At 44.2% G+C, this 288358-nt stretch overlaps 1 long non-coding RNA gene across 1 annotated transcript; it reads right to left on the reverse strand.

The window, feature by feature from the left end:
- Positions 1 to 17658: 17658 nt before the first annotated feature.
- LOC141114557 (uncharacterized) lies at positions 17659 to 173669 on the reverse strand. Its single transcript, XR_012236928.1, has 4 exons — positions 173572 to 173669; positions 87703 to 87816; positions 61370 to 61546; positions 17659 to 17791 (listed from the first exon to the last, which is right to left on the reverse strand). It is a non-coding gene; the product is annotated as an uncharacterized lncRNA (long non-coding RNA).
- Positions 173670 to 288358: the final 114689 nt, after the last annotated feature.

Genomic DNA, 288358 nt, shown 5'->3' on the forward strand with positions numbered 1-288358 from the left:
ACAGGTGTACCAAGATCTTGTGCAGGAACAGAAGGCCCCACCTGAAGGAGTGGGAAAAATCTGGCGACAAGAGTGAAAAGCTGGATCAACCTGGTGAAGTAGTCTGCCTAAAAGCCTCTGTCAAGCTAAGTTGGAGACAGCCCAGTCCCTTCATCGTCCTTGAGACGGACAGGCAGAGAGAAGACAAGGGCCTGGAAGTTATCCCTAAAGTGTTGTCGACTAAGGAGCTGAAGAGAAGTAAAGGAAGAGTCTCGGTCAGTGTTCGCAACACAACAGCCTTGCCTGTGAAGGTGCCTGCCAGAGTGTTGCTGGGGCAGGTCAGTCAAGCAACCCCAGTCTCACCATATGGTATCATGGGAGAACAAGACGGAGAGATTTCCTCAGAAGAGTTCTACCCAAAGAACACACCTCTTACCCCTGCCTGGATGGAGAGAGCGAAGAATGAGCTGTTGAGATGGAGGACTGCCTTCTCAAAAAGTGAGTTCAATGTGGGGCTTGCAAAGAGTGGCGAACACAAAATCCGCCTGGAAAAAGATAAACCCTTCCGAGAGAGGGTAAGGCGGATTCCATTGGGAGATCTGGAAGATCTTTGGGAGCAGCTAGCTGAGCTGAAAAGCACGGGGATTATCCGAGAGTCCCGGAGTCCATATGCCTCTCCGATAGTAGTTGTAAGAAAAAAGAATGGCTCTTTGCGACTATGCATTGATTACAGGACACTAAATTGGAGGACCATCCCAGTGTTGCCACACCACACCTCGGATAGAGGATGCCCTACAGAGTTTAACAGGAGCAAAGAGGTTCAGTGTGCTAGATCTCAAGAGTGGGTACTATCAGATCCCCATGTGCCCTGAAGATAGAGAGAAGACTGCTTTTATCACCCCTGTAGGGTTCTTCGAGTTTAATCGAATGCCTCAAGGTCTGTCTGGAGCCCCGGCAACCTTTCAGCGATTAATGGAGAAGACAGTGGGTGACATGAGCCTGATCGAGGTGTTGGTCTATTTAGACGATGTCATAGTGTTTGGCAGAACACTGGAGGAACACGAAGAGCGTCTGGAGAAGGTCTTAAAGAGACTTCATGACGAAGGCCTGAAGCTCTCCTTGGAGAAGTGTCATTTCTACCAACCCTCGGTGATCTACTTGGGCCACATCGTATCCGCTGAAGGAGTGGCAACAGACCCGCAGAAATTGGAGGCCGTTACCTCCTGGCCTCGACCAACTAACGTGACTGAACTTAGATCCTTTCTAGGATTCTGTTCTTGTTACCGGCGGTTTGTGGAAGGGTTTGCTAAGATAGCCCACCCACTCACCGAGCTGTTGAAGAATCAAGAAGAAATTGGCTCAGATTCAGAAGGTTTGGGGAAGCCAAAAGAAGGCCCCAGAAAAAAGAAAGAGTCCATCCAAGAAGAATGGACTTCACAGTGTGAAGAGGCTTTCAGACAGTTGAAATGGAGCCTTACCACTGCTCCGGTTCTAGCTTACGCAGACCCTACTAAAACTATGAATTGCATGTGGATGCCAGCCCAGACGGGCTGGGTTGGAGTGCTTTACCAGGAGCATAATGGACAACAAAGGCCCATGACCTACGTGAGCAGAAGTCTATTTCCCGCTGAGCGGAACTACCCCACTCACAAATTGGAATTCCTGGCCTTAAAATGGGCTGTGGTAGATAAACTCAAGGATTACGTGTATGGTGCAGAGTTTGTTGTTAAGACAGACAATAACCCACTCACTTACCTACTTACCACAGCAAAATTGGATGCTATGGACCATAGGTGATTGGCTGTACTTTCAGCGTTCACATTCAGTTTGAAATACAGACCAGGAATCGAAAATAGAGATGCAGATGCATTATCAAGATGACCTCATTGTTCCCAGGGTCAAGAAGAAGAATGGACTCAGCTCACCCCAGAAGGAGTGAGGGCCCTTTGTGATGGAGCATAACGGCAAAGTAAAGTTGGGGCTAGAGCTGAAGAAGTTGGAGTGTCCACTGCCTGAGTACCCAAGTGTTACTGTAATGTCACTCAGATTGCAGGTTTACCAAAGCTGTCCAGGAGGGATCTTCGATTAGACCAACAGGGAGACCCAATTTGTAGCCTGGCACTGAAGGCTTTGAAGGGAGAAAACCCCGACCTACTTCTCAAGAGCACTGAAAAGGAAGCTTGAGTTCTACACAAAGAGTGGGATCGGCTACAGCTGAAACAAGGGGTGGTCTACTGAAGGGGCCTCTCTGACAATGGCGAAGAAAAGTGGCAACTGTTCTTACCAGAGAAGTACAGAGAGAAGGTATTGATCGCTCTACATGACCACCTTGGCCATATGGGAGCAGAAAGGACTTTCCAGCTGGTGAAGGACAGGTTCTACTGGCCCTATATGAGAACTGAAGTGGAGGGCTATTGTCACTCATGTCTCCGAAGTATACAGAGGAGGACTTTGCCTCAGAAAGCTGCCCCAATGGGTCATTTGGAGAGCCAAGGACTGATGGAGTTGGTCTGTATAGATTTCCTGTGTGTGGAATCTGACTTAAGTGGAAAAGGGAACATTCTTGTAGTGACAGATCACTTTACCCGATATGCTCAAGCTTATCCCACTAAAGATCAACAGGCCTCTACAGTGGCAAAAGTTTTGGTAGAGAAGTTCTTTGTCCATTATGGTCTGCCACAACAAATTCATTCCGATCAAGGGAGAGATTTCGAAAGTAGCCTGATTCAAAAGCTGTTGGATCTTTTAGGTTTTCAGAAATCTAGAACCACTCCATACCATCCACAGGGTGATCCGCAGCCAGAGAGATTTAACAGGACTCTTCTAAATATGTTGGGAACCCTGACATCGGAGCAAAAACCACACTGGAGCAGGCACATCACTGCACTAGTACATGCATATAACAGTAAAAAATGTGATGTAACAGGGTATTCCCCCTACCGACTAATGTTTGGAGAGAAGCTAGACTACCGGTGGACTTGGCCTTTGGAACCAGTCTGGATCATACCTCAGCGATTTCTCACAAAGGATATGTGGATAGGTTGAGGAAGAGTTTGAAGACCGCTTATGAAAAAGCTCAAGTTACATCAGATCGCAGAGGATCCAGAAACAAAAAGAACTTTGATCTCAAAGTGAGGGTTCAAGATTTACAACCTGGAGACCGAGTCCTGTTAAGGAATCTGGGTATACCGGGAAAGCACAAGCTGGTGGACAGATGGAAGTCACAGCCCTTTGTTATATGTAAACGACTTCCAGGGCTTCCAGTATATAAGTTTCGGCCAGAAGGAAGCTCTGGGCCAATAAAGACTTGGCATCGTAATCACCTCCTACCTCTAACGGAAGCAGTTAGGATAAATCCAGAGGCAGATCTACCCTCTACATCTAATGCTGTGCCTCGACCAGTGACTAGGTCTCAGCCTGGATCCTCAATCACTGAGGATGACGAGGGAGAGGAGATGGAGATAAGTTGGCTGTGGCCATCTGGGACACCAGAAGTTGAAGCGGGTGTTTCACCTCAGCCAAGAAGTGGAAATGAAGGGACTCTTAGACCTGACGCCCCAGAATTTGTGTCGCTGTCTGAATACCCTGAGGAAAACTTTTCTCTCACTGGCATTGTTGGAGAGGAGTCTGAAATGGAGGAAGGCAATAATTGCCCAGAAGTGGTGACTATATCCTAAGACAGATCAACAGGAGGTCTAGTGGAGTCTCAAACTCCTCTGTTGCAAACAGACACTGAGGACTTTTCTGTTGGTGTTGAGTCAGAAGTACACAAAAATAAAGGAAATGATGAAAATGCCAGTTTGCCTGAGAAGCCAAAAGTACAGAGAACAAAGAGAATGATTCACCCACCAAGAAGGTTGACTTATAATACTTTGGGTGAATGCTCTGAAGAGTCTCAATTTACTGCCAGAAGAAATGTTGAGATGCCTGGCCCTTCTATTATTGAGTCAGAAAGAAGCAACCCCATCTCACCCCTTGACACAGTTGTACCGGACACGATGGTGTCAGCTATGGGTATGGATTTGCTGGGACCCATAGTCCCACAAGCAGATTCAAGAGGAATTAGTACTGAGTCCTTGGCATCAAAGTTATTTAAAGTGCCACGGCACCAGAGCCTGGCTTTCATCTTTTCAGCATACTTTGATAAGGAATCATTAACCCTTGGATTACAAATTTACCTTGTTGCTAGCAGAAGAAAAGAAGATAAAGAAGGACTGTTAAGTAACACATAGGGCCTTGGGTTATTTTACTATATCAGGGCGGTGTGATATCACAGGGGGGAGCTCCGTAGTGTTGTATTATACTTGATCAAGTTAGTAATTTGATTTAGTACAGCCTTAAACGCGCAGGAAATAGGACAGTGCTTAGAATGAGATACACTCACTCTGACAGTATCCTATTTACTTTGTTATACCTCTCAAATATTACTTCAGACATTATACACCTGTATTGTACCTTTGTAAAGTTTAGTTGTCTGTCAGACTATGTTGGTCATATAGTACAACCATTGTAGTTTAACCCTTCTAATACAACTACAGTAAATACGGTTATTATTCAAGTACAACTGTGTGAGTGTTGTTTTCCTCTTCATCACCACCCGAGAGGAGGGTAAGGTAACTATAGACAGGTATACTATATTGAGTATTGTGAACTTCCCTTTGTGATTTCGTTTCTGACTGCACACTATTACACCACAGTTGTGTCAGGGGGACTGAGATATTCAAAGGGGAAACAAAGCAGAGTACAGGCCCAAATATGTGTGTATATATATATATATATATATATATATATATATATATATATATATGTGCATATACAGTGGGGCAAAAAAGTATTTAGTCAGCTACCAATTGTGCAAGTTCTCACACTTAAAAAGATGAGAGAGGCCTGTAATTGTCATCATAGGTATACCTCAACTATGAGAGACAAAATGTGGAAACAAATCCAGACAATCACATTGTCTGATTTTTGAAAGGATTTATTTGCAAATTATGGTGGAAAATAAGTATTTGGTCAATATCAAAAGTTCATCTCAATACTTTATTATATATCCTTTGTTGGCAATGACAGAGGTCAAACGTTTTCTGTAAGTCTTCACAAGGTTATCACACACTGTTGCTGGTATGTTGGCCCATTCCTCCATGCAGATCTCCTCTAGAGCAGTGATGTTTTGGGGCTGTCGCTGGGCAACACAGACTTTCAACTTCCTCCAAAGGTTTTCTATGGGGTTGAGATCTGGAGACTGGCTAGGCCACTCCAGGGCCTTGAAATGCTTCTTACGAAGCCACTCCTTCGTTGCCCGGGTGGTGTGTTTGGGATCATTGTCATGCTGAAAGACCCAGCCACGTTTCATCCTCAATGCCCTTGCTGATGGGAGGAGGTTTGCACTCAAAATCTCACAATACATGGCCCCATTCATTCTTTCATGTACATGGATCAGTCGTCCTGTTCCCTTTCCAGACAAACAGCCCCAAAGCATGATGTTGCCACCCCCATGCTTCACAGTAGGTATGGTGTTCTTTGGTTGCAACTCAGCATTCTCTCTCCTCCAAACACAACGAGCTGTGTTTCTACCAAACAGTTCTACTTTTGTTTTATCTGTCCATATGACATTCTGCCAATCCTCTTCTGGATCATCCAAATGTTCTAGCAAACCTCAGACGGGCCCGGACATGTACTGGCTTAAGCAGGGGGACACGTCTGGTACTGCAGGATCTGAGTCCCTGGTGGCGTAGTGTGTTACTAATGGTAGCCTTTGTTACATTGGTCCCAGCTCTCTGCAGGTCATTCACTAGGTCCCCCCGTGTGGTTCTGGGATTTTTGCTCACCGTTCTTGTGATAATTTTTTTTTTTTAATTCTTTATTTTTCATGGGTTTCACAATACAATTCATTGCACTCATATAGTGCCAGCCTAATACGTCTTAAGTAAATCTATTCATCTGCACATCATATGTTACCTTTAATTGACACTTTAATTCCTTGTGAATTGCCTTTTTCTACTATTAAGACCTTGCTCCAAAAAAAAATTCCCCTTTTACCCCCTCCCTATCCCGGAGTAATGAAAAAAATAAATAAATAAAAAAGAACTCCTCTCGACCCCTCCCTCTCTCCCCTCCCCTCCATCTCTCCCCACTTCAGTCCATTCTCTCCCTATAGTCCAAATATGGGGCACATGTTGTCCGGTACTTCTCATCTTGGTCTTTCATTGTCAAAGTAAGATTTTCCATTTGTTGTATTTCTGCAATTCTGGACAACCATTGTGCCCTAGTTGGAGAGCTGTCTTTTTTCCACAGAGCAGGGATACATGCCCTAGCTGCTGTTAAAAGGTGTCTCAGCAGCGAGTTTTTAAATTTTTCCACTGATAACGGGAAATCTAGCAATAAAAAAGTTGCCGGATTATTTCCCAAGGAGAATCCTGTTATTGTTTTAGTAGTTTCTGCAACCATTTCCCAGAACTCTCTTATTCTTGTACATTCCCAGAAGATATGTAGAATTGTCCCTTCTTCTTCATGACATCTCCAACATACCTCTGACACCTGGGGGTAAATCCGATGTAGCACATTCGGCGTCCTATACCATCTGGTAAGGATTGTATATCCCCCCTCCTAATATCTTCTTGCTACTGATGCCTTTTGATTAAATACTAAGATCCTATTCTTCTGTTCTTGGGAGAATGATGTCCCTAAGTCTCTCTCCCACGCTTGTAGGAAAGTTAGTTCCTGAGGCGATTCTATTCCCGTCAATACAGTATAGAAATAAGACAACGGATGTCTCATTGTTTCTCCCTTCAAACACATATCCTCAAACCCGGTCAATGCTCTTCTGTATACATATTAGATTTTGATTTAATAAACGCTTCTAGCTGCATCATTCTAAGAAAATCTAATTCAGGTGCTATTTCTCTTTCAATTTCTCTTTTTAATAATAAACGATTGTCCCTTGAAAAATGTATGATCCTGCTGAAACCTCTACGTCGTATTGCTCTGAACTTGGGGTCTGTCATAGCTGGCTGAAATGTTGGTGTCCCCAGAACCGGGAGCATTGGACTAGGATTTGTCGAGATTGCCATTTTTGAAAATCTTTTTGATCATCCGCAGAGTTACGCCTATTGTTGGGTGTTTCCTCAATTCAGCTGGCAACTCAGTTTCTGGTATCCATACTAATCCTTCCAATGGGATATCTGTTGCTGCCTGTTCTGTCTGTATCCAGGGTTTCTTATTTCTAAGTCCACACCATTCCATCACTCTGGTTAAATGTGAAGCCTCTTGGTATCTTATTGGATCTGGAAGCCCTATCCCTCCTTTTCCTTTAGGTAGTGATAGTATAGTTCTACGTACTCTTGCTGGTTTCCCATCCCAGATAAATTTCAGAAATCTTGATCTAAGATCTCTTAAAAAGCTTGGAGGAATTTTAATTGGCAAGGTCTGTATTAAATGCAGAAGTCTTGGCATCACATTCATCTTAATAATATTTGTTCTCCCGAACCATGTAAAAATCTCTTTATCCCATCTCGACAAATCCAGTTTGACCTGTTTAGCCATTAGTATGTAATTAAGCTCAAATAATTCCTTCAGATTTTTTGATATTTTCGTCCCTAAATAGCTTATATACAAGTTGGTCCACCTAAATCCGAATTGTGTGGTTACCAACTGTAAAAGGGGCGCCTTTATTTCTATCTCCATTGCTTCAGATTTCCCGTAATTTACTTTAAAATTAGATATTTTCCCATATTCACGCAGTTCCATCAACAAGGATGGAAGAGATATGATTGGAGAAGTAACGAAGAAAATTAAATCGTCCGCATACACCGCAAGTTTCTGTTCTTCTTCCTTTAATATTCTTCTTCCCTTAATATTCACACTAGCCCGTATTTTCCTTAGGAAAGATTCTATTGTCAAAATAAAAATCAGTGGTGAAAGAGGGCACCCCTGTCATGTTCCATTTTGAATAAGGAAGGACTCCGAGGTTCTATCATCTATCTTTACTCTAGCACTTGGTGTAGAATATAAATTAGAAATCCATCTCATCATCCCCTTCCTTAAGCCTATATGTTGTAGTACCGCCTTTAAAAAAATCCAGTCTACCCTGTCAAAGGCTTTTTCCGCGTCTGCAGAGATTATCACCATTGGTTTTTGCTGCCTTTGTGCAAGGTAGATCCTGTTCACCACCCTCTGTGTATTCTCTCTTCCTTCCCTCTCCGGGGTAAATCCCACCTGGTCTGGATGGATTAGACCCTGGATATAATCTAGCAGTCTCGTGGCTAAAATCTTTGTAAATACTTTTAAATCCACATTCAGTAGTGAAATAGGTCGGTAACTAGAACATTGGGAGGGATCTTTCCCCTCTTTCGGAATCACTGTTATATGTGCTAGTAATGTTTCTATTGGGATTTGCATCCCATCTCGTAGTGAATTATAAGCTGCTACGAATCTAGGGGCCAATTCCTCTGCATATTTTCTGTAATACGACAGGGTGTACCCATCTGGGCCAGGGGCTTTGCCCACATTCAATGATTTTAACGCCGCTATAAATTCCTCTGTTGAAATTGGGGCATCGAGATCCCTGGCTGCTTCTTCTGTTAGCTTTGGCATTTCTGTCTCTTCAATATATTCCCTCACCACTTCCCACTTTTTTTGAACGTTTATTGGGTTAGATTTCTTTTCTAACTGATATAAATTCTCATAGTAGTCCTTGAACATCTGTGCGATTTTCAGTGGAGAGTTAACCAATTCATCCCTCAATGTTTTAATCTGTGTAATATGGTTTCATGTGGAGGTTTCTCTAAGAGCATTTGCCAACAATCTTCCTGGTTTATTCCCAAATTCGTAAAAAGTTCTTCTTCCCTTAATTCATTTAGATTTTGCTTTTTCTATTACTTGTAAATTGAGTTTTTCGCGTAGGCCAGCAAGTTCCTGTTCTTTTGTTTGAGCCTGGGATTTTTTGTGTATTACTTCTAATTCCCCGATCCGATTTAAGCAAGGAGTCAATTTGTTCATTTAGTTTCTGTTTCCTATGTGTCTCCAAGGAAATAAACATACCTCTCATGAAGCATTTGTGTGTCTGCCATATACAGAATGGTGATGTTTCCCGTTTCATTTATTATAAAAAAAATTCTTGCTTTAATTTCCCCTCATATTCACTGTCCTTGAGGAGGGTTTCATTAATCTTCCAAAACCATTCTTTACGCTCTTCCTCCCCTATTTCTAGCGTGCACTCTATCGGAGCATGATCTGATAGGGTAAATGACCCAATTGAAGCTTTTACTAGGGATGTAATTATATTTTGAGAGACAAAAATATAGTCAATTCTGGAATAGGTCTTATACTTTGCAGAAAAAAATGTATAATCCCTGCCCTGTGCATGAACCACTCTCCAACTATCTATCAATTGTAATTCTTGTAAAAATGTTTTCACTTTCCTTAATTTGACATATGAAAGGTGAAAAGATCCTTTGGATGTATCTTTCAGTGGGTCTAAGGCCATATTAAGGTCGCCCTCCAATACTAAGATTCCTTCCTTATGTTGTTGCACTATCTGTAAATATGTCTCCAGGGAGTTTACTTGATCCTCATTTGGTAAGTACAAATTTACCAGTGTGATTTTCTGAAGACCCAAAGTCCCCTTTACTATAAGGAGACGACCCCCTTCATCCGTGATCACGCCTAATTCCTTCCATGGCACTTTTTTAGCTATTAAAATAGATACCCCACAGGATTTTGAAGTCTGCGATGTACTGTGATATATTTTCGGGAAATCATGGTTTTTACACCATGGAATTTTTTCCCTTTTAAAATGTGTTTCCTGGAGAAAAATAATTTGGGATTTAAATCTCTAATTCTGCCATTAATCTTATCCGTTTCTCAGGGCTATTTAGTCCCTTAACATTGTATGATATAAAGGTTATTTTAGTCATTTTAATCGTTTACTCAATCTAAAAGAGAGGAGAAGAGATGGAGAAGGTGAGAGTAGAGAGCAGGACGCAAGGAGAAAAACGAAAAAAAAAAACCATGAATCAATATTCCTCTTCCCTAGGAGCCAGAAAAAAAAGAAAAAAGCTCCCCGGGAGGACAGCTGACTGAGTACTTTTCTGAACCAGTCCTCTGGAAAAAAAAAAAAAAAAGACCCCGAAGCTCACTGCCATTATCATTTTATGATTTTATGACCAAAAAAGCTCATTATACGCAATCACATTTCCCATACTAACTCAACTAAATTCATCCCTACCCAGAATCCCCACCTCTAATACCTCTGCTTCCCTTACTTTCATTTTCCCCATCCTACCCACCTTCTTTCTATGAGAGAGAAAAAAAAAAAAAAAACCTATAAAACGTCTTTCCTTTCTTTTCCTTTTTATCCTATACAAAACTTATTGTGTATGTTGCCTACTACCTCTCATCAAACTGTGAATATAATAATAAAAAAAAAAAAAAAAAACACTCCCCAATTATCCCCATACAGACTTCCAAAATCCCCTTCAATTGTGTGTACACTACCAAACATGTGCTATTAGTCCCTTGAAAAATATCTATAATTACAAAATAGTGTTCAAAGGATAAAGAAAAAAAAAAAAAAAAAAAGAAAAAACTCACATATCAAACGTCTTTCCCTTTTCATATCCCATACAAAACTTATTGTGTATATTACCCACCACATTTCATCATACTGTGAACGTAATTCCAAAAAAACCCCCCAAAAAAACAAACATCTCATGTCCCTATAGTGAACCGCCCTCAGTATCACCAAGCACTGAAACACTCCCCAGTCACCTCCATACATGCCACCAAGAAGCCCTTCCAATTGTGTGTACATAACCAAACTTGTGTTTATCCAATATAAAATTATCTTAGGTTACAAATTAGTATTCACATAGTGAGAAAAAAAAAATATATATATTATTATCTCATGTAATACTTAATTACTTATAGCATTACTTATGGCATATATTCCGTAACAGTTATATTATTTCTAATAAATCTGTAAGCACAAAAGAAATTTTGTGATAATGTGATAATTTTGACCCCACGGGGTGAGGTCTTGTGTGGAGCCCCAGATTGAGGGAGATTATCAGTGGTCTTGTATGTCTTCCATTTTCTAATTATTGCTCCCACAGTTGATTTCTTCACACCAAGCTGCTTGCCTATTGCAGATTCAGTCTTCCCAGCCTGGTGCAGGTCTACAATGTTGTTTCTGGTGTCCTTCGACAGCTCTTTGGTCTTCACCATAGTGGAGTTTGGAGTGTGATTGTTTGAGGTTGTGGACAGGTGTCTTTTATACTGATAACAAGTTCAAACAGGTGTCATTAATACAGGTAATGAGTGGAGGACAGAGAAGCCTCTTAAAGAAGAAGATACAGGTCTGTGAGAGCCAGAAATCTTGCTTGTTGTAGGTGACCAAATACTTATTTTCCACCATAATTTGCAAATAAATTCTTTTAAAAATCAGACAATGTTATTGTCTGGATTTGTTTCCACATTTTGTCTCTCATAGTTGAGGTATACCTATGATGACAATTACAGGCCTCTCTCATCTTTTTAAGTGGGAGAACTTGCACAATTGGTGGCTGACTAAATACTTTTTTGCCCCACTGTATATATGTATGTATATACCGTATTTATCGGCGTATAACACGCACCGGCGTATAACACGCATCCCAAGTTTAGGAGGGAAGTTTAAGAAAAAAAACTTACATTTAAATGCCCATCAATGCAGCCTCATCAGTGTCCATCTGCAGCCTTGTCAGTGTAGCCTTGTCAGTGTCCATCTGTACCTTGTCCCTCATTGCAGCCTTGTCAGTGTCCATTTGTTCCTTGTTACCCATTGCAGCCTTGTCAGTGTCCATCTGTACCTTGTCCCCCATTGCAGCCTTGTCAGTGTCCATCTGTACCTTGTCCCCCATTGCAGCCTTGTCCCCCATTGCAGCCTTGTCAGTGTCCATCTGTACTTTGTCCCCCATTGCAGCCTTGTCAGTGTCCATCGCAGACATCTGGCGTTTAAAAATGGCGCCGCCATTCTCGGCCTCTCTCGGTGGCTCTTGGCCTCTCTCAGCAGCTTTTGGCCGTTCTTGGCGGCTTTCGGCAGCTCACGCGGGACTGCGAAAGCCACTGAGAATGGCCGAAAGCCGCCAAAAGGCTCAGGATTGGCGTATAACATGCACCCACGATTTTCCCCTGATCTTAAGGGGAAAAAAGTGCGTGTTATACGCCGATAAATATGGTATATATTATATATGTGTGTGTATATAAAAAAAAATTTTTTTTTAAATATATATTTATAAATATTACAGTATGTCATTGTAATATATATATATATATATATATATATATATATATATATATATATATATATTTATTTTTTTTTTTTAATGCAACGATTAGTGAAATACCAAATCAGGTTGTGGATTTAAGCAAGCGATATGTAAAGACGTATAGGGGTCGGCAGGACCAGGCTATGGACTGGGCAGGTGTCACCTATTCCATGGCATTGTCTGCTCTGGCTATTACCATCCTGATGCCCATTATTACCTATAGAAGTTGGCTGGGCTGGTGACAGGTGGTCTTGCTAAAGACCGGTGATATGGATTTCCCCGTTAAATAAAAAAATGGTTTATAGATCATTAAACACTGTGAATGTGTTGTCTATGGGCAGAGTCCTGGCGGCTCCTTGCCTGTGTGTGGAGGGCATCATTGCTGCAGCCTGGGGGCTCCAAAGCCCTAGACACAGAGCAGCAGCCTTCCTTAGATCCATTTTATCAGTGCACTCTGCCGGCCCCCTCCTGTAGTCTCAAAAAAAAAAAAAGTTCAACTGAGTCAGACACTTCATACATGAAGCCTGTTTTTATTAAATAAAAGTGCTCAAACAGCCACAAAAACCTTTGAACTGACAAAAATGCTTTTAAGGGCTGGTTCACACTGCTGCGTGGTGCAAAATCGCATGTGATTCGCACTGCAGTGCAAATCACATGCGATGTCCGTGCGATGCGATTTCAGCCATACAGATAGTATGGCTGAAATCGCATCGCATTCGGAGTAAACTCACACAGGATCCTTTTTTTGATCCGCACCAGAATCGGATTGCAGTGCGATATGCAAGATGAAATGGGGGTGTCATTAACAATGTATTGACACTCCCCAGCAGTTTGCATATGGCAGTGTGAACTGCCGTACAAGTCGGGTGGGATGCGGAAATCCGCAGTGGATTCGCAGGGTTCCCGCATCGCAGCAGTGTGAACCGGGCCTTAATGGTATTTAGGGATTTGGTACTGCTTGTTCAGCCAGACAATGCCAAGTTCAGCCAGCGTATAGACGTATGCAGTAGGCACATAAAATTTTGTTTTGAACAAGAACTCTGTTAACCTATGTATCCATGCACATTTTGGTGTTTATAGGCATATTTGAAGAGGAGCGTTTACAGGCTAAAAAAAAAAAAAAAAAGTCACACATGCGTTTTTGAAAAAGGATTTTTCGGGCAGAAAGAAAACACTTGATGCACATAAACACAGTGTTCGGGCGCGTTTGGCGTTTTCAAGTGTACATTTGATTATAGTGAAAAATAAGCAGAGGGGAATGTTTTGGATAAAAAAAACACTTATAAACACAAACATTCATAAACGCATGTGCAATATGAGCAATTATGAGCATTTTTTATGCCTCTTTTTCTCTGGCATTTTTCAGTTGCCTAGTGTGCATGACCCCCAAGGGATATTTTTTATACTGAAAGCCACAAGTTCAGTGTGCAGTTACGTATGTGTGCTTGTTGTGCATTTGCTGTATTTTTTAGTATTTTGTTTTTACTTGCATTCACATATATTTGCTGTGTGTTCATATATGAAAAAAATGCAGCATACTGTTCCTTTTTTTTCTTTCTAGTTTTAATCCTGTGTATAATGTAGAGCCTGGTATATGATGTGCAGAGTCCTGTGTATAATGTACAACCTGGTATATGATGTACATAGCCCTGTGTATAATGTAGAGCCTGGTATATGATGTGCAGAGTTCTGTGTATAATGTAGAGCCTGGTATATGGTGTGCAGAGCCCTGTGTATAATGTAGAGCCTGGTATATCATGTGCAGAGCCCCGTGTATAATGTAGAGCCTGGTATATCATGTGCAGAGCCCCGTGTATAATGTAGAGCCTGGTATATGATGTGCAGAGTCCGGTGTATAATGTACAGCCTGGTATATGATGTGCAGAGTCCTGTGTATAATGTAGAGCCTGGTATATGATGTGCATAATCCTGTATATAATGTACAGCCTGGTCCTGTGATCTGAGCTGTATACTCCTGACACTATGGGTGGAAGCAAGTGGAATACAGGGGACGGAGTGGGTGGATTATATAAGGGGTGTGGTTTATGAGAAGTGGGAGGGGTCAAAAATGATGGGCGGGGTCTGGCACCCCCCATCCAAAAACTTCACCAGCTGCCACTGGTTTTCACCTAAAGGGAAGGGGGTCTCCTGTGCTGGGGGAGCGGTTTATGGGAAGGCTGGAAGAGTATTTAACTTCTTCAGATCTGCGCTATAGCCGAATGATGGCTACAGCGCGGACCTGCTTTGCCGGAAGTACGTCTATTGATGTCCTCCTATGCCCGAGCTGCCTGCACGCCTCCTGCAGGGCGTGCATGGCATGCTCTGTGATCAGCGAGTCTATGAGACTCGCTGGATCACAGATCAGAGTAAGGGGTCGATCTCGACCCCTTACCACGTGATCAGCTGTCAGCCAATGATGTAATGTAAACAGCTGGTAATCGGCTATTTTTTTCTCCTCGTGCTGACAGCCGAATGGATGCATTCGAATGTCGGAAAAATGCATGGATTCATGAAAGACAGAAGTTGTCAAACAAACCTGATTTATTTTTATGAGGAGGTAAGTAAAACCTTGGACATGTGTAATTTAAAGTCTACAGGCTTGGAAAGATCAATTTGTAAATGGATAGAAAATTGTCTAAAAAGGCAGGATTCAGAAAGTAGTGGTTAATGATTAACTCTTACTCTAAATGGTCTAAGGTTATTAGTGATGTACCCCAAGGTTCAGGTTTGAAACCCTAACTTTTTAATACCTTTATAAATAATATGGGGTCTGGGATTAAAAGTACCATTTCTGTCTTTGCAGATGACACTAACCAATGCAGTGGAATAACGTCCTTACAGGATGTTTCCAAGCCAACCTCAATGCACTGTCTACTTGGGCAACTAAGTGTCAAATGAGGTTTAATGTTTAGAAATGTAAAGTTAAGCACTTGGGGGCCAAGAATATGCATGGATCATATATACTAGGGGGAGTACAACTGGGGGGATCCATAGTGGAGAAGGATCTGGGGGTTTTAGTAGATCATAAGCTCAATATTAGCATGCAATGCCAAGCTGTGGTTTCCAAAGCGAGCAAAGTCCTTTCTTGTATTAAGAGAGTTATGGACTCCAGAAAGAAAGATATCATTTTGCCCCTGTACAAATCATTAGTAAAACCTCATGTGGAATATGCAATTCAGTTTTGGGCACAAGTTCTCAAAGAGGATATTGAGGAACTGAAGGAAGCGCAGAGATGGGCAACCAAACTTATAAGAGGCATGGAGGAGCTCAGCTATGAGGAAAGATTAGAGGAATTGAATCTTTTCCCTCTTGAGAAGAAGAGATTAAGGAGGGACATGATCAACATGTACAAATACATAAGTGGTCCATATAGTGAACTTGGTGTTGTCATTCACTTTAAGGTCATCACAGAGGACAAGGGGGCACTCTTTACGTCTAGAGGAAAAAGATTTAATCTTCGAATACGGAAAGGTTTCTTCACAGTAAGAGCTGTGAAAATGTGGAATAGAGTCCCTCCAGAGGTGGTTCTGGCAAGCTCAGTAGAATGCTTTAAAAAGGCCTGGATTCCTAAATGTACATAATATAACTGGGTACTGACATTTGTAGGTAAAGTTGATGCAGGGAAAATCCGATCGCCTCTTGGGGGATCAGGAAGGAATTTTTTTCCCCTGCTATAGCAAATTATATATACACACACATATCAATTTATGAGGGAAAAGACAGTCAGCTGGATGCCCGATGCCCAGACTACATGGGGAGCAGTGTTATGATAGTATGGGACTTGATGTCACCCTTTTTCATAAAGGGGTACCGTTTGTACATTGACAACTTTTATGCAAATGTTCCAGTCCCAGTTGCAGGGGCTTCCCCCAATGGCTCATTGAACCTGGCTTAGAAAGGGGGAGGAAGCCTGCTTGCGGAATGCTGAAGTACTCGCAGTGAAGTGGAAGGACAAGCTGGATGTGTTCATCCTGTCTTCCATTCACCCAGACACAACAGCCCAAATTAGTACAACATCTAGTGTCATTGAAAAGCCTCTCCGTGTCCACGAATGTAATCTTTATATAGGAGAAGACTTCAATGACCAAATGATGAAGCTGTATTTAGCATCCCGCAGAGCTAGACACTGGTACAAAAAAAGTGTCTCTGTTTATTTCTATTGGCTCTATATAATGCTTATGTAATTTGCAAAGCAACTGGAAGAACTGGATCCTTCAGGAAGCAATCATCAAAGCCCTTTTGCATCTAGAAGGTGCTGTGGCCCAAAGCCCAAATCAAGATGCAGTAAGACAGCTGCATGAGAGGCATTTTCCAGATGTCCCCTCAGGTACCTCAGCCCAACGGTCACCCCAAAGAAGATGTGTATGTGAGAGACATGGAATAAAACGTGACACCCGTTTTATGTCCCACCTGGCCTCTGCATCAAGAACTGCTTCTGTCACTGCCACAAACTAGTGGAGTATTAGTCTTGGGTACAGTCTAGGGCATACAATTCTGCACAAGAAAGGTCTCAAAAGATGTTAAATAGTCAAGAAACTATCACATTTTGAGAGACCCTAAAATCAAAGCCCGGAAAGGTTATGGTTCTAAAAAGTTGTTACAAAAAAGTTATTAAAAGTAAAAAAAAACTGTTGTTTTATTGAGTTATTTTGTTACTCTGTGTTTTTATTAACTAGGAAAGCCAATAAGCTGCAGCACTGATCTGTTTATTCTGGCAGAAATAGGATTCTGCTCTCAGGATACATACGTTAGGATGAGGTTTCTCATCCACAGTTAAATTAAAACAAAAATAAATAAAAAAACATCACATGTATGCCCAACATTAGGAGTGTGGCAGAAACTCCTAATGCTGGCCATACACGTAATGTTTATAGATGCCCTAAAATGCCAGGATAGTTCAAACACGTCCCCCCCCCCCCAAATTACCCCTTTTTGGAAAATAGACACCCCAAGGTATTTGCCGAGAGGCATGTTGAGTTGATCTCATTTTTTGCAAGATATTTCTCACATACAGTACATTGTGGGTATACATGGAATTACACCCCAAAACACATTCTGCTACTTCTCCCAAATATTGGGATGCCACATGTGTGCTTTTTAAATGAAAGAATAATACATTTAAATATTTGTATTTGAAAATAATTTGTGGAATGTAAAAACATGTCAAAATAAACCTTGGCCTGGACTCTGCAACTGAACTGAAAATCTATTTAATAACAAAGGTCTGTAAGTTTTGGGCTTGTACTCATTGAGACTATACAGCAACATTTTGCACATGGCTCTTGGAATCCCCCCTTGATAACACAGGTCTGTGCGTTTTGGCTTTATACTCATTGAGACTGCACAACAGAATTTTGCACATGACTCTCTTTGTGTGTGCCATCACAATATGGTGGAGACTTGGTCTGTTTGCAGCCGCAGAGCCATGCTTTCTTGTCTTCTGTGAGGGTAAAACGTAGTGGTGAGAGACCAGGAGCTTGCTTTCGATGAGAGCCATCACAGAAAGGCTGGAAAAGAGATTATTATACATGTATTACTTTTTATACGTTACAGACTACATCACTGAAACAGAATTTACAGTGCAAAACGCTAAACAGGAAATTGCATATTCAAGTCTTAACAAAAAGTGCACTCAGTAGATTATTAAAATGTACCTAAACCATATACATCCAAAAACAAAAATGCAATTTATTGCAGCGTACCAGTCCTTAGATGAGGTGGCTGCAATGGAATTCTTTTTTTTTTTTTTTTAGCTTTTTTTCCCCCTTTTATTTTACCTGATGACACTACTAGTCTTAGAATCAATAACTTGTATAGTGCCGCAAAACATTTATGTAGTCTTATGCCCCGTACACACGGTCGGACATTGATCAGACATTCCAACAACAAAATCCTAGGATTTTTTCCGATGGATGTTGGCTCAAACTTGTCTTGCATACACACGGTCACACAAAGTTGTCGGAAAATCCGATCATTCTGAACGCGGTGACGTAAAACACGTACGTCGGCACTATAAATGGGGCAGTAGCCAATAGCTTTCATCTCTTTATTTATTCTGAGCATGCGTGGCACTTTGTGCGTCGGATTTGTGTACACACCATCGTAAATTCCGACAACGGATCTTGTCGGAAAATTTTATAGCCTGCTCTCAAACTTTGTGTGTCGGAAAATCGGATGGAAAATGTGTGATGGAGCCTACACACGGTCGGATTTTCCGATGGAAAATGTGTGATAGGTCCTTGTTGTCGGAAATTCCGATCACACATTTTCCATCGGAAAATCCGACCGCGTGTACGGGGCATTAATCATCAATACCACAAAAACAATAAAAGTGTGATGAATGCTTTAATCGTGATTTCAATATTTTACAATTATGTATACATATTAACCCATATCCAATATATGCAATATTCAAATATAGAAAAAAAAATTCATTCAAGAGTCCATCAATGTGCAAGTGAGAGGGTTCCACCACTGCTGTAATATTATAAATATAATACACAGTTTATAAATTCCAGACCGATGCCTTATCAATACAAAAAGTCCACTCTTCAGTGAATACCACCACCAGTCACTCACTCTCTGCCCTCACCTTAACATCTATACCTAATATAGGTCACCGTGTGTTTATTGGCCACTCCAGGTATTGTATAAGGATTATAAGATGCTCTTTACAGGATCATAGATCTTAGTGCAAAGCACGTTTATAGTCAGCGTTATATGCAAAACACACAATAATAATGCTAGTTATGAACATTATTTAAAGTGTGGTTAAGCAAGATAGAAACTAAGATGGCGATTATGAATTTGGTTGAGAGTGCCATGCTGCCATGTACTTATCTCAAGAAAACATGTTTGTGAGAACATGTTTGTGAAAACATACCAAAGAGCGCAGACGAGCATGGTACTTTCACTCTGCAGCTTCGGCAGCTGGGCTTAGGTGACTTGCTGATAACACACCTTATAAAGGGGATATCTAGCTGTATTGAATTCAGAGCATACTGTGACGGCCTTATGTGTGCATGCTCTCCGTAATTATGTAATGTAATTGCGTAACAAATAAAAATGATTTGGAACTCTCTCAGTCTGAAGGTAATTTCACAGGTTTTCAGTAAAATAAGGAACCTTAAGGTTAAATCCCTATTCATTTTTGGTGCCGTTTGACCCCTATAATGGCAGACAAGACGAGCGCTCGGGTGAGTGGCTTTTCCTCACATAACATGTGCTTGTCTGTGTTTGTGGGAGCTGGGGAGAGTATAGTGATATGTAGGGATGAGCTTTATGTTCGAGTCGAACATGAGTTCGACTCGAACATTGGCTGTTCGATCGTTCGTCAAAATATGAACATTATGGGGCGTTCACGCCAAATTCGAGTGGCACGTCACTCCCCATAATGCACTATGACAACGCAGTGCATTGCTGTCTGATGATTGGCCAAGCATGCACTATGACCTTTGGCCAATTATGGCTCAGGGGGTTAAGTCCACGCTCCACACTATATAAGGCCGCCTGCACGTCGCCCTGTGTAGTGTGTTGCTGGCGTTGACCGAGAGAGAGTGTCATTTCATTTAGATTGAGCAGGCAGGCGATTCAGTTGGCTGCAGTGTATTTAGTATAAATATAAATTATATATATATATATATATATATATATATATATATATATATATATATACACATACACACACACACATACAGGCTTGTGTATGTATATATATATATATATATATATATATACACATATACACATATACACACACACACACACGCACATATACACACACACACACTGTATCCAGTTTAGCTAGATCTGACTGCAGGACATTCCTGGTGTACTGTTTCTAATATACTTCAGGCAGGTGATTCAGTTAGCTGCAGGGTATTTAATATATATTATGTGGGCAGCACAGTGGTGCAGTGGATAGCACTTTCGCTTAGCAGTAAGAAGGGTCGCTGGTTCGAATCCCAACCACGACACTACCTGCCTGGAGTTTGCATGTTCTCCCTGTGCCTGCGTGGGTTTCCTCCGGGTACTCCGGTTTCCTCCCACACTCCAAAGACATGCTGGTAGGTTAATTGGATCCTGTCTAAATTGTCCCTAGTATGTATGAATGTGAGTTAGGGACCGTAGATTGTAAGCTCCTTGAGAGTAGGGACTGATGTGAATGTACAATGTGTATGTAAAAGCGCTGCGTAAATTGACTGCGCTATATAAGTACCTGAAATAAATAAAAAAATAAAAAAATATATATATATGTATATATATATATATATAGATAGATAGATAGTTAGTCTCATATATATATGCATACAGTTTAGCTATATCTCACCGCAGGCCGTTCCTAGTGCACTGTTTCTAATATACTTCTGGCAGGCAGGTGATTCAGTGAGCTGCAGTGCATAAAATATATATACGGTCTCCTAACATACAGTGGTGACGGAAAGTATTCAGACCCCCTTAACTTTTTCACTCTTTGTTATATTTCAGCCATTTGCTAAAATCATTTAAGTTCATTTTTTTCCTCATTAATGTACACACAGCACTCCATATTGACAAAAAACACAGAATTGTTGACATTTCTGCAGATTTATTAAAAAAGAAAAACTGAAATATCACATGGTCCTAAGTATTCAGAACCTTTGCTCGGTATTTAGTAGAAGCACCCTTTTGAACTAATACAGCCATGAGTCTTTTTGGGAAAGATGCAACAAGTTTTTCACACCTGGATTTGGGGATCCTCTGCCATTCCTCCTTGCAGATCCTCTCCAGTTCTGTCAGGTTGGATGGTAAACATTGGTGGACAGCCATTTTTAGGTCTCTCCAGAGATGCTCAATTGGGTTTAAGTCAGGGCTCTGGCTGGGCCATTCAAGAACAGTCACGGAGTTGTTGTGAAGCCACTCCTTCGTTATTTTAGCTGTGTGCTTAGGGTCATTGTCTTGTTGGAAGGAAAACCTTCGGCCCAGTCTGAGGTCCTGAGCACTCTGGAGAAGGTTTTCGTCCAGGATATCCCTGTACTTGGCCGCATTCATCTTTCCCTCAATTGCAACCAGTTGTCCTGCCCCTGCAGCTGAAACTCCCCCCACAGCATGATGCTGCCACCACCATGCTTCACTGTTGGGACTGCATTGCACAGGTGATGAGCAGTGCCTGGTTTTCTCCACACATACCGCTTAGAATTAAGGCCAAAAAGTTCTCTCTGGGTCTCATCAGACCAGAGAATCTCATTTCTCACCATCTTGGAGTCCTTCAGGTGTTTTTTAGCAAACTCCATGCGGGCTTTCATGTGTCTTGCACTGAGGAGAGGCTTCCGTCGGGCCACTCTGCCTTAAAGCCCCTACTGATGGAGGGTTGCAGTGATGGTTGACTTTCTACAACTTTCTCCCATCTCCCGACTGCATCTCTGGAGCTCAGCCACAGTGATCTTTGGGTTCTTCTTTACCTCTCCCACCAAGGCTCTTCTCCCCCAATAGCTCAGTTTGGCCGAACGGCCAGCTCTAGGAAGGGTTTTGGTCGTCCCAAACGTCTTCCATTTAAGGATTATGGAGGCCACTGTGCTCTTAGGAACCATAAGTGCAGCAGAAATTTTTTTGTAACCTTGGCCAGATCTGTGCCTTGCCACAATTCTGTCTCTGAGCTCTTCAGGCAGCTCTTCCTTTGACCTCATGATTCTCATTTGCTCTGACATGCACTGTGAGCTGTAAGGTCTTATATAGACAGGTGTGTGGCTTTCCTAATCAAGTCCAATCAGTATAATCAAACATAGCTGGACTCAAATGAAGGTGTAGAACCATCTCAAGGATGATCAGAAGAAATGGACAGCACCTGTGTTAAATATATGAGCGTCACAGCAAAGGGTCTGAATACTTAGGACCATGTGATGTTTCAGTTTTTCTTTTTTAATAAATCTGCAAAAATGTAAACAATTCTGTGTTTTTCTGTCAATATGGTGGTGTGTATATATTAATGATGGAAAAAAATTAACTTAAACGATTTTAGAAAATGGCTGCAATATAACAAAGAGTGAAAAATTTAAGGGGGTCTGAATACTTTCTGTCCCCACTATATATATATCCACTGCATTCCAGTCTAGCCAAGCCTATATCTGACTGCAGGCCATTCCTGGGGTACGTTTTCAAATATACTTTCAGGCAGGCAGGTGATTCAGTGATCTGCAGTGTATTAAATATATATAGTCTCCTACATATATATATCCACTGCATTCCAGTCTAGCCAAGCCTATATCTGACTGCAGGCCATTCCTGGTGTACGTTTTCAAATATACTTTCAGGCAGGTAGGCAGGTGATTCAGTGATCTGCAGTGCATAAAATATATATACAGTCTCCTACATATATATATCCACTGCATTCTAGTATAGCCATGCCTATATCTGACTGCAGGCCATTCCTGGTGTACTTTTTCTAGTAAATTTCAGGCGGTGTTTTGCTAATAAAATTTTACAGTATGTCTGGAAGGCCACCAAGGAGAGGCAGATGCTCACAGGCCACTAAAAGAGGGCAAGCAGGCTCTGTGTCTACAGCCCACAGTGCTGGTCGTGGACACAGTGCATCCTCAGCAGGTGGCCGTGGGGCACGCTTGTCCTTTTTTTCGGCAGCTGGCCGTGTTGATCCACAACATGCAGAAGAGTTGGTAGAGTGGATAACTAAGCCATCCTCATCATCCTCTGTCACCCAGACTCAGCATAGTTTGCCTGCTAATGCAGCTGCCAAAGTGGCCTATGCCATCGGCTCAATGTCGTCAGTCACTCCTTCCCTAGCCCCACCATCATGCACGGAGGAGTCCCCCGAACTGTTCGACCACAGTGTCAGGTACATGCTGCAGGAGGATGCGCAGCGTTTTGAAGGCTCTGATGATGGTACCCAGGTTGAGGGAGGCAGTAACGTGAGTCCAGAGAGAGGGGGTGCTAAAGAAGGACAAGAAACTGGCAGTCATGTTCCCCCAGCTGCAGCATACTGCCAGGTTTGCTCCAGTGATGAGGAGGGAGGGGATGATGAGGTCACTGATTCTACCTGGGTGCCTGATAGAAGAGAGGAGGAGGAGGCACATCTCCAACGAGGCAGGATGCCCTCCAGGGGCCAGCTTAAGGGCAGCCACCCGACTGCACCACACCGCAGAGCTCCACAGGTGCATCTGCTGACTCCCCACGTATTTTGAAAAGTTCTTTGGTGTGGGGTTTTTTGATACGTGTGCAGCAGATTGCACTGTTGCTGTTTGCAACATATGTCTGAAGCATATCAAGCGTGGCCAAAACAGCAGCCGCTTGGGCACCACATGCTTGACCAGACATGTGTCGACCTCCCATGCAGCCCGTTGGTAACAGTACTTAAAAGACCCATACCAAAGAACAAGGCGGACCTCTCCTTGCTCCTCATCAGCTGGGATCTCCAACCCCACTATACCTTCAGTCCTCTCAGAAACCTGCACTGAGAGGAATGAAGGTGTAGAATTAGGTGTGCCACGTACTTGCGGGCAATCGATACACCGATTGTAGCAGGCAAATTTCCCTACCCCAGTTGCTAAACCATCTAAAGAAATTTGGTTCCAGCCATCCACATGCTCAGTGGCTGAATGCTAGCTTGGCTAAATTGCTAGCACTTCAACTGCTGCCTTTTCAGCTGGTAGACTCTGCCCCCTTTCATGAATTTGTGGAATGTGTGGTACCTCAGTAGCAGGTTCCCAAACGCCATTTCTTTTCACGGAAGGCGATTCCGGCTCTCTACCGGCATGTGGAAGGCAATGTCTTGGCCTCCTTGGACAAGGCGGTCAGAGGTAAGGTGCATACTACCGCTGACTTATTGTGCAGCAGGCATGGACAGGGATGTTACCTTTCTTTCATGGCGCACTGGGTAACTCTGCTGGCAGCTGGGAAGGATGCAGGACAGGGTGCAGTATTGTTGGCGTTTGTTCCGCCACCACGCCTCCAAAATGCTAGTAGTGGTGATTCTGCCACACCTCTCTCCTCCACCCCCTGCTCCTTCTTCCTCTATGACCTCTTCCTCTGCCGATTTGTCCTCGGAACCAGCGGTGCTCCTTAGGCGTTCAAGGGGCTACGCAAGCATTCAGGCAAAAAGATGCCATGCAGTGCTTGAGTTGGTCTGCTTAGGGGACAGGAGCCACACTGGGGCAAAGATTCTGTCAGCTCTGCAGGGGCAGACTCAGAGGTGGTTGACGCCATGCTAGCTTCAGCCAGGAATGGTGGCATGTGACAATGGCACCAACCTCCTCTCCGCCCTCGGACAGGGACACTTGACCCATGTTCCCTGTTTGGCGCACATCCTTAATTTGGTGGTGCAGTGGTTCTTGTGCAGGTACCCGGGCTTACAGGATCTCCTGAGGCAGGCCAGGAAAGTCTGTGGGCATTTCCGCCGTCATATAATGCCAGTGCTTGGCTGGCTGACCTTCAAAAAGAATGCAACCTGCCCAAGAACCGCCACATTTGTGACATACCCACCAGGTGGAACTCAACGTTGGCAATGCTGCAGCGGCAGCACACGCAGCAGAGGGCCATCAATGAGTACCTGTGTGAGTATGGCACCAGGACAGGGTCAGGGGAACATGGCTTTTTTTCGCCATGCCAGTGGCTACTGATCAAGGATGCATGCACTGTCCTGTCACCATTTGAGGAGGCCACGAGGATGGTGAGCAGTGACAGTGCATGCATCAGTGATACTGTCCCTCTTGTCTTCCTGTTGGAGCACACGCTTCGTGGAATAATGGACAGGGCACTTGAGGCAGAACAGAGGGAGGAAGAGGAGGACTTACCTTACCTCTCAAGGTTCACTTTATCCAGACAGTATTCCTGCGGGCCCGCCGATCACACAGGAAGAGGAGGAGGAGGATAAGGATGAGGATTGTGTCAGCATGGAGGTGGAGCCTAGCACTCAGCATCAGCAGCAGTCTACAAGGGATTGTTTTCAGTCCCCAGAAACCCATGGACTTGTACATGGCTGGGAGGAGGTGGCTGTGGATCATGTCATCCTTAGTGACCCAGAGGACTCCGGATCGAATGCCTCAGCAAACCTTCGCTGCATGGCCTCCCTGATCCTGCAAACGCTGCGAAAGGATTCTCAGATTCATGGTATCAAGGAGAGGGATCATTACTAGCTGGCAACCCTTCTTGATCCACGTTACAAGGGTAAGGTTGCGGAACTTATCCAGCCTTCGCAGAGGGAGCAGAGGATGAAACATCTTTGGGAGGCCTTGCAGAAAGGTTTGTGCAATGCGTTTCCAGAGCCTGGGAGGTTACAATTTCCTGGTCCTCCTGGACAACGTGTTGCTGAGGCTTTGGTCAGTCACAGAAGGAGCGGTGGAGAAGGTGGCCGTCTGACCGATGCGTTCAGATAATTCTTTAGTCCGCAGCCTCAAGGTCTGATCAGTTCCAGCAAGCATCGCCAGCGTCCAATTTACATGGTGCAGGAATACCTAGGGGCAAGATCAGACTTGGAGACCTTTCCAACCGAAAATCCACTGGGTTACTGGGTCTTGAGGATGGATCACTTGCACAAATATACAATTGAGCTACTGGCCTGTCCTGCATCCAGCGTTCTTTCTGAACGCACATTCAGTGCTGCTGGAGGCTTTGTAATCGATCACAGAGTGCGCCTGTCCACAGACTCAGTCGATCGGCTTACCTTCATAAAAATGAATCAGTCTTGGATCACCAGCTACCAAGCACTTGATGCTGATGTAACCGATTAATTTTTCTATGAATGTGAGATCCCTTGAAGACTGCCAATGTTCATGTTGATAGCTTCTAAGAATTTTTTTGTTTCAGGGCACCACCACCAGTGCCTAAGGCCCAATTTTTCTGCCCCTGTTTAACAGAGGCGTATAATTATAATTTTTGCTGTAACATTTTGCAGCAGGGCTCGTTCTTGCGCTCAACTGCAGTATCTGTGAGGGGTTGCAGTGTTGTGGCACCACCACCAGTGCCTAAGGCCCAATTTTTCTGCCCCTGTTTAACAGGGGTATGTAATTACAATTTTTGATCAAATATTTAACAGCAGTGCTCGTTCCTGTGCTCAACCAGAGTATCTGTGAGGCTTTACAGTGTTGTGCCACCACCACCACCGCCGCCTAAGGCCCAATTTTTCTGCCCCTGTTTAACAGGGGCATGTAATTACAATATTTGCTCTAATATTTTACAGCAGGGCTCGTTCCTGCACTCAACAGAACCTGTGAGGGGTTACAGTGTTGTAGCACCACCACCACTGCCTAAGGCCCAATTTTTCTGCCCCTGTTTAACAGGGGCGTGTAATTATAATTTTTGATCTAATATTTCACAACAGGGCCCATTCCTGCGCTCACCAAGAGTAACTGTGAGGGCTTACAGTGTTCTGGTACCCCCAACACCTAAGGCCCAATTTTCTGCAGAGTATATAGGGCAGGCCGTATAGTATATACAGGCGGTCCCCAACTTTCAAACATCTGACTTACAAACGGAGGGAGACAACAGGAAGTGAGAGGAAATCTACCCCTAGGAAGGGAAATTCTCTCTTGTAAGAGTTAATATGGGAAAAAGGTGTCTCCCACTGATGCTTTATCACCAATCCTTGTTTCCCTAATAACTCAAAATTTTCAAAATCCAATTGTCACTGGGACAGAAAGTGAGGTGAAATCTTCTGAACAGGGGCACAGACAGCAAAACAAATGTTACAGGGGTGATAGCCCTTCCCTATGTTATCCAAAAAGCTTAAAAATTGATTTTTTGGCTGGAGCTACACTTACAAAATGTACCTGTTCCAAATTACAAAAAGATTCAACTTAAGAACAAACCTACAGTCCCTGTCTTGTCGGGACCGCCTGTATACTGCTGTTCAGAATATATGGGGCCTGGGAGACCCACGCCTTTTCTTTTTTAATTTGGCTGCGGGGTTCCCCTTAATATCCATATAAGACCCAAAGGGCTTGGTAATGGGCTGGGGGGGGTACCCATGCAGTTTTTCTCAATAATTTTGATCCATACTGCCAGGAACCGACATTACATTACAGCCGCAAGCAGTTTTACATGACTTTTATTCCTTCAGAAATGTCATTTTATGCAGGGACTGTTCTAAACACGGGAAACAAGCGCCACTTTACAGGCATACTATAGTCACCCCCAGGTATGATATTTAAAGAAATATTTCACTTTTATTTTTTCACTTTAAGCATTATTAAAATCACTGCTCCCGAAAAAAACGGTCATTTTTAAAACTTTTTTTTGCACTGATACATTTCCCCTGGGGCAGGACCTGGGTCCCCAAACACTTTTTAGGACAATAACTTGCATATTAGCCTTTAAAATTTGCACTTTTGATTTTTCACGTTCACGTCCCATAGACTTTAAAGGTGTTTGAATGTTCGCGCAAACTTTCGGTCCGTTTGCATGTTCTGCAGCGAACCGAACCCCGGGGGGGTTCGGCTCATCCCTAGTGATATGTAATGCTAAACACATGTATTTAAAAGAACCCAGATGAGAGAGTGTATACAAAAGACTGTAATAGTTTTATCTGTTTGTCTGTTCATGTCTTCTCGGTCTGTGTATGTTATGTGCTGCTTTCCTCTTAGCTAACTACAGCTGTGTGTGGGTTCCAGCACAGTATCTGAATAGCAGGCATAGGTGTGCGCAGCATATTGCATTAGTGTGTACACCCCAAAGCTCAAACACATATGCGTTTGTGACATATTAACCGGCCTCTTCCCTGCTCGTAATCCTGAAACAATGGGGGGGGTAGGCACACAGGGGGACCTGGGTAGCAGAAAGAAGAGGAACTGGGACAAGAGGAGTGGCATATATTGGTACCGACCCGCTGTATTTTCCCCCTGTGGCAGCTGAATGTCGGTGAGAGGGAGAGGAGAAGAAGCCTACTTTCAGCTGCTACAGATCGGTTCCACAAATTTCCACTCCCCGCCACCTATCCTGTCCAGGTTCTGGGGGTCGGCATGTAAGGATCGCGGCTTTACTGTCACCTGTCCACGACTGACTGGTTGCCAACTCCAGGATTAGGGTGTGCCCAGGCACACCTGGCACACCTCTTGCGCATGCCTATGATAGCAGGTACTGTTTTATGTCCTTCTGAGGACACAAGGAGAATTAGACCAGTTACCTTAATGGTTGGTTAAGAAAAAAATATGGATGATATGTAGACAAGGAAGCCACAAAAAAATAATGTTGGCTACTACACCACTTGGGATGCAGGTTCCCACATTGAGTCAAGAAGGGAGGGGGAACAGTAGATTCCCTAGTCAGACTTGCTTTAATTCATCAGACTAGCCACTTTGCACGTGAATGTAGTGCACCCCACAAGCAGGTTAAGAGGTCATGGGTTGGGAGATCGTGGGTCAGGCAGAACTGACTAAGTTCTGTTTTACCCGTTATCTCAGACACTGATGGCCAGGATGCCTTTGTAAAAATAACATTGCAGCAGATGCCATTTTTTGAAGAGCAGAAGTCAACATTCTAAGTTGATTCAGGGGCCAGTAAGAGTGTAATATCTACAAATACTATCTCCCCTTTGCCAGTGGGACATAGTGTTCCAGTGATGGGACTAAATGGCTCTATGGCAATGTTATTGGAAACTCCTCCTCTGCAAATAAAATTAGTAGATGTCTCCTTATAATCAAGCTTTTTGCTATCTGATACTGTACCCTGCAATCTGTTAGGGCAGGATCTTCTATTTAAATTGCAATGTTCTATAACTTATACACCAGAGGGAGTCTTTGCTACCTCTCCACTGATTGAAATAGATCAAGATGTATGTGACAGTCCACATGTCTTAGTTGCAGCAGCACAACAGCACACTCACCCTCCTGTTCTGGAAGGGTTGCCAGAAACACTCTGGGCAACCTCTAGGGAGGATGTGGGATTTCTTAATGTGCCACCTATCAGTGTGGAGGTAAAACCAGAGGTCCCTCTCCCAAAATTACCACAATAATCAGGATCCCAGCAGCAAAAGAATGGTATCAGAGAGCAAATTAAACTTTACCTGAAGAAAGGGGTGTTGGAAAAGGTGAGTTCTCCTTGCAACACACCCCTGTACCCGGTAAAAAAGAAACCTTTAGATCGAAATGTACCTGTGAAATACCGGATGGTACAAGATTTAAGAGCCATAAATAAAATAATAAAGCAAAGTGTCCCCATTGTCCCTAATCCAAACACAATGCTTTCTAACATTTGCAGAGAAGCAGCATATTTCACAGTGATAGATATTGCAAACGCCTACTTCTCAATCAAGATGGAGGAGACGTGTACATATCTCCTTGCCTTTCAGTTTGAGAATCAGGCCTACACCTGGAAAAGTCTTCCACAGGGCTTGTCCATCTCACCTAGTGTATTTAATGAAGCCCTTAAACAGGTGTTGGACCAATGGGAAGCCCCGCCAGGGGTTACCTTACTTCAGTATGTTGATGATCTCTGCTTAGCCACAGATACTTACAATGGCTGTGAGGAGGCCTCTCTAAGCCTTTTGCGATTTTTGGCTGAGCAGAGATGTAACATTTCTAAAGAAAAGCTACAATGGTGCCAGGTCAGGATGTAACATTTCTAAAGAAAAGCTACAACTGATGCCAGTTGGTCACCTGGGAATTCCTGAAAGAGTTCCTGCATTTTCTACTAAGCCTGTTTTGACCCCCCTGAGAAGGGCGGTCGCATTGGGGGCGTGGTCAAGATGGCGACCTAGCAGGACGTTTGGGACAAGAGCTCCGCTCCTGATCGGCCTAATTATCCGTTTTCAAGGGATATAGAGATGCCCTGTTAATTCCCCTGAGCTGCGGCTGACCCTGAGCTTCCCGGAGAGGTAATTTGGGTCATAATACCGGCGGCGTCGGACAAGTTAAATCCGCCGCCAGGGAGACCGCGTGGAGTGTCCTGCTGTGCGGGGGGATCGACACTGCATGAGACTCGCGCTCTGATCCCCTGCCGCCTGGCTATAGAGGGCTCCTTCTCCTCTGCCTATACAAGCCTTAACCCACTGAAAGGGGGATCTGCAGCAAGCCCCTGGGAGAGATTACTGGGGCATATAAACGGCGGCATCCTGCCTTACAAACTCACCCAGCGCCAGGCAGACACATGTGGAGAATCCTGGGGAGGAGTGAGAGGCTGGAACTACAGGCATTGTGCTCTGATCCCGTGTAACATAACCACACACTGATGTACCTGATAGTCTGAAGTAATCATCTGCCTCTTAAAGACACATAGCCACTCTCTTCACCCCACTATGCAGTGACTTACTATGGGAGCTAATCTGGGGCACGTGGACAGCGACATCCGGTACTGTAAAAGCCGTCACTGAGAGATATCCATACGTGGAGCACCCTGCTGTGAGGCGGGGGACGGGAGCTCCGGGCTGCACGGATAACTTACTCTGGCCCCCCAAAGTGCATAGCCACAATCTCCTGGCTGAAGGGCTGATTATTAGACTGGGTATGCGTAAGGCGACCTCCGGTGCACAGAGGAAACGGCAGTCGGCCCAGAAAACTCTACCGCCGGCCAGAGACACACGTGCAGCAGTGCGACTTAACATGGCGTCCCAAACGGAGCACACAGAAACATCTGCAGTATCGTCTCAGCTGGCCACAGACCAATTTCAAGCACTAATGCAAGCGATAACAGGCTGCCAAACTACCCTCACCACGAAAATAGAACAGATGCAATCCGAAATGGGCCTCATAAGACGTGACATGGACAAATACCGTGATAGGCTCACGGAAGCTGAACGAAGAGTAGGAGACAACGAAGATACCATTCGAGATCACAGTGCCTCAATACGTACACTGCAAGTAAAGATGAAAACCCTGGAATCCCGCGCTGAAGACCAGGAAAACAGAAATCGCAGGAACAATCTGCGACTGGTGGGACTTCCGGAGGGAGTGGAGGGAAGAGATCCAGAGGCCTATACGGAACATCTGCTCCGCACTCTTCTCCCACAGGCTCCGTTTTCTACTCATTTTGCGGTGGAACGCGCTCACAGGATGCCATCGGTCCGGGGTCCGCCGGGAGCACCGCCACGAACCTTCATATTCCGCATGCTAAACTTCAGAGACCGTGATTTAATTCTTAGAGAGGCCAGGAAAGTTGGGGAACTTAGATCTGAAAACGCGAAGATCATGCTGTTCCCTGATTACTCGGTCGAAACACAGAGACAGCGTAGGACATTTGACCAAGTCAAAGCCCAGATGCGCACCAGGGGGCTCAAATACAACATGCTATTCCCAGCGTGGCTTAGAGTGGTGGACGGTGAGACTACAAAATTCTTCACCTCCCCAGAAGAGGCGTCCAGATGGCTTGAGTCTTTGCCATGCAGTCATTAATATGTAAATTTGAGACCACCAAGAATACTCCGTTAACTCACCAGAGACGGTTGGCGGTAAGATAAGCAGTTCTTTATTTTTATTTATTTATTTATTTATTTTTGCATCCCACTCTCTGTTTAAATCTGATGGACCACAGGAAGTAGTGCATTTGTTTTTTCTTGGGGACAAGATCAAAGATGCGGACCGGACGCACTGTCTGATGTTGATATGTGAGGAGATCAATATTCTGATGAATAGATTTGTACTTGGGGTCGGGAGGGGTCGGTCACCTTTGACTTCCCTGTGATATTTGAATTTTTTTTTTTTTTTTTTTTTTCTCTCCCTTTTGCCGTTGGTCTCCCCCCCCCGCCCCGTGGCCCCCCCCCCCCGGACGATGGATATACTAGACTCCCTGCTCTGTGGTGGATGGGGGGTGAATGCTGCTTCTCCGGGCCTTTTACTCTCAGAGATATGTGATTGCACATGACACTTGTATATTCACCAGAACTGTGATCCGCCTGTGGACTTGCCGACCGGATAGAGGAGTAGGGGGGTGCAAAGGTTTGCCCCCTGGTTCGGTCTCAATTGAGAAGTATAAGTGTTTGTTATGTACTGATTAACCTTCTTTATTTTCTACAGGTTGAGCGAATAGCTTGTATAACTAAGTTTGTACCCTTAGAGTGATCTAAGTGTGAGTGGTAGGGTAAATGCTGAAGGGTTTCTCTGTTCCCTTGCCAAGTATTTTTCCTTTTTATCAGCAATGGCCTACAGATAATGCGTGTAGTGGAGTCCCTGCGCGCCATTAGGTCCTAGGTGTGTCGATTGCTACACACTACCCCCATAGGAGTTTTCTCCTACATTTAAGTTGGTTTATGGTTGTTATGGGTACTCAAACACCCCAATGTTCAATTAAAGGGGTGTGGGGTGGGAAGGGAGGGAAGTTTGTTTTTTTTTGTTTGTTTAGTTTTATTTATGTTCTTGGTTTTCTTGTACCTGCATGCTTGACTGCATTTCAATACAAAGGGTTCTATAACACCAGAGGATTAAGTTGCGCTAGAAAGTCTCCTGTCCTATTACCTTCTTGGGGGATTTTTGCTCGCCCACTGATGGAGGAGGGGTGGGGTGGGGGGAGCCCTCTCGTAAATCCCAGAGATATGTGGTTCCCCGTTGAATTTAGCGGTCTTCCCGGGATATGGCTCCATTGAAGATCCTCTCCTGGAATGTCAGAGGTCTTAACCATAAAATCAAGCGCTCTCTGGTTTTTGATTACCTTAGAAAATATACCCCACAAATTTGCATCCTTCAGGAGACACACTTGGTAGGAGGTAGGGTATTGGGACTGAAGAGGCCTTGGGTGGGACATCATTACCATGCTACCCACACTAGTTATGCCAGGGGGGTTAGTATTTTGGTCCATAGATCTCTTAATTTTGAACCCCTGGATGTACTTATAGATCCAGAAGGCAGATATGTGCTGTTACATGCTGTCATCGACACAGTAGCCATTGTGGTGGTGGGGGTCTATCTGCCGCCTCCGGCTAATGTCTCTCTCCTACAGAAAATGGTTGCCCTGATTGCCCAGTTTCATACGGATAATGTGATCCTTGCGGGAGATTTTAATATCCCTCCGAATCCCTCTCTAGATAAACTGACCCCAGACCCCGCCACTGATTCGTCATTGTTCCGTTGGTCCCAGACAATGGGATTGGAGGACGTGTGGCGATGGAAACACCCATCGGACCGTATGTACACATGCCATTCCTCCTCATACAATACACTATCTCGTATTGACCTGTTGTATGCCAGCCTGCCCATGCTCCCCAAGGTTATAGACATTGAGATACTCTCAAGAGGGATATCTGACCACTCCCCGTTGCTGTGTACGTTGCAAACTACTACCCCTCAGGCAGATAGAATTTGGCGGCTGTCTCGGTTTTGGATTGAACACCCTACAATAGAAGTAGAGATGGTCAAAGAGATTAAGCAATTCTGGTTAACTAATGCCAATTCCGCCACACCAGGGACTGTATGGGACACCTTTAAGGCTTACATTAGAGGTTGCTACATGTCATCCATAGCCAGGGAACGTAGAAATGACGCAATGTTATTGGAGGAAGCGGAAGCGAAGGCCCGAGATTTAGAGACTAGATTTGCCCTTACCTCTAACCCTATTATAGCACAAGATATGAGGGTAGCCTACCGGGAGGTTATGCTCCTTAGAGTGGCCAAGGCAAATAAACGCCAACTGGCCCAGACACAGAGAATCTTCGAGCAGGGAGACAAGACAGGCAGGCTTTTGGCCTGGTTGGCCAAGGAGCAATCCTCGATCTCCACCATAGCCCGTATCCGAAAGAGTGATGGGACTCTGGTATCTGACCCAGTTAAAATTAATGCCTGCTTTGCTGACTACTACTCGACTCTGTACTCCTCTAAGACACAATACTCTCCTGACGAACTCTCAGATTTTTTACACATGGTAACGCTTCCGGTACTTACAGACGCGGCAAGGGAGAGCTTAGATGCCCCAATAGCTTTGGAGGAGGTCCAGCAGGCTTTGGGTTCTATGCAGACGGGGAAGACTCCGGGAATAGATGGTCTCCCTCCTGAATTCTATAAATTATACGTAGGTGAGGTGGCCCATAGGATACATGCAATGCTTACAGAGACTCTACGAACGGGGGAGCTCCCACTGTCTATGGCACAAGCCATTATGGCACAAGCCATTATAGTGGTTATACCCAAACCAGGGAAGGACCCCCATCTATGCCCCTCATATCGACCCATATCCCTGCTTAATGCTGATGCAAAGATATTGACCAAAATTCTCGCCAGACGCCTAAACGAAGTAATACTTACCCTTATACATGAAGACCAGTCAGGTTTTATGCCAGGGAAGGGCACTGATATAAATATTCGTAGGCTGTATGCAGTCCTGGCCTCCGGGGAGGAGAGTGTGGAAGACGAGATTGTGGCCTCTCTTGACGCGGAGAAGGCCTTTGATTCTGTGGAATGGGGCTATCTCTGGGAGGTACTCCGCAGATTCGGATTCGGCCGGCCTTCCTCTCCTGGGTCAGGATGGTGTACAGAGCCCCGACGGCCAGGGTACGCACGGGTACAGTGCTCTCTCCAGCATTCCCCCTTGGTAGGGGGACTAGGCAGGGGTGCCCCCTCTCACCGGGACTTTTTGCCCTGGCGATTGAGCCAATGGCTGCCCTCCTCCGTGCTACACCGGAGATTCAGGGGATTACAAGGGGTCCAATACAGGAAAAGGTGTCGTTATATGCTGACGACACCTTACTGTATCTTAGAGATGATGGTACTTCCCTACGAACAGCCCTCTCAGTAATTAATAATTTTGGAAAATTCTCTGGCATTTGCATAAATTGAGGGAAGTCAATCCTGTTCCCTCTTCATGCTGGCTCTGCATCCTTGCAGGCTGATGGGCAGCTTAGCAGAGTCTCTCAGTTTAAATACCTAGGTGTAGAAATACATCGAGATCTAAAAAAATACATAACCCTCAACTTAAACCCGGTGGTCAATCACTTTTCCCAAAAGTGCGCCACATGGAAATCCCTACCTCTAACACCAGTTGGCCGAGTTAACCTAATCAAGATGTCGGTATTACCCAAATTTACCTATTTATTCCGTCAAACTCCAATTTCTATACCGATGACCTTTTTTAAACACTTAGATAGTATTGTTACCTCATTTGTCTGGAACGGGAAGGCCCCTAGAATAGCCAGATCAACTCTACAGCTGCCGGGGGTGCTGGGGGGACTGGCCCTACCCTGCTTTCTGAAATACTACTGGGCAGCGGTCCTGGTGACTGTTAAGTGGTGGTTCTCGGAGGACCCGACCAATCCTGCTTCCACTACGGAGGCGGTGTTGGTGGGCTCATTTGCGGAATTGGGGAATTTGGTTCATAGAGGTCCCAGATCCAATGCTCATGTGACTCTCCCCATGAAAACGACTCTTAAAGTTTGGGATACGGTTCAAAAACAGCTTATGAGACCCAAGGACTGGTCCCCTGCAACTCCCTTATGGGGCAACCCTCGGCTGCCTCACTTTCACTCTATTCCTGACCCGGTCGTGTGGGCTAGATATGAGGTCAAAACTTTGGGGGATATAGTATCACAGGGCCGATTGATCTCCTTCGATGCCTTAAAAAGAGATAGGGATCTCCCGAATCATATGTTTTTTAGATTCCTCCAGTTGCGCCATGCATTCAGGTCCCAGTTCCCTGACCAACTGAATCTGGAGAGGTCGCAGGTGGAAAATGCACTTAAATCCCAGGATACTAGGAAAACGCTGTCCACGTTGTATAATATATTTGCATCGCATGATACATCTAGAGTATCCCAGTTGTGTGAGTTATGGCGGGGGGATATTCCGGAGCTGACAGATGACGACTGGGAAGAGGGGATTCAGCAATATTTACCGCTTACAATTTCGGCTAGGGACAGGTTCATGCAATTGAAGTTTCTTCACTGTGCATATTACTCTCCAATACGTTTAGCAAGAATTTACCCTGATAGGTCGGCGAGATGCGCTAGGTGTGGCTCGGATGACGCTGACTTCTTCCACACAGTCTGGTCCTGCCCTGGTGTGAAGGAATTCTGGGAAAATATACTCGCTGATATTAACTCTATTGGGAAAGTGAAGGTCCCATACAGCCCGATCCCTCTTCTGTTAGGTATCTGCGACTTCCTAGAGGTCTCATGGGGGAAGAAACTATTTATCTTCTATACCACACTATACGCTAGAAAGGCAATCCTACTACATTGGAATCAGGCCCAACCACCCACCAGACAGCTTTGGCAGTCTTTGATAAATAAAGCATTACCATTATATAAAATGACATATATGGGAAGAAATTGTCCTAAAAAATTTGGGAAGATTTGGGCAGCATGGGTGAAGGCAAAACATTTAACAATTGATTGAGGACCCCGGGTCATGGCACACGATAAATGACATGATATAACCTGTTCCTCACTAATAAAACTCTGTGTCTCCTTATATGACTGTGGGATTGAAGTGTATGATTTGAAGGTAATCAATGGGCCCCTTGTACCCCTACCCGGCTTAGGCGCAATGTTCTTGTTAGCATAGTGTCGCTCCGACCAATACAATTATATGTGTTGAGAAATGTAAAAAAACTGTGTAAGATGTATGTATCTATGACTAACCCGTTATAAAATGTTTGTTTCTGGAAAACCTTAATAAACTTTTTTGTTAAAAAAAAGAGAAGGGCGGTCGCAGGCTTTCTGGTAAGCCTCCATTGTTTACTATAAGGTGACGGGCAGCACAAGTGGAGAACATAGACCCTGGTTCCTGTATTGAAGTTTTTCCATTGGAACACCTTCATTTATGAACTTTGTCACTTTTAGGCACATAATTTCTTTAACACATACATTTATGTATGGTTTTCCCCTTTTCATTTATTTTCACCTGATTTTTCAACTTATTTTATTTCACTTGATATTTTTGATTATGATATATATGTCACTTTAATGTAAGTTCACGTGGTAAAACCATTGGTTTATTATCCCTCGCTGCACTTTTCTATATATTAAACTGAGAAAGGTATTTGGTATCATGAAGATGGGAGGCCTTGTGCCCCACGGTCAATGTACCATGCTTTATGTTCAATGGCACATCTTCCATCTCATGTGGCCAAAGGAGGGATGGTGGATGCTATTCTGGAGGTATGGGATTCCAGGGATAACAGAAAGTGATAAGAGAAAGCATTTAACGGCTAAGAAGTTGAAACAGGAAGTAGTAGTATGTAGGTATGGGATGCCAGGGATAATAGAAAGTGATAGGAGAAAGCATTTCTTGGGTCACATAATTAAGGAAATACTGACAGCTTTTAGCACTGAACAGCGTCTATTTACACCATATAATTCTGCTGCAAGCGGTAAAATAGAAAATATAATGGGTTGTAGAAAGCGAAACTAGGAAAACGCAGAGCAGAATTGAGATTGACTTGGTTGCAAGGATTACCAATTTAATTTTTCTCTTTAAGAACCAGTCCTAAGAAAAAAGAAAAAGATATCTCCTTTTGAGATACTCTCTGGATCAGTGCCAAAGACAGTTATGTACTACCCACAGGCCTCAACTAAATCCTATGGCACACTCACTGAGTATGTGGTAGGATTAGAAAAATACCTTAATTAATTGCATAGTAAAATCTATGCTTCACTTCCAGATCCAGATGATCTTGAAGGGACACATAAGTTGCAACCAGGTGACTGGGCGATGCTTAGGAAGCACCAAAGGAAAGGTCCTGAACCTAGGTGGTCAGGACCCTATCAGGTAGTAATGGTGACCCCAACAGCTGTAAAGTTCGAAGGTAAGGAAGCTTGGGTGCATGCATCACATTGCAAACACATGCACAAGGCCGTGGTATCTGAGCAATCAGGCTAGCTTAAGGGATGGAGGCCTTGGAGGGGGCCCCGGATCTTGGCAGGCGGTGCTTAGGAAAAGAATAATTGTGTCATTTTAGTTTTCAGAGTAAATTATCTGTGGAGAAGGAAGATGAGAGCATGGCAAGGTGTCCTGATGGTGGAAGCCCTGGGGCTGATATATGTGTGAGGCCAAACCTTCTTGAACAGGATGGTTAAGATGCATGAGGTGATCAGTAATCAATTCAATCTCTCAGATTGTTGGATATGTACTATGATACCCTCTAGAGTCCGTCACAAACCCATAGTTGTTATGGCAGGGACGAACCCTGATTTATACAATGCTTATTGTTAAATATATCCACATAGTTACATAGTAGGTGAGGTTGAAAAAATACACCAGTCCATCAAGTCCAAGCTATGTGTGATTATGTGTCAGTATTACATTATATATCCCTGTATGTTGCGGTCATTCATTCCCCCAGAGGTTCTCCCCCCAGTGTATAGATTGCATTCATATTTTTGCCACCTAAATGCATTATTTTACATTTTTCTACATTGAACCTCATTTGCCATGTAGTTTCCCACCCCATTAATTTGTTCAGATCTTTTTGCAAGGTTTCCACATCCTGCGGAGAAGTTATTGCCCTGCGTAGCTTAGTATCGTCTGCAAATACAGAGATTGAACTGTTTATCCCATCCTCCAGGTCGTTTATGAACAAATTAAATAGGATCGGTCCCAGCACAGAACCCTGGGGAACCCCACTATCCACCCCTGACCATTCCGAGTACTCCCCATTTATCACCACCCTCAGAACTCGCCCTTGTAGCCAGTTTTCAATCCATGTACTCACCCTATGGCCCATGCCAACGGACCTTATTTTGTATAGTTAACGTTTATGGGGAATTGTGTCAAATGCTTTTGCAAAATCCAGATACACCACGTCTATGGGCCTTCCTTTATCTAGATGGCAACTCACCTCCTCATAGAAGGTTAGTAGATTGGTTTGGCAAGAACGATTCTTCATGAATCCATGCTGATTACTGCTAATGATACCGTTCTCATTACTAAATTCTTGTATATAGTCCTTTATCACCCCCTCCAAGAGTTTACATACTATTGATGTTAGGCTAACTGGTCTGTAATTCCCAGGGATGTATTTTGGCCCCTTTTTAAATATTGGTGCTACATTGGCTTTTCTCCAATCAGCTGGTACCATTCCAGTCAGTAGACTGTCTGTAAAAATTAGGAACAACGGTCTGGCAATCACTTGACTGAGTTCCCTAAGTACCCTCGGATGCAAGCCATCTGGTCCCAGTGATTAATGTTAAGTTTCTCAAGTCTAATTTTAATTTTGTCCTCTGTTAACCATGGAGGTGCTTCCTGTGTTGTGTCATGAGGATAAACACTGCAGTTTTGGTTACTGAAGCCCCCCGATTCACTCGTGAAGACCGAGGAGAAGAATAAATTCAATACCTTCACCATCTCCCCATCTTTTGTAACCAGATGTCCTTCCTCATTCTTTATGGGGCCAATATGGTCCTTCCTCCCTTTTTTACTGTTTACATACTTAAAGAATTTCTTGGGATTTTTTTTGCTCTCCTCCGCTATGTGTCTTTCATGTTCTATCTTAGCCATCCTAATTGCACGCTTACATTTCTTGTTGCATTCTTTATAAAGTCTGAATGCTGATGATGATCCCTCAACCTTGTATTTTTTGAAGGCCTTCTCCTTTGCTTTAATATGCATTTTTACATTGGAGTTAAGCCATCCAGGGCTTTTGTTCGCTCTTTTAAATTTATTATCCAATGGGATACATTGGCTAAAGCCCTTATTTAATATGCTCTTAAAGCAAACCCATCTCTCCTCCGTATTCTTTGTTCCTAATATTTTATCCCAATTTATGCCTTTTAGCAAGGTTTGTAGTTTAGGGAAGTTGGCTCTTTTGAAATTCAGTGTCTTTGTATTCCCTTTATGTTTCCTATTTGTGTGATTTATACTGAAACTAATTGACCTGTGATCGCTGTTACCTAAATTGCCCCGTATTTCCACATCCGTGATCAGGTCTGTATTGTTGGTAATCAGTAGATCCAGTAATGTTTTATTTCTAGTTGGTGCGTCTACCATTTGACCCATAAAATTGTCCTGCAAGACATTAAGGAACTGGTGAGCCTTAAATGAATGCGCGGTTCCCTCCACCCAGTCTATGTCTGGATAATTAAAATCCCTCATTATGATAACACTTCCCATCCTTGATGCTAATCCAAATTGTGATAGATCTGTCTCCACTTTCTCCCTCAGGTTAGGGGGCCTATAGCATACCCCCAGTATTATTTTCCCCTTCATCCCTTTGGATTCCACCTCCTCCCTAGCTCCCTCAGTGATGTCATCTCTCACATTCACTTGTACATTATTCTTGATATATAGGCATACCTCTCCCCCTTTTTTACCCTCTCTATCCTTGCGGTAAAGGGTATACCCTTGAATGCTTGCCAGCCAATCATGAGAGCTGTTGAACCAGGTCTCTGAAATTCCCACAAAATCCAAATCCTCCTCGTACAACAGTATCTCTAGTTCACCCATCTTGTCCGCCATGCTCCTGGCATTGGTGAACATGCCACATAGTTTAGACCGGTCGCATATTGTCCTTGTATTGGGTGTTTCGAGATTGCAACTAGGACTTGCTACTATACTTACCTTGTGTTTTTGTGCTTTGGTTAACCTACCACTGATGCCCCCAATACTACCCTCTGGAATATCTTCCGCGCTGACTATCTCTACCTCTGGACCCTCCCCCCCCCATCGGCTAGTTTAAAAACCCCTCTAACTTTTTGGCCATCTTCATTCCCAGCAGATCTGCACCCTCCTCATTTAGGTGCAGTCCGTCCCTTCTATAGTACTGGTTATCAACTGAGAAGTCGGCCCAGTCCTCCAGGAACCCAAACCCCTCCTTACTACACCAGCTCTTCAGCCACTTGTTTACTTCCCTAATCTCCCTCTGCCTTTCTGGTGTGGCTCGATGTACCGGGAGTATTCCTGAGAATACTACCTTGGAGGTCCTTTTCCTCAATTTAGCTCCTAAGTCCCTAAAATCGTTCTTTAGGACACTCCATCTGCCTCTGACTTTGTCATTGGTGCCAACGTGCACCATGACAGCTGGGTCTTTCCCAGCCCCTCCCAGTAATCTGTCCACAAGATCTGTGATGTGCCGAACCCGAGCGCCCTGTAGACAACATACTGTTCGGCGCTTCAGGTCTTGGTTACAGATTGCCCTCTCTGTCCTTCTAAGAATTGAGTCCCCTACCACCAGAATCTGTCTTTCCTTTCCCTTCGCTGCCCCCCCACTCTCACTGGAGGAGTTCTTCCCCCAGCAGCTAGGAGAGTCCCTCAGCTCCAGCAGTGCTGGTCCCTGACTGGTTTCACCAATGTCACTCAATGGAGCGTACTTATTGGGATGCTCCAGTCCTGGATCGGCCTCCCTGGCACTTCCCCCTCTACCCTTCCTGACTGTAACCTATCTACTCTTTGCTAGTGCCTGCACCTCTTTGTCTCCACCTGCCTCTGTGCTGGCCCCTGCTGGCACCTGCCGTGTATGTTCCTGGCTCTCCTTTAGTATGGAGGGACTTCTCAGTGCTGACAGTTGCTTCCCCAGATTCAGAACCTGTGCTTCTAGGGAAACCATGTGCTTACGTTTTGCACAGCAGTATTCGCCCTCGATCGGATGATCAAGGAACGCATACATGCAGCAAGATGTACAAAGAGTCGCCTCTCCACACCCGCCGGGCATCGTACCTATTAAATTTAGTGAGGATTGGGGATTATACCCTGTCCAAATTACCTAACAGCTAGCTTCCTGGCACTAATACTCAAGACAATACACAGGTACACAAGACAATACACAGGTACACAACAAGACAATACACAGGTACTCACAGATCTACATGCACTCGCAATACACAAGTATACAGTACACAATACACAAGTACTAACGATCCACACACACACTACTCAGACAACACTCAGGTACTCACACTACACAGGTACTATGACCCCTGTTATAACCTCCTGTTTTAAACTCTGGTTTTTAACTCACCACTTAGACCAGTTCCACTTGGACTGAGTTCCAACAGCCTCACAATGAGCAGACTCAGTATGAAACCTACACAAAGTTATATAGGCCTCAAGAACCTGTGAGCAATTAACCACTCCCCTTAATTGGTAGTCTGAAGGAACCAAAGAAAAAAAAAAAAAAAAGCTATTTAAAATGTGACAGAAAAAGGTGATTGAAAAGCTAAAAGGAAAAGCCCCAAAAATAGTCCACAATCCACAAATAGTAATTGACCATGTGTCAATGTGAAAAGGATTGCTCCAACTGTTCTAATGAAATCTTGAAGCAATTAATAAAAGATGCTTCAGACGTTATGACTGATATTGCACAAAAAGTGCAGTGTATCAGTATGTGGGGAAGCTTTTAAGGCTTGGACTTATAACAGCTATGCAAATGTGACTAATATAATGTAAGGTCATTATATAAGGTAAAGTAGAAGAGTTAATAGAAATAAGAATACAGGTCATTGCGAGCCATATGGGTCTAGACATTCAGCTCAAGGAAGATTGTGTACCTATATGGTTGACAATAGCTATGGCATACATGCCCGCCTTTCAGCTATAGAAGAATTGCAAGGTGATGTACATGATATCCTCGGCCATAATTTAGATTTATCTGAGTGGGGTGGAGGTGTGCTGTCATGAACATCTTGGTGGAACGGATTTAATTGGTTCAGGGGAATTGGTGAAGTTCTTGAACCACCTATATGATAGGATTATTAAGAATAGGAGGAATTGTGTTAGGAGTAATGAAATGATTGCTCCTGTGCTATAACCTAAAATTGTGCTTGCAGAAAGATCTATAAAATGTTAAATCTAAGAAAAACTCAGATGTGTTTGTCACTTCACTCCAAGGAACAATGGAAAGCAAGAGAGAAGGAAATGAGATACCTAATCTATCACCAATCCATGAGGTGTCTTTGAAACAGACATTGATGCATCCCATAATCACCTGTGCCATTCACAACTCTTGATGAAAAAGTAGGCCTGACCATGAGGATACTGTGGAAGATGTAACATCTCTGTTTGATGTTGCTGAAAACCCTCTAATTATAACTTCTCTTCCACTGCCTCCTGAAGTAAATTGAACTGTGCCTGCATTGGTTGATCCATCACCCACTAGTGACGGATTGACGCAACAGTACTCGGTTTACCCCAATTGTGCTGAAGAAGCTCCAGGACTGGCTCAAAGTCCACAGAAAGTTAAAAAGAAGTTATAATGTTGGACATTCATATATGCAGGGCACATTCTAGAGCCATATGGCTGAATATGGAAAATTTGGGGTTAAAATCTGGTGGGTGGGCCACACAAGGAGTGACACCTTAGTTTATGAAATATAATGCAGGGGGATATGCAGTGGGTGAGAGAACTCTTTTCAACATGCACATAGTTTTTTCACATACAATAAACTGACCCTTATGGAGAGTTGACAGTGTCAGACATGTACAGGAGTTTAACTAGGAATAGTACAGGGCTCTATGTGAGATTAATGGGTTTACAAAATACATTGTGGTTTGAAAAATACACAGGGTCCACGCTTATTTATACCAGATGAAGTGCAACCGAGGGACACAGGAAATGACATTTTCTTGCAAGAAATAGTTACGTGTCCAAAATAGAGGAATTCAGGGGTGACATGTGGGCCAACGATTTTAAGGGAAAATCTATTCTTCTTTAGCTAGAGTGTGAAAGCATTGTGATTGCGAAATTGTGAAAATGCAATAATAAAGGTGAATTCTTGCTGGTGTGACTGGATAGAGGTAAGGGACAGGAACGGAATGTTGTCCACCTATAGGCAAGTTAGTAAGAAGTTTTGATGTAACATCTACTGGTGTTGATCTAAGTGGTAAAAATAATGCGGAAAGTGGAAAACCATATCTGTGAGACTGGAGTACAGATGTAATAAAGGTAAGATCAGTGACACAGGGTTTGCCACCTCTAGCAATTGTGCTGCAAGGTCTTTCTAACAGTAGATGAACAATCAGAAGGAGGCGGGTTTGGTGATCGACAGGTGATCAGAAGGGGGGTTGAAATGTAGAGAATCCTAGCATTCCCTGCAGCTCTCCTATGGTTATGTGTGGGTCTGCTGAACTACACATCCTCTGAATATTGTATTTGTAAATGCTAATGATTAGTAACTAAGAAACGAGCCTTCCTTGATTACAACGCGTGTCAGGGAACAAGACTAGATGTATGATCAGTAATGATCAAAGGAGGGTTTATGTATAAGGATAAGATGATCTTTACAGGATCATACATCTTAGTGCAAAGCACATTTGTAGTCAGCGTATATGCAAAACACACAATAATAATGCTAGTTATGAACATTATATAAAGTGTGGTTAAGCAAGATAGAAACTAAGATGGCGATTATGAATTTGGTTGAGAGTGCCATGCTGCCATGTACTTATCTCAAGAAAACATGTTTGTGAAAACATACCAAAGAGCGCAGACGAGCATGGTACTCTCATGCCCCGTACACACGGTCGGACATTGATCGGACATTCCGACAACAAAATCCTAGGATTTTTTTCCGACGGATGTTGGCTCAAACTTGTTTTGCGTACACACGGTCGCACAAAGTTGTCGGAATTTCCGATCGCCAACCACGCGGTCACGTACACCACGTACGACGAGACTAGAAAAGGCCAGTTCAGAACCAAGCGCGGCACCCTTTGGGCTCCTTTTGCTAATCTCATGTTAGTAAAAGTTTGGTGAGAGACGATTCGCGCTTTTTCAGACTCGTGGCTTTCAGATCGTTTTCTGCGGTTCAGTTTGTGCTTGTGGGTTTGTATCTGCTCTTCAGTGCGTGTAGTAAGTTTGTATTGGAGTTTTCTGTGCGATCTTGCCCGCTCGTTGCTGTTTTTCAGGTCGCTCTTCACAGGCCTTGCTGTTCTTCAGTGTGTTCTGTTACTTCGTTCTGAGCAGCCGACCGTTTTCTAGCCATGTTGCATATACGTACTCCTCGTAGAGTTCGTGCTGTGCGGTAGCTTGGTGTTGGGGTCCTGACCATGACACAAGTCCAGTCCATGAACAGGGTGGGGAGGAGTTCATGGACCAAGAATTGGTTGCTTCAGCGTGACCAGTTCTCTCATATGCCTTTGCTCTGTGAGATCCGTGAGAATAATCCTGATGATTTCAGGAACTTTCTCAGGATGACAGACCCCGTATTGCACCGTTTGTTGGTTTTGCTGACCCCCTATATCAGCAGGCAGGATACCTGCATGAGGCAAGCCATCACTCCGGAGCAGAGGCTGGTCACCACCCTGCGGTACTTGGCGACAGGGAGAAGCCTGCAGGACCTCAAGTTCTTGACAGGCATCTCCCCCCAGGCTCTGGGGATCATTATCCCAGAGACCTGTTCTGCCATCATCCAGGTCCTGCAGAAGGAGTATATGAAGGTAAGATTTTTATCCTTTAATATCACATTTTATTGTATTGAATGTTTGCTAACATCTTGTATTTCTTTCCTCGTTCCCTAATTACCATGATTGTAATATGCTGTGAATGTTCCCTTTGTCCTCATGCATGCTGTTTTTTTAGGTATTTATTTTTTAAGTCCTTTATACATATCTGCCTTCAATAACCTCCCCAGCATGGTCTCCTGCCCCTATAGTCACCTCATGTAGTCACTTAACAATGTATTTTATCAGCTCCATAGTAGTGCTTTACCCCAAACACCCCCTAAAATGTTTAGAAATGTGATTTGTGCTTTAAATTCAAGCAGAGTGCCAGAGGCTTTTTTTGTGGTGTCCCCAAATCATTTTTCTAAACCCTCCCTCCCCCCAACTGCTAAGTCAGCTGATCCCAATTCTCTATCTATCCTCAATCATCTATCTGCTGACTTTGCCAAACCCATACACACTACACCCATCTCTTTACTGGTCAGATGTATGGATGAATTCCCCAAAGCATGTAGTGCAAGGGCCTGCCTGTATACTTTCCAATGGTACTGTTTAAAGTTTTTGTATACTATTATTATCTTGATAGGTAATATCAGAATGTCCAAATGTCCTCAAATGTGTACAGTGTGTATTTATATCTTTGTATTATGACACTTCTTACCTGTCCAGTGGGCTGCCAATAGTGTAACTAAGGAGGGGCTGTTACAAGTATTACCCTGTATTTAGGCATTCATCTCTCAATGAAGTGGAGAGGGTTACCTGTCCAAGATTTCCCCCCCCTATAATGTTAGAAATGGTCCATGAGGGGGGGGGGGATAGGATACTTTGGTGTTAATTTCCCCTTAATAAATGCTATCTGGAGGTTGGCCAAGATTGTTTGTGCCTAATCTGCTTGCCATGTTTATGTGCAAAAATATTAAATTATTTTTGTTTTCCTCAACAGTTTCCTTCCACGCCACAGGAATGGCAGACTGTGGCCTCCCACTTTGCCCAGCGGTGGGACTTTCCTAACTGCGGAGGGGCAATTGATGGGAAACACGTCCACATCGTCCCACCACCCAACTCGGGGTCGTACTATTTCAACTATAAGGGGTTCAATAGTATTGTGATGTTGGCAGTGGTGTGGGCTAATTATGACTTCTTGTATGTGGACGTGGGGAAGAATGGCCGGATGTCCGATGGTGGAGTCATCGCCCAGACAGAGTTCTACAGGCGTCTCCAGAATGGCAGCTTGGACTTGCCACCTCCAGAGGACAATGTGGAAGGACTCCCATTTGTCTTTGTTGCGGATGAAGCATTTGCGCTGGGGGACCATCTTATGCGGCCATTCCCGATGAGGACCCTCACCCCAGGACAGAGGGTTTTTAATTACCGGCTGGCCAGAGCCAGAAGAGTGGTGGAGAACACATTTGGAATCATGGCCAGCCTGTTCTGCCTATTTCTGACACCCATCCATATGGCGGAGTATAAACTTAATCATCTAATCCTGGCGTGCTGTGTTCTCCATAACTTTTTACGCCAACATTCTGCCAACTATGCTGGCTCAGTTGGGCCTGAGGCCGGAAATCTACATGATACAACCCTGACGGCGCTTGAAAGTGGCCGTCCTGGCTTGCCCTCCCTGAGTGCCCGTGATGTCCGGTTAAGATACCTTGAGTTCTTTGCGGGTAGGGGGGCCATCAATATGCCAGACAATTTGTGAAGCATTTATCAAATAAAAAAAAAAAATAATCTTTGGTGACATTTACTGCTTGTATTTGTTTTAGCTGACCCTGACAGCAATGTGTGGAGTCCTGAGAATGGCGTGATTGTGTAACCTTATACAAAGCACTGTTGGCTGTTATTTACTAAAGGCGTATACACTTTTTATACTACAAGTGCTCTTGAAACTGCAATGAAAATGCTCTTGTAGTGCAAAGAGGATTTGCCCTCAGAAAACAGCAATTACATCACCACAAAAGTGTTGTAGCATTGAGACAATAATCCACACATTCTTGATTAACAAACTTTTTTAATACATGCACAATCACATGTGCATTTAGAAACGGTTTTTAAAACAAACCAACATGTTTGTTGTATAACAATTTTTGGGGTGGCATTATCAAAAATAGAAATGTACATTTACGATAAAACAGGCCTGTGTAAAACCAACAAGAAAGACAAAAAACTTGAACTTACAAAGTTCACATATGGTAAAACTTGAAGGCAATATCAGACATGAGTATTTAGGAACTGTGTTTGATATTGCGTTCAGATGGGGTGAAGTCACCCCTTGAAAAGCCAAATTTGGAAGATGCACACCAATTTACGAATGTCAACATGTGCTAGCTGCCATCACGGGGGATCAAGGGCCGTGTTTTGTGGGAGCAACCCCTTCCTCACAGCTACTTTATTATTGAGGAAGGGGTTGCACCCCCAAAATGCGTCCATTGATCTCCCGTGATGGCAGATAGCACATGTTGGCACACTGTGTGCATCCTTCAAATTTGGCATTTCGAAACATCGCTAAAAAATTTAAAACATTGTACCACACACAAAAAAAAGTGATTTTGTGGGGTTTTAAATTTGCCCCAAAACATCAATGATGTTATTATTTTTTTGAATCACATCATTGATTTTTTTCTTGATGTTTTCCAATTCTAAATTACACCCCATTATCTCCCCGATCAGGATCTGGGCACTTTCTGATGTGAAAGGATCTCGATCCCTAACCTCACGATCACCTAAAAAGAGAGAAACCAAACAAAAACAGGTATCAAAAATCTGCCAGCATCCATCTCTTACCTGAGTCTGTGGTCGCAGACACTCACCTGTTGTGGTGCCAATTTCCACCACATCTTCTTCCTCCTCCTGCTCCGCTTGTGTTGGGGGTATTTCACCTTCTTCCAGAGGTAGGGGGACTCTGGTCTCCTCGGATGAGGGGTGTCCTCCGAGTCTTTTCTCCCCTATGTAAAAAAAAATGGTATAATTAGCACACAGATATTTGATGGCAGAACTATAAATAGGAAACATTGCTTGGAAGTGGGGTACAATTGTCAATTTTAGCAGAGTTCCAAGATGTCGCTTTTTTATTGTCCTTTGTCAACCTGCAATACTTTACCTGTTTTGTACAAGCTTCACAGATGGAGACCCCCCTATAGTATACACTGGAGCACCTGTGTGACCCCCTAATAAAAAGGGTGTTCTTGTGTCCCACACTAGTGCTCCAGTGTCCAGATGTGAAAACAGCTGCTGAGTGTCCTCTCCTTACACAGAATCTAGTTTGCATTTCATTCTAGTAACAAACCCATCTACACAACCAAGTATTTTGCATCCAAGTAGGCCCTAAAAAATGTAGGAAAATGCATATGGCCTAAACAATGGTGTTTTAGAGGCCGAAAAAAAAATGTTTGATACGAACAAATAATGGGCCCATGAACATTAAAATTGACATTTTAAACTGTACAACAATTAAGAAAAGCATATGGAGCAGCACGAACGTAATAAAGACAAAAAGAATAGGAACACAGCACAACTACTTACTTTTTTGCAGCACTCTCCGGATCTTTCGGTACTGCTTGGGCTCTCTTAATTTCAGGTTCGACCAACGCTTCCTGAGCTGATCTTTCGATCGTCGTACCCCGAAATTCCGGTGCAGACTTTTGACCACTTTCTCCAGGATCTTGGCCTTTCTGATATTGGGGTTAGGCCCATACTTTCCATCATAGTCGGCCTTCTACAGGATGTCCACCATCTCCAACATCTCCCCAAAGGACATATTTGTGGCCTTAAATCTTCTCCTTCTGGATCGGGACGTTTCTGTCTCCGGGCTTTCCTCCTCCTCCTCCTCGTTGCTATAATTAGCACGCACCTGCTGTGACTCCGCCATGTGCTCTTCACCCACTGCGCCGAACGAAAAGGGGCAGGGAATAGACTAGAAAGAACGTCAGGGGCGGGCGGAGTTACACGCATGCGCAGTGTGTATAAAGCGTAACACACGTGCGTATTACGTACGATCTGTGAGCAGAGGAAGGAGCATTGGACGCGCCGATCGTAAGAACGAAGGTAAGAGACATACTTGTGCCTATACTGCTTCTAGATTGAGGCCTATATTGTAACAAGATTAGGAGAGTTTTGTCTGACATTAGGCTTTGTCTTGTGTTGTGTCTTGCAGTGAACATGGATATCTTATTACAAGATAATGACTTCATGTCAATATTCATTGACATGTTCAGGGAGCTGCCCTGTTTGTGGGAGATCAACCACCCACATTACAGGAACCAAACAAAGAGGAAGGCAGCGCTGGATCAATTGTTGGAAATTGTGAAGCAGGTGATCCCCACGGCAGACATTACATATTTGAAGATCTTAATTGGTGGCCTGAGGAGCACACATGTAAGGGAGCGCCAGAAAGTCCAGGATTCGCAGAGATCCGGAGCAGCAGATGACATCTATGTCCCCAGGATGTGGTACTATGACAGGCTGCATTTTCTGGCAGGCCAGACTGAACCCAGGTCATCCCTCTCCAGTCTTCCTTCCACGCTTCCTTCCCCCCCAGCTGAGGCTTCTGACGCCCAACCTGGGCCTTCCAGGCAACAACATGTGGAGGAGCCCAGCTTGAGCCAGGTATAGCATTCCTCTAAATATTTCTGCTTGTCCAATCAATGATGTTAACTAGATGTTAGTTTGGAGTACTAATTTCTGATTGTGATTGATGATGCAAAAACTAAAACCATGTCCCTTTTTCATACACAGGGAAGTCTCAGCCAGGAGGTGGCCGGGCCGAGCCGGCTGCCTGATCTGCAGGTCCCTCCCCTACACCTGGAAAGAGAAAGTGGCAGGAGGAGGAGTGCCCTAGAGGAGGCTGCCATAGGCCTCTTTTGGAGGGCTACAGAGGCCCTGGGAGCACCACAGACCGTGGAGGATGACTTCGCTGCCATCATTGCCTCTAAAATGCAGAGGATGGAGGAGGGACAACAACTCATGTGTGAGTCGCTCATATTGGAGGCTCTTAATAAAAGGTATGAGGGCCCAAATTACATCTGGGACACACCTTTGCGAACTCACACATGGTCCTCCTCCTCCTCCTGCAGGTCCTCCTCCTCCTTCTCCCCCAGGTCCTACTCCTCCTCCTGCCACATCTCCAACAGCACAGCCACAGCCCGGAATGAAGCATGGAAGGTTGACCAGAAAGTGAGGACCCTGGATCCAGTCTGGTCGGCCAAAAGATGCAGCCTCTTGTGGTACCACAGCCTGGGGACACAGATGTCATCTGCTGCTTTCCGGATCTCTGGGACTTCTGGACCAGACTGCCCTCCCTTACATATGGACTCCTCAGGCCACCAATTTTGATGTTCAAGAATTGATGTCTGCCCTGGGGGTCAAAGGCTTTGCTAATTTCTCCTGTTTATCCAGCGTTGCCTCCCTCTTTGTTTGGTTCTGAGCCCTTAATAAAGGAATTTTGTTTTGAATTATACTTGCCTATGTGTGTTTTACTTCAAAAAGGACAGTTGGTTTGTGAGGATTCAGGTACATTTCAAAAATGCAATGTGAAATTAACAAGGGACACCAACACCAAGCAATCTCCTTGAGATTAAATAACAAAAGATATCAATGGTGTTGTGGTAACTTGACACACAAAACACACACAAAAATAGTCTGGAGTAAAACTAAAAATAACATTAAACAAAGATCAGCCTTGGAAAAAATACAAACATAAAATCTAAACCAAAAATGGCTTTAAATAAAAAAAAAAAAAGAAAACAAAAAAAAAAAATTCTGTCAGATGTGACAAATAACAATATATTCAGGGAATCCCAAGAAAAAACAAAAAAATAAGTTTGTGAGAAGTGTGTGTGAATATGAGCAGAAAAACTACTTAATTCTTGTCACATTATAAAGAAGAAGAGAGTGCGCTGTATTAAACCATTTTTAACATTGCAGCGTGACGAAAGTGCTGTATCCATTGCGAATGCTAATTTTACCTGACCGAGCTGTTCCGTGTCGAAATTTCTTCTGAGCATACGTGGCACTTTGTGGTTCGGAACAGGCCACACACACGGTTGGAATTGACGCGATCGGATTTTGTTGTCGGAAAATCCGATGGAAAATGTCCAATGGAGCCCACACACGGTCGGAATTTCCGACAACACGCTCCGATCGGACATTTTCCATCGGAAAATCCGACCGTGTGTACGGGGCATCACTCTGCAGCTTCGGCAGCTGGGCTTGGATGACTTGCTGATAACACAGCTTATAAAGGGGATATCAAGCTGTATTGAATTCAGAGCATACTGTAACGGCCTTATGTGTGTATGCTCTCCGTAATTATGTAATGTAATTGTGTAACAAATAAACATGATTTGGAACTCTCTCAGTCTGAAGGTAATTTCACAGGTTTTCTGTAAAATAAGGAACCTTGAGGTTAAATCCCTATTCAGTATCCAGGTACTTCCTCCGGATTCCTCCTCCAATACTGCCAATGGTGTAAAATTACCAAAGCAATCGCTCCACTGTCAATACTGCTCAAAAGGAATAGAAATTGCACATAATGTTTTACCACTTTAAAATACCATTAACCACTTGCCTACTGGGCACTTAAACCCCCCTCATGACCAGACCAATTTTCAGCTTTCTTTGCTCTCACACTTTGAATGACAATTACTCAGTCATGTAATACTGTACCTCTGGGTTTTTTATTTTTTGCACTATAAATGAAAAAAGACTGAAAATGTTGAAAAAAAAACGCATTTTTCTTTGTTTCTGTGATAAAATTTTGCAACTTATTAATTTTTCTTCATAAATGTTGGCCACAATTTATACTGTTACATATCTTTGGTAAAAATAACCCAAATTAGTGGATATTATTTGGTCTTTGTGAAAGTTAGAGAGTCTACAAGCTGTGGTGCAAATCATAAAATAATTGATCACACCTGATGTACTGGTGTCTAATTTCTTGCGACCCGAACAAGCCAGGAAAGTACAAATACCCCCCAAATTACCCCTTTTTTGAAAGTAGACATTCCAAGGTATTTAGTAAGAGGCATGGTGAGGTTTTTGATGTTGTCATTTTTTCCCACAATTCTTTGCAAAATTAAGATTTTTTTTTTCCACAAAATTGTCATTGTAATAGGTTATTTCTCTCACATGGCATGTGTATACCACAAATGATGCCCCAAAATACATTCTGCTACTCCTCCTGAGTATTACAATACCACATGTGTGGGACTTTTCCACAGCCTAGCCGCATAGAGAGGCCCAACATGCAGGGAGCACCATCAGGTGTTCTAGAAGCATAAATTACACATCTAACTTGTTGACTATCTATTACACTTTTGAAGGCCCTGGAGCACTAGGACAATGCCACGTGACACTGATGTGGCACTGACAGATGGCACTAATACGTGGCATTGATGACACGTGACACTGATGACAGATGGCACTAATATGTAGCACTGATGACACGTGGCACTGATGACAGATGGCACTAATATGTAGCACTGATGACACGTGGCACTGATGACAGATGGCACTAATACGTAGCACTGATGACAGATGGCACTAATATGTGGCGCTAACACGTGACACTGATAACAGATGGCACATGACACTGACAGGTGGCACTGATGACAGATGGCACTGATACGTGGCATTGATGACACGTGACACTAATAACAGATGGCACTGGGGGGCAGGTGGCACTGGAGACAGGTGGCACTGATAGGTGGCACTGGGGACAGATGGCGCTGATGGGTGGCACAGGGGACAGTTGGCACTGACAGGTGGCACTGGGGACAGATGGCACTGTGTTGTGTGATTTTTTTTTACTCACGCTGCAGCAGGAAGCTCTCCCTCCTCACACGCGGTCTCTGTGTGAGGAGGGAGAGCCGGCGATGAGAGATGATCTCATATGTTACATATGAGATCATCTCTCATTGGAAGCTCCGATCGAGTGCTAAATGGCCACTGTGATTGGCCATTTAGCACGATCTGTGATTGGCTGTGTCCAAGGGACACGACCAACACAGGATTTGTAAACAAGTAAACAGGGGGATGTCCAGGGACGCCCTCCAGGAGCCGTTCTGTAGCAGTCTTTCGGCTATAGCGCAGGAGCGAAGTGGTTAATCATTTAGAACAAAACACACTAATCACTTGCATCCAGGCAGTTCCTACTGGGTGGTGTGATGACGCCACTAAGCATTCATCATACTTTTCTTGTTTTTGTGGTACTGATGATTAAGACTACATAAATGTTGCACAGCACTTTAAAGTTATTGATTCATGGTTTGATGTGGGAACACATTTTAGTGCTTTGCAGCAACATTCAGTGAATTTGGAGGAACATTTTCACCAAATATGTGGTTGGTTTTCTGTGCAGTTTTTACACATTGGGTGTGCAGCAGAGTTTTTTTCTTTTATTACTAGTCTTAGGATGGCAACGCTAACCCCACTGTATCACAATAGTAGGAACAGGACAGGAGTATTGGGAACTTCCCCTGCCCTCTTGTCAATAGCGTAAGTGCTCTTGCACACAGTACCGATGTATGAACATCAGATTCTTGGCAGAAGATTCCTGCATAAAAATGCAAGGATGGGCAGTATAGTAAATGCATGTTTTCACACACACACAAAAATTCTTCTAGCTTTTGTTAGGATGTATCATACACATGGTTTTGCGCTTAAACATGTAAAATACTGTCTAGCAATGCAGATTTTTAAACTGATATATATGCCTGTTTACATGCCTGCATACAGTGAGGGGAAAAAAGTATTTGGTCCCCTGCTGATTTTGTATGTTTTCCCCCTGACAAAGAAATGATCAGTCTATAATTTTAATGGTAGGTTTATTTTAACAGTTAGAGACAGAACAACAAAAAAATCCAAAAAACGCATTTCTAAAAAGTTATAAAATTGATTTTGCAATTTAATGAGCGAAATAAGTATTTGATAACCCTATCAATCAGCAAGATTTCTGGCTCCCAGGTGTCTTCTATACAGGTATTGGAGCTGAGATTAGGAGCACTCTCTTAAGGCTGGGTTCACACTAGTGAATTGGATGCAGTTTCCCGCATTCAATTTGCATGGCAGGAGAGTGTGCCCGACTCTCATTAAAGCCAGTTAACACATCTCTGTGATGGCTGTGGAGCGAATTGCACAGGGGTCCTGTGCATCTTTGGCTCCATTTCAGGTCCGAATTCATGCAAAATTCTGGCCCGATTCATTCCTGAAACGGAAAACAGGGACGCACCGGACCCCTGATGTGAGCCGCATGCAAATTAAGTGTGAACCCAGCCTAAAGCGAGTGCTCCTAATCTCAGCTTGTTACCCGTAAAAAAAAGGCACCTGTCCACAGAAGCAATCAGATTCCAATCTCTCCACCATGGCCAAGAAGACCAAAGAGCTGTCCAAGGATGTCAGGGACAAAATTGTAGACCTACACAAGGCTGGAATGGGCTACAAGACCATCGCCAAGCAGCTTGGCGATGGTCTTGGAGTAACAACAGTTGGTGCAATATTTCGTAAACGGAAGAAACACAAAATAACTGTCAATCTCCCTCGGTCTAGGGCTCCATGCAGGATCTCACCTTGTGGACTTTCAATAATCATGACAACGGTGAGGAATCAGCCCAGAACTACACGGGAGAATCTTGTCAATGATTTCAGGCACCTGGCACCTGTGTCACCAAGAAAGGAAATGGTAACACACTACGGTGTTGGGTCGTGTCCACTGCTCCCATTGTGTTACCATCCGGATTTTAAAAGTGCTTGTATTTCTTCTCAAATGTGAGTGGAACCAGTTTTATATTAAATGTTCTGTTAAGTGGATTCACACTATGTGAGTTTTTATTTCCTTTGACCTTTTATGCGTGCATCCACACCACGATTTGTACCTCCGGAGCTTATCCATTTTTGGGTCCCCTGGAGGAGAATATATCCACCATCACATCTCCCTACTGGCAGATTCTTTCCAATCATTGGTGTATGATCACCTTAAAGCCTGAACGACTCATGGGGCATATGCCTTATTGAGTCCATTTAATCTGGTAAGCCTCAGTGATTATTGGTGGCAGTTTTTACTTCACTTCTCACGCACTAAAAAAGTGTCTGTTTTGGAAGTAGAATCTTAGTCCAGCCGGACTTATTCATCTATCAAACTTTTTCACATGGACTTATAGAACCTTCAGTGTATCATCACGAATACCTTTATATTGGACTTTTCACATTCTGATATTTTTGTGTTTTTTTGGCACTTTAATATTTTCTATATGTCAACTATTGCACTTTATATATGATGGTTTATTCCTAAATGTTTACTATTATGGGGTTTGATGTCTAAAATGCTAAACTTTATATTTGATTGTATATTTTAAAATGTTTACATATATGATGTTGGTGTTTAAACGCTAAGCATTTTCATTTAGGTTCTAAATACACATAGCCTATTAGTGCTGCACCTTTATCCTTAACCACTTAAGCCCCGGACCATTTGGCTGGCCAAAGACCAGAGCACTTTTTGCGATTCGGCACTGCGTCACTTTAACTGACAATTGCTTGGTCATGCGACATGGCTCCCAAACAAAATTGAAAACATTTTTTCCCGATAAATAGAGCTTTCTTTTGGTGGCATTTGATCACCTCTGCGGTTTTTATTTTTTGCGCTATAAACAATTTTTTTTAAAAAAGCAAAATTTTTTACTTTTTGCTATAATAAATATCCCCAAAAAATATATAAAAAAACCCAATTTTTTTTCCTCACTTTAGGCCGATACGTATTCTTCTACATATTTTTGGTAAAAAAAAAAAAAAAAAAATCGCAATAAGCGTTTATTGATTGGTTTGCGCAAAGGTTATAGCGTCTACAAAATAGGGGATAGTTTTATGACATTTTTATTAATTTTTTTTACTAATAATGGCGGCGATCAGCGATTTTTATCATGACTGCGACATTATGGCGGACAGATCGGACACTTTTGGCACTATTTTGGGACCATTCACATTTATACAGCGATCAGTGCGATTAAAAATGCATTTCTTACTGTGTAAATGTGACTGGGAGTAAAGGGGTTAACGAGGAAGGGGCGCTGCAGGGGTTAAGTGTGTCCTAGGGATGTGTTCTAACTGTGGGGGGGATGGGCTGTGTGTGACATGACACTGATCACTGCTCCCGATTACAGGTCCCCCTGCTCAAGAAAGTACATGTACAGGCCCGTCTGAAGTTTGCTAATGAACATCTGAATGTTTCAGAGGAGAACTGGGTGAAAGTGATGTGGTCAGATGAGACCAAATTTGAGCGCTTTGGCATCAACTCAACTTGTCATGTTTGGAGGAGGAGGAATGCTGCTCTATGACCCCAAGAACACCATCCCCACTGTCAAACATGGAGGTGGAAACATTATGCTTTAGGGGTGTTTTTCTGCTAAGGGGACAGGACAACTTCACCGCATCAAAGGGACGATGGATGGGGCCATTTACCGTCAAATCTTGAGCGAGAACCTCCTCCCCTCAGCCAAGGCATTGAAAATGGGTCATGGATGGGTATTCCAGCATGACAATGACCCAAAACACATGGTCAAGACAACAAGGAGTGGCTCAAAAAGAGGCACGTTAGGGTCCTGGAGTGGCTTAGCCAGTCTTCAGACCTTAATCCCATAGAAAATATGTGGATGGAGCTGAAGGTTCGGGTTACCAAATGTTAGCCTCGAAACCTTAAAGCGTTTGTTAACCTAAAAAAAAATAGATCCTGTTCCTTTAACCACTTTAGCCCCGGAAGGATTTGCCCCCTTAATGACCAGGCCATTTTTTGCGATACGGCACTGCGTCGCTTTAACTGCCAATTGCAACACTGTACCCAATAAGCGTATGTTGATTAGTTTACGCAAAAGTTATAGCATCTACAAACTATGGGAATAGATTTATGACATTTTTATTATTATTTTATATTTACTAGGAATGGCGGCAATCTGCGATTTTTAGCGGAACTGTGACATTGCAGCGGACAGATCGGAAACTTTTGACACTTTTTTGGAACATTGACATTTATACAGCGATCAGTGCTATAAAAATGCACTAATTACTGTGTAAATGTCACTGGCAGGGAAGGGGTTAACACTAGTGGGCGATTAAGGGGTTAAGTGTGTTCCATAGGGGATGTAACTGATTAGAGGAGGAGCAAGATCGCTGTTTCTACTTAGTTCGTGTGTTCCTACTGTCTCTCCTCCCCTGTCAGAACAGGGATTTGTGTGTTTACACACACAAATCCCTGTTCTGGCTCTTGTGCCAGCAATCGCGAGTAGCTGCCTGCTATGGCTCTTAAACGAGCCGCCCTACATATATACGGCGATTCGTACACACAATCGGAAATGCCACCAGCAAAACTCAGATGAGAGCTTTTGGATGGAAAATGCGACCGTGTGTATGCTCCTTCGGACTTTTGCTGATGGAGTTCCAGCCAGCAAAAGATTGAGAGCATGTTGTCTATTTTTCGGTCGGAAAAAGTTCCTATCCAAAAATGCGATCATCTGTATGCAATTCCGATGCGCCAAAAATCAGGCATGCTCAGAATCAAGTACGAGACGGAAGCGCTCGGTCTGGTACAACTAGCGTTCGTAAGGGATATAACACATTCGTCACGCTGCAAATTATTGAATCTTTTAATGCAGCACATTATTTTGTTCTTTATAATGCTAGAAGAATGAAGTTGTTTTGCTGCTGATATTCACAGAGTTCTCACAAACTTATTTCTTTATTATTTCTCGTGATCTCCTGAATAATCATTTTTGTTTTTAAAGCCAGATCTCCATAATAATTATTTTTTATAGTCATTTTTTTTATTTTTAATCAAGATCTCCTGTTTTTTGGATTATTTTTAAATTATTTTCTAGTGATCTCCATATTTTTTTTATGTTAAGTTTCCACAACAACATTATTATCTTTTATTTTTATAAAGCTCAAGGAGGTTGGTGTTGGTGTCCCTTGTTAATTAGACATTGTATTTTGGAAATGTACCTGCCTACTCACAAACATAACTGTCCTATTTGAAGAAAAACACATAGGCAAGTTTTTTCATATAAAAAAAAAAAAAAAAACATTTATTCTGGCTCATAACAACAAAATAAAGAGGAAGGCAACGCTGGAGAAACTGCTTGAATTTGCAAAGCCTTTGGCCCCCAGGGCACACATCAACTCTTTGTTAATTAAAATTGTTAGCCTGAGAAGTCCATATAATAGGGAGCACAATCTGATCCAGGACTCCCAGAGATCACAAACAGCAGCAGATGACATATATGTCCCCAGGCTGTGATACTACAACAGCCTGCATCTTCTGTCAGACCAGACTGAACCCAGGCCATCACTTTGTCTTCCTTGTAGCCTTCCCTCCACGCTTCCCTGCAGCCTTCCTTGGAGGCTGTGGCTCTGGAGGTGGACTTGTGGCAGGAGGAGGAGGAGGATGGGCGAGTGCACCTAAGTGCATGTTATCACTCATTTGGCCCCTCAACCCCTTATGAATGGCCTCAAAAATAATTTTCTCACAGATGAGGCGTTGGCCCTCCTCCATTTGCTGCAATTTGGCAGCTACATAGCAGCCATAGGCTTCTTCAGCGTTGTGGGGGGCTTTTCAGGGCCGCATTAGCCTCCTTAATGAGGCTCAGTGCTGCCTCCTCCATGTTACTCCCCTTCTTGGCCCTTTTTGTTGTAAGGCGGAGGGGAGGCACCTGGGATTGAGTGAGGCTGCTGGGCCTGGCCACCTCCTGGCTGACACTCCTGCCACCTCCTGGCTGACACTTACCCCCGCTTCCTCCTGTGTGCCACATTCCAGAGCCTCATCCTGGCTGAGGTCTTCCTGTGTATGAAAAAGGGACATAGTTTTATTTTTTGGTTCATCAATCACACGCAATTTTCAGCTCATGACTGTTGCAAATTGAATGGTAATAAATAGAAAAGACCATCATTCTGAGCCCAGCATTTTTCATTCTTGGCACAATCTTTTTTCGCCCCTACTGTCTATTGATATGTAAAACACTTTTTGTTAAATCATTCATTTGTTATCTACAATAACATCTAGTTAACAACAATAACTTTAGGACAATAAATATGTAAAAAAATACTATACCTGGCTCCAACTGGGCTCCTCCACTTCTTCCAGGATGGAAGGCCCAGGTTGGTCCTCGGAAGCCTCACCTGGGCTTGAGTGAAGGCTGGATGGAGGTGTAGAGAGTGATTCCCTGACTTCCATCTGGTCTTCCAGAACCGCATCCTGTTGTAGTACCACAGACTGGGTGCATACACGTCTTCTGCTGCTGCTCCTGATCTCATGGAAGCCTGGACCTTATCAAGCTCCTTCCTATACGTGCTTCTCAAGCTACCAATTTTCTTCTCCACAAACTCGATGTCTGCGTTGGGCACCTGCCTCTTCACAAAGCAGTTTCTCCAGCGATGCCTTCCTTGCTGGTTTATTGCGATATAATGGGTTTTTAACCTCCCACAAATTACACATATCCCTGTATTTGTCAATGAAATGGCCCATGAATTCAGGGTCTTTGAATTGTTTCATATTTGCTGCAAGACAAAATACAAGACAAAAACACTAATATCAGGCTAAACTCTCCTAATCTTATCCCAATATAGACCTCAATCTCGAATCAGTATAGGCCACTGATGTCCCAAGTTAAAATGTTACCTTTGTTATAATGTTCGGTGCTTCCGGTCCTCTTCCTACGCACACAGAACGTAGGTACGACACACGCGTGTTAGCTTTATACACACTGCACATGCATGAAACTCCGCCCGCCCCTGATGTTCTTTCTAAAATATTCCCCGCCCCTTCTGTTTCGTCGCAGTGGGAGAGGAACATGGCGGAGACACAGCAGGTGCGTGATAAGAGCAGTCACGAGGAGGAGGAAAGCCCGAAACGTCCCGATCCTGGAGGAGAAGATTTAAGGCCTCAAATATTAAAAACTATATGAATAAAACAGCGCTGCATAAAATGTGAATAAACAGCTGCCAACACACCTATAGAACCAGGTAGTTGAAAAATATGTAAAAAGTGTGGCGCTATAAAATCAAAGAAGGATTACATCTATTTATTGCATTTTGACCTGAGATATGTCACATACGTCATTATAAATCCTTCTTTGAGTTTATAGTGCCACACTTTTTGCAAGGTCTCAAATATGGCCTTTGTAGAGATGGTGGAGATGATGGACATCTTGAAGAGGGCCGACTATGACGGGAAGTATGGACTGTACCTAATAATATAAACAGTAAATACCGCGCTGTGATAAATTATAAAGTAAAATAATGAAAAAAATATTATAATTGAAAAAAATATATCCAAAAAGCTGCCGCTACAAGTGAGATACACACCCAACAAACCAACTATCAATAAGTAGCAGCGCTAATTACCTAAAAAACGTACACCAGAAATGATATATAAAGTGACATATGTGATTAAATATATGTGAATACACAACAGCCCATAAACTAAATGGGTTAAATAAACATAAGAAAACAACTCTAAAAGGGCGTCATCAAGTCCATTTAGATATAAATGAGGAATTATATAATCCTGTGATAGTATCTCCCAAGTGATATTGCTGGGTAAACAAATGAGTCCTCCACCGCACCACTGTGGTAACACCAGTAAATATATATGCTTACCACAAGGCAAGCTCAAATAAGCTTGTGACCTTAACCCGGTCGGGGCCTTTAAAAAGAAGGGATGAATGGAGGCGATGATCCACCACACTACATAGAGGAGTCGTCCCCGTAAAACTTTTCACAGACACTTCCAGAGCACCGGAACACAAGTTACTCAAGGAGTCCCCAAGAGAAAAAAGGAATCGACATAGCGTAATCCAGTAGACTAATTTATTAATTAAAAGTAGAAAACACACTTACATGGTATAAAAGAATTACAGTATGGAATAACATAAGCCGGCCGGCTAAAGCGATCGCCCGTCCACCACCTGAACACGCGAGACGTCAGCACGTCAGCTCACTAAAGTTGTGAAGAGTCTGCACAGGAATTTTGGGGTACAACGATCCAAGCAGCAACTGAGGAAACACTGGTTAGACCTGAAATTGAGGGAGCAGGATCAGTACAGAAGGATCAAGAAAGTGCTTAGAAAAAGTAAGTAGTTGTCCTGTGTTCCTATTATTATTATTATTACTTGCATGTTGCGCCATGTGCTTTTCTTTATGTTGTACAGTTTAAAATGGCAACTTTCAGGCTCGTGGGCACAGTAATCATTCGCAGTAAACATCGTTTGTTCAGCAACTAAATACGATGTTTTAGGCAGATACAGGGTTAACTACATTTGGTCATTAAATTTGTATTAAAAAAAGTTTAGAACGTTGTCTAGATGTGTTTGTAACTAGAATGAATAGCAAACTTGAATCAATGTAATGTAAGGAGAGGACACTCAGTAGCTGTTTACACATCTGGAGCACTACACATTGTGGGACACAAGAACAAACTTTTTAGGGTGTCCCACACAGGTACTCCAGTGGATACTTGGGGTGTCTCCATTTGTGAAACTTGTCCAAAAAAGGTACGTATTGCAGCTTTGTTAAGGGAATAAATAATGTCTTCAACTTGGAACTCTGCCCAAACAGACAATTGTACCCCACTTCCAAGTAATGTTTCATATTCCTATTTCTGGCCTCAAATACCTGTGTGCTAGGCTAAGTATACCTTTTGTTTCATTCTCATAGGGGAGAAAAGACTCAGGATGTCTAAGGACTCCAGGAACACCCCCCCCCACTTATCCTGAAGAAGGGGAACAGAGGACAACACAACTCTAGGATGTGGAGGAAGGAGAGGTGGTAGAAATTGTCACAACAGGTGAGTGTCTGACACCACAGATTCGGGTAATAGATGTACGCCTGCATATTTATAATACATGGTGTGTATTTTTTATTTAGGTGATGTGCACGTTGTGGAAGAACAATCTACTCATTTCACGACTGACAGTGCACAAGGGCTAATCCAGGATATAATGTTTTGGGATGTTGGGATTTAGATCTCACAAAAGAAAAAAAAACAAGGAGATTGAACAAAGAATGAAGAACATGATTGATGTATTAGGGAGAATCTAAATCCAAAAAAAATTACAACTTTTTTTTTTTTTAAAGAAAATTTAAATAACCTTTTAATACATTTTAAAAGCCAAATTTGGAAGATGCACACAGTGTGTCAACATGTGCTATCTGCCATCAGGGGATATCAATGAACTCGTTTTGTGGGTGCAACCCCTTCCTCGCAACTCTGGTAGGTGAGAGGAAGGGGTTGCACCCCCAAAACACGTCCATTGATCCCCCATGATGGGAGATAGCACATATTGACATTAGGCAGGGGATCAGGAGGGAAATCCCCAGTTTGACTCACAATTTGTGTGCGTCTTCTAAATTTGGCTTTTACAGGGGTGACTTCACCCCATCTGATAAAGGGAAGATCAAGACATTTTTCACACTATAATATCTGATATTGCCTTCAGTTTTTCAATGTTAAACTTTGTAAGTTCCTGAGTTGTGTATGTTATGTTTTGAAACATGCCTGTTTATGTACCAAAAAAAAAATTTCAAGGTAAAAATTTATAAAACCAAGATGTTATTTTTTTTACCAAAAAAGGTTTTACAATGCACATGTGAATGTGCACGGAGTAAAAGGTTTTATACTCAACAATGTGTGGCTTCTTCTTTCAATGCTCAATACCAGTTCTTGTATTAAGTTGGTGTTTACAGTATCAATGGGTGTTATTTAATAATGTAAAAACCACTTAGCACTACAAGTGCATTAGGAGAACCTAGGAGACAGATAAAAGAAACACAAGCAGTAAATCAAATTCAAGATTTCATTATATCATTTTTTTTTTTTAATTTTGAAAATATTTAAAAATTTGTTGGCATAGCAATGGCCCCCCTACCCGTAAAATAATCAACATATTTTTGACGCACTTCACGGCGCTTTGGGGGGGTAAGTCAGGACGGCCAGCTTCCAGGGCTGTCATTGTTGGTTCATGAAGTCCCGCCTCAGGCCCAACGGAGGCTACATAATTAGTAGCATTTCGCTTTAAAAAGTTGTGCAAGATGCAGCATGCTAACACAATGTGGTTAAGTTTGTACTCCGCTATATTTATAGCTGTTATAAATAGACGGAACCAGCTGGCCATTATCCCAAAGGTGTTCTCCACGACTCTTCTGGCTCTGTCCAGCCGGTAATTAAAAACCCTCTTCTCCGGGGTGAGGGTCCTCTGGGGGAATGGCCTCATCATGTGATCAACCAGACCAAAAGCTTCATCAGCAATAAAAACAAACGGGAGTCCTTCCACGTTCTCTTCTGCAGGTGCCAATCCCAAGCCACCACTCTGGAGACGTGTGTAGAACTCCGTCTGGGCAAAGACTCCACCATCCGACCATTCTTCCCCACGTCCACATAGAGAAACTCATATGTCGCTGACACCACCGCCATTAACACAATACTATGAAACCCCTTATAGTTATAATAGTATGACCCCGAATGGGGTGGTGGGATGATGTGGACGTGCTTCCCATCAATTGCCCCTCCACAGTTGGGAAAGTCCCAGCGGTCGGCAAAGTGGGATACCACAGTCTGCCATTCCTGTGGCGTTGAAGGAAACTGTGGAGTTAAAACATAAAAAAAAAAATAGTACTTTTGCACAAAACATTGCAAACAGATTAGACACAAACATTCTTGGCCAACATCAGTATAACATTTATTTTAAGGAGTATTTAAAGACAAAAATATAAGGTCCACTTATCAGATTCCTCATCCCCTCTGATGGCCCATTGTAAAAATTTTCGGGGGGGGGGGGGGTTATAAATGAGTTTAGGAGCCAAAAAAAAGCATCTGGCACTCTGCATGAATTTAAGGACAACAATAACATTTGTACACATTTTAGGGGGTGTTTAGGGTAAAGCACTACAATGGAGCTGACAAAATACATTGTTAAGTGACTAGGCTAGGTGTATATGGGCCCAGGATAGCATGCTGGGGAGGTTAGTGAAGGCAAATATGCATGAAGGACAAAAAAGGAGCATTAAAAGCTTCCAGCATGCATGAGGACAAAGGGGACATTCACAGCATATTACAATCATGGTAATTAGGGAATGATGAAAGAAATACAATACATTAGCATACATTAAATACATAGAATGTGATGTTAAAAGGAGAAAGACTTACCCTAATATAGTCCTTCTGCAGGACCTGAATGATGGCAGAACAGGTCTCTGGAATAATGATCCCCAGAGCCTGGGGGGAGATGCCTGTCGAGAACTTGCGGTCCTGTAGACTTCTCCCCATCGCCAAGTACCGCAACGTGGTGACGAGCGTCTGCTCTGGAGTGATGGCTTGCTGCATACAGGTGCCCTGCTTCATAATATAAGGGGACAGCAAAGTCAACAGACGGTGAAAAACGGAGTCCGTCATCCGGAGAAAATTTCTGAAATCATCAGTTATTTTCCTGGATCTCACGCAGCAAAGGCATGTGAGAGAATAAGTTACGCTGGAGCAACCAATTCTTGGTCCATGAACTCCTCCCCACCCTGTTCATGGACCAAAAATTGCGTTTGAAAAATCACTGCGCAAATACAATATGACAAAAAAATTGGAACGACCACCTTTCTATTCTCTAGGGTATCTGCTAAAAAAAAATCTCTCTCTCTCTCTCTCTCTCTCTCTCTCTCTCTCTCTCTCTCTCTCTCTCTCTCTCTCTCTCTCTCTCTCTCTCTCTCTCTCTCTCTCTCTCTCTCTCTCTCTCTCTCTCTCTCTCTCTCTCTCTCTCTATATATATATATATATATATATATATATATATATATATATATACACATACACAAATATATAAAATATTTGGGGGATCTGAGTAATTATCTAGCAAAAAAAATTGATTTTTACTGTAGGAGAGAAATATCAGAATTGGCCTGGGTGGGAACTGGTTAAAATCATTTGGGCTTGAAGAGAAGTTAAATCCCCAAAAAGTATATATCTCCTGCAAAGAGAAGAATGAAATGGTGGTACTTCAGATTTTTTATGCAATTTTATATTATTGTAGCAGTTTATCAAGCACAAATTTGTAGTACAATACTGTAAAGTTCATTTTAATGCACTCAAATGCAATATATTACCCAATTTTTGATAAAATATAAAAGAGGAGGTTGTGCCATGTAAATAGAAGCCAACATGTAAAATTGTGTGTGCCGATGAAATGGCAACAAACATTGGTATTTCCATAGGTGGTGCTTTAAAAGCTTTAACACAGGGTTTCTTAACTAGAGTTCCTCCAGAGGTTACCAGCAATTTCTGTCTCTCAGAAAAGTTCCCACTGACACCATTGATCTTTTTAGCTATCTTTAAGGGGGTAACACCTCCCAGTGACCACAAGTGTAAAGAGCATTCTTCTCACTGATCATCTCACTAAGGTATCATGAGTTGTAGATATAGTAATTTTTAGCAGGGGTTCCCTGAGACTGTAAAGTAATTTTAAGGGTTCCTCTGCATTGAAAAAGCTGAGAAAGGCTGCTCTAACAGTGCATTAGTTTAGAAATAAACATACATAATGTTATGTACATAATGGCCCTATATCTATTGCGCTTACTCAGGTATGCACAATGATTTGTAATACATGTAGCACAATCAAAGTTGTCATACATAGGCACCCACAAGATATGCAACATTTTTTTTCTGAGGGGTGTTTAGGTGCTTGGATAAACCTTTAGTTTTTCCACGTTTTTTTCCGCGTAACTTTACTGCTATCAGCTAGGGGAGCAATAGCTCCCTATGCGATATTATACGTATAGTGACAGATTCTTTTTAATGAGATATCAGGGATCTATTAGACCCCTTATATCTCCCCTGCAGTCTACTAAAAAAGAATTAAACATGCACAGCGCCCAGGCAAGGTGACAAAATCCTCACTGCTTCTGGGTACTTACTAGCTACAGGAGATCAAAAAACATGTCCTGGTTTTCTTCCTCTCTACCAGGTGACACCTGGGTGGTTGCAACACTTCTTGGGGTCTGTGGAAGCAATCCGGCACTTGTACAGCTGTCCGTTTGATTCCATCTGCAAGCTGAAAGTTGGCTTGTGACATGTACAAGCACGCCGTTGCTGTAGCAACCCTGATTGTGTGTAAACACCTTGATGCTGCTGATGTAGGACATATGTCACTAGCAGTGAAAGGGTAAAAGCATACCTCCCAACCGTCCCGGTTTTCCGGGACCGTCCCAGAAATTGATCCATGTCTCTGGGTCCCTGGCGAATCAGGGCTGAGTCCCGGAATGCCTGTGGCGTGTGCAGGGCATCTTGCTTCCCGCACGCTACGAGCTACACTCTGCATGGTCTTCCCCCAGCAATGCCTGCTCTGCAGCAACCAAACCACCACTTCTCCGATTCTCCAGGGCCCTGCTCTGCCCCCTCCTGCTACCAGCTGCTGATCTGCATGCAGTGTCACTGCTCCGTTCTCCTTGATGAGCAGGGGCTCTGCGGACTCACCAAAAATCTGTGTAGCTGTGCCGGGTCCAGGAGGGCATCATGGAGCGCGAGCAGCAGTGTAGGGCAGCCAGCCTCGGGGCTATCTGTGTGTGATGTCCTGCGCTGTGATTCCTGCCGCCTCCGCTTTGATCCGCCCTGGGAACCGCTGGCCAAATGCCGCCCGCCCAGGAGACCCGGAGACTGAGCCTCCACCTGTTCTCACCATGAGCTGGAGTTCAGTGTAAAGCCTTTATGTGCTGCCAGCGTCTGGAGGAGGGACGGCTCCACAGCCACCCACAAATTCAAGTTTCTGGGGCCATGTTGAAGCTGCACAAGGTGAGGGGGAGATACATGGGGGGCATGGGTAAACTCTACAAGGTGAGGGGTGCACAAGGTTGGAGGGGGAAGGGGAAGCTGCACAAGATGAGGGGAAGGGGTGGGGCTACACAAGTTTGGGGGGACAGCTGCACAAGGCGAGGATGAGGACGATGACGGGGGTGTGTGGAAAAGCTGCAGAAGGTGGGGGTACACAGGTGGGTGCACATAATGAGGGGGAAAAAGGGGGATGCACAAGATATGGGGAGGAAGGGAAGCTGCACAAGGTAAAGAGGATGGACAAGGTTGGGAGGTGGTCTGGGTGAAGCTGCACAAGGTGAGGGGAGAGGAGGACAAGGTAAAGGGGGTGTCAGAGGATGCAGAAAATGAGGGAGAGGATGCTGCAAAAGGTGAGGGGGAGCTGCAAAAGGGGGAGGGAAGAGAGGCGGACAAGGTGGGGAAGTGGCATGGGGAAGCTGCAGAAGGTGGGGGCAGGTTCACAAGGTGAAGGAAGGGAGGAGGACAAGGTGGGGGGTATCAGGGGTTAAACAGGATCAGGGGTAAGGATGGAACTGGGATGGGATCGGGGGAGGGATGGAACCGGGATGGGATTAGGGGGAAGGATGGAGCCAGGATCGGGGGATGGATGGAGCGGAGATGGGATCAAGGGGATGGATGGAGCCCGGGTGGGATCAGGTGAATGGATGGAGTTGAGATGGGACCAGGGGATGGGCGGAGATGGGATTGGGGGATGGATAGAGTTGTGATGGGATCGGGGAGATTGATGGAGCTGGGATGGGATCGGGGGGGATGGATGGAGCTGAGATGGGATCAGGGGAATGGATAGCATTGGGATGGGATCATAGTTACATATAGTTACATAGTAGGTAAGGTTGAACAAAGAACACGGAGGAGAGATGGGTTTGCTTTAAGAGCATATTAAATAAGGGCATTAGCCAATGCATCCCATTGGGTAATAAATTTAAAAGAGCGATCAAAAGTCCTGGATGACTTAACTCCAATGTAAAAATGCATATAAAAGCAAAGGATGTGTGATGAAGAGGGACATCTGGTTACAAAGGATGGGGAGATGGCGAAGGTATTGAATTTATTCTTCTCCTCAGTCTTCACAAGAGGATCGGGGGGCTTCAGTAACCAAAACTGCAGTGTTTATCCTCATGACACATCACAGGAAGCACCTCCATGGTTAACAGAGGACAGAATTAAAATTAGACTTGGGAAACTTAACATTAGACTTGTGCACAACGGAAAACTTTGTTTAGTTTTGGTTCGTTGTCATTCGTAAAATACATAATTTCGCTCTGTTATATTCGTTATGTTACGTTAATTTGTTTTCGGATAATTCGTTATTTCTGCAGAGTGTTGATATTCGTTATACTGAATCTCGAATCATGGTCAAATTCATTTGTTTTATCCGCTATAATTTCTTTCATATTAGTTGAACGATTTTAGGGACTTAGGAGCTAAATTGAGGAAAAGGACCTCCAAGGTAGTAGTCTCAGGAATACTACCGGTACATCGAGCCACACCAGGAAGCCAGCAGGAGATTAGGGAAGTAAACAAGTGGCCGAAGAGCTGGTGTAGTAAGGAGGGGTTTGGGTTCCTGGAGGACTGGGCCGACTTCTCAGTCGATAACAGGTACTATAGAAGGGACGGACTGCACCTAACTGAGGAGGGTGCAGATCAACTGGGAATGAAGATGGCCAAAAAGTTAGAGGGGTTTTTAAACTAGGCAATGGGGGGTGGGTCCAAAGGTAGAGATAGTCAGCGCAGCACGTATTCCAGAGAGTAGTATTGGGGGCATTAGTGGTAGGTTGACCAAAGCACATAAACCCAAGGTAAGTATAGTAGCAAGACCTAGTTGCAATCTCAGGAACACCCAATAAGAGCATAATATGCAACCAGTCTAAACTACGTGGCATGTTCACCAATGCCAGGAGCCTGGCGGACAAGATGGGTGAACTAGAGATACTGTTGTACGAATAGGATTTGGATTTGGTGCGAATTTCAGAGACGTGGTTCAACAGCTCTCATGATTGGCTGGCAAACATTCAAGGGTATACCCTTTATCGCAAGGATAGAGGGTAAAAAAGGGGGAGGGGTATGCCTATATATCAAGAATAATGTACAAGTGAATGTGAGAGATGACATCACTAAGGGAGCTAGGGAGGAGGTGGAATCCTTATGGGAAGAGCTCCAAAGGGATGAAGCTAAGGGGAAAATAATACTAGGAGTTTGCTATAGGCCCCCTAACCTGAGGGAGGAAGGGGAGACAGATCTCCTATCACAATTTGGATTATCAGCAAGGATGGGAAGTGTTATCATAATGGGGGATTTTAACTATCCAGACATAGACTGGGCGGAGGGAACTGCGCATTCATCTAAGGCTCAGCATTTCCTAAATGTCTTGCAGGACAATTTTATGGGTCAGATGGTAGACGCACCAACTAGAAATAAAGTGTTACTGGATCTACTGATTACCAACAATATAGGAAATAGGAAACATAAGGGGAATACGATGACACTGAATTTCAAAAGAGCCAACTTCCCTAAAGTACGAGCCTTGCTAGAAGGCATAAATTGGGATAAAATCTTAGTAACAAAGAACACGGAGGAGAGATGGGTTTGCTTTAAGAGCATTTTAAATAAGGGCATTAGCCAATGCATCCCATTGGGTAATAAATTTAAAAGAGCGAACAAAAGTCCTGGATGGCTTAACTCTAATGTAAAAATGCATATAAAAGCAAAGGAGAAGGCCTTCAAAAAATACAAGGTTGAGGGATCATCATCAGCATTCAGGCTTTATAAAGAATGCAACAAGAAATGTAAGGGTGCAATAAGGACGGCTAATATAGAACACAAAAGACACATAGCAGAGGAGAGCAAAAAAAATCCCAAGAAATTCTTTAAATATGTAAACAGTAAAAAAGGCAGGACAGACCATATTGGCCCCATAAAGAATGAGGAAGGACATCTGGTTACAAAGGATGGGGAGATGGCGAAGGTATTGAATTTATTCTTCTCCTCAGTCTTCATGAGGGAATTGGGGGGCTTAAGTAACCAAAACTGCAGTGTTTATTCTCATGACACATCACAGGAAGCACCTCCATGGTTAACAGAGGACAGAATTAAAATTAGACTTGGGAAACTTAACATTAATAAATCACCGGGACCAGATGGCTTGCACCCGAGGGTACTTAGGGAACTCAGTCAGGTAATTGCCAGACCATTGTTCCTAATTTTTACTGACAGTCTACTGACTGTAATGGTACCAGCTGATTGGAGAAAAGCCAATGTAGCACCAATATTTAACAAGACTCGTGGCCACTCATTAAAATTAGAAGAAAAGCAGTTTAACCTTAAACTACGTAGAGGGTTCTTTACTGTAAAATCGGCAAGGATCACATGGCGCCCAGTCAGGATAACTGAACCACCCCCCGGCAGTAATTTTGCTATAGGCCGGGCGGGAAGTGGTTAAACTGCGTAAAGGGTTCTTTACTGTAAGAGCGGCAAGGATGTGGAATTCCCTTCCACAGTCAGTGGTCTCAGGGGGGAGCATTGATAGTTTCAAAACACTATTAGATAAGCACCTGAACAACCACAACATACAGGGATATACAATGTAATACCGACATATAATCACACACATAGGTTGGACTTGATGGACTTGTCTTTTTTCAACCTCACCTACTATGTAACAATGTAACACAAGTCCAACAAGTCACAAGTCGGTGCAGGGAGAAGAAGGGAAGGAGCCGTTACGGCGCCTGGGACTGCCCGCTTGCCTGCGAGAGAGATCGGGGGCTGGTGTATCAGTGTGTGGCTGGAACGGAGACTGAAGCCAGAGTTGGACGGGACCCGAGAGGATTGTGAGGGGTAGCGCAAAGAGGCAATCAGCCCTCTGGAACACCCCGGAAATCCTGTGGAAGGTGACGGACACAGCCTTTGCGGTGCAGCTGCGCCTACTGATCCTACGGGATTGAAGACTAGGTAGGAATTTAAGGTTGTAAGTATAAATATTGATGCTCAAAGGTGGAGGAAGTAAAGCTGGAGGACTTTTTTCCCTTTTTCTTTGAAGACGCAGCAAGGGGATAGCTTGTAAGGACATACTTAAACTTAACATCAATCTTGCTGCCATTAAAGGAGCAGCCGGTAGTAAAGCTACAAGGAAGGACTGTATTAAGTATGCAATGAAGGTTCTGGCTCTTCCTGGCTTGTGAGGAGAGTTCTGTGGGATGTCTGCGTTTTGTTTTTCTAGCATTTTTCCCCTAGAAGCTTAAATATTCATATTAACTGCATACCGTATATACTTGAGTATAGGTAGATCTGAATATAAGTCGAGGCCCCTAATTTACCACAAAAAAATGGGAAAAACTTATTGACCCGAGTATAAGAAGAGGGTGAGAAATGCAGCAGCTACTGTAAGTGGAAAAGAGGGTCAACAATGCCCATCTGCAGCTGCATGCCTCCCTGTGTCCTGTGCCTGTGTCGTGGGCATGTGTCCCTGTGTATGTGTGCATCCTACCTGTGTCCTGTGCATGTGTCCCTGTGTATGTGTGCATCCTACCTGTGTCCTGTGCATGTGACTCTGTATGTGTGCATCCTACCTGTTGTCCTGTGCATGCCTCCGTGTGGCGATCTCCATCCTCCGTGTGCCGCACTGCACCGATCAGTGATAATACCATTCGGCGGCCATTCTACTGTTCAAAAGCCGCGCCTCCTCCTCGTCTGTGATAGGCAGAACACTCCATTTCCCAGCAGTCAGCCTATCACAGACATTCTCTCATTCTCATACCATGGACGAGGATGAGAGAATGTCCATGATAGGCTGTACACTGACTGCTGGGAAATGGAGTGTTCTGCCTATCACAGACGAGGAGGAGGCGCGGCTTTTGAACAGTGGAATGGCCGCTGAATGGGAATATCAAATGCTGGCCGCCATCTGTCTGCATGACACGCTTATCATGTAGGCAGACGGCGGTGACTCGAGTATAAGTCGAGGGGGGCACTTTCAGCCTAAAAAAAGGGCTGAAAATCTCAACTTATACTCGCGTATAAACGGTCCATTTTTTTACATGTCCATAGATAATTATGTCAATAGACAATAAATAGCTAACAGCTAAATAATTTCATGTAATGTGATTTATGCACCTGAACAAACAACTACAACTATAACTACAAATTATCCACATACTTACCTGCATTACATGCACCTCCATCCGTACTCCATCCACACTCCTACCTGTATCTTTATTTGTATACCTATCAGCATACCTCTCCTGCATACTGGTCTGCGTATTGACCGGCATAGCTACTTGCATCTCTGCCGGTAAAATTTACCTGCATATTCCATCTGTGAACTTAATTGGAATGCGTATATGATGAGCTAACTTTTTTGCACACTTAAGAGTATATCGGTTTAGATAAGCGCATAATCGTTGGCAAAGTTGTCTGTTCAACTATTTGTCATTGAAAGGGTTAAAAACACTGGCCTGATCCTTTAATTGGCTATCACTTCAGTATAATTACCTGCATAATCCTCTGCACAAGGTGCTCACATACGTGGTGTGCGAACTAGTTACAGAGGCTTTGGTACAACTATTCGTGCTTTCTCCTGCTAATACCACAGGTAGTACTTAAAAATTTTGCAAAAATTATCAGCTCTCTCTTCTCTGTATAACTGATTGCTTGACTGGGCAATAGCACTATTTAAAATACTCATAATCTATGTGAAAAATTGATCTTAGTGAAAACAATCAAAATCCCTACCAAAACAGAATACAAACATATATCAAAAATAATACTAATAATTATTGTGTAGTGGGGAAATGCCTAAATATTAGGAGGTTAATTTTAAGTTTTTTCTCCTATTTTTTATTTTCTATTTTTACCCCTTTTTTCTCTTCTCCTTTTTTTATTACAATAATCACATCACACTATGGATGTTTTCGAGTACCGTTCTTCTAGGGTAATTGCCAAGGAAGGGGTTTTCGAAATCAACAGTGTGCCTGATAGCGATATAGGGGGTATGTTCATGAGATTAAAGAACCTCATGGTTTCGGAAATACATACCCAGTGGGACATAATATTCTTGGGACAATGTGTGACGGACTCAATGGTCCCAAGAAGTTTGAGGTGGGAAGTTAGTCCCCAAAAAGGAGAGACAGACCTTCAAGATTGGTTCTGCTATTTTAATGAGGCGGGGGTAAATTCCTTGAATTCTTAATAAAGAAAAAGAATGACAAACTAGCTAGACTGGACACTGAAATTAAAGCAATTAAAGAGAAGCTTTCTCCTTTTAATGAGAGTGAAGAATATAAAGAGAGATCAATGCACCTTAAAAAAGTCCTGGAAAAGGAAGATATCGAACAGAAAAAAAAAAAAAAGAAAAAATATAATAGGGACGTTGGAGACTACAAAAGGGGGAGTGTTTTTGAGCGGCAAAGTAAATTTTTGGGGGATGGGCCGGTGGGTCCAGCCTCTGCCCCAGATATGGAAGTTCAAAGAGAGGAAGAAGTCCCTGTAAGAGTGGAGGACTATCAATACAGACCCCCCACACCCCAAAAACAACAACCAACCACCTCAAGACGAGTCTCCTACCGGTCACCGGGTAGACAAGATAAACAGTCACGGTCGAGGTCACGCCCCCAAACACGTAAGGGGGTAATAACTCTAAACTTCCCAATAAGAGGTTTAAAAATCATAGATTTAAAAAATATGATAAACAAAACAATAGATATTACCAACGTAATGGTGATGACAACTATTACGAAGGTCAACCCTATACTCGTGATTCCACTAGGAGGACGTATGAGGGGGAATATCAGTATGGGTTTTCCATTCCTACCCAGAATCATTTTCACAGCTTGAGCGACAATGGTTATCAATATGACAACTATGATCAATATGAACAAAGAAGAGGAGTATCACTCAGTGCCCCGCACCCCTAGAAGAGAGGGAGGATATGACAGACCATTGTGGCATCAGCCCCCACCCTCACAAAAGAGGGATCAGAATGGCCGACAGCCTCCCTACCAACAAAGGCAAGACACATTCTCTCAACCTCAACATTGGGGTTTTCCCCCCAAACCCCCAAAGACCCATAGAAAAAAGAGAGGAGTCAGAGGGGGGAGGAGATCACAGAGCAAAAAGAAAACGGGAATAATAGGGAGAGAGATCTTTAATCTAAGTAAAACCCCCCTAACACAGGAAGAGACATTAATTTTGGATAAGGGTCTTAAATATGTACCCCCTAAATCCCTTAACAAATTTGAAAGTTATATGGACATCCATAAGTTTACCAGAAAACTAAATGTCAAGAGATATATGTTGTCCAATCCTATTGTTTCCCAAAATTCTAGCTCTAATACCATTAGACACTCAGGGTTAGCAAATGCGTCTCTATTCAACCCTCCGGGAGATATATCGGCTTCCCTGAAGGTATTCAGAAATGTTCTCCTGAGAGACCTCGATCATTTGAAAATTCAAAAAGCCAAAATGACGAAGGAATTACAGCTGGGCCTGGATACATTATGTAAACGTAACGATCTTATAATAAGGCCAGCAGATAAAGGAGGGGGAATAGTAGTCTTAGATAAGGCCGACTACCTTCAGAAACTGGAGAGGCTGGTGGGTGACAGAGACACCTACCAGCTCCTCAGATCTGATCCAAGAACCAGATTTAAAAAAGAACTAGAAAAGATTGTAGACAAGGGTTATGAGTTGGGGGTCATTAACAAAAAGGAGAAATCCTTTTTGATCCCGGTGGCCTCGAGAATTCCCGTCATGTACTACCTGCCCAAGATCCACAAGGACCCGGTGTGTCCCCCGGGCCGTCCCATCATAAGTGGAATAGACTCCATTACATCTAGGGCAGGTAAGTACATTGACAATTTTCTTCAACCATTGGTACAGCGTTTGCCAGTGTACATTAAAGACACTAAACATACTATCAATTTACTTAGGAACAGTGGATACAGTGACGGACAGTGGCTTGTCACAGCTGAGGTTATGTCACTGTACACCATTATTCCCCACAGTTGGGGTATTAAATCTGTTAAATATCTTTTGGACCAGGACTCTTCAATATCAAGAAAGCAGAAACGCTTCATTATGGAACTTCTAGAGTATGCCACGACACATAATTTCTTTTGGCACAATAGTAACATTTTCCTCCAGACTAAAGGTGTCGCAATGGGGGCTAAGTTCGCACCCAGTCTGGCGAACCTTTTTATGGGGAAATGGGAGGAGGACGTCATCTATGCCCAACAAAGACCTGAATTGGTCCTGTGGGCCAGGTATATAGATGACGTCCTCCTCCTATGGAGTGGCTCCTATGATTCACTAAACTCATTTATGGAGGATCTAAATAACAATGAAAGGGGTATCATACTAAAGTATGAGGCGAGTCAACAAAGGATCAATTTTCTGGACCTTGAGATTCGCAGTGAAGGGAACTCTCTACTTACCTCCACCCATTTTAAAGCCACAGACCGGAACTCGTTCATTCCCCGGGATAGTTGTCACCACAAAGCGTGGTTGGACTCTGTCCTGAAGAGTCAATATATTAGGTTAAAACGAAACTGTTCCACAATGGCTGATTTTGTGGCTCAGTCCAGTATTTTGACGGGAAGATTCTTGGAAAAAGGGTATGAGGCCCAATTTCTGGAAGAAAAACTGAACCAGGTTAAGTAAATGGACAGAGATCTACTTTTGGCAGACAAACCTAGCCCCAATAGAGACACTAAGTTGGTTTGCCCCTTCATTACTGGATATTCCGGGCAGCATTTTTCTGTTAAAAAAATGCTATACAAACATTGGCATATTATTAAAAATGACCCTCTGCTGGGACCAATTCTTCCTGACAAACCTCAAGTTATTTTTAGGGGTGCTCCCTCGATTAAATCTCGTGTTGTGTCGACAGTTTGTGACCCCCCCATTAATAAACCAATGTTCTTTCAACATCTAATAGGCTTTTACAAATGTAAAAATTGTGAGGTCTGTTCTATCAATGCTGTTACCGAAAGAAAGGTGGGCCGTTTTTATTGTAATAATACATCTAGTGAATTTCCGATTAAATCCTTCATTACTTGTTCAACAACTCACGTCGTATATCTTCTCACTTGCCTGTGCGGGCTCCATTATGTGGGCCGCACTGTACGTTCATTAAAAGTGACACTTGGTGAACATATTGGGAACATTAAAAGGGGATTTTTAGGCCATCCTGTCTCCAAACACTACCTGGAGGTTCATAAACAAAACCCTAGGGGGACCTCGTTCATAGGAATCGATAAACTTAAGCTCTAAGAGACGAGCCATTTCTAAACTTGAAATGGAATGGATTTACAAAACCCGTTCTTTAAGACCTAGGGGATTGAATGTTGATATTGAGATAAATGCCTTTATAGATAACTCCTAGAAATAATCTCCCCCCCTTTTTAGATGATTATAGAGTGAGGGACAGTAAATTCCGCCAGAGGTTCCTATATGATTATACATTCTCGATTGCCCTATATTTATTTTTATTTATTTTTTTTTTAAAGATATTTTTATTAATTTTACAAATCAGTTGTACAAAACAAGCACAACAAACATCCACTTAATATGCTCGGTCAGTCATTGGTAAACAGTAATAACATGTAGCTCATATAAACAGAGACAGACATTGGTACATCTGCTAATATTAGCACGCAACTACTCATACAAGCAATTCGTCTGTATATAACGGTACCAATAATTTGCATAAATTATATACTATCCCGGCGCGACCTGTACATGCCCCAACTACATATCCTACAAGGTGAGGGTCAAAGGGCTAGCAAGCCATCTACCCCAAATTTTATGGAATGTTTTTGTTCGTTTCCTTATTTCGAAAGTAAGTTTATACAGTGGTATCACATCATTGATTAATTTTAGCCATAGGGATTTCAAGGGTGTTGATACACCCTTCCATGACATCAGGATGGTCTTTCTAACGTAAAAGTAGAGGATTCGTAGTAATCTTTTGGCCTGTGTTGGTAGTTGTAAATCTCCAAAGATCCCCAACAGGCCATTTTTTGGGTGGATGATATTGGGGAGGCCTAAAGCAGAGGAAATGAAGGAGCCTACTTCCACCCAGAAGTCCCGAACCACTGGACAGGTCCAGAAGCAGTGCATGAAATCAGCACTCCCTCCACAACCACGAAAGCATTCAGCGGAGGTCTTCAGCCCCATTTTGTGTAGTCTAGCCGGAGTAAGATGAGAATGGTGAAAAAATTTAATCTGTATAACTCTATCTCTAGATGAAATGACCGTGGCTTTATATGTGTCTCTGAATTCAGTCCAGTCTTCCTCAGTAAATGAGATGTCCATGGATGTCCATTTTTCCTGCGCTTTACTAAATCGGGGGTTAACGTCCGTCATTAGGGCCGCATAATAGGTAGAAATAAGCTTATTAGGGTCTGGTTGTCTTAGTAGTCTTTCTAGTGGGGGCAAATTAATGGGATTCTTTAGGGAGCCAAACTGAACTCGTATAGCATGCCTAAGTTGATAATAGTGGAACAAATAAGAGCGTGGTAGGCCAAAGTCTAAGCTCAGTTGTTGAAAAGTCTTAAACCCTTGGGCATCATACAAATGACATAAGTATTTTATTCCCTTAGAGTGCCATCGCTGAGTGTTGGGCAATGAGTATAGTTCCTGCAAAGTAGGGTTGAACCACAGGGGATTATTTGGGGATGTGGACCAGGAATATTTAGAGATTTTTGTAATTATATATCGAAAAAGTAAAAGAGAAGTTGCTAGCATAGAGGTGCCTGGTCGACTTGGAACCCTACCTCTATAAACAATGTTTTTATTTTTATTTTTAATGATGTTTATTGTATTCATATATTTGTGAAACTATATATGGTGCATGAGATCTATTATAATATACATTCAGTGTGTTGATATATTCCTCAATGTAAAACCAAGAATACACGTTCACTGGTGTTCTTCCCATCTATGAATGCACTTGTCATTTCATCAATTTTTGGAGGGGAACATGGGTATTAAAATTTTTTCACTAAAAAAATTTTTTTTTTTTTTTTTCAGTATACTGTATAATCCTAATTTGTAATATTTTTATTTAATTTATTTTTTATTTTTTCTGTTTTAATTATATTGATTTAATTAAAATACTCTATTTATAGCACTTATATTAAGTGTAATATACTGTCAAAATGTATATTAATATTTTTTAAGATTTTTGAATACTGTGAGCACTGTGTGTTACAGGTTGTAGTAGTCCATTATACTGAATCAGGGATTCCCTGTTCAAGGGGTTAATCTCTATTTGGGAGAGTGATTTCAGTTTACTAATGGTTACTATGGCAGCATTGATTGCGGGGAAGAACATCAGAAAGAGGCTTGGTTGTTTCCCCGTCCAGCTGTCCGATTACTGCTGAGCGTTGATATCAGGTCAGAAATGAGGCTTGGTTCATGGTCTGCACCATATAGGTGATGACATGATGCGTCGCCCGTGCCCCTTTGAAGACGTCAGATGTGACGAAACTAGTAGGGCGTGGCTACGCATCGTAAGCCATCACTCAGTCCGCCCCATGATTCGCACGGGTGTTTGCTATTTTTATGCCGGCTATTTTTGTATTGCGTTTATGGAGTATACTTCTTGTGACTCTGCTGTTTTAATTAGCAATAAATTTTAATATTTACTACACTATCGGAGCCCCTCTTCTATTTTTATCGACTTCCCTTTGGGATAAGTGGACTTGTCACCCCCTCCCAGGTGGACGAGTTGGTACAAGCCAAGTTGGAGACGCACAGTACACGAGTTGGATCCGGACACCATCCATCCACAGTCCCTGCAGAGGGCAAAGTCTGCTTGCGTGTAAGACCTCGCCAGAGAGGAGGTCCATCTTTGAGGGTAAGGGTCCACCTTTCAACACTGTAGGATTATATGAAAGCTCTTGTCTTCACTCCTCCCCATGAATTTGTGCAGTGTCTGACCGGTCGGAACGTGGATGGTTCCTCCTGCTTCTGTGAAGTAGCTGTCTATCTATGGGACTCCTTCTCCTGCTGTTCATTATATGAACTATCTTTTTCAGCAAATATTTCCCATTTGAGGACTGTTGTTTATCCATTTGGGGTGTGAAATATTTAGAAGTGTTATGATCCATTAGGCACATTTTCACAATTCCCCACTACACAGTAATTATTAGTATTATTTTTGATATATGTTTGTATTCTGTTTTGGTAGGGATTTTGATTATTTTCACTAAGATCAATTTTTCACATAGATTATGAGTAGTTTAATATGAGTTTTATGTTGATTATGAGCGCACGTTTTTTCCTTTTATTTTGATTTATTTTACACAGATATTGGTGTTTTATTTGTGCAGCTATAAGTTTTTTTTTTGTTTTTTTTTTACACAATTTTCTTTAGCACGGTTTTTTATTTTATTTTATGCCAATAGCACTATTTGCAAGATAGTGAGTATGCAGTGTGAATAATAATTTGGCAGGAAGGAACAATGGGGAGAAAAGGAGTAAAAACAAATCAAGCTGACAGTGGGAATTTTAATTCCATAAAAACACATATGGTGCAGGATAAAGTAGATCAAAGAACAGAACAAGTAGAGACTGTAGAGGAAATAACCCCTCCTCCAGTTGCCATCTTCCATGAGTACAGATTTCCTTCCTCGTTCTTTATGGGGCCAATATGGTCTGTCCTCCCTCTTTTACTGTTTATATACTTAAAGAATTTCTTGGGGTTTTTTTTTGCTCTCCTCCGCTATGTGTATTTAATGTTCTATCTTAGCCTCTCTAATTGCACCCTTATATTTCTTGCTGTATTCTTTGTAAAGTCTGAATGCTGATGATGATCCCTCATCCTTGTATTTTTTGAAGGCCTTCTCCTTTTCTTTTATATGCATTTTTACATTGGAGTTAAGCCACCCAGGACTTCTGTTCGCTCTTTTAAAATTTATTTCCCAATGGAATGCACTGGCTAATGCCCTTACTTAATATGCTCTTAAAGCAAACCCATCTCTCCTCCGTGTTCTTTGCTCCTAAGATTTTATCCCAATTAATATCTCCTAGCAACGTTCGTAGTTTAGGGAAGTTGGCTCTTTTGAAATTCAGTGTCTTTGTATTCCTCTTATGTTTCCTGTTTGTGTGAGTTATACTGAAGCTAATTGACCTGTGATCGCTGTTTTCTTAAATTGCCCCTCATTTCCACATCTGTGATCAGGTCTGTATTGTTGGTAATCAGTAGGTCTAGTCACACTTTGTTTCTAGTTGGCGAGTCTACCATCTGACCCATGAAATTGTCCTGCAAGACATTTAGGAACTGGCAAGCCTTAAATGAATGGGCGGAAGGAACCGCGCAGTCCATGTCTGGATAATTAAAATCCCCCATTATGATGACACCTCCCATCCTTGCCGGTAATCCAATTTGTGATATGAGGTCTGTCTCCCCCTCCTCCCTCAGGTTAGGGGGCCTATAGCATACTCCCAGTATTAATTTTCCCTTAGTTTCATCCCTTTGGAACTCTATCCATAAGAATTTCACCTCCTCCTTAGCTCCCCTAGTGATGTCATAGAGTAATGTCGCATTCTCTTGTACATTATTCTTGATATACAGGCATACCCCTCCCCCTTTTTTACCCTCCCTATTCCTGCGATAAAGGGAATACCCTTGAATGGTTGCCAGCCAATCATGAGAGCTGTTAAACCAAATCTCTGAAATTCCCACAAAATCTAAACCCTTCTCGTACAACAGTATCTCTAGTTCTCCCATGTTGTCTGCCAGGCTCCTGGCATTGAACATGCCATATCGTTTAGACCGGTCGCATACTGTCTTCTTATTGGGTGTTCCGAGGTTGCAAATAGGACTTGTTACTATACTTCCCTCAGGTTTACGTGCTTTAGTCAACCTACCACTAATGTCCCCAATACTACGCTCTGGAATATGTTCCGCACTGACTATCTCTACCTCTGGACCTTTCCCCGTCACCTAGTTTAACTTTTCGGCCATCTTCACTAGCAGAGCTGCACCCTCCTCATTTAGGTGCAGTATGTCCCTTCTATAGAGCTGGTGACCGACTGAGAAGTCAGCCCAGTTCTCCAGTAACCCAAACTTCTCCTTACTACACCAGCTCCTCAGCCACTTGCTTACTTCCCTAATCTCCCGCCTTTCTGGTGTGGCTCGACGTACCGGTAGTGTTTCTGAGAATACTACCTTGGAGGTCTTTTTCCTCAATTTAGCTCCTAAGTCCCTAAATTCGTTCTTTAGGACACTCCATCTGCCTCTGACTTTGTCATTGGTGCCAACATGCACCATGACAGCTGGGTCTTCCCCAGCCACTCCCAGTAATCTGTCCACCAGATCCGTGATGTGCTGAACCCGAGCGCCCGGTAGACAGCATACAGTTCAGCGATTGAGGTCTTTGTGGCAGATTGCCCTCTCTGTCTTTCTAAGACTTGGGTCCCTTACCACCAGAATCTGTCTTTCCTTTACCTTTGCTTCCCCCTTACTCTCCCTGGAGGAGTTCTTCCTCTGGCAGCTAGGGCAGTCCCTCAGCTCCAGCAGTGCTGTTCCCTGACTGGTTTCACCAATGTCACTCATACTTATTGGGATGTTCCAGCCCAGGGTCGGCCTCTGTGGCACTTTCCCCTCTACCCTGACTGTCACCCATCTACTTTTTTCATCCCCTGATGAAGTCACGTGTGTGTGACCTCACGCGTAGGGACGGGATGGGCACTCTGCTCTGACATGGACTTACGAGCTCGCCGCTCATCGTAATTCAATGCTGTTTGCTTTGTCATTTATGTGAGTACCTTGATGCTGTTTTTTCAAATAAAGGTTACTAGTGTTGAAACAATATCACACTATTTGGTACCCTCTTTTGTCTTAACTTCTCCACACCTACCGAGGGACCAAGCCCTGTAGGGATTACACCGCGGCTCAGGACTACAAGGAGAGGCAGCCTCCACTGGCATACACCATATGCCATTACCTCATTACCGTAAGGTAAGAGGCCACTGCTTACTATTGTATGACTTGTACACGAAGAGGAGTCACTACTTTTCTCTATTTAAGCACTGCACAGTGGAACTTTTATTCACTCTAAGAAGAAACACTGTCATCTTGACCCATTCATCACTATTTTGCGATTTGCACATATGAACTGTTTTGCATTTTCTGATTTATAGTTTTATATACGGTATCTATTTGCTACACCTGGTCTCTATCTACTATAGAGTTTTGCACATTGCTATTTGCACATATTGATTTTTGCGAATTTTCTTATTTATAAGTCACATTTATTGTTGAACCTATTTACTACCACATCCTATATATTTTTCTGCACTTCACTTTGCAGTTTCTATTTATTGCAGAGTTTTGCACATTGTATTCAGCACAGAGTGATTGGAGTGCTATATGCGTCACACTGTCTTGGTGACAATTTTTTAGATGCTTGCATGCTGCACTCTATTTATTATGTCACATTGATTATTATACATTTATATCTATTTTGTTATCTTGTCAGTGGTCAATGTTTTCCCCACTTATTGTATAGGAATTTTGCATTTTTCCCCGACGACATAATTTTTTTCAGGTGTTTCTAGGTTGTTCATCCTCACTATTTATCACTTAGTGATCATGTGAGCAGCTGGCTACATGTTTGCACCATATATTTTATTCATATTTTATATATTTATTCAGCCACAGCATTAATTGTTAATCTCAGTAGTTTTTTAACCCAGTTTTGGGATCTTTTTAATAATGTCTCCTCTCCTTTGGAATGATATAGTTATATTTATACTGATTACCGTCTCTAATCAGATACACACAATACACAGGTACTCACAATACACACACAAATACTCAGGTAGTTCCAATACTCAACAAAAACAGTTACTCCACAATACACAGCGTCCCCGCTAGACACAGCCAGTCTTTATTTTTTTTATGTTAACTGGTTATCACTGCTCTGCTCAATCTCCCATGTAATCTGACACTTGCAGGGCTTGTCAGTGTCTACGGTCACCCCTACGGTTACAATAATAATATTACTAACAGGAAATTTCAGATGCTACTTACAGGTTAGCTAACTCCTGTTATAACCTCCTGTTTTCAACTCTGGTTTTTAACTCACCACTTAGTCCAGTTCCACTTGGACAGAGTTTCAGCAAGCAAAACGGTGGCAAGCTCAAAGATGAGAAGGCTCAAAATGAGTTCTACAGAAAGTTATATAGGCCTCAAGCACCTGTGACCAATTAACCACTCCCCTTATTAAGTAGGCTGAAGGAAGGAAAGAAAAAAAAAGTCTGTTTAAAAAGTGACAGAAAAGGTGTTAAAAAGCTGCAAAGAAAAACCCCAAAAAGAACATAAAAATGCAAACACAGCAATCACCAGCAGTTAAAAGCATAGAGAGAGGGTTGGATAGAGTTGGAATGGGATCGGGGGATAGATGGAGCCAATATGGGATCAGGGGAAAGGATAGCGTTGGGATGGGATCGGGACATGGGATTAGGAGGAATGGATAGAGTTGGAAAGCAATCGGGGGATTGGGTTTTAGTTTAACCACATGCCTTACAGTGATCGTAAAGGCTCATATATTTTTTTAAATAACAAACATATCATACTTACCTCCACTGTGCAGCTCGTTTTGCATCCATAGACAAGAATGCTGGACTCAGCCCCATCCCCCGATGCCCGCGTCATTGGATTTGATTGACAGCAGCGGGAGCCAATGGCTGTGCTGCTATCAATCTATCCAATCAAGAGCCAGGACCCTGTGGAGAGAGGGACAGCGTGTCACCGGCGAGGGAAATACGGGGCTCAGGTAAGTAGAATGGGGGGGGGTAGGATGCATTAAGGTGAAAAAACACGAGGGTTTACAACCCCTTTAAGCCCCTCAGATTGCTAAGTGCTTGGCCACACCCACATTTTACTGCAGCGCGCTATAAACGCCACAGGTCTTGTCCCTCATTCTGTACTTCAAATGTTGGGAGGTATGGTTAAACTGTATGTATAGCCCAATTTTTGTATTTATTTTTATTGCAGGTATGTACATAGTGCTGACAATTTAATCAATGCATTGTATATTGTACAGTCACATCAGCCCCTGCCCTCAAGGAGCTTGCTCAAATACATACACACACACATACTAGTGTCAATTCGGACAGGAGCCAATTAACCTACCAGCAGCAAAGAGACATGCAAACTCCATGCAGATTGTGTCCCGAGTGGGATGCAAACCGGAAACCCAGAGCTGCAAGGCAGAAATGCACACCACTAGGTCACTCTTTTTAGGTAGTGGAGGATTCAAACATTTATCAAGTTACTTTTTTGCCGTCTGTGTGCCGCTGGGGAGATTTCCCTTTATGTCCTGCCCTTAAGACACAACATGGAATAAAAAGATATCTCATCAAAGAGGGGGATTTCCAGAACACTCGGCTCTATTGGATGAATTCTCGTGTACTGCTTTAAAAGACAACTCAAATTTGGATTTCTATTCACTTTGTCTTGGTGACAATAATCATCAGGCAAATAGAGGTGTGAATCTTCTCAGTGGGGACACAGACAGCAAAAGAAACTTGACAGAATGTCCAATCCTTCTCCAGACAGCCCACTTTAAAATGAATGGGCTGCATTAAGGCAACACGTGTTAATGTGTAACACAATTGTGAACTGTGGTTGTAAACCCTTAGGCCCCTTTCACACGGGACGGATCCGTGTTGATCCGCCCCGTGAACATCCGCTGCTCAGCGGGGATCGCTCCGTTTTCCCCAGCTGAGCCGGCGGATGACAGGGCGGGACCCACACAGTGTGCAGGGACCGCCCTGTCACATCTCCGCTCTCCCCTATGGGGGATCGGAGGAACACGGACCGTCTGTCCGTGTTCATCCGATCTGCTCTGCAGACGGATAGAAAAATAGGATTTTCTTCCGTCTGCAGAATCGAACGAGAGCGGAGCCGGATGACATCAGGTGTCAGCGGATGTACATCCGCTGACAAATGCTATCCCATAGGGATGCATGTATGTCCGTATTTCATCCGAAAACGAATGGATGAAATACGGACATACGGTCCGCATGTGTGAAAGGGGCCTTACTCGCTTCAGGTGATACACAGAGATGAAATAAATCCTCCTACATAAGTTGCACCTGTTTATCACAGTCTGTTCTTCTCTATATCCGTTCAAAGTCCAGAATTTATAAAGCTTGTCTGAGCTGTAAGAAAAGGGGGCGGAGAGCTGAAATTACACTCTGCAGAGCTCAGTGAGGACAGCTCTGACAACTGATTGGAGGGAAGGGACTCATCCCCCCTTCACACAGGAACATAGCTGAGGCTGTCAAGCTGGAGATCCCTCCCCAGTCACCCTTTTTCTCTCAGTGTCAGGAAAACTTGTCAGAACTAATTAATGCTGATAGAGGAATGAAGCAGCCATCACAAATTACACTTGCTGCTCTTAATTGAGACAAGTACACACTATTTAATGACAATGTCATCTATGGAATATCCTTGTACTAAATACAACAGGCTCATGAGTCATATCTCCGAAATGTATTTTAATGTAACATCAACATTTATGAAAACTGTTATATAAATAAATGGGAGAATGACCTATGGGAAAATATAGAACTTCGATGAGTGGCACAAGATGGTATAGTTTGCCTCTAGATCACTCAAACACCTCAATACCACCAATAGAAGCCTATAGATAATAGAAACTATAAGGTGACGTTACAGTGGTACATGGTTCCTACCAGGGCGGCGTTTCATATCTGGTGGCCGTGCCCAAAAGTGCAACGCTTTTGAATTCGCCTCTATAATTTTATTGATTCTCTCATGTAAACCTCTGAAATTGCCCCCATTAAGCAATCTTATAGTATCCAGTAGAAGAGGCCCCGAGACATACGAGGAGATTGATTGCCTTTATATTTGTGGCCACAAAAATCTCCATAGCCAGATCCTGGAGGACATCCACGATACCCTTTCAATTGGTGAAGGCCAAATTAACGTGGATTATGGTCAATTAATGTCTTTCTGCTATCTTAACCGACAAACATAAATTGTTTGAAAGAATATATGACCTCCGGATCTGCTACTAATGGGGAATACGTAACGTGGCAAAGTGCTCCTGGATTAGAAAAAATATACTACCTTACTACAACTTTCCTCTCTCTACTCTATCTTGTTCTCAGGTTACTCATGTTCATGTTCAATATTACCTGAAAACAACACTTAGGAATGCCAACCTATGAGCCTGGGGTTTCTGTTATCACTTCAGGTGGGCCCCTTAGAGGGTTATGTCTTGTTGGTAATGGTGTGTCCCCAAGTTAGCCATCTGTGTACAATGCTTTACACGAGGGGATACGATAACTTGCCAATTGATGGCATTTTTGCCCCTTTGCATTTAGACAACACTTTAACTGATTGCACAACAGGATGCTGCAACTTGGGAATAACCCTGGAGTCTGGGAATGCAACAACTATCTCACTGTTGACCTTTGGAAACATTATGATTGTGTTGTATCACCTCTATTTTTATATATATATATATATATATATATATATATATATATATATAAAAAACTTGCGCTCGGTGTGTTCAAACGTGATAATAAATTAATAGGTAAATGATGGTGACAGCAGCACTCACAACATTGTATACAGCAATAAAGAATAAAATGAAAAGGAACAACATTTGATTCCTTTTCATTGAGGACTTTTATTATTTATCACGTTATTTGTGGAGATAGAGGTAATAAACAAAGAATAAAAAAGTGTTGCGCTTTCACATCATTTTTGCATATATCTCCACAAATAACGTAATAAATAAGTCCTCAATGAAAAGGAATAAAATGTTGTTCCTTTTCATTGTGGACTTTTATTACTCATCACGTTATTAATGGAGATGTATGCAAAAATGATGTGACAGTGCAACACTTTTTTATTCTGTGTTTATTACCTCTATTTTTATGCTTGTTCTTTGTTTTACTGACAACGATCTGTACCAAACAACCTAGTGCAATATGTGAAATTTTGTATTATTTTCTTTTAATGAAACCAATAAAAAATATTGGAAAAGAGACAAGTACACACTGTTGATGGATATGCCTTGTTATTTTTCATGTCTGAAGTTTACAACCACCTTAACTTGTGTGGGCTATTGCAATGCACAAGAAATGCAAAGTGTGAACAAGCCCTTACTGAATCCCCCAGTGTGTGTGTGTGTGTGTGTGGTGGAGGAGGAGGACACAATATGGCTGCTTTATGAAAACTGAAGCTGAAATTAAGCTTTTAATTGCCTTAAATGAAACGTGGTTGAGTGCTGAGGGCAACAGTTCACTTTTGGATTGATTTTTCCTAAATTAATAAATGGGTAATTGTAGGAGTTGAGAAGTGCTATACAGTTACCTGTTTCTTGCTGTGGCCACAGCTACACCATGGGTACAGTTTCCCAGCCTTTAAAGCCACTTTAAATGGATGTTTAGCTGCAATAACTGGAGTCACCTGTGACGTGCTGCATGCCTGTTGATGAGAGAGATCGTTACTCATGTGAAGATGTCTAAGCTCTTCTAACACCATATTGGAATTCTCTGCTTAACGAAAAGCTAGTCACATAGATTGACATCAGGATTTACAATGCATAAAGCATTTTTTTAACCATTTCGCAAATTTGTCATTGCAAGGACAACCGAAAAAATTAAATCATACTAGTAAACCTTTTTACTTGCCTGTAACGCTACTTTACACCCAATATTTGGGTTTTATTTTTTGTGAGAATGTAACACACACACAAAATATAATGTGTGTCTATATCATCATTCAATTGAGAGAGGCAAACAAGTAGAGGTAGATAACCCACCAGAGCATTGAGCATGTGTTTTTTTTATTAATAACTGTAATAAAAAACAAAGAAAAAAAAAAGAAAGATGTAGTCTTACAAAAAAAAAGTCAAATAAATTGCAACTATTTTACTGCAGGATCTAGCCATCAGTGTTCAATTTACCTGATGAGAGATCCCATCTCCAGCACACAAACACACTTTTCGTCTTCTACAGATAGAAAAGGCTACTGATCAATATCCCTCACTGATATCTCTTTCATTCTTGTAAAACTCCAAACCGATTTGTCCCATGCAACAATTGACATACACGTACTAGAATCAAAAAGGTATAAAAAGGCTGTTAAAAAAAAAAGAATATGCCCATTGAGGGCAACCCCATAGGCTTTCCTAATAGGGCACCCCTACTAGGGGTGCAACGGATCAAAAAACTCATGGTTCGGATCGTTCCTCGGATCGGATCATTTTTGGATCAAAAAAAAAAAAAAAAAAATTAATTGAATTTACAAAAACCTGTGAAAATTCCACCACCATATAGCCCCCCACTGTAATATCCACATCTCCCCCACTGTAATATCCACAATCTCTGTCCCCACTGTAATATCCACATCTCCCCCCTCTGTAATATCCACATCTCCCCCCTGTAATATCCACATCTCCCCACTGTAATATCCACATCTCCCCCACTAATATCTACATCTCTCCACATCTCCCCCACTAATATCCACATCTCACCCCACTGTAATATCCACATCTCCCATATGATTGTCTGCTTGCTTGCAATTGAGGCGGCTGATGATGACGCCAGCACGCCGCTCACCTAGGCCGCCACCGGGTGTACCAAGATGGCCGCCGCTCCGGAGCTAGGCCGAAGCCGCGGCCTTTCCTAAGGCCGATCCGAACAGGCTGAACCATTCGGATCACGGATCGGTGACGATCCGTTGCACCCCTAACCCCTACCCAGTTATACTAAGCCCTGTGTAATCTCCCTGCTGGCCAGTGTTGAAGCATACATAGGATTAATAAATTCCCCCCTCATTCATGTGACTGTACCCAGGAAAGAGAATTGGCCACCTAATCACTTCAGCCCCGAAAGATTTGGCTGCTCAATGATCAGAGGACTTTTTGCGATAGGGCACTGCGTCCCTTTAACTGACAATTGTGAGATCGTGCGATGCTGTACCAAAACAAAATTGACGTCCTTTTTTCCCACAAATAGAGCTTTCTTTTGGTGGTATTTGATCATCTCTGCGGTTTTTATTTTTTGCGCTATAAACAAAAAAAGAGCGACAATTTTGAAAGAAAAAAAAAAAAAAAACCACACACACAATATTTTGTACTTTTTGCTATAATAAATATCCCCAATTTTTTTTCTTAAAAAAAGCTAATTTTTTTCTCAGTTTAGGCCGATATGTATTCTTCTACATATTTTTGGTAATAAAAATCGCAATAAGCATATATTGTTTGGTTTGCACAAAACTTATAGCGTGTACAAAATAGGGGATAGATTTATGGCATTTTTATTATTATTTTTTTTACTAGTAATGGCGGCGATCTGCAATTTTTATCGTGACTGCGACATTATGGTGGACACATCGGCCACTTTTGACACATTTTTGGGACGATTGACAATTATACAGCTATCACTGCTATAAAAATGCCCCACCCCCGCGGCAAAATATTATTTAAATCACTTTTTCAATATTTTTTCGCAGTGCTTCTGGGGAAGGGGGTGGGGGTGGGTGGTATGCGGATGGTGTCAGTAGTTTTTTTTTATTTTTAATAATTGATTTTTTTAACAATTTAATTTGTTTTTATTTTTTTTTCACAATGCTTTTTGGGGGGAGGGGGATGGGGCAGTGGACAGTGTTGGTAGGGCAGGGGAGAGTTGGTGTCAGTAGTTTTTTTTATACTTTTTCATTTTTTTTAGAATTTTTTTACATTTTTTTCATATATTTTTTGGGGGGGTTTAGTGAGATGTCAGGGGTCTAAACAGACCCCTGACATCTCCCCTTTGAGACAGCAAAGGGACTGAGGACACACATTTCCCAGTCCCTTTCTTGGCACTAAAGATGAATGAACAGGAGACAGAGGCTCCTGTCCATTTATAAACTGACTAGAGTAAACACAGTTCACTCTACTCAATCACAGGACACAGGAGCGATCTCGCTCACTGTGTCCATTAACTAGTTCCCCCCGCAGCCGGCAGGAGAGGAGAGGAGGGGAGGCGGCTGCAGGGGACGCGGGGGGCCGGAGGAGAACAAGGGGGTGCGGAGAAGGACATGGAGGGGGCCGGAGGAGAACGGGGGTGGAGAAGGACATGGAGGGGGCCGGAGGAGAATGGGGGGCGGAGAAGGACATGGAGGGGGCCAGAGGAGAACGGGGGGCGGAGAAGGACATGGAGGGGGCCGGAGGAGAATGGGGGCGGAGAAGGACATGGAGGGGGCCAGAGGAGAACGGGGGGCGGAGAAGGACATAGTTACATAGTAGGGGAGGTTGAAAAAAGACACAAGTCCATCAAGTCCAACCTATGTGTGTGATTATGTGTCAGTATTACATTACATATCCCTGTATATTGCGGTCATTCAGGTGATTATCTAATAGTTTCTTGAAGCTATCAATGCTCCCCGCTGAGACCACCGCCTGTGGAAGGGAATTCCACATCCTTGCCGCTCTTACAGTAAAGAACCCTCTACGTAGTTTAAGGTTAAACCTCTTTTCTTCTAATTGTAATGAGTGGCCACGAGTCTTATTAAACTCTCTTCTGCGAAAAAGTTTTATCCCTATTGTGGGGTCACCAGTACAGTATTTGTAAATTGAAATCATATCCCCTCTCAAGCGTCTCTTCTCCAGAGAGAATAAGTTCAGTGCTCGCAACCTTTCCTCATAACTAATATCCTCCAGACCCTTTATTAGCTTTGTTGCCCTTCTTTGTACTCGCTCCATTTCCAGTACGTCCCTCCTGAGGACTGGTGCCCAGAACTGGACAGCATACTCCAGGTGCGGCCGGACCAGAGTCTTGTAGAGCGGGAGAATTATCGTTTTATCTCTGCAGTTGATCCCCCTTTTAATGCATGCCAATATTCTGTTTGCTTTATTAGCAGCAGCTTGGCATTGCATGCCATTGCTGAGCCTATCATCCACTAGGACCCCCAAGTCCTTTTCCATCCTAGATTCCCCCAGAGGTTCTCCCCCCAGTGTATAGATTGCATTCATATTTTTGCCACCCAAATGCATTATTTTACATTTTTCTACATTGAACCTCATTTGCCATGTAGTCGCCCACCCCATTAATTTGTTCAGGTCTTTTTGCAAGATTTCCACATCCTGCGGAGAAGTTATTGCCCTGCTTAGCTTAGTATCGTCTGCAAATACAGAGATGGAACTGTTTATCCCATCCTCCAGGTCGTTTATGAACAAATTAAATAGGATTGGTCCCAGCACAGACCCCTGGGGGACCCCACTACCCACCCCTGACCATTCTGAGTACTCCCCATTTATCACCACCCTCTGAACACGCCCTTGTAGCCAGTTTTCAATCCATGTACTCACCCTATGGTCCATGCCAACGCACCTTATTTTGTACAGTAAACGTTTATGGGGAACTGTGTCAAATGCTTTTGCAAAATCCAGATACACCACGTCTACGGGCCTTCCTTTATCTAGATGGCAACTCACCTCCTCATAGAAGGTTAATAGATTGGTTTGGCAAGAACGATTCTTCATGAATCCATGCTGATTACTGCTAATGATATCATTCTTATTACTAAAATCTTGTATATAGTCCCTTATCATCCCCTCCAAGAGTTTACATACTATTGATGTTAGGCTAACTGGTCTGTAATTCCCAGGGATGTTTTTTGGGCCCTTTTTAAATATTGGTGCTACATTGGCTTTTCTCCAATCAGCTGGTACCATTCCAGTCAATAGACTGTCTGTAAAAATTAGGAACAACGGTCTGGCAATCACCTGACTGAGTTCCCTAAGTACCCTCGGATGCAAGCCATCTGGTCCCGGTGATTTATTAATGTTAAGTTTCTCAAGTCTAATTTTAATTCCGTCCTCTGTTAACCATGTAGGTGCTTCCTGTGTTGTGTCATGAGGATAAACACTGCAGTTTTGGTTACTGAAGCCCCCCGATTCACTCGTGAAGACTAAGGAGAAGAATAAATTCAATACCTTTGCCATCTCCCCATCCTTTGTAACCAGATGTCCTTCCTCATTCTTTATGGGGCCAATATGGTCTGTCCTCCCTTTTTTACTGTTTACATACTTAAAGAATTTCTTGGGATTTTTTTTGCTCTCCTCCGCTATGTGTCTTTCATGTTCTATCTTAGCCATCCTAATTGCACCCTTACATTTCTTATTGCATTCTTTATAAATTCTGAATGCTGTGGATGATCCCTCAACCTTGTATTTTTTGAAGGCCTTCTCCTTTGCTTTTATATGCATTTTTACATTGGAGTTAAGCCATCCAGGATGTTTGTTCGCTCTTTTAAATTTATTACCCAATGGGATACATTGGCTAATGCCCTTATTTAATATGCTCTTAAAGCAAACCCATCTCTCCTCCGTATTCTTTGTTCCTAATATTTTATCCCAATTTATGCCTTTTAGCAAGGTTTGTAGTTTAGGGAAGTTGGCTCTTTTGAAATTCAGTGTCTTTGTGTTCCCTTCATGTCTCCTATTTGTGTGATTTATACTGAAACTAATTGACCTGTGATCGCTGTTACCTAAATTGCCCCGTGTTTCCACATCTGTTATCAGGTCTGTATTGTTGGTAATCAGTAGATCTAGTAATGTTTTATTTCTAGTTGGTGCGTCTGACCCATAAAATTGTCCTGCAAGACATTAAGGAACTGGCGAGCCTTAAATGAATGCGCGGTTCCCTCCGCCCAGTCTATGTCTGGATAATTAAAATCCCCCATTATGATAACACTTCCCATCCTTGCTGCTAATCCAATTTGTGATAGGAGATCCGTCTCCACTTCCTCCCTCAGGTTAGGGGGCCTATAGCATACTCCCAGTATTATTTTCCCCTTAGCTTCATCCCTTTGGAGCTCTACCCATAAAGATTCCACCTCCTCCCTAGCCCCCTCAGTGATGTCATCTCACATTCACTTGTACATTATTCTTGATATATAGGCATACCCCTCCCCCTTTTTTACCCTCTCTATCCTTGCGGTATAGGGTATACCCTTGAATGTTTGCCAGCCAATCATGAGAGCTGTTGAACCAGGTCTCTGAAATTCCCACAAAATCCAAATCCACCTTGTACAACAGTATCTCTAGTTCACCCATCTTGTCCGCCAGGCTCCTGGCATTGGTGAACATGCCACATAGTTTAGACCGGTCGCATATTGTCCTCGTATTGGGTGTTTCAAGATTGCAACTTGGACTTGCTACTATACTCACCTTGTGTTTTTGTGCTTTGGTTAACCTACCACTAATGCCCCCAATACTACCCCCTGGAATATCTTCCGCGCTGGCTATCACTGTCTCTGGACCCTCCCCCCCCATCGCCTAGTTTAAAAACCCCTCTAACTTTTTGGCCATCTTCATTCCCAACAGATCTGCACCCTCCTCATTTAGGTGCAGTCCGTCCCTTCTATAGTACCGGTTACCGACTGAGAAGTCGGCCCAGTCCTCCAGGAACCCAAACCCCTCCTTACTACACCAGCTCTTCAGCCACTTGTTTACTTCCCTAATCTCCCTCTGCCTCTCTGGTGTGGCTCGATGTACCGGTAGTATTCCTGAGAACACTACCTTGGAGGTCCTTTTCCTCAATTTAGCTCCTAAGTCCCTAAAATCGTTCTTTAGGACACTCCATCTGCCTCTGACTTTGTCATTGGTGCCAATGTGCACCATGACAGCCGGGTCTTCCCCAGCCCCTCCCAGTAATCTGTCCACAAGATCCGTGATGTGCCGAACCCGAGCGCCCGGTAGACAACATACTGTTCGGCGCTTCAGGTCTTGGTTACAGATTGCCCTCTCTGTCCTAAGAATTGAGTCCCCTACCACCAGAATCTGTCTTTCCTTTCCCTTTGCTGCCCCCCCACTCTCACTGGAGGAGTTCTTCCCCTGGCAGCTAGGAGAGTCCCTCATCTCCAGCAGTGCTGGTCCCTGACTGGTAACACCAATGTCACTCAATGGAGCGTACTTATTGGGATGCTCCAGTCCTGGATCGGCCTCCCTGGCACTTCCCCCTCTACCCCTCCTGACTGTCACCCATCTACTCTTTGCTAGTGCCTGCACCTCTTTGTCTCCACCCGCCTCTGTGCTGGCCCCTGCCGGCACCTGCCGTGTACGTTCCTGGCTCACCTTTAGTATGGAGGGACTTCTCAGTGCTGACAGTTGCTTCCCCAGATTCAGAACCTGGGCTTCCAGGGAAACAATGTGCTTACATTTTGCACAGCAGTATTCGCCCTCGATCGGATGATCAAGGAACGCATACATGCGGCAAGATGTACAAAGAGTCGCCTCTCCACACCCGCCGGGCATCGTACCTATTAAATTTAGTGAGGATTTGGGGATTTTACCCTGTCCAAATTACCTAACAACTAGCTTCCTGGCACTAATACTCAAGACAATACACAGGCCAGAGGAGAACGGGGGCAGAGAAGGACATGGAGGGGGCCAGAGGAGAACGGGGGCAGAGAAGGACATGTAGGGGGCCAGAGGAGAACGGAAGTGGAGAAGGACATGGAGGGGGCCAGAGAACGGGGGCAGAGAAGGACATGGAGGGGGCCTGGGAGGTGCACACAGAGCAGCTGGGAATGATCGGTGCGGCTGGAGGGGCAGCTGTGATCACCGATCTCCCTGTATAGCTTTTTAGCTGACATCCGCGGGAGGGAGAGAAGGAGAAGCGACTGTCAGCTGAAAATCTATAGAAAGGAGATCGGTAATCACAGCTTATCCCCGCTGCACTGATCATTCCCGGGAGATCGGGAGGTGCTTGCGGGTGCTGCCGTAGAAATGCGGGAGTCTCCCTCACCTTCTGGGAGACTTGAGATGTCTGTATAAATATACATATACACACACACACAATCCCTCCGTGTTCCCGAGCCGGGGGTGCTGTGATTCGATCCAGTACCGATCACTTAACAGGTCCGGGCCAATGATTTTTGGCCTGGACCGCTGATCGGTTCTGGCGAATCAGGAAACAGCATGTACCTGTGTGTTTCACTTCCAGAGAGAACATCATACTGTTAGTTGAAAACACTACACTGACACTGATCACATAGTTGGGCACATTTAACTGCCCGATCACCCTCCCCTTTCACTGCCCTGTGTCATTAGTACAGTGTCCAAGTTTTTTTTATACTGACTACTGTATTAGTGTCACGGGTGATGCTAGATAGTATTAGCATCAATCCCAGATAGCGTCAGTTTGCCTGCCACATATTCCCTAATAAACTTTAACCCCATGAAGGCCCCCAGTTAACCCTTTCACTGCCCTGTCAGTGTCATTATTTTTTTTCACTATATTAGTGTCACGGGTGACACCAGATAGCCTCAGTTTGCCTGCTACATACTCACTAATACATTTTAACCCTTTGATTGTCAGTAACACTACCGCAGACACACTATAAACCTTCATTATTAGTAGAATTCAAGCAGTCCCTGACAGCCAGGTGCTCTTTTAGCTGTGAGTTGCACTAGGTACCTGTAAATTTAATTGCCAAAATGTCAAATGAAATGTACACTAGTGAAGAGGCCTACAGGATTCTGAGCATGTCAGATGACAGCGATGGGGAAGCCTCACTGACAGAAGGCTCAAAATACGAACATGTAGAGAGCAGTGGCACCCTGACAGATGGCTCGGACGATGGAGAAGAGGACCCTGCTATGGTCAGGCATACCCGACCCCGTGCCCAGGGTGCTGAGCAGTGTTCATTTCGTCTACTAAAATGACTAAAACATTTTAGTCGACTAAATGAATACTATTTTAGTCGACTAAAGTACGACTAAAACAATTGAGATGACTAAAATACGACTAAAACTAAAATGGCATTTTAGTCAAAAGACTAAAATGGGACTAAAACTAAAAATGAAATTTTAGTCAAGACTAAGACTAAAACTAAATTGAAATTTGACTTAGAAATGAACACTGGTCTGTAGTGCATGTTCATACCTCAATACCATAAATAATAACATATGAGATTTTTCACTCCAGCAGTATATAATGAGTTTGGAAATTGTAGAGAAATGTTCACTAATGCATTACAATTTAATTACACCCATTAGATTTTAGATGACTAAAATTAGTTTTAGTCAACTAAAATGTACCAGAGATTTTAGTAGATTAAAATGTCCTGGAGATTTAGTCGACTAAATACGACTAAAACTAAAACAATTGCAGAAGACTAAAATGAGACTAAAACTGAAATGCCATTTTAGTCCTAAGACTAATGCCCTGTACACACGATAGGATTTTCCGATGGAAAATGTGTGATAGGACCTTGTTGTCGGAAATTCTGACCGTGTGTAGGCTCCATCACACATTTTCCATAGGAATTTCCGACACACAAAAGTTTGAGAGCTTGCTATAAAATTTTCCGACAACAAAATCCGTTGGAAATTCCGATCGTGTGTACACAAATCCGATGCAAAGTGCCACGCATGCTCAGATTAAATTAAGAGAGGAAAGCTATTGGCTACTGCCCCGTTTATAGTCCCGACGTACGTGTTTTACGTCACCGCGTTCAGAATGATCGAATTTTCCGACAACTTTGTGTGACCGTGTGTATGCAAGACAAGTTTGAGCCAACACCCGTCGGAAAAAAATCCATAGATTTTGTTGTCGGAATGTCCGATCAATGTCCGACCGTGTGTACAGGGCATTAGACCAAAACTAAATCGAAATTGGCTGCCAAAATTAACACTGGTGCTGAGGTGGTACAATCGCATGATGATTCTTGTATGCAACAGAGTGCCAGTACTAGTGCAGCTCCACCTTTAGGGGAACTGGTGAGCACTAGCGACCCAGTACATCCTGGTCTTATACATACCAGCACTGTAGTAACACTTGGTGACGTGGCTAGTCCCATAAGTGCCATCCAAGCTGGTGTGGTGGCTAGCACAAGTAGCACCCCGCAGCCACCAAGAATCCGAAGACAGGCCCATAGTGTCTTTCCTGATGTGCTTGAAAATCCTAAATGGCAGCCCAAAGAGTCTGCAGCACCCGTACCTCCCCCATTCACTGCCCAAGCCGGAATTCAGGTGGAAACAGCAAATTTACAGTGCCTTGAAAAAGCATTCATGTGAAGGTTTTCCACATTTTGTCACATTACAACCAAAAACGTAAATGTATTTTATTGGAATTTTATGTGATAGACCATCACAAAGTGGCACAAAATTGTGGAAGTAAAATGATAAAATGTTTTTCAAATTAGTTTTTACAAATAAATATGTGAAAAGCGTGGCATGCATTTGTATTCAGCCCCCTTTACTCTGATACCCCTAATTAAAATCCAGTGGAACCAATTGCCTTCAGAAGTCACCTAACTGTAATTTATTCTCAGTATAAATACAGCTGTTCTGTCAAGCCCTCAGAGGTATGTTAGAGAACCTCAGCGAACGAACAGCATCATTAAGGCCAAGGAACACACCAGACAGGTCAGGGATAAAGCTGTGGAAAATTTCTAAGCAGGGTTAGCTTATAAGAAAAATATCTCAAGCTTTGAACAACTCATGGAACACTGTTTAATCTATCATCCGAAAGTGGAAAGAGTATGGCACAACTGCCAACCTACCAAGACATGGCCATCCACCTAAACCGACAGGCCAGGCAAGGAGAGCATTCATCAGAGAAGCAGCCAAGAGGCCCATGGTAACTCTGAAGTAGCTACAAAGGTCCACAGCTCAAGTGGAACAATCTGTCCACAGGACAACTATTAGTCGTGCACTCCACAAATATGGCCTTTATGGAAGAGTGGCAAGAAGAAAGCCTTTGTTGAAAGAAAGCCATAAGAAGTCCCATTTTCAGTTTGTGCGAAGCCATGCGAGGGACACAGCAAACATGTGGAAGAAGGTGCTCTGGTCAGAGTAGTCCAAAATTGAACGTGTAGGCCTAAAAGCAACGAAAATTAACACTGCACATTACCCCAAACACACCATCCCCACCGTGAAACATGGTGGTGGCAGCATCATGTTGTGGGGATGCTTTTCTTCAGCAGGGAGAGGGAAACTGGTCAGAGTTGATGGGAAGATGGATGGAGCCAAATAAAGGGCTTAGATGTAAACCTGTTAGAGTCTGCAAAAGACTTGAGACTGGGGCGGAGGTTCACCTTTCAGCTGAACAAAACTAAACATACAGCCACAGCTACAATGGAATGGTTTAGATCAAAGCATATTCATGTGTTAGAATGACCAGTCAAAGTTCAGACCTAAATCCAATTGAGAATCTGTGGCAAGACTTGAAAATTGCAAAAATGTCACTCTCTAGATGTGCAAAGGTGTTCGAGGTATCCCCAAAATGACTTGCAGCAGTAATTGCAGCAAAAGAGGTGGTTACACAAAGTATTGACTCGGGGGCGGGGGGGGGTGAATACAAATGCACGCCACACTTTTCACATATTTATTTGTAAATATTCTGAAAACCTGTTATCATTTTCCTTCCACTTCACAATTATGTACCACTTTGTGTTGATCTGACATAAAATCCCAATAAAATACATTTACGTTTTAACATGGCAAAATTGTTGTGGCATGACAAAATGTGGAAAATTTCAAGGGGTAGGAATATTTTTTACTTGTCAAAAGAAGTTTATTGAGTATACAATGTTATAAAGATACATAAAGTAAGTTTACAAGGATCTATAAAGTAAGCTCATTGTTTTACAGTAGGGTTTATATAGGTAAATATCATGAAATTTCAAATATTAAACATTGGGTTCACGTAAACCTAAATTAAAGATATATATCATTTCCTTAGTTACTTTTGTAGGTATTTAAATGATTTATACCTACTATACATATTGTTTACAAGTAGAGTGTATATAGGTCAAATAAATTCTGATAATGAGCTTTAATCGTAAGGTGGAGAAAAGGAAAGAGAAAGAAGAAAAAGGGTTGAAAGGTAGAGGTATGGTCCACAAGGTTGTCCCGCTCGTCAGTTTATTATTCTTTTTAGTTCTCTTTGAAGCCTTAGAATGGGTGTCTCTGTAAGTCTTTTAATCTGTTACCATGGCAACAGGACAGAGTCATTGAAGTTTGACAGGAACTGTTGTTTTATCCAAGGATGCCAAAGTTTTTCAAATTTTGGAATTTGATTTTGATCGATGGCTACTATCTTAGCATGGGACATTGTATTATTCATTCTGTGAATTGTTTCTGCTAGTACCAATGTAGGAGATTTCCATGCCTTGGCCACTGTTTGTTTTGCAGCCGTTATTAGTTGGATCATAAGTTTGAATTGAGAGAGTGTTAACCATTCCGGTTTTAGATTAGGTAAAGTTAAATATGGATCTGGTTGTATTATTTTTTTAAATATTTTAGATGCAATCACGAAGACTTCATTCCAGAAGGTTTGGATTACTGGGCACGTCCACCATATGTGTAAATATGTGCCTATTTCTGGGCATCCTCGAAAACAAAGAGCTGAGGTATTAGGTGAATATTTTGCCACTCTAGCGGGTACAAGGTACCAGCGAGTTAGGACTTTATAATTTGTCTCCAGTGCTAAGATGTTGGGTGAAGATGACTTAGATGTGAGCCATATGTTAGACCAGTCTGTGTCATCTAAAGTTCGTCCCAGGTCCTCCTCCCACCTCTGAACGTAAGAGGGTCTATTAAGATTTGCTACTCCATATAATTGATTATAAAGTGATGAAATTGTACCTTTAGCAAATGGATCTTTTGTACAGATTGATTCAAAAATGGATAATTGGGATAATGGTGTATCCCCCTTTAGGAATGGTGTATAGAAATTTTTGATTTGGAGATATCTGAATATCTCAGAGTTTGGTAGATCATATTTTTCTCTAAGCGATGGGAATGAAAGGAATGATTTAGATGCTATGAAGTCATTTAGTGTCTGAATGCCTGATGTTGTCCAAGCTTTAAAAGAATTTGGGTAGATCTATGCCGGATAAAAGGCCGGATTTCTGATAAAAGAAAGGAGAGGATTGTGTGGAGATTGTAACTGATATTTGGTTTTTAGTTTATCCCAGAGAGATAAGAAGTGTTTAGTTATGGGATTATGAATTTTAAAGCGGTCTTTAGGATCAAGCCATAATAAATTTTATATTAATAGAGGGTCATTTTCTGAAGCCTCTATAAATACCCATAATGGGATTTCCTGTTTTGCATGGTATTTGGACAGACTGGCCAAATGTGCTGCTCTGTAGTAGTTAGTAAAATTAGGGTATCCCAGGCCTCCTTTATTTTTGGGAAGATGTAGTATGTGTATAGGTATACGTGGTTTAGAAGAGCCCCATATAAACGAAGTTGCTCTATTTTGTACTATTCTCAAAAAATAGGAAGGAATTGGAATAGGGAGGACTCTGAATAGATAAAGCAATTTGGGTAGAATAGTCATTTTGATTGCATTAATCTTCCCTATCCAGGATAAAGGAAGTTGCGACCATTGTTTTATTAGATTTGTGATCTGTCTTACTACAGGAGGATAATTGGTTGAGAATAAGTCAGAATGAGATGCTGTTAAATGAATTCCAAGATATGGGATTGATTTTTCTGCCCATGTGAATGGGAGTGCAGCCCTAGCCGGGATCAATTCCATGTTTGTGAGTGAAATATTAAGCACTAGGCATTTCTTAGGATTAATCATAAGGCCGGATAGGGCTGCAAATCCATCAAGAGCTGGTATTAAGTTAGGACCAGAGACCTGTGGTGATGATAGAAAAAGTAATATATCGTCTGCAAATATACATAATTTGTGTGTAATACCTCCTACTTCAATGCCAGTTATAGTTTGGTTTGTTCTGATGTATTGGGCCATGGGTTCGAGTATAAGGGCAAATAATAAGGGAGATAATGGGCAACCCTGTCGGGTACCTCTTTCGATATTAAAGGCTTCAGATTTGTATCCAGCATATTTTATATAGGCTTTGGGTTTATTATATAATGCTTTGATACATGTTAAAAAGTGGGGTCCAAAACCCCATTTTTGTAATGAATATTGCATATACTGCCAGGATACTGTGTCAAATGCCCTCTTAATATTGAGAGATAGAAAACATAAAGGGATTTTCCGTTTTTTAGCAATATGTGCCAATAACACTGCCCTGCGTATATTATCGCCTGCCTGTCTATTTGGCATGAAGCCTACTTGATCTCTATGTATTAATTTTCCTATAATGCTATTGAGGCGTTTTGCTATTATTTTTGCTAATAATTTAATATCGAGGTTTAACAGAGAGATAGGCCGATAATTCACACAGGAAGAAATCATCAGAAAGGGGTTTTGGGATCATACAAACAATTGCCATTAGTGTTTCTTGCTGAAAAGAATGTCCATCTAGAAGTTTGTTAAAAGTTTCAGTGAGAATGGGAGAGAGTATTTCTGAGAATGTTTTATAGTATAAAGCCGAGTAGCCGTCTGGGCCTGGTCTTTTGTTAAGTTTTAGGTCTTTTATGGCGTTAGCAACTTCATCTATAGTTATAGGCTCATCCAAACTGCTTTTTTGATTCTGAGATAACTCAGGTAAGGTTATTTTTGAGAAGAAGGATTCAGCCTCTGTAGGATTAAACTCATTGTTTGTCTTGTATAAAGTTGCGAGATGTGAGTGAAATTTATGGACTATTTTAACTGGATTACAAGTGTAAACATTTTTTGATAATTTCAAACGTATTGGTTTGAAAGATTTGTTAGTTGAATTTAATGCCCGAGCCAAATATGTACCTGGTTTGTTTGTATTCATGTAGAAATTGTGTTTGGAGCGTTTGAGGGATTTATCAACTGACTCAGTGAGAAATAGATCGTATTCCAATCTAGATTTTTCCAGATGAGATTTTGTACTCTGAGATGGATTATCTTGAAATGATATGTAGGCTGCATTAAAATTGAGTTCTAGTTTTTTTGCTAGATTTTTGCGTTCCCGTTTAAATAGTGCCATTTGTCTTTGTATTGTACCACGCAAGACAGGCTTATGAGCTTCCCACAGTGTTATTGGGGAAATGTCTGTTGTATTATTAATTGATATGTATTCCTTTAAAGCTTGTTCAATGGCCATCTGATGTAGTGGGTGTTTGAGCATTATGCCCGGTAAGTACCACGTTGGGTCATGCGCTTTTGGTATGGCTGAGGCTATAGTCGTGTATACTGCATTATGGTCAGACCACGGAATCGGAATTATATCTGATGCAATAATTTCTGGTATCATTCCTATTGTTAGAAAAATATGATCTATTCTGGTGAAGGTTTGATGAGGGTGCGAGAAATAAGTGAATTTCTTTTTCATTGGGTTACTTTCTCTCCATGAATCTACCAGATTGTATTTGGAAAGAAGTTGAGAAAAAGGTAATCTAGAGGTTATTTTGGATGGTGTAAAAGGTGATTTATCTAGAAATGGGAGGAGGACCTGGTTCGAATCCCCACACATTATCACTGTTCCTATTTTGTGTGTATTAATCACTTGTAATATATGTGAGAGGAGTGGTGTAGGTTGTTTGTTAGGAGCGTAGTAGGAAATCACCGTGATTGCTGTATCCATTATATAACCCATGAGTATCAGGTATCTACCTTCTGGGTCTTTAATTTCTGATGATAAGGTGAATGGTGTGGATCGGTGAAATGCAATTAGAGTTCACCTTTGCTTGGTACAGGCAGAAGCCGTGTAAATTTGTTGAAAAAAAGGAGAAATATATTTTGGAGTAGAATCTTTGGTGAAGTGTGTTTCTTGGAGGCATACTATGTGAGCCTTCTTGTTATGGAAAGTACGGAAGGCTTTGGTCCTTTTTTGAGGGACATTTATTCCCTGAACATTCAGGGAAAGTATATTCAGTGGTGCCATGGCAATAGATCAAATAGTTTTGACTTATTTTTTGTTATGCAGAGCTGACTGCGCAGATCAACCTGTGTGGACTGAAGAGATGAATAGATAGAAAAGAAACCAGTGAATTCTGGAGTAAAGAGTAAACAAAAAACATATGAGATTAGATGATACATTGTATAAATTATTTTTTGCAAGTAATCACAATTCACCCGTGAAAGAGAATAAATATCTCTCTCAGGGGAATAAGTGCCTTCGTCACACTCCCACATAATATGGTTGGGAGAATGAGGATGGATAATGGGGGTACACGGATCTTCCGCTTACAGGAGAGCAGTGCTATTTCAAAAGACATCAAAATGATGTTTCATTAATTGGAGTGCAGAATATAGTTTTTGTTGAAATTATTTATTCCAGGGTGGTTGTATATGGTTAGTCTTGCCCTAGGCTAAATAATTCAGTTAGAAAGGTACTGTTAATAACTTTGGTATTGATGAAGGTAGTTTGAATTATTTTGGGATTTTAACCCTTTTAGAGTAAACAATTACATATTTTATTCATATGTAACTGTTTAGATATGTTAACTCAAAAAAATAGAGGTTGTATTGCTTCAGATTAGAATAAACAAAAACATAATTCTAGGAACTAGTTAGGTAATAATATATTTGTTTTAAGAAAAGAAAGAAAAAGCTTCCATTACTTCTGGATTATTGAATATATTTGTCCTAAAAAGTAATAAATCTATTGTTATTACCTGATAATATATAACTGAACAAGAATTTCCTTATTTCACTTACATATTCTAAGGCTATATGAATCAGAAGTAATAAGAAATATAACTGGAATGTAACATGATACCACACAGTGTGTGACTATCAGAATGCAGTTACATTCAGTTATAAATATAGGTTTTTTATAGAGAACCATCTCTTAGTATAATAAATGAAGAGATATCAGGAATTAGGATGTCAGTCCACTGAATCTTCTTGGTCCATGGATGATGTGGCATAACGGCCTCTTTTGTGAGAATGATGATTCCCATTTTGTTCTGAAATTTTCTGGGTGCTGCCTGAAGGTGAAGATGATGCCATTCTTCTGCGTGTGGGAGTGTTGCTGCTTGTGGGTTCTGTCAGATTTAATTTTAAAAGGGTTTGTTGTAGTTCATCTGCTGATCTGCTTCTGTAAATTGTACCTTGGTAGTTAAATCTGACTGAAAAGGGGAAGCCCCATTGATACATAATGTTGTGGCGTTGCAGTTCCATTAGTTGGGGTTTCATGGATCATCTTTTAGTAATAGTAAGTTGGGATAGGTCAGCAAAAATTTGATAATTGTGTCCTTGAAAATTAAGTTCCTTTTTTTCTCTTGCAGCAATTAGTATTTGTTCTTTCGTTCTGTAATAATGAAATTTTGTGATTATATCACGTGGGGGTCCATCTTTCTTTTTGGCTGTGAGGGCTTTGTGTACTCTGTCCAGTTCTAAACGTTCAATAGGGATATCTGGCTTTAGTTCTTGTAATAGAGCAGTAATAGTAGATTGCAGGTCTGTTACAGTTTCAGGTATTCCCCTTATGCGCAAGTTTGAACGTCTGGCTCTATTTTCGTAATCTTCGAGCTTAGTTTGAAGTATTAAATTCTCTTTTTTTAATTGTTCCAATTCTGTTATATTTTCTTGGGTTGTAATTTCAATTTCATCCATTTTTATTTCTAAGGCTGCGGTGCGGTTTCCCAGCTCTCTTATTTCTTTGGTTAGGCTTTTTGTTATTTGGTCTGAGGTTTGTTTTAAAGCCTTATGAAGCATCTTTTCAAATTGTAATAATATTACTGGGGATACTGAGGAGGCTTGTGGAGAAGTTTGTGAGAGGATTTGTTCTGTATCTGACTCAAATGGAGAGTCTTGCTGTGACATTTTCTGTCTGTGAGAGCGCCCTGATGCTGTATCTTGTGAGGTGACTGGAGCTGCTTCAGCTGCAGTGAGTGCCTGTGAGCTCTTTGTGAGGTGATTTTTATTTCTGCCACGGTTTCCTCCCAGTGCCATATTTCCTGCCCAAACTTTCAGTTTGTTCCCTGGGGCAAAAATGTTCAAATGGATACCTTTTGAGCCTGCAGGCTCCGCTTTGTCCTTCTCTTCTCTCCTCAGCGGTGTGGAGCTCTAACAATGCATGTCTGCTCTGCTAGGCTCCGCCTCCTGCCCCCGGAATATTTTTTCAAGACACTGTAACTTCTCTTGGTATTTTAGAGCTGTTTTTCACGGAAGGTCTGTATCGGTTGATTTTGGACCAAAGCAATTTATCGCTGCCAATCCAAATTCAAACCTTGCCAGACAATTTGTATGGAAACGTATCAGTGTTTCTGAATTTAAAACTTTTTTGGGCCTAACTCTTAACATGGGCATTACTAAAAAGAATGGGTCGCAGTCACATTGGTCCACAGACCAGATTCATTATATGCCCGTGTTCTCTGCTGCCAATGTCAGGGGGTAGATATGAGAATATAATGCGATTTATGCATTTCAACAACAATGAACTCTGTCGTCCTCAGGATGACCCTGGATATGATCGGCTCCACAAAATTTGACAACTCGTAAATCACTTTAATCATAAATTTGCAGACTTGTATATGCCCCAACAAAATGTCTGTGTAGACGAATCCCTCGTAAAAAATTTTGGCTGCCTTGCTTTCATAGTTTGTCCCCGGCAAGCATGCAAGACACGGGGTCAAAAGGCTTTACATGCAATTTCCAGATTTATGAGGAAAAAGATGTGTTGTGTGGAGGCCCTTGAATGCCCAGACTACATGGGAAGCAGTGGCAAGGTTGTTTGGGACTTGGTGTCTCCCTAGTTCTGTAAAGGGTACCACTTGTACGTGGACAACTTTCATACAAGCGTGCCACTTTTTAGACATCTTTTTGAATTTGAAATAAATTCATGTAGCACAGTGTGACCTAATCACCAGGGGTTCCCAACAGCTTGTAAATATCCAACCTAGAAGAGGGGAGAAATTCTGCTTGAGTAATGATGAATTGCTTGCAGTGAAGTGGAAGGACAAACGGGATGTTTTCGTCCTGTCTTCCACTCATGCAGACACGTCCAAACCGCAACGGCGACTGGTGTTGTTGAGAAGCCCCTCTGTGTCCACAACTAGAACCTTAATATGCGAGGGTTGGACTTTCATGACTTTTTCAGAAAGTGGCATATGTTGATAAAACTAATTCAGACAAATGGCGTATCATACAATCCTATCCAGATTAAACAATTCACTTATGTATATAAATAATATAGTCCATACGTGACATCAAAAAGAAAAGAAAATATAAAAAGCCCAAAGTGTATCAAACTTGCACATTGATAGAAGAAAGCCTTTATATTCCAAAGATCACCACGGTGTCTAAGCCGTTACCAGTATATAGGTTCAAATGTGCTTACCGAATAGTGTGGACTCAAATGTTATTAACAGAGTCAGAACGGCATTAGGAGACCAAGCTCTCCCAGACTTTAAAACTGTGTAGCAGATCCACCATCCGTTTCCATATCAGTCACGGTAAACTACTCTTTCAGTAGGTCAATTGTCATAGAAGCAAAAAGAATCACCACATAGTCTAAAACCATTTATATCGAATTTATTAAAAGAATATTGCACTTACATCCAACAGGAAGAAAATAGGTGTGTCATCATAAAATCCAATAAACCATAGTAATCGAACGCAGTTGTTAGATGAACATCAACTCGACATGTTTCGTCTGATAAGACATCATCTGGAGTAGGACTATCCAATTTTTCACTGCGTTTATATAGTAGTATCTATTAAAAATCATTCATCACTGATTGTCTTCCATCAGTGACACTTCCTACCTCTGAAATCATTTCCAAGACTGAGTGTAACTGAGCATGTGCCATTCCAAGCCTCGATCCCATAATGAATCGAGATTCTTTAGGGCAGCGCATGTGACCTTTCTTCACCAACACCAACTACAAGAGGAGCTTGACAGAGTGTAATGAACCCGGAAGTAACTCCTGTGTTTGTTCACAGCCTCCTATTAAAGTTTATATCTATCCTGTCAGAAAACCATGGAATCAGGCTGAGACAGAAGTACAGTTAAATCACACTTGTTTAATAATAAAAGTAAAAAGAACAAACGTAGGCAAAACATAGCCAAAGTTCAGTAACCGGAACAGATAGTCAGCCAAACCAGAAGTCAGGGATCAATGTAGTGAAACAGCAAGCAGGATCTGGAGCCAGAAGGGATGTCAGCAAAGCAAGTCTTGAACAGGATCGCAGGAGATTTCTGTGAGGTTGACCAAGGCGAAGGCAGAGAACCTCTGGACTGAACGGCTTAAGTAGGCAGGACTGACGAGCAGGATATCATCAACAGCTGAGTAACTGTGGAGAGATAGGAGCTGGCAATTAGCCGACAGCTAAGCGGCCAGCTCAGAGAAGGAAGGGTTGAGCCCAGCCCTGACATATCCTTATGGAACTATATGTAATAACACTCCATATCTACCAATGCTTGTAATGAGTTAATATCATAATGTGTTATAATGGAGTTAACTAAATACTTCCTATTGATATATTCTCAAAAGATCTCCGACTATAATAACCCAACGTCCCAGGTGAAAACCCCCTTTGCCCTTTCCTCCTCTTTTTCCATCACAAAAATGGTACCCGGCAGGGCTGTCCGCTTTCCCCCTTACTATGCGCACTGTGTGTGGAACCTCTAGCGACGACCATTCGTAAGTGTTCAGATATTCGGGGCAAATTTACACGCTGCACTTGTTAGATTTAGTGCTATCCCGGGATATAAAATAAATGCCTCTAAATCAGGGGCCCTTAATGCCTACTTTTCGCTATGCATGGCAATGTACAGCTTTGAAGTACTTGGGAGTTCACATCACACCAACCTTCGCCACACTGTATCAGGAGAACTTCCCCCACTTATATCACTAAATTAGGCTAATGGTGCAGCGTTGAAAAAAGCATTATATTTCCTTTCTGGAATGTATAGCTCCCGTCAAGAGGTCTATACTCCAAGCTTCTTTATTTATTCTAACATTGCTCATACCAGTCCCCTATGAACATCTGAAAAAATTGCAAACCGATTTGTTGCAATATGTATGGAATTACAAGTGACATAGGATCCCCCGCTCAGTGCTCATGTCCTCACGCACTGAGGGGGGCCTAGCGTTCCCCAATCTCATCAAGTATTATCAAGCGACCCAACTTCGGGCAATTGCCTAATGGTTTACACAGCATTCGTTTAATAGGTGGACAGAGATTGAAAAACTGTGGTTAGCCCCTATACAGCCTAATAGCTTACTTTGGAATGCAAATGCGGAGGTAGCACCTAGCTAGATGTTAGGGGCGATGTCCCATCTCAGAATGCTTTGGCGCAAGCTGTCCCGCCAATATGTCCTCTGCTCGGAAAAATCATTGCTGACCTCCTTCATGTGTAACCCCAAGATGCCCACTAGCCTCATCTACTCTATGTCCTCTCCTTGGACGTTGAGGAATCTGTTCCATTTTGGCCACTTGGTAGTGTAATGATATCACGTACTGAACACACGAAAAGCTGTACCTAGCGGCCATGTTGTCTGGGAACCTTACGGCAGCCATGACAGTCTTGGCTAACAGTTACACAATGCAGTAGAAATCTGAACCCCCTCCCTCCTCCCTTATTTCCAGGAATTCATAGACTTAACTCCGAACACTTCAAAAGAGTTGTTATCTCAACATAGAGAACCAGGATTAGGCCTGTGAAAACAACTAATGTCGGCCTGGCAGGTTGTAAAACTGTCACCCTCTCAATTCAGAGAACCAACAGATACCGGTCGTAAATACCTCAATCCACATAACGCTCAGTTTAGTATAGTTCTGAAATTTCAGCATGTTTCATAACTTCCAAATTAATAATAGCACAGTCATAATATGGACATATTTAGTTTTCTCAGATAATTTGTAACGTTTCAAGTCCAGACACCCCTATGTCAGATCATATGGGAAACCACTGGTACCCCTTATTCCTCCTAGGTAAACTAGACATTGGAAACCTGCCATGTTTAGATTTGTTTTGAAGCAAATGTCACGCTGAACCATAATCTGGATATTAGCAGTCTGTAAACAGTAGAGATGCAGAGATATGAATACGTATCACAAAGCGTACCTGGGACATGGTTATGAACGTAGAGACCTCCCAGCAACCAACCCCTAAACAAGATGACCAGACGATTGGTCACCGTTAGCTGTCAAAACCCCTTTGATTTGACAGAAAAGAGGAGATGCCAAGACAGTAGGGAGTTCTCCTTTTAATATTGAAACAGGAACATCTGCCAAGTTTGGGAATCAATTACCTAGCTCATCGATCTAACTCTGATCAACCCTCGGACAATAATTGCAAGCATTCTTCCTCCCCAATTCTACCTTATTTCCTTGTGGCTGTATATTGTCTTTATCTCTTGGAAACATCTTTTCTGTAAATAGTTTATTTGCACCAATTTTGACCTTTTTATTATTAAACCCTTATTTTGAAGAGTGTTAACGTTGTCTCTAAAGCTCTTAATGCAAGCTATAAATGAACCTTCCTCTTGAAGAGCACTACTGTTTTAGAGTAAGGCCTCTGAGCAGATCTGTCTGTGGTGGCAGTGTGCATCAGACGCTTATTCTAAAATCATAATTGGTATTGCTAAATTGATGGAAGTTCTGACCCTTCCTAATCAAAGGTCGTCGTGGTAGTGAAAGGGTTAATTTCCTAATAAGCCCAGTGACAATTGCTCTGAGGCTGCAGGCACCTAGATTGTGGTCCCTCAAGCTGGAAAATCTGTGTGCTGAGCGCAACTGAGAGTGGTATTGTTACGTAAGTGACAGTGTGGTGTGAGGTTGGCCGGTCCTCTCCACGAGTGAGAGAGGAGGGCAGGGATCTGACACCCGCATTCGTCACATATTGGCTGGCAGCATAGTGGGATAGTTTTGCATTACAGCATTCAGTGCAATGTTAGTAATTAGCTTTGCACTGAAGGATTGTAACCTTTGTGGAAAGGCAAGCTGGTGCATATTTTTTGATTTTTTTTTTTTTTTTTTTTTAAAGAGACAGCTCCTTCCTACACCTTCTTCCTATCTCTAGTTTCTGTTCTGTATTTCTGCTTGCAGCATGTCTGGGTTATCAGGATATAAGATGAGCAAAAATGAACTGACTGCTGAGTGCGCAGTAAGAGGAGTTGACGTTGGTGGCAAAAATCGTGAAGGCATGATACATGCCCTACAGGAGTTTGATTTCCGAGCAGACCAGAACCCTGGGGAAAGGGTTCCTGCTGCTCCAGAGCTCAGTGGTTCAGAGGCAGCCTCACCGGATGGGCAAGCAGAAAATGACACTGGAATACCTCCGATTGTTACCTCCAAGTCACCACATGAGCAGGCCAGCACCAGATTGCCTGAAAACAGCATAGACTCTCCTCAAATGTAGGAAATGCTACAACGCATTAGGGAGATGGATCCTATGGTGTACCTGCAGTTTCTCAAGCGCCAGGCCGAGCAAGAGGAGCGCAGGGCTGAGAGAGAGGCTGCGGAACACCAGGCTGAGAGGGAGGCTGATCGTCGGCACAAATTGGAGATGACTAGGCTCCAGCAGCAGCGACAGGCTCAGAACCTCAGATCCCTAGAGCACAGGGTTGCCTCTCTGCCAGTGACCCAGTTATGGAAAAAGGACAGTGAAATTGACGTCTATCTACTGTCGTTTGAAAAAACTTGCCGTCTGTACCATATGCCCCCAGCACAGGGCCCAGTACCTAATGCCAGGGCTACGAGGCAAGGCCCTGGATGCTTATGTCGAACTGTCAGCAGAGCAGGATGACGATTATGAGACCTTAAAGGCTGCGATCATCCAAAAGTTTCAGCTAACCATGGAAGTGTACTGGAAGCATTTTAGGGCCTTCCAAAAGGGGCCTGGGGACTCCTACGTGGATGTGGCAAGTCACTTACGCACCACATTCCAGCAGTGGACTAAAGGCTTGAAAGACGATTCTTTTGAGTCCCTGGAAGATCTTATGATTGAAGATCAACTTTTGCACATCTGTCCTACAGACATCAGACAGTTTGTGCTGGAGCGAAAGCCAACCTCTGCCAAAGCAGCAGCAGCAGAACTGGCAGATACCTATATCCAAATTCGGGTATCTGACCATCTCAAGGCTCCTCCAAATGGCTGGAAAGGAGGCAAATCACACATGGCAACCCCTCCTCTGCCTGCCAACCAAGTTCCTCAGTGGCCGGAGCCTGCAGTTCCTGGTGCCAAGGCATTCCTGACTGACAACCGCAAATGCTACAACTGTGGGAAAGCGGACATCTCAGGACGCAGTGCCCTGAGCAGAAGATGACATCACCTGGCCATACGGCCAGCAACCATTCTGCTGTGTTGCTCGTCAGTGGGAAACCTCCAGCAACCAATGCCAACTTGCAGCCAGTCATCGTAGGCCACCAGACTGTAAGAGGCTTTTGTGACACCAGAGCTGAGCACCCAGGATGCTCCCACATTTGTCAGACCAGAGGTGATAGAAGAAACAGACATCATCCCAGAGAAGTTTCTTACCCTCACCGGAGTTGGGGGGGACCAGTTCTCGTATACCCCGTGCCTATGTGTTCATTGATTGGGGTGCTGGAAGTGGGATGAGAGAGTTGGGCATCTCGTGCAAGATCCCAAATGCTCTATTGTTGGGTGCTGATTTAGGTACCTTTGTTTCTTACTATGCCCCCGCTAAGAGCACCCAGGATGCTCCCACGGAACTCTCTGGACCTAAAAGGGTACTGTTTACAGATTTTGGGGTAATATCTGGGCAACCTGTGGATGGACATAGGGAGGGGGTGGAATGGAAGTGCAAGGTCCTCCTTCAGAGACAGGAGAGGAGACCCCCTTGCTTGTGAAGGTAACTGATGTATGTTCCAATGATGCTGCACTGGTAAATGTTGAATGTGATGATGATAATGCATTGCCAATATTGGTGGTCACTCGCAGTGCCGCAAAGGTAGCCGAGGTGCAGACCCTGGTCGCAGAACAGCAGGAGGAGGTTGCTGGGCCCTAATCCCTGTTCTGACCCAGTGGACTCCACCTCTGTTGAGCCTCAGCAGCTGTACTTGCTTGCCACAGGACTGCTGGCTGGGACTTGTTGTTCCGCCTTTGAAACAGCACTGCAGACAGAAAAAACACTAGCACAGCTTAGGAGTCTAGCTAATCGCCCCCTGCAGATGCAGAGAATGACAAACAAAATGTCTACTGGGACAAAGGGAAACTGTACAGAGAAGGTTTGCCTGCAGAGGGGAATGAGGCTGACATAGTTAGCAGGCAGCTTGTTGTACCCAGTCAATTTAGGGGAAAGCTGCTACAAGTGGCTCATGAGATTCCCCTAGCAGGGCACTTGGGGATCACTAAGACAGGGGGCGGTTGATACATAACTTTTATTGGCCTACCATGCTCACTGACATAGCTGACTACTGTTGATCCTGTGTTACCTGCCAGCGAGTTGGCAAGCTAGGGGATGTACACAGGGCTCCGCTAAAGCCTTTACCTGTGATTGACAAACCTTTTAAGAGGGTGGCAGTGGATATCGTTGGGCCTCTAGCCATCCCTAGCAGTTCAGGCAAACGTTATATCCTGACAGTTGTTGACTATGCCACGCGTTACCCAGAGGCGGTGGTTCTCTCCTCCCTCCGGGCAGACAAGGTCGCTGATGCTCTGCTGGGAATCTTCACAAGAGTGGGATTCCCGACCGAGCTCATTAGCGATCAAGGCCCCCAGTTTGTGTCCGACTTGATGCAAGCTCTCTGTCTGAAAATCCAGATGACACATATCATGGCCAGTCCTTATCATCCACAAACAAACGGCTTGTGAGAGCGTTTCAATGGCACCTTTGAAACAAATGTTGCGCACCTTTGTGCACTCCCAGGGCAAGGACTGGGAATGATATCTGCCTCATCTGCTGTTTGCTTACAGAGAGGTGCCTCAGGAGGCCACAGGCTTTTCGCCATTTGAACTACTGTATGGACGGAGGGTAAGAAGGCCCCTGGAGGGGGGCGCATGCGCGGTCAGCTCCAAGATGGCTGCTTAAGTCCGGAGCTCCGCACTGCCTCAGCCATACGGCGCACATAGCAGAGGATCCGGGGCCCCGGGGGCCGCAAATTGTACACACACCGCGGGCAGAATAGCTGGGGCGCGAACCTATGAAGGCAGGTTCGTGCAGGAGGGACCTGGAGCCGCGATTTAGAGCTTCGGCGGGACGGGCCGAATCCAAGATGGCGGACGCCATGCTGCAGACGGCACAGAATGCTGCACAGCATACTGAGGAAAGACAGGGAGACAAGCTGTCCTATGCTGCAGTCACCCGCTCTAACCATCCTGGAACTCCAGTGAGTACAACTAAACCTGCTACTCCCACCCCTGCACTTATAGAGCCCATCACTACACAGTCGCTGGAGGAGCTTCAGCACATGTCCATGGGGCCTACTTCTCCTACATCAGGAACAGGGCCTGTTTTGACTGACATATCATCTCACACACTGCTCTCTGCTCCGGACCTCTTCTCCCAATTGTCAGCACTTCTAGACAGAGGACTAGCACAAACTGCAGCTAAAATCATGGGAGACATCAGGGAAGATTTCCAAGTACTGGGCTCCCGGATGGAAGCAATTGAGGACAAACTGGATCAGACTATCTCTAAGACCAGGCAAAATTCTGCACACATCCAGGTAATACAAGATCAGCTGGACATTGCGCTCTCCCGTATTGATGATCTTGAAAACAGGTCTAGAAGGGAGAACTTCAGAATAAGGGGGCTCCCAGAATCGATAACAGACACAATATCAGTTGTTCAAGACTTTCTTAAACTACTTATCCCTGACATACCTTCCCATAAGTTGGAGATTGACCGAGCCCACAGGACACTGGGACCCCTCAGGAAAGATGGCCTACCTAGGGACATAGTGGTCAAACTCCACTACTTTTCAGTGAAGGAAGAAGTTATGAAAAAATGCAGATATCAGCACCCTCTCACATGCAGAGGCCATACAATACAAGTATTTGCTGACATTTCACCAACCACAATACAGAAAAGAAGGTCGCTGAAACCCCTGCTTACGGTTCTGGCTCAACATGATATCAAATATAAATGGGCCTTCCCCTTTGCACTGAAGTTTGACTACAAAGGCAAGACACACTCCTTTCGTAATCTACAAGATGGAGAACGGCTCCTCCTGGACCTCCGTCTCATCTCACAAGAATCAGCAATGGACTTAACGAATTCGTCTGCAAGCTCTTTCAAACGCCCTTCTCCAGCGAGTCCACTTCAGCCGGTTTGGGACAAACCCAAATACAAAACGCTCCAAAGAGGCCAGACCCCTGTGACACAGCGAGTCAAGAACTTTTTCTTTTTTCTAATAACATTAACTTTGTTTTTGATCTCTCTCCTCAGTGTGTAGTCTGAGCTCAGGGAGAATTGGGGACAGATGTCTCCTTAATGGGGGAGGGAGGGGGGGAGAGGGGGGATGAGTTCTAGGGGGGATTTGTTTTACAGGGAAAGGAAGAGAAGAGAAAGAGAGAATGCCTTTTTCCCCCCTTTGCTTGTTTTATTCGTCTCCCCCCCCCCCTTTTTTTTTTTTTTTTTCTTTTTCTTTTTTGTTTTTTTTTCTTGCCTAATTAATTGTTTATTGACATCTACGCCCATAGGGGTCCCTCTTGCAGGAAGCTCACTATAGAAAAACAGCGTTGCTGTGGGCTCTCCTTGCTGGTATCCAGGGCTTACTGTTATTTCCTCGTTTAGCACTGGCACCCTGGTGGTTCTAGGCATGAAGTTACTACTGCTAAAATCCGTGAAAGTTTTATATCTAATATTTGTTGTAGAAATGCTTGCTGGATGGGCCTGGTTCCACTCCCCCTAGGCTAGTCCCGGGGGTGGGGGGTCTGGTGGATGGTGGGCGGTTGGGGACACCGGATCCCCCAAATTAAAGTGATTATATTTTTACAGTTGGGTTGTTTAACCTAAGGTGCGCCGGGGCTGAGGCAGTCTTGCTGTGCCTCCCCCTACCCCGAGGTTTTGGTAATTCCTTCTCCCTGGGTTAGGTGTCCGCCCTGTACACAGGGACAGGACATGTATGGCTCTACAATGAGTGATTGGCTCCTAAGCCGTCACTGCTCCCTCAGGCCCCTAGGAGGCCTGAAGTGTCTTCCCTCAACTTCCCCTTTTTTCTTCCTTTTTCTCTTTTTTCTAACTTCTCTTGTTCCTGCAGTTGGTCGTCTGCCTGTGGGTGTCCATGTTCCACACGAGATGCGAAAGGTTTCTTTCTCTACACTCGCTACGATTTCCCTCAGCTTCGTGGATCAGGTAAGCGTTGGTAGATTGGGAGCGGGCCCACCCCCTGTGCTCCATGGCTGTTGACAATGTATCACCTCCCCCACTTCGGGTGGCGACTCATAATGCTCAAGGGCTGAACTCACCTTCTAAACGAAGGAAGGTCCTGGATTATATGAAGTCCCGCAAAATAGATATCCTGTTTCTTCAAGAAACGCACTTCCCGATCCGGTACAGTCCCCCCTTCATTCATGCCCATTTCCCCTTATTCTATTTAGCTAACGCGGAAGATAAAACTAGAGGGGTAGCTATTCTCATCTCCAAGAGTTGTAGATTCACTGTACAACAGGTGCTGCAGGATCCAGAAGGGAGGTTTGTCCTGGTGAAGGGATATATAGAGGGTAGATTAGTTTCCCTGGTATCCTACTACGCCCCGAACACAGGACAACTCAAATTCTTCAGTAATCTGTTCAAGACTCTTGACCCCCTACTGGAAGGCTCCATAATCTTAGGCGGAGACTCTAATGTTGCCTTCGACCAAGGTCTAGATAGGTCCAAACCTCCACGGGCTCAGTCCGTTCGCCCAACCAGAACTAGCTCTAAGATAGCTAAATTGATATACTTACATGGCCTCACGGACATTTGGAGAGAACTTAACCCAACAAAAAAAGACTACACTCATTTCTCCCATGCACACCAATCATATGCCCGTCTGGACCATTTATTAATCTCCAATAGCCTAATTCCGTCAGCCAGAAAAGCACAAATTTCAGACACAGTATGGTCAGATCACTCCTTGTTGAGTGTAACAATAAATAACTTTGCTACACAAACCAAACCCACCTTCTGGAGATTACCAGAAACAATTCTCTCTGACCCTATCAGGAAAGTTGAAATCGAAAAGGCTATCTCGGAATACTTTACATTAAATAACACTGCCGATGTTTCTGCTGAAACCTTATGGGCGGCTCATAAGGCGACCATTCGGGGGAAACTAATCCAACTTTCCTCCCAAATCAAAAGGGAACATAGGGTGGACATAGATAATCTCGAAAAGACCTTCCACAAATTGTGTTCGGAGCACAAGATAGACCCAGCCAGGGTTCCGGTATCCAGACTGGACGCTGCACGTTTGGAGCTCAATCTGGCTCTCACAGTTAAGGCAGAAAAACGCATTTTATGGCAAGGAGCAAAATACTACTACCAAAAAGATAAACCTGGGTCTCTCTTGGCCTCACGACTCACACCACGCACTCACTCGTACTCCTTCCCCAGAATTAAAATAGCAGGCCAACAACACACGGCAAATCCTCTGAAAGTCATGGAAGCCTTCCATGGCTTCTATGCGAATCTTTATAGCAACCATAAGTCGAATGGGACCCGGGATGTTAACAAATTCTTGGATGACTTACCGATTCCCACTCTGTCGGCAGAACACAGAGATAGACTGGAGGCCCCAGTCTCGACTGAGGAAGTACTGGAGGTAATAAAAAACCTAAAGAGATGCTCGGCCCCGGGTCCAGATGGCTTCTCCACGCCATATTATAAAGCTTTTGCGAACACCTTAGCGCCGTTTCTAGCTAAATTTATTAACTCTAAAATTACAGGGGAACCTCTGGGCCCGCAGCTGAATACAGCGTTCATCACCGTCATCCCCAAACCGGATAAGGATCCGGGAGAAGTGTCCAACTACAGACCCATTTCTTTGATCAATAATGATCTTAAAATAATGACCAAAGTTATGGCTGACCGCTTAGCATCCTTTATTGGGTCTTATATAGAAAAAGACCAGGTAGGGTTCATTCCTGGACGACAGGGTCCAGACCAAATCAGAAGAACTGTTGATGTGGTCTCGATCTTACAGTCGGGATGGGATGGCAGTGGTGATCAACAAGGTATGCTGTTGTCGCTAGACCTACAAAAGGCTTTCGACTCTGTCTCCTGGTCTTATCTATTTACTATTCTAGAAAGATGGGGTTTTGGCCCCCGATTTTCCGGCCTACTTAAATCATTATATTCTAACCCAGAGGCTAGGATTAAAATACAAGGGCAATTGTCAGAACCCATTAAAATAGCGAGAGGGACTCGCCAGGGATGCCCGCTGTCGCCACTTATATTCGCGATAGCAATTGAATCGCTGGCAATTGCTATCCGTACTAACCCAGACATAGCAGGGGTCAGGTGTGGCCCCAAAATTCACAAATGCGGCTTATTTGCCGATGACCTCATTCTCTACCTTACGTCCCCGATTACAACCCTCCCTGTAGTCTGTAAACTCCTGGAACAATTTGCCAAGACTTCAGGACTACATGTCAACTATTCTAAATCTCAAGCGCTCAATGTGTCACTCCCAGAGTCACTAGTATCCCGGTTAAAGGCTTCCTTCCGCTTTTCGTGGAGCGAGTCCTCCATACGATATCTTGGTATCAATCTCACACCTAAATTTGAACAACTATACCAGGCTAATTACCCCCCAATCTACAAAAAATTGGAATCAGATCTTAAACAATGGTCCCCGCACAAAATTTCCTGGCTAGGTAAGATAAATTCTATCAAAATGACCCTACTCCCAAGATTATTATATATATTTCGCTCGCTCCCGATAGCCATCAACAAGGATCATCTCCTAGCGTTCCAAAATAAGGTGGTTAAATTCATTTGGGGAAAGTTTGGCCACCGATTGGCAAGACAGTCCTTATATAATCTGAGAAAAAGGGGGGGCCTAGGCCTTCCAAACTTCTTTTGGTACTATCAAGCTGCCAGGCTAGCTCAGCTTTCCACTGTCTATGCTAAATCAGCCAAACCTGACTGGGTAGAAATGGAGAGACAAGCGGCCCCTTCTTTCACGATAGATTTTCTCCTCTGGTGCCCCCCACAGACTAGGCCTCCCATCCTATCCCCCTCCTTGTCACAGTCATTGAGAATCTGGGATACTCTTAGGAAGGACCCCTCTCTAGTCTCACAAAGCAAACCTCTGGCCCACATTTTCCGTAACCCAGATTTCCCCCCGGGCCTAGATATTAAAGCGTTTAGATGGTGGTTGGATAGGGGATTGTATCGGATCGGGAACTATTTTACCTCAGCTGGACCTATTTCTCTAGCCCATTGCATTAAACATCTGGACCTGCCCATGTCGGAGAGGTTCAGATATATGCAACTATCACATTTTCTTCACTCCATCTGGGTCTCTAAGCCGGACCCTCCTCAATTTACCCCATATGAATTATGGTGTGGGCAGCTTCTGGAGCAGAGGGGGGGGATCTCCATAATCTACTCCTCGCTTGCAACAAACGACAGGAAAACAAAATTCATGCTGGAATGGGAGAGGGATTTTCAGGAATCCTGGGACTTGGAACACTGGCACAAAACCTTCTTTAGATCCTTTAAAGGCATACTAAATATTTCATTAATTGAAGCTAGCTTGAAGGTCATCACTAGATGGTACCTAACTCCCTCCAGACTTTCCATCATGTACCCCTCGGTATCTCCACTGTTTCCGCGGATGCCACATGAAGGGCACCATGATACACATTTGGTGGGAATGTCCTAAAATCAGAAGCTTTTGGACTAAAATCTTTCAAATAATCTCTAAAGTCACAGCCCTGACGGTCCCCAGGTCTCCTCTGACGGCTCTTCTCAATCACCAAATTCCAGGGGCACCGAAATATAAGCATAAACTAATATTCTTCATCCTGCTTGGTGCCAAACTCACTTTGGCCAAAGCATGGAAGCTCCCTAAGGTCTCTGTTATAGCAGCGAAACGCAAAATCTCATGGATAATGGCCCAAGAGAAGATGGCGAGTTCCATGCTAGACACCTCAGTACAGTTTGAGAAGACTTGGGAACCATGGGCTAAATACGTCGGAGTGGGTGTTCCCTCACTTAAAGTTAATAGTAATGAATAAACTCAGGAATGGACGGGCAGATGACTAACTCTTATCGCTCTCTCTCTGTCTATCTTTCACCTCTTTTCCTTCTTACCCTCCCCCCCACTTACCTCCTTATCCCCTTACGGGATAACTCGGGTCATGTCCCATGGTGACTATTACCGACAGCAGAACGTGTGTTAAGTTGATACCGGGACATATTTTCGTTGTTTTAGTTATATACTGATTTCTCTGTATTTAGTTATTTTACCCGGATTGACTCCGGATTGATCTCTATATCTGGTTTTGAAGGTTGATAACTCAGACAATCCACACCAGAAGAATAGAAGACATAACTAATACCTTGCCCGACTCGAGGCCTCTAGTAGCAAGATGTGGTATTCCTCTCCTGACACAGTGAGTTCCCTACTGGGGTGTTAGGAGACGAGGTGGTAAATAAAGTCATCAGACATTTAGAGGCCTGAGACGGATTAATAATCGCCTCTTTAAATCTCTCAGGTCGCACAAGGTCTTCCTAAAGACTGTCTTCTCCATAGTGAACATTATTGACCTAGAATTTATTGACTTATTCTGTACATTGAACCTATTTTTCAGCTGATATTCTGAATGTAATGGTATTTCATGTTATCCTTTTGAAAAAACCAATAAAACTTTAAAATAATTCGTGACACCTAGGAGGGCAAGATTGCCGACCCAGAGGTCTCTGTTGTGGATTACGTTCTAAAAATCAGAGATAAAATGGAGACGCTGGTGGGTTTTGTGTGGGAAAACATGACACAGGCACAGACCAGGCAGAAACATTGGTATGTCCATGATGCTAGGGAGTGGACATATAACATTGGTCAGTAGGTGTACGTTCTGCTTCCCCTGAGGCAGAACAAACTTCAAGCAGCATGGGAAGGCCTGTACACCATCACCCAGCGTCTGAATGATGTCACCTATTTGATCAGGTTGGGAGAAGGGAGTAGACGGCAGAAGGCCTATCATGTGAACATGATCAAAGCCCATCATGAGCGCATGGCCTATGTTATGCCGGTCTGCAGCAGGCCGGAGCCTGGAGGAAGCTGATCGAATTTGAGACCTGCTAGCTGACACCAGGGAGGTAGACTCAGAACTCCTGATAAACTCCAATCTTACCCCCACCCAGATACCTTGGCTGAAGAGAGTGCTGGCAGTACATGGTAGCAGGTTTACGGGAAAACCTGGGACGCATCTCACTGTCCACCAGGTGGACACCGGGGCACATTGCGTCTAACTGGAGGTGCTGGCCGACATGAAAGGGGAGGTGGAGGAAATGCTGCAGCTGGGAGTGATTCAGAAGTCTCACAGTGCCAGTGTCCCCAAAAAGGATCAGATGACCAGGTTCTGTGTGGACTACCAGAAGCTGAATGCCATCACGAATGCAGATGCCTACCCCATGCCCCGGATTGAGCAGAGGGTACTGGCAAATTCCTCTGACCCCTGAAGCTTGGGAAAAGTCGGCCTTCATCACCCCATTCGGCTTGTTAGAATTTACCGTCATGCCGTTTGGAATGAAGAATGCCCCAGCTACCTTCCAGAGAGTCATGAATGACTTACTGGAGGGGCTGGAAACTTTTGCAGTAGCCTACCTGGATGACATTGCCGTGTTCAGCCCTACCTGGGAAGAACACCTGGTGCACCTGTCACAGGTCCTGGACCAACTGACAGCTGCCAATCTGACTGTCAAACCCAGTAAGTGTCAGATAGGCATGACTGAGGTGCAGTACTTGGGACACCAAGTAGGAGGGGGCACCCTGAAACCCGACACAGGGAAGGTTGAGGCCATCCTGGCCTGGCCTACCCCTCAAACCAAAAAGCAGGTTATGTCTTTCTTGGGGACAGCTGGCTACTATAGGAAGTTTGTACGTAACTAAAGTAGCCTGGCAAAACCTCTGACTGACCTAACCGAAAAGAAACTTCCCAAGGTGGTGTCTTGGACACCAGAGTGTGAAAGGGCATTTCAGGCCTTGAAGGAGGCGCTGGCCAGCGCCCCTGTGCTACAGGCTCCAGACTTCACCCAACATTTTCTAGTAGAGACGGATGCCTCTGCCTATGGACTGGGTGCAGTCCTGAGCCAGGTGGATGATGCCGGAGATGAACATCCCATCCTCTACCTGAGCCGGAAGCTGCTTCCCAGGGAAGTAGCATATGCCACGATCGAAAAGGAGTGTCTTGCGATTGCGTGGGCTCTCCAGAAGTTGCAAACGTACCTTTATGGACGGCACTTCACTGTGATCACGGATCACAATCCCTTGAGCTGGCTAAATCATGTTGCTGGGGAGAATGGCAAACTACTTTGGTAGAGCTTAAAGTGGTTGTAAACCCTAAAAAAAAAAAAAACCTGCAAGACAAAGGCATAACGAGCTAGTATGCATAGCATACTAACTCATTATGAATTGCTTACCTGAAATCGAAGCCCCGGCAGCGGTCCTCGTTCACCGCTCCGGCGGCCGACATCGCTCCCGGAGTTACTTCCGGGTATCGCGGGCTCCAGCGCTGTGATTAGCCGGAGCTGAAAGGACATCACTCCCGCACATGCATGCGGTAACGGCACAGGCTAACTGAAGCAACGGTACGTACAATGACGTCGGCACATGCAAATACAGGGGATATCTGCGCGGTTTAGGAGATATCCAGGGTAGCTACAGGTAAGCCTAATTATAGGCTTACCTGTAGCAAAAAGTGGTTGTAAAGGGTTTACAACCACTTTAATTCTGCAGCAATACAATTTCACCATCCAGCATAAGAAAGGCAGCACCCATGGCAATGCTGATATATTACATGGTTATTAAGATTGAATAAAGACATCAGTTCATCTAGCTCAACTTGAGTGAATGTGGGTGAGTGTCTACAATTGTCCCTATCCCTGTGTCTCATTAAGATGCTCTCTATTATATTATTTATTTAAGGTATCCATATAGCGCCATCAATTTTACGCAGCGCTCCACACATACATCACACACCACATCAGTCCCTACCCTCAAGGAGCCCATAATCCGAGGTCCCCAACTCACATTCATATACTAGGGCCAATTTTGGACAGAAGCCAATTAACCTACCAGCATGTCTTTGGAGTGCTGTTTGATGGGCTGTCACGAAAAGCTGAGCCCGCAGGAGTCGGTTACGTCAGGAGGGAAATTGCAGTTCCCTCCCATGCAACCACCTAAGGGGGAGGTGTAATGATATCATGTACTGGACACACGAAAATCTGTAGCTAGCAGCCATGTTATCTGGGAACCTTACGGCAGCCATGACAGTCTTGGCTAACAGTTACACATTGCAGTAGAAATCTGAACCCTCTCCCTCCTCCCTTATTTCCAGGAATTCATAGGCTTAACCCCTAACACTTCAAAAGAGTTGTTATCTCAACATAGAGAACCAGGATTAGGCCTCTGAAAGCTACTAATGTGGGCCTGGCAGGATGACCTGAACTATCGTAAAACTGTCACCCTCTCAATTCAGAGAACCAACAGATACCGGTCGTAAATACCTCAATACACATAAAGCTCAGTTTAGTATAGTTCTGAAATTTCAGCATGTTTCATAACTTCCAAATTAATAATAGAACAGCCATAATATGGACATATTTAGTTTCCTCATATAATTTGTGACGTTTCAAATCCAGATGTCAGATCATATGGGAAACCACTGGTACCCCTTATTCCTCCTAGGTAAACTAGACATTGGAAACCTGCCATGTTTAGATTTGTTTTTAAGCAAATGTCACGCTGAATAATAATCTGGATATTAGCAGTCTGTAAACAGTAGAGATGCAGAGATATGAATATGTATCACAAAGTGTACCTGGGACATGGTCATGAATGTAGAGACCTCCCAGCAACCAACCCCTAAACAAGATGACCAGACAATTGGTCACTGATAGCTGTAACACCCCTTTAATCTGACAGAAAAGAGGAGATGCCAGGCCAGTAGGGAGGTCTTCTTTTAACATCGAAACAGGAACATCTACCAAGTTTGAGGAGCGAATACTCAGCTCATCGATTGAACTCCGATCAACCCTCGGACATTAATTGCAAGTTTTCTTCCTCCTCAATTCTACCTTATTTCTTTGTGGCTGTATATTGTCTTTATCTCTTTGAAACATCTTTTCTGTAAATAGTTTATTTGCACCAATTTTGACCTTTTCATTATTAAACCCTTACAGTATTTTGAAGAGTGTTAACGTTGTCTCTAAAGCCCTTAAGCTATAAATGAACCTGCCTCTTGAAGAGCGCTACTGTTTTAGAGTAAGGCCTCTGAGCAGACCTATCTGTGGTGGCAGTGTGTGTTACAGACGCTTATTCTAAAATCATAATTGGTATTGCTAAATTGATGGAAGTTCTGACCCTTCTTAATCAAAGGTCAGTGGTGGTAGTAAAAGGGTGCATTTCCTAATTAGGCCAGTGACAATCACTCTCAGGCTACTGGCACCTAGATTGTGGTCCCGCAAGCTGGAAAATCTTTGTGCTGGGCGCAACCGAGAGTGGTATTATTACATAAGTGACAGCGTGGTGTGAGATTGGCCGGTCCTTCGTCACGAGTGAGAGAGGAGGGCAGGGATCTGACACCCGCGTTCATCACAGGTAGACCCCTATTACCATTTACCAAATTACAGGATAAATTTGGCCTGACTCGCCAAGTGTTTTCTACGGATATCTACAGATCCGTCATTATGCCCAAACATTAAGCCCCAACTTACAATTTTCAGCCACGTCCTCTTTTGAGTTTATCACTCTGGAAGGCGTGGCTTGAAAGGGCACGATTTCTGATATCTATAAACTGCTGAATGCTTACTCCATCCAAACCCAAGGAAAACAATCTTACATGATCCATTGGCAGATTGACAGGTTATTTAGTCCCAGGATGCTAAAAGCTCCCTATGTACTTTGTACAAGGAAAATGCATACATAAAATCCTTTTTTTTTTTTGGTACCTGACCCAGATGTACTCTACTCCATCTACCCCTCAAGCGCTGACAGATGCTGGCGTTGTCAGGCAGACAAAGGCACCCTCCTTCACATCTTTTGGAATTGCCCATTGATTGTTTTGTTTTGGCATTCCGTCCAGCAACTCTTGGGCAGCCTCTTTGGGGCAACTCTCCCTATGACACCAAAGTTTTTTGCTAGGGCTAAGTTGCTTTGTCACGTCCTTATGCCTGCGAGATGCCTCATTGCTCTTAGCTGGAAACGGTCGGCCCCCTCCATCCTTTAGAGGCCCTGTACACTAGAATCAAAGATGTGGAACTAATGGAGAGAATGACCGCTAGATTACAAGATAGATTGGGGGCTCATGATCAAGTCGGGGAGTTATGGCATCTCCAGGACCCTCCTTGAACCAGTGAACCAGTTACCGCGACTATCCCTTTTTCATTTTCCTCTTCTTTTCTTTCCCCCTCACTATCCAATTACTGTTATAAATGAGTGTAAAATATATAAAAACCCAAAACAGAGTCAAAGCTGCGCTCAGATCTAAAAAAACAAAAAACAAATGTGGGAGAAAGAAGCTGCCAGCACCTTAAAAAGTCCAGTATCTGACTCCTAAAAGTATGGTAAACAGCAAAGTGCAGCACTAAAAATATATAAGTGACATAAAAAGAAATGAGGTCCCACCAAGTGACATCACATCAATCAGTAGATATAAATTAACAAAATCGGTCAGTGATAAACAAAGAACTTAAATCACAAATGCATGTGAAAAAAAATTTATATGAAAAAGAGTCCAAAAAATATATAATGAGTCCACAGGGAAATAACAAGCACCCATCCAGGAAAGATGTGACAGAAAGTGCCAATAGATGATCCACCAAGGAGTGTATAAGTAGAATCTGCTTACCGGACGGCGATGACTGCTATTACGGCAGTCTCGCCCAGCATAGGGATTATGGTCTCCCAAAACAAAGGGTACAAAGCGGAACCAGTAGCTTTAGCAATCAATCATAACCGGGAATAGAAAACAAAACACATCCATAGCGCAATAACGTATGATAAAAAGGTTTTAATAGAATAAAGGAATTGCACTTACAATTCAGCAGAAAATATGTAGCATAAGAGGTATTAAACACAGCGGCGGTGTCTCCGTGTACCGCGATTCACTTCCTGTACTGCAAGCCCGTCCGAGAACGTGATGACGTCACCGTCGTAGGCTCCTCCCTACGCGTTTCGTCACGTTCTCAGACGGGCTTGCAATACAGGAAGTGAATCGCGGTACACGGAGACACTGCCGCTGTGTTTAATACCTCTTATGCTACATATTTTCTGCTAAATTGTAAGTGCAATTCCTTTATTCTATTAAAACCTTTTTATCATACGTTATTGCGCTATGGATGTGTTTTGTTTTCTATTCCCGGTTATGATCGATTGCTAAAGCTACTGGTCCCGCTTTGTACCCTTGGTTTTGGGAGACCATAATCCCTATGCTGGGCGAGACTGCCGTAATAGCAGTCATCGCTGTCTGGTAAGCAGATTCTACTTATACACTCCTTGGTGGATCATCTATTGGCACTTTTTGTCACATCTTTCCTGGATGGGTGCTTGTTATTTCCCTGTGGACTCATTATATATTTTTTGGACTCTTTTTCATATAAATTTTTTTTCACATGCATTTGTGATTTAAGTTCTTTGTTTATCACTGACCGATTTAGTTAATTTATATCTACTGATTGATGTGATGTCACTTGGTGGGACCTCATTTCTTTTTATGGCACATATATTTTTAGCGCTGCACTTTGCTGTTTACCACACTGTTATAAATGACACTACCATCTTAGTGATGACTTACTTTATATTGCACTTATATCTGAGGTAATTTTATTTTTTCAGCTTAGACATGCTCTGTAGTACTATTGACTACGGTTGTAGTATTTTGCTTCCACTTCAGGCGGATTTCTTTTGTATACACTTCGCTTTTGCTCATGTGAGCTAACATACTAAGAGTTTGCCTTTGTCGATAATTTTTGAAAATCAATAAAAATTGCTATTTGAAAAAGAAAAAAAAAAAAAAGATCTCTGATTGCAGCAATTTATCGGCCTCCAGGACCGGTATCGCGCTTTCTCGATGACTTTGCTGCCTGGCTACCCTACTTTCTCTCCTCTGAAATACCCACCATTATTCTTGGTGACTTTAACATTCCTGTCAATGTTAACAGCCCAACTACAGCTAAACTTCTCGACTTAACCTCATCTTTTGACCTAACCCAATGGACACATACTTCCACTCACTCCAATGGTAATACCCTTGACCTTGTATTCTCCCATCTTTGCAACCCTGCCAACCTCACCAACACCCCCTTTCCTCTCTCTGATCACAACCTCATTACTTTCACTGTATCCTTGCCTCCAACCACCCATCCCTCCAAGCAGCAAACAATTACTTGTAGAAACCTTCGCCACTTTAACCCTTCTCTTCTCTATTCTGCTACTGACCACCTATATGGCATAATCTCTCCCCTGTCCTGTTCTGACCTGGCCACCTCTGTCTACAACAGTTCACTCCCATCATCACTAGATGCACTTGCTCCTCTAACCACACGCAGAATCAGGCCCCGACCGTTACAACCCTGGCAAACTGACAACACTAGAAATCTCAAGAGACATTGCCGTGCTCTTGAACGACTGTGGCGTAAAACCAAATGCCTGCAAGACTTCACCCTATATAAATCTGCCCTTCTAAAATACAATTCATGCCTCCATGCTGCCAAACAAGCCTACTTTGTCTCTCTTATTAATTCCTTGTCATCCAGTCCCCGTCGGCTCTTCTCAACCTTTAACTCTCTGCTTCGTCCCCCACCCCCTCTACCCACTAACTCACTCACTGCCCAAGAGATTGCCAATCACTTCAAAGACAAGATCGATGCAATTCGTGAGGACATCTCCACTGTGCGTATGTCTTCCCCACCCAACATACCTTGCCTAGCAGCACATTCAACACTCTCCTCTTTTGAATTGGCTACTACTGAAGAGGTTACAAAAATTTTCACGGATGCCCACCTAACCAATTGTCCCTTGGATCCTGTTCCCTCACAACTACTACGGTCACCCTCTTCTTCTATCCTATGCTCCCTCACCCACATCTTCAATCTCTCCCTCTCTAGTGGCATCTTCCCCTCCCCTCTAAAACATGCACAGATCACTCCCATTCTTAAAAAGCCCTCACTGGACCCTACCGACCTGAACAACTTAAGACCCATCTCATTGCTCCCATTCACCTCTAAACTTCTAGAACGCTTAGTCTACAGCCGTCTTAGCTCCTACCTCAGTGAAAATAACCTTCTTGACCCTTTACAGTCTGGCTTTCGCTCGCAGCACTTCACTGAAACTGCCTTACTAAAACTCACTAACGATTTACTAACTGCTAAAACCAACAGCCAGTACTCCATACTCCTACTACTTGACCTCTCTGCAGCCTTTGATACTGTTGACCACCTGCTCCTTCTCAATAAACTACATTCCCTTGGCCTCCGAGATTCTGCTCTATCCTGGTTCTCTGCCTATTTATCACAGCGCTCCTTCAGGGTTACCTACAACTCTGTCTCCTCCTCTCCATTGCCCTGTGGGGGTCCCCCAAGGCTCGGTTCTTGGACCCCTTCTCTATCTACACCTCCTCCCTTGGTCACTTAATAACCGCCCATGGCTTCCAAAACCACTTATACGCTGATGACACCCAAATCTATCGGTCTACTCCTCACCTCACTCCTTCAGTCTCCTCTCGCATTACTAACTTACTAACTGACATATCAGCATGGATCTGACTATATTAACAAGTGAGAAGAAAGATGTAGTAAAGAATTAGGAGGTATTAATAAAATAATTAATGTCCCACTCCACGTTCATACCATGTGGATAGTAGGACTTAAATTTATAGATCCAAAAGGTTTCCAACTTGGAGACCCCCTAATATTTGATCCACCCCTCCAGGGTGGTATATACAGTATCTCACAAAAGTAAGTACACCCCTCACATTTTTGTAAATATTTTATTATATCTTTTCACGTGACAACACTGAAGAAATGACACTTTCCTACAATGTAAAATAGTGAGTGTACAGCTTGTATAACAGTGTAAATTTGCTGTCCCCTCAAAATAACTCAACACACAGCCATTAATGTCTAAACCGCTGGCAACAAAAGTCAGTACACCCCTAAGAGAAAATGTCCAAATTGGGCCCAATTAGCCATTTTCCCTTCCCGGTGACTTGTTAGTGCTACAAGGCCTCAGGTGTGAATGGGGAGCAGGTGTGTTAAATTTGGTGTTATTGCTCTCACTCTCTCATACTGGTCACTGGAAGATCAACATGGCACCTTATGGCAAAGAACTCTCTGAGGATCTGAAAAAAAAGAATTGTTGCTCTACATAAAGATGGCCTAGGCTATAAGAAGATTGCCAAGATCCTGAAACTGAGCTATAGCACGGTGGCCAAGACCATACAGTGGTTTGACAGGGCAGGTTCCACTCAGAACAGGCCTCGCCATGGCCGACCAAAGAAGTTGAGTGCATGTGCTCAGCATCATATCCAGAGGTTGTCATAGACATACGAGTGCTGCCAGTATTGCTGTAGAGGTTGAAGGGGTGGGGGGTCAGCCTGTCAGTGCTCAGACCATACACCGCACACTGCATTAGTCTGCATGGCTGTTGTCCCAGAAGGAAACCTCTTCTAAAGATGATGCACAAGAAAGCCTACAAACAGTTTGCTGAAGTCAAGCAGACTAAGGACATGGATTATTGGTACCATGTCCTGTGGTCTGATGAGACCAAGATAAACGTATTTGTTTCAGATGGTGTCAAGCGTGTGTGGCAGAAACCAGTCTTGCCTACAGTCAAGCATGGTGGTGGGAGTGTCATGGTCTGGGGCTGCATGAGTGCTGCAGGCACTGGGGAGCTACAGTTCATTGAGGGAACTATGAATGCCCACATGTATTGTGACAAACTGAAGCAGAGCATGATCCCCTCCCTTCAGAGACTAGGCCGCAGGGCAGTATTCCAACATGATAACGACCCCAAACACACCTCCAAAACGACCGCTGCCTTGCTAAAGAAGCTGAGGGTAAGTGTGATGGACTGGCCAAGAATGTCTCCAGACCTAAACCCTATTGAGCATCTGTGGGGCATCCTCAAATGGAAGATGGAGGAGCGCAAGGTCTCCAACATCCACAAGCTCCATGATGTCATTATGGAGGAATGGAAGAGGACTCCAGTGGCAACCTGTGAAGCTCTGGTGAACTCCATGCTCAAAAGGGTTAAAGGCAGTGCTGGAAAATAATGGTGGCCACATAAAATATTGACACTTTGGGCCCAATTTGGACTTTTTCACTTAGGGGTGTACTCACTTTTGTTGCCAGTGGTTTAGACATTAATGGTTGTGTGTTGAGTTATTTTGAGGGGACAGCAAATTTACACTGTTATACAAGCTGTACACTCACTATTTTACATTATAGCAAAGTGCCATTTCTTTTGTGTTGGCACATGAAAAGATATAATAAAATATTTACAAAACTGAGGGGTGTACTCACTTTTGTGAGATGCTGTATTTGTCTATGATTTGAAATCGAGTACCCTCAGGGTTCTTATTATGGCATGTTAAATAGTGTTTGGGTACACTAGGATTTGTTTTCCCCTTTTTTATATTTGTGATATGTTCATTCCCCTGCATGGAGAATAAACGTAGAGTAGTACCAATATATTGTATCCCGCATAGACAGGTTATTAACCACTTCCCGCCCGCCCACCGTCATATGACGCCCTGGGCTTTGAGCTGGTATATCTGAATGATGCCTGCAGTTAAAGACATCATTCAGATATTGCCGGTTTCAGCCGGCGAATCTCTACACCATAGGAAAGATCATAGTGGCCGTTCCACCGCTTGATCGTTCTTACAGGGGGGCGAGATGGGACGTCCCCCCCCTCCCGCCGCCCTCCGGTGCTTGTTTCGACTCACCGTTGCGATCGGTGAGGATAAAGAGCGGAGAGCGGATCCGCGCCGGATGTAGATCATAGAGATTTCCGGCGGACCAGATGGTCGCCGGAGTCTCTATGATCATCGGAGGCCGGGCGCGATGTTATGACGTCACGCCCGGTCTCTCCATTCAAAACAACAGCGCCGCTTCGGCTGGGAAGCGGTGATCATTTTATTTTTTTTTATTTCAGGCTTCCCAGCCTAGTGGTGAGATGTGGGGTCTTATTGACCCCATATCTCACTATTAAGAGGACCTGTTGTGTCATATTCCACACAATTTTTTTCAAAAAAGTGTCAAAATAAAAAAAAAAAAGAAAATATAATTAACAATAAAAAAAAAAAAAAAAAATTTTTAAAGCGCCGCTGTCCCCATGTGCTCGCACGCAGAAGCAAACGCATATGTAAATCCCACCCACATATGAAAACGGTGTTCAAACCATACATGTGAGGTATCTCCGCGAACGTTGGAGCGAGAGCAATCATTTTGTCCCTAGACCTCCTCTGTAACTCAAAACATGTAACCAGTAAAAAAATTTCAAGCGTCGCCTATGGGGATTTTTAAGTACCGAACATTGGCGCCATTCCAGGAGCGTGTGCAATTTTGAAGCGTGACATGTTAGGTATCTATTTACTCAGCGTAACTTCATCTTTCACAATATGCAAAAACATTGGACTAACTTTAATGTTTTGTTTTTTTTTTAAAACACAAAACTTTTTTTTTCACAAAAAAAACGCGTTCGAAAAATTCCTGCGCAAATACTGTGTGAGATAAAACGTTGCAACAACCGCCATTGTATTCTCTAGGGTCTTTGCTAAAAAAACATATATAATGTTTGGGGGTTCTATGTAATTTTCTAGCAAAAAAAATGATGATTTGTACATGTAGGAGAGAAATGTCAGAATTGGCCTGGTAGGGAAGTGGTTAAATAGACAATGTTTTTAGTAGCACATGTAGTGAAATGTGTCATTTGATATTTATGCTTCATTACTGTAGATTCAAAGGTTTCAGTCATTGCATTTACGGCAAGGATAATACTCTGGTATATTATAAAAGAAAGTGGTTCTTTTGGGGATATTAATTACGTTGGGGGCAATCATACCTCTTAACCAGTTGCTGACCGCCGCACTCCGATGTACGTCGGCACAATGACACGGGCAGGCATAAGGGCTTACCTTACCGATCGGACCCCCCCCTCCAGTGCCTGCATCGGTCAGATTCTCGTCAGGAGCGATCCGAGGTGAGGGGGAGTGATGTGATGATATATCTCCTCAAGCCGGTCTTTTCGTTCCGGCGCCGAGGAAAGAAGACATCAATGTGAGTTTGCACCAACACTACACTTCCAGTAGAACACGCAGGCACACTTTTCATCCCCCATCACCCCCCTGATTATTGCATTGGTGTCAGTTTGTGACAGTTATAAATGGTAGGGCAGTTAGTGTTAGGCCCCTTTAGGTCTAGGGTACCCCCCTAATAAAGTTTTAACCCCGTGATCACCCCCCGTCGCCAGTGTCACTAAGCGATCGTTTTTCCGATCGCTGGATTAGTGTCACAGGTGACGCTAGTTAGGGAGGTAAGTATATAGGTTCACCATCAGCTTTTTATAGCGTCAGGGACCCCCATATACTACCTAATAAAGGTTTTAAACCCCTGATTGCCCCCTAGTTAACCCTTTCACCAGTGATCACTGTATAACTGTTACGGGTGACTCTGGTTAGTTAGTTTATTATAGTTTCAGGGCCCCCGCCATTTATTACCTATTAAAGGTTTAACCCCCTAATCGCCCGGCGGTGAAATAAGTTAAGTTTTAGGATCAGATAGGGTCTGTGTCGCCCCAGGCAGCGTCAGGTTAGTGCCAGTACTGCTAACACCCACACACGCAGCATACACCTCCCTTAGTGGTATAGTATCTGAACAGATCAATATCTGATCCGATCTATACTAGCGTCCCCAGCAGTTTAGGGTCCCCAAAAATGCAGTGTTAGCGGGATCAGCCCAGATATCTGCTAGCACCTGCGTCTTGCCCCTCGGCCCAGCCCTGCCCAGCCCACCCAAGTGCAGTATCGATTGATCAATGTCACTTACAAAACACTAAACACATAACTGCAGCATTCGCAGAGTCAGGCCTGATCTCTGCGATCGCTAACAGTTTTTTGGTAGCGTTTTGATACAGTCGCTAACAGTCAGGAGCTTTTTTTTGCCTGCGAGTCTCACTAGTGTACCACTAAATTTAGAGCCCAAAATGGCAAATCGAAGGTACACTAGTGAAGAGGCCTACATGTTTCTGAGCATGACAGATAGTCATGCTCAGAAACTCAGAAAAGAGGAAGTCACTCATCAGTCACTCATGTCAGATTCAGGCTCAGAATACGAACCTGTAGACAGCAGCAGCTCCATGACAGATAGCTCTGACGACAGAGTTGTGGTCCCTGCCAAGGTCAGGTGTACCAGACCCCAAACTTCTTCTGCTGTTGAGGTGCGAAAACCGCAGGGCTCTCGTATGGAGCAGAGCAGTACTAGCGCCACTATTCCTTCTGGTGAACTGGCAAGCACCAGCGGCCTAGTACACCCTGGTCGTACATCCAGCACTGCACTAACACTTGGTTACGTGGCGAGTCCCATAAGTGCAGTTCAAGCTGGCGAGGTAGCAAGCACAAGTAGTGTCCCGCTGCCACCAAGAAGATGAACACAAGCCCGTCGTGCCCTTCCTGCTGCATTCGCCAATCCTAATTGGGAACCCACCACTTCTGCAGCACCTGTACTTCCCCCATTCACTGGCCAAGCCGGCATTCATGTGGAAACAGTTGATTTTACGCCATTTGATTTTTATTCGCTGTTTTTCACCGAAGATCTCTATAGATCTACTGTGGACCAAAGCAATTTGTACGCTGGTCAACACATCGCCACTATTCCCCAATCCCCCTTGCCAGAGATTGGAAACCAATTACGGTTTCCGAATTTAAGATCTTTCTGGCCCTTTCCCTCCTCATGGGCATAACCAAAAAGAGTGAGTTGCGGTCATATTGGTCCACTGACCCAATTCACCATATGCCAGTGTTCTCTGCCTCCATGACCAGGGCACGATACGAGCAGATTTTGCGGTTCATGAACTTCAACAACAATGAACTCTGTCATCCTCGTGGAGACCCTGGATACAATCGGCTCTACAAAATTCAGCCCCTCGTAAAACCACTTCAACCAACGTTTTGCAGACTTGTTTACTCCCCATCAAGTTGTCTGCGTTGATGAGTCCCTGATTAGGAAAATGAGAGAGAACAGATGTGGGACTTTGAGTGAGGTACAAGGGGCAGAAATATAAATTGGATAAAAATGCGATTTATTCTTGAAATAATACAAAATTTCATATTTTTACATACATATTTAGGCACATAGCTCTATATATGCTGGCACATAGCTCTATAATGATGATTTATGGTCATCCAAGAAATATATTTCGACAAGGGTTACTATAGCAAACATGACATACAATAAATTAGGAACGTTCATATGCTTATGATGGATCATTGTGTATACAAAACGGTGGTTCTGAGCTCTACGTCGTTTCGGGACCTTATAGCCACTCATCAGGAGCATAACCGTTGTACCATCTATAAAATTGGGGAAATAGCAGTAATAAATGATAATGAAAAACAAATGGGTAATGATGGAACGGGACTAAATACTATTTTCTCACCAGAAACATGGACTCGCAACACGCATGCGCAGAGGTAGCACGGCCCCACATGCCCAGCCAGCCCGTATGCCAGGGTCCGAAGCTGAGGGGGCGTGTCTCAGCGGCGCCGCCCACACAGGTGGCCCCCCAGACTGGGTCAGTGTAGGGAATTGGGATGGATGGGTGATGAATGTGGCCTCGTAAGGAGGAAGGGAGGGGAGACACATTAATCACCCATCCATCCCAATTCCCTACACTGACCCAGTCTGGGGGGCCACCTGTGTGGGCGGCGCCGCCGATACACGCCCCCTCAGCTTCGGACCCTGGCATAGGGGCTGGCTGGGCATGTGGGGCCGTGCTACCTCTGCGCATGCGTGTTGCGAGTCCATGTTTCTGGTGAGAAAAAAGTATTTAGTCCCGTTCCATCATTACCCATTTGTTTTTCATTATCATTTATTACTGCTATTTCCCCAATTTATAGATGGTACAACGGTTATGCTTCTGATGAGTGGCTATAAGGCCCCGAAATGACGTAGAGCTCAGAACCACCGTTTTGTATACACAATGATCCATCATAAGCGTATGAACGTTCCTAATTTATTGTATGTCATGTTTGCTATAGTAACCCTTGTCAAAATATATTTCTTGGATGACCATAAATCATTATTATAGAGCTATGTGCCAGCATATATAGAGCTATGTGCCTAAATATGTATGTAAAAATATGAAATGTTTTATTATTTCAAGAATAAATCGCATTTTTATCCAATTTATATTTCTGCCCCCTTGTGCCTCATTCAAAGTCCCACATCTGTTCTCTCTCATTTTCTTATTGAACCGGGATGGAGGAGGGGTAGTGGGCGGCCCATTGTCCTCACGCAAAGTCCCAAGCACTATTTATCCACATAGATTAAATTTAACAGGGATGGAGGCACAAGGTCGCATGCATTGATACTAATTTTTATATATATTTCTCCCATTTGTTTTGTATTTAACATCTTTCATCTTAAGTCTACATTTTACACCTATTTACCAAGCTTATTTGTCAATCTTGGCTATTCCCTTTACTGAGTCCAATTTGGGCTGATACTGTGTCTATTTTGTCCCCTGCCATATAGGTACTCCTCCTGTGTGCGCTATGGTGGCTCAGGCTTTTGCTGGTCCTGCTGGCCACCATTGCCTTGGTCCGAAGCTGCGACGCGCACTGTGGTTAGTCCCCCCCGCCCCCCCTACCCAGGGCGGGCGGGGCCTTCCCCACTGCGCGTCGACGTCACGCATCTCGCGCCGGCTGTATGGCGTCCTGAGACGCCATATAACGGCAGCTCGAGTTCACACTCTCCAGCGCTCGGCAGGCTTGGAGACATACCTCCGACCGGCCAGTCTAGGGTCTTAGCTGGCGGGATGGGGGTGCCTCCCGGCCACCCCTTGGGCAGCTGGTGCTTGACGTTGGGGGTTTTCTCCTCGGCGGTGCCCCCCACAGTGTCCTCTCCCAGCACGGGCTTCCACCTGTCCACCTTACCCACCATTCACTCCCATCATCATTCCCTTGGCTGATTCGCCCTCATCCTCACAAGCAGGTATGTTTTTCCTCACCTTGCACCACTCACTTTTCCATCTTTCTGGTCTTCTCTCTGACCTCTTTCATCCCTTTTTCTAGTGTTCTGTAACACTCTCTCTTCCCTCATCACTCCACCTTCTTGCTTTCTTTTTTCTCCTTTCCCCTCACCCATCTCCTATTTCCCCCCCCTCTTTCTAGATTTTATTCCCCCCTTTTCTACACTCCTCCACCCTTTGCCCTTTTTTCTCTTCTTTTCTTTTCTTGTCTATTCCTCTTTTTCACTCTCCCTTTTCCCCCTTCTTCTTTTCTTCTCCTTTTTTCTTCTTTTCTCTCTTCCCCATCTCTCTTCATACTTCACTATTTCTGTTTTTTGTGACACATCATTCTGTCATTCACACATCATTCCCCACACTTGTTATTTTTTATAAGTTGGGAATCGTCTCACCTCCCTTCCTCCTTACGAGGCCACATTCATCACCCATCCATCCCAATTCCCTACACTGACCCAGTCTGGGGGGCCACCTGTGTGGGCGGCGCCGCCGAGACACGCCCCCTCAGCTTCGGACCCTGGCATACGGGCTGGCTGGGCATGTGGGGCCGTGCTACCTCTGCGCATGCGTGTTGCGAGTCCATGTTTCTGGTGAGAAAATAGTATTTAGTCCCGTTCCATCATTACCCATTTGTTTTTCATTATCATTTATTACTGCTATTTCCCCAATTTATAGATGGTACAACGGTTACGCTCCTGATGAGTGGCTATAAGGCCCCGAAACGACGTAGAGCTCAGAACCACCGTTTTGTATACACAATGATCCAACATAAGCGTATGAACGTTCCTAATTTATTGTATGTCATGTTTGCTATAGTAACCCTTGTCAAAATATATTTCTTGGATGACCATAAATCATCATTATAGAGCTATGTGCCAGCATATATAGAGCTATGTGCCTAAATATGTATGTAAAAATATGAAATTTTGTATTATTTCAAGAATAAATCGCATTTTTATCCAATTTATATTTCTGCCCCCTTGTGCCTCATTCAAAGTCCCACATCTGTTCTCTCTCATTTTCTTATTGAACCGGGATGGAGGAGGGGTAGTGGGCGGCCCCATTGTCCTCACGCAAAGTCCCAAGCACTATTTATCCACATAGAGTCCCTGATTAAGTTTTCTGGCCCCTTGTCATTCAAACAGTACCTTCCCAGCAAGCGTACCAGTTACGGGGTCAAGATGTATAAGCTCTGTGACAGGGCCACAGGCTATACATGTAGTTTTATGGTTTACGAGGGAAAAGATAGCCACGAAGAGCCGACAAACTGCCCTGACTACATAGGAAGCGCTGGCAAGATTGTGTGGGACTTCAGGTCACCCTTATTCGGAAAGGGGTACCACTTATATGTGGACAATTATTACACGAGCGTGCCACTTTTTAGTCACCTTTTTGATCATCAGATTGGAGCATGTGGCACCGTGCGACCTAATCGCCGGGGCTTTACACAGCAGATTGTAGATTCCAGTCTGATGCCCCGTACACACGGTCGGACATTGATCGGACATTCCGACAACAAAATCCTAGGATTTTTTCCGACGGATGTTGGCTCAAACTTGTTTTGTGTACACACAGTCGCACAAAGTTGTCGGAATTTCCGATCGCCAAGAACGCGGTCACGTACACCACTTACGACGAGACTAGAAAAGACCAGTTCAGAACCAAGCGCGGCACCCTTTGGGCTCCTTTTGCTAATCTCGTGTTAGTAACAGTTTGACGATTCGCGTTTTTTCAGACTCGTGGTTTTTAGATCGTTTTCTGCAGTTTGTGCTTGTGGGTTTGTATCTGCTCTTCAGTGCGTGCAGCAAGCTACGTGTGACTTGTCATTGTGTTCTTGTTCGTTACTGTTTTTCAGGTTGCTCTTCACAGGCCTTGCTGTTCTTCAGTGCGTTCTGTTACTTAGTTCTGAGCAGCCAACCGTTTTCTAGCCATGTTGCGTATACATACTCCTCGTAGAGTTCGTGCTGTGCGGGGGCTTGGTGTTGGGGTCCTGACCTTGACACAAGTCCAGTCCATGAACAGGGTGGGGAGGAGTTCATAGACCAAGAATTGGTTGCTTCAACGTGACCAGTTCTGTCATATGCCTTTGCTCCGTGAGATCCGTGAGAATAATCCTGATGATTTCAGGAACTTTCTCCAGATGACGGACCCCGTATTTCACCTTTTTGTTGGCTTTGCTGACCCCCTATATCAGCAGGCAGGATACCTGCATGAGGCAAGCCATCACTCCGGAGCAGAGGCTCATCGCCATCCTGCAGGACCTCAAGTTCTCAACAGGCATCTCCCCCCAGGCTCAGGGGATCATTATCTCAGAGACCTGTTCTGCCATCATCCAGGTGCTGCAGAAGAAGTATATTAAGGTAAGATTTTTATCCTTTAATATCACATTTTATTGTATTTAATGTTTGATGATATATTGTATTTCTTTCCTCATTCCCTAATTACCATGATTGTAATATGCTGTGAATGTCCCCTTTGTCCTCATGCATGCTGGATTTGTATATAATTATTTTTTTTGTCCTTCATACATATTTGCCTTCACTTACCTCCCCAGCATGCTCTCCTGGCCCTATATTCACCTCATGTAGTCACTTAACAATGTATTTTGTCAGCTCCATAGTAGTGCTTTACCCCAAACACCCCCTAAAATGTTTTTGAAATGTGATTTGTGCTTTAAATTCAGGCAGAGTGCCAGAGGCTTTTTTTTGGGGGTCCCCAAATCATTTTGAACCCTCCCTCCCCCCAACTGCTAAGTCAGCTGATACCAATTCTCTATCTATCCTCAATCATCTATCTGCTGACTTTGCCAAACCCATACACACTATACCCATCTCTTTAGTGGTCAGATTTATGGATGAATTCCCCAAAGCATGTAGTGCAAGGGCCTGCCTGTATACTTTCAAATGGTACTGTTTAAGGTTTTTGTATTCTATTATTATCTTGATAGGTAATAGCAGAATGTCCAAATGTGCTAAAATGTGTACAATGTGTATTTATATCTTTGTATTATGACACTTCTTACCTGTCCAGTGGGCTGCCAATAGTGTAACTAAGGAGGGGCTGGCCAAAGTCTTACCTATTATTTAGGCATTCATCTCTCAATGAAGTGGAGAGGGTTACCTGTCCAAGAGTCCCCCCCCTATAATGTTATAAATGGCCCATGAGAGGGGAGGGGGGGAGGGGGAATATGATAGGTGTACCTTATACTTTGGTCTTTAAAAAATACCTACAAAAAATGTTATCTTGATGTTGGCCAAGAATGTTTGTGTCTAATCTGCTTTCCCTGTTTATGTGCAAAATGACTAATTTGTGATTTTGTTTTGACTCCACAGTTTCCTTCCACGCCACAGGAATGTGGTCTCCCACTTTGCCCAGCGGTGGGACTTTCCTAACTGCGGAGGGGCAATTGATGGGAAACACGTCCACATCGTCCCACCACCCAACTCGGGGTTGTACTATTACAACTACAAGGGGTTCAATAGTATTGTGATGTTGGCGGTGGTGTCGGCTACTTACGAGTTCCTGTATGTGGACGTGGGGAAGAATGGCCGGATGTCCGATGGTGGAGTCATCGCCCAGACAGAGTTTTACAGGCGTCTCCAGAATGGCAGCTTGGACTTGCCACCTCCAGAAGACAATGTGGAAGGACTCCCATTTGTCTTCGTTGCGGATGAAGCCTTTGCACTGGGGGACCATCTTATGCGGCCATTCCCGATGAGGACCCTCACCCCAGACCAGAGGGTTTTTAATTACCGGCTGGCCAGAGCCAGAAGAGTGGTGAACACGTTTGGAACCATGGCCAGCCGGTTCCGCCTATTTCTTATACCCATACACATGGCGGAGTACAAACTGAATCACATTATGCTGGCGTGCTGTGTTCTACACAACTTTTTACGGAAACATTCTGCCAACTATGCTGGCTCAGTTGGGCCTGAGGCCGGAATTCTAAATGAACCAACCCTGACGGCGCTTGAAAGTGGCCGTCCTGGCTTGCCCTCCCTGAGTGCCCGTGATGTCCGGCTAAGATACCTTGAATTCTTTGCGGGTAGGGGGGCCATCAATATGCCAGACAATGTCTAAAACATTTTTAAAATAAAAAACATCAAAAAAAAAAAACGCTTTGGTGACATTTACTGCTTGTGTTTGTTTTAGCTGACCCTGACACAAATGTGGTGAGTTTTGAAAATGGCGTGATTGTGTAACATTACAAAGCACTGTTGGGTGTTATTTACTAAAGGCAAAGACACTTTGCACTAAAAGTGCACTTGAAACTGCACTGAAACTGCACTTGTAGTGCAAAGTGGATTTGCCTTTAGGAAATAACACCCATTGTCACACCACAAAAGTGTTGTAGCGTTGAGACAATAATCCACACACTCTTGATTAACAATCTTTTTAATACCAGCACAATCACATGTGCATTTAGAAAAGGTTTTTAAAACAAACCAACATGTTTGTTGTATAACAATTTTTGGGGTCACATTAGAAAAAGTAGAAATGTACATTTCAGATAAAACAGGCATGTTTAAAAGCAACAAGAAAGACACAAATCTTGAACTTACAAAGTTCACATTTGGTATAACTTGAAGGCAATATCAGACATGAGTATTTACAAACTGTGTTTGATATTGCGTTCAGATGGGGTGAAGTCACCTCGGAAAAGCCAAATTTTGAAGATGCACACAAATTTACGAATTTCAACATGTGCTACCTGCCATCACGGGGGATCAAGGGACGCGTTTTGGGGGAGCAACCCCTTCCTCACAGCTACTTTATTATTGAGGAAGGGGTTGCACCCCCAAAACGCGTCCATTGATCTCCCGTGATGGCAGATAGCACATGTTGACACACCTCTTCAAAATTTGGCTTTTCTAATATTTGTCAAAAAAACAAAGGGATTTTGAGGGCTTTTAAACTCTCCCTAAAACATCAATGATGTTCTTATTTTTTTGAAGAACATCATTGATGTTTTTCTTGATGTTTTCCAAGTCCCTATTACACCCCATGATCTCCCCGATCAGGATCTGGGCACTTTCCGAGGTGAAAGGATCTGGATCCACAACGTCAAGATCACCTAAAAAGAGAGAAACCAAAAAAAAAAAAAAAACACAGGTATTATAAATATGCCGGCATCCATCTCTTACCTGAGCCTGTGGTCGCAGACACTTGCCTGTTGTGGTGACAATTTCCACCACATCTTCCTCTTCCTGCTCTGCTTGTCTTGGGTGCATTTCCCCTTCTTCCAGAGGTGGGGGGTCTGTGGTCTCCTTGGATTAGGGGTGTCCTCCAAGTCTTTTATCCCCTATGTAAAAATAAATAGGTATACTTAGCACACAGATATTTGATGGCAGAACTATAAATATAAAACATTGCTTGGAAGTGGGGTACAATTGTCTGTTTTGGCAGAGTTCCAAGATGTAGCATTTTTATTGTCCTTTGTCAAGCTTCAATACTTTACCTGTTTTGTACAAGCTTCACAGATGGAGACACCCCTATAGTATACCCTGGAGCACCTGTGTGGGCCCCCTAATAAAAAGGGTGTTCTGGGGTCCCACACTAGTGCTCCAGCATCCAGATGTGTAAACTGCTGCTGAGTGTCCTCTCCTTACACAGAATCTTGTTGGCATTTCATTCTAGTTACAAACACATCTACACCACCAAATTCTTTTCACACAAGTAGGCCCCAAAAAATGATGGCAATTGCATATGGCCAAACGAACTATGTTTGATACAAACGAATTATGTGCTCATGAACATGAAAGTTGCCATTTTAAACTGGATAGCAGTAAAGAAAAGCACATGTAGCAGCACGAACGTAATAAACTCAAAAAGAATAGGAACACAGCACAACTACTTACTTTTTTGCAGCACTCTCCAGATCTTTCTGTACTGCCCGTGCTCTCTTAATTTGAGGTCCGACCATCGCTTTCTGAGCTGATCTTTCGATCGTCGTACCCCAAAATTCCGGTGCAGACTATTGACTACTTTTGCCATGATCTTGGCCTTTTTGACATTGGGGTTGGGGTAAGGTCCATACTTTCCATCATAGTCGGCCTTCTTCAGGATATCCATCATCTCCTCTTCCGGGATCGGGAGGTTTCTGCCTCCGGGCTTTCCTCCTCCTCCTCCTCGTTGCTGTAATTATCTGACACCTGCTGTGTCTCCGCCATGTGCTCTTCCCCACTGCGCCGAACGAGAAGGGGCGGGGAATAGACTAGAAAGAACCTCAGGGGCAGGCGGAGTTTCACGCATGCGAAGTGTCTATAAAGCGTAAACCGCGTGCGTAGTACGTACGATCTGTGAGCGGAGGAAGGAGTAACGGAGGCACCGATCGTGATAGCGAAGGTAAGATTTTACATTGGGCCTATACTGCTTCTAGATTGAGGCCTGTATTTGCACAAATTTAGTAGACTTTAGGCTGACATTAGGGTTTGTCTTGTGTTGTGTCTTGCAGTGAAAATTGATATCTTTAGAGAGGATGAATTTATGGCAATATTCATTGATATGTTCAGGGAGCTGCCTTGTCTGTGGCAGATAAACCACCCACATTATAAGAACCAAACAAAGAGGAAGGCAGCGCTGGATAGTTTGTTGGAATTTGTGAAGACGGTGATCCCCACGGCAGACATCACCTATTTGAAGATCCTAATTGGTAGCCTGAGGAGCACTTATCTAAGGGAGCGCAAGAATGTCCAGGATTCCCAGAGATCCGGAGCAGCAGATGACATCTATGTCCCCAGGCTGTGGTACTATGACAGGCTGCATTTTCTGGCAGGCCAGACTGAACCCAGGTCATCACTCTCCAGTCTTTCTTCCACGCTTCCTTCCCCCCAAGCTGAGGCTTCTGACGCCCAACCTGGGCCTTCCAGGCAGCAACATGTGGAGGAGCCCAGCTTGAGACAGGTATAGCATTCTTCTAAATATTTCAGGTTGTCCAATCAATGATGTTAACTAGATGTTAGTTTGGAGTACTAATAATTTATGATTTTGATTGATGATGCAAAAACTAAAACCATGTCCCCTTTTCATACACAGGGAAGTCTCAGCCAGGAGGTGGCTGGGCCGAGCAGGCTGCCTGATATCCAGGTCCCTCCCCTACATCTGCAAAGACAAAGTGCCAGGAAGAGGAGTAACCTGGAGGAGGCTGCCATAGGCCTCTTTTGGAAGGCTGCAGAGGTCCTGAGAACCCCCACAGTGTGGAGGAGGACTTTGCTGGCAGAACTGCCTGCAAAATGATGCGGATGGAGGAGGTCCAACGAGTACTGTGTGAGTTCCTAATTTTGGAAGCTCTTAATAAGGGGTTGAGGGGTGAAATAACAACTACTACCCACATTTGTGACCTCACACATGGTCCTCCTCCTCCTCCTCCTGGTCCTACTCCTCCTCCTGGCACATCTCCAACACCAGAGCCACAGCGTGGAAGGAAGTGTCTAAGGAAGGCCAGAGAGTGATGGCCCTGGGTTCAGTCTGGTCTGGCAAAAGATGCAGTCTCTTGTAGTACCACAGCCTGGGGACATAGATGTCATCTGCTGCTTTCAGGATCTCTGGGACTTCTGGACAAGACTGCACTCCCTTAGATAAGGACTCCTCAGGCCACCAATTTTGATGGAAAAGAATTGATGTGTGCCTTGGGGGCCAAAGGCTTCACAAATTTCAACTGTTTATCCAGCATTGCCTCCCTCTTTGTTTGGTTCTGAGCACTTAAAGCGGGGGTTCACCTACCTATCGTTTTTTTTTTTTTTTTGAGTTCATTCACTTTTCTTCTCAGCATTACATACTCACATATTGTGTGTAATATGTCCGCCTGTGTCAGATTTCGTCGGAAAGAATAACTCTTATTATTCACTGCAGGCGGTTTCCATCTTCATTGTGGGCATTTGAAGCCCACAAGCATTTATTTCCTGGATGTGGTGAATGCTGTGCTCCCAGCATTCACTGCTCGTTCCCGCACATGCTCATTGGCATCCTGGGAAGCCTGAGACTAGCTCCCAGGAGTCTGGGAGAGGCTAGAAACACGCCTACTCCCACGGGAGGAGAACCAGGAAGTGCAAAGAAGAATAGAAAAATAAAAGGTAATTACTGCGATTTAAATTTTTTTAAATGGCATGTCAGCATCTAGGCAAGGAAGAGAATACATACAGATATTGTTCAAAATTTGGGTGGAACCCCGCTTTAATAAAGGAATTAATGTTTTTTTTAAATTATACTCGCCTATGTGTGTTTTCCTTCAAAAAGGACAGTTTGTTTGTGAGGAGGCAGGTACATTTCTAAAATACAATGTGAAATTAACAAGGGACACCAACACCAAGCAATCTCCTTGAGATTAAATAATATAAGATAATAATGGTGTTGTGGTAACTTCACACACAAAACACACACAAAAATATTATGGAGTAAAACACAAAAAAAAAAACAATAAAAACACAGCCTACAAACACAAAAAAAAAAAAATAAATAAACAGCCTTGAAAAAAAACATAAAATATTTAAAAACAACCCCAAAAAAATTTGGTCAGATGTGACAAATCTAAATATATTGAGGGAATCACAATAAATAATAAATAAATAAGTTTGTGATAAGTCTGTGTGAATATGAGCAGCAAAACTACTTCATTCTTCTCACATTATAAAGAAAAAGAGAGTGCGCTGTATTAAACTATTTTTGACATTGCAGCGCGACGAAAGTGCTGTATCCATTCCAAACGCTAATTTTACCAGACCGAGCTGTTCCGTCTCGGAAATTCTTCTGAGCATGCGTGGCACTTTGTGCGTTGGAAATGGCCACACACGGTCAGAATTGACGCGATTGGATTTTGTTGTCGGAAAATTTTATAGCCTGCCTCTCAAACTTTGTGTGTCGGAAAATCCAATGGAAAATGTCCGATGGAGCACACACACGGTCGGAATGTCCGACGAAACGCTCCGATCGGACATTTTCCATATGAAAATCCGACCGTGTGTACGGGGCATTAGGCTAGGGGAGAGAGCCTGCTTGCAGTGTAATAATTTGCTCGCTATGAAGTGGAGGGATAATAAGAATGTTTTCGTTCTTGCCTCCCTTCATGCAGACACAACGGTCTGTGTCCACGAATATAACCAAAATATGGGAGGGGTGGACCTCAACGACCAGTTGTTGGCGCCGTACCTAGTTGCCCGTAAGGCCAGATGCTGGTATAAAAAAAAGTGTCTGTATACTTATTTCAATTGGCTTCGCTCATGTGCTATACAGAGCTTCAGGACGGACTGGATCCTTACTTAAATTCCAGGAAGAGATCGTCAGAGCCCTTCTGTTTCCAGACGGTGCTCCACCTCACCTTCCCAATCCAAACGCAGTAAGCCAGCTGCATGAGAGGCATTTTCCTTATGTCCTCCCGCGTACCCCTACCCAACGAGCCCCCCAATGAAAATGTTGTGTCTGCAGAAAGTGCGGATATAGGCGTGACACCCGCTATTATTGTCCCTCCTGTCGTGACAATCCTGGTCTTTGCATTGGTGAATGTTTTGAACGCTACCATACACTAGTTGAGTATTAGCGTAGGGTACAGCACTGCACAGACTAGGCACACTGTCACAGGGTCTCCCAAGATGCCATCGCATTTTGAGAGACCCGAACCTGGTACCAGTTTTTCAGACTTCCACGTAGCAGACAGGTGAGCCCGATGTAGCAGGGGGAGGCCTCCCTTACGTATCTGGTTACCGGCCCCTGGTAGTATGGACAGGAGGCACGGGAGCACAGAATGGTATGAGAGCCTGGCGGGTTAGCTGCAGGAAGATCCCGGTAAAGATGGTTATGGAGATCACCAGTCAACTGAAGCACAGGCAGTGGATGCAGAGCAGGAGTGGAGCAGGCATGTCGGGTCACAGGCAGAGGTCGGCAGCAGGCGGGCAATGTAGTACAGAGGAGCAGGCAGATTCGTAGTCAGAACAGTCCGGGATCAGTGGCAGGCAGCAAGCAAGGAGAATCAGAGACAGGCCGGTGGTCAGGAGATCAGGTACAACAGGAAACAGGAAGCAGGTGCAGGGATACAGGGAGCTGAAGATCGGACAGCACCGGGCCCCCTGTGCAGACGGCCTAAATAGGCAGGTTGGCACCAAACAACGGGTGCGAGCGCGCGCCGACGAGCGCCCGCGCACACACGCACGCGCCCGCACACCGGCACCTGCGGCGGCGTGCATGGGAACGCGCGTGCGCCGACGCACCCCAACGCACCGCGATGCCCACCAACAGCGTGTCTGCCCAAGGGAACTCTCTGACAGTGCCCCCCCCTCAAGGGCAGCCTCCGGATGTCCAACTGTGCCAATTTGGAGGCGTGGGTACTCCTGAAAGACCTGAAAGTTGGCTCCCTGGCTCCCAGGAGTTGTCCTCTGGTCCGTACCCCCTCCATTTGATCAAGTACTGCAACTGGTTGCGTCTCTTCCTGCAATCCAAGATAGCCTCCACCTCGAATTCTTCTTTGCTATCGACAATTATGGGTTCCGGTGGGTCAGTACTTCGACCAGCAAAGGTGTTGGGTACAACAGGTTTTAACAATGAAATGTGAAAGACTGGATGGATCTTCAGAGTACTAGGTAAGTTGAGTTCGTAGGCCACATTGTTAATTCTCTTCTTGACTGAGAATGGACCCATGAATTTGGGGCCCAATTTCCTTGAAGGGCAGGCCATTTTTTCATTGGTCGTGGACAACCAAACCTGGTTGCCAGGTTCCAGGATGAGCTCTCCCCGCCTCTTCCTGTCAAACATCTTCTTATTATACTCTTGGGTCTTAGCCATGGTGTCCTGCAAGAGTTTGTTGTTAGAAAGAAAGAAGTCCATGGTCTCAGAGACCGCAGGGATCGCACATTCCGTTAAAGACCCGGGCAGAAAGGACGGGTGGAAGCCGTAATTGGCAAAAAAAGGTGTTTGCTTAATGGCCGAATGTAAAGAGTTGTTATAGGAGAACTCAGCAATTGGCAGCAGAGAGACCCAGTCGTCCTGAGAGAAAGATGAAAAACAGCGGAGGTATTGCTCCAAAGTTTGATTAGTTCTCTCCGTCTGCCCATTAGTCTGGGGATGGTAAGCGGAGGAGAGTGCCAGCTCAATTTCCAGGGAATCACAGAGAGCCTTCCAGAACCGAGAGGTGAACTGAACACCACGATCAGATATGATGTTCGATGGGACTCCGTGCAGCCTGACAATTTTTTTAATGAAGACCCTTGCTGTCTCCATGGCCAAAGGCGTGCCCTTCATAGGCAGGAAGTGAGCCATCTTGGTTATCATGTCTACGACGACGAAGATGGTAGAGAAGCCCTCTGCCTGGGGAAGCTCTACAATGAAATCCATTGATATCATCTTCCACGGTCTTTCCGGGACGGGTAATGATTTTAGCAGACCCCAGGCTCTAGTCCGGCTATTTTTGTTCCGGGCACAGGTGGTACAAGATTCTACATAGTTCTTGCAGTCGTTTGCTAACAGAGGCCACCAAAATGTGCGCTGCACTAACTCCGTCGTCTTCAGCACACCGAAATGTCCAGCCATCTTATGATCATGGCAGAGCTCTAGCACTGCCACCCTCAAATCTTCAGGGACTACGATTTTACCCTTGTGCCAAAAAAGACCATCCTGGGCCCTCACCTCCTCTCCGGAACTTGGGATCCAATTTAAAGAGGCTTGTTTTATGCGGGATAGCAGATCCACTTGGAGTAAAAGAAAATTTCCGGATGGAAGAATGGTGTCCGGATGCACAGGTTTGCCGGAATCAGGGAACATACGAGAAAGAGCATCCGGCTTGGTATTTTTGGAACCAGGTCTGTACGTTATATGGAACTGAAATCTGGAGAAAAATAGGGCCCATCTTGCTTGTCGAGGTTTCAGTCTTTTGGCAGTTCGGAGATACTCCAGATTTTTGTGGTCCGTATAGACCAGAATAGGGTGTGCTGCACCCTCCAGTAAATAACGCCACTCCTCCAAGGTGGATTTAATGGCCAGAAGCTCCCGATCGCCAACATCATAATTTCTCTCCTCTGAAGAGAGTTTGCGGGAGAAAAGGGCCACTGGGTAGAGATGGGCCTTGCCGTCGGGACAGAACAGCTCCGACTGCGACCTCCGAAGCGTCCACTTCAAGGACGAATGGTAGAGCAGGATCTGGGTGTTTTAAGATTGAAGCGGAGGTGAACAGCTCCTTGAGTTTTTCGAAGGCGGATTGTGCCTCAGGGGACGACTGGAATCGATTCCCTTGTCTGGTTATTTTGGTGATGGGGGCAATTATTGTAGAGAAGCCCCTAATGAACTTCCTGTAAAAGTTCGAAAAGCCGATGAACCTTTGAACCCCTTTTTTAATCGGAGGGAGCGGGCCACTCCAGAATGGCTGATACCTTTTGCGGATCCATTTTTATACCATCAACAGAAATGATTAGGCCTAAAAACTGGATGCTTTGGAGTTCGAATTGGCATTTTTCTGGTTTAGCATAAAGTCCATGTTGCCTGAGACGGGTTAACACATTTCTGACATGCCTGCGATGATCGGAGACTGAGGAGGAAAAAATCAGAATATCGTCTAAATAGACAATAGCATATAGATCCAAGAAGTCACAGAAAATGTCATTGACAAAATGTTGGAACGTAGCAGGTGCGTTGCACAGGCCGAAGGGCATGACAAGGTATTCGTAATGTCCGAATCTGGTGCGAAAGGCTGTCTTCCACTCATCTCCTTCTCGAATGCGGATCAAGTTGTAGGCACCACGGAGATCTAACTTGGTAAAGATTACTGCGGATCCCAATCTCTGGAAGAGTTCAGGCACAAAAGGTAGAGGGTAACGGTTCTCGATTGTTACTTTGTTCAGTTCCCGATAATCTATACAAGGACGCAAGGAATGGTCCTTTTTCTCCACAAAGAATATACCAGACCCTTTCTTCAGGTTCTCATCGATGTATATTTTTAGAGTGTCCAACTCCTGCTCTGTCAGTGGGAAAATCCTCCCAAAGGGAACTTCTGCTCCAGGTAATAGCTCGATTGGGCAATCGTAAGGCCTGTGAGGAGGTAGGGTCTCTGCTCCTTTTTTACGAAAGACGTCCAGAAAGTCCCAGGGACCACCTGTTGAAGCTCGGATTCAGTGTCTAAACGGAGTAATTGGGTGAACTCAGCAGGATTTGTATGTAAGCAGTGTTGCCGGCAGTAATCAGAAAAGAACTTGACTTCTCCACTGGACCAGTCAATGCTGGGGTTATGGGCCTGTAACCATGGCATCCCCAATATGATGGGAAAAAGGGGAGAAGAGATGGCATCCAGGCGCAGGAGTTCTTGATGGTTAGAGCCCATGGTGGCTAACAAAGGGATGGTTTCCTGCGTGACAGGGCCGAAGCGAAGAGAGGAGCCATCCGCAAGATGTACCGAGAGTCCCCGAACTTTGGACTGGAGAGGAATGTGATGGTTGGCAGCGAAGGTCAGGTCAATGAAACAGCTAGAGGCTCCTGAATCAATTATGACTGTAGCTGGAATAATCTTTCCTGGAAGCTGTAAGGTGATAGAGAGAGCAAGATGATTAACAGGTTGAGAGAGAGCAGATGCACAAATTGAAGAGATGGCAGCGACTTACGTGTCTTGTTTGGGCAAGACCTCACGTAGTGTCCAGGCTCCCCACAGTACATGCAGAGATTGTTAACTCTTCGGCGTTGGCGTTCTTCTGGATTGAGAGAGGGGCGGAGCAGCCCGAGTTGCATTGGTTCGGAGGTATCAGGAATCGGTGTGGCCGGTGCCGGGAAGGACTGGCTGGGAGAGCTTGGAACCTTAGGTAGCATCCAGGTAGGGTGGAATTGGCTGGTAGACCTCTCAGAGCGACGCTCCCTGAGGTGTCGGTCGATCTGGATAGACAGATTGATGAGTTCATCCAGGGTTTGGGGTACACCGACCCGTGTTAACTCACCTTCAGGGGATCTGACAACCCCAATGCGGAATTGATAACGTAAAGCCGCATCATTCCAACCAGTTTCGGAGCTCCACCGCCTAAATTCCACCATATAGTCCTCTGCGGCTCTACGCCCCTGTTGAAGGGCGTGCAAGGCGGCTTCGGCAGTCGCTGTCACCTGGGGATCCTCATACAACTGGGACATGATGGTAAAGAAAGCATCAAAGTTGTCCAGTGCTCCAGATTTCTGTTCCAGGAGGCAGTGAGCCCAGGTCTGTGGTTCACCAGACAAGAGGGAGATCACAAAGCCCACCTTGGTTGCCTCCAGGGAAAAAGTGCGAGGTTGCAGGGCAAAGTATAGCTCGCAGGCATTGCGAAAGGCCCGAAATTTACTGCGGTCCCCAGTAAATCTTTTGGGTACGGGTACCCTAGGCTCCGGAGGTAGCATAACTACTGAGGGTGCAGATGGCGCTCCAGCCGATGAAGCAGCTTGTGGATGGGTTCGAGCCGACAGGACTTGGACTTGTTCTTCCAACCTTGTGTAGCCTTCCTGGAGGCTCTTCACAGCTTGTGTGAGACCCGCCAGGTGTCTGCACAGTTCCTCCATGGGGGAGGTTCCCTGCTCGAGCTCGCACATGGCTGTCCGATACTGTCAGACTTCCACGTAGCAGACAGGTGAGCCCGATGTAGCAGGGGGAGGCCTCCCTTACGTATCTGGTTACCGGCCCCTGGTAGTATGGACAGGAGGCACGGGAGCACAGAATGGTATGAGAGCCTGGCAGGTTAGCTGCAGGAAGATCCCGGGAAAGATGGTTATGGAGATCACCAGTCAACTGAAGCACAGGCAGTGGATGCAGAGCAGGAGTGGAGCAGGCAGGTCGGGTCACAGGCAGAGGTCGGCAGCAGGCGGGCAACGTAGTACAGAGGAGCAGGCAGATTCGTAGTCAGAACAGTCCGGGATCAGTGGCAGGCAGCAAGCAAGGAGAATCAGAGATAGGCCGGTGGTCAGGAGATCAGGTACAACAGGAAACAGGAAGCAGGTGCAGGGATACAGGGAGCTGAAGATCGGACAGCACTGAGCCCCCTGTGCAGACGGCCTAAATAGGCAGGTTGGCGCCAAACACCGGGTGCACGCGCGCCCCGCACATGCGCCCGCACAACGGGAACGCGCGCGCTCGCGCCAACGCACCGCGATGCCCACCAACAGCGCGTCTGCCCAAGGGAACTCTCTGACACAGTTACAAAAGTTACAGTTACAAAAAAAAAGTAAAAAAAACAAAAAAATATATAAAATAAAAAAAACAAAAATAGTTGTTTTATTGTTCTCTCTCTATTGTTCTGCTCTTTTTTACTGTATTCTATTCTGCAATGTTTTATTGTTATTATGTTTTATCATCATGTTTGCTTTTCAGATATGCAATTTTTTTATACTTTACTGTGTTTTATTGTTAACCATTTTTTTGTTTTCAGGTAGGCAATTCAGCTGCAACGCGGATTTATTCATCTTGACAGCAACAGCGTTTGCTCCCACGATACATAAAGCCGTGACTCCAGAGCTGTCGGAGGTGATTTCACCACCACAGTTACATACTTCAGCATATGTGCCGAAGCATGGGGGCAGCAGGGGCGGAGGAGCAATTTGCTCCTACCTTTTGCGGGAGGATGCCCCCATGCTTCGGCATATATATATTTTAGGCACAGGTTGGGTTATTGTATTGTATTTGCTTTGCAGGTATGGTAAGTCTTACTGTTATACTGTAATGTTATTTTGTTTTATTGTTAACCATCATTTGCTTAGCAGGTACGCCATTCAGTTGCAGCGTGGATTTATTTATCTTGACAGCAACAGCTCCCACGATACATAAAGCCGTGACTCGCTGTCGGAGATGATTTCACCACCACAGTTAAAAAAAAAAAAAAGAGCATATATGGCGAAGCATGGGGGCAGCAGGGGCAGAGGAGCGTTTGCTCCTAACTTTTGGGGCGGATGCCCCCATGCTTCGGCATATATAAATGGTGCATGTATGCCCATCATTAGAAGTGGGTGGATGAAGGGAGGTATTCTAATGGTGGTCATACCCACCAATCAATCTCTTTTTTTCGTTCAGCCCACAGGCTGCATGGGAAAAAAAAATTACAGTTTTTTTTTTTTTTTTACCACATCAGACCGTTTTCGGAAAGGTAGGTTTCCACTTTGCAGTTCAATATTAGCCCGACTCGTTATTCACATCATAGTGGCATATATTAAATATGTTTTTTTTTCCCCTGTGTAAACTAGTTTATAGTCTAGTCTTTTGTCATAATTACATATATCACTAAAAGAAATCTACAACGCTTACGATCCGAACCATCTTGAGACCCCTCTTCATTAGTGGCTAGTGAAGCAAGTCCGATACCACGCTTATCTAAACCCACCTCCCTTCCCCCCAATTCTACCCCAAAACCCCCCGAAGTCCTATATGTCGTTCCACCATGAGCCTCAAAGCCTACCGGGTCAACTCCACTCATAATCAAAAGGATTACAATATATGCCCAACAAGGACCAGCAACATACTGGTATGTTGCTGAACTTTGAGTGGTTATACTAGAATCATTCCTACAGGTTTAGGTATCATCTTGGTATCATTCTTTTCAGCCAGCGGTCGGCTTTCATGTAAAAGCAATCCTAGTGGCTAATTGGCCTCTAGACTGCTTTTTCAAGTAGTGGGAGGGAGTGTCCCCCCCTCCCACCATCTTCCATGGTTTTCTCTGGCTCTGCTTACCCAACAGGGAACCCGAGGATGCAGCCGGTGATTCGGCCAGCTGACCATAGAGCTGATCAGAGACCAGAATGGCTCCAATCATCTCTACGGCCTAAGAAACCGAAATTTCGTGACTTAGATTTCACCGGATGTAAACAGCGCCATTGGGAAATTGGGAAAGCATTTTATCACACCGATCTTGGTGTGGTCAGATGCTCTGAGGGCAGAGGAGAGATCTAGGGTCTAATAGACCCCAATTTCCCAGTAGGGAATTCCTTTCCACTTAAGTTACTTTTTCTATCTCTCTATCTAACTCAAATTTTTGGTAACCCTTTTCCAAGAATCTACATTTTAGGGTCTGGGCCTGTTGGTAGAAATCATAAATGTTAGTACAATTCCATTGTAAGCAAAGGAATTGGCTACGTGGAATTGAGCTGAGCCATGATTTATGGTGACAACTATCTACAGGCATAAACTTAAATTTGAAACTGTTTACAATAGATATCTCCAGATCACGGAAATGTATTTTTTCCCTGCTTGCCTCATAGCTCAGAGACATGCCTCGAACATTGACATTAAGGTCCGAGATAAAATTATGTAAGCATTCCTGGTCTCCATCCCATAGGAGGAGGATGTCGTCTATGTACCTGGCCCAGAGAACCAATTCTGGTCTCCTCTGGGCATAGACGACATCCTCCTTCCATTTGGTCATAAATAAAATGGCCAGGCTAGGAGCAAACTTGGCCCCCATAGCCACTCTCTCTTGTTGGAGATAGAATTTGTCATTAAACCAAAAGTAATTTCATTTCGTGGCAAATTGTAATAATTCCATTATGAACTGAAGTTGAAGGGAGGGAAGGGTACCATCTTCCTCCAAATAATAATTGACTGCTTCTAAACCCAAATGGTGGGGAATATATGTTTCTAACTTAGTCATGTCTGCTGTGGCCATTAGATAATTACCATGAAGGTCAATCCTCTCAAGGAGTTTAATGGTCTCTTTGATATCTTTTAGATGTGAGGGTATTTTTTTTGACTAATGGTTGTAAATGAAAATCAATTTAACATCCAATGCGGGAAGTAACTAAATTTTTGCCACTCACTATAGGACGTCCTGGGGGGGGATGTGTTGGATTTTTATGTACTTTTGGGAGATAGTACATTACTGGAATTTTGGGGGGCGACAGGAATTGAATATGTTCTCTCTTTTTTATCCAAAATATGATTGTTCAAGCCTCTATCTAGTAATTTAACCAATTCTTTCTTATATGTCATCGTTGGATCTCTAGGTAATTCTTTATACATTTTACTTTCCTTCAAAATTCTATACATCTATACTATCGGCTCAGCCGTGCACACCCATTGTTGAATGTGCCTTCGGCGTCTGCACAGCAAAATGGAGAGTACTGCTGCATACATCGAGCTGTATACATGAGTATGCAGCTCGATCTGGAAAATGCCAAAGTGGTACTGGCATGCTGCATCCTTCACAACTTTCTGTGGGACAAGGAGAGAGGCACTGTTGAACCGTCAGTGAGTGAATTTTATGGACGTGCTGTCAATTTAACGGGTCATGACCATCCGCAATCGGTTTACGGATTTTTAATTTTTTTTTAATTGTTTATTTTTCAACAGTTTTAACAATTATAAAACATTGTATCATAAGGTACAAAGATCAAGCCAATTTAGCATCAAAGAAGAAGTTATATATATCAAAGCAATAGACAAAATAAAATAATACATCTTGATGGGGATACCAGTATAGTCAAGTGTCAGCATCATTGGATCATTTCAACAAAAAGTGTCCATACCGTATCTGAATTTAGGACAAAAACAAAGTGAAATGTGTCAACTACACAATCGGGTACAAAGGATGGTCAAAGGGTATTGCTAGTGGCCTTTAAAAAGGTGTGACAACAACAGGTTCAGGAGAAAATATTGAAACATCCCAAGCCTTCCATATTTTGTCAAATAGTAGAAAATTACCTTCAATCTTAGCAGTCATATGCTCCATCCTGCGTATATCTGCTACTATGGAGAGGGTATGGTGCAAAGTGGGGGGGGGGGGAGGTAGAGAGCCAAAGCCTAGGAATGGCTCTTTTCGCTGCTAATAATATGAATGACGCAAGTTTCTGTGATGATTTAGGGATATCCGGGAAAGGAAGACCCATAAGAAAATGTATGGGATTTAATGAAATGGTTGCAGAAAGGAGTGTTTGTAATAATCTTTGGACCCCACTCCAATATGGGCCTAGGATGTGGCATTCCCAAAAGATGTGGAGGAGAGTTCCAACGGACTGACCGCATCTCCAGCACACATTAGAAAGGGTTTATGGATTTTTTCGTATCACCAGATGGAGAAGTGTAAAGGCAGGACCAATATGTGTGATATATTTGGATGTTTCCCTAATTATCTCTGTTTTGTCTTGTCTTTATCTTTGAAAACATTTTTTCAAATTTATGTCTGGTCTTTTTATTTCTCTTGTTCCTTTGTCCTTTTCCTCTGCAGGAGGCAAGTGTATATGCAGTACCCTTTTGGGCTGTGCATATGTTTACCCCTCGCAGAGGAAAATGTGTCCTTTTTACTTCTGTGTAATAATGCACATTACACATAGAGATGTACAGATGTACTTTATTAAACCCACATAGAAATAAGAAGTAAGATTTAACATATCAGTTCAATCGTTTTATTTGGAAAAGAAAAAAAAGGCAGATGTAGAAGAGGGCAATGAAAATAAGGCCTAAAGCTGGTGGTATGCGCTGGATGAATTATCCCATTGGTTTTCACAAAGTGATTAGGGACAGGGGAAAAAGGCTTCAGGGTGTGAGTGGGTAGGAAGGAGCAGGTGTGCAGGACCAAAATCGGTGGAATTGGGGTCCTTGAAATGAGCTAGCTGTGGGATCAGGATAGAAGTGGGAAGGAGCTGGATGGCGAGAAGGAGGAGGAAAGTAACATGAGGAGTGGGGGTAATAAAAGGAGGTCTGGGACTGGGTAGGTGTGGTCTGGGGTTGAGGGGGCTGATGTTGAGAGGGGGGTAGTAGCACTGCTGAGATCCCGGGTGGGATTGGAGGATCCTGAAAAGCATTGTATGGATTGCTTGGTGGTGCCACCACATCCATACAATGCTTCTCCTAATGTCCTTCAAGATATGGTATAAAGTGCGGCAGGCGCATGGGTTGCCTGAATCCAAGAAGGCATCCACATTGCGCTTTTCCTGCCGCACTGTCCACGGTTTCATTACTGAAACCACCGCCCCTCTGACGCTGATTGCAGCCACAACCTCGAACACCAGCACGTCCTTGGCTGGTTGATAGATAGATAGTTATCTGACACAAGGAATCATCCATTGCCACACTTTCTGGATGTGGGGATGCAAGGCTAGTGCTGCCCGTGGCACTGGTTGGAGATTCTTCTGCCAGCTCTGGTTCAACTGCCTCCTCCAAAGCCTCAATTTCATCCTCAATGTTGGATGTTGTCCTGAAAAGAGGAAAATAGAAGATTGATACAAAATATCCCTGCCTAAAAAACATAGAAGGAAAAAATGGGGAATAAAACATATTTTTTCATAAAAAGCAGTAATTAAACGGTGGCTGCTGAGGTCTTTCAGGACAGAATTAATATCAGCAGTGGAGGCCCATGCAGAGCTATGGGATGTTACTCATGGCCTGTATAATGAAAGCCTACGCAAAGCGAAGTTATGGATGGACGTCAGTTCAGCGCTGACACCCAACCAGGAGCGTTAGAGCGATGCACAAAGGTAAATACAGATGAATCTCATAAAAAAGTTAAATTTCAATAATTCATTTCAAATTATGAAACTCATATTTTACATAGACTTGTTACACACACTTATTTTAATTGAGGATTATGGCTTGCAGCTAGTTAAAACCTAAAATTCAGTATCTCAGAAAATTAGAATATTACATAAGACCAATAAAAAAACAAAAAGAATTAAAAAAAAAAAAAAAAAAAAAAAAGTATGTCCATGTACAGTATAACATGCACTCAATACTTGGTCGGGGCTCCTTTTGCATGAATTACTGTGTGACAGACTCACCCGGGACAGAGGCTATTGGAGGGGATTGAATGTGAGCCTCTTGCCAACAGATTATGGGCCCTGGATTTTAAGGGAACAATACTCTGCAAGGTAAATTAGAAACCCAGTCTGATCTGTACTAATCAGACTCAATCGTGTATATATGTATATATTGTATGTTGTCTCATTCTGTTGTGGACTCTTTGCTGTGGTCATTTGGGATGTGTGTCCCTGTAAAGGGAGGGGGGATTCCTCCAGCAGCCCCCTGCTGATAAGACTGATTCATAATACTGGGACAAATACTGTTAGGAGATGCTGATGTCAATTCCAGCCACCTGTCTGTCTGTTGCCTGCTAGAATGTGTATTGTAAATAAGTCTAGTATGGGATCTAAGAGTCATTAGATCCCCATTGTTGTTTGTGTTAATTAACTCTGCTATTGTGTGAAGAAGAGTTCGGTGTTGATTTGTGATAATGTTGATTGTGTTTTCTGAGCTACAAGACGGCCAGTCTGGCCTATAATACAGGATTTATATAGCGCCGACAGTTTACGCAGCGCTTTACAAAATTAGGGCAGACAGTACAATACAATTCAATTCAATTAAATTCAATACAGGAGGAATCAGAGGGCCCTGCTCGTTAGAGCTTACAATCTAAAGGTCATGACTGAGTCATCTAGGCTGTCTAAAGGGATTAGTTAATTAGCCCATGTTAATTAGGTTTCTGGTCACAGGTGTATGCTCAGAGAAATATGAGCAGGAGGTATGCACCTCCTCTTTTACTGTATAAAAGAGCCTGTATTCCTTTCAATAAAAGAGATCCCTGTTTGAACTTACATACAGCCTGCCTGGTGTTTGTTCTGAGCCATCACAACTGGATTCGAACGGCACATAGCTGTAGTTCTAATCCTGGAGCATCGGATGACTGAACCATCAGACGTTGCAATCTGCAATCTGATTCTATAGCAGCAGAGGAGTGTCGGGAGAGTGGAACCGAGCGAGCAGGGGCTCGTTACATACTGCATCAATGTGGCGTGACATGGAGCCGATCAACCTGTGGCACTGCTAGGTTTAATGGAAGCCCAGGTTGGGATAGCGGCCTTCAGCTCATCTGCATTGTTCGGTCTGGTGTCTCATCTTCCTCTTGACAATACAACTCAGATTCCCTATGAGATTTAGGTCAGGCGAGTTTGCTGGGCAATCAAGCACAGTGATACCATGATCATTAAACCAGGTATTTGTAGTTTTGGCAGTGTGGGCAGGTACCAAGTCCTACTGGAAAATGAAATCAGCATCTCTATGCTGAAGTGCTCTGGATTTTCCTGGTAGAGGGTCATGCTGGCTTTGGACTTTATAAAACATACTGGACCAACACCAGCAGATGAGGTGGCTCCCTAAATCATCAGACTGTGGAAACTTCACACTGGACCTCATACAACTTGGATTCTGTGCTTCTGCACACTTCCTCCAGACTCTGGGACCTGGATTTCCAGATGAAATGCAAAATTTACCAGTCCATGAGGATTTGGGAAGCCATGTCATCTGCTGGTATAGGTACACTGCGTTTTATCAAGTCCAAAGTCAGCACAGCCCTCTACAAGAAAGTTCTAGAGTAGTTACATAGTTACATAGTAGGTGAGGTTGAAAAAAGACACAAGTCCATCAAGTCCAACCTATGTGTGTGATTATGTGTCAGTATTACATTACATATCCCTGTATATTGCGGTCATTCAGGTGATTATCTAATAGTTTCTTGAAGCTATCAATGCTCCCCGCTGAGACCACCGCCTGTGGAAGGGAATTCCACATCCTTGCCGCTCTTACAGTAAAGAACCCTCTACGTAGTTTAAGGTTAAACCTCTTTTCTTCTAATTGTAATGAGTGGCCACGAGTCTTATTAAACTCTCTTCTGCGAAAAAGTTTTATCCCTATTGTGGGGTCACCAGTACAGTATTTGTAAATTGAAATCATATCCCCTCTCAAGCGTCTCTTCTCCAGAGAGAATAAGTTCAGTGCTCGCAACCTTTCCTCATAACTAAGATCCTCCAGACCCTTTATTAGCTTTGTTGCCCTTCTTTGTACTCGCTCCATTTCCAGTACGTCCCTCCTGAGGACTGGTGCCCAGAATTGGACAGCATACTCCAGGTGCGGCCGGACCAGAGTCTTGTAGAGCGGGAGAAGTATCGTTTTATCTCTGCAGTTGATCCCCCTTTTAATGCATGCCAATATTCTGTTTGCTTTATTAGCAGCAGCTTGGCATTGCATGCCATTGCTGAGCCTATCATCCACTAGGACCCCCAAGTCCTTTTCCATCCTAGATTCCCCCAGAGGTTCTCCCCCCAGTGTATAGATTGCATTCATATTTTTGCCACCCAAATGCATTATTTTACATTTTTCTACATTGAACCTCATTTGCCATGTAGTCGCCCACCCCATTAATTTGTTCAGGTCTTTTTGCAAGATTTCCACATCCTGCGGAGAAGTTATTGCCCTGCTTAGCTTAGTATCGTCTGCAAATACAGAGATGGAACTGTTTATCCCATCCTCCAGGTCGTTTATGAACAAATTAAATAGGATTGGTCCCAGCACAGACCCCTGGGGGACCCCACTACCCACCCCTGACCATTCTGAGTACTCCCCATTTATCACCACCCTCTGAACACGCCCTTGTAGCCAGTTTTCAATCCATGTACTCACCCTATGGTCCATGCCAACGCACCTTATTTTGTACAGTAAACGTTTATGGGGAACTGTGTCAAATGCTTTTGCAAAATCCAGATACACCACGTCTACGGGCCTTCCTTTATCTAGATGGCAACTCACCTCCTCATAGAAGGTTAATAGATTGGTTTGGCAAGAACGATTCTTCATGAATCCATGCTGATTACTGCTAATGATATCATTCTTATTACTAAAATCTTGTATATAGTCCCTTATCATCCCCTCCAAGAGTTTACATACTATTGATGTTAGGCTAACTGGTCTGTAATTCCCAGGGATGTTTTTTGGGCCCTTTTTAAATATTGGTGCTACATTGGCTTTTCTCCAATCAGCTGGTACCATTCCAGTCAATAGACTGTCTGTAAAAATTAGGAACAACGGTCTGGCAATCACCTGACTGAGTTCCCCAAAGTACCCTCGGATGCAAGCCATCTGGTCCCGGTGATTTATTAATGTTAAGTTTCTCAAGTCTAATTTTAATTCTGTCCTCTGTTAACCATGTAGGTGCTTCCTGTGTTGTGTCATGAGGATAAACACTGCAGTTTTGGTTACTGAAGCCCCCCGATTCACTCGTGAAGACTGAGGAGAAGAATAAATTCAATACCTCTGCCATCTCCCCATCCTTTGTAACCAGATGTCCTTCCTCATTCTTTATGGGGCCAATATGGTCTGTCCTCCCTTTTTTACTGTTTACATACTTAAAGAATTTCTTGGGATTTTTTTTGCTCTCCTCCGCTATGTGTCTTTCATGTTCTATCTTAGCCATCCTAATTGCACCCTTACATTTCTTATTGCATTCTTTATAAATTCTGAATGCTGTGGATGATCCCTCAACCTTGTATTTTTTGAAGGCCTTCTCCTTTGCTTTTATAAGCATTTTTACATTGGAGTTAAGCCATCCAGGATGTTTGTTCGCTCTTTTAAATTTATTACCCAATGGGATACATTAGCTAATGCCCTTATTTAATATGCTCTTAAAGCAAACCCATCTCTCCTCCGTATTCTTTGTTCCTAATATTTTATCCCAATTTATGCCTTTTAGCAAGGTTTGTAGTTTAGGGAAGTTGGCTCTTTTGAAATTCAGTGTCTTTGTGTTCCCTTCATGTCTCCTATTTGTGTGATTTATACTGAAACTAATTGACCTGTGATCGCTGTTACCTAAATTGCCCCGTATTTCCACATCTGTACTTCATGCTTTCTTCTGATGACCAGCTTTATGGAGATGCTGGTTTCATTACCTGGTTTAATGATCATTGTATCAGTGTGCTTGATTGCTCAGCAAACTCGCCTGACCTAAACCCCATAGAGAATCTGTGGGGTATTTTCAAGAGGAAGACCTGGGCTTCCATAACACTTCAGCAGTGCCACAGGTTGATTGCCTCCATGCCACGCCACACTGATGCAGCAATTCATGCAAAAGGGGCCCTGACCAAGCATTGAGTGCATACTAGGTAGAAAAAAAAATAAGTGCAGCGCTATGATTGCAAAAAGGAAAAATTGTATGTGATTCAAACATATATGTGACAAAATGACACAAACTCTAACATAATAGATGTGAATGGATATTAAGCAATGAGGTAATATAGTGACTGCACTACACACGAATGTCCAAATTGAACGAAATGATGAAATACAGTCCAATTAGGTTTGTGATCCAATACACATGTGAGAAGTTCCTGGCATTCCTGGGAACCTTGGAGTGAAAAAATGGAAGCAAACACCACCACCGTGAAAGAGGGAGGAGGCTTACCAGATAATATTGACTTGGTGGGGCATATACCATCCAAGTCAACAAGGCTTATTGGGTTCAAACCACCCAACGATGGACAGCAGACCCTGGAACTCCGTCAGTTGGCACAGTCGAAATGCGTTGGGTAGACCTTCCGCTAACATCGCCTCATGCTTTTACATGCTGTATCAATTTCTTCCAAACGTGAGTGTTGAATTTATATCTTTAATAAACCACCTCCTTTTTAAACGGTATCACGCTATGTCACCCCCCTTTTTCTATTACATGATACCCTTCCTGTGACAATAAGTTTTCATGCTCCCTGAGACTCCCGGAGCCTTCAGCTAACATCTCATGACCATCTAAGGCTGACCGACTGACGGAGTTCCAGGGTCTGCTGTCCCCCGTTGTGTGGTTTGAACCCAACAAGCCTTGTTGACTTGGGTGGTATATGCCCCACCAAGTCAATATTATCTGGTAAGCCTCCTCCCTCTTTCACGGTGGTGGTGTTTGCTTCCATTTTTTCACTCCAAGGTTCCCAGGAATGCCAGGAACTTCTCACATGTGTATTGGATCACAAACCTAATTGGACTGTATTTCATCATTTTGTTCAATTTGGACATTTGTGTGTAGTGCAGTTACTATATTAGCACATTAACATAATAGATGTGAATGGATATTAAGCAGAGTTTGTGTCATTTTGTCACATATGTTTGAATCACATACAATTTTTCCTTTTTGCAATCATAGCGCTGCACTTATTTATTTTCTACCTACTTAGCTTTTTGTCTACAGCCGTGCCGGCTGCTGGATTGCAGAGTCACAGCGCAGTATACACTTTTCACTATTCACTATTGAGTGCATACTATACTGTACATGAAAAAGAGGGGGGAAGGTTGAGACTTTGAATGAGGTGCGCATGATGCAGCCCAATCACACTCAGAGGTGCAAACATATGTATGTTTATTAAGGACCAATGATCAACATGGCATAAAAACGCATTGCATACATTAAACATAAAAAAAAAAAAAATCGCATATAGACAATAAATCTATGTATATACAACCATAGGACATGGGTAGGTACAATTATGCATCTTAATCCCCCAAGCAAGATAAAAGTCATGTGAAGTAAAAAACATCTGAAAATTGGTCAATGTGTGTTGATGCATCGATCAAAGGTAGGCCAGACGCTGCGTTTCATGGACATAGATGGGAGAGGATCAGGGTTGCATAGGTTGTATCAGTACCATCTCTGAATACCATGAAGCAGGGAGTGAGATGCACCTGACGTGACACTGAGGGGAGCTGACGTTCAATGCTGGGGCTGCATCTCACTCCCTGCTTCATGGTATTCAGAGATGGTACTGATACAACCTATGCAACCCTGATCCTCTCCCATCTGTGTGGCTTCAAACATCACATGCATTTTTCAAGGTAATCTTCCAGGTGCTTTTTTCAATCACCTTGGTGATATCTGCAGCTTATATCATCTCGTTTTTTGTTACTTGTATCATCATGGATACATTTTATATATTTCCTACATTATAGAAGTCCCCTCCACTGCAGGGTGTTGGTGTGCGCAGTCCGGTGTTCCTCGTTGAGGTCCCCTTCTCAGCTCCCGGGCCAGGCTCCATGGCTCACCCCTGGCTTTGTTTTGTTGCACGGTCCCAGTTTTGGCTATCATGCGAGTAACCCTTTTTGGCATGGCCCATTATGCCCAAATTTCCCCCTTTTCTGCTGATCTTGTTAGACCCTGAAACTATATTGCTTTTCATACATTTTTTATAGAATTTAGATGCATCTGGCTCCTGAAGAGTGGATTGAAGTCCATGAAATGCAGCGTCGGGCCTACCTTCGATGCATTCAACACACATTGACCAATTTTCAGATGTTTTTTTACTTCACATGACTTTTATCTTGATTGGGGGATTAAGATGCATAATTGTACCTACCCATGTCCTATGGTTGTATATACATAGATTTATTGTCTATATGCGATTTTTTATGTTTAATGTATGCAATGCATTTTTATGCCATGTTGATCATTGGTCCTTAATAAACATACATATGTTTGTACCTCTGTGAGTGTGATTGGGCTGCATCATGCGCACCTCATTCAAAGTCCCAACCTTCCCCCCTCTTTTTCATGATAATAAGGATGGGGGCGCAAACTTTCCCTTGCGTCCCATTTAAAAGTCCTAAGTTCGCTTTTCCCCCCCATTGCTTACTATACTATACATGGACATACTTTTTAGTAAGCCAACATTTCTGTATTAAAAATCCTTTTTTATTGGTCTTATGTAACATTCTAAATTTTCTGAGATACAGAATTTTGGGTTTTCACTAGCTGTAAGCCATAATCATTAAAATGAAAAGAAAGAAATTCTTGAAATATATCACTGTGTGTAACGCATCTATATAAAATATGAGTTTCCCTTTTTGAAAAGAATTAGGCTACTTTCACACTGAGGCGCTATATCGCTAAAAATAGAGCCTGCAAATCGTCTCTCCGGTCACTCAAGTGTGAGAGCCGGAGGGCTTTCACACTGGAGCAGTGCGCTTGCAGGGCGTTAAAAAAAGTCCTGCAAGCAGCATCTTTGAGGCGTTTTAGGAGTGGTGTATACACCGCTCCTAAAGCATCCCTGCCACTGAAATCAATGGGCAGCGCCACGGCGCTTTTAGCCCTTTATTCGGCCGAAAAGAGCAGCTAAAATAACGGCAAAGCGCCGCTAGAACTAGGGGCGCTTTACCGCCGACGCCCCCGCGCCTCAGTGTGAAAGTGCCCTTACTGAAATAAATTAGATTAACTTTTTGATGGTATTCTAATTTTATGAGCTGCACCTGTGTGTATATATATATATATATATATATATATATATATATATATAAAAATTAATATTATATACATACACACACATATACTTTCTGTCTAGTGTTGTCAATCATGGATTGAAGGAGGAAAGCCAAGTGATTGCGATAAATGTGCGGTTTCTTTTGAGGAGCTGGTGCTCCACTGCGCATCTCCTCCTCCGTTAAATCCCTCCGCACATGGTCCCGTAAGATTTCCACTGGCTGAAATATTTTGCCGAAAAAGAAAAGTGGAAAAGAAGGGTTAATATGCATTCCTAATTAGCATTACACAACGAACATATCATGCATTCAATAAAAATAAACTTACTTCTTTCTCTTTTCTGTATATTGCTCAAACGCACTCAGTTCGGTGTCAGCGCTGAACTGATGACCAGCCATAACTTTGTTTTCTCTATCTTGTCATTATACAGGGCATGTGAAACATCCCACGTCCCATAGCTCTGCATGGGCCTCCACCGTTGATATTAGTTTTGACTGAGAGATCTTGGCAGCCATCTTCCATCTTCTGTTCCTCTCCCCACACAACCACGCGGCTGAGCAAAGGACTCTTGAATAACGTAGACAGGAATTTCCTGGTTTTGCTCACATAACTACAGTGTAACTGCTTGCCAACCAGCCGCCCCAGTTATACTGCGGCAGAATGGCTCAGCTGCACAAATTGCTGTACCGGTACGGTGGCCCCTTTAAAGCCTATAGCAGGCACGAGCGCCCGCGGCCAGAGGCCGTGATGTCCGCCGGCCACCCACAATTGCTCCACAGAGAGGCAGTGTAAACAAACAGATCCCCCGTTCTGACAGGGGAGTAGAGAGAGATCTGCTGTTCCTAGTGCTCAGGAACGGCGATCTCATTCTACTCCCAGTCAGTACACTACCCCCAGTTAGAAACACCTCCCTAGGGAACACTTAACCCCTTGCTCATCCCCTAGTGTTAACCCCTTCCCTGCCAGTGACATTTATACAGTAATCAGTGGCTATTTTTATTATTTTCAACTTTAAGATTTTTATTAAACATTTTTTGTACAAATATACCAGGTGTACATTGATGTTACTACTTTCAATTGAGAATAGTGTAAGCACATCTGAGTAAATTAGGTTCTTGAGATAAAACAAAGAAGAACAACTGTGGAGTTTTTAATCTGAGTTGTAGTACCTGGAGAATTCGGTTAGGAAGATATGATTAGTATGAGGAGCCCGTCACCCCTATCGGGAGCACACTGTGAGCAGACTATATGTATGCCTTTCCAGTAATTGTAATTAATACCATCATCGGTTAGAGTGTAGTAGTTGTAACATAATTTGTATAAACATTAACTGGTTAACCAAACCAAATAAACATATAACCAAACATAACGATTTAGTATTGATGATACTTAAAGCGGGGGTCCAGCTATCTATCGTTTTTTTTTTTTTTTTGAGTTCATTCACAAACTTTTCTTCTCAGCATTACATACTCACATATTGTGTGTAATATGTCCACCTGTGTCAGATTTCGTCAGAAAGAATAACTTATATTATTCACTGCAGGCGGTTTCCATCTTCATTGTGGGTATTTGAAGCCCACAAGCATTTATTTCCTGGATGTGGTGAATGCTGTGCTCCCAGCATTCACCGCTCGTTCCCGCACATGCTCAGTGGCATCCTGGGAAGCCTGAGACTAGCTCCCAGGAGTCTGGGAGAGGCTAGAAACACGCCTACTCCCACGGGAGGAGAACCAGGAAGTGCAAAGAAGAATAGAAAAATAAAAGGTAATTACGGCGATTTAAATTTTTTTAAACGGCATGTCAGCATCTAGGCAAGGAAGAGAATACATACAGATATTGTTCAAAATTTGGGTGGAACCCCGCTTTAATTCCCTGCACTGGATTTGATGCAACACCAATAGAAGCGGTCATTTTCCAACATTATTGTGCATTGATAGCCAGATATCCCAGAACTTATGGTAGGTATGTGCTTGACCTTCTTTGTATGCCAGCATGCTTTCCATGAGGCTTTGTGATTTCACCCTGTCAATAACTTCCTTTATATCTGGAGGGGTAGTAGATTTCCATTTCGCTGCTATGGATATACGAGTTGCAAATAGTATATGTACCACTACTTTTCTGTGTTTATATGGGAAGGAGTCTATCCCCAGGCATAGTAGTGCTAATTCTGGAGAGGGGGTACATTGGGATTTAGTTGTGTCTGAGATTAGAGAGAATATGAACATTTTTTTCAGAACCTTACAGTGCCACATGACGTGTAAAAAGTTACCGTTATTATGACAATTCCTCCAGCATAGTGGGGATAAGGTGGATTTCATAGTGTGTAGACGCATGGGAGTAATGTACCATCTATGAAGGATTTTATGGGAATTGTCCCAGTTGTCTACACACGCTGAAGATGTACTATTGTATTTCATAGCTGTTAGCCATTGTGGCAGTGTACAGGACTTTTGCAGTTCTATTTCCTATTTATGCATGGTTGGAAGTTTGGTTTGTGTAGTGTGGAGGTTGCAGTATCTATAGCACAGCGATATACCCTTAGTAGTAGGTTTGTGCTTGTTCATTAGGAAATTCCATGTAGTTAGCGGAATTTTCGTGGTAGTGGTTGTTTTTTTTTTTTTATTATATTGTTTTATTTGCTGAATCATAAAGGTGTCCACTGCTGTAGGGTTCACTAGATCTGCAGTAGTGGATGCCCTTTTGTTTCCAGTGGTGGGTCAAAAAATCAGTGGCTATTTTTAGCTCTGATCGCTGTATAAATGTCACTGGTCCCAAAGAAGTGTGAAAAGTGTCCGATCTGTCTCTCCGCCGCAATGTCGCAGTCCCGCTAAAAAAAAAAAAAAAATCACCATTACTAGTAAAAAAAAAAAAAATTAATAATAAAAATGTCATAAATCTATCCCCTAGTTTGTAGACGCTATAACTTTTGCGCAAACCAATCAATATACACTTATTTCGATTTTATTTTTTTACCAAAAATATGTAGAAGAAATTTGTTTTTTGGATATTTATTATAGCAAAAAGTAAAAAATAGTTTTGTTTTTTTTCAAAATTGTCAGTCTTTTTTGTTTAGAACGCAAAAAATAAAACCGCAGAGGTGATCAAATACCACCAAAAGAAAGCTCGATTTGTGGGGAAAAAAAGAACCTCAATTTTGTTTGGGTACCGCGTCGCATGACTACGTAATTATCAGTTAAAGCAACGCAGTGCCATATCGCAAAAAATGGCCTGGTCATTAAGGAGGAAAAACCTTCCAGAGCTGAAGAAATGGTTAAAAATGCTTGACGCCGCTAAACGCTGTATAGAATAACATGGAGAGGCTTTTTAAGCTGTTAAAAAAATGCCTCACGCTGCTAAAAATGGCTGTAAAAACACACTGTGTGCATGAGGCCTTAAAGTGTTTATATAACAAAAACGTTTTTTGTTTACTTTCTAATAGAACAGGGATCAGAAACACTGAGCTCAGCGAAGCTGGCCCCCCTACAATCAGCACAAATAAAAACTCAAGTGCGTTTCTTTAGTGCTACGTTTGTGCTGTTTTGTGCCGTAAAAATTTACATTTGTGCTGCTTTTATTTTTAAGATATTAGCAATTGTTTTTTCCAGACTATGACATCACCTAGCCCCCCTACAATGCCCAAATGACACAAAACTGGTCTCGTTGGTTAATGTTACGTTTGTGCTGGTTTGTGCTGCTAAAATTTTTATTTGTGCTGTTATGGTTTTTAATTATAACAGTTTTTTTTTTTTTCAAACCCCACTCATTTGCCCACCCTACAATCAGCACAAATAAAAACTCAAGTGTGTTTCTTTAGTGCTACATTTGTGCTGTTTTGTGCTGCTAAAATTTCTGTTCTACCTTTTATCGTTTTTGCGTTATTAATGATATATTAAAGGTCACCGAAGGTCACTCAGCCCCCCTACAACACCCAAATGACACAAAACTGGTCTCGTTGGTTAGTGCTATGTTTGTGCTCTTTTGTGCTGCTAAAATTTCCGTTCTATCCTTTATCGTTTTTGCGTTATTAATGATTTATTAAAGGTCACCAAAAGTCAGTCAGCCCCCCTACAACACCCAAATGACACAAAACTGGTCTCGTTGGTTAGTGCCTCGTTTGTGCTGGTTTGTGCTGCAAAAATTTTTATTTGTGCTGTTATGGTTTTTTAGTTATAACAGCTTGTTTTTATATTTGTGCTTTTTTGTGTCATAATAATAAAAATTCGTGCTGCTTTTATTTTTAAGATAATAGCAATTTGTTTTTTCCAGATGATGACATCACCCCGCTCTCCTGTCACATACCTGGTTAGTGAGCTCCTGGTTAGAAAGCAGCCATGGGAGCACAGTGAGGTATGAGTGCCTGTGATCAGTCCAGTAGACTGCGTGGTGGCAGCAGTCAGCAGGTGGATGTGGCGGCAGAACCAGCTGGTGGCAGATGAGCTGGCACTGAGCTTGGCTGGTGGCAGACTGTGGGTAAGCAGCTGGAAGCAGGAGACAGACGAGACCTTGCTGGGCTGAAGAGCTGTAGCAGGCTGGATGAGCAGGATGCAGGGTCAGATGAGCCGGGTCCATAATGGTCAGGCAGATCAGGCATAGACGGCACACAACAGGATAGTCGGGTCACAAACCAAGTCAGCAACAGGAGGTAGATCAGGCAAGAAGAGAAGGCAGAAGCAGAATCCGGAGACAAGCCAAGGTCAGGGCAGGTAGCAGTCAAACGGAGGTCAGGAGCAAGCTGGGTTAGGATCAGAGGTCAAACACAGGAATCAGGAATGAACACACAGAAGCGGCACACCACATTGCAGTCTGTCTGGTGCCAGCATTGATGACAGGCTCACGCTCATCTGCCCAGCCAGTTGCCAGTCTGCGCATGCGCATATGTATGTACAGGGAGACATCATTTGTGCTATGCGAAAGCCTTTCCTGACACCCCCTACAACAGCCAAACAAAATGAAAACGGGCTGGTTGGTTAGTGCCACGTTTGTGTTGGTTTGTGCCTATTTACTTTCCATTCTATCTCCTTTTGTTTTTCAGTTATTGTTTGAACCCCCAAGTTATTCAGTTATTTAATAAAGGTCACCAAAGGTTACCCAGCCCCCCTACAAGGGACAAAAGGCATGAGACTGGGCTGGTTGGTGCCTCCTTCGTGCTGGTTTGTGCTGTTTAAATATCAGTTTGCTGTAACTGCTTAAAAAGTGTTAGCTTGAGTGTAGCTCAAATGTATTAGTGAATTTAAATCTACTAGCACATCTAACACTCCCCTCCCCCCCCAACTGACAATGCTGCTATTCACAGGTATCTCTGTTGCTTCTCCATCCAGAGTGGGGATACTCTAATACAGGTGGTGTGTTACAGGCCAGTTCACCAGGTAAAAGCAGCCTAAAAAAAAAAAAAGAAAACAAAATGCACTCACCACATCTAATGATTGGTAAAGGAGTTGTAAAGGCAGAAGGTTTTTAATCTTAATGCATTCTATGCATTAATAAAAAGCCTTCTGTGTGTAGCAGACTCCCCAGCACCCCAATACTTACCTGAGCCCCATCTCTGTCCAGCGATGTCCACGAGTCCCTCAGCCGTCTGGGACTCTCCCTCCTCATTGGCTGAGACACAGCAGTGGCGCCAATGGCTCCCGCAGCTGTCAAAGTCAGTTATCCAATCAGGAGAGAGAGGGGGCAGGGCCAAACATCAGCTCCATGTCTGAATGGACACACAGAGCTGCAGTTCGGCTGCCCCCATAGCATGCTGCTTGCTCTGGGGCCACTCAACAGGAGGGAGGGGCCAGGAGCTGCCAAGAGGGACACGAGAAGAAGAGGATCCGGGCTGCTCTGCACAAAACTAACTGCACAGAGGAGGCAAGTATAACATGTTTTTTTTAAATAACACAAGACTTTACAATCACTTTAACCACTTGCCGACCACCTGCCATAGTTATATGGCGGCAGGTCGGCACGTTCCTGCGCCATAGGTGTATGTTGGCTCCTTTAATCATTTCACCCCCTTCCTGCCCAGGCCAATTTTCAGTTTTCAGCGCTGTCGCATTTTGCATGACAATTGCGCGGTCATGCAACACTGCACCCAAATTAGATTTTTATCATTTTTTTCCCCCACAAATAAAAATTTCTTTTGGTGGTATTTGATCACCTCTGCGGTTTTTATTTTTTGTGCTATAAACAAAAGAAGAGTGACAAGTTTGAAAAAAAAACACAATATTTTTTACTTTTTGCTATAATAAATATCCCAATTTTTAAAAAACAAAAACAATTTTTTTCCTCAGTTTAGGCCGATATGTATTCTTCTACATATTTTTGTAAAAAAAAAAAAAAAAAAATCGCAATAAGCGTATATTGATTGGTTTGCGCAAAAGTTATAGCGTCCACAAAATAGGGGCTAGATTTATAGCATTTTTATTGTTTTTTTTTTGTTTTGTTTTTTTTTTTTACTAGTAATGGCGGCGATCTGCGATTTTTATCATGACTGTGACATTGTGGCAGACACATCGGACACTTTTGACACTATTTTGGGACCATTCACATTTATACAGCGATCAGTGCTATAAAAATTCACTGATTACTGTATAAATGTCACTGGCAGGGAAGGGGTTAACACTAGGGGGTGATCAAGGGGTTAAATGTGTTACCTAGGGAGTGATTCTAACTGTAGGGCGAGGGGACTCACAATGGGAGGAGACCGATCAGTGTTCCTCTGTACTGGGAACACGCGATCGGTCTCCTCTCCCCTGACAGGACGTGGATCTGTGTGTTTACACACACAGATCCACGATCCTGCTCTGTTATCGGGCAATCGCGGCCCCCGGGCAAGCGCACCGGCTCCCGAGGGAAGAGGCAGGCGCATGCCCCCTAGATGGCCGGGAAGCCCAGGACGTCATATGACGCCCGCCCAGGATGGGAGATCCCTCCTGCGGATGTCATATTACTATGAGCAGGTAGGGAAGTGGTTAAGGAGCCATAGCAGGTGTGTGCCCGCTGTCCAGCAGGGAACCCAATGCACATGGCTGGCGGCCGTGATGTCCGCCGGTCAACCGCGATCACTGGAACAAGAGCCAGAACGGGGATCTGTCAATGTAAACAGACAGATCCCTGTTCTGACAGGAGAGTTAGAGAGAGATCTGCTGTTCCTAGTGATTAGGAACAGCAATCTCTCTCCTCCTCCAGTCAGCCCAGACCCCATACAGTTAGAAACACTCGTAGGGAACACATTTAACCCCTTGATCGCCCACTAGTGTTAACCCCTTCCCTGCCATGACATTTATACAGTAATCAGTGGCTATTTTTAGCTTTGATCGCTGTATAAATGCCAATGGTCCCAAAAAAGTGTCAAGAGTGTCCAATCTGTCCGCCGCAATGTCACAGTCCTGCTAAAAATTGCAGATTACAGCCATTACTAGTAAAAATAATAATAATAATAATATTAAAAATGCCATAAATATATCACCTATTTTGTAGGCACTATAACTTCTGCGCAAACCAATCAATATACGCTTATTGTGATTTTTTCCCAAAAAAATATGTAGAATACATAATGGCCTAAACTGATGAAGAAATTGTTTTTGGGGGGATATTATAGCAAAAAGTAAAAAAATATATATTTTTTTTCCCAAAATTGACGGTCTTTTTTTGCTTATAGCGCAAAAAAATAAAAACCGCATAGGTGATCAAATACCACCAAAAGAAAGCTCTATTTGTGGGGAAAAAAGGACGTCAATTTTTCTTGGGTACAGTATCGCACAATTGTGATGGTCCCCTTTAAGGTGCAGGAATTGCGCTCATCTGAAGAAGTTTAACTTGACAATAGCTGTACAAACATTAATGTGATTAAATTAACCACTTCGCGCCCGCGCTATAGCCGAAAGACGGCTGCAGCGTGGACACTAACTGCCGGGAGGCCGTCCCTGGACGTCCTCCTGTTTACTTCCGCGATGCGCGCTCCTGTGGGCGCGCACCGGGAAAGTTCTGTGCTGGCCGTGTCCCTTGGACACAGCCAGTCACAGATCGCTGTAAACGGCCAATAACAGCGGCCGTTTACAGTGCAATCGGCGGTGTCAATGAGAGATGATCTCATATGTAAACATATGAGATCATCTCTCATCGCCGGCTCTCCCTCCTCACACAGAGACAGCTGCAGCGTGAGTGTCAAAAAAAAAAAAAAAAACGAAAAAAAAGTGACGTCAGTGCCATCTGTCCCCACTGCCATCTGTCATCAGTGCCACATATTAATGCCATCTGTCATCAGTGTCAAGTATTAGTGCCATCTGTCATCAGTGCCACGTATTAGTGCCATCTGTCATCAGTGCCACGTATTAGTGCCCTCTGTCATCAGTGCCACGTATTAGTGTCCTCTGTCATCAGTGCCACGTATTAGTGTCCTCTGTCATCAGTGCCACGTATTAGTGTCCTCTGTCATCAGTGCCACGTATTAGTGCCATCTGTCATCAGTGCCACATATTAGTGCCCTCTGTCATCAGTGCCACGTATTAGTGTCCTCTGTCATCAGTGCCACGTATTAGTGTCCTCTGTCATCAGTGCCACGTATTAGTGTCCTCTGTCATCAGTGCCACGTATTGGTGTCCTCTGTCATCAGTGCCACGTGTCATTGTCCTGGTGCTCCAGGGCCTTCAAAAGTGTAATAGGTAGTCAACAAGTTAGAGGTGTAATTTATGCTCTTAGAACACGTGATGATGCTCCCTGCATGTTGGGCCTCTCTATGTGGCCAGGCTGTGAAAAAGTCCCACACATGGTATCGTAATACTCAGGAGGAGTAGCAGAATGTATTTTGGGGTCTTATTTGTGGTATATACATGCCATGTGAGAGAAATAACCTATTACAATGACAATTTTGTGGGGGAAAAAAAAACAAAAAAAAAAATCTTAATTTTGCAAAGAATTGTGGGAAAAATTACAACATCAAAAACCTCACCATGCATCTTACTAAATACCTTGGAATGTCTACTTTCAAAAAAGGGGTCATTTGGGGGGGTATTTGTACTTTCCTGGCTTGTTAGGGTCGCAAGAAATGAGATGCCACCAGTACATCAAGTGTGATCAATTTTTTATGATTTGCACCACAGCTCTCTAACTCTCTCAACTTTCACAAAGACTAAATAATATCCACTAATTTGGGTTATTTTTACCAAAGATATGTAGAAGTATAAATTGTTGCCAACATTTTTGAAGAAAAATTAATAACTTGCAAACTTTTATCACAGAAACTAAGAAAAATTCGTTTTTTTTCATAATTTTCAGTCTTTTTTCATTTATAGCGCAAAAAATAAAAAAACCCAGAGGTGATCAAATACCACCAAAAGAAAGCTCTATTTGTATGAAAAAAGGACAAACAATTCATTTGGGTACAGTATTACATGACTGAGTAATTGTCATTCAAAGTGTGACAGCACTGAAATCTGAAAACTGGTCTGGGCAGGAGGGGGGTTTAAGTGCCCAGTAGGCAAGTGGTTAAAAACAAACTGTACAACTACGGTACAGTTTTTTTACTAGCATACTGACTATATAATGCTTGTACATTGACACTCAATGTTAAAGCGTTTGGTTACTCCTAGATAAGAATGGGCTCGGGCGTGTTCGCACAGCCCACGTGCAGAGCCCACCAGGAAGTCGGCACGGCACAGCGCTGCGCTAATCACAGGCAGTGAGACATTTCCGATGTGCGGCTGCAGAGATCGGGAAATGTCTCACTGACTGTGATTAGCGCAGCGCCTTTCCGGCTTCCTGACGGGCTCTGCACGTGTGTGAACACGCCCAAGCCTATCCTTACTCCTAGACTAACCTTTATTCAAAACCAGAATAGAGTTTTGCCCTCACAGGGTTATCTCACAATGCAGTTAAATAACATTACATTGACAATTCCTATTTCTGACCACTAGAGGGCGCACGTCTGCATAATATGACCTGCAAAAGAAGAGCGTAGTCTAGGAATGTGCAAGACATTCCACTGAACAGCCAGGCCCACAGAAATAATAGAATAGACGTGCTTTGGTATGCAATGAAAAGAACCAGCTGTCTTTATCATTAAAACAACGTATGAAATGAAAGCCACTTACACGGGCTACTATGACTCGCAGTCCTTGAATCAACTTCATTGCGATTGTTGGTACGACTGATATCTGCATCCCCCGGAAACACTTTCTCATACAACTAGGTTCCTTCTTGCAGAGTGCTACTATTAACCCTTTGTGGGAATTGATAACTTTCGTATTAAATGGACAACAAAGAAAAGTTTGGTGGTGCGTTATATATCTGTGGTCAATAATACGAAAACTATTATATGCAGAATTTTTACTCTTTAATCTGTTGTGTCGGAGCAGGCGCAGCGATGCTTATGCATTAATGTGGCAATTAAAAAAAAAAATATGCATGTTTTTCTTCCTCTATTTAGTACTATAATATGTAACCAGTAGAGATGGGCTCAGGCGTGTTCGAAATCCCACGTGCCCGATCCCGCCAGGGAGCCGATACTGCACACGGCTAATCACAGGAAGTGAGACATTTCCAGATCTGTGCAGCTGCGTATCGGGAAATGTCTCACTGCCTGTGATTAGCCATGTGCAGTGTCGGCTTAATGGCGGGATCGGGTAAGTGGGATTTCGAATACATGCCTGAGCCCATCTCTAGTAGGCAGGTGCTGGACTACAGCAATATGGAGTAGGTGACATTGCCTTTTCTTTATCTCTCCCTTCACTGAGATACTGATGCAAAGCTCCCAACTGTCCCTGATTTCGAGGGACTGTCCCTGATTTACAACAAAGTTCCTCTGTCCCTCTCCTCCTCATTTGTCCTTCATTTTGGTCTGATCTATATAGTTGTACATACAATGCACCATAGGCGTCACCAGGGGGGGGGCTATCGAGGCTGGAGCCCCGAATGTGGAGCCCATAGCCCCGAGTCTCAGCGCGTGTGGAGGAGAGAAGAGCCGGCGGGTCGCGGCTGCGGCGGACGGCATTGGAGGTGGAGGAGGGACGATCAGGCATGTACAGGCACTGAGCCATCGGACCGCCACCTTCCCCCACCCCCCCACCGCTCACATCGTCTCCCTGCTTAGTTATGCAGCGCGGCTGCATATAGACATGATCCTAGGAGTGGACACTGATAAGCTTATCGTACGATCCAGAAGTCATGCAGCCGCACACAGCTGTGACATGAACTTCCTCGGCACTCGTTCTCTTGTTCTTTCCTTCCCCCGCTCTTCATCCTGTCTGCTGCCGCGGAGAATCTAGATGAGAGCGGGGGAAGGAAAGAACAAGAGAACGAGTGCCGAGGAAGTTCATGTCACAGCTGTGTGCGGCTGCATGACTTCTGGATCGTACGATAAGCTTATCAGTGTCCACTCCTAGGATCATGTCTATATGCCTATCTAAGCAGGGAGAGGAGGTGAGCGCTGGGAGGGGGGATAGAGCAGCATGGGGGGGGGGGCATAGAGGAGCACGGGGACCAGAGCAGGGGGGGGGGACCAGCAGAGCACATGTGGGACCAAAACAGCATTCGGGGGATCAGCGGAGCATGCAGGGAACCAGCGCAGCACACAGCACGCGGGGGACCAGAGGAGCACAGGGGGACCAGAGGAGCACAGGGGGACCAGAGGAGCACAGGAGGACCAGAGGAGCACGCGGGGAACCAGAGGAGCACAGGCGGACCAGAGGAGCACAGGGGGACCAGAGGAGCACGCGGGGGACCAGAGGAGCACAGGCAGACCAGAGGAGCACAGGGGGACCAGAGGAGCACGCGGGGGACCAGAGGAGCAAAGGCGGACCAGAGGAGCACAGGGGGACCAGAGGAGCACAGGCGGACCAGAGGAGCACAGGGGGACCAGAGGAGCACGCGGGGGACCAGAGGAGCACGCGGGGGACCAGAGGAGCACAGGCGGACCAGAGGAGCACAGGCGGACCAGAGAAGCACAGGCGGACCAGCGCAGAACGTGGGGGACCAGAGGAGCAGAGAGGGACCAGCGTAGCACGCGGGGGACCAGAGGAGCACAGGGGGACCAGCGCAGCACGCGGGGGACCAGAGAAGCACAGGGGGACCACAGGAGCAAGGGGGACCACAGGAGCAAGGGGGACCAGAAGATCTGGCATGGGTGAGACCTGTCAAAGTTGGGGGACCAGAGGAGCAGAGAGGGACCAGCGTAGCACGCGGGGGACCAGAGGAGCACAGGGGGACCAGCGCAGCACGCGGGGGACCAGAGAAGCACAGGGGGACCACAGGAGCAAGGGGGACCACAGGAGCAAGGGGGACCAGGAGATCTGGCATGGATGAGACCTGTCAAAGTTGGCCGGTCTGGATGAAGTCCAGGGCCAAATTTTTGTCTCAGTCCAGCCCTGGAGACGAGCAGGCGGACAAGCAGAGATGACATCATCTCTTTCCGCCCGCCCGTCACCACTCTTCAGCTTTCACAGCTGGGACTTCAATGTGGGAGCGATGTGCGGCGGGGAGCAGAGAGATGATGTCATCTCTCACTGCCTGCCACACATCAGCGCTCTTCTGCCCTCACTAAATGGGCCTCTTCAATGTCGGAGGTGTGGTGGGGAGCAGAGAGAATAAATCATCTCTCACTGCCCGCCCTGCATCTCCGCTCTCCTGCCCTCACTAAATGGGCCAGTGCTGCCAGCCTGCCACCAATGCAGCGAGAATGCACATTTGGTGGCACTGGCTGGCATAGCAAGTGACAATCTGCAAATGGTAGCAAGTGACAATCTGCTAATGGTGGCAAGTGACAATCTGCTAATGGTGGCAGGTGACATGGCAAGTGACAATATGCAAATGGTGGCAAGTGACAATCTGCAAATGGTGGCAAGTGACAATCTGCAAATGGTGGCAGGTGATGTGGCAAGTGACACGCCCAGGGCTCCCACTGATTCTGCATTATGGTGAGTTGAACCACTTCATTATATATTACAATATAACAATAGAAACAATGCGCTTTGATCACCCTGACACCATATCAACCATGGTGCCATGATGATTGAAACGCCAACACCAGCCTTCTTTTGCCCGCAAAAAATTGCTTACCACCGGCGTGCACCCCCCCCCCCCCCCCCCCCGGTTGGTGACCGCTGCTATGGGCTCTAGCCCCAGATCTTTTTCAGACCTAGCAACGCCCCTGCAATGCACTATGTATCTTTCAAAAGGTGTTTCCTAGTGCTAAACCTTTCATCCAATGTCTAAATTGCTGCATCTGTAAACTCCAAAAGCCAATATAAAGCAATAGTAGTGGTAAAAAGCACTTGTGGGGTTAACCAATCATTTTTTTAATTTTTTGTACAATTCTCCTTTAAGGGGGCATGGCGGGGTGTGTGTCCTATGACTACATACTTTTGCTGATAGGTGTCCCTCATTCCCATCTCAGAAAATTGGGAGGTATGCTGATGTTGTGCCACACCATTCTCCTCGGGCCAGCGGAGGAAGAGCTAAAGCCAAGCAAGCCTGTAGACTTCTATGCAGAGCGCTTAGAATCCTGGAAGTTGTAGTGTAAGATGGCAGCCATATAATGGGAGGAGTACACTCCTTACACTACAGATCCCATTTATACAGCAAGAGGTCACCGCCTCATCCTAGGGACTGGTGAGAGGGCTATTCACCCGTTGCTGATACTGCTAGCAGGGACTGAGCCACTGAGAGCAGGACATCAAGTGTACCCAATCCATACCGCATCTTTACTGCACCTCAGAGGCGGCTCTTTAATTAGGCAAATTAGGCGGCCGCCTTAGGCCTCGCAATCACGGGGCCTCGCAGCTGCCTAATTTGCCTAACCTGTGGTATGGAATGTCCCCCGGTCGGCGGCAGGGCCATCTTTAAAAAGCAGCTTCCGGGGGTTAGTGTGGAGGGAGACCGACAGCGGGAAGCTCAGTGGCAGGTATCCACCGCTGCACATAGTGCCCAGCTGAATAGGAAGTGGAGGGGATTGTTTGACACTGCGGGGCTGCAACAGTGACGATTGCTCCGCCCCCCACCACCTCTCAGCCAATCAGCATTCAGCACTATACTGTAACCCTCCCCCTTCCCCAGACCTCCACTTAGAAGAGGCGACTGGAGTGGGCTGGATCGGAACGGGCAGGGGTCGAGACTGTTCCCTGTGCTTTCTTGTTTACCTAGCAATAAGTACTGTACCTGAAGAACATTTGAGTTTGCTTTTTAGAAGCTGTACATTGCAGTAAGGTAGAATTTTTAAAATGGCTACTTAGTTGTTCCTACGAGTTATTGCAGAGCTGATTGCATTTACCAAAATGATTTCCATATAAGGAACAGTTTAACTATATGAGATGAACGTGCCTCCAGATTGCTGACATTATTGACATAGTATATATTCGATCATCTCCTGTATACTATGTGCAGACTCATCCTCTCTCCTGTATACTATCTGCAGACTCTGATCGTCTCCTGTATACCATGTGCAGACTCTGATCATCTCCTGTATACTATGTGCAGACTCCGACCATCTCCTGTATACTATGTGCAGACTCCGACCATCTCCTGTATACTATGTGCAGACTCTGATCATCTCCTGTATACTATGTGCAGACTCTGATCGTCTCCTGTATACTATGTGAAGACTCTGACCGTCTCCTGTATACTATGTGCTAACTCTGATCGTCTCCTGTATACTGTGTGCAGATTCTGATCAGCTCCTGTATACTATGTGCAGACTCTGACTGTCTCCTGTATACTATGTGCAGACTCTGATTGGCTCCTGTATACTATGTGCAGACTCTGATCATCTCCTGTACACTATGTGCAGACTCTGATCATCTCCTGTATACTATGTCTGCATTCTCTGATCATCTCCTGTAGTACGTCTAGCACTAAATAATATGCACAACGCTTTGGTGTGTCAGGGGCTGCAGTTGAGGCCCCCAAAATTTCAGCAGTTTGACATACTGGAATGCAGTCTCCAAAACAAGCTATACTGTATGTTCGCAAAATAGAGTCAGATCAAAAAAATGTTTTCCCAGGGTCCAATCAATATTAAAGACGGCCCCGTTCCCTCTAAAAGGCCGCTTTGCTTCCTCCACAAACATGCCCGGGGCTAACATCAGCATAAGGCAGCCACCTTAGGGTACCAGGATAGTGGAGGTGGTAAAATCCAAAACCCCAACGCTTCCTCTGTGTCTCCTCAGCACTCTCCGGTGCTCCCTTGGTGCTCCCTTCTTGTAAGCCCTGGCATTCCAGCACTCCACAAGCACTTTCCAACATTCCTTCCCTCTCCTCTATGGTTCTGCAGTGCTGGCTGAATAAAAAATAAAAAGAAACCGAGGTCGAGGCGGAGCACCTATACTGCCGGGCCGGTTGCTGCTTACAATCGCTGGCGGAAAGGGAGAGAATTACCAAGCCTCAGAGATCCCGTTGGAAGGGATGCAGGCTACAGGAGGGGAGATAAGTCGGCAGGTTTGTCATGAGGGTTTGTGTGCAAGGACTCAAGAAAGGGTAATAAAGTGGTAGGGAGGTTCAAGGGTGGGAGGAAGGGGGTGGCTTGTGGTCGGAGCCAACGTAGTATGCAGCCTGTTTTAGCTGTTTTATGCATGCCACTGCCCAGTGTCCTCTGCAGTGACAGAGCAATCTCTTTCAGACAGGCGGCAATTTTTTTCTGATATGTTGGTGTTATATCTTTCAATTTGATGTTATAAGTTGCACTAGTAAATACAGCTGGATAAAACAAAAACAGTGTCTGTCTTCATTTCAGGCTGCAAAGCAACAAAATGGGATTATTTTAAAGGGGGGATTCTTTTCTATACCCACTGTATGTAATTTAATTTGAATTGCTTTAATTATTTTTCGTTAATTTGAATTGCTTTAATTATTTTTCTCATTACGGGCCTAAGTGTGGCCTCATGTCTAAGTTTTGCCTAAGCCCTCACCAAGCCTAGAGCTGCCTCTGCTGCACCTATACCACAGCTATTTTAAACCTAGACTGCACCTATACCCAGAGGCGTTACTAGGGGAGTGCGGGGGGTGCGGTCCGCACCCGGGTGACACCCTCCCGACAGTGAGGAAAGCCCTGGTTTTTTTTTTTCAGCTGACCCGTTCACCCTGCAGCCCGCTGGGCTGGAACAACACACCTCCGGCGCCGTGGCCGCGCCTGGTGTGTCACTGTGTGAGTGTGTCCTCCTTCTTCTTCCTTCTCCCTACCCTACTGAGCCAGTGAGCCTCAGCCTGTCACATCTCACACTGCACTGCAGATATGATGATGACGTCACTGCACACACTACTAGTATCTCCGCCCGGGATGCGGCTGCACGCTGTGAAGCTGCCCTCCTCTCCAGACTCCAGCTGCCGCCCGGTGCCCAGATTCGGAACATGTGCGGGGGGGGGGGTGTCCTGGTGTCCACCGCCGGCCCGAGCCCAGGGTGAGATGTGTGTGTGTGTGGGGGGGTGTCCTGGTGTCCACCGCCTGCCCGAGCCCCGCGTGAGGTGTGTGTGTGTGTGTGTGTGTGTGTAGGGGGGTGACACCATGTTATACCGCACCAGGTGACACCAACCCTAGTGATGCCACTGCCTATACCATACCTATACTTCATTATACTGAACCTTTACTTCATCTGAACCACATCTACCTTGCACCAGTGTTGAGACTATACCATATCTATATTGTACCTATACTGCATGCAGGTTAACTGGGTCTGTTGTTAAGTGCACCAGTGCTCTCAAAAGGCCCTAATGATAGACAGCAACTTAAATGATTAATGATACATAAAATAAGTGATTAAAACCTTTTGTCTATATAAAAATCAACCAATGCGGTTGCAGCTATAACCAATAAAATCAGTGTCGAAGGATAACTTGCAAAAAGGATAACAATCTAATTTATTTATACAGAAAAGAAATGTTAGAATAATCAGAGATTACCAAATATAACATAGTGATATTACAAATACAGTGTTGCCAGCCTACAAAGATAATTAATGCAAAAATTATATATGGTTACAATGGACAAACAAATACTATCAATGTATTAAGGCAAATACTAGGAGAGAAAAAAAACAGAAATAAGATAAATTCGGATACATTTCACAGACAGCCCTTACATGACCATGCGTTGTCTTCCATGAGGCTAAGAGAGAGAGCCAGGGGTGTGTATTCTGATATATACACACTTGTAAACTCACCCCCCTTCCATATGCTAAAACTGCTACATTGAGCCAAATGGGGGTGGGGGGGCTCTCTTAACCACTTCAATACCAGGCACTTAGACACCTTCCCGCCCAGGCCAATTTTCACCTTTCAGTGCTGTCGCAATTTGAATGACAATTGCGCGATCATGCTACACTGTACCCAAACAAATTTTTTATCATTTTGTTCCTACAAATAGAGCTTTCTTTTGGTGGTATTTGATCACCTCTGCGGTTTTTATTTTTTGCGCAACAAATAAAAAAAGACCGAAAATTTCGAAAAAAAAACAAGTTTTTCTTTGTTTCTGTTAAAATTTTTTGTAAATAAGTACGTTTTCTCCTTCAATGATGGGCACTGATATGGCTGCACTGATGGGCACTGATACGGCGGCACTGATGGGCACCGATGAGGTGGCACCAGTGAGGTGGCACTGATGAGGTGGCACTAAAGGGCACTGATGATGGGCACTGATAGGCGGCACTGATGGGCACTGATAGGTGGCACTGATGGGCACTGATAGGTGGCACTGGTATGCAGCACTGATGGGCACTCATAGGTGGCACCGATGGGCACTCATAGGCAGCTCTGATGGGCACTTGTAGGTGGCATTGATTGGTACATATGGGTGGCACTGATGGGTACTTATGGGTGGCACTGATGTGTGGCACTGATGGGCACTGATAGGTGGGCACAGATGGGCACAGATGGGCACTGACAGGTGGCACCAATGGGCAATGACAGGTAACACCGATGGGAAATGACAGGTGGCACTGATAAAACATTGCTGGGCAGATCTGGGCATTGCTGGGCAGATCAGTGACATAATGGTGCCAATCAGTGCCCATTTGTGGGCACTGATTGGCACAGATTGGGCACATGTGGATGGCCATGGGGTACATACCTGGCCATCCATGTTGCCCCTTCCCTGGTGGTCCTAGTGGCGATCCCTGGTGGTCCAGTGTGGTGATCTGAGGGGGGGCTGCGCTGATAAACAATCAGCACAGACCCCCCCCTGCCAGGAGAGCCGCCGATCGGCTCTCCTCTACTCGCGTCTGTCAGACGCGAGTGAGGAAGAGACGATCAACGGCTCTTCCCATTGACAGCATGATCAGCCGTGATTGGACATGGCTGATCACGTGATAAAGAGCCTCCGCCGGAGGCTCTTTACCAAGATCGGTGGAGCGGTGTGTCAGGCTGACACACCGCTCCACCGATCGCCGCGATGCGCGCCCCCGGGGGCGCGCTGCGGCATTTTATCCTGCTGGACGTAATATGACGTCCAGTCAGGATAACAGAACCACTTCCCGGACGTCAATCCGCTATAGGGCGGGCGGGAAGTGGTTAAGCTAGGGCACGAGCTACCATTTTATGACTACATTCTTCCTGTTCCCTTCCCACCTCCTTTGAAGTGACATTATTATGCTACCAAATGGTCAGAGAAGAGGCTTTTGTCAGATAGCTACTCCAGATAAAATTCCACAGCTGGGTATGGTGTCTCTGTTGAGTCTAAACATGTTCTGAAACTATAGAGTCATTGAAAGATCACTGTAATCCCCCGTACACACGGTCGGACTTTGTTCGGACATTCCGACAACAAAATCCTAGGATTTTTTCCGATGGATGTCGGCTCAAACTTGTTTTGCGTACACAAGGTCGCACAAAGTTGTCGGAATTTCCGATCGCCAACAACGCGGTGACGTCAAGCACGTACGACGAGACTAGAAAAGGCCAGTTCAGAACCAAGCGCGGCACCCTTTGGGCTCCTTTTGCTAATCTCGTGTTAGTAAAAGTTTGGTGAGAGACGATTCACGCTTTTTCAGACTCGTGGCTTTCAGATCGTTTTCAGCGGTTCAGTTTGTGCTTGTGGGTTTGTATCTGCTCTTCAGTGCGTGCAAGCAGGTTCCGCGTGACTTTTAGTAGTCATTGTGTTCTTGTTCGTGCGTTACTGTTTTTCAGGTCGCTCTTCACAGGCCTTGCTGTTCTTCAGTGCGTTCTGTTACTTCGTTCTGAGCAGCCGACCGTTTTCTAGCCATGTTGCGTATACGTACTCCACGTAGAGTTCGTGCTGTGCGGGGGCTTGGTGTTGGGGTCCTGACCTTGACACAAGTCCAGTCCATGAACAGGGTGGGGAGGAGTTCATGGACCAAGAATTGGTTGCTTCAGCGTGACCAGTTCTCTCATATGCCTTTGCTCCGTGAGATCCGTGAAAATAATCCTGATGATTTCAGGAACTTTCTCAGGATGACGGACCCCGTATTTCACAGTTTGCTGGCTTCGCTGACCCCCTATATCAGCAGGCAGGATACCTGCAGGAGGCAAGCCATCACTCCGGAGCAGAGGCTCGTCGCTACCCTGCGGTACTTGGCAACAGGGAGAAGCCTGCAGGACCTCAAGTTCTCGACAGGCATCTCCCCCCCAGGCTCTGGGGATCATTATCCCAGAGACCTGTTCTGTCATCATCCAGGTCCTGCAGAAGGAGTATATTAAGGTAAGATTTGTATCCTTTAATCTCACATTTTATTGTATTGAATGTTTGATAATATATTGTATTTCTTTCCTCATTCCCTAATTACCATGATTGGAATATGCTGAGAATGTCCCCTTTGTCCTCATTCATGCTTGATTTTTATGTAATTATTTTTAAATCCTTCATACATATCTGCCTTCACTTACTTCCCCAACATGCTCTTCTGCCCCTATATTCACCTCATGTAGTCACTTAACAATGTATTTTATCAGCTCCATAGTAGTGCTTTACCCCAAACACCCCCTAAAATGTTTAGAAATGTGATCTGTGCTTTAAATTCAGGCAGAGTGCCAGAGGGTTTTTTTTGTGGTGTCCCCAAATCATTTTTCTAAACCCTCCCTCCCCCCAACTGCTAAGTCAGCTGATACCAATTCTCTATCTATCCTCAATCATCTATCTGCTGACTTTGCCAAACCCATACACACTACAGCCATCTCTTTTGTGGTCAGATTTATGGATGAATTCCCCAAAGCATGTAGTGCAAGGGCCTGCCTGTATACTACCAATGGTAGTGTTTAAAGTTTTTGTATTCTATTATCTTGATAGGTAATAGCAGAATGTCCAAATGTCCTCAAATGTGTACAGTGTGTATTTATATCTTTGTATTATGACACTTCTTACCTGTCCAGTGGGCTGCCAATAGTGTAACTAAGGAGGGGCTGTTCCAAGTAATACCCTGTATTTAGGCATTAATCTCTCAATGAAGTGAAGAGGGTTACCTGTCCAAGATTCCACCCCCCCTATAATGTTAGAAATGGCCCATGAGAGGGGGGGGGAGGGGGGATATGATAGGTGTACCTTATACTTTGGTGTTAATTTTCCCTTAATAAATGCTATCTGGAGGTTGGCCAAGAATGTTTCTGCCTAATCTGCTTGCCATGTTTATGTGCAAAAATAGTAATTTATTTTTGTTTTCCTCAACAGTTTCCTTCCACGCCACAGGAATGGCAGACTGTGGCCTCCCACTTTGCCCAGCGGTGGGACTTTCCTAACTGCGGAGGGGCAATTGATGGGAAACACGTCCACATCGTCCCACCACCCAACTCGGGGTCGTACTATTTCAACTATAAGGGGTTCAATAGTATTGTGATGTTGGCGGTGGTGTTGGCTAATTACGACTTCTTGTATGTGGACGTGGGGAAGAATGGCCGGATGTCGGATGGTGGAGTCATCGCCCAGACGGAGTTCTACAGGCGTCTCCAGAATGGCAGCTTGGACTTGCCACCTCCAGAGGATAATGTGGAAGGACTCCCATTTGTCTTTGTTGCGGATGAAGCATTTGCGCTGGGGGACCATCTTATGCAGCCATTCCCGATGAGGACCCTAACCCCGGAACAGAGGGTTTTTAATTACCGGCTGGCCAGAGCCAGAAGAGTGGTGGAGAACACATTTAGAATCATGGCCAGCCGGTTCCGCCTATTTCTGACACCCATCCATATGGCGGAGTATAAACTTAATCATCTAATCCTGGCGTGCTGTGTTCTCCATAACTTTTTACGCCAACATTCTGCCAACTATGCTGGCTCAGTTGGGCCTGAGGCCAGAAATCTACATGATACAACCCTGACGGCGCTTGAAAGTGGCTGTCCTGGCTTGCCCTCCCTGAGTGCTCATGATGTCCGGTTAAGATACCTTGAGTTCTTTGCGGGTAGGGGGGCCATCAATATTCCAGACAATTTGTGAAGCATTTATCAAATAAAAAAAATAAATAATCTTTGGTGACATTTACTGCTTGTGTTTGTTTTAGCTGACCCTGACAGCAATGTGTGGAGTCCTGAAAATGGCGTGATTGTGTAAACTTATACAAAGCACTGTTGGTTGTTATTTACTAAAGGCATATACACTTTTTATACTACAAGTGCACTTGAAACTGCACTGAAACTGCACTTGTAGTGCAAAGAGGATTTGCCCTTAGGAAATAACCACCATTTTCTCAGAAAACAGCAATTACATCACCACAAATGTGTTGTAGCTTTGAGACAATAATCCACACATTCTTGATTAACAAACTTTTTAATACCTGCACAAACACATGTGCATTTAGAAATGGTTTTTAAAACAAACCAACATGTTTGTTGTATAACAATTTTTGGGGTGGCATTATCAAAAATAGAAATGTCCATTTACGATAAAACAGGCCTGTGTAAAACCAACAAGAAACACAAAAAACTTGAACTTACAAAGTTCACATATGGTAAAACTTGAAGGCAATATCAGACATGAGTATTTAGGAACTGTGTTTGATATTGCGTTCAGATGGGGTGAAGTCACCCCTTGAAAAGCCAAATTTGGAAGATGCACACCAATTTACGAATGTCAACATGTGCTAGCTGCCATCACGGGGGATCAAGGGACGTGTTTTGTGGGAGCAACCCCTTCCTCACCGCTACTTTATTATTGAGGAAGGGGTTGCACCCCCAAAACGCGTCCATTGATCTCCCGTGATGGCAGATAGCACATGTTGGCACACTGTGTGCATCCTCCAAATTTGGCTTTTCAAAACATCTCTCAAAAATTTAAAAGATTGTAGCACACAAAAAAAGAAAGTGATTTTGTGGGGTTTTAAATTCGCCCCAAAACATCAATGATGTTATTATTTTTTTGAATCACATCATTGATTTTTGTCTTGAGGTTTTCCAATTCTAAATTACACCCCATGATCGCCCCGATCAGGATCTGGGCACTTTCTGATGTGAAAGGATCTCGATCCATAACATCACGATCACCTAAAAAGAGAGAAACCAAACAAAAACAGGTATCAAAAATCTGTCAGCATCCATCTCTTACCTGAGCCTGTGGTCGCAGACACTCACCTGTTGTGGTGCCAATTTCCACCACATCTTCTTCCTCCTCCTACTCAGCTTGGGTTGGGGGTATTTCCCCTTCTTCCAGAGGTGGGGGGTCTCTGGTCTCCTCGGATGAGGGGTGTCCTCCAAGTCTTTTCTCCCCTATGTAAAAAAAAAATGGTATAATTAGCACACAGATATTTGATGGCAGAACTATAAATAGGAAACATTGCTTGGAAGTGGGGTACAATTGTCAATTTTAGCAGAGTTCCAAGATGTAGCTTTTTTAGTGTCCTTTGTCAACCTGCAATACTTTACCTGTTTTGTACAAGCTTCACAGATGGAGCCTGCCCTATAGTATACACTGGAGCACCTGTGTGCCCCCCCTAATAAAAATGGTGTTCTTGTGTCCCACACTAGTGCTCCAGTGTCCAGATGTGAAAACAGCTGCTGAGTGTCCTCTCCTTACACAGAATCTAGTTTGCATTTCATTCTAGTAACAAAGCCATCTACACAACCAAATATTTTGCATCCAAGTAGGCCCTAAAAAATGTAGAAAAATGCATATGGCCTAAACAATGGTGTTTTAGAGGCCGAAATAAAAATGTTTGATACGAATGAATAATGGGCCCATGAACATTAACATTGACATTTTAAACTGTACAACAATTAAGAAAAGCATATGGAGCAGCACGAACGTAATAAAGACAAAAAGAATAGGAACAAAGCACAACTACTTACTTTTTTGCAGCACTCTCCGGATCTTTCTGTACTGCTCTTAATTTCAGGTCCGACCACCGCTTCCTGAGCTGATCTTTCGATCGTCGTACCCTGAAATTCCGGTGCAGACTCTTGACCACTTTCGCAATGATCTTGGCCTTTCTGATATTGGGGTTGGGGTAAGGTCCATACTTTCCATCATAGTCTGCCTTCTTCAGGATGTCCACCATCTCCAACATCTCCCCAAAGGACATATTTGTGGCCTTAAATCTTCTCCTTCTGGATCGGGACGTGTACGGATCCGGGCTTTCCTCCTCCTCGTTCCTGTAATTAGCACGCACCTGCTGTGTATCCGCCATGTGCTCTTCCCCCACTGCACAGAACGAAAAGGGGCGGGGAATAGACTAGAAAGAACGTCGGGTGGGCGGAGTTACATGCATGCGCAGTGTGTATAAAGCGTAACACACGTGCGTATTACGTACGATCTGTGAGCGGAGGAAGGAGCATTGGAGGCGCTGATCGTAAGAACGAAGGTAAGAGACATACTTGTGCCTATACTGCTTCTACATTAAGGCCTATATTGTAACAAGATTAGTAGAGTTTGGCCTGACATTAAGCAGGTGATCCCCATGGCAGACATCACATATTTGAAGATCTTAATTGGTGGCCTGAGGAGCACATATGTAAGGGAGCGCCAGAAAGTCCAGGATTCGCAGAGATCTGGAGCAGCAGATGACATCTATGTTCCCAGGATGTGGTACTATGACAGGCTGCATTTTCTGGCAGGCCAGACTGAACCCAGGTCATCACTCTCCAGTCTTCCTTCCACGCTTCCTTCCCCCCAACTGAGGCTTCTGACGCCCAACCTGGGCCTTCCAGGCAACAACATGTGGAGGAGCCCAGCTTGAGCCAGTTATAGCATTCCTCTAAATATTGCTGGTTGTCCAATCAATGATGTTAACTAGATGTTAGTTTGGAGTACTAATTTATGATTGTGATTGATGATGCAAAAACTAAAACCATGTCCCTTTTTCATACACAGGGAAGTTTCAGCCAGGAGGTGGCCAGGCCGAGCCGGCTGCCTGATATGCCGGTCACTCCCCTACACCTGGAAAGAGAAAGTGGCAGGAGGAGGAGTGCCCTAGAGGAGGCTGCCATAGGCCTCTTTTGAAGGGCTACAGAGGCCCTGGGAGCACCACACACCGTGGAGGATGACTTCGCTGCCATCATTGCCTCTAAAATGCAGAGGATGGAGGAGGGACAACAACTCATGTGTGAGTCGTTAATATTGGAGGCTCTTAATAAGGGAATGAGGGCCCAAATTACATCTGAGACACACCTTTGTGACACATGGTCCTCCTCCTCCTCCTGCAGGTCCTCCTAGTCCTCCTCCTCCTCCAGGTCCTACTCCTCCTCCTGCCACATCTCCAACAGCAGAGCCACAGCCGGGAATGAAGCGTGGAAGGAAGACCAGAAAGTGAGGACCCTGGATCCAGTCTGGTCGGCCAAAAGATGCAGCCTCTTGTGGTACCACAGCCTGGGGACACAGATGTCATCTGCTGCTTTCCGGATCTCTGGGACTTCTGGACCAGACTGCCCTTCCTTACATATGGACTCCTCATGCCACCAATTTTGATGTTCAAGAATTGATGTCTGTCCTGGGGGTCAAAGGCTTCGCTAATTTCTCCTGTTTATCCAGCGTTGCCTCCCTCTTTGTTTGGTTCTGAGCCCTTAATAAAGGAATTTTGGTTTGAATTATACTTGCCTATGTGTGTTTTACTTCAAAAAGGACAGTTTGTTTGTGAGGATTCAGGTACATTTCAAAAATACAATGTGAAATTAACAAGGGACACCAACACCAAACAATCTCCTTGAGATTAAATAATAAAAGATATCAATGGTGTTGTGGTAACTTGACACACAAAACACACACAAAAATATTCTGGAGTAAAACAAAAAATAACATTAAACAATGATTAGCCTTTGAAAAAATACTAACATAAAATCGAAAAGAAAAATGGCTTTAAATAAAAAAAAAAAAAAAAAAAAAAAAATTTTGTACGATGTGACAAATAACAATATATTCAGGGAATCCCAAGAAAAATAAAAAAAATTAGTTTGTGAGAAGTGTGTGTGAATATGAGCAGCAAAACTACTTAATTCTTGTCACATTATAAAGAAGAAGAGAGTGCGCTGTATTAAACCATTTTTAACATTGCAGCGTGACGAAAGTGCTGTATCCATTGCGAACGCAAATTTTACCAGACCAAGCTGTTCCGTGTCGGAATTTCTTCTGAGCATGCGTGGCACTTTGTGCGTCGGAACAGGCTACACACAGTCGGAATTGACGCAATTGGATTTTGTTGTCGGAAGATTTTATATCCTGCTCTCAAACTTTGTGTGTCGGAAAATCCGATGGAAAATGTCCGATGGAGCCCACACACGGTCGGAATTTCCGACAACACGCTCCGATCGGACATTTTCCATCGGAAAATCCGACCGTGTGTACGGGGCATAAGTCACATTAATAATAAAGTCTATCATTTTCAGGGCTAAAATTTCCACATAAGTTCCCTCTGAAGTTCATTCTTGAACTTATGCTCTCCCTCAATGATTTTGTACCCACCCACAACAGCCCAGAAGCCCCAACCCTCCCCACCACCACTGCGACCTCCTCTTCTTTCTTTTTTTTTGAGCACGCCGGAATCCATCAAGGTAGACTTGAAACAGCAGAGAAATCCTGGTGCTTTTTAGACTCCACATCTGGACCATGAGTGCCTGTGCTGTGATGTTTCTACGCTCCTCTGCCTTGGAAGAGCGGAACTCCAATATCAATGGTGGGACCCTGGCATCTTTTAGTCCCGTAACTTAAGAATGCTGTGTGATGTTTGCAAAGATTGTATCGGACCGCGAGATGGCACTATTCAGCATGGTGAAGGAAAGTTAAGGACAGTAGTCATTCCACCTTGGTTTCAAGATATGGCGTGATGGTTGTTGTTGCTTCTTCAGGTGGTGGTAGGGTGGGCCTCCAGACAGTCGTGTATGAATACAAAAAAGAAAAAGGTGAACGTCAGTGTACAGTTATTGGAGGAATGCCAGACAGGAGTAGTGGTGTGGCCATTAAGGCTAAATACTTACATAGGGGTTTAATGTGGACGAGTAAAATTGGATCCCCACAGGGTATGGAGTCTGAGCCACAGCCAGTATCCACTAAAGCCCTTGAAGGTAGGGTTAGTCAACACTGCATGCTATTGCCAGGTCCCTTGGTACAGCACACCTGCTCACGGGGTTCAGGTTAAAGCAGTAGACAGACAGGGAGATGTAGAATTACAATGAGCCATAAGACCTGGATGTCCAGGGATACTTTGTGAAATATGGTACTTGTATGTTTCAGGAAACCATTCTATAGGACCCGCTGGACTCTTAAAAATGTAGTCAGGCAAAAATGGTAAAGCATTACAATTCACAGCTCATCTCTGATATTCAAACAAAAGTTTGAGAAGATTAATACATTTACTTTTAAAGATATAGAAGAACATTATCAGCTAATGGACTGGTACCATCACTTAAAGTAATTAAAGATAAGAATATGAAACAAATAAAGTAGGAAAGAGAAAGAAGAAAAAAAAAATAATCAAAAACATTATAAAAACATATATAGTTACATAGTTATATAGTAGGTGAGGTTGAAAAAAGACACAAGTCCATCAAGTCCAACCTATGTGTGATTATGTGTTAGTATTACATTGTATATCCCTGTATGTTGCGGTCATTCAGGTGCTCATCTTATAATTTCCTGAAGCTATCGATGCTCCCCGCTGAGACCACCGCCTGTGGAAGGGAATTCCACATCCTTTGCCGCTCTTACAGTAAAGAACCCTCTACGTAGTTTAAGATTAAACCTCTTTTCTTCTAATTTTAATGAGTGGCCACGAGTCTTATTAAACTCTCTTCTGCGAAAAAGTTTTATTCCTATTGTGGGGTCACCAGTACGGTATTTGTATATTGAAATCATATCCCCTCTCAAGCGTCTCTTCTCCAGAGAGAATAAGTTCAGTGCTCGCAACCTTTCCTCATAACTAAGATCCTCCAGACCCTTTATTAGCTTTGTTGCACTTCTTTGTACTCGCTCCATTTCTAGTACATCCTTCCTGAGGACTGGTGCCCAGAACTGGACAGCATACTCTAGGTGCGGCCGGACCAGAGTCTTGTAGAGCGGGAGAATTATCGTTTTATCTCTGGAGTTGATCCCCTTTTTAATGCATGTAAATATTCTGTTTGCTTTGTTAGCAGCATCTTGGCATTGCATGCAATTGCTGAGCCTATCATCTACTAGGACCCCCAAGTCCTACAGGTTTAATGGTGCTTCAACTCAGACCGTTTATTACACACATTTCACTTTATGTCAAAGAGCATTGAATCTGCATTAATAAAAACAAACAATATATAACTGTCCTGAAAAATTATTATAAAGTGCCTTGAAAAATAATACATTGCAGCTGTTGCAGCAGCAACTTAGAAAAAAAAAATAATAATAAAGAGGAACAAAGAAATAAAAACAGATAACTCCTCTTCCATATTAGTGATCAACAGGTGAACAGGATCACTGTCACTAAAAATGTACAAGTCGGATACATAAAAAATATTAAAAAGGAGAGAATAAAATAATGATGCCAAAAACTTTTAAAATTTTGTCAAACCCGACTGCACTTTATTACTCAAAATTTATTTAGAGGCTTTTCCCCAAAACAACAAAAAGAAAAATATAGTTCTAGGGTCCTCTTTTAAATGCACACAATCCCTTACATTGGTCCCTTAATGGATACCCACATCAGGACAGTGCCACGAGGGCCACGTACCTGTGGTGAGACCGAAGTAGTGGGGAGGCCTCCCTTGCACCTCGGGTCCTTGAAGCCTCTGGAGATGGAGACAGAGACTTGGTGGACACCGAGTGGCACAGGTGCCAGGGGTGCTGAGCACCATGCAAGCCTTAGTCCGAGATCTGAGCCGAGGTCAAGTCCAGTTTGGCAACAAAGTATAAAAGGGTTAATCCGAAGAAGAATGGTCCAGATCCAAGCCGGGGTCAGTTCCAATCTGGCAGCTGAGTACAAAAGGGGCAAAGAAGTAGAATGGTCAAGGTACAAATCCGAGGTCAATGGCAAGCAGCAATCAAGAATATTTAAATAGGTTCAGACAGATCACACACTAGCACAGGAACAAGGGGGAACTAAAGATAATTCAGCAATTTGGCAGTGTCTGGGCTGGGCTTATATAGGAAAGTTTGAGGTCACATCCTGTGCGCCTCCTGGGCATTTTCCCGCCTTTTTCCATCAGGTTGAGGTCTGTCATGAAATACGTCCTGTTAGCTCAGCCGTCGGCGGAAGATCGGTTAACAGAACTACTGTCAATAGAGCCAGAGGACGCGATCGGGTGTACGCGGGTACACGATGATACGAATGGGCACGTACGATCGGTACTCGGGCGTGCACGCGGATGCGCGCAGAAGTGCAGTGTGACAGCTTTTGGCGCCATTAGGCCTATTTAAAGGAGCCTGTCAGCATGCTTCCTTGCTGTCCGGTCTACAGCGTTCCCTGTGACCCTAGCTATCTAGTATACCTGCCTACCTGATTCCTGTTACCCGGCTTGTTCCTGATTTCTCCTGTTTGCTGCCAGTCCCCGACCTCGGCTTGTCTGACGATTCTCCTGCCTCCTCCTACGGTTGTTACCTGCCTGTCTGTTGCCGATTCGGTCCGTGCCCTGACTACTCTCCTGATTCCGTTTGGTACCTGCTCTGCTTGCCAGTGTTTGTCTGACTTCGCTAGTGCTTCCAGTGGTACTACAGAACACCTCCCTGCTGCCTGTTTGTTCCTGGGTTCCTGCTAGCTACAGTGCTTCTCTACTCAGTCAACAGTTCCAGTCTTCCTGCCAGAGTTCCGGTTTATCTACCAGTTGTTCCAGTGCTCCAGTTGTACTACAGAACACCTCCCTGCTGCCTGTTGTTCCTGGGTTCCTGCTAGCTACAGTGCTTCCCTATTCAGTCAACAGTTCCAGTGTTCCTGCCAGAGTTCCGGTTCATCTACCAGTTGTTCCAGCGCTCCAGTTGTACTACAGAACACCTCCCTGCTGCCTGTTGTTCCTGAGTTCCTGCCAGCTACAGTCCTTCTCTGCTCTATCAGTGGATCCAGTGTTCCTGTCAGTCCTCCTTCTGCTGCGCCAGAGGTCCGGATCAGCTCTACACCTTCCACTTTCCAAGCACTTGTGGCCCCCTGTGCTCTTGAGTCCCTGTCTTCTCTATCAGGGGCTCTCGAGCCAGAGGCACACGAGAGGCTACTCCCTGCATTCTGAGCTCCACCACTAGGTATGTGACAGTACCAGACAGCCATGTCTGAGCCCACGCAGGGAGCCTCTCCCATGGATGAACTCTGCCGCCATCTTGCTGGACTTACCCAGGCAGTAAAGAGCCTACAAGAAGGCTATACCCAGCTGGAAGGCCGAGTCCAGGCTCTAGCAGCTTCCACACCTCCAGTATCCGGAACTTCTGCTGCACCACCAGTGGTTATGTTGCCGCCTGAACCCAGGGTCCCCACGCCTGAAAGATTTTCGGGTAACCGGAGCAAATTCAGGTCCTTCCGCAACTCGTGTGAAATCTTTTTTGCCCTTCAACCAAGGACTTTCTCCCTGGAGGCCAGCAAAGTGGGGTTCGTGATCTCGCTGCTGACCGGCGAGCCCCAGTCCTGGGCCCATCGCTTATTAGAAAAGAAAGATACCTCACTTGATACCCTGGATACCTTCTTTCGGGCCATGTCATCATTATATGAAGACCCACAGCTGACCGCCACGGCCGAGGCAGCCTTGCACACCCTACAGCAGGGCCGCAGACCTGTTGAGGACTATGTGTCGGAATTCAGACGCTGGAGTTCCGACACAAATTGGAACAATGCCGCCCTACGGTATCAGTTCCGTATGGGCCTTTCAGAATCCTTGAAGGATGAACTAGCCCGAGTGGGTATTCCTGAGACTTTAGAGGACCTCATAGACCTTTCCATCCAAATAGACAGACGCCTGAGAGAACGACGTATGGAGCGATCTTCCGGTCCTGCTCGTCCTGTCTGGATGCTGCCCCGGGTGCCTAGTTCTCCCCACTCCGCTCCTCCAGCTTCTACTTCCATGACCTCAGATACACCGGAACCAATGCAGCTGGGACTCTTACGGCCATCCCTCACTCCTGAAGAGCGTCAACGCCATCGGGCTGGTAACCTGTGCCTATACTGCGGGGAACCCAGACACTTTGTACGAACATGCCCGGCCAAGCTTCGTAAGTGCCTCTCTGTCTCTCCTGCTCTTACCCCAGCTGCACTGAATAATGTGTCTCACCTGGCTGTTCCGCTTCTTTTACAGCTCCCAGGAGGGAATATACCAACCAGCGCTATCATTGATTCCGGGGCCTGCAGTGGCTTTATAGACTTGTCCTTCGCTTCCAGACATCACATTCTCATCCGGCCCAGGGGGAAAGGACTTTCAGTATATCTGGCCGAAGGTTCTACCCTCAGATCAGGACCAGTAACCCAGGAAACGGTACCCATGCTCACCACCATTGCTGGCACTCATCCAGAGCTACTTTGTCTGGATGTCATCGAATCACCTCTATTCCCCATCATTTTGGGCATGCCATGGCTCAAGGCCCATAACCCACAAGTTGACTGGGCCTCAGGGAAAATTGAGTTTCCTTCCTCTTATTGCCACCAACACTGTCTACCAGAAGTTACCCAAGCTCCTTCTCCCCTGTTGTGCATGGAAACTGATGCCGAGACCTGTCAAGTTGTACCTGAAGTCTACCACAGCTTTCTGGACGTTTTCAGTCAAAAAGGGGCCGAGACCCTTCCTCCCCACCGGCCATATGACTGCCCGATTGAGCTCCTCCCAGGGGCAGAGATTCCTTTTGGGAGAATATTCCCTTTGTCAGAGTTAGAACTAGGAGTATTAAAAACCTACATTGATGACAATCTAAAGAAAGGCTTCATCCGACCTTCCACGTCCCCGGCAGGAGCAGGAATCTTTTTTGTGGAAAAGAAAGAACATTCCTTGCGCCCTTGTGTGGATTATCGGGCACTCAATAAAATCACGATCAAGAACCGTTATCCCTTACCATTGGTGCCAGAACTTTTTCAGAGGCTGGGGTCTGCAGTAGTGTTTTCTAAATTGGATCTTGTCCGCATTTGCAAGGGAGATGAATGGAAGACTGCTTTCCGTACCCGGTTTGGGTTTGAATATTTAGTCATGCCTTTCGGACTTTGTATTGCTCCTGCTACATTTCAGCATTTTGTGAATAACATTTTCAGAGACTACCTTGACCTGTTCATTGTTATTTATCTAGATGACATTCTAATCTTTTCTTCTTCCCTAGTTGAACACCGTGAACATGTCAGAAACGTTTTGACCCGACTTCACCTGCACGGCCTTTACGCCAAGCCTGAAAAATGTGTCTTCGAACAAGAGAGTATTCAGTTCCTTGGTCTTATTATTTCTGTGGAAGGCATCAAAATGGACCCTCAGAAGGTCTCCGCCATTCTGGACTGGCCTACTGAGAAAAAAGGGATTCAACGTTTCATAGGATTTGCAAATTTTTATAGAAAATTCATCAAGGGATTCTCCACCATCATTTCTCCCATTACAAAATTAACCCAACAGGGCCTCAAATTCCACTGATCTACGGAAGCTCATATGGCCTTTACTACACTGAAGGATCTGTTTGTCTCAGCCTCAGTTTTAAAACATCCTGATTCCACATTGCCTTACATCCTGGAGGTGGACGCCTCGGAGATAGCGGTCGGTGCAGTACTCTCCCAAAGACAGGGGCCTAGGGCTCTTCTGCACCCAGTCGCTTTTTTTCCCCGTAAATTATCGGAAGCAGAAAGGAACTATGTTGTGGGTGACTGAGAGTTGTTAGCGATCAAAGCTGTGCTGGAGGAATGGCGATACCTGTTAGAGGGAGCAGCCCACCCGATTCTTGTTCATACAGATCACAAGAATCTGGAATTTTTAAAGACTGCCAAGAGATTGAAACCACGACAGGCCAGATGGGCACTGTTCTTTACTAGATTTTCTTTCCATATCACCTACCATCCCGGGTCAAAAAATATCAAGCCTGACGCTCTGTCACGGATGTACAGTGATTCAGAAGCACCTTCTCCGCCAGATACCATCTTGTCCTCAGGGAACTTTCTGTTACTCCAAGGGGATCTACTGTCACAGATCAAGCAAGCCTCCAGGAACATTTCCACTCCACCTGATACAGCCCTACAGGCCAGAGATGATCTTCTGTGGTTTAGGGATAGGATCTTCGTACCTCAGGAGATGCGAACAGCAGCTCATAGTTCTTGCCATGATCATATGTTAGCCAGCCATTTCGGAGTACATAAAACATCTGAACTTCTTCAGCGCACGTTCTGGTGGCCATCATTAATAAAGGACTGTAAGGACTATGTGGAAGCATGTGCCACCTGTATTCAAAATAAAGGCAGCAAGTCTAAAGCCTGGGGCCTGTTGAAACCACTACCTGTCCCGGAGAAGCCATGGAGGATGATCTCCATGGATTTTATTGTTGAGCTGCCACCTTCTGAAGACTACACTACGATCTTCGTAATAGTGGATAGAGTATCCAAGATGGCACATTTCCTACCAATGAGGGGTACCCCTACTGCTGCTGAAACTGCCAGGACATTTATTAAGGAGGTGGTGAGGCTTCATGGCATCCCTGCCAATATTACTTCTGATCGGGGGGTGCAATTCACCTCCAGGTTTTGGAGAGTCCTTTGTGAATCTCTGAAAATTGATCTTTCGTTCTCTTCTGCCTATCATCCCCAAACAAATGGCCAGACGGAGAGAACGAATCAGACGCCGGAGCAGTACCTGCACTGCTTTTCCTCGTTCTCCCAGGATGATTGGGCTCCGCTTCTTCCCCTTGCCGAATTTGCATACAATAACTCTGTACAAAGCAAACACCATTTTTTGCAAATTATGGGTTCCATCCTCTGTTCTTGTCCACTAACATCCCGGAGTGTCCAGTACCAGCTGTTCAAGAAAACCTAAACTTCTTCGAATCAAATAATAAGCTTCTGCAAGAGACTATGGCAAAGACCCAGAACTACAACAAAGAGGTGTTTGACAAGAAGAGAAGGGGGGAGCTTGATCTTAAACCTGGAGTATGGTTTGGCTATCCACTTTGAATTTAAGACTGGCTTGTCCTTCCAAAAAATTGGGTCCCAAGTTCGTAGGTCCCTTTCCAGTGATAAGAAAAATTAATAATGTGGCCTACGAACTAAAGTTACCAGAATCATTCCGGATTAACCCGGTCTTTCATGTTGCCCTACTCAAACCCGCAGTTCCTGATCCTTTTGTCAACCGGAGGGTCAATCCCCCTGAACCCGTGATCATTAAAGGAGAAACCGAATATGAGGTTGAGTCCATTCTGGATTGTAGGAAGAGACGTAACCAAGTCCAGTTTTTGGTAAAATGGAAGGGGTACGGGCCTGAGGAAAACTCCTGGGAGCCGGAGTCCAACATCCATGCGAGGAGGTTGATTCTTGCCTTTAAAATATCTCATCCAAGTAAGATGGCACAGTTGGGCATCCGGAGGCTGCCCCATGGGGGGGCAATGTCATGAAAGACGTCCTGTTAGCTCAGCCATCGGCGGAAGATCGGTTAACAGAACTACTGTCAATAGAGCCAGAGGACGGGTGCGGAGGCGTGTTGGCGCGAACGGACGCATGCGGGTGTGCGCTAATCCGATTGGGTGTACGCGGGTACACGATGATACGAATGGGCACGTACGATCGGTACTCGGGCGTGCATGTGTGCACGCGGATGCGCGCAGACGTGCAGTGTGACAGCTTTTGGCGCCATTAGGCCTATTTAAAGGAGCGTGTCAGCATGCTTCCTTGCTGTCCGGTCTACAGCGTTCCCTGTGACCCTAGCTATCTAGTATACCTGCCTACCTGATTCCTGTTACCCGGCTTGTTCCTGACTTCTCCTGTTTGCTGCCAGTCCCTGACCTCGGCTTGTCTGACGATTCTCCTGCCTCCTACGGTTGTAGGACTGCCCCTTCTACGGCAGTCCAGGATGGCCTCCACCTCGTACTCCTCAGTCCCTTTAATCATAGAGGGAGGCGGAGGATGGGCCCCTCATTCCCCAAAGGGGTTCGGGGCCACGGGCTTCAGGAGGGAGGCATGGAAGACAAGGTGGATCCGGTAAGTTGAGGGCAGTTTGAGTTTGTAGACAACAGAGTTGAATCGGGACAGGAGAGGGAAGGGCCCAATGAACTTAGGGCCCAATTTCTTGGAGGGACAGGCCAACTTTAAATGCCAGGTAGACAGCCAAACCTTGTCTCCCGGTTGAAGATCCAGGTCCCCCCACCGCCTGTGATCATAGATGGTCTTGTAATCCAGCTGTGCCTTGGCCATGGTATCCTTTAGGAGCTCTAAGTTGTTGTGTAGAAACTCCACTCTGTTCCAGACAGCCGGGACCAAAGCGGAAGCGGGTAGGACAGGGGAAAAAGAAGGGTGGTACCCGAGGTTGGCATAGAACGTTGGTTGCTTAGTGGTAGAATGTATTGCGTTGTTGTATGAAAATTCTGCGCAAGGAAGTAGGGATGCCCAATTTTCTTGGACAGAGGTGGAGAAACCATGAAGGTACTGTTCAAGAGTTTGGTTCATGCGTTCCGTTTGTCCATTGGTCTGAGGGTGGTAGGCCGAAGTAGTTCTCAATGTCTAGAGCAAAACAGAGCTCCTTCCAGAATTTAGAGGTGAATTGGACCCAACAATCCGATACAATATTGCTGGGGACCCCATGGAGGCGTATGATCTTGATAAAAGCCTGAGCTGTTTCTGGGGCGAAAAGGAATGCTAATCATAGGAATAAAATGAGCCATTTTTGTAGGGCGATCCACAACAACAAATATGGATGTAAACCCATCAGAGAGTGGTAGCTCCACTATGTAATCCATGCTGATCTGTTCCCAGGGTCTGGAGGGAACAGGCAGGGGGCGTAGGAGACCCCATGATTTAATCTTTTCCATTTTGCTGTGATTGCATACCGGGCAGGAATTGACGTAAGCGTGGCAGTCTGTCTTGAGGGTAGGCCACCAAAAGGGTTGCAAAAGCAGATCTGTGTTTTTGGTCACCCTGAAATGCCCTGCTAACTTGTTGTCATGGCAGAGTTTGAGCACAGGAACTCTCAGTTGAAGGGGCACAAACTCAGCATGGTCATGGAAGAAAAGTCTGTCCTTTTCATGCAGATGCTCTCCTGAGGGCAGTTGGTCAGTTTAATCCTGGACAAGAGATCATCCGTAAGTAGGAAGAAATTATAGGCAGGGAGTATTGCGTCCGTTGTTAGCGAGTTATCTGCTGTGGGTTACATGCGGGATAGAGCATCAGGTTTACAATTCTTGGATCCCGGATGGTACATGATATGCATTTGAAATTGGGTGAAGAAGAGAGCCCATCTGGCTTGTCTAGGTCTGAGACGTTTAGCTATACAGAGGTATTCCAAATGCCTATGATCAGTGTAGACAAGTATAGGGTGCGAGGCTCTTTCCAATAGATATTGCCATTCTTCCAGGGCCAGTTTAATAGAAAGGAGTTCCCGGTCCCCTACATTATAGTTCTTTTTGCCTGGGGACAACTTCCTGGAAAAGAAGGCAACAGGATGCAACATGGCTGTGGTTTTGTGCCGCTGAGAAAGGACTGCCCCAACCGCAATCTCTGAAGCATCGACCTCCAACACGTAAGGCAGGGTTGGGTCGTAAAGACGAAGGACTGGGGCAGAGGTGAATTGCTTCTTGAGTTTGTCGAAAGCTGATTGTGCTGAGGGGGACCACAGAAAACGGTTGTTTTGCTTGGTGAGTTGTGTGATAGGTGAAATTATTGACGAGAAGCCTTTGATGAATCTTCTATAAAAATTGGAGAAACCCACGAACCTCTGCACGTTCTTATGGTCTGAGGGTACTGGCCATTTTAGAACTGCAGTTACCTTCTGGGGGTCCATGCATGTGCCAGTCAAGTCAAAATAATGAGGCCAAGGAATTGTATGGTATCTTTCTCAAACTCACATTTTTCAAGCTTGGCGTAGAGTTTATGGGCTCAGAGGCGAAAAAGGACTTTTCGCATATGGATGTGATGTGCCTCGAGGGAAGGTGAAAAAATAAGGATGTCATCTAAGTACACTATCATGAAGAGGTCAAGAAAATCCCGCCCTCTCTTATCTGTATTAAATTGTAGGCCTCACATAGGTCCAATTTTGAGAAGACCTTGGAGGTGCGGAACCTCTGAACGAGCTCAGGGACTAGAGGCATGGATTATCTTCAGTCCCCCCTTGTTCCTGTGCTAGTGTGTGATCTGTCTGAACCTGTTGTAACCTGGAAACCTGTTTGATTACTCTTGATTGCTGCTTGCCTTTGACCTCGGATTTGTACCTTAACCACTCTACTTCTTTGCCCCTTTTGTACTCAGCTGCCAGATTGGAACCGACCCCGGCTTGGATCAGAGCACTTGCACAGTGCTCTGCACCCTTGGCACCCCTGACATTTGGTGTCCACCAAGTCTCTGTCTCCATCTCCATAGGCTTTAAGGACCCGAGGTGCAAGGGAGGCCTCCCCACTATTTCGGTCTCACATCAGGTACGTGGCCCTCATGACAGAATAATCCAGCCATGTCTGAGACTGAGAGGAGTGCTTTTGTCTTTGAGGCCCTGTGCCAACAAGTGGCCTCTGTGTCTCAGGCCCTGACGTCCATACAAGAGGGGTACTTTCACCTGGAAGGTCGGCTGACTGCAATGGCCAATCCCTCAGTTCTGAGCCCTGCGGAACCACTTATTATGGCTATGGAGCAGCCCATCTCTTCTCTAGCTCCTGAACCACGAGTTCCTATGCCAGAACGCTTTTCAGGGGTTTGCCACAAGTTCCGGGCTTTCAGGAATGCCTGTCGGCTATACTTTACCTTACAGCCTAGGACCTTCTCTTCAGAGGATACACAGGTCGAGTTTGTAGTAGCCTTACTTACAGAAGAACCTCAATCATGGGCTCATCAGCTATTGGAAAGGGAGAGTCCTATACTGCACTCACTGTCTTCTTTCTTCGATGCCAAGGCAATCCTCTATGATGACCCACAACGGACCACCACGACTGAAACAGTGTTGACCTCTCTACAACAGGGGAAATGCCCTGTTGAGGACTACATAACGGAATTCCGCAAGTGGGCTGCAGACACTGCATGGAATGATGCTGCCTTGCACCATCAGTTTTGCTTGGGCCTGTCCAAGCCCCTCAAAGACGAATTAGCAAGAGTGGGGCTCCCTGATACTTTGGAACCTACAATTCAGTTGGCTATCCAACTTGATTGCAGACTCAGAGAACATCGCAGGGAACGTCCCACGTCCCACATGGATGCTCCCACAAGTACCCATGGCTCCACACCTGAGAACCTCTGAGACCCACGCATCAACCCCAATTCATGAAGCAGAACCGATGCAACTCGGCTTAGTTCATGCACCCCCACACCCAAAGAGCGACAATGTCGTCGCTTGAACAATCTATGCCTGTATTGTGGTGGAGCGGGTCACTTTCTTCAGGGATGTCCCATTAGTCCGAGTAAGTGGATCGAACCCCCATCTGTTTCACCATACCTTGTTAGATCTTCACATCTCACTCTCTGCCTCTTTTTGTAGATACCAGAAAGGATAATCTGAGTAGCAGTCATTATTGACTCTAGGGCTTGCACCTGCTTTATTGACATCCACTTCTCCAAAAAGTATAGAATCCCACTATTCAAGAAGCCCCAGCCATTTACCGTTCATCTGGCAGATGGCTCCACACCAACCTCGGGTCCAATAACCAAAGAGACCACCCTCCTATTGGCCACCACCGAAGTAGACCATCGGGAATATCTTCGGCTGGATGTGATTTCTTCCCCAATTTTTCTATTTTGGAGTTACCGTGGCTTTGACAGCATTAGCCACAGGTTGGTCCACTGAAGTTGTGTCTTTCAGCTCACCCTATTGCTTACACCACTGTTTCCCACAACGAGCCTGTTTGATGGTTCAACCCCTTTCCACAGATGACAACACTCTTCTCCCCCAGGTTTACAGAGACTTCCTGGACGTCTTTGACAAGAAGGGGGCTGAATCCCTGCCGCCTCACCAGCCGTATGATTGCCCCATTGAGCTTCTTCCTGGTTCTGCAATACCATTTGGGAGGATCTTCCCACTCTCTGAGCCTGAATTAGAAGTCCTCTGAAAATACATTGATGACAATCTTAGGAAAGGGTTCATCCGGCCCTCTACCTCTCCTGCTGGCGCTGGACTCTTCTTTGTGGAAAACAAGGACCATTCTTTAAGACCATGTATCGACTACAGAGAAATAAACAGTATCACAATCAAGAATCGATACCCATTGCTTCTAGTCCCTGAGCACATTCAGAGGTTCCACACCGCTAAGGTCTTCTCAAAATTGGACCTACGGGGGGCTTACAATTTAATACGGATAAGAGAGGGCGATGAGTGGAAAATGGCCTTTCGTACTAGGTTTGGCCATTTTGAGTATTTGGTCATGCCATTTGGGCTGTGTAACGCCCCAGCAACTTTCCAACACTTGGTGAATGATATCTTTTGGGATTTTCTTGACCTCTTTATGATAGTGTACTTAGATGACATCCTTGTTTTTTCACCTTCCCTCGAGACACATCACATCCATATGCAAAAAGTCCTTTTTCGCCCCCGAGCCCATAAATTCTACGCCAAGCTTGAAAAATGTGAGTTTGAGAAAGATACCATACAATGCCTTGGCCTCATTACTTTGACTTCTGGCATCTCCATGGACCCCCAGAAGGTAACTGCAGTACTTGAATGGTCAGTACCTTCGGACCGTAAGAGCATCCAGAGGTTCATGGGATTTGCCAATTTTTATAGAAGATTCATCAAAGGCTTCTCCTCAATAATTTCACCTATCACACAACTCACCAAGAAAAACTGTCGTTTTCTGTGGTCCTCTTCAGCACAAACAGCTTTCGACAAACTTAAGAAGAAATTCACCTCTGCCCCGGTCCTTCGTCATCACGACCCAGCCCTGCCTTACATTTTGGAGGTTAATGCTTCAGAGATTGCGATTGGGGCAGTCCTTTCTTAGCACCACGAAACCACAGCCATGTTGCATCCTGTTGCCCTCTTTTCCAGGAAGTTGTCCCCAGCCAAAAGGAACTATGATGTAGCAGACTGGGAACTCCTTGCTATTAAACTGGCCCTGGAAGAATGGCAATATCTATTTGAAGGAGCCTCGCACCCTATACTTGTCTACACTGATCATAGGAATTTGGAATACCTCTGTACAGCTAAACGTTTTAGACCTAGACAAGCCAGATGGGCTCTCTTCTTCACCCAATTTCAAATGCATATCATGTACCGTCCGGGATCCAAGAATTGTAAACCTGATGCTCTATCCCGCATGTATCCCGCATAAGATAACTTGCCAACAACGGACGCGATACTCCCTGCCTATAATTTCTTCCTGCTTACGGGTGATCTCTTGTCCAGGATAAAACTGGCCTCCTCTCTAGACCAACTGCCCTCGGGAGAACATCGGCAAGAAAAAGACGGACTTTTCTTCCACGACCATGCTGTGTTTGTGCCCCTTCAACTGAGAGTTCCTGTGCTCAAACTCTGCCATGACAACAAGTTAGCAGAGCATTTTGGGGTGACCAAAACCACCAATCTGCTTTTGCGAACCTTTTGGTGGCCTAACCTCAAGGCAGACTGCCACGCTTACGTCCATTCCTGCCCGGTATGCAATCACAGCAAAAGGAGAAGAATAAATCATGGAGTCTCCTACGCCTCCTGCCTGTTCCCTCCAGGCCCTGGGAACAGATCAGCATGGATTACATAGTGGAGCTACCACCCTCTGATGGGTTTACATCCATATTTGTTGTTGTGGACGGCAAAAGTGGCTCATTTTCTTCCTATGATTGGCACACCTTCCGCCCCAGAAACAGCTCAGGCTTTTATCAAGGAGATCATATGCCTCCATGGGGTTCCCAGCAATATTGTATCAGATCGTGGGGTCCAATTCACCTCTAAATTCTGGAAGGAGCTCTGTCTTGCTATAGACATCGAGAACCACTGCTCTTCAGCCTACCACCCTCAGACCAATGGACAAACGAAACGCATGAACCAAACTCTTGAACAGTACCTCCGTTGCTTCTCCACCTTTGTCCAAGACAATTGGGCGTCCCTACTTCCTTGCGCAGAATTCGCGTACAACAATGCAATACATTCTACTACTAAGCAATCACCGTTCTACGCCAACCTGGGGTACCACCCTTCTTTTTCTCCTGTTCTACCCGCTTCCACTTCGGTCCCGGCCATCTGGAACAGAGTGGAGTTTCTACACAACAACTTAGAGTTCCTAAAGGATACCATGGCTAAGGCACAGCTGGATTACAAGACCATCTATGATTGAGGGCGACGGGTGGACGTGGATCTTCAATTGGGAGACAAGGTTTGGCTGTCTACCAGGCATTTAACGTTGGCCTGTCCCTCCAAGAAATTGGGCCCTAAGTTCATTGGGCCCTTCCCTGTCCTGTCCCAGTCCAACCTTGTTGTCTACAAGCTCAAACTGCCCTCAACTTACCAGATCCACCCTGTCTTCCATGCCTCCCTCCTGAAGCCCGTGGCCCCGAACCCCTTTGGGGAACATGGGGCCCGTCCTCTGCCTCCCTCTATAATTAAAGGGATTGAGGAGTATGAGGTGGAGGCCATCCTGGACTGTCGTAGAAGGGGCCGCGGATGCCAATTTTTGGTACAGTGGAGGGGTTACGGCCCTGAAGAGAATTCCTGGGAACTGGAGGCCGCCCCTTTGGGGGGTTCTGTAAGAGTCCAGGGCTTACTACGCATGTACCAATGGCGCATTGCCGCAAGAGGAAATCCATGCCAACTGAGCATGTGCCAAAGACGCCTCAGGGCGCCAACCCGCACCTGCACAGAAGGCTTGATGAAAAGGGCAGGAAAATGCCCAGGACGCGCACAGGAAGTGACCTCAACCTGATGGAAAAAGATGGGAAAATACCCAGGAGGTGCACAGGAAGTGACATCAACCTGATGGAATAAGGCAGGAAAATCCCCAGGAGGCGCACAGGAAGTGACCTCAAACTTCCCTATATAAGCCCAGCCCACAGCGAACAATTTGGGGTGTTCACGGCAAATTCGAAAAGCCGCAGAACACCCTTTAACCACTTCAGCCTCGGAAGGATTGACCCCCTTCCTGACTAGAGCACTTTTTACAATTTGGCACTGCGTCGCTTTAACTGCTAATTGTGCGGTCATGCAATGCTGTACCCAAACAAAATTTGCGTCCTTTTCTTCCCACAAATAGAGCTTTCTTTTGATGGTATTTGATCACCTCTGCAGTTTTTATTTTTTGCGCTATAAACGGAAAAAGACCATAAATTTTGAAAAAAAAAATGATATTTTCTACTTTTTGTTATAAAAAAAATCCAATAAACTCAATTTTAGTCATACATTTAGGCCAAAATGTATTCAGCCACATGTCAATAAGCGTATATTTATTGGTTTGCGCAAAAGTTATAGCGTCTACAAACTAAGGTACATTTTCTGGAATTTACACAGCTTTTAGTTTATGACTGCCTATGTTATTTCTTCAGGTGCTAAAATGGCAGGGCAGTACAACCCCCCCCCCCAAATGACCTAATTTTAGAAAGTAGACACCCCAAGCAAATTGCTGAGAGGCATGTTGAGCCCATTGAATATTAATTTTTTTGTTCCAAGTGATTGAATAATGAGAAAAAAAAATTTACAAAAAGTTGTCACTAAATGATATATTGCTCACACAGGCCATGGGCATATGTGGAATTGCACCCCAAAATACATTCTGCTGCTTCTCCTGAGTACGGGGATACCACATGTGTGGGACTTTTTGGGAGCCTATCCGTGTAAGGGGCCCCGAAAACCAATCACTGCCTTCAGGATTTCTAAGGGCGTAAATTTTTTATTTCACTCCTCACTACCTATCACAGTTTTGAAGGCCATAAAATGCCCCGATGGCACAAAACCCCCCCAAATGACTCCATTTTGGAAAGTAGACACCCCAAGCTATTTGCTGAGAGGCATGTTGAGTCCATGGAATATATTATATTTTCACACAAGTTTCGGGAAAGTGAAAAAAATTTTTTTTTTTTTGCACAAAGTTGTCACTAAATGATATATTGCTCACACAGGCCATGGGCATATGTGGAATTGCACCCCAAAATACATTTAGCTGCTTCTCCTGAGTATGGGGATACAACATGTGTGAGACTTTTTGGAAGCCTAGTCGCGTACGGGGCCCCGAAAACCAATCACCGCCTTCAGGATTTCTAAGGGCATAAATTTTTCATTTCACTCTTCACTGCCTATCACAGTTTCGGAGGCCATGGAATGCCCAGGTGGCACAAACCCCCCCCAAATGACCAAATGTTGGAAAGTAGAGACCCCAAGCTATTTGCTGAGAGGCATGGTGAGTATTTTGCAGCTCTCATTTGTTTTTGAAAATGAAGAAAGACAAGAAAAAATTTTTTTTACCTTTTTTCAATTTTCAAAACTTTGTGACAAAAAGTGAGGTCTGCAAAATACTCACTATATCTCTCAGCAAATAGCTTGGGGTGTCTACTTTCCAAAATAGGGTCATTTGGGGGGGGGGGGGTTGTGCCACCTGGGCATTCCATGGCCTCCGAAACTGTGATAGGCAGTGAAGAGTGAAATCAAAATTTAAGCCCTTAGAAAGCCTGAAGGCGGTGCTTGGTTTTAGGGGTTCCGTACGCGGCTAGGCTCCAAAAAAGTCTCACACATGTGGTATCCCTGTACTCAGGAGAAGCAACAGAATGTATTTTGGGGTGTAATTTCACATATTACCATGGCATGTTTGAGCAATATATCATTTAGTGACAACTTTGTGCAAAAAAATTTTTTTTAAAATGTGTCTTTTTCCCGCAACTTGTGTCACAATATAAAATATTCCATGGACTCGACATGCCTCTCAGCAAATAGCTTGGGGTGTCTACTTTCCAAAATGGGGTCATTTGGGGGTTTTGAACTGTCCTGGCATTTTATGCACAACATTTAGAAGTTTATGTCACACATCACCCACTCTTCTAACCACTTGAAGACAAAGCCTTTTCTGACACTTTTTGTTTACATGAAAAAAATTTTTTTTTTGCAAGAAAATTACTTTGAACCCCCAAACATTATATATATTTTTAAAGCAAATGCCCTACAGATTAAAATGGTGGGTGTTTCATTTTTTTTTCACACAGTATTTGAGCAGCAAATTTTCAAACACATTTTTTTGGGAAAAAACACCCTTTTTTAAATTTTAATTCACTAAAACACACTATATTGCCCAAATGTTTGATGAAATAAAAAAGATGATCTTAGGCCGAGTACATGGATACCAAACATGACATGCTTTAAAATTGCGCACAAACGTGCAATTGCCACAAACTAAATACATTTTTAAAAGCCTTTACACGTTACCACTTTAGATTTACAGAGGAGGTCTACTGCTAAAATTACTGCCCTCGATCTGACCTTCGCGGTGATACCTCACATGCATGGTGCAATTACTGTTTACATTTGACGCCAGACCGATGCTTGCATTCGCCATAGCGCGAGAGCAGGGGGGGACAGGGGTGCTTTTTTTTTTTTTTTTTTTTTTTCTTTATTATTTTTTTGCTTTTTTATCTTATTTTTAAACTGTTCCTTTCATTTTTTTTTAATCATTTTTATTGTTATCTCAGGGAATGTAAATATCCCCTATGATAGCAATAGGTAGTGACAGGTACTCTTTTTTGAAAAAATTGGGGTCTATTAGACCCTAGATCTCTCCTCTGCCCTCAAAGCATCTGACCACACCAAGATCGGTGTGATAAAATGCTTTCCCAATTTCCCAATGGCGCTGTTTACATCCGGCGAAATCTAAGTCATGAAATGCTCGTAGCTTCCGGTTTCTTAGGCCATAGAGATGTTTGGAGCCACTCTGGTCTCTGATCAGCTCTATGGTCAGCTGGCTGAATCACCAGCTGCATTCTCAGGTTCCCTGTTGAGACAGGAGAGCCAGAGAAAAACACGGAAGACAGTGGGGGGGGGGGCATTTCCTCCTACTGCTTGTAAAAGCAGTCTAGAGGCTAATTAGCCACTAGGATTGCTTTTACATGAAAGCCGACCGCTGGCTGAAAAGAATGATACCAAGATGATACCTAAACCTGCAGGCATCATTCTGGTATAATCACTTAAAGTCGTGAATGGCGTACCTGAAGACAAAAAAATGGTTAACAATAAAACACAGTAAACGGTAAAGTATAAAAAATTGCATACCTGAAAAGCAAACATGATAAAACATAATAACAATAAAACATTGCAGAATAGAATACAGTAAAAAAGAGCAGAACAATGGAGAGAGAATAGAGATAGAGAGAACAATAAAACGACAACTATTTTTTTTTACTTTATATATTTTTTTGTGTTTTTTTTTTTTTTTTACACTTTTTTTTGTAACTGTAACTTTTATAACTGTAACCGGTTCCAGCTTCAGGTCTCTCAAAATGCGATGGCATCTCGGGAGACCCTGTGAAAGTGTGCCTAGTCTGTGCAATGCTGTACCCTACGCTAATACTCAACTAGTGTATGGTAGCGTTCAAAACATTCACCAATGCAAAGACCAGGATTGTCAGGACAGGAGGGAAAATAATAGCGGGTGTCACGCCTATATCCGTGCTTGCTGCAGACACGACATCTTTGTTGGGGGGGGTCGTTGGATAGGGGTACTCGGGAGGGCATAAAGAAAATGCCTCTCATGCAGCCGGCATGCATTTGGTTGGGGATGTGAATGGGGGAAGTACGGGTGCTGCAGAAGTGGTGGGTTCCCAATTATTAGGATTGGCGATTGCAGCAGGAAGGGCATTATGGGCACGACGGGCCTGTGTTTGTCTTCTTCTTGGTGGCAGCGGGACACTACTTGTGCTTGCCACCTCACCAGCTTGAACTGCACTTATGGGACTCGCCACGTCACCAAGTGACATAAAAAATAAACAAACTAACCAGCGTCAACCGTAACAGTTATACGGTGATCACTGGTGAAAGGGTTAACTAGGGGGCAATCAAGGGGCAATCAAGGGGTTAAAACCTTTATTTGGTAGTATATGGGGGTCCCTGATGCTATAAAACGCTGACGGCGAACCTATATATTTACGCTTTCCTGAAGACGTTCACTACGAAACGTACGTCGGAGCGGTACGTGGTCACATGTCCTATCATCCAACAACATCCGGATCCTTTGGCTGCCCCCCTGTGTAAGCTGGAACGCACGCCAGCGTGGAGGAGACATGAAAGGCTTTTTTTGACTGCGAAGTCACCCTGACATGCAAGCAGCCCTAGTGCCGGGTAGGCACCCACCAATGTAAGCGGCCATTTGGCTTTTTAATTTGTTTACTTTTTTAATAAATGGTTTTACGCTATGGAGACTGTTTTTGTTTCCTATGTATCCTTATCCTATCTTGAATGAGCCTGATGGGAATGATCCATGCCTATAATACCAACCACAGCCCGGCCATCCATGTGAGCAGGCACAACCCTGCACAAGCGCTAGTGACTCTCTTTTTAACTAAAGGAGTCATTGGTATCTGGTAAGCAGATATCTACTACTTCGAGGTGTTTTCCTTTTCTTTTGTTTCTTTGGTGATGGAAAACCTTTTGTTTACAGCAACAAGATTGGGATAATATTGAAAGATATCACTTCAACTACTTCAATCACTTTTTTATGTTGACAATCAATCACTATATATGTTTTCACTAATGTGGGCAATTCAATGTGTAATCTAACTATGATTTGTCAATATTATGATTTTCATTTTTTTTGGTAACACAGGAGATATATTTATTTAGAGCACTTGAATAGTATGGTATCTAGCGCCCCCTAGCTTTCTTACATTTCCATTTTTTTGGTAATGCAGGAGATATATATTTTTTTTGGAGCACTTGAATATTATGGTCTAGCTCCCCCTATCTTTCTTATATATATTTACCTCCCTAACTAGCGTCACCAGTGACACTAATACAGTGATCAGAAAAATGATCGCATAGTGACACTGGCGACGGGGGGTGATCAAGGGGTTAAGGGGGGTACCCTAGACCTAAAGGGGGCTAACACTAACTGCCCTACCACACTAACTGTCACAAACTGACACCAATGCAGTAATCAGAAAAAAAGCAAAAACAAAACTGCTTGGTGTCAGTGTGACGGGGGGAGGGGTGATTAGGGGGTGATCGGGGGTCATCGGGGGGTAAAGGGGGTGTAATATATGCCTGGTGTGTTCTACTGTGTGTGTGTATGTGTTTTACACTCACTCGGATGTCTTCTCTCCTCGGGGCCGGAACAGAAAATACCGAGCCGAGGAGAGATGACATCACTTCCTCTGCTGCTGTTTACTATACAGCAGCAGAGGGAGAATCTGATTGGCTGGGAGCGATCGCGAGGGGGGGCCACGAATGGATGGTCTCTCCCTCACCTTTGATCACTGCCAGACAGGAGCCGACCGCCTCGGGCACCGGGGGGGGTCCGATCGGACCACCCACCCGCGGGAGGCACATCACGTACCAGGTACGTGATTTTGCATGCCCGTGCAATTCTGCCGCAGTATATCTGCATTAGGCGGTCAGCAAGTGGTTAAAATTCTATGGGAGAAATCTAAAGTGCTAATATTAAAGGTTAATATGCAAGTTATTGTCATAAAAAGTGTTTGGGGACCTGGGTCCTGCCCCAGGGGACATGTATCAATGCAAAAAAAAGTTTTAAAAACGGCCGTTTTTCTGGATCAGTGATTTTAATCATGCTTAAAGTGAAACAATAAAAGTAAAATATTCCTTTAAATTTCATACCTGGGGGGTGTCTATAGTATGCCTGTAAAGTAGCACATGTTTCCCGTGTTTATAACAGTCCGAGAGCAAAATGACATTTCTAAGGGAAAAAAAAGTAATTTAAAAGTGCTAGCGCTAGTGCCACACCAGACCCTTATCTGAGCATGCAACCTGGCAGGCCACAGGAAAAGAGGGGGGACGAGAGAGCGCCCCCCCTCCTGAACCGTACCAGGCCACATGTCCTCAACATGGGGAGGATGTTCCCATGTTGATATGGACAAGGGCCTCATCCCCACAATCCTTGCCCTTTGGTTGTGGGGGTCTGCGGGCGGGGGGGCTTATCAGAATCTGGAAACCCCCTTTAACAAAGGTGACACCCAGATCCTGGCCCCCCCATGTGAATTGGTAAGGGGTACATTTTACCCCTACCATTTCACAAAAAGAAAGTGTCAAAATGTTAAAAAAACCACAGGAGACAGCTTGGGACAAGTCCTTTATTAAAAATAAAAAAATAAAAAAGAGATTCCAGCAATGTAATCCAATAAATCCATGCTCCTACTCCAGCGATGTAATCCAATTCTCGAGAATTGGATTACATTGGATTTTGCGAGGAACACGCACAGGATCCTGCCTCCACCGGAGGCACCCAGCCAATGACGCTGCACTAGCTTGACATCTCTTATGTAGCTGAGGGCGGGGCCACCTGTCACGTGATCCCATCCCCCTCTGACAAGGGGAAACCCTGGGGTTTCCCAGTGATGTGTACGGATGACCCCGCCCCCCTCTGATGCAACGGGAATGACTTTCAAAGACTTTTATATGTATTGTCAGGAACGACAATTCATTAATAGCTGACACTAGCGCTAGCACTTTTAAATGACCTTTTTTCCTTTAGAAATGTCATTTTGCTCTCGGACTGTTATAAACACGGGAGACATGCGCTACTTTACAGGCCTCTAAAAGTTTCCACCTCTTCAGCATTTCTGCAGTAGAAATCCCATCTATCCCATCTTTAGGTATTCCTGCCTTTAATGGGTCCACCCACATGTATTTCCTAGTGATAACTATCCTGGTTTTCTCTTCACCTCCTGTCATCTCTACCCCATTCCCTTTATTCTCTGTTTCTTTCTGCTTTTATTCTTCCTGTCTGGCCTTGACCTTATCTACTGCCCTGACAGGTTTTGTTTTAGTCTCCTCTAGCTCCCCCAACTGGCTTAACAGGGTAGTGGCTTCATGATTCTTGCTGTTTAATCCCAGGCCTCCCAGCAAGGACAATAAAGGAGCCCTGAGAATAAATGGCGCAGACTTCATCAGCTTAGAGCGCAGAGCAGAAGTAAAGGGTTCCACATCTGGACCCATCCATTCCGGAAACATATTTAATCCGGTTATACAACCCATCTCACGTAACACTGAAATACCTTCTCCGATCATTCTCCAGGAGTAGGTGTTTTCTAGGTCAGTAGGACTAGCGTATACTCTGACTATTCCATCTCTTACGAGGTCTAACAGTGAAAATTCACACTAAACTCTCAGGCTTTTCACATTGCCTGACGCAATTGTGGATCATGGGTTAACACTCCCATAGCCACTGCTTCCCTACCTGACAAAACAATACTGTCCGCCCTTCATCCCACAATCGTAGGAGCCAATTCAATAGGGGCTCCCTGAACCTTTGTTTGTATTGTTTTGCCAGCTTGTGGAGTTCAGTTTGTGTAAACTTCGGTACTTCTTCAAATTCCACATCTCTGGGGTTGTGATAATGCACCAACCCATCTGCCATATCCTCTCTATCATGTTGCCTTTTCCTATGCTTAGTAATGAGAGGTCTGGCACACTTTTTCTTTCCCACTGGGTGATCATCATCTGAAACATCAAACTCTATCTCCTCATCCTCACTATCATTTGAGGAGAGCACATCCACACAATCCCAGTTTTGGGATGTGACAATGGCACGTACCTTGGCTTTACTAACAGGTTTACACCCCTTCTTTTTCCTTAAGGCATTAGGGCCACTAGGGGATTATATAATATTGAGCTGCTATCTCCATATATTTACATGAGATTCATTTTTATAGTAAACATATCCAATGATGTATCTTGTGACCCTTCGAGTCACATGGTATTTAGGATTAGTTAGTATTGTGGGTGTTGTAATCCCTGAACATTTAGTTGCCATGCCATCCTCATTGTGTCTCCTGAGGTTGGGGCTCAGAACGAGGCTTGGAACGCAAACGCTGTTGTCGGCAGTGCTTAATGACGTTTTTCGGCGGCAATAGAATGACGCAGTGATGACCCACATGTTCTGATTGGCTGTTGAGCTCTAGTGTCAGCAATGTATGCTGTGTAGAAGGTGATGCAGAGTGTTCATGGTTTGTCATTGGACGAACAGTTTGGTGCCAAAAACAAATACCAGCTGATATGTATTTTGTTAACAATATGGAACAGTATTTAATGGCGTGGTATTCACTAGCAGGTTTATGCCCCAGTCGAAGTACGTTTAGTACGAAACATGTCGGGTAAATAGCCTGCCAAGCTTTATATACCACACTTTTCTTTTATCCTTATCTGTGATCATGTTTGTACACATCGTGAGTGATGTTTTGTACATTTTTTTAACCATTTTATTTTAATAAATGTTATACCGGAGTTATCTGCTGTGTGAGGCCTTTTCATTTTTCTCTTCCCATGATTTACTTTGCCAGGTGGAAGAGACAACATATTTTCTCTCTGGAGTTTGGATGTCTACTACCTCTTATGGAACCTCCTGACAGTTGATACTGCTACGCACCGTCTGGTTTGTAGAAATCCTGGTTTGATGATTCATCGTGGAGGATCGTTCCATGCTTGATCGACTCACCACCGCTGGTGTGTGGGTCCACGCCCTGGAGTAAGAGTATCCATTGCCTTTTCACTCTCACTAGTACACCCAGTGAATATTCCTCCCAAAGGTGTCTTTGGGTCGTTATATTCTCTCAGCGCTGCATCTTATATTTCTTTCACTCTTTCAAAATTCCAATCATTGTTGATGCTGGCTACTATTTTTGTTTATCATTGGTAGCGCAACTTTGTTCTATTTTTATTGTGTATCTGGTTTTGATTTTATTGTTGCAGCCACTATTTGTTTTACTTATTCACATTTATAAATATGGATGTGTTTGAGTACAGAACTGCCCGTTCTTTTAATACAGAGGGCGTCTTTGTTACTCTAAACACTAATACTGAGATGGGAGGTCTATTCATGCGACTTAAAAATCTCATGGTCACAGAGATCCATATAGAATGGGATATAGCCTTTTTAGAGCAATACTCCAAGGAACGTATGGTCCCTAGAGGCTTGCGGTGGGACATACATCCACAACAGAGGAACTTGGAAACGGAGGCCTGGTTTCATTATTTTAACGAGGCAGGTATCAGTTTTATGGGTTTCCTTGTAGATAAAAAACGGGAGAGATTATCTAACATTGATATAGAGATCAAAGAGCTGAGAGATAAGCTCCTCCCACACAAGTCCACACCTGAATATATTTCCCTCTCAACTAACCTAAAGAGCCATCTGGAGAAGGAAGAAAAAAACCAATGTACCAAAAAACAGAAAAAATACACACGAGATTTCAATGATTACAAAAGCAATTTAGTTTTCAATTGGCAAAAGAAAGATAATGTACCCCCAGTAGATGTCATGGGTCCAGTACATATGGATACATCACTACCACCAAGAGTGACTGACCTACCAGGACCTGCATCACACCTTACCCAATTACCATCATTGGGAAGGACGGGGTACCCCCTTACACCCAATGTCTATAGAGGACAGAATGGAAATGACCATACCCCTAACCATTCTTCCAGAGATACCCACAACCACTGCAGTAGAGGAAGGGGTGGGAGAAATAAGGGCAGGGGTTCCTAGTATGGGAAAAATGAAAGCCATAGACAGTACGAGCAATCAGTACAAGATAGATCTCCCCATGGTTCATGTATGTGTTACCAAGAACAGCAGTACCCTCAACACACCCCGGTTCGTACCTATAATAGATTCTCTCCTTAAAAAGAGAATCACTCCCGAGAGGGTTATAACACACACCATTCGTATATGGAGAGAGAATACGACCCGTATAATAAATCCTCATACACCTACAATTATTCACACCCAGGCCCCTCCCATAATATGGATTTTCCCAGAGAACTCATTGGCCCCAAACGAAGAACAGAAGTAAATGAGGAACCCTAGGGGGGAGGCGGGCAGGAAAAAGAAAGAGACCATATGTGACAGACCTAGCTGGGACAGAGGCTTTTGGAGGGGACTGAATGCCAGCCTCTTGCTGACCGATTATGGGCCCTGGCATTTGGGGGAACGGTGCTCGTTGTGAGCTGTATGCCTGGGGACCCTGGAAGTAATATTACTTTGGATTCAAGTCTATGTCCCCCCAAAACACAAAACTCTGGGAACCTCGTAAGTGCCATATTATAGATAGTGACTGCTTCACAATGTTGTGTGTATATATTGTGTGTTGTCTCATGATGTTGTGTACTATTTGCTGTGCTAGTTTAAGGTGGGGCTGTATTCCAATGTTCTATTGTGTCTGTCTGCCTTGGATCACAGGATGTGTATCTCTATGGATGGAGGGGGGATTCCTCCAGAAGCCCTCTGCTGATAAGACTGTGTACTGATGAGACGTTTGAACACACCTGACCTGTGTGTCCATTGTCATTGGATAGTTTAACCCGCCCTCTTCTCCGAGGGTGGGGGGAGAGAATCTCTGAGTTATTTTATTTGTTGTGTCCATGTGTGATAATAAATGAGTTGATTCCTGTTTGACCCTCAAGACAGACCCTTGTCTCGTATTTGGGGGGGAAGAATTATTTGTATGGGGTTCTTGTTCGGCTGATGGAAGTGTTCAGTAGCTGCTTTTGTGTTTGGAAATGGAATGTCCTAAACGACTTTAACCCCTTTCGTACACGGGGTGTCGTTACACCATAAATGCCAGCGGAATTTTTAACCTGAGTCAGGAGATTTTTACAGATGCTGAATTACGTACTTTGGCCAAGCGTCTCAAATTTGTTCCATCTAAGAAGTTGAACAAGTTTGAGACTTTTGTTGACGTCCATAAGTATGTTCGTAGATTAAATGTGCACAGGCACTTTATTGCTAACCCATGTGGACCTAGGGCGATCACCACGGGTAGTTTTGGACAAAGGCGATTACCATGCTGATATGTGTCGGATCTTGGAAGACACCAACACTTATACACCACTACCTGGGGATCCTACTAAGCAGTATAAGAATAGATTAGCGGAATTAGTTAACAAGGGTTTCCAACAGGGGATCTTGCATAAAAAAGAGAGAGATTACTTAGTACCTGTGGCCCCCCGCATACCTATCATGTACTATCTCCCCAAGGTACATAAGAACACGACACAGCCACCGTGGAGGCCTATTGTCAGCGGAATAGACTCTGTGACATCGCGCATAGGTCGTTACATAGATTTCTATTTACAACCGTTAGTACGATCAGTTTCTTCCTACTTAAAAGATACAGGTGAAACCATACACCTTCTAGAAAGTATAGATTACCAACATGACTATTTTTTAATCACTGCTGACGTCACAGCTCTTTATACCTGTATACCGCATAGACTGGGCCTTGCAGCTGTCGAACATTTTTTGTCCAATAGTAGTCTGATTCCTGCTATTCAGCAGCACTATATCATGGAGTTGCTTCGTTTTGCTACACAAAGTAATTATTTTTGGTATAATAACCAGTTCTTTTTGCAAAAGAAGGACGTTGCGATGGAGGCAAAGTTTGCCCCCAGTTTCACCAACCTTTTCATGGCCGTATGGGAGGAGGATGTCATCTATGCTTTACAGAGACCTGAATTGACCCTTTGGGCCAGGTACATAGACGACATCCTCCTCCTACGGAAAGGTGATGAGGAATCATTGCATGATTTCATGGCCACTCTTAATGACAACGAAATAGGTATAGTGCTGACCTATGAAGTGAGTTCCACCACTATCCATTTTCTGGACTTAGAGGTATCCATTGTTGATCATCGGCTTGTCACTAAAATGTTTTTCAAGCCGAGGGATCGAAGTGGGTATATCCCTGTTGACAGCTGTCATTATAGTCCTTGGCTGAAGTCTGTGCCTCGTAGTCAACTACTACGTATTAGAAGAAACTGCACAGACTTACCAGATTTTTTCCAACAAGCTGGTACCCTGAAATCCAGATTCGTTGATAGAGGATACCTTCCGACAGCCATTGATGATGAGATTCATAGAGTCTCCTTGCTAGATTGGTCTATGCTTACCAATGTACAACCCAAATGAATGCCCGATACTAAATTCAAATGGTCCTTTGTAACACAATTTTCTGTGCAACATAAGCAAATCAAAGAAATTTTTAATTGCCACTGTAAAATTTTGAAGAATGACCCTTACTTGGGTCCTGTTCTTCCCGATAAAGCTGGAGTTGTTTATAGGGCAGCCCTGCCCCTAAGAAACATGATTGCCCCGAACATGATCAACCCCCCATGAAGCCTACTTTTTTCCAGGACTTAAAGGGGTAGTACCCTTGTCGGAAATGCAACGTCTGCGTGCATAATGTATGCGGACGTAGGAAAACCGAAAGTTTTGAGTCCACACCACGTCTGCAATTTATCAAATGAAATACTTTACAACATGCGCTACATGATTTATTGTTTACCTGATCACATGTCTATGTAAAAAGCAGTACGTGGGACGTACAATCAGATTATTCTCAGTCAGAGTTAATGAGCACATCACTGGCATTAAACCAGGTCTCACCAATCATAGTGTACCTAGACATTATTTGCATTTTCACAACAAAAATCCCCTTGGTACAAAATGTCAGGTGACTGACAAATTTATTCCGCATTGGAGGGGTGAGTCATGTATAAGGGGGGTCTCTAAATTAGAAACTTTTTGGATATACCAGCTCAAATGTTACTCACCTTTTGGGTTAAACATTGACTGGGATATCAATGCATTTATCAATAAGTCATGAAATTGGTATGTTTTTTTGCATGTATGACCCTCATCTGCGGTCATTCACAAGGGGACTGACTATCCAAGAATATATGGTCGCAACTTTGTTTCTACAACAGTTTGACATGATGGAATTATCCCAGATGTTAGGGGTGATGATATATATATATATATATATATATATATATATATATATATATATATATATATATATATATATACTATGCATTTATGTATGGCCCTTGTGCCCATCCTCATAGGTCTGCATGGCCTTACTGAGAAATATGTTTCATATATACTAGTGTACCCCGGTATATGTTCCACCTATACTAGTGTACACTGGAATATGTATATTAGATTCGGGGGTTACATGCATATATGCATACAAACTCTGAGTGGTTTAATCATCCAGGGTCTCCCCTTGTTTTTCCACTATCATCTTGCTGTTTTCTCTCTCCTGGCTTATTGTTGATTTTGTTTTAAAATGTTTATTTTCAATGTTTATCATGCAATGATATCAGGAATATGGTTTTTGCGTGGCTTTGTTGTGACCATTCCATGTCCTACACCCCCTGACCACTAGGGGATTATATAATATTGAGCTGCTATCTCCATCTATTTACATGAGATTCATTTTTATAGTAAACATATCCAATTATGTATCTTGTAACCCTTCGAGTCACATCGTATTTAGGATATGTTAGTATTGTGTGAAGTCATGCCTACTATGCATATCTGTTATATGTGCTTCTAAGGAGGATTGCACCTATTTATCACCGATATAGAGACTATATTGACATTTTTATTTATTTATTTATTATATGCTGTTCTATTGAGCAGACTTACCTTGATTGGACCAACATTTTGGGTGTAGTCACTTGATGGACTTTTATGCATTTGTTCAATATGTGTGACTGTGATTTGTTCCTATGAGATTCCTCTCCTTTCCCTTTTTTATATATATATGTTATGAATACGTTCTAACATACTCACTAGGGATGAGCCGAACACCCCCCGGTTCAGTTCGCACCAGAACCTGCGAACGGACCGAAAGTTCGCACGAACGTTAGAACCCCATTGACGTCTATGGGACTCGAACGTTCGAAATCAAAAGTGCTCATTTTAAAGGCTAATTTGCATGGTATTGTCCTAAAAAGGGTTTGGGGACCCGGGTCCTACCCCAGGGGACATGTATCAATGCAAAAAAAACTTTTAAAAACGGCCGTTTTTTCGGGAGCAGTGATTTTAATGATGCTTAAAGTAAAAAAAAAAAAAGTGAAATATTCCTTTAAATATCGTACCTGAGGGGTGTCTATAGTATGCCTGTAAAGTGACGCGTGTTTCCCGTGTTTAGAACAGTCCCTGCACCAAATGTCATTTTTAAAGGAAAAAATCTCATTTAAAACTGCTTGCGGGTTTAATGTAATGTCGGGTCCTGGCAATATGGATGAAAATCAGTGAGACAAACGGCATGGGTACCCCCCAGTCCATTACCAGGTCCTTTGGGTCTTGTATGGATATTAAGGGGAACCCCGCACCCAAATTAAAATAAGGAAAGGTGTGGGGCCACCAGGCCCTATATATTCTGAACAGCAGTATACAGGCTGTAGGTTTGTTGTTAAGTAGAATCTCTTTGTAATTTTGAATGGGTACATTTTTAACGTGTTTAGCTCCAGCCAAAAAATCTTTTTTAAGCTTTTTGGAAAACATAGGGAAGGGTTATCACCCCTGTGACATTTGTTTTGCTGTCTTTCCTCCTCTTCAGAAGATTTCACCTCACTTTTTGTCCCAATGGATTGGAAAGCATCAGTGGAAAGGAGAAATGTTTTTCCCATATTAACTCTTACAGGAGAGAATTTCCCTTCCTAGGGGTAGATTTATTCTCACTTCCTGTTGTCTCCTTCCGTTTGCAAGTAGGAGTCGTTTGTAAGTTAGTTGTTTGAAAGTAGGGTCCTGCCCTATATACTCAGCAGAAATTTGGGCCTTAGGTGTTGCTGTGGCCACAACACTGTAAGCCCTCACAGGGCTCTGCTGTGAAATATTAGATCAAGAATTGTAATTACATGCCCCTGTTGAACAGGAGCTGAAAAATTAGGCCTTAGGCACTGGTGCTGGTGCCACAACACTGCAACCCCTCACAGACACTCTAGTTGGAATGCAGGAACGAGCCCTGCTGCAAAGTATTGCATCAAAAATTGTAATTACACGCCCCTGTTAAACAAGGGCTGAAAAATTGGGCCTTAGGCACTGGTGCTGGTGCCACAACACTGCAACCCCTCACAGACACTCTAGTTGGAATGCAGGAACGAGCCCTGCTGCAAAGTATTACATCAAAAATCGTAATTACACGCCCCTGTTAAACAGGGGCTGAAAAATTGGGCCTTAGGCACTGGTGGTGGCACCCAGAACCAAAAATGTTCTTACAAGCTATCAGCGTGATGATTGAGGAGGAAGAGGATAATTACTCAGGGATAGTCACTCAGCATCAGCATAGGCAGTCTTTGAAGGGATCTGAGATTTCAAAAAAAATTATTCGGTTACATCAGCATCAGGTGCTTGGTAGCTGGTGGTGATCCAAGACTCATTCATTTTTATGAAGGTCAGTCGATCGACCGAGTCAGTGGACAGACGCACCCTGTGATCGGTTATCACGCCTCCAGCAGCACTGAATGTGCGTTCCGAAAGAACGCTGGATGCAGGACAGGCCAGTAGCTCAATTGCATACTGTGCAAGCTCTGGCCAGTGATCCATCCTCAAGACCCAGTAACCCAGAGGATTTTCGGTGGGAAAGGTGTCCAAGTCTGATCTTGCCCCTAGGTATTCCTGCACCATGTAAAACAGACGCTGGCGATGGTTGCTGGAACCGATCATACCTTGGGGCTGCGGACCAAAAAATTGTCTGAACGCATCGGTCAGACGGCCACCTTCTCCACCGCTCCTTCTTTGACTGACCAAAGCCTCAGCAACACGTTGTCCAGAAACAGGAGTTTGTAACCTCCCAGTCTCTGGGAACGCGTTGCACAGACCTTTCTGCAAGGCCTCCCGAAGATGTTTCATCCTCTGCTCCCTCTGCGATGGCAAGATAAGGTCCGCAACCTTACCCTTGTAACGTGGATCAAGGAGGGTTGCCAGCCAGTATTGGTCCTTCTCCTTGATACCACGAATACGAGGATCCTTACGCAGGCTTTGCAGGATCAGGGAGGCCATGCAGCGTAGGTTTGCTGAGGCATTCGGTCCGGAGTCCTCTGGGTCACTAAGGACGACATGGTCCGCAGCCACCTCCTCCCAGCCACGTACAAGTCCATGTGTTTCTTGGGACTGATCCCTTAAAGACTGCTGCTGATGCTGAGTGCCAGGCTCCACCTCCATACTGACACAATCTTCCTCCTCCTCCTCCTCCTCTTCCTCCTCGTCCTCTTCCTGTGTGATCGGCGGGCACGCAGGAACACTGTCTGGATAAAGGGGGCCTTGAGAGCTAAGGAAGTCCTCCTCTTCCTGCCTCTGTTCTGCCTCAAGTGCCCTGTCCATTATTCCACGCAGCGTGTGCTCCAACAGGTGGACAAGGGGGACAGTGTCACTGATGCATGCACTGTCATTGCTCACCATCCTCGTGGCCTCCTCAAATGGTGACAGGACAGTGCATGCATCCCTGATCATGGCCCACTGGCGTGGGGAAAAAAAAACAAGCTCCCCTGACCCTGTCCTGGTGCCATAGTCGCACAGGTACTCATTGATGGCCCTCTGCTGCGTGTGCAGCCGCTGCAGCATGGCCAACGTTGAGTTCCACCTGGTGGGCATGTCACAGATTAGGCGGTTCTTGGGCAGGTTAAACTCCTTTTGGAGGTCCGTCAGCCGAGCACTGGCATTATATGACCGGCGGAAATGCACACAGACTTTCCTGGCCTGCCTCAGGACATCCTGTAAGCCCGGGTACCTGCCCAAGAACCGCTGCACCACCAAGTTAAGGACGTGAGCCAAACAGGGCACATGGGTCATTTGTCCCTGTCGGAGGGCAGAGAGGAGGTTGGTGCCATTGTCGCAAACCACCATTCCTGCCTTAAGTTGGCGTGGCGTCAACCACCTCTGAACCTGCCCCTGCAGAGCTGACAGAACCTCTGCCCCAGTGTGGCTCCTGTCCCCCAAGCACACCAGCTCAAGCACCGCATGGCATCTTTTGGCCTGCGTACTTGCGTAGCCCCTTGAACGACTACGGAGCACCGCTGGTTCCGAGGAAGAGGCCATGGAGGAAGAAGAAGAGGAGGGGGTGGAGGAGAGAGGTGTGTCACAATCATTAGCATTTTGGAGGCGTGGTGGCGGAACAACCTCCAACACTACTGCACCTTGTCCTGCATCCTTCCCAGCTGCCAGCAGAGTCACCCAATGCGCCATGAAACTTAGGTAACGTCCCTGTCCATGCCTGCTGGACCATGAGTCAGCGGTAATATGCACCTTACCGCTGACCGCCCTGTCCAGCGAGGCATGGACATTGCCTTCCACATGCTGGTAGAGAGCCGGAATCGCCTTCCATGAGAAAAAGTGGCGTTTGGGTACCTGCCACTGAGGAACCGCACATTCCACAAACTCACGGAAGGGGGCAGAGTCTACCAACTGAAAAGGCAGCAGTTGAAGTGCTAGCAATTTTGCCAAGCTAGCATTCAACCGTTGGGCATGTGGATGGCTGGGAGCAAACTTCTTTCGGCGGTGCAGCAGCTGGGGCAGGGAAATTTGCCTGGTACAATCTGACGTCGGTGTACCAAAATCAGATTGCCCACAAGTACGTGGCTGTGACACACCTAATTCTACACCTTCATTCCTCTCAGTGCAGGTCTCAGAGAGGACTGAAGGTCTAGTGGGGTTGGAAATCTCAGCTGATGAGGAGCAAGCAGAGGTCCTCTTTGTTCTTTGGTGTGGGTCTTTTAGATACGCTTGCCAACGAACTGCATGGCAGGTCAACATATGTCTGGTCAAGCATGTGGTACCCAAGCGGGAGATGTTTTGGCCACGCGAGATACGCTTGAGACATATGTTGCAAATAGCAGCGGTGCGATCTGATGCACTCGTCTCAAAAAAGGCCCACACCAAAGAAATTTTTGAATAACGCGCAGAGACTGCAGCGCCCTGCACATGTGGAGCTTTGGGGTGTGATGCAGTCAATGTGCTGCCCTAAGGCTGGCCCCTGGAGGGCATCCTGCCTCGTTTGTGATGTGCCGCCTCCTCCTCCTCCTCCTCCTCCTCTCTCCTATCAGGCACCCACGTTGAGTCAGTGACCTCATCATCCCCTCCCTCCTCATCACTGGAGCAAACCTGGCAGTATGCTGCAGCAGGGGGAGCATGACTGCCAGATTGCTGTCCTTCTTGGGCACCCCCTCTGTCCGTGCTCGTGTTACTGCCTTCATCGAGCTCAGTATCATCATCAGAGCCTTCCAAACGCTGGGCATCCTCCTGGAGCATGTACCCAACACTGTGGTCAAACAGTTCGAGGGACTCCTCAGGAGGACATGGTGGGGCTAGGGAAGGAGTCACTGATGACATTGAGCCGAGGGAAGAGGCCGCTGCTTTGCCAGACAAAGTACCCTGGGCATGGGTGAGAGAGGATGAGGAGGATGAGGACGGCTTGGTCATCCACTCGACCAAGTCTTCCGCATGTTGCGGCTCAACATGGCCAGCTGCCGAAAAAAAGGCCAAGCGTGTCCCATGGCCACGTGCTGATGAGGATGCACCGTCTCCACGACCAGCACTAGACACAGAGCCTGCTTGCCCTCTCTTATTGGCTTGTGACTGTCTGCCTCTCCTTCTTGGCCTTCCAGACATACTAATGGCCTGTAGCTGCACTAAGCTGGGATATATATATATATATATATATATATATATATATATATATATGTGCTGATACTGAAGCTAGCAAAATCAACTGCCTGCCTGTAGTATGAGAACACCACCAACCTTCTACAGGTAGCTTTAGCTGAACACTGTGAGGTGGACGCACCCCACTAACTTGTAGGTTTAGCAGAACACTGTGAGCAGGACGCACTGCACTAACTGTAAATAGTCTAGCTGCCTGACTGTGGTACTAATAGGATCAAAAGAACACCAGCAATTTTCTTCAGGTAGCTGTATTTACTGTAACAAGACAAGCCTGCCTGTCAGTAAGAAGATAACAGAAACGGATCTAGCTGAACACTATGAGCAGGACGCACCCCACTAGCTTGTAGGTTTAGCTGAACACTGTGAGGTGGACGCACCCCACTAACTTGTAGGTTTAGCTGAACACTGTGAACAGGACGCACCCCACTAACTTGTAGGTTTAGCAGAACACTGTGAGCAGGACGCACTGCACTAACTGTAAATAGTCTAGCTGTCTGACTGTGGTACTAATAGGATCAAAAGAACATCAGTAATTTTCTTTAAAATACTGTAACAAGACAAGCCTGCCTGTCAGTAAGAAGATAACAGGAACGGATCTAGCTGAACACTGTGAGCAGGACGCACCCCACTAGCTTGTAGGTTTAGCTGAACACTGTGAGGTGGACGCACCCCACTAACTTGTAGGTTTAGCTGAACACTGTGAGCAGGACGCACCCCACTAACTTGTAGGTTTAGCAGAACACTGTGAGCAGGACGCACTGCACTAACTGTAAATAGTCTAGCTGCCTGACTGTGGTACTAATAGGATCAAAAGAACACCAGCAATTTTCTTTAAAATACTGTAACAAGACAAGCCTGCCTGTCAGTAAGAAGATAACAGGAACGGATCTAGCTGAACACTGTGAGCAGGACGCACCCCACTAGCTTGTAGGTTTAGCTGAACACTGTGAGGTGGACGCACCCCACTAACTTGTAGGTTTAGCTGAACACTGTGAGCAGGACGCAGCCCACTAACTTGTAGGTTTAGCAGAACACTGTGAGCAGGACGCACTGCACTAACTGTAAATAGTCTAGCTGCCTGACTGTGGTACTAATAGGATCAAAAGAACACCAGCAATTTTCTTCAGGTAGCTGTATTTACTGTAACAAGACAAGCCTGCCTGTCAGTAAGAAGATAACATAAACGGATCTAGCTGAACACTGTGAGCAGGACGCACCCCACTAGCTTGTAGGTTTAGCTGAACACTGTGAGGTGGACGCACCCCACTAACTTGTAGGTTTAGCTGAACACTGTGAGCAGGACGCACCCCACTTACTTGTAGGTTTAGCAGAACACTGTGGGCAGGACGCACTGCACTAACTGTAAATGGTCTAGCTGCCTGACTGTGGTACTAATAGGATCAAAAGAACACCAGTAATTTTCTTCAAAATACTGTAACAAGACAAGCCTGCCTGTCAGTAGGAATATAACAGGAACGGATCTAGCTGAACACTGTGAGCAGGACGCACTGCACTAAATGTAAATAGTCTAGAAGATAACAGGAACGGATCTAGCTAAACTGAATACAGTGTATATATATATATATATATATATATATATATGCAACACCTGGGATGCATATATATACACAATACACTTTAAGTGCAGCTAACTGACTGACTGTCCTGCCTAATCTAGCTAACTCAAATGAAATGACACTGTCTCTCTCTCTCTCTAAGCACACCGGAACACACTGCACAGGGCCGCCGTGCAGGCGGCCTTATATAGTGTGGGGCGTGTACTAAATCCCCTGAGCCATAATTGGCCAAAGCCTCCTTGGCTTTGGCCAATTATGGCTCTCTGTTAAGGCGGCGCTGTGATTGGCCAAGCATGCGGGTCATAGTGCATGCTTGGCCAATCATCAGCAAGCAATGCACTGCGATGCCGCAGTGAATTATGGGCCGTGACGCGCCACACGAATTTGGCGCGAACGGCCCATATCGTTCGCAATTCGGCGAACGATCGAACAGCCGATGTTCGAGTCGAACATGGGTTCGACTCGAACACGAAGCTCATCCCTAATACTCACATACTTTTTTTTAATCTCACTAGTACACCCAGTGAATATTCTTCCCAAAAGTGTCTTTGGGTCGTTATATCCTCTCAGCGCTGCATCTTATATTTCGTTCACTCTTTCATAATTCCAATCATTGTTGATGCTGGCTGCTATTTTTCGTTTATCATTGGTATCGCAACTTGTTCTATTTTCATTAATTGATTTGATCATAAAGGGCCGCACACCGCTCTTGCAAATCAGCAGCCCGACTAGCAATTGAACGAACACACTCCAAAGCACACTTCCGAAGCAACTGCTAGCTGGTCTTTTAATACCTTAACTTCTGCCTCTGCCTTATCCCTCCTTTGTGATGTGGTATAGAGTGCATGGTGGAAGTATCAACCCACTGTGGACACTGTCCTCTTCTCTGCTTTACTTAAATCCAACCCCTTAAGGCTAAAATCTAAAAAATTATCATAGACTTTATCACCCCAAGTCTTCAAGGGAGAAGTATACTTTGCAAATTCTTTAACAAGAAGCTCCCACTCACTGTCTCTGGCCCAGTTAGGTAAGCTGTACACTTCCTTCTGGCCACCAGAAACCTCTGCAGCCTTGCTTTTCCTAAACAGTTTACCTAGTATAAGCTATACAACACACCCCAGAAAAACAGGTCTGCTTCAGTTGAATTTTTAGCGCAAATCCCGGTCGAGCCCCCAAATGTAATGCTTGCGTCTATGTTCTTGCAGTAAAACCAAGGAAACTTAGACCTCTGTTGTATATCAATGTGCTTTTACTAAATAAAAAATGCTTTACATACAAAATGATTACAATATTAGCAATATAATACAAAGCTGACAGATATACCTATAACAAGAAAAAATGCTACCTACTTCCTTGCAAAACTATGGTCTGTATACAATAAGAATACACGAAAAGGTTACTTAGCTCCACTTATAGAAACTTTACAATCTCCCTGGCAATGAGGACTCTGACAATTGCAAGAGATCGGGCAAAAAGCGTCTTCAGATTCTGGCAGAGACCTTCCTTGGTGTCACGTCATTATAAAGTCCTAATCTCAGTTTGTGTTCTTGTCTTTTATTTGGAAAGTTTTAAGAAGCCAATCCCATTTGGGCATATCCTTCTCTGCCCCGTTGCACTGATGTCAAAAATAGCAAAAAACTCAAGCTAGAGCTATAGTTGACCAGAACACCTGTATAAACAATGGTAGCAGAGTGGGTATCTTGTGTAAGCACTACAGGGCATCTGTTGAACAAATGTCCTACTACCAGAAAAGCCTAAACAAACACAGCAAATGTTTAGTGCGAGACTGGGGTAGTCACAAATATATAGATAGATGGCATCCAACGGACTTCCAGTCCATCGCCATAGATGGCGCCGGGGTGACTTCCGGTTCGCCATAGGCGGCCAGGAAGCTCAGCGGCCACTCGGGCAGCGATCAGGGGGACTGCTGGAGGAGGGGCAGGCCCCTCTCTCCCCACCCTTTTTAATCTGGGTGAAGCAGCAGCCAGATGCACACGACAGGTATGTGGAGAGTGGGCTCTGTGGGGTTTGGGAGGTGATATGTTTGTATTGGAATTACAAGTTCTCCCTTGTTACAGGTCGTGCCTGTCTGTGCCATATCATTTAGTGCTCCAGTGAAGGTAGGACATACTCTTTATGTTACCAGTAGAGATGGGCCGAACAACCCCCTGTTTGGTTCGTAGCAGAACTTTAGAACATCGTAAAAGTTCAGAACCGAAATAACAAACCCCATTGAACTCTATGGGACTCAAACTGGAAAAATCAAAAGTGTCCATTTTGCAGGCTTATATGCAAGTAAGTGGGCATACAATGGTTATGGGGGTCCAGGTACTGCCCTGGGGGACATGTATCAATGAAAACTTTTTTTTTGTAAAAAACATCATTTTTAAATGAGTAGCGATTTACTGATTCATAAAGTGAAACCATCAAAATGAGAAATAATTTTAAAAAAATCCTTTAAATATAGTTCCTGGGGGTCCCTTTAGTTTGCCTGTAATGTGGCACATCTGTACCGTGTATAGAGCCTGCTGCAGCAATAATGACATTTATAAAGCCAAAAAAATTACCTTTTCCAGTCAAGCTTTCTTTATTTTATAAACAACGGCTTGGGAAGCCAGTCTGTATGATGAGGTCACAATTTAGTGCACTCAGATTTGGATTAATTCTTGTGTCTCTTTCGTAGACTTTGGATGTGGGTAAACAGTGCAAAAAAATTGGTCTTGCCGGTGGTGCCTTCACACCGTAACCCTATACATGTACTCTTGATGAAAGCAAGAATTGGCCTTGCTGTCAAAATTTGCAATGATTATCACCTGTCAAACAGGTGTGGAAAAATTGTTCTTTGGGTGTCGGTGGTGCCTTCACACCATAAACCTACACAGGTACTCTTGATGAAAGCAAGAATTGGCCTTGCTGTCAAAATTTGCAATGATATGCACCTGTCAAACAGGTGTGGAAAAATTGTTCTTTGGGTGTCGGTGGTGCCTTCACACAGTAAACCTATACAGGTACTCTTGATGAAAGCAAGAATTGGCCTTGCTGTCAAAAATTGCAATGATATGCACGTGTCAAAAAAAATTGGTCTTTGGTCCTTGGGTGTTAATTGTGCCCATGAAACTTACACCAAAATAAAATTCTTCTAGATGAAATCAACACCCACAAACCTAGGCAGCCTAGACAGTCTTTCAGAGATTCGAGATCCAGAAACCACTTAATCAGCAACATCGGCACCAGGGGCTTGATAGCTGCTGCTAATCCAGGACTGATTAATTTTGATAAATGTCAGCCGTTCCACGAAGTCTGTGAACAGATGCGCTCTCTTATCTGTCACAAATCCTCCGGCAGCACTGAAAGCTTGTTCCGAAAGCACGCTGGATGCAGGGCAGCCCAGCAGCTCTATTGCATACTGGGCAAGTTCTGGCCAGTGGTCTATTCTCATGACCCAGTAACCCAGTGGATGTCAGGGCTGGGCTCAGCCCTTTCTTCTCTGAGCTGGCCGCTCAGCTGTTGACTAATTGCCAGCTCCCATCTGCTCATCAGTCCTGCCTACTTAAAGTCATCCAGCTCACTTGATCTCTGCCTTCACCTTTGTCAACATCACAGAGACTTTCTCCTGCGTTCCTGTTGAAGACTTGCTCGGCTGACGTTCCTTCTGGCTCCTGATCCTGCTTGCTGTACTTGCTGTTTATCTCTGGCTGAAACAAAAGAGAGAGGTGCCTCTGGGTGTAGACTAAAAACAAATTTTATTCATAAAAGATAATGGCGGTCAAACTCACATTTTGGAAGTCATCAAAAAGGCATGTAAATGTGAGCAGGTCCTGGAGAAACATCATCCATCATAAGGTGTACATCAGGTCAGTCAAAAACCCCTTTGCCGCTGGCTGGAGGCTCTGCCCGTGTGTGGAGAGAGGTACCGCTGAGATGTATGGCCGGCTGCAGCTGTGACAGGTCACAAATCGAGGCTGAGAGCGCAGAAGGGAAACAACCGGTGAGGAGTGAAGACGTCACTGGTCGAGCGAAGCATTGCAGGGCGTACGAGCTGCGGTGACAGGACAGCCACGCCCCTTCATCAGGCACCGAGCCTGGTGCATGCTGAATGATGTGCTTAATTTTGGACAGGGGGGTGGCTTATTTTGTGCTAGCTGCATTTGGGTTGTTCTGGGCATACTCAGGGACTTTGTTTTTTTTTTGGTGGTGCTTTTTGTGTGTGAAAATTACTTGGATGTTTCTGGGCATGCTCAGAGTGTGTTTTTTGGGTTAGTAATTTAAGGACATCCTTAACAGTTCTCTCTACATTGGGTGAACTTGCATTTTGTGTGTTTCATGGACTGTCCATGTGTTTGCAATTGCCTCATTAGCACACAAACCTATGTTATATAAAGCTTGCAGATAGCATTCTTTACTTTGCCCTGAAAAGAGCCAAGATTGTGTGTGTGTGTGTGTGTGTGTGGGGGGGGGGGGGTGCGCAAGAGAGTACATTTGGGTGTCCTTATCGAGTTTCTAACACATGTATTTTCGATTTGTATTTTGTTTATTATGTTGTTGCAAAACAGATGTGTTTTTATGCAATTTAATTGTTACTTTGGTTTGTTGGTTTTTTTTTGGGTGGTGATTTTACTATGAAATCTTTTTTACGTTGGCAATTTTTGTTGTTTTTACGTTGTTCACTGTGATTTAACTGTCTGTGCTGCCTTATTTTTAAAATTCTTTCTCAAGATATTGTGCCTAATGTTGTTTTAACCCTTAATAGATGTCCATTTGTGGGTGCACTCCTTTTAACTCCTGTTAATTTACACTGCAAAAGGGTCAGACCTCAAACACAGGGCCGGTGCTACCACTAGGCAAACTAGGCAGCCGCCTAGGGCGCCCTGCTGCCTAGGGCGCCCAGCCACTGGGGCCCCTACTCTCTTCTCTCTGCAGCAAGCAACTAAGTCTCAGCATCAGCAGGTAGCTGCCGTTCCATTTGCACATAGTGTCAGAGGCACAGTGGCGGCGGAGGACTGTGTCTGTGTTCTGACTCCTGAATGAATGGAAGCAAGCAAACATTCATTGATGGGCACTGGTGAGGCTGCGTTGATGGGCGCTGGTGAGGCTACATTTGATGGGCGTTGGTGAGGCTGCATTGATGGGCACTGGTGAGACTGCGTTTAATGGGCGCTGGTGAGGCTGCATTGATGGGCGCTGGTGAGGCTGCATTGATGGGCACTGGTGAGGCTGTATTTAATGGGCGCTGGTGAGGCTGTATTTAATGGGCGCTGGTGAGGCTGTATTTAATGGGTGCTGGTGAGGCTGTATTTGATGGGTGCTGGTGAGGCTGTATTTGATGGGTGCTGGTGAGGCTGCATTTGATGGGCGCTGGTGAGGCTGCATTTGATGGGCGCTGGTAGGCTGCATTTGATGGGCGCTGGTGAGGCTGCATTTGATGGGCGCTTCATTTAAAAGGTGGGGTTTACATGGGCAGGGAAAAGGGGGTGAAGTCAGGGGTGGAGCGGGCGGGGGGGCGGTAAAATGAGGTTTCCCCTAGGGTGTCAAAAATCCTTGCACCATCCCTGCTCAAACATATTCTGTTAGTGTCTCAAATCAACATACATGTGTGTATTTTGCTTTCCTTGCTTCTTTTCCAAGTCCTGTATGTTTTTGGACCAATAAAATTGTATCAAATTTTTTATGTTTTATGTGTGTTCTTTTCATGCAACGGATTTCCCAGCTGCAGCTTAACTAGGCTGATTGAAATGTCTTAGACAAATCCCTTTTTTTTTGTTTTTTTGTTTTTTAGTTTTAAGTTACTTTCCTGGTGCCTTCATGTAGCACATGCATGGATTGTACGTATGCTGCCATGGATAGTGACCAGGAAAGTAACATTTCAGAGTGGTAAGTATTACATTTTCTTTTTGAGCAGTGGTTTACAGCCTCAGTCCTCAAGTACCCCCCGACAGTACATGTTTATGAAATGTTATCTTATCTAAAATAGCTGTCCAAAATACAAAACCATTGACTTTGATATAAAGTGCCTGTGCAAGATGAAGGAAAACCTGCAAACATGGCCTGTTGGGGGTACTTGAGGACAGGGTTTAGAAGCCCTGATTTAGAGCACTGAACTAAAATCAAGCTAAAGAGACAAACCTATTCTAACTGTGGACATTTGAGGGAAATCAAGATTTTTTTTTTTTTTAAGGTTGGGCTTTGTGTCCCTTTTCTTAAAATTGGCTTCGCTTCCTGTCACATAGCCAAACAGGAAGTGAGAGTAAAACCTTAATATTGTATAGGTATCCTGATTGATAAACGCCCTTCAAACAGACAACACCTCCACCGCGCCAATAAGGCCCTAAATGAACCCCAAAAATTACTAATCAGTGCGACTAAGTGAACTTTAAATAAAACCAAAATAATAATAATAATGAATGGTGTCGAGCTGCCCCTTTAAGAATGAATATACATAAACCAAATATTTAATCCTAAATGTCGGTCCCTCACCCAGTGACCACAGACAGACACGTAGGCCAAATATGAGGCGCTCTAGACAACTACAATATCAAAGTGTCAAATGGTCAATAGTGGTGGTACCCTCTACTAATGTTCTTTATACCTTCGTGTAATCTACTATTATTTGCAAACCATAAATCATATCTCAAATAACAGTGAATAATATATATGTGCCACCTAAGTGAAAAAGTGAGTATATGCACTTCACTCCATGCTGTGAAATATCAACACTTCACATCAAAGTCCATATATTGAAAAGACAGCCAACAAAGAGCTGTATGTGACAACATAAAATTGGTGACGAAATATAAATCAAGTGTCCCTCAAAAAATCTTCTCAATTATTGATGACCACAAACGAGTGTCTCCGTGTGTCTTCCACCTCACCTCCGTGTCAGTGAATCACACCCTCCAGACATACACTCACCGATTTAAATTGCCAGCATTCTCATGCAAGGCAAAAAACGCTTTCTTTACCACACTCCAGGGCAAATGAATCAATCGATGTCCATGGTAATAGTTATTCAATGGATCCACATAAAAGAAAATAAATGCTCCAATAGTGTGAACCAGCAAACACAATTTATTAAAACCACTGCAATCTTCACATAATGCACTCACATTCTTAAAAAGATAAAACCAGCAGAAACCAAGTGCAATTCACATCAATCTTCAACTCTGTGGATAAACTTTATAACCAGCGGTCACGGTGGACCCGAGGTGTGCAGCTGCTGGGCTATAATCTCACCCCTCCCTCGGTGAACCTCCGCTCCTCCGTGCACTTGAGTTCCTAACCTCCTGTGTGGCTGACAGCGCTCACGTCACGTCTCACAGCCCCGCCCCGACATGTTTCGTCATAGGTAGACTTATTCATGGGATTGGCTGTGTCCGCTGCCACTCATCCCTTATATTTGCTCCAAGAATGATGCCCATTCGGCCGTGTACTGCGCATGCGCACACCTCGCGTCCCCGTTCCATAGAACCGCTACTGTTTATAGAAGCATAATATACTCGGGATCGGGCATAAAAATATAAAATTAATATATAAAATATACTATAATGAAACGAACAGATCCTTATATACCTTCCTAACTCATATGCTACAATGTAGGTAAGCAATAATTCACTGGATGTATCAGGACTGTTAATTTCAATATTCCCTAGTGACTGCAGCACTCATCCTCCGAGTTCAGCCACTACACACCCAGGGAGATAGTGCACATCCATCCAGTAAACAACGGCCCCACTACAAGGTGCATCAACTACAACACTTTCTTCATGGTGTGAACCTCCCTTATTTAATAATCGCAATACAAACATATATAGACCATTACAAATTGTAAGAAAATATATAAAAAATATATAAAAAAACAGTCAGGATATAATAATTACTGAACTCCTGTCTGCTCCATTATATACAAATATTACTAATCCCAGTTAGGTTGTATCCCCGAATATTTCATATAAAACTGGAATAAATACATCAAAAATTGGGATTAAAATTGTAAAATCTAAAATTAATAAATACATAACCTCCAAATATTAAAATGATCAAGCTGTCTATAAAGATCCAAAACCCCCAGGTACATATTGAGTAATGTTGCACAACATTGCTCATCTCCAATGTAAATATTCACTACACAGTATTTTGTAAGGGTTATATTACAATCATGTTGCCCTCTCTCCCCTCCTCTTTGGAGCTAATATTTCTACACAATCCTGATGGGTAACTAGATAATGGGGGCCATTCACGGCATATAAATAACCCCCACCTCCCCCTTACTACCCACCAGGTTAAGGGGCCAAATCAGATATCCATCAGTGTATTTCTATGTGGGAAAACATATGCAAAATTTTTTTAACCCATACACAGTCTCCAGAAACCCAAAAAAGGTAAGTTCATAAAATTACAAAACCCTATTTTAATAATATTAATAATTTTTAAAATAGGGTTTTGTAGTTTTATGAACTTACCTTTTTTGGGTTTCTGGAGACTATGTATGGGTTAAAAAAATTTTGCATACGTTTTCCCACATAGAAATACACTGATGGATATCTGATTAGGCCCCTTAACCTGGTGGGTAGTAAGGGGGAGGTGGGGGTTATTTATATGCCGTGAATGGCCCCCATTATCTAGTTACCCATCAGGATTGTGTAGAAATATTAGCTCCAAAGAGGAGGGGAGAGAGGGCAACATGATTGTAATATAACCCTTACAAAATACTGTGTAGTGAATATTTACATTGGAGATGAGCAATGTTGTGCAACATTACTCAATATGTACCTGGGGGTTTTGGATCTTTATAGACAGCTTGATCATTTTAATATTTGGAGGTTATGTATTTATTAATTTTAGATTTTACAATTTTAATCCCAATTTTTGATGTATTTATTCCAGTTTTATATGAAATATTCGGGGATACAACCTAACTGGGATTAGTAAAATTTGTATATAATGGAGCAGACAGGAGTTCAGTAATTGTTATATCCTGTTTTTTTATATATTTTTTATATATTTTCTTACAATTTGTAATGGTCTATATATGTTTGTATTGCGATTATTAAATAAGGGAGGTTCACACCACGAAGAAAGCGTTGTAGTTGATGCACCTTGTAGTGGGGTCGTTGTTTACTGGATGGATGTGCACTATCTCCCTGGGTGTGTAGCGGCTGAACTCGGAGGATGAGTGCTGTAGTCACTAGGGAATATTGAAATTAACAGTCCTGATACATCCAGCTTACCTACATTGTAGCATATGAGTTAGGAAGGTATATAAGGATCTGTTAGTTTCATTATAGTATATTTTATATATTAATTTTATATTTTTATGCCCGATCCCGAGTATATTATGCTTCTATAAACAGTAGCGGTTCTATGGAACGGGGACGTGAGGTGTGCGCATGCGCAGTACACGGCCGAATGGGCGTCATTCTTGGAGCAAATATAAGGGATGTGTGGCAGCGGACACAGCCAATCCCATGAATAAGTCTACCTATGACGAAACATGTCGGGGGCGTGGCTGTGAGACGTGGCGTGAGCGCTGTCAGCCACACAGGAGGTTAGGAACTCGAGTGCACGGAGGAGCGGAGGTTCACCGAGGGAGGGGTGAGATTATAGCCCAGCAGCTGCACACCTCGGGTCCACCGTGACCGCTGGTTATAAAGTTTATCCACAGAGTTGAAGATTGATGTGAATTGCACTTGGTTTCTGCTGGTTTTATCTTTTTAAGAATGTGAGTGCATTATGTGAAGATTGCAGTGGTTTTAATAAATTGTGTTTGCTGGTTCACACTATTGGAGCATTTATTTTCTTTTATGTGGATCCATTGAATAACTATTATCATGGACATCGATTGATTCATTTGCCCTGGAGTGTGGTAAAGAAAGCGTTTTTTGCCTTGCATGAGAATGCTGGCAATTTAAATCGGTGAGTGTATGTCTGGAGGGTGTGATTCACTGACACGGAGGTGAGGTGGAAGACACACGGAGACACTCGTTTGTGGTCATCAATAATTGAGAAGATTTTTTGAGGGACACTTGATTTATATTTCGTCACCAATTTTATGTTGTCACATACAGCTCTTTGTTGGCTGTCTTTTCAATATATGGACTTTGATGTGGAGTGTTGATATTTCACAGCATGGAGTGAAGTGCATATACACACTTTTTCACTTAAGTGGCACATATATATTATTCACTGTTATTTGAGATATGATTTATGGTTTGCAAATAATAGTAGATTACACGAAGGTATAAAGAACATTAGTAGAGGGTACCACCACTATTGATCATTCGACACTTTGATATTGTAGTTGTCTAGAGCGCCTCATATTTGGCCTACGTGTCTGTCTGTGGTCACTGGGTGAAGGACCGACATTTAGGATTAAATATTTGGTTAGAGTAAAACCTTAACAATATTTTGTCCTTGGGGACACACAGGTCAATCTAACTAGTGCCCCCACTATGCAAATTGCACTCTAGCACTTTGTTGTGTACACCCCAAATTATTAGGTATTTTGGGGTTTATTAAAGGCAAATCCTTTCTGCAATACAAGTGTAGTTGATGAAAATCAGAAGGGTGGTACTGGTGATTTTATCATCCAATCATGTAGAGGCAAAGATGCTGTTTTTTTTCTTTTTCTTGCTTGTCTCCAGCAACTGCACTTCTAAGTGCACTTGTAGTGCAAAGTGGATTTACCTTTTATTAAATAAACCCCCAAGATACATAATAATTTGGGATGTACATGGCAAAATGCTAGAGTGCAATTTCCCGAATGGGGAAACTATTTAGATTGACCTGTGTGTCCCCAAGGGCATACATTGGTAGGGTTTTACCCTCACTTCCTGTTTGGCTATGTGACAGGAAGTGAATCATTTTGAATGAGAAATTGGCAAAATTTGGGCAGTGTCTTCACCCTATCAGGGGTGTAGACATCTGACAAAACTTCTAATACCTCTGCAGTCTATCCCCAAGCAAAAATAAGAAAGGATTTTAATTAGTTTAACTTTGCAAAGACACATTCCCAAGTTCAATTGTGATGCATGTTAATGGCCCATTTAGACCTTTAATAAAAAGTCATCAGTTGCCTTTGACTCTAAACATTATTTTTGGCCAGTCCTAGAAATCTGCATCTGTTTTTCTATTAACCACTTGGTGTCTGTGCTATAGCCAAACGACGGCCACAGCGTGGACCTGAATTTCTGGGAGGCTGTCATAGGACAGGCTCCCCGTGTGCTCCCTGCAGGGCGCGCAGCGCGCACTGAGTCACTGAGACTCGGGTGATCACAGATCCGAGTAAGGGGCCGATCCTGGCCCCTTACCACGCCATTAGCTGTCAGCCAATGACGGCTGATCACATGATGTACACTAAAGCTCGGTAATTGTTTATTTTTTTCTCCTCACGCTTATAACATGAGGATTCAAATAAAAGCTGATTACTGGCTTAGGTGCTAGGGACATTGGTCCCGAAGAGGCAATTCTGCCTCATATGTACCCACCAGTATCACCTGCCAGTGCCACCTATCAATGCCCACCAGTGGTCCCAAGCAGTGCTGCCTATCAGTGTAATCAATCAGTGCCCATCAGTGCCGCCTCATCAGCGTACATCAATGAAGGAAACAAATTACTTGTTTGCAAAATTTTATATCAAAATATTCAAAAATATACAAAATTTTTACAAAAAAGTTTTTTTTTTTTGAACAAAAGAAAAAAACCACAGAGGTGATCAAATACCACCAAAAGAATGCTCTATTTGTGGGAACTTAAAAAAAAAACATTTGGCTAAGTATAACCGCGCAATTGTCATTCAAAGTGCATTAGCGCTGAAAATTGGTCTGCATAGCAGGGGGGTTTAAGTGCCCAGTAAGCAAGTGGTTAATTTCCATTCCAAATATGGATTTCTGTAATAAAGATGTGTGCCCGCTGTGTATACGGCATGGGCGTAAGCAAGTCGCACACATATGAACGGTACCCATTGTAAATCATGGGGTAGAACTTGTGATGCAACTTTTCAGTCTCAAGTGGCCTTAGGCTGTCTTTCCACTACTGCGAGTTGTTGTGCGACTTGACACATGTGAAGTCGCAGGACAAGTCAAAACACATGTATTTCAATGTTCCCCCGTTCTAATTGGTGCAACTCCAAAAAAAGTTCTTGCACTACTTTGTCCCAACTTCAGTGCGACTTTTTCTCTGATGTTTTGAACTAGTCGCATGACATGGCATTAAGGCTCGGTTTCCACTATTACAAGCCCAAAGTTGCGTGTTTTTTGCCGCGAGTTTACCGCAACTTTTTACCGAAACTTGAAGCAATGCCTGTGTATTTTTGAGGTCTATGGACCTCAAGTCACATCAAAGTGGGACCAAAGTAGTGCAGGGACTACTTTGAAGTTGCTGCGACTTGAAGTCACAGACATATGAACGGTACTCATTGTAAATCATGGGGTAGAACTTGTGATGCAACTTTTCAGTCCCTAGTGGCATGACAAGTTGCAATAGTGGAAAACAAGCCGAAAAAGCATATTGTAAATCACGCAACTTTGGGGTTGAAATAGTGGAAAGAGAGCATTAGGCTAAAGCGGTAATAGGAAGATGCAGTATAAGAATTACTTCTAATTGTAGAAAACCTAACAGGCTCTTGCACTGAATCTAATTTATGGAAGATCTAACTGATTGGCCAGTGTATAGTGACCTTTAAAGATATGAAAAGTTGAATTTCCGGTGTTTAAGCCTCATACACACGATGGAACTTTGTACAAACGTTCCCGTGGATTTTTGTACAAAGGGCATTGGCCTTAGGGTTCTTTCACACGGACGTGTCCGTGTACGGAGCCCGCTCTGCTCAAGAAGATAGCTGGGGATACGGCAGAAGATACCGGAGAAGAATCAGACAGTGGCAGAAGATCCGGACAGTGGCAGAAGACCGGGCCCCCTCTAGCAAAAGAGCTGGAAGAAGATAGCGGGGGAAGCCAGCAGAAGATACCGGAGAAGAACCGGATAGCTGCAGCGGCTGAAGACCGTGCCCCCGCTAGCAAAAGAGCTGGAAGAAGAAAGCGGGGGAGGCCGGCAGAAGATACCACGGAAGAAACGGACAGCAGCAGCGGCAGAAGACCAGGCCCCCGCTAGCAAAAGAGCTGGAAGAAGATAGCTGGGGAAGCCGGCAGAAGATACCAGGGAAGAAACAGACAGCAGCAGAAGACCGGCCCCCCTCTAGCAAAAGAGCTGGAAGAAGATAGCGGGGCAGGCCGGCAGAAGATACCGGACACCAGGAGAAGAGGCCGGACAGTGCGGAGAAGAAGCGGACACTGGGAGAAGATGCGGAGAGCGCAGAAGAAGACCACCGAAGTCGGAAGGAGAACCCCGGAGCTGCCTAATAAATTACTTTAAAAACCTGTGTAGTGTGTTTTTTTCTTGACACTTTTCTCCCCCAGGTGAATGGGTAGGGGTACCATGTACCTCATGCTCATTCACGTAGGGTGGGGGGCCAGGATCCGGGGGCCCCCTTATTAAAGGGGGCTCCCGGATTCTGATAAGCCCCCCGCCCGCAGACCCCAACAACCAACGGCCAGGGTTGTCGGGAAGAGGCACTTGTCCTCATCAACATGGGGACAAGGTTCTTTGGGGGGGCGCAGCGCGCCCCCTTCCCCAAAGTACCCATCCCCCATGTTGAGGGCAGGCGGCCTGGTACAGTTCAGGAGGGGGGGCGCTCGCTCGTCCCCACCCCCTTTCCTGACCGGCCGGGCTGCGTGCTCGGATAAGGGTCTGGTATGGATTTTGGGGGACCCTCCACGCCGTTTTTTCGGCGTAGGGGGTTCCCCTTACAATCCATACCAGACCGAAGGGCCTGGCATGCACCCGCGCTGCCTTAATAGGAAGATGTATTTTTCCTATTGCAGCAAGCGCGAGATGTAGCTCTCTGAGAACCAGCTCGATCCCATTGCGCTGGAAACATTCTCGCGTGTAGGTACTCCTGTGTGTGCGCCGGTTCACACGCTGAATTAAGGATCTATCCAGTGCACCAATTAAGGTCTGAACCAGCACGGTGCATTCATCTTAGTAAATGACCCCCACTGTCTCTGGGATGCCTCTTATTCTTATATTACTCCTTCTACCACAATTGTCTAAATCTTCCAAATGTCTGTTGATTGCAATCAAGTGCTGTGAATGGGTAGTGGAGACTTCTTCTAATCTTTTGATTGCTTTTTCCCTGTGTCTGCCTGCTCTCTCCCCTGCTGCCATTTGCTCTGTGAGCATGAGGATATCTGTCTTTAGGTCAGTGATGACAGTAGAAAACAAGTTCTTAATGTCTGCTGCGATATCCATCACTGCAGCATTAGTAAGTGGAGTATCAGATGGTGAGGGGTCTCTTACTAGGTCCTCAGATGTCCTCAGTGATTCATTGTCAAAATCATCTTCTTCCTCCTGTGTGTGGGTTAGCGCCATCTTGGCTCCTGCCATGCTTCTCCTGACTTGTGCCTGAGACTTAAATTTGTCGGGAATCTGCTTGTATCTGGCAGATCCCGAGGGTGGTTGTGCTGAGTTCCTCCTTTAGACAGTCTGCCCACTCTCTTCGGAAGAGATCGCGGAGTGGAGGAGATCTACAGCCTGCTCCGGAGCTCTGTCTTCATGCGGCCAGCTCCGCCGCTCCCCAACCCACGCCCCAGTGTGTGATTTAACTATACTTCTGTCTCGGTCTGATTCATGGTTCCTGATAGTAGGCGAAGGCCATAAATTCAGAAGATACAGTCAATCCACTTGTTGGTAATATTTTTTCCAGATTGGATGAGCAAGATCACCGCATGGATCAGTTTGCCATAGCGTTACAAACGTTCCTGAGTTGCACGGCTCACCTGGAAACTCCCAATGTGGCTGCCCCGGTACAACCTTTCAGGCCGTCCCTGCTGCTGCACCAGTCTCTGTGCAGGTACCCGCCTCGAGTATTACCTCTGTAAGAGGTATGTCTGGTTCCACTCCGCTTCCCCAGCGATTTGGGGGCGATCCAGTTCAATGCAGAGGGTTTCTCAATCAGGTTGAGATTTACTTTGAGATGCTGCCCCAGGCGTTTCCCACGGACAGAAGCAAAGTAGGTTTCGTGATATCTTTGCTTTCTGAGAGAGCCTTGTCCTGGGAAAACCCTCTATGGGAGATGCAAAAACCTGTTGCCCTGACCTTGTGGCCTCCTTTAAAAGGGTAGTTGACATTCCCGCACTCTCCGCTTCTGCTGCCAAGTGCCTCAAGTTCATCAAACAGAGTACGAGAACTGTTGCCGACTACTCTGGCAGCAGAGGTTGCTTCGAACAATGAGGCCCTCGTGGCTGCTTTTTCTCATGGTCTCTCGGATTCCATCAAGGATGAGATAGCAGCCCGAGATATACACACTGAGTTGGAGAGGTTGATCATGTTTGCCATCCTCATTGACTCCAGACTCAGAGAAAGACTCTCTTTCAAGGAGCACTTGCGGAAGCCTCCTGTACGTTTGCCTCCAAGCTTTGCAGTCCCACCCGTGCCTCCCTCACCTCCCATGCCTCCTGGTACCGAGTCAGTCAGTGAAGATGAACCCATGTACTTTGGCTTCACACGTCTCTCTGAGGATGAGAGAGCCTTTAGGAGGAGGGAGAGATTGTGCCTTTATTGTGGCCAGGCAGGTCACTTTTTGAAGTCTTGTCCTACCCGTTAAGGGAACATCCCGAAACTTGAGGTCCTGTCATGGACAGACCTTAGGTGGCATTGTTTCGTCCCCAGTTATCCAAAAGGATAAGCCCCTGGTTTCGGTCACCGTTTCTTGGGCTAAGTTGTCCATCGAGATACAGGCTCTAATCGACTCTGGGGCTGCAGGCCTGTTCATTGATACTGCCTTTGTATCGCAGCACTCGATTCCGCTGCAGCTGCGTGACACTCTACTTGCCATTGAGGCTCTTGACGGGAGACCTCTACAGCCTGCCCATGTGACTCATGAGACGGATCCATTGTCCATGTTCGTAGGGGCTCTTCACCATGAGATAATCCAAATCCAAGTTATTTCCTCACCTAGGTTTCCGCTGGTTATTGGTTATCCTTGGTTACAGAGGCACAACCCCTCTTTTGAATGGCTCCGTGCTGAGGTTCTCTCCTGGTCACCACAATACAGTGAGACATGCTTCCAGAAGGTAGGCAAGATCCTGTGCACCTCTTCACTCTCCTCCCTGTCGGAGGAGTACCGCAATTTTAGCGATGTCTTTGACAAAGGTCAAGCTGGTAGTTTGCCTCCACACCGGTCTTATGATTGTGCAATTGACCTTCAACCTGGTGCCATACCCCCTCATGGTGGGGTTTACCCTTTGTCGGTCTTGGAGGATAAGGCCATGGAGGAGTATGTTGCAGGCGCACTTTCTTGAGGTTTCAACCACAAATCCTTGTCTCCTGCTGGTGCTGGTTTCTTCTTTGTAAAGAAGAAGAGCGGTGAACTGAGACCTTGTATTGATTATAGATGTCTCAGTCCTTTCACGATTAAGAATGCCTACCCGATTCCATTGATTACAGAGTTTTTTGACCGCCTCAATGGAGCAACAGTTTTCACGAAGCTTGATTTGAGAGGGGCATACAATCTCGTGCGGATTAAGGAGGGGGACGAGTGGAAAACTTATAATACCAGAACAGGCCATTATGAGTACCTCGTAATGCCTTTTGGCCTTGGTAACGCCCCAGGAGTTTTTCAGGAACTTATTAAAGATGTCCTCCGAGATTTGTTGCAGTTATGTGTGGTGGTTTAACTCGATGATATCCTCATATTTTCCAAGTCCCTGGAGAGCCACCACACGGATGTCTGTCGTGTGTTTCAGAAACTAAGAGAAAACAATCTCTATTGTAAACTGGAGAAGTGCCAGTTCCATCATGAACAGGTTCAATTCCTGGGCTATGTCATTTCCACTGCTGGTTTTACGATGGACCCAGTGAAACTTTCGGCAGTCTGACAGTGGCCCCAAACCATGGGTTTACTTCCTCTGCAGTGTTTCCTGGGCTTTGCCAACTATTATCGGAAGTTTATTCGTAACTTCTTGTCTCTGGTCAAGCCCCTGGCTGATATGACCAGAAAGGAAGGTAACCCATAGAGTTGGTCTCCGGAGTCTATTAATTCCTTTGAGAGTCTCAAGGCTGCCTTTGTTTCTGCTCCTGTGTGGGCACATCCTGATCCTATGTTGCCTTTTATCCTAGAAGTTGATGCTTCTGAGACTGGAGTTGGCGCTCTTCTGTCTCAACGTCCTAACTCTGAGAGTGCTATGCATCCGGGTGGCTACTTTTCCAAGAAATTGTCACCTGCAGAGTGCAATTATGAGATTGGTGACAGAGAGCTGTTGGCGATCATTTTAGCCCTGAAAGAATGGAGACATCTCCTTGAAGGTACCACTGTACCGGTTCTCATTCTTACTGACCATAAGAATCTCACATTCTTGTCTAAGGCTAAGTGCCTCTCTCCCAGAAGGGCGCGATGGGCTCTTTTCTTGTCGAGTTTTAATTACATTGTCTCATTCTTACCCGGTACTAAGAATGTAAGGGCTGACGCCTTGTCACTTCAATTTTCCTCCACTTCCAAGTTGGAGTCAGTTCCGGTTCCTGTGATTCCTCCTGATCGTATTCTGGCTACGGTTCACACCAGTCTTACTTCTCCTTTGGGTGACAAAATTCTTGCTGCTCAGGTCTATGCTCCTCCTGAGAAACCTTGTGACTGCTGTTTTGTCCCAGAGAGTCTCCGTACTGCCGTGCTTCAGACTTACCATTCTCCCAAGGCAGCTGGCCACCCTGGGAACAATCAACTTGTTTGGGCCATTTCCCAACAATTCTGGTGGCCTTGTCTACGGGCTGATGTAACTGCCTTCATAGCTGCCTGTTCCGTGTGTGCTTAGAGTAAGACTCCACGACACATTCCAGTGGGCCTCCTACAACCCATACCCAATGAGAGATGCCCTGGACCCACCTGTCTATGGATTTCATTGTAGAGTTACCCAACTCCCAAGGCAACACTGTTATCCTTATGGTGGTTGACCGGTTCTCAAAGATGTGTCCCTGTATTCCACTTAAGAAGCTGCCCAATTCTAAGGAACTGGCTTCCATTTTTGCTCGGGAAATCTTTTGCTTACATGGCTACCCAAGGTGATTGTCTCGGACAGGGGTAGTCAGTTCGTCTCCCGGTTCTGGCGAGCCCTTTGTGCATAGTTGGGAATTCAGCTTGCTTTCTCCTCTGCGTATCACCCGCAGTCTAATGGGGCCACAGAACGAACCAATCGGTCCTTGGAGCAATTCTTACATTGCTATATTTCTGACCATCATAACACCTGGTCAGACCTATTACCGTGGGCAGAGTTTGCTCACAACAGTGCCTTGAATTCTGCTTCCCCGTTCATGGCGAATTATGGTTTCCAACCTTCCATGTTGCCTGACTCGTTTGTTCCGCAGAGTATTCCTGCATTAGTGGAGCATCTCCGTGGTCTTCATTCCACTTGGAAACAAAGTTCAGGAGGCTTTGCAACATGCTAACGACAGGTACAGACTCCATTGACGTTTTCCCCTCAAGCCCAGTGGTCTTCCAAGGAGGAGGAGGTACTGTCAGTGCTGAGCTCAGCCCTTCCTTCTCTGAGCTGGCCACTCAGCTGTCGGCTAATTGCCAGCTCCCATCTGTCTCCACAGTTACCCAGCTGTTGTTGATTCTGCTCGTCAGTCCTGCCTACTTAAAGTCGTCCAGCTCACTTGATCTCTGCCTTCGCCTTTGTCAACATCACAGAGACTTTCTCCTCCATTCCTGTTGAAGACTTGCTTGGCTGACGTTCCTTCTGGCTCCTGATCCTGCTTGCTGTACTACTACGTTTATCTCTGGCTCTCTGACATTTGCTTGGCTGACTACCCGATCCGGTTATTGAACTTTGGCTTGTTTTGACTACGCTTACTCTGTTTACCTTATTAGTATTATTATTAAACAAGTGTGATTTAAATATACTTCTGTCTCGGTCTGATTCATGGTTCCTGATAGTGGATCATCAACTGGAAAGCTCTCCATATCTGTTTTCACCCCTAGATAACCCCACACCATATGATAAAGATGCTGCCAATGGGATGTGGGCTCCAAGGACTAAAACATTTTGAAAGGCATCACTGAGGCAGCCCCCTTCTCCACCACTCCTCTCTTGACCAACAGAAGCCTCAAAACTACATTTTCCACCGGACTGTAACCTGGTCAAGAAAAGCATTACATAAACTCTTCTTTAAGGTGTCCTCAAAAGATTTCATCTTCTGCTCCCTCTGTGGGGATGGCATGAGTCCTGGGACTTTCCCCTTGTAATGGTGGTCAAGGAGGGTTGCCAACCAATAGTGATCCTTCCCCTTGATGCCATGCATTCTCGGGTCCTTTCGTAGGCTTTGAAGAATGAGGGAGCTTTCTGCAGCAATAATGACATTTATAAAACCCAAAAAATGACCAAACAATGACCTTTTCCGTTCAAGCTTTCTTTATTTCATAAACAACAGCTTGGGGAGTTTTAGTGCACTTGGAATTTAGTGCACTTGGAACAAGATTAGAGATTTTTTGGATAAATACTTGTGTCTCTTTCACAGACTTTGGATGCAGGTGCGGGATGCGGGTAACAGATGCAGAAAAATTGGTCTTTGGGTGTTGGTGGTGCCTTCACACCATAACTTTATAGAGGTACTCTTGATGAAAGCAAGAATTGGCCTTGCTGCCAAAAATTGCAATGATGTGCAGCTGTCAAACAGGTGTGGAAAAATTGGTCCTTGGGTGTTAATTGTGCCTATGAAACCTACACCAAAAAAATTTCTTCCAGATGAAATCAACACCCACAAAGCTAGGAAGCCTAAACAGTCTTTCAGAGATTTGAGATCCAGAAACCACTTAATCAGTGACATTGGCATTAGGGGCTTGATAGCTGCTGCTAATCCAGGACTGATTCATTTTGATAAAATGTCAGCCGCTCCACAGAGTCTGTGGACAGATGTGCTCTCATTTCTGTCACAGAACCTCCGGCAGCACTGAATGCTTGTTCAGAAAGCATGCTGGATGCAGGGCAGTCCAGCAGCTTTATAGCATAATGGGCAAAATCGTCACACTGCAAATTTTTAACTCTTTCAATGCAGCACATTCACTTCTTCTTTTTAATGCTAGAACAATGAAGTTGTTTTGCTGCTCATATTCACACAGAGTTCTCACAAACTGATTTTGTTATTATTTCTCACGATCTCCAGAATAATCTTTTTGTTTTTCAAGCCAGATCTCCCTAATAATGTTTTGAATTAATTTTTATAGTCAGTTTTTTTTTTAATCAAGATCTCCTGTTGTTTTTTTGTTTTTTTAAATTATTTTATAGTGATCTCCATTTTTTTTTGTTGTATGTCACGTTTCCACAACACCATTATTATCTTGTATTTGTAAATCTCAAAGAGGTTGGTTGGTGTCCCTTGTTAATTTGACATTGTATTTTTTAAATGTACCTGACTACTCACAACCAAACTGTCCTTTTTTAAGTAAAACACATAGGCAAATATTTCTGACAACAAAAAATCAATTTATTCTGGGTCATAAAAAAATAAAGAGGAAGGCAACGCTCGAGAAACTGGTGAAATTTGCCAAGTCTTTGTACCCCAGGGCAGACATCAATAATTTTACAGTCAAAATTGGTGGCCTGAGGAGTCCTCTTAATAGTGAGCACAATCCGGTCCAGAACTACAAGAGATCAGGAACAGCAGCAGATGACATATCTGTCCCCAGGCTGTGGTCATACAACAGCCTGCATCTTTTGCCAGACCAGACTGAACCCAGGCCATCACTGTCTGGTCTTCCTTATACGCTTCCTTCCAGGCTGTGGCTGTGGTGTTGGAGGTGTGGCAGGAGGTGGAGGAAGAGGAGGACCCGGAGGAGGAGGAGGAAGACCATGGTTCAACTCACAAATGTGGCTTTGACTTTTGAGTTGGCCCCTCAACCCCTTATTTAGGGCTTGTAACATTACTTGCTCACATAAGAAGCCTTGGCCCTCCTCCATTTCCAGCATTTTGCAGGCTGTAATGTACGCAAAGTCCTTTTGAACACTGTGGGGAGCTCTGAGGGCCGCAGTAGCCTTCAGAAATAGGCCAATTGCTGCCTCCTTCACGTTACTCCTCTTAATGGGACCTGCGATTCTGGCAGGCTACTGGGCCTGGCCACCTCCTGGTCGCCAGTTTCCACAGCCTGGCTGAGGCTTTCCTGTGTATAAAAAAGGGACATCGTTTTAGTTTTTGGTTCATCAATCACACACAATTTTCATCTCATGACTTTTGCAAATTTAATGTTAATAAATAGAAAAGAATAAAATAAAAAGAAAAGAATAAAATAAATAAAGTGATCTCGCGCAGACTAGCAAATATTCTAAAACACATAAAGTGCAATGTGCAGCCAAGGAGGAGTGAAAACCTCAAATATAGGATTGAAAAAAATGTAAAAAATTGATTCCAACAAGGGACATTAAAAATAATAACAGGTAAAAACAAGTGTCCAATTAAGGAGCAAAAAAGTGGGAAGAATGTGCAAAAAAATTAATGGATGTGCAAAAAAATTGCATGTGCAAAAATTGCAAGGAAAATGCATATATGGGCACATAAAAAATAGTTCGCTCTAAGGGACAGAAAGATGATATTTTCTCGTCTTCTACGGAGAATGGTGAGTACAAGAGGAATAAATGTTCATGAAGTAGTGCACAGAGATGGTATAGTAATGAAAAAACGAAAATACAACAAATCATGGAGAGGTAGCCATAAGGTTAGGACAATAAGTCAAAAAGAGTCTAAATGGATACATACTATGCAAGCCCTTACCCCTAGAGGAATGAACGTAGAGTTCAACCTAAACTTTTTTGCATTTTTTGGGTATTTTTCATTTTCATTATTTTTTCTCTTCTTGTTTCATTAACTATTGTATTTATTTTTCATCATTTATTTTTTCATTTCTATTTTCATTCTCCTTTCTCATTTTTATTTTATTTTTATTTTTATTTGTATTCTTATTTTTATTTTTTATTTTATTTTACTTTTATTTTCACCTTTATTTTCTTTATTTTCATTTTTACTCATTTCACCTATTCCATATATAGATGTTTTTATATACCCAATAATTTAAATCAGTGCCGTTTCCTCTGGTGCATGACTGAGACAGTCTGATATAGTATAGAGCCTACCTGGCCATAGTACATCTGTGGAGCGAATCATTTACTTTTTATCATCTACAGAAATGTTGTTTTTCTATTCAAGTTTGCCTGAATTTATTGGGCTTAGATGCAGAGGCATAACTATAACCTTCAGGGCCCCAGTGCAAGAAACCATGAAGGGCCCCTGACCCGCAGTATGATGGGGGGGTATTGTGAAAGGATGAGGGGCAGTATGAGGGGGTATTTTGACAGGAGGGGGGCAGTGTGACCAAAGAAGGGTATCTGGAAAGTGTGACCAGAGGGGGGAATGTGATAAGAGGGGGCACTGTAAAAGAAGGGGGGCAGTGTGACAAGAAGGGGCAGTACGATGGGGGCAGTGTGACAGGAGGGGGCAGTATGACAGGGGGGCAGTGTGACAGGGGGATATTGTGACAAGAGTGGGGCAGTGTGACAGGAAATGGATACCTGGGAAGTATTACAAGAGAGGGGCAGTGTAATGAGGGAGCACTGTGAAAGGAGGGGGGCTGTTTAACAAGAGGGGCTGGTGTGACAGGAGGGGGGTAAATATGACAGAAGGGGGCAGTGTGACGAGGGGGCAGAATGATGGAGGGGCAGTGTTACAGGAGGGGGCAGTATGACAGGAGGGTATTGTGCCAATGGGGCAGTGTGACAAGGGACAGTGAGACATGTGGGGGCAGTATGACAGGTGGGGGGCAGTGTGATGGGGAAATAGTATGATGTGGGCAGTGTGATAAAATAGGGCCTATGTGGCAGGTGGGGGGGGCAGTATCACAGGTGGGGGGCCAGTGTCACAGTTGACAGGTCGGGAGGCAGTGTCACAGGTGGGGGGTCAGTGTCACAGGTGGTGGGCCAGTGTCACAAGTGGGGAGGCAGTGTGACAGGTGGTGGCCAGTGTGACAGGTGACGGATGGGGGGCTAGTGTTACAGGTGACAGGTGGGGGGCCGGTGTCACAGGAGACAGGTGGGGGGGCAGTGTCACAGGTGGAGGCAGTGTAATGAGGGAGCACTGTGAAAGGAGGGGCTGTGTATTAAGAGGGGGGTAGTGTGACAGGAGGGGGGTAAATATGACAGAAGGGGGCAGTGTGACGAGGGGGCATCATGATGGAGGGGCAGTATGACAGGAGGGTATTGTGCCAAGGGGGCAGTGTGACAGGGGACAGTGAGACAGGTGGGGGCAGTATGACAGGTGGGGGGCAGTGTGATGGGGAAATAGTATGACGTAGGCAGTGTGATAAAAGAGGGGCTATGTGGCAGGTGGGGGGCCAGAGTCGCAGGTGACAGGTCGGGAGGCAGTGTCACAGGTGGTGGGCCAGTGTCACAGGTGGGGAGGCAGTGTGACAGGTGACAGGTGGGGGGCCAGTGTCACAGGAGACAGGTGGGGGGCCAGTGTCACAGGAGACAGGTGGGGGGGCCAGTGTCACAGGTGGGGGGACAGTGTCACAGTAGACAGGTGGGGGGACTGTGTGACAGGTGGGGGGCCAGTGTCACAGGGGACAGGTGGGGGGCCGTTGTGACAGGTGGGGAACCAGTGTCACAGGTGACAGGTGGGGACCAGTATGACAGGAGACAGGTGGGGGTCCAGTGTCACAGGAGACAGGTGGGGGTCCAGTGTCACAGGAGACAGGTGGGGGCCAGTGTCACAGGAGACAGGTGGGGTCCAGTGTCACAGGAGACAGGTGGGGGCCAATGTCACAGGAGACAGATGGGGGGCAGTGTGACAGGAGACAGGTGGGGGGCCAGTGTCACAGGTGACAGGTGGGGGCCAGTGTCATAGGAGACAGGTGGGGGCCAGTGTGACAGGAGACAGGTGGGGGCCAGTGTGACAGGAGACAGGTGGGGGCCAGTGTGACAGGAGACAGGTGGGGGAGCCAGTGTGACAGATGACAGGTGGGGGGCAGTGTGACAGGAGACAGGGGGGGCAGTGTGACAGGAGACAGATCTGGGGGCAGTGTGACAGGAGACAGGTGGGGGCCAGTGTGACAGGAGACAGGTGGGGGGGCAGTGTGACAGGAGACTGGTGGGGGGCAGTGTGACAGGAGACAGGTGGGGGGCAGTGTGACAGGAGACAGGTGGGGGGCAGTGTGACAGGAGACAGGTGGGGGGGCAGTGTGACAGGAGACAGGTGGGGGGCAGTGTGACAGGAGACAGGTGGGGGGGCCAGTGTGACAGGAGACAGGTGGGGGGCCAGTGTGACAGGAGACAGGTTGGGGGCAGTGTGACAGGAGACAGGTGGGTGGGCAGTGTGACAGGAGACAGGTGGAAGGGGCAGTGTGACAAGAGACAGGTGGGGGCAGTGTGACAGGAGACAGGTGGGAGCCAGTGTGACAGGAGACAGGTGGGGGGCAGTGAGACAGGAGACAGGTGGGGGGCAGTGTGACAGGAGACAGGTGGGGGGCAGTGTGACGGGAGACAGGTGGGGGGGCAGTGTGTAAGGTGACAGCTGGGGGCCAGTGTGGAAGGTGACAGGTGGGGGCCAGTGTGAGAGGGGACAGGTGGGGGCCAGTGTGAGAGGGGACAGGTGGGGGCCAGTGTGAGAGGGGACAGGTGGGGGCCAGTGTTGTGCTTAACTTACATGAGAAGCCCATATGGAAGAAGCAACATGCTTCCTTGTGATGTCCGCAGGATGTCCCTCCAGGCAGCACAGTTCATTTCCTAAATATCAGTGTATACAATGGAGAGGGGAGGGGCCTCTGACCCAAGCATGTATCGGCAAGACTCAGAGTGTACAAGCAGAGGGACAAACTTGTGCACTGAATCTGGTGCCTGCTTGGGTCAGAGGCCCCTCCCCTCTCCATTGTATACAATGATACTCGGGAAGTAAACTGTGCTGCCTGGAGGGACATCCCGCAAACATCATGCTGCCGATCGCCCCCTCCCACCCCTCTCCCCTGTATAGTTAGATGCCAGCCGGAGGTACAGGTCTTGGGCCCCCCCCACACTGGCAGAATGCCAGGGCCCAGTCGCAAGTGCGACTGTTGCGACCCTGGTAATTCCGCCACTGCTTAGATGATATGTATTATTCCCATTTTTATCCTATTTGATGCCTATTTGCTATTCATATCATCATCCAGCTAACGCCTGGTTGATTTCCTTACATTGTCATCTCATTTGTGTGAAATAAGAACGATCACACTACAAGAAAATGGCCGCCATGCGGTGTGCATGGATCACCAAAAAAATGGCCGTGATGTAAACAATGAACAGTCCATAAGAAAATGGATGCTCTAACATTTCCTGTTTCAGCACATAAAAACAATGCCTGCATGGCCAATCCGGTTCCCCAGATGAAGTCACGTGACATAACGTGTAGGGAGTGGCTGGAGTCAGAAGTGACCGGCGAAAACGTCGGTTTTAAACTGTTCTTACCTGTTATCTGTGTTTTTCATGTAAGAGTCCACCTAATTGTTTCAATAAAACGCACTTTAGTCTTTTAAAACCCCACTACACTATTGGAGGCATTTTTTCTTCCCCATCACTGCTGTATTAACACACCGGAGTGCATAGGGACGGCTGTGTAGAAACACTTACAGCTGGAGAAGGTATCCCTAACCCCTGTTGAAGTGTATGCGAGCTGGAAAAGGAACCAAAGGGGAGCGGTGGAGAGTTATGTCCATTCAATCATGCGATTTAATACAGTGTATGAGGTGAGAGCTCTGGGAGACTGACTGTTCGGGAATTAATTAATTTATGAAGTTTTACATGGATACTGAGGAGCACTGATTTGTTATTTAAAGGTATTAAGCTATTGACTAAAAGAAATGATATAGTAATACGACCAGCAGATAAAGGGGGAGCGGTGGTCATACAATCTAAAGAACAATACTAGGGAGAGCTCAATAGACAACTACAGGATGAAGAGACTTACATCAAATTACTGGGAAATCCTACTATTAAATACAAGAAGGAATTGGAGCTTTTGGTCTATCTGGGAATGAAGAAAGACATTCTGAACAAAAAAGAATCAAAATACCTTATACCTTATACCTTAAAATACCTTATACCAGAGTCATGTAGAATCAATGTCATCTATACTGTCCCTAAAATCCACAAAAGCAAAGAAAATCCACCTGGCAGACCCATTGTGAATGGGATAGACTCCCTCACGATAAGGATGGAACAGTATATAGACTATTTTATTCAACCAGCAGTTCAACATACTCAAGCTTATCTCAAGGATACCAAGCATCTGTTACAACTACTAGACACAACACCAGTATTAGAGGGAAGAACCTTACTGGCCACGGCTGACGTAGCATCGTTATACACGATTGTTCAACATCACGATGTGTGTTCAGCAACAAAATGGCTCCTCAGAAATCACAGCAACCTTATTTGCAAACAAAGAAAATACCTGATTAAGTGCCTTGACTTTTGCCTGAAATTTAGTTATATCTGGCATGACCAGAATTATTACAAACAGGCCATAGGAATTGCAATTGGTGCCAAATTTGCACCAGGAGTTGCGAATGCCTTTATGGCACAATGGGAGGAAAAATCAGTCTATGAGGATACCCCTGCTGAACTTACCCTATATAAAATATATATCGATGACCTAATTATTGTGTGGAACGGCAGTAGAAATACGCTTGAAGATTTCCTAAATAGATTGAATAATAACGATAAAAACATCCACTTGGTATGGAAAATAGAGGAGAAATCGATTGACTTCCTAGACTTGAATATCTCACTCGAATATGATAAGGTTGTGACAAAAACATTCTTCAAGAATGTAGACACCAATAGCTATTTGTCGATCGACAATTGCCATTACAAACCTTGGCTATACAACATCCCTAAGGGGCAACTAATAAGACTCAAAAGAAATTGCACAAAAGAAGAAGATTTTAAGCTCCAAGCCGAACATATTGGAGCAAGGTTTATAGCAAAGGGATATGATGACTCATGGATAGGAAACAGATACAATATGTGAACGAAATGGACAGAACAGAGATGCTACAGAACATGCCAAAGAAAACATTTCAACAAGAAGCACCATGTTTGATATTGACTACAATGTCCAACATAAAGATGTAGCCAAATTAATCCAATGATATTGGCACATTTTAAAGAACGATAAAGACCTAAAAAAAGATTCTTCCAGATCGACCTAACATCATATATAAAAGAGCACCTACAATCAAAGACCTGATTGTCAGGTCAGTAGTGGAACCACCCCCCAAAGCAACATATACTTTTTTTAGTGGCAAGGGATTCTATCCTTGCAGGAATTCTTACGCATGCCAACATGCGAAAAAATTCCAGAAGAAAAGAACTGAATTTGTAGCCACCAACACTGGCCAATCTTTTACCATTAGAGATTTTTATCGCCTGCCACACTGAAGGAGTGGTCTATGTATTACAGTGCAGCTGTAATTTACAATATGTTGGCATAACAAAGAGAGCCCTTAAAGTGAGAATACAAGAACATGTCCAAAATATTATAAATGGCTTTCCTAAGCATAGTGTATCTAGGCATTTTGCTCTAGTGCACAATAAGACCCTTCACAGTCAAAATTCTGGGGTATTGAAAAATACAACAAATCATGGAGAGGTAGCCACAAGGTTAGGACAATAAGTCAAAAAGAGTCTAAATGGATACATACTATGCCAACCCTTACCCCGAGAGGAATGAACGTAGAGTTCGACCTAAACTGTTTCCTCAGCAATTTTTAGCTTGGGGCAAATTTATTCAATTTAATGTCTCCAAGGTTAACATTTTAAACATTATATTTAATTGACCACCACTTTTTAGCATGTTTTGGGTATTTTTCATTATTTTTACTCTTCATGTTTCACTAACTATTGTATTTATTTTTCATCATTTATTTTTTCATTTCTATTTTCATTCTCCTTTTTCATTTTTATTTTTATTTTATTTTTATTTTTTATTTTATTTTATTTTGTATATTCTATTTTTCATTTTTATTTTTATTTTTATCTCTATTTTTATTTTTATTTATTTTTTTAATTTTATTTTCACCTTTATTTTCTTTATTTTCATTTTTACTCATTTCGCCACTTCAGATTTTAATTAATTCCTGCTATTTCTATATACACCTATTCCATATATAGATGTTTTTATATACCCAATAATTTAAATGAGTGCCGTTTCCTCTGGTGCACGACTGAGGCAGTCTGATATAGTATAGAGCCTACCTGGCCATAGTACATCTGTGGAGCGAATCATTTACTTATATATCATCTATAGAAATTTAATTTTTCTATTCAAGTTTGCCTGAATTTATTGGGCTTAGATGATATGTATTATTCCCATTTTTATCCTATTTGATGCCGATTTGCTATTCATATCATCATCCAGCTAACGCCTGGTTGATTTCCTTACATTGTTATCTCACTTGTGTGAAATAGGAACGATCACACTACAAGAAAATGGCCGCCATGCGGTGTGCATGGATCACCAATAAAATGGCCGTGATGTAAACAATGAACGGTCCATAAGAAAATGGCCGCTCTAACATTTCCTGTTTCAGCACATAAAAACAATGCCTGCATGCCCAATCTGGTTCCCCAGATGAAGTCACGTGACGTGACGTAACGCGTAGGGAGTGACTGGAGTCAGACGCGCACCGAAAGTGACCGCCGAAAATGCCTGTTTTAAATTGTTCTTACCTGTTATTTATGTTTTTCATGTAAGAGCCCACCTAATTGTTTCAATAAAACGCACTTTAGTCTTTTAAAACCCCACTACACTATTGGAGGCATTTATGTTATTTTTCTTCCCCATCACTGCTGTATTAACACACCGGAGTGCATAGGAACTGCTGAGTAGAGACACTTACAGCTGGAGAAGGTATCCCTAACCCCTGTTGAAGTGTATGCGAGCTGGAAAAGGAACCAAAGGGGAGCGGTGGAGAGTTATGTCCATTCAATCATGCGATTTAATACAGTGTATGAGGTGAGAGTTCTGGGAGACTGACTGTTCGTAAATTCATTAATTTAAAAAATGAATTTTTACATGGATACTGAGGAGCACTGATTCGTTTTTTCATTACTATACCATCTCTATGCACTACTTCATGAACATTTATTCCTCTTGTACTCACCATTCTCCGTAGAAGACAAGAAAATATCATCTTTCTGTCCCTTAGAGTAAACTATTTTTTACGTGTCCATATATGCATTTTCCTTGCAATGTTTGCACATGTGATTTTTTTGCACATCCATTAAGTTTTTTGCACATTCATTGATTCTTCCCACTTTTTTGCTCCTTTATTGGACACTTGTTTTCACCTGTTATTATTTTTAATGTCCCTTGTTGGAATCAATTTTTCACAGTCTATTCAATCCTATGTTTGAGGTTTTCACTCCTCCTTGGCTGCACATTGCACTTTATGTGGTTTAGAATATTTTCTAGTCCGCGTGAGATCACTTTATTTATTTTACTCATTGTTATGTGCTGTGAACACTATTAGGTTTTGCTGCAGATTTTTTTCACTTGTTTTATTAACTTTTTATATTTTATCTTTTGTACTTTCATACATTCACCTATTACTCAGAGTAGCACAAGGGACATCCATACACAATAAATAGAAAAGACTATTATTCTGACCCCAGCATTTTTCATTCTTGTCCCAATCATTTGTGGCCACTGCTGTCTATTGATATGTAAAACACTTTGTGAAATCAGAAATTAGTGATCAAAATTAGCATATATTTAACATCATTAATTTGACAACCAGAAATATTTTAAAGAATGCTATACCTGGCTCAAGCTGGGTTCCTCCACATGTTGCTGCCTGGAAGGCCCAGGTTGGACGTCAGAGAGCCTCAGCTGGGGGGGAAGGAAGTGTGGAAGGAAGACTGGAGAGTGCTGGCCTGGGTTCATTCTGGTCTGCCAGAAAATGCAGTCTGTCATAGTACCACAGCCTGGGTACATAAATGTCATCTGCTGCAGCACCTGACCTTCTTGAGCTCCCTATTATAAGTGCTCCTCATGCCACCAATTAGGGCCTTCAAATAGGGGATGTCTGCCGTGGGGATCACCGGCTTCACAAATTCCACCAATTGATCCAGCGCTGCCTTCCTCTTTGGTTTATTGTTATAAAAGTGGTGGTTTATCTGCCACAGACAGGGCAGCTCCCTGTACATATCAATGAGTATGGGCATAAAGTCCTCGTCATTGAATAGATCCATTTTCTCTGCAAGACATAACACAAGACAAACCCTAATGTCAGGCTAAACTCTCCTAATTTTGACCCAATATAGGCCTTAATCTATAAGCAGTATAGGCCACTGATGCACCAACTTAAAATTGTACTTTTGTTGTAACATCTTCCTCTGCTCGCAAATCGTACGTACAATGCACGCGTGTTACGCTTTATATGCACTGAATATTCTAGAATATTCCCCGCCCCGTCTCTTTAGTCGCAGTGTGTCAGGTCACCTGAGACCAGATGACAGATGCACTCCGTAGGAGTCCAAAGTGCACCACTAAGATAGTGGACCTTAGGATTGACTGCTGCGGATAGTTCTCAGGGAGATTCGGGAAGCAGGTCTACTGGATCCCTAATACAGATCCCAGTGAGAGCTAGAACATAGATTCCCCAGGGCGCAGAATCTAAGAGCCAGCAGGTGTTCACCAGAGCCTCTAGTGGTGAGGATGGACTGCACTGCAGTCTGGCTCCAGGTCCCGGCCCCTAGGGTCTCACAGCTCACGCTCAGGGTAGACTACAGGAGAAGTAAGCAGCAGGCTGGAACAACAAGGATAGTAAAGGGATAAGGCAGAGGTCAGGGCGACTAGCAGACAGGAATAACAGAGTACACGCCAAAGGTTCAGGGTCACAGGCAAACAGGGATAGTCGGGGACACACCAAAAGGTCAGGGTCACGAGCAGACAGGAATAGTCGAGAACACGCCAAGGTCGACAACAGAGACAAACGAAGAGCACACGACACGACAAGCAGGAAACAGGAAGCCAAACACACAATGAATACACAATGGTTGATCAGCACCACTGGCTTGCAGTGCACAGGTTAATATAGGGTTCCCTGATAGGGCCTGGGGTGGAGCCATGCTTAGAGGAGAGGTTATAAAAACAGCCAGGTGAGAGTGGCTGGCCTCTTAGTCTGAACACATGAGGAGAGGTAAGCAGACAGAGGAAGATTACTGCATAACCATGACACAGTGGGAGAGGAACATGGCGGAGACACAGCAGGTGCTTAATAGCAGTAACGAGGAGGAAAGCCCATAGCAAGAAACGTCCCGATCCAGGAGGAGATTTAAGGCCTCAAATATGTCCTTTGATGAGATGGTGGACATATTGAAGAGGGCCGACTATGACAGGATGTATGGACCATACCTAAACCCAAATGTGAGAAAGGCCAAGATCATGACTAAAGTTGTGAAGAGTCTGTGCCGGAATTTTGGGGTATGACGATCCAAGGAGCAATTGAGGAAACGCTGGTTGGACCTCAGATTATGGGAGCAGGATCAGTACAGAAGGATCAAGAAAGTGCTTCTAAAAAGTAAGTAGTTGTTGTGTGTTCCTATTCTTATTATCACTTGCATTCTGCTCCATGTGCTTTTCTTTACTGTTGTACAGTTTAAAATGGCTACTTTCATGTTCATGGGCACAGTAATCAGTCGTAGTAAACATTGTTTGTTTTCCAACTAAATACAATGTTTTTTCCAGATACAGGGGTTAATTACATTTGGTCATGATAATTTGTATAAAAAGAAGTTTAGGACATTGTTGTCTAGATGTCTGAAACTAGAATGAATTGCAAACTTGATTCAGTGGAATGTAAGGAGAGGACACTCAGCAGCTGTTACACATCTGGACTCTGGAGCACTAGTGTGGGACACCAGAGCACATTTTTTAGGGTGACCCACACAGGTGCTCCAGTGGATATTTGGGGTGTCTCCATGTGTGAAACTTGTCCAAAAAAGATAAGTATTCCAGCTTGGTTAAGGGAATTAATCATGTCTTCAACTTGGAACTCTGCCCAAACAGACAATTGTACACCACTTCCAAGCAATGTTTCACATTCATATTTCTGTCCACAAATATCTGTGTGCTAAGTATACCTTTTGTTTCAGTCTCATAGGGGAGAAAAGACTCGCTCCATCAGAGGACACCAGCAACACCACACCTCATGAAGAAGGGTAGCAGAGTATTGTGGTACCTCAGGATGTGGAGGAAGGAGAGGTGGAAGAAGTGCTCGAATTTGGCACCACAACAGGTCAATGTCAGACACCACAGATTCAGGTAATAGATGTATGCCTGCATATTTTTAATACATGGTGTGTATTTTTATTTTAGGTGATGTTCAGGTTGTGGTACCAAAATCGAGTCATTTCACCAGTGACAGTGCACAAAGGCTTATCCAGGAAATCATGTTTTGTAGTCGTGAATTGGACCTTATCAAGGAAAAAAACAAGGAGATTGAACAAAGACTGAAGAACATGATTGATGTACTAGGGAGAATCTAAATCCTAAAAAGATTCCTGGATTTTTTTTTTTTTTTCTAAAAATGTTATCTAAAGTTTTAATACAGTTTAAAAGCCAAATTTGGAAGATGCATACGGTGTGTCAACATGTGCTGTCTGCCATCAGGGGATTTCAATGTACGCATTTTGTGGGTGCAACCCCTTCCTCCCAACTGTAGTAGGTGAGAGGAAGTGGTTGCACCCCCAAAACACATCCATTGATCCTCCATGATGGGAGATAGCACATGTTGACATTAGTTATGGGATCAGTAAGGAAATCCCCATTTTGACTCACAATTTGTGTGCATCTTCTAAATTTGGCTTTTACAGGGGTAACTTCACCCCATCTGATGAAGGCAAGATCAAGACCTTTTTCACACTATAAAATGTCTGATATTGCCTTCTTTTTTGCAATGTTGAACTTTGTAAGTTCCAGAGTTGTGTATGTTATGTTTGGAAACATGCCTGTTTCTGTATTTTTTCAAAAATTTCAATGTAAAACTTTGAAAAAAAAAGATATGTTTTTTTTACCGCCAGATGTTTTATAAAACGCACATGTGAATGTGCACGGAGTAAAAGGCTTTCTACTTAACAATGTGTGGCTTCTTCTTTCAATGCTCAGTAACACTTTTTGTATTAAGTTGGTGTTTACAGTGACAATGGGTGTTATTTAAATAATGTGAAAACCACTTGGCACTACAAGTGCACTAGGAGAACCTAGGAGACAGATAAAACAAACACAAGCAGTAAATCCAAATCATATCAATTTATGGTTTATTCAAAAAGTATTTACAAATTAGCTGGCATAGCAATGGCCCCCCTATCCGTAAAATATTCCACATATTTTTTACGCACTTCACAGGCGCTTTGGGGGGGCAAGCCAGGACGGACAGCTTCCAGGGTTGTCAGTGTTGGTTCCTGAAGTCTGGCCTCAGGCCCAACTGAGGCTATATAATTTGGAGCATTTCTTTTCAAAAAGTTGTGCAGGATGCAACAGCATAAAACAATGTGGTTCAGTTTGTACTCCGCCAGGTTGATTGCTGTTAGAAATAGGCAGAAGCGCGGGGCATTATCCCAAAGGTATTCTCCATGACTCTTCAGGCTCTGGCCAGCCGGTAATTAAAAACCCTCTTCTCCGGGGTGAGGGTCCTCTGGGGCAATGGCCTCATCATGTGATTGGCCAGACCAAATGCTTCATCAGCAATAAAAACAAACGGAAGTCCTTCGACTTTCTCTTCCGCAGGTGGCAATCCCAAGCCACTGCTCTGGAGACATCCGTAGAACTCGGTCTGAGCAAAGACTCCACCATCGGACATCCGGCCATTCTTCCCCACGTCCACATAGAGAAACTCATATGTCGCCGATACCACCGCCATCAACACGATACTATGAAACCCCTTATGCCGCGTACACACGAGCGGACTTTACGGCAGACTTTGCCCGGCAGACGGGATTTCGTCGGACAATTCGATCGTGTGTGGGCTCCAGCGGACTTTGTTTTCTCAAAAGTTGGACGGACTTAGATTTGAAACATGTTTTAAATCTATCCGTTGAACTCGAGTCCGGTTGAAAAGTCTGCTCGTCTGTATGCTAGTTCGACGGACAAAAAGCCACGCTAGGGCAGCTATTGGCTACTGGCTATGAACTTCCTTGTTTTAGTTCGGTCGTACGTCATCACGTATGAATTCGATGGACTTTGGTGGATTGTGTGTAGGCAAGTCCGTTCATTCAGAAAGTCTGTCATAAAGTCCGAAAGTCCGCCAGGCAAAGTCTGCCGTAAAGTCCGCTCGTGTGTACGCAGCATTATAGTGAAAATAGTATGACCCCGAATGGGGTGGTGGGATGATGTGGACGTGCTTCCCATCTATTGCTCCTCTGCATTTGGGAAAGTCCCAACGATGGGCAAAGTGGGATGCCACAGTCTGCCATTCCTGTGGCGTTGAAGGAAACTGTGGAGTCCAAACAAAAAAAAAAATTTGTAATTTTGCACATAAACATTGCAAGCAGATTAGACACAAACATTCTTGGCCAACATCAGTATAACATTGATTTTAATGCGTATTTAAAGACATAAAAATAAGGTCCACTTATCAGATTCCTCACCCCCTCCGATGGCCCATTGTCAAAATTTTAGGGGGGAGGGTTCTAAATGAGTTTGTGAGCCCAAAAAAAGCCTCTGACCCTCTGCATGAATTTAAGGACAACAATAACATTTGTACACATTATAGGGGGTGTTTAGGGTAAAGCAGTACAATGGAGCCGACAAAATAGATTGTTTAAGTGATTAGGCTAGGTGTGTATGGGCCCAGGATAGCATGCTGGGGAGGTTAGCGAAGGCAAATATGCATGTAGGCCAAAAAAGGAGCATTAAAAGATTTAAGCATGCATGAGGACAAGGGGGACATTCACAGCATATTACAATCAGGGTAATTATGGAATGATGAAAGAAATACAAAACATTAGCATACATTAAATACATATAATGTAATGTTAAAGGATAAAACTTACTCTAATATAGTCCTTCTGCAGGACCTGAATGATGGCAGAACAGGTCTCTGGAATAATGATCCCCAGAGCCTGGGGGGAGATGCCTATAGAGAACTTGAGGTCCTGTAGACTTCTCCCAGTCGCCAAGTACCGCAACGTGGCGAATAGCCTCTGCTCCGGAGTGATGGCTTGCCTCATGCAGGTATCCTGCCTGCTAATATAAGGGGTCAGTAAAGCCAACAGACGGTGAAATACAGGGTCCGTCATCCTGAGAAAGTTCCTAAAATCATCAGGATTATTCTCCTGGATCTCATGAAGCAAAGGCATATGAGAGAATTGGTCACGCTGGAGCAACCAATTCTTGGTCTATGAACTCCTCCCCACCCTGTTCATGGACTGGGCTTGGGTCCAAGTATGAACCCCAACACCAAACACTCACACAGCACGAACTCTACAACGAGTACGTACCTGCAACATGGCTTCAAAACAGTCGGCTGGTCAGAAGGAACTAACAGAACGCACTAAAGAACAGCAAGGCCTGTGAAGAGCGAGCTGAAAATCAGAAACGAGCGGACAAGAACGCACATAAAAACAGATACGAACTGACTGAAAATCAGATACAAACCCACAAGCACATACTGAACAGCAGTAAAATGATTGGAAATGAGCATGCTGAAAAGCACAAATCTAGTCTCTCACCAAACTTCTAATATTAGCAGAAGGAGCCCAAAGGGTGGCGCACTTTGTATTGAACTTCCTTTTTTTAGTCCCGTCATACGTGTTGTACGTCACCGCGTTCTTGACGGTCAGAATTTGGTGTGACCATGTGTATGCAAGACAGCTTGAAATCCCGTCGTAATTCCGTCGGAAAAACCATCAGAGCTTTTTCCAACCAAAATTCCGATCGTGTGTACGTGGTATTAAGGGTTGACGTATGTCTTGCTTTGCTTCAGTACCTCCAAACCTGCAAGAATCCTCCTCCTCCCTCTCCTCTTGTGTGTTCTGTGGTGTAAGAAGGATGGTATCTGCATAAAGAGGGCCTTTAGAGGAAAGGAAGTCCTCCCCTTCCTCCCGCTGATTTGCCTTGAGTGCCCAGGCCATTAAGCCACGCAGAGTCTTCTCCAGCGGGAACACAGCAGGAATTGTGTCACTGATGCATGCATTGTCATGGCTCACCATCCTTGTGACCTCCTTAAATGGTGACAATACAATGCATACATCCTTTATCAGCAGGCATTGGAGTGGGGAAAAAAAGCTGAGCCGAGCCGGCCTGAGCCTGTCGTTGTGCAATACTCACAGAGGTACTGTTTGATGGCCCTCTACTGCATGTGCAGCCGCTGCAGCAATGCCAAAGTCAAGTTCCACCTAGTGGGCATGTCACATATTAGGCGGTTTAGGGACAGGTGGAATTCACGCTAAATTTCAGCCAACCGAGCACTGTCTGTGTATGACCGCCTGAAATGGCTACAGACTCTTGTGGCCTGCTTCAGCAGATCTTCCAACCCTGGATACCTATTTAAAAAACGCTGCACCACCACATTGAGGACATGTGCCAGGCATGGCACATGTCTCAACTTTCCCAGTCTAAGGGTGGTGTCCACTATCGGACACCACCATTCCTGGCTCCAGCTGGCGTGGCGTGAACCACCTCTTGGCCTGCCGCTGCAGAGCTGCCAGAATCTCTGCTCCGGTGTGGCTCTTGTCCCCTAGACAGACCAGCTGAAGCACTGTATGGCACCTTTCATCCTGACTCATCCTGACTCATTGACCAGCCCCTTGAACGCTTAGGGGTACTTGTGGTTCATGGGACAATTCAACAGAGGAGGGCATGGAAGAGGAGGAGGGGGTGGAGCTCTAACAAATCTTGCATTGCATCACCACTAGCTGTATGGAGACGTAGCAGCACAACAAGCTGCAGCATTGAGCCGTGTCCTGCATCCTTCTGAGTTGCAAGCAGTTACCCTTAGTTATCTTAGTTATGAGGAAAGCACTGAACTTATTCTCTCTGGAGAAGAGACGCTTGAGAGGGGATATGATTTCGATATACAAATACCGTACTGGTGACCCTACAATAGAAATAAAACTTTTTCGCAGAAGAGAGTTTAACAGGACTCGCGGCCACTCATTAAAATTAGAAGAAGAGAGGTTTAACCTTAAACTATGTAGAGGGTTCTTTACTGTAAGAGCGGCAATGATGTGGAATTCCCTTCCACAGGCGGTGGTCTCAGCATCGATAGCTTTAAGAAACTATTAGATAAGCACCTGAATGACCACAACATACAGGGATATATAATGTAATACTGACACATAATCACACACATAGGTTGGACTTGATGGACTTGTGTCTTTTTTCAACCTCACCTACTATGTAACTATGTAACTATGTAACCCAGTGTGCTGTGAACAAAATACATCATCCCTGACCATGCTTGCTGGACCACGTGTAAGCAGTAACGTGGACCTTGCATCTGATTGCCTTACCTGATGATGCCACAACATGCCTTCCACGTAATGGTAGAAAGCTGGAATAGCCTTACGAGAAAAGAAATAGTGACTGGGAACCTACCATTGTGGTACAGAACATTCTGCAAATTCACGGAAGGGAAGGCAGAAGTTGTAAAGCCAGCAGCTTTGACAAGCTTGAATTTAGACACTTGGCATGTGGGTGGCAGTGAATGTATTTTCTTTTTCGCTGCAGCAGATGGGGCTGATAAATTTGCCTGCTGTAGTCTACAGTGACCTCATCATCATCATCCCCTCCATCCTCATTATCACTGGAGACAATTTGGCAATGAGCTGCAGTTGGGGGACACGACAATGCCAATTTGTTGTTTATCAGTGTTCTCCCCTCTCTGTAGGCTCATGTTTCTACCTTCCTCAACCTCAGAACAAAGATCTGAATCAAATAATCTATATAAAACAAGGGATGATATCCGCGCTAGGATGTATCATGAATATTGAACAATCAATAAAAGCAGCTGGAAAAAACCATTATTGCAGTATATTATAAAAAATAAAGTCCATATGCAGCGCTGGGGTACAGATGACAGATGAAGAGACTGTGGGTACAGGTGAACGTGGAAATGAAGAACCTCTCACTATCTTCAGTGCATAATAAACACACACCACCGTGCTGACAAATATATCACCGTGCTGACAAATATATCGGAGAAGACCGGGCCAACGCTAGCAAAAGAGAGAGCAAAAGAGCAGCAGATAGCGGAGGAGCCCTGCAGAAGACACCGGAGAGCGGGAGAAGAGGCTGGAGAGTGCGGAGGAAAAGTCAGAAGAGACCCCCCAAGTCGGAAGAAGACCCCTGGAGCTGCCTAATAAATTACTTTAAACACCTGTCTAGTGTGTTTTTTTTATTGACACTTTTTTTTCCCCAGGTGAATGGGTAGGGGTACAATGTACCCCATACTCATTCACATAGGGTGGGGGGGCCGGGATCTGTGGACCCCCTTATTAAAGGGGGCTCCCGGATTCTGATAAGCCCACCCACCCGCAGACCCCGACAACCAACGGCCAGGGTTGTCGGGAAGAGGCCCTTGTCCTCATCAACATAGGGACAAGGTGCTTTGGGGTGGAGGGGCGCAGGGCGCCCCCCTGCCTCAAAGCACCCACCCCCCATGTTGAGGGGATGCGGCCTGGTACGGTTCAGGAGGGGGGTCTTTGATCGGACTTTGATCCAACTTCGTTGATAGTCAATGGGCTGAAGTAGGATCAAAGTCTGACCAAAGTAGTACAGGGAGCATTTTCAAAGTCGGACCGACTTGTATCGGACCAGTTAAGACGGCTCCCATAGGGAAACATTGATTTTCACACGCCATGCGACATGAGCTCCCAATGTCGGAGCGTTTGTCGCACCAATGTAAACCCGGCCTCAAGCTGTCCAGCTCACTTCATCTCTGCCTTCGCCTTGGTCACATCACAAGAAACCATCTACTGCATTCCTGTTTTAAGACTGGCTTTGCTGACATCCCTTCTGGCTCCTTATCCTGCTTGCTGTTCCTCTATTTGGATCCCTGACTTCTGGCCTGGCTGATTAACCAATCTGGTTACTAAACTCTGGCTTGGCTGATTACTCGATCTGGTTACTGAACTCCAGCTTGGCTGACTACCCGATCCGGTTACTGGACTCTGGCTATGCTTTGACTACGCTTACTCTATTTACCTTTTTATTTTTATTAATAAACAAGTGTGATTTTACTGTACTTCTGTCTCGGTCTGGTTCATGGTTTCTGTTAGTAGGCGAAGGCCATGAATTCAGAACATACAGTCAATCCACTTGTTGGTAATATTTTTTCCAGATTGGATGAGCAAGATCACCGTGTGGTTCAGTTTGCCATGGCGTTACAAATGCTTCTGAGTCGCACGGCTCACCAGGCTGTCCCTGCTGCTGCGCCAGTCTCTGTGCAGGCACCCGCCTTGAGTATTACCTCTATAAGAGGTATGTCTGGTTCCGCTCCGCTTCCCCAGTGATTTTGGGGCGATCCAGTTCAATGCAGAGGGTTTCTCAACCAGGTTGAGATTTACTTTGAGATGCTGCCCCAATCGTTTCCCACGGACAGAAGTAAAGTAGGTTTTGTGATATCTTTGCTTTCTAAGAGAGCCTTGGCCTGGGCAAACCCTCTATGGGAGAAGCAAAAACCTGTTGTCTTGAGTTACCCTGACTTTGTGGCCTCCTTTAAAAGGGTATTTGATGTTCCCGCATGCTCCGCTTCTGCTGCCAAGTGCTTCATGTCCATCAAACAGAGTACAAGAACTGTTGCCGACTACGCCATTGAATTCCGTACTCTAGCAGCAGAGGTTGCTTGGAACAATGAGGCCCTCGTGGCTGCTTTTTCTCATGGTCTCTCGGATTCCATCAAGGATGATATAGCAGCCCCAGATATACCCACTGAACTGGAGATCTTGATCTCATTTGCCATCCTCGTTGACTCCAGACTCAGAGAAAGACTTTCTTATAAGGAGTGCTTGCGGAAGCCTCCTGTACGTTTGCCTCCGAGCTTTGCAGTCCCACCTATGCCTCCCTCAGCTCCCATGCCTCCTGGTACCGAGTCGGTCAGTGAAGATGAACCCATGCACTTCACGCATCTCTCTGCGGATGAGAGAGCCTTTAGATGGAGGGAGAGATTATGCCTTTATTGTGGCCAGGTAGGTCACTTTTTGAAGTCTTGTCCTACCCATCCTGGGAACACCCGAACCTTGAGGTCCTGTCATGGACAGACCTTAGTTGGCGTTGTGTCATCCCCAGTTATCCAGAAGGATAAACCCCTGGTTTTGGTCACCCTTTCTTGGGCTAAGTCATCTATCGTGATACAGGCTCTAATCGACTTTGGGGCTGCAGGCCTGTTCATTGATGCTGCCTTTGTACCAAAGCACTTGATTCCACTGCAGCTGTGTGAAACTCCACTTGCCATTGAGGCTCTTGACGGGAGACCTCTACAGCCGACCCATGTGACTCATGAGACGGTTCCATGCTCCATGGCCGTAGGGGCTCTTCACCATGGGATAATCCAATTCCAAGTTATTTCCTCACCTAAGTTTCCACTGGTTATTTGTTATCCTTGGTTAAAGAGGCACAACCCCTCTTTTGATTGGCTACATGCTGAGGTTCTCTCCTAGTCACCACAAAGCAGGGAGACATGCTTCCGGAAGGTTGCCAAGGTCCTGTGCACCTCTTCACTCTCCTCCCTGCCAGAGGAGTACTGTTATTTTAGCGATGTCTTTAACAAAGGTCAAGCCGGTAGTTTGCCTCCACACTGGCCGTATGATTGCGCAATTGACCTTCAACCTGGTGCCATACCCCTCGTGGCCGGGTTTACCCTTTTTCGGTCTTGGAGGATAAAGCCATGGAGGAGTATGTTGCAGACGCACTTTCTTGAGGTTTCATCTGCAAATCCTCATCTCCTGCTGGTGCCGGTTTCTTCTTTGTAAAGAAGAAGAGTGGTAAACTGAGACCTTGTATTGATTATAGGGTTCTCAATCGCTTCACGATTGAGAATGTCTACCCGATTCCTTTGATCACAGAGTTATCTGACCGCCTCAAGGGAGCAATGGTTTTCACTAAGCTTGATTTGAGAGGGGCTTACAATCTCGTGAGGATTAAGGAGGGCAACGAGTGAAAAACTGCATATAATACCAGAACAGGCCATTATGAGTACCTCGTAATGCCTTTTGGCCAGTTTTCCAGGAATTTATTAATGATGTCCTCCGAGATTTGTTGCAGTTATGTGTGGTGGTTTATCTCGATGATATCCTCATATTTTCCAAGTCCCTGGAGAGCCAACACACAGATGTCTGTCGTGTGCTTCAGAAACTAAGAGAAAACAATCTCTATTGTAAATTGGAGAAGTGCCAGTTCCATCGTAAAAAGGTTAAATTCCTGAGCTATGTCTTTTCCACTGCTGGTTTTTCAATGGACCCAGAAAAACTTTCAGCAGTCCTACTTGGCCTCGACCCATGGGTTTATGTCCTCTGCTGCGTTTCCTGGGTTTTGCCAACTATTATCGGAAGTTTATTCGTAACTTCTCGTCTCTGGTCAAGCCCCTGACTGATATGACCAGAAAGGACGGTAACCCACAGAGTTGGTCTCCAGAGTCAATTAAGGTCTTTGAGAGTCTCAAGGCTGCCTTGTTTCTGCTCCTGTGTTGGCACATCCTGATCCTACGTTACCTTTTATCCTTGAGGCTGATGCTTCTGAGACTGGTGTTGGCGCCTTTCTGTCTCAACGTCCCACCTCTGAGAGTGCTATGCATCCTTGTGGCTACTTTTCCAAGAAATTGTCACCTGCGGAGTACCCGATTCCTTTGATCACAGAGTTATCTGACCGCCTCAAGGGAGCAATGGTTTTCACTAAGTTTGATTTGAGAGGGGCTTACAATCTCGTGAGGATTAAGGAGGGCAACGAGTGAAAAACTGCGTATAATACCAGAACAGGCCATTATGAGTACCTCGTAATGCCTTTTGGCCAGTTTTCCAGGAATTTATTAATGATGTCCTCCGAGATTTGTTGCAGTTATGTGTGGTGGTTTATCTCGATGATATCCTCATATTTTCCAAGTCCCTGGAGAGCCAACACACAGATGTCTGTCGTGTGCTTCAGAAACTAAGAGAAAACAATCTCTATTGTAAATTGGAGAAGTGCCAGTTCCATCGTGAAAAGGTTAAATTCCACAGAGTTGGTCCCCAGAGTCAATTGAGGTCTTTGAGAGTCTCAAGGCTGCCTTGTTTCTGCTCCTGTGTTGGCACATCCTGATCCTACGTTACCTTTTATTATTAAGGCTGATGCTTCTGAGACTGGTGTTGGCCCTTTCTGTCTCAACGTCCCACCTCTAAGAGTGCTATGCATCCTTGTGGCTACTTTTCCAAGAAATTGTCACCTGCGGAGTGCAATTATGAGATTGGTGACAGAGAGCTGTTGGCAATCATTTTAGCCCTGAAAGAATGGAGACATCTCCTCGAAGGTACCACTGTGCCAGTTCTCATTCTTACTGACCATAACAATCTCACATTCTTGTCTGAGGCTAAACACCTCTCTCCCAGAAGGGCGCAATGGGCTCTTTTCTTGTCAAGTTTAATTACATTGTCTCATTCCTATCCAGTACTAAGAATGTAAGGGCTGATGCCTTGTCACGACAATTTTCCTCCATTTCCAAGTTGGAGTCAGTTCCGGTTCCTGTGATTCCTCCTGATCGTATTCTGGCTATGGTTCACACCAGTCTTACTTCTCCTTTGGGTGACAAAATTCTTCCTGCTCAGGTCGATGCTCCTCTTGAGAAACCTTGTGACCGTTGCTTTGTCCCAGAGTGTCTCCGTTCTGCCGTACTTCAGACTTACCATTCTCCCAAGGCAGCTGGCCACCCTGGGAAGAATCAACTTGTTTGGGCCATTTCCCAACAATTCTGGTGGCCTAGTCTACGTGCTGATGTAACTGCCTTCGTAGCTGCCTGTTCTGTGTGTGCTTAGAGTAATGCCCCGTACACACGGTCGGATTTTCCGACGGAAAATGTGCGATCGGAGCGTGTTGTCGGAAAATCAGACCGTGTGTGGGCTCCATCGGACTTTTTCCATCCGATTTTCTGACACACAAAGTTTGAGAGCAGGCTATAAAATTTTCCGACAATAAAATCCGATCGCGTCAATTCCGACCGTGTGTGAACAATTCCGACGCACAAAGTGCCACGCATGCTCAGAAGAAATTCCGAGACGGAACAGCTCGGTCTGGTAAAATTAGCGTTCGGAATGGATACAGCACTTTCGTCAGGCTGCAATGTAAAAAATTGTTTAATACAGCGCACTCTCTTCCTCTTTATAATGCTAGAAGAATTAAGTAGTTTTGCTGCTCATATTCACATAGAGTTCTTACAAATTTATTTCTTTATTATTTATCGTGATTCCCTCAATATATTTTGATTTGTCACATCTGACAAATTTTTTTTTTTTGTTTTTTTTATTTTTGTTTTGTATTTTTTTCAAGGCTGATTTTTTTTGGTTTTCTATTTGTTTCAAGGCTGATGTTTTTTTTTTATTTGTTTTACTCCAGAATATTTTTGGGTGTGTTTTGTGTGTCAAGTTACCACAACACCATTATTATCTTGTATTATTTAATCTCAAGGAGATAGCTTGGTGTTGGTGTCTCTTGGTAATTTCACATTGTATTTCTGAAATGTACCTGCCACCTCACAAACAAACTGTCCTTTTTGATGGAAAACACACATAGGTGAGTATAATTGTAACAAAAATTCCTTTTTCTTTAATAAAGGGCTCATAACCAAACAAAGAGGGAAGCAGCGCTGGAGAAACAGCAGAAATTGGCGAAGCCTTTGGCCCCCAGGGCAGACATCAATTATTTTACAGCAAAATTGGTGGCCTGAGGAGTCCATATCTAAGGGAGTGCAGTCTGGTCCAGAAGTCCCAGAGATCCGGAAAGCAGCAGATGACATCTGTGTCCCCAGGCTGTGGTACTACAAGAGGCTGCATATTTTGCTAGACCACTGAACCCAGGGCCATCACTCTCTGGTCTTCCTTCCACGCTTCCTTCCCGGCTGTGGCTCTGGTGTTGGAGATGTGGCAGGAGGAGGAGTAGGACCTGGAGGAGGAGGAGGAGTAGGACCTGGAGGAGGAGGAGTAGGACCTGGAGGAGGAGGAGGACTATGGGTGAGGTGACAATTGTGGGTTTCACATGTGAGTTGGCTCCTCAACCCCTTATTTAGAGCTTCCAAAATTAAGAACTCACACAGGAGTCGTTGGCCCTCCTCCATCTGCATCATTTTGCAGGCAGTTATGCCAGCAAAGTCCTCTTCCACACTGTGGGGTGTTCTGAGGGCCTCTGTAGCCTTCCAAAAGAGGCCCATGGCAGCATCCTCCAGGTTACTCCTCTTCCTGCCACTTTGTCTTTGAAGGCAGAGGGTAGGGACCTGGGTATCGGGCAGCCTGCTTAGCCCGGCCACCTCCTGGCTGAGACTTTCCTGTGTATGAAAAAGGGACATGGTTTTAGTTTTTGGTTCATCAATCACAATCATAAATTAGTACTCCAAACTAACATAGATTTAACATCATTAATATGACAACCAGAAATATTTAGAAAAATGCTATACCTGGCTCAAGCTGGGCTCCTCCACATGTTGCTGCCTGGAAGGCCCAGGTTGGACATCAGAAGCCTCAGCTGGGGGGAAAGAAGCGTGGAAGGAAGAGTGGAGAGTGCTGGCCTGGGTTCAGTCTCACCTGCCAGAAAATGCAGTCTGTCATAGTACCACAGCCTGGGGACATAAATGTCATCTGCAGCTCCTGATCTCTGGGAATCCTGGAACTTCTTGCGCTCATTTAGATAAGTGCTCCTCAGGCCACCAATTAGGATCTTCAAATAGGTGATGACTGCCGTGGGGATCACCGTCTTCACAAATTCCAACAAATTATCCAGCGCTGCCTTCCTCTTTGTTTGGTTCTTATAATCAGGGTGGTTTATCTGCCACAGACAAGGCAGCTCCCTGAACATATCTATGAAGATTGGCATAAAGTCCTGATCCTTCAAGATATCCATTTTCACTGCAAGACACAACACAAGACAAACCCCAATGTCAGCCTAAAGTCTTCTAAACTTGTGAAAATACAGGCCTCAATCTAGAAGCAGTATAGGCCCAAGTTTAGATCTTACCTTCGTTATCACGATCGGCGCCTCCGATACTCCTTCCTCCACTCACAGATCGTACGTACTACGCACGCGTGTTATGCTTTATAGACACTGCGCATGTGTGAAACTCCGCCTGCCCCTGACGTTCTTTCTAGTCTATTCCCCGCCCCTTCTCGTTCGGCGCAGTGGGGGAAGAGCACATGGCGGAGACAGAGCAGGTGTCTGTTAATTACAGCAACGAGGAGAAGAAGGAAAGCCCGGAACCTAAAATGTCCCGATCCAGAAGGAGACGATTTAAGGCATCAAATATGTCCTTTGGGGAGATGTTGGAGATGGTGGACATCCTGAAGAGGGCTGACTATGACGGGAAGTATGGACCTTACCCCAACCCCAATGTCAGAAAAGCCAAGATCATGGCGAAAGTGGTCAAGAGTCTGCACCAGAATTTCGGGGTACGACGATCGAAAGATCAGCTCAGGAAACGGTGGTCAGACCTCAAATTAAGAGAGCATGAGCAGTACAGAAAATCCGGAGAGTGCTGCAAAAAAGTAAGTAGTTGTGCTGTGTTCCTATTCTTTATGTTTATTACGTTCGTGCTGCTCCATGTGCTTTTCTTAACTGTTGTCCAGTTTAAAATGACAACTTTCCTGTTCATGGGCACATTATTCGTTCGTATAAAACATTGTTAGTTCGGCCGAGAAAACACCATTGTTGCGTACATATGCATTTGCCAACATTTTTTATGGCCTACTTGTATGAAAATAATTTGGTTGTGTAGATGGGTTTGTAACTAGAATGAAATGCAAACTAGATTCTGTTTAAGGAGAGGACACTCAGCAGTTTTCACATCTGGACGCTGGAGCACTAGTGTGGGACACAAGAACACACTTTGTATTAGGGGCCAAACACAGGTGCTCCAGTGTATACTATAGGGGTGTCTCCATTTGTGAAGCTTGTATGAAACAGGTAAAGTCTTGAAGCTTGACAAAGGACAATAAAAATTCTACATCTTGGAACTCTGCCAAAACAGACAATTGTACCCCACTTCCAAGCAATGTTTCATATTCCTATTTCTGCCATCAAATATCTGTGTGCTAAGTATACCTATTTTTTTTTTTACATAGGGGAGAAAAGACTCGGAGGACACCCCTCATCTGAGGAGACAACAGACCCCCCACCTCATGAAGAAGTGGAGACCCACCAAAGCCAACAGGAGGAGAAGGAGGAAGGAGATGTGGTGGAACTAGTCACCACAACAGGTGAGTGTCTGCGACCACAGGCTCAGGTAAGAGATGGATGCCGGCAGATTTATAATACATGGTGTGTTTTTGTTTCTATCTTTTTAGGTGATCGTGATGTTGTGGCTCCAGATCATTTCACCTCAGAAAGTGCACAGATCCTGATCGGGGAGATCATGGGATGTAATAGGGACTTGGAAAACATCCAGAAAAGCATCAATGATGTTAAAAAAAATGAAGAACATCATTGATGTTTTAGGGAGAGTTTAAAACCCCTGAAAATCCCTTTTTTTTTTGCGCTTTTTGTGAGCTAAACATTTTTTCAATTTCTTGACATATTTGCGAAAAGCCAAATTTTGAAGAGGCACACAGTGTGTCAACATGTGCTATCTGCCATCACGGGAGATCAATGGACGCATTTTGGGGGTGCAACCCCTTCCTCAATAATAAAGTAGCTGGGAGGAAGGGGTTACACCCACAAAACACGTCCCTTGATCCCCCGTGATGGCAGCTAGCACATGTTGACGTTCGGCAATTGGTGTGCATCTTCAAAATTTGGCTTTTCCTGGGGTGACTTCACCCCATCTGAACGCAATATCAAACACAGTTTGTAAATACTCATGGCTGATATTGCCTTCAAGTTCTACCAAATGTGAACTTTGTAAGTTCAAAATTTGTGTCTTTCTTGTTGGTTTTAAACATGCCTGTTTTATCTTAAATGGACATTTCTACTTTTTCTAATGTGACCCCAAAAATTGTTATACAACAAACATGTTGGTTTGTTTTAAAAACCTTTTCTAAATGCACATGTGATTGTGCTGGTATTAAAAAGATTGTTAATCAACAATGTGTGGATTATTGTCTCAACGCTCCAAAACTTTTGTTGTGCTCTAATTGGTGTTTTCAGTGACAATGAGGGTTATTTCCTAAGGGAAAATCCACTTTGCACTACAAGTGCAGTTTCAAGTGTCTTTGCCTTTAGTAAAAAACACCCAACAATGCTTTGTAATGTTACACAATCACGCCATTTTCAGGACTCACCACATTTCTGTCAGGGTCAGCTAAAAGAAACACAAGCAGTAAATGTCACCAAAGATTTTAGTAGTTAATTTTTTTTTTTATTTGAAAAAGGTTTCAGACATTGTCTGGCATATTGATAGCCCCCCTACCCGCAAAAAATTCAAGGTATCTTAGACGGACATCATGGACACTCAGGGGGGGCAAGCCAGGACGGCCACTTTCAAGCTCTGTCAGGGTTGGTTCATTTTGAATTCCAGCCTCAGGCCCAACTGAGCCAGCATAGTTGGCAGAATGTTGCCTTAAAAGTTGTGTAGAACACAGCACGCCAGGATAATATGATTTAGTTTATACTCCGCCATGTGTATGGGTGTAAGAAATAGGCGGAACCGGCTGGCCATGATTCCAAACGTGTTCTCCACCACTCTTCTAGCTCTGGCCAGCTGGTAATTAAAAACCCTCTGGTTCGGGGTGAGGGTCCTCATCGGGAATGGCCGCATAAGATGGTTCCTCCAGTGCAAACGCTTCATCTGCAACGAAGATGAATGGGAGTCCTTCCACATTGTCTTCTGGAGGTGGCAAGTCCAAGTTGCCATTCTGGAGATGCCTGTAGAACTCCGTCTGGGTGATGACTCCACCATCGGACATCCGGCCATTCTTCCCCACGTCCACATACAGGAACTTGTAAGTAGCCGACACCACCGCCAACATCACAATACTATTGAACCCCTTATACTTGAAATAGTATGACCCCGAGTTGGGTGGTGGGACGATTTGGACGTGTTTCCCATCAATTGCCCCTCCGCAGTTAGGAAAGTCCCACTGCTGGGCAAAGTGGGAGGCCACAGTCTGCCATTCCTGTGGCATGGAAGGAAACTGTGGAGTCAAACAACAAAAAATTAGTCATTTTGCACATAAACAGGGAAAGCAGATTAGACACAAACATTCTTGGCCAACATCAAGATAACATTTATTTGAGGGAGTTTTTAAAGACCAAAGTATAAGGTGCACCTATCAGATCCCCCCCCCCCCATGGGCCATTTCTAACATTTTAGGGGGGGGAGCTCTTGGACAGGTAACCCTCTCCACTTCATTGAGAGATGAATGCCTAAATAATGGGTATTACTTTGGCCAGCCCTTCCTTAGTTACACTATATTGACAGCCCACTGGACAGGTAAGAAGTGTCATAATACAAAGATATAAATACACATTGTACACATTTGAGCACATTTGGAAATTCTACTATTACCTATCAAGATAATAATAGTATACAAAAACTTTACACAGTACCATTTGAAAATATACAGGCAGGCCCTTGCACTACATGCTTTGGGGTATTCATCCATAAATCTGACCACTAAAGAGATGGGTATAGTGTGTATGGGGTTGGCAAAGTCAGCAGATAGAGGATTGAGGATAGATAGAGAATTGGTATCAGCTGACTTAGCAGTTGGGGGCAGGGAGGGTTCCAAATGATTTTGGAACCCCCCAAAAAAAGCCTCTGGCACTCTGCCTGAATTTAAAGCACAAATCACATTTTAAAACATTTTAGGGGTGTTAGGGGTAAAGCACTACTATGGAGCTGATAAAATACATTGTTAAGTGACTACATGAGGTGAATATAGGGCCAGGAGACCATGCTGGGGAGGTAAGTGAAGGCAAATATGTATGAAGGACAAAAAAAATTATTACATAAAAATCCAGCATGCATGAGGACAGAGGGGACATTAACAGCATATTACAATCATGATAATCAGGGAACGAGGAAAGAAATACAATACATTATCAAACATAAAATACAATAAAATGTGATATTAAAGGATAAAATTCTTACCTTAATATACTTCTTCTGCAGGACCTGGTTGATGGCAGAACAGGTCTCTGGGATAATGATCCCCAGAGTCTGGGGGGAGATGCCTGTTGAGAACTTCAAATCCTGCAGGCTTCTCCCCGTCGCCAAGTACCGCAGGGTGGCGACTAGCCTCTGCTCCGGAGTGATGGCTTGCCTCATGCAGGTATCCTGCCTGCTGATGTAGGGGGTCAGCAAAGCCAACAAACGGTGAAATACGGGGTCCGTCATCCGGAGAAAGTTCTTGAAATCATCAGGATTACTCTCACTGATCTTACGGAGCAAAGGCATATGACAGAACTGGTCACGCTGAAGCAACCAATTCTTGGTCCATGAACTCCTCCCCACCCTGTTCATGGACTGGACTTGTGTCAAGGTCAGGACCCCAACACCAAGCCCCCACACAGCACGAACTCTACGAGGAGTATGTATACGCAACATGGCTAGAAAACGGTTGGCTGCTCAGAACGAAGTAACAGAACGCACTGAAGAACAGCAAGGCCTGTGAAGAGCGACCTGAAAAACAGTAAAAAAACGAACGAACAGGAACACAATGACAAGAGTCACGCGTAACTCGCTGCACGCACTGAAGGGCAGATACAAACCCACAAGCACAAACTGAACAGCAGAAAATGATCTGAAAACCACGAGTCTGAAAAAGCGCGAATCGTCTCTCACCAGACTTTTACTAACACGAGATTAGCAAAAGGAGCCCAAAGGGTGCAGCGCTTGGTTCTGAACTGGCCTTTTCTAGTCTTGTCATACGTGGTGTACGTCACCACGCTCTTGGCGATCGGAAATTCCGACAACTTTGTGCGACCGTGTGTACGCAAAACAAGTTTGAGCCAACATCCGTCGGAAAAAATCCATGGATTTTGTTGTCGGAATGTCCGATCAATGTCCGATCGTGTGTACGGGGCATAAGACTCCACGACACCTTCCAGTGGGCCTCCTACAACCCATACCCAATGGAGAGAGGCCCTGGACCCACCTGTCTATGGATTTCATTGTGGAGTTGCCAAACTCCCAAGGCAACACTGTTATCCTTATGGTGGTTGACCAGTTCTCAAAGATGTGTCATTGTATTCCACTTAAGAAGTTGCCTACGTCTAAGGAACTGGCTTCCATTTTTGCTCGGGAGATCTTTTGCTTACATGGGCTACCCAAGGTGATTGTCTCGGACAGGGGCAGTCAGTTTGTCTCCCGGTTCTGGCGAGCCTTTTGTGCACAGTTGGGAATTCAGCTTGCTTTCTCCTCTGCGCATCACCCGCAGTCTAATGGGGCTGCAGAGCGAGCCAATCAGTCTTTGGAGCAATTCCTACGTTGCTATATTTCTGACCATCATAACAACTGGTCAGACCTATTACCATGGGCAGAGTTTACTCACAACAGTGTATTGAATTCTGCCTCCTGATTGTCTCCGTTTATAGTGAATTATGGTTTCCAACCTTCCATGTTGCCTGACTCGTTTGTTCCGTAGATTATTCCTGTGTTAGAGGAGCATCTCCGTGATCTTCCAGGAGGCTTTGCGTAATGCTAATGATAGGTACAGACTCCATGCTGACTGCAGACGCCTGCCTGCACCTTCCTACCAGGTTGGAGACAGGGTCTGGCTGTCATCTCGCAACCTCTGACTTCGTGTTCCCTCACTGAAGTTCGCACCTTGGTTTATTGAGCCTTTCCATATCCTTCGCAGGATTAACCCAGTGGCTTACGTGTTGGACCTTCCTCCTAGTATGCGCATCTCAAATGTGTTTCATGTTTCCTTATTGAAACCGTTTGTGACAGACCTAGCAGGGACAGAGGCTTTTGGAGAGGACTGAATGCAGGCCTCTTGTCTTTCGACTATGGGCCCTGGATTTTAAGGAAACAATACTCTTTGTGAGGTGTATGCCTGGGGACCCTGAACTAATGTTACTTTGGATTCAAGTCCATGTCCCCCCAAAACACAAAACTCTGGGAACCCCGTATGTGCCATATTATAAATAGTGACTGCTTCACAATGTTGTGTATATATTTTGTGTTGTCTCATGCTGTTGTGTACTGTTTGCTGTGCTAATCTAGGGTGGGGCTGTATTCCACTGTTCTATTGTGTTTGTCTGCCTTGGATCACAGGATGTGTATTTCTATGGAGGGAGGGGGGATTCCTCCAGCAGCTCTCCTTGCTGATAAGACTGTGTGCTGATGAGACGTTGGACACACCTGACCCGTGTGTCCATTGTCATTGGACAGTTTAACCCGCCCTCTTTTCCAAGGGTGGGGGGAAAGAGTCTCTGAGTTATTTTATCTGTTGTGTCCATGTGTGATATTAAATGAGTTGATTCCTGCTTGAACCTCAAGACAGAGCCTTGTCTTGTATTTGGGGGAGAATTATTTGTATGGGTTCCTTGTTCGGCTGATGGAAGTGTTCGGTAGCTGCCTTTGTGTTTGGGTATGGAATGTCCTAAATGACTTTAACCCCTTTCATACTCGGGGTGTCATTACACCGTTGGTCTGCAACTGATTTACCACCTCGGTGCCACATCCTCACCCTATACTGGTTGAGAACCATGAGGAGTATGAGATACAATCCATTGTTGACTCCTGTAGGTTCCGTGGGTGCATACAGTACCTGGTGCATAGGAATGCTCCTGGGTCTCATCCTCGGACGTATATGCCCCTGCCCTCCTGCGTGATTTCCATAGACATTTTCCCCTCAAGCCTGGTGGTCCTCCGAGGGGGAGGGTTCATTGAGGAGGGGGGTACTGTCAGGGCTGGCTAAGCCCTTCCTTCTCTGAACTGGCCGCTCAGTTGTCGGCTAATTGCCACCTCTCATCTCTCTCCACAGTTACCCAGCTGTTCCTGATCCTGCTCGTCTGACCTGCCTACTTAAAGCTGTCCAGCTTATTTCATCTCTGCCTTCGCCTTGGTCACATCACTTGGCTTGGCTGATTACCTGATCTGGTTACTGAACTCTGGCTTGGCTGACTACCCGATCCGGTTACTGGACTCTGGCTATGCTTTGACTATGCTTACTCTATTTACCTTTTTATTTTTATTAATAAACAAGTGTGATTTTTCTGTACTTCTGTCTCGGTCTGGTTCATGGTTTCTGACAGTACCTAGCGACCATGGAACAGACCTTGCTATAAGAATACTGACTCCCTTAGCTTTAGATATTGGGGATGGGGTATGATATACCACTGGGTAAGCTCTATTACTCAATTTAGGGATTTTCCCAGCCTGGAAGTGTGTTTCCTGGAGGAAAGCAATCTGACTTCGCATTTTGGTCAAGTCTCTCAGTAATCTAGACCTTTTTTCGGGGACATTAAGGCCCTTCACCTTAAGAGAGGTTAACCTGACCGGAGTGCCCCAAGCGGGAACAATGTCATATTTCCTCCTAAAAAAAAAAAAAAAATAGGGGGGGGGGAGCGGTAGGTAGCAGTAGATGAGAAAAGGAAGAGAAAAAAAAACCCAACTAAGCCCAAGGGGACTGGGAGAAAGCTATTTGGGGGTGTGTCTATGGCCTGCTGTGCTGCCAATGCCTTAAAAAAAAAAAAGAAAAAAACAAGCCAAAGCACTTCCTCCGCCGAGAGCATTAATGCTAAATAGTTACCTCTAGACCTACTGTAGAAAAACTGGGGGTCCAAAAAATTTCCAAAACTATCCATGGGGAGCTCAAACCAACATAATCCACATAGATATACTCTATAAAGTAATACCAACACAGTAACACAAATGAGAAAAAAAAAAACCCAGACTTGCTCAGGTAGGGTCCAGCCAATTTGGAACTTGTATTAGATCACACTCTAAAAAACTAAATAGTTCTTGAAGCTGATCCTGTGTGTGAAGTAAAAAGGCCTGACTGTCTTTTTTAACCCTCAGATGGAATGGGTGTCCCCAGGAGTATGTAGCCCCCGAAGCTTTAATCTGATCTAAGAGTGGACGCATGCATCCTCTCATGCGTTGTGTATTCCTAGATAAATCCGAGAGGACCATTATCCATACTGCTGCATGTTCAATCTGGCCCAGCTACCATGCTCGACGCATAATCTCATCCTTTATATTAAAAAAATGAACGCGACAAAAAACATCTCATGGACTCGACCCATGGTAACTCCTATATGGAGTGACTCTATGTGTTCTGTCTATTATAAGCTCAGCTGATGAGGGTTTGCCCAAGATTTTATTACATATAGACTGTATTGTTGGTCTCAGTTCTGTGTCGTCAACATTTTCAGGAATACCTCTAAAACGGATATTGTTCCTTCAGCTATGGTTTTCCAGCTCGTCTACCTGTAGAAGAATTGAGGTAAACTTTTGCTGTGCTGCAGAATTCGTTAATACCAGTTCATCCATTCGCATATTCACATGATCTACTGCAGATTCTAGGTTAGTAACCCTGGTCTCCACGATATCCAACTGTTCCCGCACCTCAGAAATCTCTTTCCGTAAGGCCCCTTCTAAGTGTAATGCCACTGCTTCCAGAGCTCCTCAATTTGGTAATAATGCTAGATCTTGTTTGGTGGGGAGTGAAACTAATATTGCCCTCAACTCTGGATCTTCTGTCCATGGATGACGAATACTCGGTTGAGCTGAATTTAGAGAAGCGGATATTTCTGATTGTAGATTGAGTATACTCCCGGTCTCGTCTAGAGATACTGAGGCACGTGATTGAGCGACAGTTGCTGTGTGTTTGGGTGCCTCCATTATTGCTGGCGTGGTAGCAGAGGGGGCATTATAGCCAATAGGAGGGGTTGGTAGTGGCAAGTTCACCGGTCCTCCCGTTCTAGCCAAGTTATCCGCCGGTACCAAAATCAGGGAGAAGTTATCTCCACTGTTGCTGCTGATGGTTCCTGTTTCCGAGGCTACCATAAGTCCCTGGTTAACCCCCCCCCCCCGAGCCCTCTGAGCCCTGCTGGACCTCTCTTGAACTAACAGCTATATCTCAACTGTTATCAGAGGGGTTTCCAGAAATGTTCTCATTTTCCTGGTGATGTTCCAAATTAACCATGTTTGCAGGGGGGCCTATAGGTTTAGCGTTCCGGATATTTCGAGCTATTGCTGAGGAAGGGATAACTTTTATTTTTGTTTTTCCAGAGATTAAAGAAGGAGCGGATGAGGAGGTAGAAATAGAGGTGGAGGTCGAAGGAACGGAGGACATATACCGATGAAGGCCATTTGGTCTAGACAGTTTGGGCTGTTTAGCTGTTGCTCCTGTAATTTGTTCTGCGTGCTTCCTACCCCTAGTCATGTCCTCGCGATGACTTCAGTAACGCAGAACTGGCTAAAGGACTCCCCAAGAAAAACGTTTAAAAACTGACCAATCCTCTGAGGTCAGTGCTATGACCGGTATGCCCAGTTCTAAGGCCTAAATTGAGCTAGATTAATCAGAGCTAGTCTAAGCTTAAGCAAAGCTGGGCCAGACTGGATCAAGCTAGGTTGAGCGGGTTAGGCTGAATTGAAATATCTTAACACTGGGGGTGCCAAAACAAAAACACAAGAAGAAAAAAAAAAAACAGTACTGAAAAAAAAATGAGTGGGCTGAGATATAAAACAAATATACTCAAATATTCATATCCCTATATAATATATACATAATATAACATATATATATTTATATGTTATATATATATATATATATATATATCTATAAACATATATATATCTATAAACATATATATCCCTATATACTTATATACCCATAAACCAAAACCAAAACATAAAATAGCAGTAACAAATGAGTAATGACAATACCTAATATCTAGTATCTAATTACTAAAGATTATAGCAATGGCTATGACTATCAAAAAAGAAAAAAAAATTGACAATTGTCCGCAATATCTATCACAATTTATTATTGTTTATAATTGTTCCACTGTGGTTGTAGCTGAAACTGTACCAAAAAAAACAAACTTTCTTTTAACAAAAAAATGTTAAAAGAAAAAAAATATATCTTTGAAAAATTTGAAAAAAAAATTGCATTCTGTGTGAATGTACACAGATGCAGGACTCAGGAGCATACCGCACACCCAGGGCTGCTGGTAGGTGGGACCACCAGCCCTGGTGTACTGCCGATAACATAGGGGGCCCACACAGGGAGGGGGATTAGTGACAGACGACAATTGTGTTTCTTTTCCTCCAGTAGATGAAAGCTGCTCTCCTCCCTTTTCCCTGCTGCCAGCTTTTATCTGCTAAGAAAGAGACAGTCGTCCTTCACTAATTCCCCTCCCTGTGTGGGCCCCCTCCTCTCCTCTCAGCACTGGTTTTTAAGGTTATTTCAGCTCCTGAGTTTATCTCTCTAACTTAGGCTCCATGCACACTGATTGAAAATTCAGTGCTTCTACAGGAGTTTTGTGTTCTGTCTGTAGAAGCAACTCAATGTTATTCTATGTGTCCATGCACATTAGGACGTTTACAGGCTTATTTTGAGCTCAGCGTTTAGAGTCAGGGAAAAAAAAAACCTTCTGGTTTGCGTCTCTGATTGGAGATTACTGGCAGAAAAAAATGGAAAACTCTCCTAAACTTGTCTAAAATTTGTACAAAAAATGCTCTATATGAGTATTTTTTTCTGCTAGGTGAATTGGAGTTTTTTTTAAGCCCAGTATGTATAGAGCCTAACTTTGTTTATCTCCCTCTGATCCTGCAGCCTGTATATTTTTTTCATCTCGCCTTCATTTTTATTTATTAACTCAGTTTTACCTTTTAGATTTGACAGGAATTCTATGAGTTATGTTGTATTTGTGTCTGCTAATAGTTTTATTGTATTTTTAGCGAAATATAGCTTTAATATTTTCTTGGAGGGGGACCTGTCAGGTAGTCTGTATGGGGCCCCGCGATTTCTATCAGCAGCCCTGCCCACACGGGTGTCCACCTTAGGAGAGCCTTCTTCAACGTGGACACTCAATGTGGGGAGGAGCTACCAGCGCCCTTGGGGGACCCCAGAGTTCGAGGATCGGGTCCACTCTGTGCAAAACTAACTGCACAGCGGAGGTAAGTATGACATGTTTGTTATTTTTTTTTAAAAGGAGGGTTTACAACCCCTTTAATTGATAATCTAAATAGAAAACAAGAGAGAGGGACGTCAACTGTTACTGATAAAACAGTTGACGTCCCAATCTACATTGAGTCCATGCGGCACATAATATTTGATAACATATGAAATGGCGACTTGACACCTTTAAATAGGTTTTTCTAACAGCTTATGGTTTCATAATTAACTGTCAGGTGTGGCAGCAGCTGGGCACTAATGAGGAAATCTGCTGGGCCTGCATCCCTTTAGACGGGTTCCTATTGAAAGTATCTCTCCAAAAATGAAATTTTTTTGCAGGGGATGCCTGAAATCTGACTTGTATGTTAGTGCAGATTTCTGGGACTATTGGTGAGCCAATCACACAAGCAGGAAATAATGTTTCTGTGGAGTGGTCATCAGTACACACTCTGTGTGCAGAACAACTCCAGGTAGCCATATTGCAATGTCTCAGAAAATTACAGAGCTGCAGATTGAAAAGGAAAGGTAATTTTTAATAACATTCAATTGCACTATGATTAGTGTCACAATTATATGCGCTATATTATTTTTTTATTTGCTATTTTTTTCCCCATGAAAGTGGAGTTAACCTTTAATGATAATTGTTTGGGGATCTCTTTGCAGTATGAAGTGAACTCATCCAAGACTAACTACGTGGATTTGAATATAGAAGTAAGAGATGGAGTTTTAGTTACATCAACGTACTTCAAATCCACAGACAAGAACAGCTATATTGGCAACGAGAGCTACCACCATCCCTCTTGGCTGAAGGGAGTCCCTAAAAGTCAATTTATCCGTATTGGATGGAACTGAACCGTCTATGAGGATTATATTAAACAGGCAATGGTCTTAAAATTGAGATTTATCGATAGGGGCTATGCTTCAGATGAATTCGATGATATCATCACTAAAGTGGGCCATTCAGATAGATCTCTCCTACTGACTGGGGCTACTCAGATCAATAGAGTTCAGAAAGATTTTGGTTATGCCTTCATTACCAGTTATTCACTTCAGCATTGGGATATTAAGAAAATTGTATCCAAGCATTGGAATGTCCTGAAGAATGATAGGATGTTGGGGCCAGCCCTTCCGGATTATCCTAATGTGGTCTTTCGGGGTGTTTCTCCACTAAGACTACATCCTTGATGGCCCAAACAGGGTATCATTCTTTCAGAAGTTGTAAGGCATTTTTCCTTGCAGGAAATGTAGCGTTTGTGGTCTCCATACAAACAATAATAGACGTGTTCAACAATTCAACTCACAAGCCACTGGCAAATCTTCAAATTCACACCTTTACATAGTTACATAGTTACATAGTAGGTGAGGTTGAAAAAAGACACAAGTCCACCAAGTCCAACCTATGTGTGTGATTATGTCAGTATTACATTGTATATCCTTGTATGTTGTGGTCATTCAGGTGCTGATCTAATAGTTTCTTGAAACTATCGATGCCCCCCGCTGAGACCACAGCCTGTGGAAGGGAATTCCGCATCCTTGCCGCTCTTATGCCTCGTACACACGGTCGGACATTGATCGGACATTCCGACAACAAAATCCATGGATTTTTTCCGACGGATCTTGGCTCAAACTTGTTTTGCATACACACGGTTGCACAAAGTTGTCGGAATTTCCGATCGGCAAGAACGCGGATACATACACCACGTACGATGTGCGATCTTGTCCGCTCGTTGCTGTTTTTCAGGTCGCTCTTCACAGGCCTTGCTTTTCTTCAGTGCGTTCTGTTACTTCGTTCTGAGCAGCCGACCGTTTTCTAGCCATCGTAAGGTTCGTGCTGTGCGGGGGCTTGGTGTTGGGGTCCTTACCTTAACACAAGTCCAGTTCATGAACAGGGTGGGGAGGAGTTCATGGACCAAGAATTGGTTGCTCCAGCATGACCAGTTCTGTCATATGCCTTTGCTCCGTGAGATCCGTGAGAATAATCCTGATGATTTCAGGAACTTTCTCCGGATGACGGACCCCGTATTTCACCGTTTGTTGGCTTTGCTGACCCCTTATATTAGCAGGCAGGATACCTGCATGAGGCAAGCCATCACTCCGGAGCAGAGGCTAGTCGCCTCCCTGCGGTACTTGGCGACGGGGAGAAGCCTGCAGGTCCCCAAGCATTTGCGCTTGGGGACCATCTTATGCGGCCATTCCCGATGAGGACCCTCACCCCGGACCAGAGAGTTTTTAATTACCGGCTGGCCAGAGCCAGAAGAGTGGTGGAGAACACATTTGGAATCATGGCCAGCCGGTTCCGCCTATTTCTTACACCCATACACATGGTGGAGTACAAACTGAATCACATCATCCTGGCGTGCTGCGTTCTACACAACTTTTTACGGCAACATTCTGCCAACTATGCTGGCTCAGTTGGGTCTGAGGCCGGAATTCCTAATGAACCAACCCTGACGGCGCTTGAAAGTGGCCGTCCTGGCTTGCCCCCCCTGAGTGCCCGTGAGGTCCGTCTTAGATACCTTGAATACTTTGCGGGTAGGGGGGCCATCAATATGCCAGACAATGTCTGAAACATTTTACAAATAAAAAAATTATTTTAACTACTCAAATCTTTGGTGACATTTCCTGCTTGTGTTTCTTTTAACTGACCCTGACAGAAATGGAGTGAGTCCTGAAAATGGCGTGATTGTGTAACATTACAAAGCACTGTTGGGTGTTATTTACTAAAGGCAAAGACACTTTGCACTACAAGTGCAGTTGAAACTGCACTTGTAGTGCAAAGTGGATTTGCCCTTAGGAAATAACCCCCATTGTCACAGTAAACACGAATTAGATCACAACAAAAGTTTTGGAGCGTTGAAACAATAATCCACACATTCTTGATTATCAATCTTTTTCCTTGTCAAAAGAAGTTTATTGAGTATACAATGTTATAAAGATACATAAAGTAAGCTTACAAGGATCTATAAAGTAAGCTCATTGTTTTACAGTAGAGTTTATATAGGTAAATATCATTAAATTTCAATATTAAACATTGAGTTCACGTAAACCTAAATTAAAGATATATATCATTTCCTTAGTTACTTTTGTAGGTATTTAAATGATTTATACCTACTATACATATTGTGTACAAGTAGAGTGTATATAGGTCAAATAAATTCTGATAATGAGCTTTAATCGTAAGGTGGAGAAAAGGAAAGAGAAAGAAGAAAAAGGGTTGAAAGGTAGAGGTATGGTCCACAAGGTTGTCCCGCTCGTCAGTTTATTATTCTTTTTAGTTCTCTTTGAAGCCTTAGAATGGGTGTCTCTGTAAGTCATTTAATCTGTTACCATGGCAACAGGACAGAGTCATTGAAGTTTGACAGGAACTGTTGTTTTATCCAAGGATGCCAAAGTTTTTCAAATTTTGGAATTTGATTTTGATCGATGGCTACCATCTTAGCATGGGACATTGTATTATTCATTCTGTGAATTGTTTCTGCTAGTACCAATGTAGGAGATTTCCATGCCTTGGCCACTGTTTGTTTTGCAGCCGTTATTAGTTGGATCATAAGTTTGAATTGAGAGAGTGTTAACCATTCCGGTTTTAGATTAAGTAAAGTTAAATATGGATCTGGTTGTATTATTTTTTTAAATATTTTAGATGCAATCACGAAGACTTCCTTCCAGAAGGTTTGGATTACTGGGCACGTCCACCATATGTGTAAATATGTGCCTATTTCTGGGCATCCTCGAAAACAAAGAGCTGAGGTATTAGGTGAATATTTTGCCACTCTAGCGGGTACAAGGTACCAGCGAGTTAGGACTTTATAATTTGTCTCCAGTGCTAAGATGTTGGGTGAAGATGACTTAGATGTGAGCCATATGTTAGACCAGTCCGTGTCTTCTAAAGTTCGTCCCAGGTCCTCCTCCCACCTCTGAACGTAAGAGGGTCTATTAAGATTTGCTACTCCATATAATTGATTATAAAGTGATGAAATTGTACCTTTAGCAAATGGATCTTTTGTACAGATTGATTCAAAAATGGATAATTGGGATAATGGTGTATCCCCTTTAGGAATGGTGTATAGAAATTTTTGATTTGGAGATATCTAAATATCTCAGAGTTTGGTAGATCATATTTTTCTCTAAGCGATGGGAATGAAAGGAATGATTTAGATGCTATGAAGTCATTTAGTGTCTGAATGCCTGATGTTGTCCAAGCTTTAAAAGAATTTGGGTAGATCCATGCCGGATAAAAGGCCGGATTTCTGATAAAAGAAAGGAGAGGATTGTGTGGAGATTGTAACTGATATTTGGTTTTTAGTTTATCCCAGAGAGATAAGAAGTGTTTAGTTATGGGATTATGAATTTTAAAGCGGTCTTTAGGATCAAGCCATAATAAATTTGATATTAATAGAGGGTCATTTTCTGAAGCCTCTATAAATACCCATAATGGGATTTCCTGTTTTGCATGGTATTTGGACAGACTGGCCAAATGTGCTGCTCTGTAGTAGTTAGTAAAATTAGGGTATCCCAGGCCTCCTTTATTTTTGGGAAGATGTAGTGTGTGTAGAGGTATACGTGGTTTAGAAGAGCCCCATATAAACGAAGTTGCTCTTTTTTGTACTATTCTCAAAAAATAGGAAGGAATTGGAATAGGGAGGACTCTGAATAGATAAAGCAATTTGGGTAGAATAGTCATTTTGATTGCATTAATCTTCCCTATCCAGGATAAAGGAAGTTGCGACCATTGTTTTATTAGATTTGTGATCTGTCTTAATACAGGAGGATAATTGGTTGAGAATAAGTCAGAATGAGATGCTGTTAAATGAATTCCAAGATATGGGATTGATTTTTCTGCCCATGTGAATGGGAGTGCAGCCCTAGCCGGGATCAATTCCATGTTTGTGAGTGAAATATTAAGCACTAGGCATTTCTTAGGATTAATCATAAGGCCGGATAGGGCTGCAAATCCATCAAGAGCTGGTATTAAGTTAGGACCAGAGACCTGTGGTGATGATAGAAAAAGTAATATATCGTCTGCAAATATACATAATTTGTGTGTAATACCTCCTACTTCAATGCCAGTTATAGTTTGGTTTGTTCTGATGTATTGGGCCATGGGTTCGAGTATAAGGGCAAATAATAAGGGAGATAATGGGCAACCCTGTCGGGTACCTCTTTCGATATTAAAGGCTTCAGATTTGTATCCAGCATATTTTATATAGGCTTTGGGTTTATTATATAATGCTTTGATCCATGTTAAAAAGTGGGGTCCAAAACCCCATTTTTGTAATGAATATTGCATATATTGCCAGGATACTGTGTCAAATGCCCTCTTAATATCGAGAGATAGAAAACATAAAGGGATTTTCCGTTTTTTAGCAATATGTGCCAATAACACTGCCCTGCGTATATTATCGCCTGCCTGTCTATTTGGCATGAAGCCTACTTGATCTCTATGTATTAATTTTCCTATAATGCTATTGAGGCGTTTTGCTATTATTTTTGCTAATAATTTAATATCGAGGTTTAACAGAGAGATAGGCCGATAATTCACACAGGAAGTATCATCAGAAAGGGGTTTTGGGATCATACAAACAATTGCCATTAGTGTTTCTTGCTGAAAAGAATGTCCATCTAGAAGTTTGTTAAAAGTTTCAGTGAGAATGGGAGAGAGTATTTCTGAGAATGTTTTATAGTATAAAGCCGAGTAGCCGTCTGGGCCTGGTCTTTTGTTAAGTTTTAGGTCTTTTATGGCGTTAGCAACTTCATCTATAGTTATAGGCTCATCCAAACTGCTTTTTTGATTCTGAGATAACTCAGGTAAGGTTATTTTTGAGAAGAAGGATTCAGCTTCTGTAGGATTAAATTCATTGTTTGTCTTGTATAAAGTTGCGAGATGTGAGTGAAATTTATGGACTATTTTAACTGGATTACAAGTGTAAACATTTTTTGATAATTTCAAACGTATTGGTTTGAAAGATTTGTTAGTTGAATTTAATGCCCGAGCCAAATATGTACCTGGTTTGTTTGTATTCATGTAGAAATTGTGTTTGGAGCGTTTGAGGGATTTATCAACTGACTCAGTGAGAAATAGATCGTATTCCAATCTAGATTTTTCCAGATGAGATTTTGTACTCTGAGATGGATTATCTTGAAATGATATGTAGGCTGCATTAAAATTGAGTTCTAGTTTTTTTGCTAGATTTTTGCGTTCCCGTTTAAATAGTGCCATTTGTCTTTGTATTGTACCACGCAAGACAGGCTTATGAGCTTCCCACAGTGTTATTGGGGAGATGTCTGTTGTATTATTAATTGATATGTATTCCTTTAAAGCTTGTTCAATGGCCATCTGATGTAGTGGGTGTTTGAGCATTATGTCCGGTAAGTACCACGTTGGGTCATGCGCTTTTGGTATGGCTGAGGCTATAGTAGTGTATACTGCATTATGGTCAGACCACGGAATCGGAATTATATCTGATGCAATAATTTCTGGTATCATTCCTATTGTTAGAAAAATATGATCTATTCTGGTGAAGGTTTGATGAGGGTGCGAGAAATAAGTGAATTTCTTTTTCATTGGGTTACTTTCTCTCCATGAATCTACCAGATTGTATTTGGAAAGAAGTTGAGAAAAAGGTAATCTAGAGGTTATTTTGGATGGTGTAAAAGGTGATTTATCTAGAAATGGGAGGAGGACCTGGTTCGAATCCCCACACATTATCACTGTTCCTATTTTGTGTGTATTAATCACTTGTAATATATGTGAGAGGAATGGTGTAGGTTGTTTGTTAGGAGCGTAGTAGGAAATCACCGTGATTGCTGTATCCATTATATAACCCATGAGTATCAGGTATCTACCTTCTGGGTCTTTAATTTCTGATGATAAGGTGAATGGTGTGGATCGGTGAAATGCAATTAGAGTTCCCCTTTGCTTGGTACAGGCAGAAGCCGTGTAAATTTGTTGATAAAAAGGAGAAATATATTTTGGAGTAGAATCTTTGGTGAAGTGTGT

The sequence above is a fragment of the Aquarana catesbeiana genome, linkage group LG12 (genome assembly GCF_042186555.1).
Source record: "Aquarana catesbeiana isolate 2022-GZ linkage group LG12, ASM4218655v1, whole genome shotgun sequence".
NCBI classification, from domain to species: Eukaryota; Metazoa; Chordata; class Amphibia; order Anura; family Ranidae; genus Aquarana; species Aquarana catesbeiana.